Consider the following 283,130-nt stretch of genomic DNA (forward strand, 5'->3'; position numbering starts at 1 on the left):
CAAAGGTATCAATTTCCTTGCTCGGTGTTTCCGGTTCCACGCGACATGGGTTATTCCGAAGCAACAGATCATGGGCGGCGGTGACCACCTACCTTCAGGTGACCCGTACTCGTTGTCAGCTCTCGTATTTAAGAAGGATCTTTTTACATGTCTTACACGGACGAGTAAAATAAAAGAACTTCGCGCCGTGATAATAACAAGTGAAGCACCATTATGCTAGTGTGTGTGCGGTTACGGGGATACCAGTTACACAATATTTTCTCCCTTAAATAATCATAAGTATGTAGCTTTACGTACAACCAATAAAATCAATTAATATAAATGTCTAATATCTAACTTGTAACTAGTCTTAACTAACTTCGTAGCATTATAGATCGTAGAAATATAAATCGTGCATATTAACTGTAATAAGCGTATGCCGAAAGATTCGATCTTAAAAGAACATATGTCATATACCGTAATATTAGCTCTGATAAGAACCATTTCATAATGCTGTACATCAAGTCATAGAATCATGCAGATCAGCAATGGTCATCTCATCGAAGTACAAGCATCGTCACGTTCACTCGAAGACCGCAGATATACTCACGTGACCAGTCATGTGCTCCGCGTTTCACAATCTCACAGCAAGGCCGAGCGTACTCTACTAAAGCGCGTTGATTACTATTCATTCAATTTTAATCAATGAGCAACAGGAGTGAGTGGTCATTCACATCGGCCGATCGAGCATCGACGCGAGTTTACACAAGCGCTCGCTGCCCGGCTTACTGCGATAGCATTAGTTTTAAAGCGAGATAGAACACATTATATTATTCTCTCAATTCTTATTGAATTAAACGTTTAACTATTGGTCAAAATGTAAGCTTTACTATTGGTGTGTAATTTCTAAACTTGTAAATATTTTTTAAGTAATAATTGTGATTGGTTAACTAGTTTTAAGGATTTTGTATATAAATCGTGTAACTGACATAAATTATATATTCCACATATTCCTCACATTCTTCATTCTACTCAAGCATACCTCATCAATATTTAGTAAACTAGGCGAACACAAAATTGATTGCTCTGATATGGCCTTAAATAATCCTCTCGGATCTCTTATGCTATACCCTACTGATATTGTCGAAGTGAAATGTATTATCCTCAAACTTAAATCAGCAAGTGCTCCAGGTTATGATAAAATTAACTCTTATTTTGTTAAAAGATTTATGAATTTACTCTTAGAACCGCTTGTTCATTTAATCAACTCAAGTCTTTCTAGTGGCATTTTCCCAGAGGTTTTTAAACAGGCAGTTGTAATTCCGGTTCATAAGAGTGGTGACAAAAAAGTTGCTTCAAACTATAGACCCATATCATTGCTGAGTGTTTTTAGTAAGATCTTGGAAAAAATAGTTAATATCAGATTAACCAAGTTTCTTGAAAAATACAAGCTACTTGCGCAAAACCAATTTGGTTTTCGGTCAAATCGATCTACTCTGGATGCAGTACTTGAGGTTACTAAATATATCACTAGTACCCTAGATAGTGGCAATAAATGCATATGCGTCTTCCTAGATTTGCAAAAAGCATTCGATACAGTCTCAATTCCTATCTTACTCAACAGACTTTCCAATTTGGGAATTAGAGGAATAGCTTTGGACTGGTTCAAAAATTATCTTAATGGAAGACAGCAGTGTATTAAGATAGGCGATCTTATCACCATTGACTATGGAGTTCCCCAGGGAAGTGTTTTGGACCCTACACTATTCCTAGCTTACATCAACCCTCTTTGTAAGATTTCTCCCACATCAGGACGTATCGTTTGCTTTGCCGATGATACTGTGGTTTTATTTCATGGAAATCAGTGGGATGACGTGAAATCGTTAGCTGAAGAAGGATTGAGCCAAATCACGTCTTGGCTGGAAAATAGTTTACTAACTGTCAATACTGCTAAGACTAAATATACGTGCTTCAATATCTCCAACAGAAATAATCCTGACGGACAATTTACTCTCCCAATACACACGTATCCTTGTAACCGGAAAAACAATCGATCTTATTGTAAATGTAACATTCTAGCCAAAGAGGAAACCATAAAATACCTTGGTGTTACGCTAGACGAACACCTTAATTGGACGGCCCACATTTATAATACAAAAAATAAAATAAAACGTCTCATTCCATTATTTAGAAACCTAAGAGACGTGGCACCAGTCGAGACAACTATGATGGTGTATCAATCTCTCTGTGTTCCAATCATGACCTATTGCATTTGTGCGTGGGGTGGAGCTGGCAAAACGTTTATGCTTCAGTTAGAACGAGCACACAGAACTCTACTAAAAACAATTTTCAATAAGCCGTTTAGGTACCCAACCAACCAATTACATGAAGAGAGTAAACTTCTTAGTGTCCGTCAGCAATATATTTATGGAATAATTTCAAGATTTCATGTAAAAAGTAATATTAATTCTAATGATAATAACAGAATAAACACATTTCGTACCCCAATCACTAAAACAGGCTTTGCTCAGTCACAGTATGAATTTAATTCGGCATACGCTTACAACTACTTCAGTAAATATAATAAAAATATAAGTAAAGTAAATAAATTCTCGTTAACAAAATCTTTAAAATCATGGCTAATAGTATTAAAATACGAAGATACAGAAAATGTTCTTAAAATTAAAACTTAAAGTTCAATTACTAACATTTATTTAATCTTGTGCACAATTTGACATGCTAACAAATAATAAAAAAAAAAAAAACACACACACACACACTCCCACACACACGCACTCATACACATACACGCACACACACATACCTCTTTTTAGTGAGTTTGCTAAGTCTGTTTAATAATGGATAGCCTTTCGGAAGGACCTAGCCTCTGCAACTCAGGGTATCCTATCGCAGAGGGTAGGGCACAAAAACATTTTGTACCACATATTATTAGTTGAATAAAGGATTATTATTATTTGTTTTATTCAATCTCCGAACGCTCAGTCTCTAAAAGTATATGGCAACAAATACTTTTATAGTATTGTTTTTACACATTTTCACAACGCACGACGGCATTTATAAAATATTTTATTGCGACGCAAGTCTCATAATGGCAGCCGATCGGCTTGTATTAGTGTGTGTGCTTGGGGCAATGTATTTACACGTTTGCCGACTTGTTTTGGTGCTTTACTGTTATGTAAGGTGACACGGAATTCTCCTTTTTTACTCGTACGTGATGGCTTATAGACGTTTTATTCCATATTGGAGTATTGATTATATAATTTAAATCAACCTAAGTGCTTAAAACATAGAGTTTATTAATGTTAAATCAATTATAATAATAACTAGAATTTTTTAATGAAGGAAATGAAATTAAAAATGAATTAATAAGTATTTAAAAATTGTGCATGCCAGAAATTGCCGATTAAATTAATACCGTAAAATTATTTACACCCATTGTTACATGTTTTCTGGCAAAATAAAGTATTTATGATTTATGTCACATACTTTTCATAGCTGTTGACATCAATAGTAAGCCGTTTAGTTTTTGACGTTTGAGTATTTTTGTTGTGTCACTTTGCATATAATGTAATTGAAATTATTTGTAAATTGCATTAAAAATAAGAACTTGTAACATCTAATCTGTTTTGCAAAGAGCAACTTTAGAGTTTCTTGCTCATTCTTCTCTGAGTCAATCTGCCTTCCGAAAGAGCTGTATGAAAAAATGACATATTTCAAGTGAAATATGATTTACCTATGAAATAAAAATAATTTAGATTTTAGATATATTACCTAGTACATACAATATAGTAGCATATCTTGACATACAAAGCGTTCAAAAGAGATGAATATTGCTAACGGAGATACAACAATATAGAAAAGAAAGCGAATCTATTTTCACTGTAACACATTTTGATTGACAAGTCATAAACAGTTTTAGTATTTTGAATGTACAGGTAACTAACTAATGCACATTGCACATATTCACACATCAAAAATGATCATGTATTATCAGGCTGCCAAGTGATTGCTACTACCAGTGCCTCAATCATGCATTATATAACTTTCAATCTATGATACTTGGTCATTAATAAAACTAATGCTCATTTCCAATTATTTTTAATATATTGTACTATCTGATGTGGGCCATCTTTTCCCGCATCGCCACTAATGTATTCCATATTGATGCAATATTTATTATCTCTGAGGACTAATCTGACCATAGCATGACAAAGGGGATTCTTTTCAAACAGACTCTCTTCTTTTACTTCAAGCCGTAATGATTCGCTTGTCTGGCTTCTTTGTTGGACTAATTCTTCGCTTGTTTCAGTAGTATCAATTTCCAAATTGCTAGTTTCTTCAATTTTAGCCCTTTTAGAATCTGGAGATTCCAATTTCTTTTGGAGTCTTCTTTTCCGCCTCTGATTCGACCAAGTGTTTGTAAAAGCAGTCATTTCAAAGCAGATTTCGTTTTTTCGCTTAGTTAAGACATTTTTTGTTATATTTAAATCGTTTAAAAATCTTGAGAGTTTCTCAAATACTTTTTCCATGGTATTTGATGCGGTGTCTGCCTCTGGCACAACAAATGTAATAGGAATTGTTTTTTTTCTTGCTTTTTCACGGAAGGGAACTGCGGAAAAATACAATACTTTAATTAAATAAAATTTTTAATTAGTGTAGTCTTTTTTTTAATGCATCTATTATTTCTATTGGTTCCGTTTTATAGATCCCCATCAAAGTAGAGGCGAGTGTTGATGTGCTTTGTAAGGGCGCTCCATACCCAAGCCTACCCCCGAGTTTGTCTTGGAATTTCTTACTTTGCCAAACAACCAACCCCGCACAAGTATTTTACACTATACAGGGTGTCCAAAGGTTATGGGGCATGAAGGGAAAGTACCTTAAATTTCGAAGATAGGCTATTTTAATGAAAGAAGATTTTATGTTATTTTCAAAAGTTAGTAATTCTGCATTCAAAGATTTTCTAAAAATTACTTGTTTCGTCTGGGAATCGAACCGACTTAAATGTAAAAAAAACACCCCTACATTTATGATGCCAATCGAAAGAATAGCCAAAAACTAATAACTCTTCTTAAGTAACATAGTATTTTAAAAGAAAGTAGTCAATTAAGTGGGTATTTTTTTGTAAATTAATTTATTAAATGCTCAAAATGTGATATCTCTTGTCTTACGCAAATCGCCAATCTTTTAATGAGTCCGCTGTCTGTTGATTTCCTTTTTTTTCCCTTCATAACTTTGGGACACCCTGTATACACAAGTAGTTTACATGAGGGGTAAACGAGAATGGAATGCTTAAAAGTTTGTCTCACAACTGAACCGATCAAGACCTAGGTCAAAAACAGGGTAATCGAGATAGATAGGTATTAATTGATGGGATTAAAAAGCTTGAGGCTTAACTATTGAATGGTTCGAGTTCGTGAGGAGAACTTACAAGACACTCACTAGCCGCGTTTTCAATTGTCACCTTCATTGAATGTAAATCAAATGGAGTCTAAGGAGAGATTGGAAGTGCTTTAAAATATAGCTGGTTACTCAATAAAGACAATATTGTCTTTGTATTTAATTTCAATACAATATAATTATAATATATATTATGTTGTATTTTTGTATCCAATTTTTCTTACTTTTATATGTACCCTGTGAGCTGCGACAAACACAGACCCTAATAAAAAAGCAAAAAAAAGCACATAAACATCTTTTTAAGAAACAAAAGTGCAAGTAAAAGTAAGATAGTTTTTGCCATTTGTTTCCGTAGCGGTAATATTGATTTTTGCCATCAAAAGGAATTCATCAAGTAAACAATTTTGATTTTTTTGATACTAGTTGAGGAAACTACATTGAAAATCCGTCATAAAACGTTATACGTAGAGAAGAGAAGAGAAGCTTAAAACTATAATCTATATATCACACACATATCATTGACTCAGCTACAACAGATAATATATCAAGCAAGTAAGTGGTAGTATCTATTTTCTTCTAATATGCAAATCAATTTATTATTTTCTGCGTTTAGAATTGAGTAATTATAACATGTAATTTTATCATACATTTTTATTTATTGTCTTACGTTTCGTTGGCTTTATTTTAGAATTAACATAGTGATGATGAAGCGTGATTTTTTTTTATGGAAGACTAGGAAAAAAGCTCGTTAGGGTCATCTGGTGTAAAGTAATCGCCTACATTATCTTGCATTACCAGAGGAATTACGGGAGCCTTTAAGAAGTGATGGGTTTGGGAGGAAGGTGATAATGATATATTGATAATGTGCAACAAACCTAGTTTGCTCAAATCATAATTTTGATAGGTCCAAGCCAACCCCCATCTAGTTACTCTACCCTGGCAAAACTCTGTAGATGTATGCTTGATACCTTCTGCTTTCAGGTCTAATAAAAGTACTTTCAAGCTGTATTTTTGTCCAAGCATTGTAGTAAATATTCTGAAAAAAATTGTATAAATAAACAATAATAATATGTTCAAGTTTTAAAATAACCGACATTGGTTACATGATTTAAACAATCTTTTTTTTTTGCGGGCCTCGAAAAAATATGTTTATATTTGAAAGAGCGACACCTCAAGTCAATTTCCTAATATGCAATTGTTGGGGTTGAGCAGGTTACCAACTGTAAAGTCGATGGAGCCATATCCTGAGAGTTGAACAAGACACATAGACAGAGCGCTCGGACGAAGGTCGCGGGTTCTAGTCCTGCATCATATTGTAGAAGCATAAACATCGCCCAACAAAAGACTAACTCGGCCCAACCGAGTAGTAGGCATAACAAATTTATGTTTGTTCCTCGTGTTAACACATTATGAATGTCATTATTTACTAGCTGACCCAGCAAACGTGGTAATGCCATACAAATTAATAAAAAAATTAAAAGAAAAAAAAATTCGCCAATAAAAATAGATGTTGGGGTAAATTTTCATACAAATCGGTTTAGGCGTCTCGGAGGAGTTTTTTGGTAACGAACACTGCGAACACGAGAATTTTATATATTAGATAGTCACTGAAGGGCCCAATAGATTGTATTACAATATAAGTACTATCTTTTATATTTTAAAGTTCATATAGTAATTATGTACGTATTCGAACCCTGTCATGCCCCATTTGAATTTTTTTATGAATAACGACAAATCAGTGTAGGTATGGGTCACTCGAATTTTTTTATGAATAACGACAAATCAGTGTAGGTACGGGTCACTCGATATATCACCGCCGCCACATTTTTCTGCAACACAATAGCAATCACAGTAGTGACGCGGCATTTTAGGAAGGTGTACGCTTTTTTTTTATTGTACCGGGTCGTTTCGTTCTGGAAAAAGCGCGCAAGGAAATAAATTCCATAGTTTGTTTGTACACAGCAGAAAGTTCCTTGAAAACCTGGCTGTAGTGAGGAGGCGGTGAGATTCATATCCAAGTTTGTAGCTCTTCGGAACACTACCCGTGATAAATATAGTAGTCCCACAATGAAACTACGTCGATGTATGTAACCGAGTTACAAAAAGTTGTGTCAAACATAAAGTATCACTTACAGGATTTTATCCTTTAGTTTCTTACTTTCCTCAATCATTTTTCGGCAAAATTCCATCTCTCCACCTTCAGTGATTAGTTCTTGTGGTGACCCAGTAAAGGCGTTTTTTGGTGGTGGCCTAAATAACGTAATAATATATTTTAAATAATTGGTTTGGAATAGAAATCGTAGTAGACACAAAATCAGCAATCAGAAAATATCTACCAAATTAATATTATTCATATAAGCATAATAATATAAATTGCTTGCAACATAACATATCAATACCTTGCTGGACTTCTAGATTCGCAAAGTTCTTCAAAATTTGTATAGAATGGTGGATTGCACATACAAAATTGTAATATTTTATATTTGTCATCAGCAAACAGAAACTCCATTGTGTTATCTGTTGTATTCTTTTTCACTGAAAACCGTTGAAACCGTTGCTAAAGATAGAGAAAATTATCAACAAAATTAATAATACAACATTTGAAATAAATCTATATATGTATAAGAGATTTCCATGTATATAGTCACTATCTCTCTGGAACCATTAGAGCTAAAGACTTGAAATTTGGTAGAAATATTCTGTTCACCAAGTAGTGGTCAGCTAAGAACGGATTTTCCAAAATTCCATCTGCAAGAGGTTTTTTTATTATGAACAGAACAATGTCTGTCTGGTCAGTTGGTACTTTTATATAAAAAGATCTGATTGATTTTGGTTGAATGATTTGCATGGAAAATAAGGAATTCTAGTAATAAATTAGATATTGGAGTTAAAAATTGGATATTTAACAGACAGAAGACAGTAATTTTGTTGTTATTTTGTTTTTCAGTTCAACCATTATTAACAATACTTCTTATTTGAAATTATCCAGATACTATATAAGTTTCAGTTACATGTACCAACTAGTCCTACGAATGACTAGGAAATATTTTATTTGGTATCATCTTTTTCAAGTAATTTGACTATGGTGGTTGTAAAAAAAGTATGGGAATCCCTGGTGCGTTCAATACAGCAATAATATCTGGGAGACTGATGATGTGACATTTCAAAACAGAGCCTTATTATATATATATATATATATATATATATATATATATCTATATATATATATATTCCATACCCTACCTACCCTATTATAATATATATATATATATATATATATATATATATATATATATATATATATATATTATAATAGGGTAGGTAGGGTATGGAATCCTAAAACAATTCCAAACTCTTCTGAAACTTACCTTCAATAAGATCTTGTAAATTATTTTTCACAACATTCTCATTGGCAATTTGAAAACTTCTATCATCAGATTCGGTTCCAATCATGCGCCATTTATTCTTTTTTGCGGCTAGCAATGGATAAATTGCACAGGCCCCAGTACCTAAAATATTTACCATATTTTAAGATATAATGAAAATTAACAGCTACTATGAATTTGGCCCAAAAAAAGCCCAGTGTTCAATAATGCCTTTTTTAATGCAGTACCAGTCCTCAATGTGTCAAATAAAAGGTGGACAGTAGCTATAGTAAGTACTTGAAGTCGTCAACTCTCTTAAAATTAAGTATTTTTTCTGTTACAAGTTCACGAATAACTTGATTTTATGATAGTACATATATTATAATTGTTGATTTACTTTAATGATTTTTTTTATGGAATAGGAGGACAAACAAGAGTACGGGTCACCTGGTGTTAAGTGATCACCGCCACCCACATTATCTTGCAACACCAGAGGAATCAAAAGAGCGTTGCCAGCCTTTAAGGAAGGTGTACGCTCTTTTTTTGAAGGTACCCATGTCGTATCGTCCCATAAAAACCGCACAAGGAAGCTCATTCCACAGCTTTGTAGTAAGTGGAAGAAAGCTCCTTGAAAACCGCACTGTGGAGGACCGCCACACATCCAGATGGTGGGGATGATATCCTAACTTGCGATATATCCTTATGATTCTACAGTTGTCTTGTTATAGTGATAATCAATGTCTATTATTAGTGCTTTCGTTTTTTGGCAATGTTATCTATTAGTTTCTACAAAGTGTAAAAGAATATATATTGAAGTTTTAAACATGTGCACATATAAAGCACACATTGGATATTAAAAAGGTAATTTGTAAATGATGTTAATAAAAAATCAGTAACTTTCATTTTGTAATAAAATATATTTGGTTTTGAAGAATAAAATTTGCGTTTTTCATAATGTTTCCAGATTCACAACTTTTACCTCAGAGTTGATTACCAAATTTGAGGCATTTCTAGGTAAAAAACTAGGTTCTTTATATACTAACTAACTATCTAATGGTACAAGAATTATTCTGACCGGTTCAGTAGTTTTCGGAGTATAACCGAAGGAAAAACCCGGCCATACATTTATTAGTACAATAAAGATTCTTGGGATAGATTCTGACGTCACACTGCGCTTCAACCAATAGCATTGTGTTTCGATGTTTTATATTTCGCGCGTATTTATTGCACTTTTTTATATTTAATATCTATTATTCAGCACAAATTTAATAATAAAAAAAACTATTTAAGATAAAATAAATAATAATAAAGATTAAAAAAAAAAGTTCAACTAAATATAAGTTACATGCATATACCCTATTCATTTAAATTAAGTATTCAAGAGACTATGTGCCCTTAGATAAATGTTATATTTATGCATGCATAAGAAAATCTCAACAGTCATAGAAAAGCTAGAAATTCTTCTGTGGTCTATAATGACAGTAATATGTCTGCAAAATGTTAGTCTCAATCCAAATACTGTGTAGTATGTAAATAAGAGATTTCTGGATGGGTAAAATATCTACTTAACATCAAATCTTATTGAAGATAGATAGATAGACACTTTTTTTCGTACCATACAGACTTAAAAATATTATAAATAAAAAATTTATATAATAAAAAAAGATCTTAAGATAATTACAGTCATGGGTACACAATAGGCGGGCTTATCGCTTGAAGCCTTCTCTTCCAGACAACCCAAGAAACAATACAGGATACAATAAGTAATTAGAACAGGTATCTTGAAAATAATGTCTGTAAATATTCTTTTACTTAATTAAATTTATTTAATAATTACAATAATATTACATATCTACATTCTTATGTTTAATGTAAAAAATAAAAAGAAAAAACAAAGTTAATTTACATACTTATACCTATACAAAAATAAACACAAAAAAATACTACCAAATACTATATAAATACAATAACCTCATATTGATAATAGTATTATACACACTGACAGTTACATAACATCTAATATGCTTGTGAAATAGTGTTTGGAAAGCATTAATTTGAAAGAATTTAAGTTTTAAGCACGCTTAATATACACTATTCCACAACTTCACTGCAGTTACAGCAAAAGTCTTCTCGTAAAATGAAGTATTATGGAGATGACAGTGGAAGATGAGGTTGTTGGCAGATCAGATAGATTTAGTAAGGAAGGAGTTTAGGAATATAATATGGAACAGCATGTGAAGGATATGTATATTCCGGCAAAGGTGGATTGGCAGCCACTTGAGCTTCATATGATAATCGGAGATGTGGTCATATTTACGTAGACCAAAAACAAACCTAATGGCAAAATTTTGGAGGTGTTCAAGTTTGTTAAGTTGGCCTTGCATGAGATATAGTATAAGTAACATCCTCATAGTCAAGAATGGGAAGAAGGGCTTGAGCTAGCATATTTTTTATTGGTATGGATAAAAAAAATTGTAAGACATTTTAGTGAATCTGCTGCACCATAAAACTTTCGACTGGTTTCCTTAATATGGGTAGACCATGACAACCTCTTGTCGAGATATAAGCCTAAGCTCTTAACTTCCTTGCAGAAAGGTATACCGATACCATCAAGATCATGAAGATGTGGGGTTAGTTGTAATTATTAAAAAAGCCTCAATGTGATTGAGTAAACTTTTCGATAAAACTTAGAATTTATTTACAGGTACCATGAGAATGTTGAATAAACTTTGGTACAAAAAGAGAATATGGTTTATTTTAAAATATTAATAATGTGGTGAAAAATTTTTGGCAACACTTTCACTGCTAGATCAAAAAAAGGCTAATTAGCTGTATAGAGTCAATAACTCTTCACACAATATATAGAAGCTTTCCATAATGCATATATTTAATAGGACAGTTAAATTATATTTAGATACAAATATGTTGTGTTACATACCTATATCTAATCCAAGAACATCTGAATCATTATTTATGGCTTTAAGCAAATCTTCTACCCATAATATATAATTTAACCTCAATGGTAGGGTTGGTACTAAGCGATCTTCAGGAATGAAGACATCAAGATTGAAATCGGATACTAATAAACATCTTGTTAGTACCCTTAGAGCTTTAGGATTCTTAAAATCAATAGTAACTTTCCCTGATATGTCCTGCAAAGAAAATACAAATCATTACTTTTAGATAAAAAAAGTTTTAAACAAAATAAATATTATAGAAATTACATGATACCACTTGAGAAATGCTAGAAAATTCTGGATACAATGTAGCTAACTTCTTGAAATCAGGTGGCACTCTATAAATGTTTCTTGGATGCATAAACTTATTCATAGCCATGATAAAAATGTTTTGTTGTTTCCTAAAATATTAAATTTTATTAAGATTAAAATGTCACTTCATTTGCTTAAGGTTGATAGAATTAGAATATCTTTAATATTGATTATAAATAATTACTTTAATAAGATCTGTCCGTTTAATATTTATGCTTTTAACAAATAGTTTTAAATTGTCAATTTTATTGTAAATGTAACTGTAAGTTTGTAAGAAGTATCACTACAGTAAAAGTAAAAAGTTCCCTATATATTATTATACTCTTTGGTAAAAGTCAGTAAATTGTAAAAGTGTTCTGTGATCACTATTTACTTTCACACATTGTTTTGTTTTTTTTATGGCAATTGACATAGGGGATAGGAAGCAGGTAAATAAGTATTTATACTAGTTTTAGTAATAGTTATACCTCGTTAGAGTAAAAGTGTTCTGCGAGTTATAGTCTGGCTTATAACGAAAGCTGAACCTTGCAAAAGGCGGCAAATTCAAAAAAACGTCATGTGGTATGTGGTCCAACTAAAGTAGGAATGAAAAAAATATACTATTCCAATTTTTTTTTGATAATTCCTTACCGATTATTATGTAAGGGTTTTTTACATAATTCTTGTACACACATTATTGAGACATGAGTTCTTAGTACGTACAAAGGGATCATATTATTTTCAGAACCTAGATCACAGCCAAGAATATTGAAGGGATAGCAAATACCTACAGATCAAGAACAATGGAGTCGACTACAACGCTTAGGTGAACATAAAAATAAAAGCCATAAATGAAGAATAACAGACTATTTATAATAATCAAAATCTGATTCAGAATTTTTATTTCCATAGATTTATCTGTACTGCTACTGGAACTATCATCCTATACACGTCTTATGACGAATGGTTCTAGCACTTCTAGTATTCCATCCCTGGTTTTTTACTGAACTTCAACATGAAGAATATGCTTCGTCATTGTCTTCCAGTCTTATAGTGTCTTTCTTTCAAAAGCATTTTTATTTCTGTTTCCATTTGTTAAATGTTTTGACATTGCCCAATATGTATATATTTGAAGCGTGTACATTTGTAAAACAAAATAATCTTTTATTAAAGAGGGCCATTCAATTGAATCCTCCTTCCACCAGATTAGCGGATAGACTGGTTTATGGCCACTGTCCCAGAACAATATTATACCTCAATAACTCGTAATCATCGATCGAATCGATTTACTGGACTCCTGTTTAAATGGTTAATTGACAAAAAAAATATAGTTTTAAGGATTTTTTAAATTTGAAGTAAACGTTTTGCATGCTAATTTAAATTAGCCGAATAGAAACCACTACAATAAATTTAACATCTATACTGTATTCGACGCAATAAATAAATTTCATTTTTATATGAAAACGTTTATTAAGAACCTAACGTTCATTTTTATTTTATTTGAACTCATAGCCATTTACTAGTATTAGCAAGGTTTCGTTTTGATTTACTCGGCTTATAGACTCGCAGCCCGTACCATTAAATAAATAATTTAAAAAGCCAACTACTCTAGTATCTACTGTCACTTGCCAGTGCCAGCCATTTAACCAACTGCCATTTGCAAATTGCATTTTGCTGTTTGCAGTAATTTCTGGCAATTCTTGAAGAATTTAAAATTAAATTTACTAATATAAATAATATTTAGGTAAATCCAAAATACTTAACAAATATGGTGGACCGAATTGATATGGCTTTAGACGATATAATAAAAGCTAGTAAGAAAGGACGAGGAGGCGGCGCTGGAAGAAAATTCGATAATAATACAAAAAGATCAAATCGTGGAGGCGGAAGTTTTCGTAATGGCCGCTCAGGTGGCGTTGTACGAGGAAGAAATCGTGGTGGTATAACTAAGCCGACAAATTACATGAGGGTAAATAAAATAATTAAATAGAAAAAACCGCGAACATCATCGTATGACGTATGGCTGAACAAACCATTTCCAAATGAAATAATCATGCGGCAAGCCATGTTCAAATAATATGGCGGATCAGCATGCCGAGTAAAATATACAAGTAGCTGCGATGCAACTAATTTGCAATATTTATTGTTTCATTTAATATTTTGGATGTTCTCAAAGTCAATATTTTGCAAATAGTATGTTCCCCTCCGGAATTCCTTTTTATTATTCTATTCTTTCTGAATTTGCTTCAACAATATTTGGGACGTCGTAATGATGTTCAATCCAGACCAAAATAGTTTTGTCCACAAGCTGTTGCCTGTATGTATTTCAACTGTTTTTGGATGTAAGCCTTTATCCTGAACATGGTATTTATTAATAAAATTGAAGATTGGGGCGCAATGGAGGATGTACTAATTACTAGGAGTCATCATAGTGATCCTTAGTTATGGAGATTTTGTGCGTTAAAAAATAAGTGATGAGGAGTCATTTCTTGGGAACTCGTTTTATATAGTGTTGTGTAGTGGTGTTACATAGTGAAATATATTATATTATATGTATTGCCATTATATGTATTGTTAAATAATTATAAAATTGTTAAATTATATTAAATCACATGTACAAGAAATGTTCGCCAAGTGTTTTGAGTGGTAACTCAGAGACAGCAGCGGGCACTTGGCATGATCTATGAAGGAAAAACTATTTCAGGGTGATGTTAACAGCACATGGAAACATGACATGTTCAATGAATACACTGATAAGAAAACACAAAGGGGTGCACCAATTACAACAGGACCTACTAAACTCCTGGTGTCTAATTTAGATTTTGGTGTCTCAGACACAGATATTCAGGAACTATTTGCCGAGTTTGGGGTCTTTAAAAGTGCGGCTGTGCACTATGATCGTTCTGGGAGATCATTGGGTATGTATGAAATTTAAAGCTATTAGATTGAATAAAGTTAATTTTTGATATTTTTATGTTTATTTAAAAAAGTTTATATAAAAAAAGTGCAAAATGCACTTTCCAGTCTAATATTTGTAAACAATTTTTAATTGTCCCATTGAAATCTATCAAGTAGTCCATATTGGTATTACTAGATTTAACAGATATAAAAAATATGTAATGATCGCTGTGGGAATCGAAGAGGCATCTCATGACATTAATAAATAGATGTTGTCTTACACATAGCTCAAAGGCCAACTGCAGCTGTAATGATATGCAGTGATAATTTCAATCTAATGACAATTGTAATTGGGACTTGTTGCTATTCTTGTTAATTTTTTTTTATTTATGATCTAATTATTAGTAACTCAGATATATTTCAAGCCAGTTAATATATATAATATGGATAACATCAACAGGTACTGCTGATGTTGTTTTTGAAAGAAGAGCTGATGCCTTAAAGGCTATGAAACAATACAATGGTGTTCCTTTGGACGGCCGTGCTATGAACATTCAACTAGCAACATCAGATATTAAACCATTCAGGGGAGAACCTCAAAGTAGACTTCAAGGTGGCGGCGGACCTATAAGAAGAAATTCTAATAGAGGTAATAACCAATATTCTTAAATTGCTACCTAAGATATTGCATTTAGAGTACAGTGTGCAGTTATTCTAGCAAAATGCACTTAATTTAGCTTCAGACTATGCATTCTGAATATTATTGTAAAAACACTTGGATTTTACTCTCCAATACAACATGATAATCAATGATGTTTGTACCCAGGGATAGATAGAAAATCTTTCTATGCTTGTAACAGTGGGAGGCTCCTTTGTATAATTATTAAATTCATATGTTATATCTTTGAGGCCAACAAAGCATTCCAGACCTTCGTAATGATAACCTTTTGTAGAAAACTATTTAAATGTAAATATTTTCATTATAGATTAAAGTATTTATAATAGGCTACTCAAGTTTTGAGTGGTGCCTCATGCCTACTATCTTTTGAAATTCTTTCATTAATAGGATTTTAAAATCAAATATTGAATGTCAAGTCTAGATATATGAAAAGACCTGATAAGAATAAGAATATAATAAATAATATATGTAATAATAAGAATGAAATAACATAACCTTGTTCTTCAACAATAACAGAAGTATTAACACAGTAAAAGTAATTATAATATATTAAAATGAAAATTTTAAACTTGTATATCGTAATAATTTATTGTCATTTATGCTGTCTCGTGAATTTACATATTATGAGTCTTTGTCTTGTATGTTTGCTCAGGTGGCAGAAATACAAATAATAGTGGCAGAGGTGGTGGACCAAGGAGAGGTGGACAAGGTGGTGGCAGGGGGGGAGGGGCCCGTGGGGGGAGGCGGCCAGTTCCAACAGCTGAACAGCTTGATGCAGAGCTTGACGCCTACGTCAAAGAAATTAAGTGATACATTAAGACTAGGTAATTATGTTAATGATTAAATAATAGTTAATTGTATTTTTGTAATAAGTCAAGAGATTTTGTAATAAAAATTTATTTGGCCATGAAAATGACTCGATGTAACATTACAGTAATGTTCATTATCAAAAGTTATAAATAAATACTATTTGAAGGTATGAAGTTTTTTTTAATTGTATTATCCAATAATAGTGGAGACCTTGTTCTTAGTACATGAATTAAAATTCAATTTAACTGGTTTTGTGGTGACATGAAATACAGAGACTCTGCCATGCAGCCCTATCATTAAGGAAGTCTTAAACATATCTATTTGAATAATATGATGTACTTAAAAAAATTCAATATAGGTACAAGTGTGCAAAATACAGTCGCGAGCAAAATTTTGGAATCACTTACATTGTTAGTCCTTCACTTAATCCGGGATAGCTTCTTAAATACGGGCTTGATTTTATTGAATTCGGAAGTTTATTTTTTACCTCCTGAAAAAGTTAGAAAGATATAAAAATTCTTATTAGTTATTCATTTTAAACTATTATTTTTATTTGATTTCTGAACGACGGGGGACACATCAAAGGAAAATCATTTTTTTTTTATTTAATTCCGAGTATTTTCATATTTATTGAACCTTTTAAACCTTCACTGGACTTCCACAAATAATTCAAGACCAAAATTAGCCAAATCGGTCCAGCCGTTCTCGAGTTTTAGCGAGACTAACGAACAGCAATTCATTTTTATATATAAGAAAGATACGTCACTCGAACGGTTGGCGCAGTTGGTAAGAGCACTCGCACGGAACGCGAGAGGTCGCGGATTCGGGTCCCGCATCATCACTTTAAAACATAACAAATTATTATATATTCATTAGACCAGCTTTCTCAATTGATTCAAAATTAAACATGTGTTTGAATAAAGACAAGTGTTTTTCAAGGATGTTGTTATGCAGTGTGTTCGTAAATGTAATTAAAATGAATATTATTTTTAACAATTAGTCAAGAGACTATGAGCGAAGAGAGACTCTCTTAATAACTATGTGGCTGTGTTTTACAATTTTTATCAAATAATTTATTATTAATCATTATACGAGTACATATGGGTGACCTGGTATATTGATCAAATTCAACTATTTTTATTCAAAATAGGATTCAAAATCACTTATTGAACGTCAAAAATTACCACCCATTCAAAAGAGACTGCCTCAGACCTAAGAAGAATGGGCGCAAGAAACTCAGCGGGCTTTTTTTATATAAAAATATGGATTACAATGTGATATCGCACAAAAACAGCCTGAGGCTGTTCGCTTTATTACCAGTCCATGGGTGTCATTAAGAAAATCGTTTATGCTATAGTAACCTTTCTATAGCATAAACGATTAACCCACACAAACGTTTCTTAACAATTCTTTTAAATTTCGTAACACATTTGTTTAGTACATTTTCTGGGATCATATTGTAAAAGCATATACATCGCCCAACAAAAGACTTACTAATTCGACGAATATGAGATCAGAAGATCGAGCACAGATCCTCTTATACCATAGTGACATAGCTTCCTGACCAGCGTTGAATGTTGAACACAATCAAAAGCCTTAGATAAATCACAGAAGATACCAAAGGCATTCTGATCCTCCCAGGCCTCAAAAATATTCCTGATGAGTTCAACACCTGCATCCGTAGTCGAACGTCCCCTAGTAAAGCCAAATTGTTTTATATGAAGTAACTTATAGGTGTTAAAGTAATCACTTATTTTACGTACAAAACAACTTAGTAAGGTGCTGCATCCAACATATAAATCGTTAAAAGTGTTTTAAATATCAAATATTTCATAAAAAGATTATATAAATATTTAAATTATCCTATATTGGATGCATAAAATCTTTACAGCTTGAATTCATTGTTTGTGTAAGGATGCTTCGTGAATATAATGGTCGCGATTACTGTCATAAGTAATCACATCCAACCAATACAATGATTTATTAACTATAATAGGTCGATCTGGCACAAGCAGCCGAGCTCACACATGGACTAGTTATGGCTCCCTTCACACATATTTGAGAGAAGGAGACGAGCCGGTAATGACACCGCCGCAAGCAAGCCATTGTAGTGAGCATGACGAACCGTGTATTAGGAGATTATCGTCAAGCAACTAATGTAGGTTTGTAACTACATACATACATAGTTATAGGAGATGTGCTTGCGTGCGACGGAAGGAGGCGAGAGCGGGGCCGTGGCAGGAGGACACCGATTCCAAAAATAACAATAATCGTTACTAGAATTAGATTAATTAATTAGATTGTATGAACATACGTAATTATTTTTATACTTTTTAGTGCATATTATATCTATTGTTTTGGAATAGTATTTTTGTATTCGGTTGTTTTTTGTTATTTTTTTTAAGAGTATCTCTTGAAACATGGGCTAACTTTATGTAGGTATATCAAAGAGTAGGGAGGTTATATTTAGGTAATAGAATCGAACCATTAAAATTAAGAAATATCGGTTGAGAGCTGCTTCTGGATGTTTGGTTAGAAAAATCTATTCCAAAACAATTGCACTAAAAAGTAAGAAAATAATTGCGTGTTCTTCTACAACTTAAAACACCAGAAGAATCACAGGAGCGTTGCCGGCTTTATAGAAGGTTTACGCGCTTTTTTTGAAGGTACCCATGCCGTATCGTCCCGTCCCGTAAACACCGCACAAGGAAGCTCATTCCACAGCTTTGTAGTACTTGGAAGATAGCTCGGATAGATAGACGGTGGAATTCGGCGGTAGGTGAAACAGCTCTTCGGAACACTCCCCGTGATAAATGCGGTAGAAGACACACGATGAAGCGACGTCTCTACGCAACGCCAAGTGATCCAACCGTTCACAAAGCACCCAACAATTCGAGCTGCTCTGCGGTGCACGCGGTTAAATGGATCGAGATAATACTGGGGTGTGCCAGACCAGAGATGACAGCAATACTCCTTATGTGGCCGGACCTGCGCTTTGTAGAGTGCTAGAATGTGGGCCGGCCGTAAATTTATTGTTATTTATCTATGTATGTAGGTACAAACCAACCTTGGCTGACACCGACTCCAAAAATAACAATGATTGTAACTGCATTACATTTATTAAGTTGTAGAAGAATACATTTAAACAAAGAATACGTACGTATATTATTTTGGAATAGGTTTTATTGAAGTGTTTTTTTTTTAATTTTTTTAATGAATGACGCGATATGGATGTACATCCATGTCGCGTATTTCAAAGTAGACTTTAGGAGTTTGAGCTTATACAAATTGGTAATTATTTAGACGATAGCTTTAAGGGTAAATTTATACACTTTTATAACAAAGTCCCAGCCACTGTTCAGGCATTATCTATAAATAAATTTAAATGTTTTATTAAAAAATGGCTCCGTCGTAAATCCTACTACTACACAGCTAAATATCTAAGTGATCGGACAGTCTGGGTCTAGATTATGATTATTTTATAGCAATAGCAATGACAGTACAATATTGTATATTTTATTAAAAAGATCGCAAAATGAATGGTGCGAGAGTTTCTTGCGCCGCTTCTTCTCTCTGAGAGCGCCATTTGTTTTCGAAGCGGTAGTAGTATCTAGTATATTAGAAATGACATCAAAAAGAGTTCTAAAGGAATCAATTTTGAGAAAATAATTGCATTTTATGCCTTTTTATGTTAATATTTTTATACTATGGTGCTTTACAATTTGGATTCACAATTGAATCATTTAAGACCTCAAACGCAGAAACAGTGTAAACCTAATCAATTCTAAATGAATACGTAATTTAAGACTGAATAATTTGAGTAATTAATCCAATATGTAGATAACTGTAGGTGTTCATAATAACATTATCTAAAATAATACACATTAAACACTTTGTTTGTATCTAAATTACTTTATACCTTCATACATATTAACAATACGCTGTGAACCACAGTCACGAAATCTATAAGTAGGTAGTATAGTACCTAAACCCACAGTGCTGCATATTGAAAAATAATAGTCATTAAATTATTAATAGCACTTCACAAAATGTTTCGACTTAGACGATCGTGTATTACTTATTCAGATAATTATTAAGTGATCATCAATCAAAAAGGATAAAGTTAGTGTTGATTTAAACATTCGTAATGTTGCGATTAATTAATACACTAACTATTTCGTATTTGGTGGCAGTAATAGTTTCAACTTATGCCAAAGTAGAGTATAATATAGTCGAGACAAGTAGTGGACTGGTTAGAGGCAGACTGGATCAATACAAAAGCACAAAATATTACTCTTACAAAGGAATACCTTACGCTGAAAGTCCAACAGGATCTCTACGATTTCAAGTGAGTTTTGTTAGGTAGTTAACAATACTTTAGTCTAGAAAAATATTTTATGTTACTTACGTAATTTACTTTATCATCCTTTCGCGCATTTGTTTATGTAATGGAGACATTATTACAACTGTTTACAAATATTTTTATAAGTTTAGAGGGGCTACAGTTTGATTATTAAAAATCTTCAGCGCACTTATACTAACCATCAGGCTATTAAAGAAGCTATAGAAATCACAGGAAACAAAATAAGAGGTGAAACCATAAACGCTCGCGAAACCTCAATTTTTTTTAATGTTGAACCAAGTATAAATATACAATAAAGCAATAAAATATATACTTACGAAATACGAATACCTAATGTTTATTAGACTTTATTTACGTTCCATTAGTACTCAGAATTCCGCGTTTACAATTATAATCCTAGTGATGACATACGGAACGCTGAAGTGCTCGCAAACTATAGGCCTTATGAGGAAGCTCATTGTCGCTCAGCGGGAATTGGAGAGAAGATCGTCGGAATAGGTTGGATGAGGGCAGCTTAGGACCGATAGCCATGGTGATCATCAAATATAAAGTAACCATATTCTACTGAGTACTGGCTTGTATAGTGTATACCCCTGCCATTAGCTCATGTAGGTATCTAAGCTAACTATTTTTACTTATATGTTCGACGAATATTGGTTAAGAGGTCGCCACGCAAATTAATTGTTTGATTTTTTTTATTTGAGCCTTCAGTTTTATTTATAATAATTTCATTTTCACAACATTGCCGTTATAGTTATATACTAGCTTTTTGCCACATAAATTAAGTAGGCGCATAGGTTCCGGATAAGTAATCACCAACATTTATCATGCACTTAAACCTTCTCCGAAACACGTTGCATCATATTGTATCCGATCGGTTCAGTAGTTTCCGCAGTATAACCGATCTAAAAAACTGGCTCTCCGCTTAGTATAAATATCATCTTTTTACGAGTCATAATTTATGGTTTATTAATTATTATTTTTGTTATTTTACTAATGCGCTACAGCCGCCAGTACCCAAACAACCATGGACTGGCGTTTACAATGCAACACAGTATGGCCCAGTTTGTCCACAAAGTGTTTGGAGATACAAAAGAGAACAGATGAGTGAAGATTGTTTAGTGCTGAACATATTTGTCCCGGTTACAAATAATTCTGACAAATTACTGCCAGTGGTCGTCAACATTCATGGCGGTGGTTTCAGGACTCTTTCTGGAGACAGCCAATATATTTACGGCCCCGAATTATTATTGCAGAAATTAGTCATATTTATCTCAGTAAACTTCAGGTAAAACTATATTATTGTATATTGGTAATAATAAATAAATAATAACGTATAATTCATTTGAAGTAGGTATCTACCTAAATATGTGTAGATAATACTTTATAAATTAATTCTTATTAAGTAACCAGTTATTTACCAGTTACCAGTCTGACCAGTCGCGAATTGTATGACACTGTGTTAGTGTGCGTAAATTGCTCAAAATAGAGGTTAGTTCTAAACTCAATTTCTTTCGACGTTTCACAGCTGTCATAGTCTACCTACAAAACATCACCTCTGCCTGCGGCAATTTTCATTTTTCCTCGCCCACACACCCATTTCATTCTTACTAGCGCAAGGCGCGCGGGCGGCGGGCGGGCGGATGACAAACAAAGAGAAAATTTTCGTATTATTAAATACTTAATTCATAATTATGTATCCACTTGCTCAGCGTCTTCTTCAACTTTAACTTCTAAGAATCTAGAGCAGTAACAGGATCATCCTGCCACCACAAGTAGCGCCCGTTCACGAGCATGACGAATGGGCCAGCCATCGCCTCCCTCGACCATATTTTAGGGAAGGACGGCCCGTCCCATGTCGCCGACACGAGAACTCTACCAACCGACAAAAAATAATCTTAATCTACATATTTAATATATATTATGCAATACTCACCAAATACCTCTACTTATAATTTGACAATTCTGCTTAAATTTGTAATTAATATAATTTATAATTATTACTATTTATATTTTTACTAACACTGATTAAAATATCAAATTCTTTAGGGTAATTAATCAATTGAAATCAATATCCCTTTATTCATATAGGTCTTCAATATATGTGTAGGTACACAGGTTTGCTAGTGATTTGATATTTTCTTGGGATAATTTTTTGTTTCACAAATGCGTTCAGTAACGGTAGGTCAAAAACTCATTTTTGGTAAATTTAAATAAACGGCATACAGATGCTATGATATAGATAACATACGAGTGGTAAATTATATGGCAAAATATAAGGAAGATGTAATAGATGATGCATTTTATAAGTGAGATCTAGGCTAGAAAATCTCAAATCTTAATAGAAATGTTATATACAAGCTAATTTCTTGCGGGACAACTTTCGCTACGATAGGATAGGATATTTAGCGATTTGTGACGGCAATAACCATTAGTGAACAATGATAGCCGTAACATGTGTTGTTTAAAAAAACAGCAGATTATAGAAGAATTTCCACATTATTTAGGTACGTTGTTTCACGTCCGCCGCAGCCGTTCTGATCAATACTTAATAACTACTTACTATCTGATGGTCTATGAACACCTATGAGGTGACATTACTTCTGGTACATTCTTATTGATATTTCTAGCTAGCATCACTAACAGATAAACAGTAATTTGATATTTCAGACTCGGGCCACATGGATTTTTATCAATGAATAGTGAAACAGCAACAGGCAATGCCGGTTTAAAGGATGTTATTCTCTCATTGAAATGGATATGTAAAAACATTGACAAATTTAACGGTGACAAAAACAAAATAACGCTAATGGGACACAGTTCTGGTGCATCATTGATACATTATTTAATGTTAACAAAGAAGACCACAAATCTTTTTCAGCAAGTAATTCTCATAAGTGGAAGTGCATTAAATCAAAGAGTACTGTCTAGATATCCTACAGAAATAGCTCTCCAACTAGCTCATGAACTAGGTATTCAAACTGATAGCATAGACACAAGTACAATATTGAAAACGTTAACAGAAATTGATCCATTTGAAATTTCGGATTCTGATGGTAAATTGGTCCTAGCTAATGAAACTGCCCTACAAACTCTGTCTCTATTTGTCCCTAATATTGAAATTTCGTCGTCACACTCAATCTTAGCAGAACATCCAAAGTTTATAGTTAAGGAAGGGCTTCCGCAAAATGTACGAGTGTTGACAGGCATCAACAGTATGGAAGGCTTTTACATGTATCCTCGAATAATGAAACGTTTTGAAGAATTACAATTCATTCACCAAAATAAACAAATCTTAATACCTTCTGATATCGAATATCCTTTGAATTCCAGAAACTCAATAGAACTGGGAGACCTAATATTCAAATTTTATTTTAAAAACGATTCAAGAATCACGCATTATAATAGTGATCGTTTAATTGAGTATATATCAGATATTATTTATGTTTACAATGTAGATCTCTGGACCAGAATACATAAGCTAAGAAGAGAAAGCAGAGAATTATATTTTTACGAGTTTGAATTCGATGGAGCATTAAACTGGGCGAAGCTTATGTATGATATTCAAAAGCCCGGTGTCTCACATGCAGATGAGTTGGGATATTTATTTTTGACTAATATTACCAAAAATATTATTGACTCTATAGATGGAAGGACTCGTAAAATCCTCAATACCATGCTAGAGTTTATCACAAACTTTGTTAAGTATGGGTAAGAATTATGTTCATCATTTTATTTATTTAGTTATACGTACCTTTATATAAGCTCATAAAATTCCAAAGAATATACATTATCTATTTTTGAATACCTAGAGTATTTAATACTGAGGCTGAGATCTATAGGCATACTTAGACTTTGCTCAGACTTTACTTACATAAAACTTACCCGAGTATAAGCTTAGCATAATCTTTGATTTCGATTTTGACTTGTTTTTATAGTTATTTGACAGCCCAATGCAAAAGTTAAGCTAGCCTTTTTTTCACGCTCAGGTAAGATTAACGTAAGTAAAGTCTAACTACGATCTACAGATCTCAGCCTTAGTGTTATCCCTATCTACACGTAGCAGTTTTTTTCTTATTAGTAATAATTGGTACTTACTCATGAAATTCTATTCCTACCGAGATACCTATACACACACATGGTATTTTGAAAAGGGCGGTGATGGCCAACTATATATTATATGCCATAAAAAACACATTCGTATGTCCTATTAATAAAAACGACTTTTGTGTATTCGATTTTATAATTCTAGTAATAAATATCATTTTAGGAATCCAACACCACCCCACACAAACAGTAATACCACATGGCCAGAATATGGTATGGATCAAAATTACCTTGTAATAAATGATGAACTGAAAGTGATGCAAAGAAATGCATCGGAACGATATAAAAGAATGTGTTTTTGGGATCAAGTGTACGAGGAGTATTATAAATATGTAAGAGACGGTGGAATGCTGCAAAGGAAAATAGCGCCTTAGAACACCAATGATTTCCAACAGCAGAAGTCTACTTTCGGCCAATGATGGCTGAAAGACACTACGAACAATATTCATGTACACAAATAAAATTTGAACAACAAAATTTTATGAACGATGCGGGATACAAACCCACGACCTCCGGCGTTCCGTGCCGGTGCTCTAACCCACTGAGCTAACCGTTCGAGTACCGCCTCGTTATAAAATTCTGTTTGCTTTGTTCAACTCTCAGGTTGTGGCTGTAAAGTAGATCCTCTACAATTCTTCATGTAGATGAAAAGTTTTTCAAATTTTATTTGTGTATTAATCCTAGAAGTGAGGGTTATCACTTTAAAAAACATAACATATTGTTGATATTCATGTATATAGTAAGAATGCAGACTACCACTTAATAGACGTAAGGGACTTGGATCGGCAACAGATATAAATGGTTATAAATTTGGAACAATTGATTTGGAAACGTGTACAGACAAAGCAGCGAGTATTCTACGGATATACCCAGTAACGACGTTCGTTTTCGTCGTCCATGTTAACACTTCCGTGTGCTTTCACAAGGGTCTCTATACGCACTGGTCGTAAAAATTCGGAAAAAAAACCTGACGTTTGAGAAAAATATATCTATGTCTTGAATGTGTTAATCTATTATTTTGCAATTATTAATTCTTCTAGTTGGAACGAAGTTCCACATGGGACATTGCGGAGCCTCTGAAGGGTACCCTAGTCGGCAAAAAACGTCGTTAAGGACGTTAAAAAAAAGCGTAAGATGACTGTTATTTAATATATTTTACTAAACACCATTCTATAATATTTTTTTAATTTTTGGAAATAATGACGGGACACTTTGAAATATTTGTTTATAAGCCTTGTCCGTTGAAGTTTCACTTCTACCAATCATATGAAAATCTACCCTTCAATCATCCAACAACATGTCTAGGCACTTTAGACATTCAAAGGAAATTTTTGGGAACTTTGATACATAAGTCTCGTAGTCAAATCGTGACGAGCAACACGCTTCTAATAATAGATTAGCTATGAAGCGCTTGAGACACTGTTGTCTTTGCGTAACTATCGCTCTGGTGGGTAACTAACGGCCATTCCCAATATTCAGTCTATCTCCGGTTGTGGCCTACTGGAGATAAAAAATCGTAACTATCGTTGACTTTTCTGTCCCAATAATAATATCGACGGTAACTCACCTTATCTGTACACGCTGTCTGTCAATGGGACGACCGCGACGTCTAGCTTACCAGCGATAGAAGTTTGTATGGAAATTACAATTCACGCGTCCCAATATAAGGCGATAAGAATGACTTATCGGGTATATTGGGACAGCTTCAGATTATTGACAGCTAATTACTGACAGAAGAAGGTAGTTATGTATCTCTATCTGTAGATAGTATATCGGGAACGGCCATAAGTAAAGCAAAGGAAGAAGGAAAGCACATTCTTAATTCAAAACATTTATTAACACTGAAGCAGTAGCAGGGGTAAGTCACGCAACCAGCTCTTCTATATTAACATTTTCCCGCGCTTCTTGAAATGCTGCGATGAGTGCTGCCAGCTCTATCCGCTCGCTACAACCGCTAGACAGGCGCACTTCACTTTCCGCCATCTTTATTAGCAACGATATCAAAACTTCCGGGGGTAGCTTCACTGCAACACCAAGATAAGGTATAAGAGCTTATTAAAGCCATGTATTCACTGAGAAACAATTCTTTATAAACACTATTTCAAAAGCAAAACCTATGTGTTTCTGAAATAGTTTAATATGTTTCTGAAACATGTGCAATGTATGCAGTAAACACTAATGGTGTTATTACAAAACTACAATTTTCTATTAGTCGCTTGAGTAGTTAGACACTGTTTAACAAAACGCATGTCTAAACCATGTTTAAATTATTTTTTCTACTACCACCGTACGTGTTTCTCGCGATGTTTCTATGCTCCCCGATTGGAGTGGACAAGTGTGGACGCGAGATTCAGTTATTTATAATCATGACAGTAGTGTGGGACGACAACATTTTTTTTTCTTTCGACTAGCCATTAAAAATAAATATACGCGGCACCCAACAACGCTATCCCTCAGGCGACATATTTAAACAACTGGGGTGTAGACGACCAAGTTCCCGAAACATTAAGTGTTGCTTCCATTGTTACAGAAACTTTGCTTCCGAAAAGTGTTTCTCAGTGAATAAATGGCTTTAAAAGAGAGAAAACGATGTTAAAGAAGACATAATGAAATGAAACTTGTTTATTTGTTTAAATCGTGGAAACATATAGACCTTAACATATCGGTGTACAAATATTTCATGGTCAATATTAGAATTATTACATTTATACGTCATACATATAACAAAGCTATAATGTCAATGTTTGCCGTTAGGTAGTCGTTTAATATTAAAAATACTAGGAGCTAATGACCCTTCTGTAAACCTATTTTAAGCCCTCGATTGCAAAAAACATGGCCGACATCGATCAGCTGTCTCGTATTTGACGTTTGTTTTTCGATGTCAGTCAGTTCATAGCTGTTATTAGTTATAATTAACAATCTATTTTTCGTTTTTGTCTTAAACTACTTTGTCACATACTTATTGTACTGTCAATAGTATTCCTTTTAATTGGCGTATCTATTCTGTATAATTTTTAATATACTCTTTTCATTTTGTTAGCTGTAAGGAATTATAAATAAACCTACAGACTAGGCCCGCTTCTCAAAACTTTACTTTTGACAAATGATTTGGATGTCTTTGGCACGAGACATTTTTGGCGAGACAACAGGCTTGTCGAATTGTTTAAAGACAAATATTGGCGGAATTAACACTAAAGAAAACTCAAATCATTTGTATAATTATGGATTTCCGCAAAGTAACGCCTACTTCAATAAAAAGAATAAAAAATGATAAGTAATTGACATCCATAGACAGTTCCTCGTTAAAACATATTTTTTGTACGAATGGCAACATTGTGTAGGTACTATAAAGACATATTACTTATCGGAGGTTTATCAAACGATTATGACTAAGGAATTTTAGCGAACGTTCGATAGGCTTAAAACACGTTTTAACTAATATAGGTTTGTACTTGTGATAAGCGTTTTATTATGAATAAGGCGGTTAGAATATGTGCGTTAGCTATTGATTTAATATTCTAAATACTAAGGAGCTAATGCCAAGCGTGGCCGACTGTTACGACTTGTCAATCAAAATCGGTTAAAATAACAATAGATCCGCTTTCCTTCTCTATCTTGTTATATCTCAAAGATGCCCTTCTCTTTGGCTCGCTTTGCTTTTCTATAGCTAGTGCACTGTTTTTTTTTATCCACTCACGCGGATTCGGTTTCATTCGTTAGTTAGGTCGCCGTAGTTCGCTATATGCGGACCAGGCCTCAAGTTAATGTGGATGCAAGTTAAAGAAAAATAAGTTCTAGGCCTTTGATCAAATATGTGCTACATTCAATGTTGTGATGGCCTTAAAAAAGGGCATAATAAACCAGGCCATCACGTTAGCGTTGCATTAAATAAAGTAATCACATTTATAGGTCACAAAAACAAGTTAGGAGTTTCTTATCGTATAATTTGTGAAACTCCGAAGCACTCTCGAAAAGTACCAAAAAGAGCTGACACTGGATTTGCGCGTTCGACACCATGAGGCAAAAGATGTTAGGTCTTAGTAGTCTCAATAATGATACGAACTTTTGAAGCCGAAACGCTATTTGGACGCTACTTCTAGTTGGCAGAAAAAGACATCTTTGTGATAACCCCATCTGCGGCCACAATGGGCATAACAGCCTCTCACTCAACAAAACGGAAACTATCCGTAAATGCCAAAAACAAACCTTGAATAAGACGCGGGCTGTTCTGTGGAAGATAGACCAAATGAAAAATTGGACTTTGTAAATATATACTTACATCTTTGAATAATAGTATGTATTTCTGTGAGAATGTCACCAAGCGCCAATCCTTTTAAGATTTTTAAATCCTGTATATCTGTTTCATGATTATTAAGTTCATTAAAGTGCTAACTAACACAACAATATGCGCAAAAATGTAAATATCTTCTTTTTTTTGGAAAAACTAGTCATGACGATTTAGTGTCCGAAAGAAATCCTAAAATCGAATATTTCTATGTAATTTAAGAAATATAAGTTCCTAGATTAATGTATTTTGCAGTGCCATTTATGTATCTCTCAACACAGTAAATAGGTTCAAAGGAAAATTAAAAGTTTCCAACGATAAGATACATTCTGATAAATTGGTAACACTGCGGAAAGACCAGTTCATACAATTGAGTGTACGAAAAGTGTATCATAACCAAGATATTATGTTTAACCATAGTTATAATTATATAACATAGAAATGCATTATAGTAAGGAGCTGCAACGTAATCTTGTCCTTTAAATACAACTTCTTGGTAAAATGACATGTGCTCTCGTGTATCATTGAAGATGAAATATAGGTCCACTTTAATAATCTAAGTGCGAAAAAAAATTTAAAGTAGTAACTTTAATTTTTTTTTCTAGTAAGATGTCTAAACTAGTATTTTATTTGTCTAGACATAATAAAATACTAGTTTAGACTAGTGCAAAATTTCTAGAATTTTGCACAAAAACCCGGATTTTGAACACAAAATGGCAAAAGGTTGTTGATGACGGGGGTAATAAAAACGTAATTTAATTATAATAAAAAGATTTTTCATCATAGTTCCAACATAATATGTATATACTATAGGTACATATTCCAATTTTATATTAGCAAAGTTAAATAATATAACAATTAACATTGTCTATAAATAAATATCGATTTAATATTTTCTAGTGATATAAAAGCAAAATAAACTTTTGAAATTTGGTTAAGTTTAACAAAATTTCACCAATTTCCAATCGTAAAAAAATCATGTCATGCTTATCTAAGTACTTAAAACTTTCTTGGTTTAAGATTTATGCATATTTTTTTAACATTCGTAGTAATTTGAGGGAAAAGTTTCATTAAATATCAATGAAACATTTTCTTCCATATACTTAAAATAATGACCCGGCGTAGGCCCAATGGGCGGCCATCACTTACCCCCTTATTCATAATACTCTGTCTTCTTCTATAAACCTAAGTCAGAATGAGAAAAAAACACTCCTAAGCGGCTGTTTAAAGTTAGCGGACCATTATGAATAACGGGGGTGAATGTTTACGTCCATTTAATCAATGGTATAGCTTAAAAAGGATACTCTTAAAGATAGTCGCAAAGTCGTGTTCATTGAGCAGCCAATTGAGTATACTGTTGATGTCGGAGCGCAGCGGGTGACCAACACACGTGTACACATTGTCCTCTGTGACGTCACGGTAGGCGAGCCACGTGCTCTGTAGCGTGTTCAGCACTTTGCGCATGTCACCGCCAGAGAGCGTTAGCAAGGCTTTTATACCGTCATCCGATACCTTTACACTGTCAAAATAGACAAACTTAAGATCTATCCCTAGCTTTACACTGTTACGGCCGTTCCCAATATATTATCTACAGATAGAGATAAACTACTGTAGATAGTATATTGGGATTTTTTTTATTACTTTTTTTAAGGTACCTATGGCGTATCGTCCCGGAAACACCACAATCCTTTAGTGGGCTCATTCCACACCTTTGTGGAACGTGGAAGAAAGTTCAAATGGTGGGGATGATATCCTAATTTGTCGCGTGTCGTGCGAAGATGGAATTCGGCGTGAAACACTTCCTGTGATAAATTCTACCTTCTACTGTCAGTAATTAGCTCTCAATAATCTGAAGCCGTCCCAATATACCCGATAAGTCATTCTTATCGCGTTATATTGGGACGCGTGAATTGCAATTTCCATACAAATTTCTATCGCTGGTAAGCTTTACGTCCTCTCATTGACAGACAGCGTGTACGGATAAGGTGAGTCACCGTCGATTAGTTTATTGGGACAGAAAAGTCAACGATAGTTACGATTTTTATCTCAAGTAGGCCACAATCGGAGATAGACTGAAAATTGGGAACGGCCGTTAGATATATTTTGTAAATTGTCCTTCAGTTTTACACTGCCAAAGTAGAGATACACTTTATGCATTATCCCTTAGTTTTTCCCTGTCAAAGTAATTTTCCCTCCTGTGATTTCATTTCATGAAACAGGAGAACGTGGGAGGCGGTGATCACTTAAAAAAAGATGAAGAATTTATACTTTACCAGGGCGCATTGTAATGGGCTGAGCTGAACGTCCTGTTCGTCTCGTCAATCTATCGTTTTATAAGGACATTTTTATACGTTGCCGTCTCATGACACTTTGCAACCCAACTCCACGACGCTCGAGTAAATCCCCATTTAGCGTCGTGGTCTCCCCTATTTCTCAAGGTGACAAGCGCAATTGCAGTGCCGCTACGAAATTTTGGGTTTTTCAAGAATCCTGAGCGGCACTATATTATAATGGGCAGAGCGTATCATGACATATAACTGGACATTGTCCAGGTGTTGACTTACTTCTCCTTATCAATGATCTCCTGTAATCGCGGCACTATCTGGTTCTGCTGCAGCGGCGCGAATCTGAAGCGAGTGCAGCGCGACTGAAGCGCTGGTATGATCTTGCCAAGGTAATTGCAGATTATACAAAACCTCACATTCTCCGTGTACTTTTCGATTACTGAAACAATATTATTTTTTATTCTTTGACTTTTTTAAACGACTTTCATATAGCCATCTGACATTCCAATTGGAACCAACATCAATTTTATTATTAATGATTGTTTGTCGAAGGGAACGATGGCTGGTGCATGCGTCAACTCGTGAACGAGTGCTGTTTGTGGTGCCAGGTGGACCTGTTATAGTTATATACAAATCGTTATATTTGTTGGATGGGATTTCTTATTATTAAGAAGTTATCACGACCATCATGTTCACGAAGCATCCTTAAATAAATAATGAATTGAATCTCTAAAGGTTGATGCATCCTATATAGGATAATGTATACAGTTTATTCTTTATTAATTTCTATGAAATATTATTAAAACACGATACATATATTGGATGCAGCACCAAACAAACTAATTTGTAATGTATATTACAGCCATTGTAACTCTTATTTGGTTGAAAAGAGTGGCCGTTGAGTTCCTTGAATTTTCTTCTCACGAGCTCTAATGGTATACATATATGGTAATACAATACAAAAGATTTACTAATTAAAAAGAAATATTCATAGTGGCGATTCAAAAGCGCTTAGTTCAAGCCTGGGCGGATTTGAAGAATGACTTCTTGACCCTTACGGTAAAGTGCAAGTGCACATTCTCTTGCAACACCAGAGGGATCACATGAGTGTTGCCAGCCTTTAAGGAAGGTGTGCTTTTTCTTTTGAAGGTAACCATGTCGTATCGTCCCGGAATAGCCGCATAAGGAAGCTCATTCCACAGCTTTGTTGTATGTGGAAGAAAGTTCAGATGGTGGGGATGATATCCTAATTTGTGGCGTGTCGTGCGCAGATGGAATTCGGCGTGAAACACTTCCTGTGATAAATTCAATGAAGCGACGTCTCTACGCAATGCCAGGTTATCGAGCCGTTCACAGAACACTGGGTCCACCACAATGCATTAACTTACTCATACCTGCTAAAACATGATTCAAAAATAAAAGACATCGCATATCACAAAATATATTATAATATCTAGTGTACAACACACACAGATGTAGATTCCTTCTTTTGAACTTGTCTCAGCGCGGCTCTGTTCATGATCAGTTTGCTGGCCTCTTCTTGTGGTTGGTTCTCTCTCTCTGGCACTTCTCGGACGGGAAGCTGACTGACAGGAGCTACTAGAGATGTCACTTTAGCTCCCATGACACGAGCTATCAACGTTGTGAATGCCGCGTTCACCTGAAATATATCTTGCTAAGTTATAGCTAATTTAGTAAGTAGATATTTTATTGTAATGAAAATTTGTTAGGGGCCATCCATAAATTACGTCACACGTTAAGGGGGAGGGAGAGACCTGGGGGGGGGGGTGCGACCAAGTGTGACAAGAGGAGGGGAGGGCTCCAAAATTTTGTGACATCACATTTCTTTCAAAATATAATAATTTATATGTAAGTATTACAACACTAAATTTAAACTACATACCTAATATGAAAAAAAGTGATCTAGGTAATATTTACCGTAAAGTATAAGAAGCATACAATGCAGCTTATGCTGATAAAAAAAAACAAAATACACAAGAGCAAGTTAACACATGGAAAGGTATGAAAAGTAGTGACAATGTTGAAAGAAACGTGAAATCTAAAATAAAATACTTGCAAATGAAACTGAATTTAAATGGAATTGAAAAGAATTTCGGAACACTGCTGTTTTAATTTCATAAATTTCTAAATATAAAATTAAAAAATATGTGGCATCACACTTGGTAATGGAGGGAAGGTGGGGGTTCCCATAAATGTGACCAGCTGGGACAAGGACGATAAGATACGACAAGTTCGTATGACGTTATGGATGACTCTTTTGTTGGAATATATTAATTAAATGTTCACTCAGATACAGAAATACAAATACAAAGTTCCAGTAGGGACCAAACCAAGTTCTTATTAGATAGACAAGCACACACAATATATAGTATTAGAGTAAATAATCAAATATTCTACCATTTCACCCGTTCGAGCAGACCCCTTAAATTTCTCAAGCGAATGATCAGCACCAAAAGCTGTAACAGAAGACAGCCGTACCGCCCTCTGGTGTTCCAAATCAGATTTATTACCAAACATTGCCATTAACGGTTTGTCCGTCTCATCTTTGTAGAGTTCTTCAACTTTTTCCACCCATTCGTTGAGTTTTTCAAAACTTGCGAGATTTGTAAGGTCATACACAAATATAATAATCTGAAAAAAAAAAACAATGATACCACTAATTTTTTCAGGTGACAATCAATTTATGAGAGACAAGTATGATTGTATGTATATGTATAATATTTATAATTTATTGACCTAGCATATACCATGTAAACTTAAAATCATAACGCAAAAAATACCTTTTATATTGTACAATTATTAGATTCACAACACCCACAGGCTTCGCTGAAAAAGTTTTTAGGGCTATCAGCATAGCCCGACATATGGGCCATGTTTCGGGGTCTTAATACTTAAATGTATTTTTCTCTTCTAATAATAAAAATTGTTAAAGAGATTCTATAACAGATAAAATGTAGAAAAAATCTTTTTAAACTTCCTTTTCATTCTATTAGTTATGCAAGCATAGCTTGTAGTAAATATGATTTACAGATTTACATGGTACGAGGGCTGCACTAAAAGCATAGGGGATGGAATATTTCCACTGTGCCTGTCATATTAAAATCTTTTTAATTGAAAACTCCTTGGTTTTAAGAATCGAATACCATTTATTTATTTAAAAGTTTAGTTGTTGAGAAAATGGAATTGACTCGAGAAAATTCTAGAGCGATGATTTATTATGACTTTCGAAGTGGTTTAACACAAAAACAGTGTGTTGACCGGATGATTTCTGTATTTGGTGGTGAAGCCCTATCCAAAACCACAAATTATCGCTGGTTTGCTGAATTTCAACGTGAATGTGTCAAGCTCAGTGATGATCCCCGTCAAGGTCGTCCAAATACTGCAGTCACCAAAGAAAACGTTGATGCTGTGCGTAAGCTGATTGAGGAAGATCGACATGTACACATACCGCGAAATTCAGACAACCTTAGACATTGGCATTAGTCAAATACAAATAATCTTGCATGAACAATTAGGTGTAAAAAAGTTGTTTTCCCATGGATACCGCATTTGCTTTGTGAAGAGCAAAAAGCGGCTCGCGTTACTTGGTGCGTCAGAACTCTCAAAAGATTCCACGCAGGATCCTCAAATGCTGTATACAACATCGTATCAGGTGACGAATCCTGGATATACGCGTATGAACCCGAAACAAAAAACCAGTCACGAGTTTGGGTGTTCGAAAATGAGTTAATGCCAACAAAAATTGTTCGTTCACGGAGTGTAGCAAAAAAAATGGTGGCCACGTTTGTCTCCAAAACCGGCCATGTTGCAACTATTCCTCTTGAGGGACAAAGAACGGTTAATGCAGAATGGTATGATAGCGTTTGTTTGCAACAAGTCGTTTCTGAACTCCGTAAAGAGAACTGCAACCGCCGCATCATCCTCCATCACGACAATGCGAGTTCTCACACCGCGCACAGAACAAAAGAGTTTTTAGAGCAAGAAAACATAAAATTATTAGACCATCCGCCGTACAGCCCCGACCTAAGCCCTAAAATAAAGAATAAATTGCGTGGTCAGAGATTTTCATCACCTGAAGAAGCTGTGGACGCCTACAAAACGGCCATTTTGGAGACCCCAACTACCGAATGGAATGGTTGCTTCAATGATTGGTTCCATCGTATGGAAAAATGTGTCAAATTTCGAGGAGAATACTTCGAAAAGCAATAAATACATTTTTAAATAGTAATGTTGTGTCATTTCCTTGATTCCCGAAATTTTCAGTGCCGCCCTCGTAGTATATAGAAGTATGTGTTGAATATAATTCCAGTATGATAGCATCATTTTTATTAATATCCACTACAAAATGAAACTACTAACATCAGAGGCGTAAAGATAGTTGCCTAACATTGTAGTGGACAATGTGTTGCCTGCCACATCGCAAAGCTGCACCTGAACTGGAGGACGAAGCCCAAGACACTGGCCGGCTGTCACCTCCGCGCCGTGAGTACTGCCACTGGCGCCACTTCCACCCAGATATCTGTTGCATAAGCTAGTCTGTGTAATACATTACATTTATAAGTAATCCATATCCAGGTAACAATTTAGTATCGGGTCGCAGAGGGAAGGGGGGGGGGGGGGGAAGGAGATGTCCGCTCTCCCCTGGAACTCCCACGAAAAGGTAACGTACCATTCTCTTGAAAATCAAATTAATGTAACCTAACCTCAAAAAATAAGAGTTCCTTAAAGGCCAAGTAAAAGCCAACTAGCATATTTAAAAAAAAAACACCTAACATGTCCGAGTCGGGGTATGAGTTACGACTCAATTCTGAAGCTCGCTTTTACGTGCTTAGTTCTTCACGGTAACTGAGTACACTAACTTTCTTCTAAGCCCACTTCTAGGTTGTTAGAAAAACAAAAACATAATATTATAATGGAATCCTTGGGTCAATTCTTGAGAGTCGACCTCTCGAATTCAATGACGAGTGATCTCATGTCATATGTGACTGATCAATATATGATTATCAAACAATTAATTTTTCAAGATTATTTTCACTTGAACCGAATTATACGTTTTTATCATAAAATATGACTATTTATTTTCATTTAATAAGTATTTATTTTTGGGTGTATGTAGGTGATGTTGATAAACTCTTCATTGAATTCTAAATATTGGCTATCAATATTCGGCCAGACTTCTGTATACTCCATTTTCGCTTTTTATCTGATTTGAGTTGAGATTTTTTTTTTATAATTTCTCAAAAAATATGCATTACCTGTTAACAAGAATAGTAGCGTTATGATCGGAGATCCAATATCTACCAGCTTTAATATCATTTACAACTCCTGCGACATGATACTAAAACTACAAAAAACAAGGCCTGTTTCCCGCCGCTTTTTTTTAAATCTTACGACATTGATATTAGGCTTGGGCTCCAGACCTATACAGCCTACTATTAAATTAATTTTGTAATATATAATTTTTTTAATTAATTAAATAACCTACCGTGTTTTAATTTAAATTTTAATATCTTTTATGTCTTAAAAAACACATGAGGCAAATAAATAAAAGTAAATATTATAAAATAACAAATTCTATCTCTGAACTATTTATTGTGTTTGGCTGTATGGCTCATTTTCTTTGCCTTAATATAGATACATTAATGAGTAGATACGTTAATGCACTTGTGCACAAAAATCGATGTTGTGCAGCCCATATCGTGCACAAATAAGCAATTTCAGAGCATGAGAAGTGAAAAGTATATTTTTAACTGTGTAATACAAGCATTGATCGTATATACTTAATACTAAAAGTCAGCATGATCAGGTTAGTAGTACAAAAATTGGTCTATTGTTCTTGTTGATATGTTGCCAATATAAAAATTAATAATAATAATAATAAGAATGGACTTACTTTTCCAGTTCCCGGTTCTCCAACAAGTGTGATTTTAATTATTTTACTTTGAATTTCCTCATCTTCAGTGTCTGACATTATTTAGTGTCATATGAAGTCACAATATCCTTTATTTATAATCCGTTAAAATAAAATATAGATGTCATGAAAATGAGATAGTATTCATTAGCTAATTTGATATAGCAAATATTTTGAATTCCCTTAAATATCACCATAGTAACCAGTGACCAACACAAATGGCAAGATATTTATAGAATAAATATAACCTGAGAGTTGAACAAAGCATGCAGAGTTTTATGGCGAGGCGGCACCTGCACGGAGCGCCAGCGGTCGTGGGTTCGAGTCCCGCATCGTTTATAAAATTTTGTTTTTCAATTTTTATTTGTGTATTAATCCTAGAAGTGAGGGTTATCACTTTAAAAACATAACATATTGTTTAGATTTACTTTAATTTTTACAAGAGCGACATCTCAAGTCAATTTCCTAATATGCAAATATTGGGGTTGAGCAGGTTATCAACTGTAAAGTAGATCCTGTAGATGAAGCCACAACCTGAGAGTTGAACAAAGCCAGCAGAGTTTTATGGCGAGGCGGTACTCGAACGGTTAGCTCAGTTGCTTGGAGCACCGGCACGGAGCGCCGCAGGTCGTGGGTTTGAGTCCCGCATCGTTCATAAAATTTTGTTTTTCAAATTTTATTTGTGAATAAATATAAGTTTTAACTTTCAAATACATAACGATAGGCTTTCTCTTTTCATTTGGTCACTATTTTGTAGTCACTAAGTAGCAACATGTTTGGTTATGAAAGTCAACAATTTATGAGCATTAAGTAAGGGGAGTAAGGGGTTTCGCCTTAGTTGTTCCACTCAGCACTACACGGATATTAAATGTTTGAATCTGGAGCCCTATTACTAAAATAGAAATACGAACGTTTCGGTTTACGGATCGTACTTTTTCTTATTACGAAAGTGTTTCGGATCCGAAGATCGCAACGAAGTTCGCGATTAGACATTTTGTTTCGTTTACCTTATTCCCAAATTCACTTGTGTCTATGGTTCCGAAACGAAAACCGTCTGCTATTCGGATCCGAAGTACTTTCGTAATAGGATTTAAGTTCGTCGTTCTTTCGTTGCAGACCGAAACTTCGGCTTTCGATTTTGATAATAGACCTCCTGATCACTAATACAATGTGACATACAAATCGCGAGTGTAAGACGTAGCTTGTCACGCACTAAGTAGTAAACCTGGCCTGTATGAATCGGTTGTCTGATAACAGCAAGAGGCTCTATTTAGACGTCTAAATTATATAAGGTTTGAATTAATTTGTTTCGTAACATATTTCTGGAATATTGTTTTTTTTTAATGAAAATAACCGGCACCTATTACAATGCAGTGCCGGTCAGGATTCTTGAAAACACATAAATTCTGAGTGCCACTACAATTATTGCGCTCGTCACCTCGAGACATAAGATGTTAAGTCTCATTTGCCGAGTAATTTCACTAGCTACGGCGCCCTTCAGACCGAAACACAGTTATGTTACACATTACACATTACTGCTTCATGGCAGAAATAGGCGCAGTTGTGGTACCCATAATCTAGCCGACTTCCTGTGCAAAGGAGCTTCCCACTGGTAAAAAACCTCCCATTGTTATGGGTCATCAAGCTCTGTGGCGGCTCTAGTTAGGACGGACGCAACGCGCTTGAAAATAAATATTTACTTCTGATTATTGTAAATATATACCCACGTATTTATAAATGTAAAGTATAAATCTGATGATCGGTAGTGAAGTATTAGACCGTACATAGGGGTTTTGTTTATTTAGATATGTATAACTTTGAGATTTTCTTGTATCGAATTAACAATAACTTTTTTTTTCAAATTATTGTATTATTTAGAGTCCTTAAATATTGTGTATAATGTATATAGTAAATGACAGAAGCATGTTTTAGTAATAACGCACGAGAAGGAAACCAAAGAACGGATTTATTTTACAATTACAAATCGCTGCCTCGTTGTGGCCTTAAATAACAAACCCGCAAAATTATAGATAATCTTAAAAGAAAAATAAACATCTTTGCTATATTTAACTGTATCTTTTTTAAATATATTCCAATAAAGTAATAAATGACATCCACAGAAGTCGAATCCGCTTACAAGTTAGACACTAACAAAAAATTTAACTAAACTGATATGCGGAAAGTTTGCCAATACTGACAGTGAAGTAACAAATGCGGCATTAAAGGGTATGTTCCGATATGCACTGCGAGCACTGCAGTGCTATCACTGTTGAAAAAATCGTTCAGTTATAGACTGTCAGTATACTGCCGCAGTACCCTAGGGCGTCATGACGTCATAAATTGCCGCCACATTCTACTGTGAGCACTGGCGTTTTCGAGGTAAGTTACTCGCAGTACTTTGATCAAGTGATCAGTCAAAACCACTCGAGTGCCTTAAGTCTTAATTTAAATATTTTTAATTTGACAGTACTCCAACAACAGTTTTTTTAAAAACTAGAAAACTTTAATAGACTCATTTGAATGCTGCGTCAAAAAATGCGACTGACAGTATACTGGATTGCGTTCCGTTTTAAATAGTAACCAGTATAACTGGCTATAAAGGAACGGCTTCACAGTATACTAAATTGACGTCACACTGTACAGTGGTCGCAGTGTATATCGGAACATACCCAAAAATCGTGGAAAAATGGTGCATAGAAAACGACCTATCAGTTAACCGAACGAAAACGGAACTGGTATTGTTGACAAACAAAAGAGTTCTGGGTAATAACAAACTGCCGAAACTGTTTAACACTGAACTCAAATAAACAAGCGAAGGTATTTAGGCGTAATACTAGACAGCAAGTTAATCTGGGCGCCCACATAGATGCGAAGATAAATACGGCCACAATATTCTTCTGGAAATGCCGTAGAATGATAGGGAAGACATGGGGTCTTGCTCCGAAAATCGTACGGCTTTACACAGCTGTGATACGGCCTGTGATATGTTATGGTGCAGTAGTTTGGTGGTCACGCACTAAACTCAGAACCACGTGTAAAAAATTACAACGATTTCAAAGACTAGTATCACAGGATGCATGCGAACTACACCTACTGCAGCCTTAGAAGCAATGCTAAATCATCCGGCTCTACACCACTTTATAAAACAAGAGGCGGCCTCCGCCGCAGTAAGGTTGAAAACTCTAGATCTTTGGAGAACCAATCAACCCCCACACCCAGAGGTCTAGACGGAAGTGATTGAAAAGGAGCCTCTGTTACTTCTTCTTCATACTACATCTTCGGTAAGAAATACAAAATACAGCTGTACGAAGAACCAAAAGAGGACTTTAATGTTATAGACCTCTGGATTTTCACCGATGGCTAGAAAACAAGGTCTGGCACGGGATACGGAGTGTTCTCGGAAGATCTAAATATAAAAATAGCCGCACCACTTGGAGCTCAGAACACTGTCTCCCAAGCAGAGTGCATGGGTATCATAGAAGCGGCTACAGCTACTTTGGCACGAAAGGTAAAGGATTACTCAATCCGCATCCTCTCAGATAGCAAATCAGTACTACAAGCTCTACAAAGCAACACTATCATCTCAAAGCTAATATACGACTGTCAACAGTGTCTGGTGGAGTTATGTGCAAATGGGAACCAAGTAACTCTTCAATGGATAAAGGGTCACAGTGAATCACGCGGCAACGATGCTGCGGATGAACTGGCCAGGAGAGGCTCGGAGATGACAGCGATAGGACCAGATCCAATCGGCCCCCTCCTCTCTAGATGGCCTGCAATAGTCATACGAGAACATACCAAGGAATTACAAAGTGAATACTTGACGGAAGTGAGTGGGTGTAGACAAGCAAAAGAGGCCCTACTCCAAATAGACTTAAGGCTCTCTCGCAAGCTACTAAAACTCCCACGCCAAAGATTAATTAAAGTAACCCATGAAATAACGGGTCTTTTAACAAACATCTGTTTAGTATAGGTGTCACAGACAGCCCGCTGTGCAGAGCCTTGCATGGAGGCAGAAGAGACGGCCGCACACATTCTGGAGTGTAGTAGTGTGGCCACTTACCGGGCCAAACACCTGGGGTCACCGAGGACTCTCCCCGAGGTCATGTGTGTCATCAAGAGGTTTGATTAACTACCTTGAGGAGCTGGGATGGCAAGATTAGCTGCCCACCTCACCACGAAAAATAGGCGCGACATAGTCGTCGATTTGCGGATTGTAGCCCGTGATAACCTATACACAATAACAAATTTAAAAATTTATCAAAACATTAATAAACAATAAAATATCTATTGTTAAATATCTATTTATCTTTGATAGCTTGTGTAATGGGAGCTGATGTGACCTCACAGTTGGCTGTCCATCCAAGAAGTGCCAGAGAGGGAGAACAAACCACAGAAATGGCCAGCAAGCTTATCATGAACAGAGCCATGCTGAGACAAGTTCAAAAGAAGGATTCCACATCTATTTGTGTTGTTTAGCAGACATAATAATTTAATATGTAATGTATTTTTTTTGAATCATTGAATGTTTTAACAAATTGTTTAGGTGTCTAGCAAAGCTTATAAATACACCATTATTTTATATCCAGATTGGTAAAATAAAAAGCTTAGAAAGTGACTACCCTACAGGTAGACTCTAAAAATCTAAACATTTCAGGGTACACCCTGAGTTACTACTGTAAAATGAGTAAACTAATACACAGAAGTATGTGTTGAAGCTTGTAGGCCTGCAAGTATGTTTGGGATGAATTGTGACCACAGTGTGTACTTAGACTGCTATTACTGCAGCAGAAAAAACAGAAACAACTTAGTTTTTTCATAATTAACATGACTATATTGAGCCCTAAAAAGACTAAGTACAGCCATACAATTTAAAATTACAAACATGTTAAATCTAATTACAAAAACTTTTAGAGACACAAAATATTATAAGTAGACTAGCTGACCCAGCAAACATTGTATTGCCGATATTAAAATCGCGATCCAAAAGTAACTGTTGATCGTAGATGGGTGAAAATTTGAAGTTGTATGTATTTTTTAATGATGACTCATAATCAAACAAATTTAAAAAAAATAAAAAATAAAATTTCGTGTGGACCACCCTTAACATTTAGGGGGATGAAAAATAGATGTCCGATTCTCAGACCTACCCAAGATGCACTCGAATGTCAAGCCGTTTCGGAGGAGTTCAATGTTTAAAACCATGACAGGAGAATTTCATATATTAGATTAAAAGGATAAAATGATTTTTAAATGCAAATTACAAATGAATATTAAATCAACATAAACTTACACAACAAATACTATTGTATTACTACTTACTTCTTCTCAAAGCATTCTGGGCATCATTGGTCATTGCGTCAGCTTCATCAAGGATGATCAATTTTGGTCCAGCTTTAAATATGGTCCTTGTGGATGCAAAACTCAGTATTTGTCCTCTGACAATGCCTATACCTCTATCATCAGATGCATTCAGCTCTAACACCTATAATTTTAATGTATTTTTAGTATAAATATTAATGTACCTACACAATAATTTTTTTTATCTTCTATAAAATAAAGATAGAATTTAAATGTCTCTTTGGAATATCAACAAACATCTTTTAATAGTAGCATTATTATGAACATTTCAGAATTTTCTTAAATTTTGTCATATTGTCTTATTAGCCATATTGATAGGACTATCACTAGCAGATAGTGCATGTTTTAACACACAATAAATGATGACCACATTAAATCATTAAAAAGTGTATAGTTGTGATCAAAATCTTTTTTTTTATGAATAAAGGGACGAGATGAGCATGACGTTCAGCTGATGGAAATTGATACGCCCTGCCCATTACAATGTAGTGCCGCTTAGGTTTCTTGAAAAACCCAAAAATTCTGAGTGGCACAACAATAATTGCACTTGTCACCTTGAGACATAAGATGTTAAGTTTCATTTGCCCAGTAATTTTACTAGCTATGGCGCCCTTTTGACCGAAACACAGTAATGTTTACACATTACTGCTTCACAGCAGAAATAGGCGCTTATCTATCCAATGTCCGAATAGAACTCATTGTTACTATTGAATTTTATTATGCCTTAAAATAAATATTCATCAATAAAATAAATAGAAACTATTTCTATATTCTATTGGAGCTACATATCAACCAATTTATGGTTCTACAAATAAAAAAATGTTTTGATTATATTTTTATTGTTATCTATATATGAAGGAATATAATCCAACTGGAAAAACATTGATTTACATTTTTTTTTATGGAATAGGAGGACAAACGAGCGTACGGGTCACCTGTTGTTAAGTGATCAGCGCCGCCCACAATCTCTTGCAACACCAGAGGAATCACAGGAGCGTTGCCTGCCTTTAAGGAAGGTGTACTTTACTCGCATTTTTGAAGAAACCTATGTCGTACCGGAAACACCGCACAAGGAAGCTCATTCCATAGCTTTGTAGTACGTGGAAGAAAGCTCTTTGCAAACCGCACTGTGGAGGACCGCCACACATCCAGATGGTGGGGATGATATCCTAACTTGTGGTGTGTTGTGCGAGGGTGGAATACATACATACATACCATAGAATTGAACTGTTGAGGTGTATACAACTGTTTAGCACATGCCAATATTGTGGAAGTCTTGCCAGTTCCTGGTGGTCCATAGAAAAGTAAGTGAGGGAGCTGATTTTGATTCATAAATTGACTAACTGAAACAATACTAATGTAAGTAAAATGATATAAGAAACATAATATAGTATTGTGAACATGAAGTTAAATTAATTTATTGTGTAGGTAATAGTAGTCTCTTCTATTTGGCTAATTTAAATTGGCATATAAAAAAGTCAACAAAAATTAAATAAATCCTTAAAACTACAATTTTTGGCAATTAACCATTTCATGAACTAGAGTGCAGTAAATCGTTTCTGGGCTCATATGGGTATTGAAATAATAATATTGGTACTGGTACCCAGCTGAAATGATGGAAATAAGTAAGCTTTTTAAAATTATTTACAGAGAACCAATTGCTGCCTACAAACTTACTTGTTTTAATAATATCGTCATGGGAGACGAGGTCTTCTAATTTTGACGGTCTATATTTTTCTACCCTGCAAATAAGAAATATATTTTTTAATTTAAAATAATTGTCAATAATTAAATTTTTGAATAGAGTATTAATGAATTCATACCATGGTAAATTTACTGTGCCTTCACCAACCGTCATTTTGATTTGTGATACTTTATTTTAAGACTTCTTTCTTATTTGCAGAACTATGTTGTTAAGTATTTATTGAACAGTGTTTTTCATTAATCAATAGCTATCTTATCCTATTAATTAACATCTAAAAAACTTCGCGCGTAAATATTGTAAATGATTTATTATGTTTTGTAAGTCGGCGAATGTGACAGTTTTGAATATGTCATTGTCAAATGTCAATAGCTGTCATTGTCTAGGTCTAAGAGCAATTATCAAGCCCAAAAAATTTAACAATAAATTGAGCTGTACAGCCAGTGCTTGACTTTTCTAAACTACGCGAAACGCAATGCAGTGAAAAAAGACAGTTTTATCTTACCTTCTCTGTCTTGAATTGCAATTTTTTGAAGCCATTTTAATACATTTATCACTAGTCTGGTGAACATTGCGTGTGAATAAAGTACTGTTACAGCAAAAAAAGTGTATATTTGTTTATATTGTACGTTTCAGTAAACGCATCTAGTCAAAAATTACATGGCTTGCTTTGCGTGGATGTAAAAGCCGTAGCATTGAGAATTCAGATGAAAACGGGAATTTATCATTAGTGTTTTTGAGCTATTTTTTATTTGTGTGTTATAAAATATTGGTTTTTTAATTTACTTTGTGAACTCTTATGCTTATACTTTCCATATAAAAATGAATAAACTCATCTAATAGCCATTTTGTTTTAGAAAAATATAATTTGCTTAATATTGGTTTCGTAGTGTTGTGGAGTCAGATTGTTGTTATCGATACGATGAACATCGATGACGTGTGGATTACAGGGGAAGTCTTTATTTGCTTGTGTAACTGTATAGAATACAATAAATAAATTGAAACTCGAAATTTAAGTTATAAGGACTATTTTTACACTTATTTACTATAATAAAATAAAAAATATTTAAACGTTTATTCTCAGATAACTACGATCCATTGTTAGTAAACTTATAATCTAATTGTTTTAGTAATTATAAATACGAAGGGACATATTTATTTTTATTAAATGGTCAACATACGGACAGTCCACGCTGTCGGCTATCGCCTTCAGATAATAATTATTACTGCTGCCACGAATTCGGCGGAGAAGAGAAGCCGCTTTTTTACGTAGGACGGCGCCAAAGCTATCGACCTCTGCGTGCACAAACATAGCTGACGCGCTCCAAAAACGTGGCAGCTGCAACACTGCTCTCAAGGCGTTGTTATACTGGACTCGCAGGGCGCTGTACGATTTATTAGTGTAGCACGCCCACAGGTATATGTAAGCCCTATACATATTACACATTTAACATGTGTAAAAAAAACAAGTGCGTTATGGACTTATGGGGCATGTCTGAGGCTATATTAATTTGATTGAATGAAAATTTCATTCCATTTCCTTTAAATTTTATAATTATTTGTTTACGATTAAGATTAGATAGCTCTACCTGTGTATTCAAAATCCACTGTAATTGCATTATATAGAATCGTTTTGTGAGCTTGCTTTGTTCGAATTATTTTTGTAATGTTGTAGTTATCATGTGTGTGCTATAACACGGTTCAATGTAAAGTAAAATGGCTTTGCTTGCGCAGGCGTCGTCTCCTTCCCTCAAATATGTGCAAAGGGAACAATGGCTAGTCTATGACGCATAGACTCGTGAACGGGAGCTGCTTTTGCTAGCGTTTGATTATGAATAAGGCGGTTAGAATATAGCCCAATAATGTGTGACTAATTATATTTATCAATATGTGCGTCAGCTATTGATTTTATTTTAAATACTAAGGAGCTAATGCCAAGCGTGGCTGACTGTTACGACTTGTCAATCAAAATCGGTTAAAATAACAATACATTTAAACAATATGTTATGTTTTTAAAGTGATAACCCTCACTTATAGAATTAATACACAAACAAAATTATATGAACGATGCGGGACTCGAACCCACCACCTCCGGCGTTCCATGCCGGTGCTCTAACAAACTGCCACAACCTTAGAGTTGAAAAAAGCAAACAAGATTTTATAGCGATAATTTACTCGAACGGTTAGCTCAGTTCAGTGCTCGGTTCGATTCCCGCATCGTTCATAAAATTTTGTTTTTCAAATTTTATTTGTGTAATAATAGATTTGCTTTCCTTCTCCTAGCTAGTACATTGTAAGTCTATCAATTTACCAATATAATTAGGTATAGATATTAATAATAAAATCACAATAGGAAAATAAAACGAGAACTACTCTTAGGGTTACTTTTATTTCATATTATGCCTTATTTGTTGCCTCATAAACATCCCACACTTATCTCTGAATATTGCGCGCTATGTAGTTTTCCATGTCAACTTTTGATATGCCTGCTTGTTCATAGCCATCAAGTATGGCGATAGCCTCTTCCTCCCACGGCCACATCACCCTGCTGGTAAACCCCGCAATCATGTCCATTGCTGCCTCTTCCTCCACGTGATACTCACTTCTGGGACCTTCTTTCTCAATTTTGAAATAGTACTTGCGACCGTGTGATTTGGACATTTGTGCGGACCACGGTTCTAAAACAAAAATGTAGCTGAACATTGTTACATGCTTACATTAAGCATTGGATAGTGCAGGCATAGTCGCGGCAACTAATACTACGCCCAAGTGGGCGTACTCGAGCCAGTCTCGAATAATGTGCGTCGTTGACGTGCCACATGTTATGTTAAACTTTGCTTGTAATTGAAACTAAAATGCCAGGTTGCGTAGTTAAACTTTGTAAAAATAATACTACAAAAAATAAAAAAGGAAATGGGATCACATATCATCAGTAAGTATTTCTTTATTTTATTAATTTCAATGTAAAATAACACGAAGCTTAAGATACAAAATTTTAAAGATATTTGAGTGTCAAGATGCCACGCACACAAGCATCTAAGTTGCCGTAATAAAAAGCTATTGTTATTAGGTAGTGCGGTATCTATTTGGTGCGCAGAGTAGACCAATCCTTCTATATAGACTGTGACAGCTGTGAAAACGTCGACAAGTTTGGCAGACAACAGAGGTTGACAGTTCAACCTCAATTTTGAGCAATGTCAAATGTGCAATTCAAAATTAGAACATTGTATTTTAGTTTTAGACAAATTATGCTTTTAAAAATTGAGCTATTTTGTTTTTTACAACCCGATCTCCGACGGATGTAGCTGGCGACGACATACCCGCGGCTCTGGTGCGATGTAAGAAAAATCACTTGAAAAATTATTGATGTACTTTATACAACTAATTAATAAACTCACAATCTCCTAATAAAAGGCCGTCAAAAATGTCCGAGTGGCGTCGTATACACTAACATATACAGATAATATTAAACATTCTTTCAAATTAACACCTTATTTCGTGGCAGAAAGTGTTCTGAAAGATGTTGTGACAAAAATTGAGAAAGGTATGCTGAGATGGTTTGGTCATGTCGAGAGTATAAATGAAGAACGATTGCCGAAAAAAGTGTATAAGGCCAGAGTGAATGAAAGTGTTGGAAGGGGTAGACCTAGGCAGACGTTTCGAGATCAAATCAGGGACGTCTTGAAAAAAGGCCAGATCAAGAGTACCCTACACCGAAGGGCATGAATGAAAGGAATAATGAAACAAGTATGTAAGGATATTAGCAAGTGGAAAGAAGTAGTCTCTGCCTACCCCTACGGGAAAGAGGCGTGATTATATGTATGTATGTACTTACCTGAAATACGACAATCCATCCTTATTAAGTTTGGATATGCTATATGCGTTGTATTCTCAGCGCTGTCAAAACACAACCAAACGGAAACTCTGCCTAATAGACTCGTAGGCAGAGTTTTGATTCATACAATTTTTGAGCGTGATTCACAATCACGCTTTTATCGTTTAGTTGTTTATTGTACATTGAAATACATATTACAAATTTTATATGCATTACACATGGAAGGGAAATCACATTCAGATATGATGTTCAGATTATGTGACTGTTAATATTAAGTTATGATGTTATATGAATTATAATATATTAAGTTATGATGTCGACTAATAATTAAGTAATAACGGTATTTTATTGCCAATTACCTTTTATCTCCTTAATAAACATCACTGAACCGACGACATAGAATAAATCATCTCTTTGATTACGTTTAGGAATGTCTATGGTAACAGCTTTTCCGGATCTCTTCATAGCTCGGTATTCCAGATTGCCGACAGCAGATGAAAAAGATTCCATATTGAAGAAACGCTTACATCTGATAGGCAAAAGTACATCGTCAAGAGGTTTTTCTAAAGCAGTGCATAACTTCGCGCACTGGTTTATTCTGAAAACAATTTCATGATAAGTACATATATATTATTAGGGATAGGCCCCACTTCAGAACTACTGCATTAGGCCAAAGTTCGCCGTATTTGTTACAAGAATTTTATTTATTTGAAAATAATAACCAATCTCTGTCAAATAAAACAAGCCCTTAAACACTTAGCACCCTTAACCCACAGCAATAAGAAAAAGTTAAATTTTTCATTTTTACCGAATGTTGGGCCGAAGTTCGTATTCGGTTCATACCACATTTGGCCCATGTTCTCTTTTGAATTTCGTAATACATTTATTATAAATGTAGTAATAAACTTTACAAACCTTTTCGACAGTGGCAGATGTGAAATATCAACTCCACCAATCATCATAGCATCGATCACATGTAAAGCTTTGCTGTGCATTTGTTTCGTTCCCTGTCCTCGGAATTCTTTTACTATCTAAAAGAGACACCAATTATGAATGATAAGAGTTTATTAATTCATTCCATCTATTCCAGATAAAATTATCAGAAGAGATACTATGGAAAAGGAGGAGTCATTTCCATCCACTCTTGCAATACCAGAGGAACAACAGGATCATAGCCGACGCTTAAGTTGGTGATATGCGGTAATTTTTTAAGGTTGATTATTTATGTTGCAGAAAACACAGTGCAGGGATGTTACTTCCGTTGTTGACTTGAAATATATTTTAGACAGCACCTTGAAAACTGCTCTGTAGAAGAATGCATCATACCCAGTTTGTATTTTGGATTTCGATGGTGGAATACGGCGACAGGGTTCAGGTCGAACAGCTCTTAGCTACAATTCCCATTATAGATGCGGTAGAATGAAGCAACCCTACTACATTGAATCCCGAGCATATTCGAGCAATTCTGTTTTGGACGCGTTCAATTGGTTCGAGCTGATACAGGGTAGGGTGCACCAGATCAGAGATGAGAGAAACACTTCACATTTGGTTGGACTTTGCCATTTATACGGCACAAATTCTGTACGAGTCCGCCAAGTGAGCAAAGACAGGCGGAACGGACGGTCGTACCAACCTTTTCTCGAAGCAATTCAGACCATATTCTACCCCCTATAACTATGTTGTGAATAAAACTAGAAGCCTGACCTGAGCATAACCAAGCAGTCATTGTACAAACACGGTATATTTAAAATTTCATTCAATTTGAACCAGTACTTTAAGAATTGTAACTAGTCAAAGTTTCATAATTTTGTCACTCACTCACTAACTGACGGACGGATTATCAAAACTTTATAGCACTTCTAGCAGACATGAAGCTTTAAATTCATAATTCAATAAGTATTCAGTATATAAATCAATCACACTAAACAATCCAATTTAATATTATACGTTAATACGTATTATTACTTGTGAGATACATTGGTTTTAATAATAATAATTAAAATGATTGTGACTTGAAAACAAGTCAATCTATTTATTTATAACATAAAAGATTTTTAATATTGATATGGTCACTATAAGATGTTGCTAGATTAGCTTATTACTTAAGACAGAAGGACAAGATCCAATGACCAATCTCACAACTTTTTACGATAGAAGAACTGAGTTTCTTTTTAGACAAGTTATTTTGTTGCTCTTGATAGTATTTATCTTTCCAAAATATGACCTGTATATTTATTACTAGAGACCGGATTATACCTTTACCGGATTAGACCCGGAGTACCTTTTCAGAGGTAGTTGCATATTTGAGAAAAAACAAAATAATTATGCATATTTACGCTCGATCTCGCTCATCGTTCGATGCTTTTCATAGTAAGCCCAAACATTGCACTCAAATTTAAATTCCGCCCAAGAACCTCAGTAGACGTAGAACGCTCCTTTTCCGCTTACAAAAATTTATTAAGCGATCGTAGACACAATTTGTCTACAGAACATTTAGAACAGTACTTAGTAGTACATATTTTTAAAGGCAAATCTTAAATTTCATTGTTACCTAAGTAGGAATATCATGTAAAAGTTTTTTTCACAAATACGATTGTCAGTATAAATAATTTAAAAATAAGACTTTATTTTCTCCTGTTTAATTGGTCGTTAGTTGTTGTTGTTGGATGGTCGTTAGAGAGCAAAGGTATTAACATTAGTGACACTACAGGCTGGGAATGAAGCGAACACCCTCAGGCCGTTTAATTACAAATGTTTATTGTACGATATCACATTATAATCCATATTTTTATATAAAAAAAAGCCAGCTGAGTTTCTTGCGCCCGTTCTTTTCAGGTCTGAGGCAGTCTTTTTTGAATGGGTTGTAGTTTTTGACGTTCAATAAGTGATTTTAAATCCTATTTTGAATAAAAATATTTGAATTTGAATGACAGTTGGACTTTATTTAGAAATCATAAATATTTGAATGTTCTGTATGTGTATTTTGTAAACGAGGAATGCAATATAATATTATTATCTAAAAAACATTTAAAATAAATACAAACCTCTCCATAAATAAGTGTATTCGCTGGCAACAATATGCTCAAGCCCACAACATTCTTCCATCTAGTTCCATCCAGTTGGTACACACGTTTGCCTCCACATCCTTAAAACATTGTTAACAGCTATTTATTTATTTCTATATAGTATAAATATGATCATTAATACGTCTAGATAGACTACGACAGCTGTAGAAATCGTAATTGTAAGACGTAGCTTGTCACGCACACTAAAGCAATAAATCTGTCCTGTTTTCATCGGTTGTCTAGTCGCAAGAGGTTCTTTCTAGACGCATAAATTATATATGCTATAAATACCTAATACCAAGTTTAAGTGATGGCATTATATAAAATTGTCTACTACTAAAGATAATCAATTTATCATAGAAAAGTAAGCCCTAATTTAGAACTTAATAATATATATAACGGCGTACAGATACATAAAGATCATTAATTATTCGTTAAAAATCATTTAAACATTTTGATAACAGGATCAACCAGTCATCTTTCACCCTTCGCCATTTTTGGTAAGCCAAGGAATTTTGCCAATGTTTAAATTACGGTGTGACGATTAATAATTATCCTGAATATACTGATGATTAATTCCTCCTGCAATTTAAACAGTTTAATATCAGTTTTTTTTAACCTCAAACGTGATAAGTTGAAAATGTCAACGGAAGAAAACTTCTCATCATATATGTCAGGAATTCTAAATAGAGGTGAATATTTATAATATTGTTACACTTAATAGGGACACAAATGCCAGTGATTTCCCATACACTTGTTAATTTCAGCACAGCAAATGGTATAAGTTATATTGCTATTTGCATTCTGAATAGTATTATGAATTACATGATGATTGCTGTCAAATTCTTAAACACGAACAGCGTTACAAATAAACTTGGTATAACGTTTAATCTGAGGATAAACCAAGGATATGCAAAATGTTAACTATATCGCTGACAACACTGTCAATATAATGATAATTCTTCTGAAGTTTTCAGAATGTCAAGCAGCCTTGCAAATAAACGTTATACATGCGAATAAACCAATCATGAGCAAAATGTCTATTGGTAAACATTTTAAGACCCTGGCCCCACTGATTTCAAACCCTTACTCTCCTTTGTTAGATCCCCATTTGTTTATATTCTACTAGCTGACTCGACAGACGTTGTTTTGTACATACGAGTAATAAATAAAATACTGTTTTTTATGAATTGTCAATAATATTTCATAACATCAAGAATTTTTTCTTAACGTATGCGCCTTGTTGTTATAGTGAAAATGTTTCACAGCAGAACTGTCAAACCGTGCGTCAATAAATTCTCTCACAGATAATATGTCCATACAAAACAAATATTGGAAATAAAAATAATTATGGGTCCCAAATCGAAATAAAAAGTATCCTATCTCTCAAGTTGGACCTAACAGCACTCCATGAAGTAATCCTCATTTAAATCCGTTCATTAGTTTAAGAGTCCATCGCGGACAAGCAACGTGTCATGTAATTTATATATATTAAGATGTTCATTCATTAAACAAAATATTGTGTGTGTCTTTTTTGTTTTATACAACAACAGTGTTATCTGCGGTGAATGATCTCAGCAGTTAAAAATTCCATATATAGCAGAGTTGATTAATATACACTCGTCAGTGGCGAAATCTAAAAGGATAAGCCATCAAGCCGTAAATGACATACACACGCTGTTTTTTTTCTCTTCTCTCTTTATTGCACTTGTCACGATCTGTTGGCAATTTCTAACAATGAGCAATACAATAGTATTATGTCCTATGGTATATTGCTATGGGGCAACGCTGCCGATATTAATACAATAGTTGTGCTGCAGAAGAGGGCTATTCGCGCTATTTATAACCTAGGTCCTAGAGGATCATTGATAGCAAAATTCAAAGAAATTAACATCTTGACTGTTGCTTCTCAATATATTCTTGATAATGTATGGTCATAGGCACATAAGTGAATTTGCCAGAAACTGTCATAACCATAATGTTAACACCAGGAACAGACATAAACTGATGATGCCTACTACTCGGCTACGTCGAGTTAGTAAGTCTTTTGTGGGGCGATGTATATGCTTTTACAACAAAATCTCAGAAAATGTTCAAAACAAAAGTATTACGTTATTCAAAAGAATTGTTAAAAAACGTTTGTGTGGTAAAGGTTACTATAACATAAATGACTTTCTTAATGATACCACAGATTGGGAATGGAGTGACCGCCCTCAGGCTATTAAATAATAAGTATAATTGTATAATATTACTTTGTTATCATATTTATTCGATGAAAAAAAAAAAGCCCGCTTAGTTTGTTGCGCCCATTCTTCTCAGGTCTGAGGCATTCATTTTGGAATGGGTGGTAGTTTTTTGACTTTCAATAAGTGATGACACATTCTATTTTGAATAAAAATATTTGAATTTGTCTGTTTGCGCTGGGATTTTATTTTTTACTTGAGAGTGACCCATTGGCCACGTGCCTCAATTGTTCATTGTTCTATTCAAAACGTGTTATCAATATCATACACACACTAACCTATAAATATTCTTAGATCCGGTCTATTCTTGCCACTCGTCAGAAACGTAAAGTGCCAATCATAGACATTCTTAAAGACATGCAGCTGCGCAACTCTCTCGACGTACTCTGGCGGTTTGTTGAGCACACTGTTTTTGAACGCGAACGGGTTACTGCTGTCTGCGTGCTGTTTCTTCATCAAACTCAATATATGTATCAAGGTTTCATCGGAACTGCGTCTTTCGGGTTGTGTCCGTACTCTGTCTGGTAGCTGAAATAGTAAATAGTTCCAGCAAGATGACTCATATTTTTTTTTAATTGTACAGCCGTACTTATCATATGCTTATAAAGAATTACTTAAATAGTTGTTCATGGTCGTCCATACAATATTAAATAGTATTTGAAATCATAAACAATTTGTTATATATAATGGTCTATATATAGGTATGCAATTCAATAATAGCAAAACCCCAATGGGTTGAGCAGGATATCAACTGTACAGTAGATCCTGTAGATGGAGCCACAACCTGAGAGTTAAACAAAGCATAAAAGATTTACGATCGATATTTGAACAGTTGGCTCAGTTGGTAAGAGCGATCAAGAACATAAAATCAAAAATGATGACATTGTACATACGCCGTTATTTTAAAATGACCAATAAGACAAGTTTATCAATTACCATGACTGCACACGAAGAAGATAATAAAAGTGAAAAACAATTGCAAAAAAAATCCCACGAAAGTAACAAACGATTGACAAAAGATTACTTTAATTGTGTATGTATGGACACATAAGAACCAAGTATATATTTTCAGCCTGAGCCCCTTGGACTACAAAGTATTGTCAGTGTAGTTAAGTCTTTCTAACTGTATTACAAGCAGTGACTAAACCTACAATGGAAACTAAATGTAGCTTGTTTCAGAGAAGGTTTAGTATGTGATTACTTATCTGGAACCTATATTTTGTAATAATAATGTTAATGATTTTTCATTACATATGACAATTCATACAATGAACGGGCGAGGGGCACTTAATTTATATGGAAAAACAACAACGTTTGCCGGGTATGCACTTGTAATAAATAAACAGAAATATGTAGGTTCCAAGAAATAACTACAGCGGTTTATAAGATATACAGTAGAGACACAGTATATATATATATATATATATATACATACAGCACACATAGGCAGATGTCATTCATGTCTCAGGGCTACTGACAGCACTGCGACGTCCGCTTATTGGCCTTGTTGAGACCTTTGTCTGTGTGCGTGCGTCATTTGAATTTATCGTTGAAATTACACTGTTTGAAGCCTACTGTCAAACTTTCTCCACGGGGCCCTATGGACCAACTACACTCAAAAGACACTCGACACGCTAAGGGTGCAGTATAACAATAGTTTCAGGATGCTGCTGGGCTTGCCTCAGTTTCTGTTCAGTATCATGCATGTTTGCTGACGCACGAAAGGATGATTTCTATGCCATTATAAGGAAAATGACGTCATCCGTCCTGGCATGGCTGCGTTCGAGCACAAACAGTATCCTGAACATGTTAGCGGGAAAACTGGATTCGCCAATATTGCAACGATTCGTTCAAGTTCTTGTCCGATAAAAAACACGCTGTCTCAGATTGTTAACAAAGTCATTCTATGTTATTATGTATTATGAATATATTATATTAAGCTTATCGTAGAAATTGTAACATACTAGCATAGTTTTTAAGCCTGTTACTAACAAAATATGGGTCTGTGTTGCCCCAATAATGAAGTTTATTTATTAATTATTTAGAACGTTTGTACGTAGTTTCTATAGGTACTGCTTTAGCGTATAAATATTATATACATACATACACACACACACACATATATATATATATATATATATATATATATATATATATATATATATATATATATATATATAAATATACTGCGGTAGCGCTGTACTTACGGTTAAGAACTTTGTCATTTGTGACTTTTAATAATAAACTGTAATAACCTTACTTGCCACAGTTTTAAGCATTCTTCTCTCATTTCAGTTTGGATGGGTTCCTTTAAGTCCTTGTTTTTACTAAATTCAGCTATTTTAAGCAAATGTTTTATCTGACTTTCACCTATACTGTAAAAGAAAAATTCTTACAATTAATAATCTAATATATAAAATTATCATGTCGCGGTGTTTGTAGTTAAACTCCTTCGAAACGGCTTGATCGATTCTCATGAAATTTTGAGTACATATTGGGTAGGTCTGAGAGCGGACAACATCTATTTTTCATCCCTCTAAATGTTAAGGGTGGTCCACACCAAAATTTTATTTTTTTATTTTTTTGATATTTTTTTTAAATTTGTTTGATTATGAGTCAGCATTAAAAAATACATACAACTTCAAATTTTCACCCAACTTCGATCAACAGTTACTTTTGTATCGCGATTTTAATATCGGCAATACAACGTTTGCTGGGTCAGCTACTATTCCATATTTAATGGTTACATGTCGACAAGGAACAACGGCGATTAAAAGATCTCCCCTCTCTTTCACTCGCCTCGCAAGATATAATCTTATCTATTGTTCCATAACTTTCTTTCGCCGAATTCGTTTTATGTGGACCCGGTATTATTCAAACTGTTTTATTAGTAATTACTTTAATTGATGCCTGGAAACTATCTAGTTACTGAATTTAGGTTTATTACTTAAGTGTGCGTGACCAGCTACGTCTTAAACTCGCGATTTGTATGTTAGTGTGCGTGCATTGCTAAAGAACGGTTAGAGTTAAAGAGGTTAACAGTCAACCTCAATTTATATGCTATGCTGTTGTAGGTATTTGTGTAAATTAGTTTGAGAAGCGAGGAAACAGTGTAAAGAGTTATGTCTGTATGGCCTAAACATGTACAAATGTCGATCAACTGCACAAGAAATGGCTCCTTTTGCAAGACTATTGTCACACAAAGTGACTTCTGGAGGTTTTGGATGGTTAGCACACCTATGAACCGAGAACACCCTATCGCACGCATGTTTGCACATACACCCTCTCTCTCTCCCACCCACACATACACACACAAAAACACACACTCACTCCCTCTCATGCATACACACACACACACACACACACACTCTCTCATGCATACACACACACATTTACCTCTATCCTTTTGATTTTCAGAGCTTTTTAGTCACTGTGTAAAAGTGGAATCCTGGTGACCAGTAATACGGGTATTTTATTACCTACCACAGGCACCAGCGATCCACCAATCCAGCATACCAAACTTTTGTATCCCCTGTATTTTTAAGATTTCGCTGTACTTATTGTAATTTTGGTTGTTGGTGAGAAAATAAGTTATTATTATTATCACTCGAGTTCATCCTCGTCGGCCATAATTTTTGAGTCAAAATAAAGTTTTTGTATGTATGTGTACTTTGGAATTCTAACCACCACACTGGGAATTTAAAGAATATGTTGCACAATTGGATGTAGTTCCTGAAAAACGTTCCAAGCCACAAACATCACATATTAAGGATTATTTGTTTAAAGTTTAATAAGTGTTAGTGTATTCCATACATGTGGATTGGGCTACTAAGTCAGGATGTCATTTAAAGAGTGACAGCAGGGCTGCCATTTTTTGTCAGTCCCTTACTATGAATCATGTGACCAGTTTTGTGTTTTTAACTCAATTTCGACATGATTGCGGCTAGGAACGTTTTTCTGGCATTACATCCAATTAAAATACCTAATGTTAAACTTATAAAGCAATGATACTTACACACAATTACTGTTATAAATGTAATTGTAGAAGCCCTTATCTTCCTTGATAACAGACAGTGGAACTAGTTCTGTGATATCTGTGTCTCTGTCGTTCCACAGGCTGGAGTTGACTGAATAGAGATGGTGTTCTGCCGACTCTGTGCCCGTCTTCTTCCATTTGCACACCAGATACCTCTCAGAGTTGGCTGGCCTTGACGTCACTGGTTTTATTATGCAAACTGTGGAATTATAGCTCTTATTAGCAGATTTATAACAAAACTAGGATTAATACACAAATAAAATTTTATGAACAATGCGGGATTCCATTGAGACTTGAACAAAGCAAAAAGAATTTGTAACGAGGCGGTACTCGAACGGTTAGCTCAGTGGTTTAGAGCACTCGAGGTCGTGGGTTCAAATCCCGCATCGTTCATAAAATTTTGTTTTTCAAATTTTATATGAAAACTATAATGGTTTATCTACACGTTACATTGTATCTGAATGTAGATTTCTTTCGTTTTGTTTGTTATTTAATCTACATTAACTATTTAATAGATATATAATAATTAATTAATGTAATTAAAATTGTAATTAATTCATCTGTTATTCTGATTGTCTGACTGTCTGACTATTTGTTTAAAAAGGATATGACTTAGACCGTTTAGTTGGAATAATAGTTCAATTTTAAATACATTTTTTTGTGTATATTTTTGCTTTTGTGTGCAATCTTTATTGAGATGTTAAAGCGTCCGGGGTACTTACGGCACTTACGTTCCCAATATTCAGTCTATCTCTTACTTGAGATAAAAACGTAACTATCTTGTAATGAATTTTCTGTCCCAATAAACTTATCGACGGTAACTCACCTTATCCGTACACGCTGTCTGTCAATGGGACGACGTATACCAGCGATAAAAGTTTGTATGGAAATTGCAATTCACGCGTCCCAATATAAGGCGATAAGAATTACTTATCGGGTATATTGAGCCAGCTTCAGATTATTTACAGCTAATTATTGACAGTAGAAGGTAGTAATTTATCTCTATCTGTAGATAGTATACTGGGAACGGTCGTAAGTGTTCTATCAAAAAACGTGGGGAGATATAAAAACTAGGAGGATATATAATGAAGTTACATTAAATTGTACTATGATACAAAAATGATAATATATGTTTCTACTCGTATATCTACACTCTGTTTAGCATATAAGTCAATAAGAAATTATTTAATAATGGCTATTCATTGCACCTTACTCACAACCTATTGCGTTACTGACAGGTCAGACAGTTTTCGCACTAGTTTGTCTTCCGTCGTTTAATATTTTTAAATCTTAGATCATTCATGTGACTGGATAGACTATGACAGCTGTGAATACGTCAAAAAAAATTGATTTTCGAGTTACCTCCATTTTGAGCAATACACGCACACTAACACAGTGTCATACAAATCGCGAGTGTAAGACGTAGCTTGTCGCGCACTTAAGTATTAAGCCTGGCCTGTTTATATCGGTTGTCTAACAGCAAGAGACTATCTAGACGTATACATTATCTCACAATACAACATTTAATAAAATAAACAAAAATAATAAAGATTTTTTTTTATTCAAAGTCTTATATATCATTACGTGTTCAATAAGTAGAAAAAACCAAAATTATACCAATCTTATATATAAACTTCTCGTGTCACAATGTTCGTTCCCGTACTCCTCCGAAACGGCTTGACCGATTCTCATGAGCATATTGAGTAGGTCTGAGAATCGGCCAACATCTATTTTTCATACCCCTAAGTTCACCCTTAATTTTTTTTTTAAATTTTTGGACGAAATATTTTGTTTTTTTTTTTTTTTTTTATAATGTGGCATTAAAAAATACATACAACTTCAAATTTTCACCCATCTACGATCAACTTTTGTATCGCGATTTTAATATCGGCAATACAACGTTTGCTGGGTCAGCTAGTTTTTATATAAAAGTGTAGTACTACTGTATCAAGATTTTCCTGAGAGTAATATTATAAAGAAATACAATGACATATACAAATGATTTAAGATTTCTTTAGTGTTAATTCCGCCAATATTTGTTTTTAAAACAATTCGACACGTGTTTCGCCTCTACACGAAGCATCCTCAGGACGTGTTGTCTCGCCAAAATCTGGCACGAGACAACCCGTCCTGAGAAAGAAAACTTAAAGAATTTGTATAATTATGGATTTCCGCAAAGTAACGCCTAATTCAATAAATTTTCTACAATGATATATTTGATAAATGAACAGATTTATTCTTTCATGGTCAAATAAGTAAGCTTCCATACGCCATTAATTATACAGGGACCCAAAATGACAACGAAATATTAAGTTCACCGATGGAATTATTCCAATAAACAAAAAACCTTAAAACGTTTTCATAATTAGAATTGCAAATTAGTTTAAATTCTCTAGCAACATCAGTATGACCTTCAAATCGACATAACCTTTAAAAATGTAAATAATAAGACAAAATGGAGACCGTTTATCAAATCCTTAATAAGGTTATTATATCTATAGTGTAAAGTTGGATAAGCCAGTGTTAACTTTAATTAAGGAATAAGTAATACAATCAGCGTTAGTGAGCCAACACTCTAAGGCAGAGGAAGTTTCTGGATTACGAGTCTAACTCAAATTTAATCCACACGCAATGTTTGTTTTGTACAGTTTGGAAATCTTATAAAGGCTTATTGCTAATTATTCTACTGGATTGAGAGTTGTGCCATATGTTAAGATACGCGGCCGCACCTACTACATTCACTTCATTAAATTTTGCATATAAAATATTATTGAATTTTATAGTTAAAAAAAATATACACAGGCCTCTTAAAAAAGATCAATATTATATCTATGAATAAGTTCAAATTCAAATATTTTTATTCAAAATAGGATTTATAATCACTTATTGAACGTCAAAATCTACCACCCATTCAAAAGAGACTGCCTCAGACCTGAGAAGAATGGGCGCAAGAAACTCAGCGGGCTTTTTTTTTATGTAAAATATGGATTACAATGTAATATCGTACAATAAACATTTATAATTAAAGAGCCTGAGGGTGTTCGCTTCAATCCCAGTCCGTGGTGTCATTAAGAAAATCGTTTATGCTATAATAACTTTTCCCACACAAACGTTTTTTAACAATTCTTTTAAATTTCGTAACACATTTGTTTTGTACATTTTCTGGGATCATATTGTAGAAGCATATACATCGCCCAACAAAAGACTTACTAACTGGTTGGTAAAATGGTTTCCAAAAAGGAAAATCAACAACTTTAGCGTGTTTTTCGCTAATAAAAGAAATATCGGAATGCATGGATACAAAAATTCCAGTAACATCAGTATTTTTTGATATGAGCAAAGCTTTTGACAATGTTTGTCATGAAAAACTATTAGATAAATGCGCTCAATATGGTATTCGAGGTCTAGCAAATGACTGGCTTAAAAGTTATCTTTCAAACCGTACTCAATACGTTGAAATTGCTAAATTAAATAATAAACAAGAAGTAATACCTTATCGATCAGAACTTAGACTTAAAACAAAAGGTGTACCACAAGGAAGTATATTGGGTCCACTTCTATTCAAAATCTACATAAACGACTTACCTAGCATTACTACTAATAACTGTACTCTCTTTGCTGATGACATCTCTATTGTAATTAAATGTAACAATGAATTGACATATGATATAGAAATTAATAAAACAATAAAGGACACAATTGAATGGCTTACTGAAAATAACCTGACTGTAAATATAAAAAAAACAATGTATATGCAGTATTATAATAAGAATGGGAAAGGAAAAGATATTAATGTTAATTATCATAATGAGAATATTAAAGAAGCACAACTTGTCAATTTTCTTGGTATTTCTTTAGACAGCAACTTGTCCTTCAAGTCACATGTTGACAAAATTAGCAAAAAAATTAACCAACATGTATTTGTTCTCAAACGCGTATCAAAAACAATAGGTGAAAAAACAGCGCTAATGGCATATCATGCATTCGTGGTTTCAGCTTTAAGATATGGATTGGTCATATGGGGCAACTCGGTGAGCATAGGGCATTTATTTATTGGACAGAAGAAGTGTATCAGGGCGGTTTGTGGAGCCGGCCCCCTAGATTCTTGTCGACCGCTATTTAAAAAATTGAAAATTCTATCGCTGCCATGCCTATACATTTATGAAATAAGCCTATTTGTTCAAAAACATATGTGTGATTTCTATACAAAAAAAAGCCAGAAGGTTTTAAATACAAGGTATCCAAATAAACTCATAATGCCCTTCTGTAGAACTGCATCTTTTAGTAGAAATTGTTTCAGCATGTCTGTGAAAATATATAATAAATTGCCCAATGAATTGAAAGATTTACCGTTCAAAGTTTTTAAAAGAAGACTGCATCAGTGGTTAACAAATAAGTGCTTCTATAGTTTAAATGAATTTTTCAATACAAAATGAATTAGTCTATTTGATAATAATATATATATATATATATATGTAAATTAATATACTTTTATGACATTGAATTTGTTAATATTATACATAGGTACTAAATGAATTATTAAGTTATTTACGTCTCATATTATAATATTATATAAGTATTAAAATTTCATTTTATAAATATTATTGATATCATTGTGAAATCCGACATGTTTCAATATAACAGTACGATTAGTGTTTAGACAATTTTGTAACATATTTTGCATGTCAATTGACGAAACATATTGGATTATCCATTATATTGTTAATACCTTAAGTACAATGTTTCCTGCAAATAAATTTCATTTCATTTCATAACTCGACCCAACCGAGTAGTAGGCATAACAAGTTTATGTTTGTTCCTCGTGTTAACATTATGAATGTCACAGTTTCTAGAAAATTCCTCAATGTGCTTATGAACATACAAAACATTATCAAAAATGTATTGAGAAGCAACAGTCAAAATGTAAGCCATTGTGTTCCATTACCTTGGTCAAAACATCTGTACATAATGTATATCAAGCCAACACTAAATTTGGTAAACACATCAAACATCTTCACCACGAAGTGTCCTCCCGTTCTAACAAGCATCAAGGCGGCCAGACATTGACAAAGATACAGCTGCTTCGACAGTATCTCTTGAAGGTTTTCTTGCCCTCTTACCGAAAACCCCTAAAAATTTATAAAATTACACAAATTTATTCCTAACACCTGAAAAGCCAATCTTTATTGGGCCTGCCACACACTCAACGTGGCTAGAAAAGTAGAGATGAATTTATGATGAGAGCCGCAATTCCATTTCAAATACTTTTATTCAAAATAGAATGTGACATTACTTGACATTCATTGAAAGTCCAAAACGAATGACTCAGACCTGAGAAGAATGAGCGCAACAAATACAGCGGGTATTTTTCATCAAAATATACATTTAAAAAGTACAATTAAACTTATTATTTAATAGGCTGAGGGCGGTCGCTCGATTCCCAATTTGTGGTATCATTAAGAAAGTTATGTTATAGTAACCATTACCAAATAAACGCGTTTTAACAATTGTGAATAACGTTATACTTTTGTTGTGAACATTTTCTGATATCTTGTTGTAAAAGTATATACATCACCCCACAAAAGACTTACTAACTCGACTTAGCCGAGTAGTAGGCATTATAAGTTTATGTAGTAGTAATGTAAGTATATGTAGTTACGTAGTATGGCAACATTACTCGTCATGCCGGTCATCATGCTCCTCGTTCCCTATTTTTGTAGCTTCCTTGAGCTCGAGTCAAAGGCCCGGCAATATTGTATCGCGATCAAAGCATTGTGTGGACAGGGAGGGCAACATCGATATTGTGGCGGGCCCATATTGTTAAAATAGTGACCGGTGAGTTTTCTTGTGAATTTTTTCTGCAGGTTTTTTTTATGACAATAAGGGATGCTACGAGCAAGACGAAGTATCATATCATATACTTATCAAGCCAAATGTTCGTTTGTCACATATTCCCATAAAAATGAAATTTCATATAGTATGGATTATTGAGTATAAAAGAAGTACTTACACCATCAGCCATTAAGAAATGAACTCCCTTATCATCAGTCTGATTTAAAACGAAGTCTTTCAAAGACATCAAATTAGCTGGATCATAAACATTGCCATCATTTTTAACACCATAAAATGTATTAAATGTTTCTGGTGAACCAGCATAGAAATCTGATATTTTGAAATCATTTGGCCCTTTGAGAGTAAAACCAAAACCTGAAATCAAATCACACATTGTTCAATAAACCTGAAATAATTGGAACATAATTATTTTTTGAATCTCATTTTGAGATTGTTTTTGAATATTTTTTTTGAGTTAAAATTAAGTACCGTGTAGCAGGCGAGGCAACATAATCTTGAAAATCAAAATAAACCTTACCTCAAAACATATAAGTTGCCTAAATTAAGAGACAAACCACGAATAGGATAGCGGGCCAATCCCGCCAACCCATTCGCTTTTACATCCTAAGTTCTTCTAGTTGCGTGATGAGTGACACTGTCATTTCACGGAACCAACCCTGGCATTTGATCAAATCACTAGATTTGTTTAGAGAAATGATAAAATCGTGTTGTTATTTAAACATACTCCATGATTTGATCAAATCACTTAGGGACTTGACCAAATCTCTGTTTTTATCATTTCCCTGCGACATATATATACAATAATTGCTCCTTTAAAGATATAACACTTCTTATTAGGCATTCGCCGCGGTGAATACATACAATCGGTTGCATATGTAGGCTTTTTTGCTCTCCTCATCCATAAAACATTAAGACTAATGCATAGCAATACAACTCCAATGAGATATCTCAAGTGCCATTAATTAGTGACACTGTGCTTAAATATATTTTGTTGAGGAATAACCAAACTCATACCTTTTGCTCCCCATCCTTTTTTATATAAAACATATTCGGAAAATCCACCAGGACCCGCACAAACATCAGCAAAATATAAAATATCATTTTTGTCAATAGAAGATTCCCCTGAAGGTTGAGTAGGTTGCGTGAACATAAAATCAAATACTGCATCTAAATTTGCCATCTTCACAGCTGCTCTGTTTAAAAATATAACTGAACCTATTGTTTCATATGGATTACTTCTAAACCTGGCATTTCTCATATCTTCATCATACAAGCTGTCAAAAATTGTCTAAAATAGAATAAATATGTATCAGCAGTATAAAAATATGTGATTGAGACTTATTAATATATACAAATAAAAATTGAAAACAAAATTTTATGAAAGATGCGGGAATAGAACCTACGACCTCTCGCGTTCCGTGTAAGTGCTCTCTCAACTGAGCTAACCGTTCGAGTGACATATCATTTCTTTTTTCTTTTAATTCTATTTGTGTATTAAAAAGTGAGGGTTATCACTTCAAAAACAACAAGTTGTTTTGATTAATATATTTTTATAAATAAATTAAATTTGTGATTAAGACTGATTAATGTATTAATATAAATTGAATCTGAGTCATCTCACAATACATTCAAGTATTTCGAATTTAGTGTAGCTCTGAAAAAACCTGCTATTGCACTCCCAATGTGGTGCTACTGTTCAATCGGTATCCAGATTGTATGAGTTTCACTTTTATATAAGATAGTTGAGAAGAACAATATGTTCACATGATGGTAAGCGACACACCCTGCCCATTATAATGCAAACACAGTATTCTTGATTAGCCCAAAAGAGGACTGATGTGGTATGCACCTAGCCAGTACCCTGCACAGAGGATCCTCCCACTGGTTACTCCCAGTCTACACACCCTAATATTAATACTATATTGACATTATGGAGGATTATATTACTTCATCAGTATTTTCAATGGTGCCATACTTAATAAAATTTGTTCTGTATTAAAATTTAACAATATTACAACCAATTAAAGGACATAATGATAAATAATATTGTACTAATACTTAACATTTAAAGTACCTTAGCTTTTATGATGCCTTCTAAAATACTTGGTTCAACAAAGTTTTTTTCATCATCGATAGTTAACTTTTTAGGTCCTTTTTTTAACCAATCATCTAGAACATCTCCTGACAGAGTTTCTTGTTCCGGTGGGGAAGGCATCCACACCTTAAAAACATTATGTGATTACAGTAAAACATAAGTACAAAAATCCACATGAATTGCCTATATATTTTTTATGAAAATATGGGATGAGACAAGCAGGATGTTCACCTGATGGTAATTGATACACCCTGCCTATAACAATGCAGTGTCACTCAGGATTCTTGTAAAGCCCACAAATTCTGAGTGGCACTACAATTGCGCTCATCACCTTGAGACATCAGATGTTAAGTCTCATTTGCCCAGTAATTTCACTAGCTATGGCACCCTTCAGAGTTCCAGACAGCAGCAAGTAATGCCTACACATCACTACTTCACGGCAGAAATAAATGAATATATGTATAGATAAAAATAAACTTACAACTGCCTCCTTTGCAACAGCTTTTGTTTCATCAGGAGACCAGGTAAATTCTTTTGGAACCTCTCCAACCACTGAAGGCTGTAAACCTAAACCTCTTCTACCTTTTTGATTGGATGCTTCAACTGGATCTACTCTACCATGTTCAAATTTACCTAAGCCTTTGCCAGGCTTGTATCCCATATTACTCATCATTCTCTTTGACTTATCTGAATAATCACTTTGGAATACTTGCTCCATTTCAGTTGACTTGTTATAAAATGTACTTTCAGTTGAACTTTGAAAGCTCGGTCTGATCATACCATCATTGTTTTCATCAAATCCAGGTCTATAATCATCATAACCATCATTAGGGGATGAACAGTTTTCACTTAAACTACTTCTGCTAAGTCTACTACTTCTTTCCAAAGTATTCTCTATATACATTGTCTTTTTTTTACCTTCTTCTGTGTTATCCACCATATGGTCATTATAACCCTTTTCCTTTGTTTCTTCATCAGACTCCTGTAGGGCTACAATAACGAAATAATAATATCTATAAGTATACAATAAAATGAGAAAAAAAATTTGGAGAGGCATAAAACTATTTCACACAGATGTTGAGTACCACTTGCTCATACAGACAATATGTCATGACACTGCATTGAGTCTATTAATATGATGTTCCTGTTTAAAGCAAGTATAGTTATTCAAAAGAATTGTTAAAAAACTTTTGTGTGGTAAAGGTTACTATAACATAAATGACTTTCTTAATGATACTACAGATTGGGAATGGAGTGACCGCCCTCAGGCTATTAAATAATAAGTTTAATTGTACAGTATTACTTTGTAAACATATTTATTTGATGAAAAATAAATATGTTTACAAAGTTACTGAGTTTGTTGCGCCCATTCTTCTCAGGTCTGAGGCATTCATTTTGGAATGGGTGGTAGTTTTTTATGACTTTCAATAACTGATGTCACATCCTATTTTGAATAAAAATATTTGAATTTGAATAGTTGGGCCATTACAAACTCTTACAAAAAAATTACGTGCAAACTGAGTCATGAATCATTTTTATCAGTTCTCTCACTCACACTTATTGGCATATCGGAACTCTTGGCTCGCACTGCTAGTGTTGTGTGCAACAAAGAAGGGATTTGTCGATAGTCATTAGCAGGTAATTAAGGAGAGGTTAACAAAATAATGCAAAATATTTCAGTCCTCCTGAGGATTAGTCCTCAATAGATATTATGCTGATAAATTTATTTTATATATGAATGTGATCTGTCAAAGGAACTTTAATATCAATAAATTTTAAAATGTTACCTACATTCAAAGAAAAAAGACAAAATTCAAACAATTTTTGTAAAAAAGCATTGAGTCAATTTAGGTATTTCCATTTGAATAATGGTAATCATGATTTAAATTAATGGTGTTTGTTACAATCAATACAATCAAATGTATTTTCTTACTTTTTCCATAACTGTATCATAACAAGACAACAATAGACTTGATTGTGGATTACATATTGAGATGCCTTCTAGATGGGCTTAACAGCAAAATGTTAAAGATAGCCTTTATTTCTAGACATTAGTTATGTAGTAACATGTTTATTTTTTTTATTTCCTCTATTTTTTAACAATATATCTAGCTTGTCCACTGACATAGGCCTCTTCTAGGACCTTTCAGTGCTCTCTCTCCCGCGCTTCTCTACTCCAAACTGGTCCAAATAAATAGTTAATATATATAATTAGAGATTTTCACCTATGTATTGACTCATATACCTCTGGAAATCATAAGGTGTACAGACTTGTTAGGAATATTCCTTTTGCCGAGTAGAGGTCAGCTAAGAACAAAATTTATGAAGTTACACCCGCATGAGTTTTTTTTATTACGAACAGAACAATGTCTGTTGGTCAGCCAGTTAGCTAATAAGCAATCTAAGATTATGTACATATTATCATTGAATACGCAGTTTTAGGTTAACTGATATAAAAAATAATATATGAAAACAAACAATAATCAGTAACACACATAGGCTGGTTTTGCAATAAAGATACAGAATGTCATTAATAACTTGCCCAGTACTGCATGTTTTTATTCTCCTAGAACATAAAAAATATTATAGACCCAAAATGTAGTAACTAGTGGTACTCTAGTATTTATTACATTCTGTTAACAAACTAAAAGATATTCGCACTATAATAATTATAATTAAAATTAAAGTTATAATATTTACCAGAGCCATGAGATGTTGTTGATGAGGCCCCATAAGTATCGGAGCGATATCTTTTAGCCGGCACAGAACCATCTTCACTGCTGGAACCATCATCGGAAGCGTCTATCGTAGATATATGAAAAAAAAATCTAATAAAACCTCTAATAACAATTAAATCAAGGATCAAAAAATATTCAAGTAATTTGTGGTTAGATACCTGAAAGATTCATTTATTCCTTTCAAAACACGCGAACCGGTTGACTTTAATCAACTGTACTCAATGACTACTAAAATAATTTTAAATACAATGATTGAGAATCAAAACTAAAATATTTTCGAACTTCCGATACAAATAATAATATTGCACAGTGCACAAGTATTCCTATTTACTTTTAAGATCGATAGTTTTTTTTTCTGCAAACTAAGTAGGCAACAGTACCAAAATTCAGCCACCGTTTGATACCATTGAGTAGTTGAGTACTGAGTACTGATTATTATGACAAGAATTGAGAATTCAAAATAGTCGTGAATAGTGATGCAACGGCATAATGGCGTTTTTTTGTGGTTATCGCGTTAAACGTAAGTATCGTCACGGACGTGACTGCTACAGTTGCATCTCTTACGTGTTTTAGTCTAGCTGTAACAGTCTGACGACTGTAAATTACCTAAAAGTGGTTTAAATCTTCGATTAAATCTGTTTACCGGGTGTAAAAGAAAACGAGAAGAAGGTACGTATAATACTGTAGTTCAATCGATTATTGACATTGTAAAGTTAATGATTAAACTCAGGAATAAAAGTCATGAACGGGCAAAGACCACTGGGTTTAATCGCATAAAAATATTATAAAGACATAAAGTTTGTAGTTAATCTATCTTTAGCCGTTATTCAATTTGAATAGATGCTATTTTCACTGGAGACTTTATCAAGAAATTCTCTATATTTTTACTATTATAATTATGTAAATGTCTTGGATATATACTCTATATGTAATATAAAAATAGTTACTTACTGAATATTGGGAATTACTCTTCAAAACCACAAAAACAATTTATACAGTGATCGCACGACCGTTCAGTTCGGCGCTCGAGAATGTCAGCGCTTCGGGTTCGAAATTGAGAAACGACGCCAACCACTTGAAACTGCTGACTGTAGCACATTGTACCTATAACTGTCCGCCTTCATATCGTTATAAGTTCAAACGTAAATAGAACTTCCAACGAAATTAGGCTTAAAACCGACTGAGGTCGTCATGCTTCAATATGACTCACGGCATATGGCGCGAAACGCGAATTGACTTGGACACAGTAGCAGCTGAATCGAAACTTAATTCCGACTTAGAACAAATTCATATGTGGTCAAAAGGGAACTATTTAGTACTAAATCCTGGTAAGTCTCAATGTATGGTATTGGATTCTAAAAGGGTTGTTCCTATAATAGACTCACTCAATCCTTTAATAAAAATTAATAATCATACAGTTGAAAAGCTACAGAAGCTCGAAATTTGGGAGTTGTTTTTGACACCACACTGCACTTCGAGACTCACATCCTTAACGCTGCTCGTAATAGCTTATATCGCCTAAAGTTGAATTATAAAATAAGGCCCTATATTAGTGTACAGCTAAGAATACGTTTGTGCGAATCACTTGTGCTGTCAAAATTAAATTATGCTGACACGGTCTATGCACCTCGTCTCCTTAGTAGGACTAAAAAGATTATTCAGCGTGTTTAAAACGGTCGCACGTTACTCCTTACATTAATGAAGTAAATCTCTTGAAGATGGAAGCACGTAGAAAGCTACATCTTGCCACGTTACTTTTTGGGGTACTTATGCACGGAATTCCAGAATACCTGCGTAAGAAACTAATGTGGTTTGGTGATAAGTCAGCACGCATTACACGAAACTCTCACCTCTGTCTATCTACATCAACTGTGGCATTTATGCGAAGCTTTAAATTTGCAGCTACTAAGTGCTGGAACGATCTACCAACGCCGCTAAAATCGTCAACATATTAGAAACTTTTAAAACTAAATTAAAAACATATCTTCTTCTGCAACAAAAAAATACAAGTTAAAATTAATTCTTACTTAATCATTTTATGTTATTCTATCAGCACCTATCGTTTCAGCACTTATGCAGCCGCATATTATCTTGCACTTATTATTTTTTACAATGATTTTCTTAATAATTCTGTTATACCTTTTCTCATGTTATTTGTGTTATTTTATGTCCCGTCTAAGTTTTCTGATATTGTTAGTATTTTTTTTTAAATCTGCGTATTTTATATTATAATATACTGTAGTAGGTAAATACCTCATTGTCCGTAACTTCACTTGTTAAGGCTCCCTGAAAACCAGCGCTGCAGCTTGCTGCAGCATGATGTTGAGTGGAAGAACTATATTTGGTCACACGTGACAATGGCATAGTAACGTTTTTGGTGCGTACCTTTCACTTTCTTGTATTTTGAAGCTTTATTATATTATTGAAATTGATTTATTATTATACTTTCATAAAGTTAAGTGAAAATTCTAAAAATTATGGAAGAAAATTGTGTAAATTATAGTGCCGGAAAATCTAATAAGCACGTGGGTACTAAGTAAGTTAAGTTCTTATGATTTATTTTCTATTAACTATTTTTATAGTTTCAGTTATGATACTTAATGATTCGATAGTATAATTATTATAATGCTGTAATAAATAATAATCATGTAAGATCTACTTAAATGTAAAATAATTGTTATCTAATATTTCGCCAAATAGTCGTAAAAAATGTAAATAAAATAGAAATATATATATATTATTTAAGAATTTTTATTAATGCGTTTAGTTACCCTTACATTATGATGTCGATCTTTTTTAATTAATACGCTTTTTATTAGCTTCTACTCTATGTCTGTTTGTAACCGACTCCATTGGACTTGATTTTGTTTAGTACCTTCGTAGTTCAAAGACAATCGTTCTTGAGGAGTAAGCTCCAGTCGTGCGTCGGAGCTGACACACACACTTTTTTTTTACTTATTAGTGTATTATGTAAATTAGTTTAATTAGTTTTAAGGTTTATTGTAGTGTTCATTGTAGTGAAGTGACTCAATAAAAAAAAACTTTAAACTTTCTTTCTAAGCGTAACGTCTTCTGGGGGTTTCATACCCCATTCAAATTCAAATTGAACAAAATGGTAAGATGGTGTATATACTGAGTTGGTGATGAGTCTATGTTTGTATCTACGCTATTAAAATCACGTACCTACCTACTCTCTTTCTATACCTATTCCATTGTAGGTACCATACTAAGTTTCTTCTGGATTTGATTGGTTAAATAATTAAAAAGTCATTAATTTTTTTCAGTCACCTTTTACCATCTACTACCACATCTACTTCAAATGGAGTGAATTGTTCAACCGAAGTGTACCTATTATCCTCTCCAGTACCCAAACCTCAAACTTCATATAATCTATAAGCACCCTGGCCTAATTTAGCATATGAATAAAAGATGGTGTTCAGCGTTTTAAAGCCGATATCGACGAAAATTCATTTAAAGACACTAATTACTATTTATGTATTTAGAATCTGCATAAAATTTGCTTTATTATGTATATAAAAAAACATTAATTTCTTTATCAAGAAAAAATATTTCAAAATGTCTGAACACACAAATGTGAAAAATATATTTAAAAAGCAATATACGTATGTATAGCAAATTTCATACTTTTATGGATTTCTCATGGATGCCATTGTCAGATCTGGACCAAATTACAATGGGACTACACGGAAAGCACCAGCTTTCAAATAAAAAAGAATGATTAAAATCGGTTCACCCAGTCGAAAGCTTAGAGTAAAAAGCAAAAAAAAAACATACCGACGAATTGAGAACCTCCTCCTTTTTTGAAGTCGGTTAGTAAGAGTTCTGTGCAGGCCGCATACCAATACTACTAGAATCGAACTAGAATTTCTATTAAATCAAATCTAAACAAATCACACGGTGAAACTTTAGGGGTATATTAACTATACTTTGAACCAGTCATTCACTAATGACTATGTGAAGAATGAATTTGTATTATATTTTAATACAAATTTTGTGCAAAGTGCTATGTTTTCAAAAAAACTATGCATCCCACAACCCTTATCACCTGTTTTTCTGAACTCTCTTTGACCTAAAACATGAATAACGTTGATGTGACATAATATCAGTAAAATGCCTATTATTCATTGTCAGCTGTGAGGCTAATTATGTTCTCATTTTGCCATGAAGACGAAGTTATTTAGATGACATTGAATATCATTCTAAATTTGTATTTACTTTATTTATGTACCTAACACTGTTAAATGTTTAGAAAATGAAAAACGGCTTAACGTAGAAAGTTGCCAATACTTTTATTGTTTTTCGAAGTAATCTACGGTCCTCTCTACACATCGTCGCATTCGATGGAACCACTGAGATAAGCAGTGGGCCCATTCTTCCTTAGGGGTCTCTTCTATGGCATTTTCGTACGCTTTCACCGCATCTTCAGGGCTCGTAAAGCGAATACCTCGAATTTTATCATTACTTCTTGAAAATAAATAAAAGTCGCAGGGCGCCAGGTCAGGACTGTATGGCATTTTCTCGACACATGCCATAGTCAAATATTCAACAGTCCGTTTTGCGGAGTGCGCTGAAGAATTGTCGTGGTGAAGGAGCATGCTGTTTCGAGGGCGCTGCTATCTATATTTTTTTCAAAGACAACAGGCAAACAGCGATTGACATACCAGTCTGCAGTAACTATCCTTCCATTTTCTAGCACAACTGTCGCAAAATGACCATTCTGACCAAAGAATGAGGCAATCATCTTTTTTCCTTGACTTCTTCCTTTCTTTACCTTAGTTGGCCGATCCTCGAAAGGAAACACCCACTGAGCTGATTGTCTTTTGGTTTCGGGTTCATAGCAATATATCCAACTTTCATCACCTGTGACGATGTCAAATACAGCATTTGAGTCACTGCCGTTAAACTTATCAAACATTTAGCGACACCAGTCCATGCGAAGGTGTTTTTGGTCGTCGGTTAAAGTATGGGGAATCCATCTGGTACAAAGCTTCCTGACGCCTAAATGTTCGTGTAATATTTTTTGAACTTGACTCATACCAATATCTAGGCTTGCCCGTATCTGCTGATAGGTCACTCTCTTATCTTCCTCCATCATGCGTCGCACAGCACTGATGTTATCTTCAGTAGTCGCTCGTCCACGCTTAAACTCGTTAAACCAATTGGCAAGGGCACGAGATGGGGCTTCATTAAGAAATGCTAATAGCAGCCTATCATAGGTTTGTTGTTGAGTAAGCGCACAACAAAAGTCATAAACAAAAATAAATCATTGACCGAAAATTTTCTCGCGTTAGGTTCATTTTCACGTGTAACAAGCCAATTCACAAAAACAAATGACAAATGAATGCAATTTACTACATAAGTTTACCAAAGAGTTCTAAAATTCAAATTCAAAAAGTTTTCATTTGCAAAGTTTCTAACTGGCCAGTTCTAAACATTTTCAGTGTTACCCACGTATTACCCAATAAAGATAACTAATTGGTAACTCTAATCTAATTATCATACTATGTTATGTTATGCATTTAGGTTAAAAAGATCGGCCTGTCTGGGTAATTCTCATTGAATTGTGCTTTGAATCACGATATTTACTACTCTGTGATTGGATAATGTGAGAAAGACATTATCCAATCGCAATCCCGCAAACATCTCTAGTAAATGCCGACAACTCTAAAGGCATATTCACACTGCACCATTTTTTAATCAAGACTTTGTTGTTATATTGGAATAAAGTTCTTATTAACTATTTATTAATTATCTTTAATAGTTCGCGCACGTTAATTCAAATCTTATTTTGCTCCCAAATATACGATTGAATTTAGAAATGTATGTTGTAACTTGTATATTCTTCTCACGTGCTCTACTTTATTCTGGTTCTACTAGTGGTAGATTCAGAAATTTTATAGAAATATGTATAGTGGACGATTCAAAAACTTTATCAGTTTAGCTCATGGGCCACATTCTTCTAGCCACAATAGATAATAAAATAAAAATTTTTAGTATTTAGTTTATTTATTCATAAATTATCTTTAAATATATATTATTTCATATAACTGTTCTTCAACAGTTTTTCAGTCAATAGTGGTTAATCTAAGGCACGATTTTCCTTTGCAGTATTCCACCGTCTCTTACATATTTGTAATACTCCTCGTACACTTGATCCCAAAAACACATTCTCTTATATCGTTTCGATGAATTTCTTTGCATCACTTTCAGTTCATCATTTATAACAAGGTAATTCTGTTCTCTACCATATTCGGGCCATGTGGTATCACTGTTCAGATGCGCCGGTGTTGGATTCCTTTAACAAAAGTTATTAGGTATTTATGATATGTAAATTAATAATTATATACACATTGAATTTTTATCAACTAAATTTTTTTTATATCTACAATATAGTATAGTAACAGTAATTGGATTATAGATATTTAGGGAGCACATATGCAGGTGTCAATGCTTTATTTTGCAATAATAATTAAGGACGCGTTCTCAAAACAGAGCGGTATCGAATCGCACCACTACACTGACACTGCTCAAACACATACACGTACCTAAAGTAAATTGCGGGAATAAAATGAATTTGATACTTTAGCAAGTTTGAAGTTTTTCCACAGATAACTTTCATGTTTTTTAAATACCTATGTATTTTTAATAATTGGTTGATGTATTCGTTTAGTAGTTAAATATTAGAACTTTAGATGGCAATTCTCTTGCATAGCGTCGTGTGCAGTAAACGAAGTTTTTTTTAAATCCAAGATGGCCGCCGCGAAAAATTATGATTTCAACATTATGGATATCGTATCCGAGGTTCTCGAGGGTACAGCGATTGAATTTGAGATCATTTTTGAAATCCAAGATGGTCGCCACACAAAATTATGATTTCAACAATATGGATACTGAATCCGAGGTTCTCGAGGGTACAGAGAAAGATTTTGGTTTGATTTATAAAATCCATGATGGCCGCCGTACAAAATAATGATTTCAACATTATGGATATCGTATCTGAGGTTCTCGAGGGTGCAGATAACGAATTTGGGATACATTTTGAAATCCAAGATGGCCGCCGCGCAAAATTATGTTATCAACATTATGGATATCGTATTCGAGGTTCTCGAGGGTGCAGGAAACGAATTTGGGATACATTTCTAAATACAAGATGGCCACCGCGCAAAATTATGATTTCAACAATATGGATATCTTATTCGAGGTTCTCGAGGGTGCAGAGAACGAATTTGGGATCATTTTTGAAGTAAAACTTCTTTGCCCGCATGAGGGTAAAACTTTTACGGATGAAACGGAAAAAAGTGTCATGAAAATGAAGGACGTTTTTATCCAAGAAGAGGGAGGGAGAATGAGTCTGATTGAGATCGAGTGAGAAAGGGCGAATGTAGCTTAAAGTAGATGGTACCGCTATGAAGTAAAACAACTTCACTACTACCGTTGTATCATGCAGGTTTAGCGCGCGGCCACGAGTAAGTAGAACATCTAATAATTTCTAATATTGACAAAAGACAATTGGTTTAGAGAACAGATTAGGACAAGGTTTTCAAAAAGAAGTTTCACTTCTGAATTGTGTCAGTACGCACTTTGTGTACTTTGTACGCACGCCATTTTTTGTATTGTCTGATGCTTGGACACCTCTCCTAAAAAAAGATGATTAAAATACCGGACACTTACCTAGTGGACTATCGTTGGATAGGTCTTTGAAAGTAAGATTCAGGTTTGATACATGACATTTCCTTTGGTCTTTTGAAAATTATGCGGGATTAAGGAAGATATACGTTACATTTATGTAATAGCTTATACCTTATGATTACAATATCTTTTGAAATAACTCTTCTTGACATAATAAGGTGGTAATAATTGATAAGAGGGGACGAATTTTTTTTTGCATGTAGGGTATCATTAGATGGGTCTTTCAAAATGAAATTTTGAGGTTTTTTAATTAGATTGGTAACGGAATAATTTTTGTAAATATTGTCTTTTGAAAAGTCGAAACGTAAATATTTCTATTTTATGTGTTGTCTGTTGCTATGGACGTGCAACGTCGTCGCACGTCTTGCGGTATAATAGGTTAGTATGGTTGCAACTCTCAGCTTATTTAGGGAATGAAGAATTAATTTAGCATGTGGGATATTGTTAGACAGGCCTTTTAAAATAAAATTTAAGTTTCTGAATGAATTCTAATTTTGACGCTGTAAATGACAACCATGAATAAAAGTTTGTAGATTTCATAGGCGCCATCATGGATTTCGATTTTGACCCGAAATTCGTTATTGTTGACCCCAAAAACCATGAAAATGACACCCATGATGAGAAGTTGGTGAATTTCATAGCCGCCATCTTGAAATTCGATTTTGACCCGACATTCGTTATTGTTGACCCTGAAAACCATGAAAATGACACCCATGAAGAGAAGTTGGTAAATATCATTGGAGCCATCTTGGATTTCGATTTTGACCCGATATTCGTTATTGTTGACTCCGAAAGCCATGAAATGACACCCATGATGAGAAGTTGGTGAATTACATAGGCGCCATCTTGAAATTCGATTTTGACCCGACATTCGTTATTGTTGACCCCGAAAACCATGAAAATGACACCCATGAAGAGAAGTTGGTAAATATCATAGGCGCCATCTTGAATTTCGATTTTGACCCGATATTCGTTATTGTTGACCCCGAAAACCAGGAAAATGACAATCATAAAGAGAAGTTGGTAAATGTCATAGGCGCCATCTTGGATTTCGATTTTGACCCGATATTCGTTATTGTTGACCCCGAAAACCACGAAAATGACACCCATAAAGAGAAGTTGGTAAATGTCATAGGCGCCATCTCGGATTTCGATTTTGAACCAATATTCGTTATTGTTGACCCCGAAAACCATGAAAATGACACCCATGAAGAGATGTTGGTACGATTCATAGGTGCCATTTTGGATTTCGATTTTGACCCGATATTCGTTATTGTTGACCCCGAAATCTATGAAAATGACACCCATGAAGAAAAGTTGCCAATTTTATAAGCCCCATCTTGGATTTCGATTTAATATGACCTCATATTTAGAGATGAACTTATAAATCACTAATTCTTCAAAAAAGTACAGAAATATAATTTTTAGAAAATCTGATTGCGTACAAAATATGTAAAGTATCAAAGACAGTATTGTAGAGCACTAAAAAATATTCATGTTCGTACAGTGATCTTTCCGAGCACGAGCTGCTGCTTACAACCGACACAGTGTCTACCCACGACGGCGGCCGAGCGCGGACTGACGTTGTTCCTTGTTTCGATAGATCTTTCTATGCAATGCGTACGGAGTGACAAAATAAAATAACCCTTAAAACGACACATTAAAGCTCATACTTATTAGAAAAATATATGAATTTTAGACGATTCATTTTTAATTTTTTCTGAGTACATTTATAACATATTCATTAATTTATTTCCAGTGTTTTTAAAAATATTCTATATGCTTTCCTTACGTATTTTTCAAGAGACAAAATTGTGTATGTAGTAGCAGAAAAATGATACTGAATGGAGCCCCATTTCGTCAATTTTGTGTGAAGAGCTAACGGATAATCGATTTACGACATAAAATATAATTGGAGATAAAGAAGTAATCTATTTGTGGAAATTTTTAGTTTTGTTAGATTTAGTTTCATTACATCAAAAAATTCTACCGAAAAATATCTTATTTTTGTCGGATTCGCAAACGCGTCCTTAAAGTACGATAATGGGACTGGACAAAACGCGTGGTCGTAGAACGCCAGAAGTGAACATGATGTGGGTGAATAACATCGCAATACATATATGAAAACCTTGTTTATGTAAAAAAAATATAGAAATTCGTTTAAAAAAATTAGTGACACTCATAATGTCAATACTAGAAATAGGGACAGGCTTGCTGTTCATGTAAGTCGACTTCAAAAAGTCACAAATTAATTCAGAAGTCTATGTATACGTTTTTATAATAAGGTCCCTATTGACATTCCGAACTTACCTTTAAATGAATATAAATCAGTGCTAAAGAAAAAGTTGCATACATTTTCGCATTTTCGGTCATCATGATAATCACTTCGAACAGTAGACGCAATCGGTAAAACATCAATCGAACTTCAAATATCACCCAAGAGTACCTACACGTGCACGCAGTTTATTAAAATCCAACATTTTGATTTCTTCCTCATTCGCCTCGCAAAGTTGGGTCTTACACAAAAAATTCTTTTTGCGAACTAGATTTTGTTCCTATTTCGTCTCGAAATAAGAATAATTCAGCATATGTTTATTCACTTTATGTTCTTTATTTGCCGCTGGTAGTAATTTATGTGTTTTCAACATGTTTTGTATGGACAGCGTACAAAATATTTTAATTAATCTTATATTTGACAAAACTAGAAATCATTTAATGGCAACAGGAACCATTTTAACCGTTAAATGCATACAATATAATACTTTTATGTACGTTTAAAATAACTAAATATACTAATCAATTGGTATTAAAACCCAATATCTTTAAAAAATGTGTACAATGTGTGCCCGCTACATTTATTTTTTTACTTGTATAGCGGTCTGTATTAGGATGATAATTTTAAATAGTTGATAGAATAGTTCATAGAACTGTCTGTAATTCGAATTGTGATTTTTTAATAAATATTCTTAATTTTATCATGATTATACAATTATATTTATGCTTAGAATCCTAACTTTTATCTACCGCTTTCTCCACCTTCATCTTAATGCATGGACTTCGGAATCAATTTATTGTTCTACTTTTGAGGCAACCTGAGAAACCTGTGTCGCAATGTGCAGGAACATATCCTGTAATAGGTTTATAAACTCTTTTCATGTCATCGTTTGGTTTGGGTAAGATATTGCTCTTATATATATTTAGAATATTGATGTAATTCTCATTTTTTTTCTGGTTGTACTAAAATAACATTTTATGAAGTAACCCAAAACAGGAATATAGATAAAAGTGGGACGAAACAGGAATGTGAGACGAAAGCTCAAGGCGAAACAGGAACAAATCAACATTTTTCCTTATTTTGGCTGTTTCATAAGCTTGATGTTATTAATTTCACGAATTTGATCCGTATGGGCAACCCTATCAAGAAGTTTAAAAATTCAGGTGTTTTTTTTTTCAAAAGGAATGGGTTCGGTTCTTGGCTTCATATAATAAGGAAAATAGACTTTTAAAAAATCTAGCAGTCTCGGTTTCTGTCAAATACCAGCCCGAGACTTCTTTGACTACTTTTTTCTATTTTTCATAGTTCCACATTGGGCCATAAATTCACCTATAATTTCGGTTCAATAAAAATAGTTAGCATTTCTTACCCGTACTTAATAAAGTTGGTGATTAAATCGAGCATGGTATTGAGCGTTCGACGGTTTCTTTGATCTAATGAGTCAATAAAAGGTTTAGTTAAAGCAGTTAAATATAGATATCCAATTTCATCTCCGTGTCCAGCACCAGGTTTTGGATTATTGTAATAACGCTTCGCCCAGTTCAATGCTCCATCGAAAGCAAACTCGTAAAAATATAATTCTCTGCTGTCACTTCTTTGCTTATGTATTCTTGTCCAGAGATCCACATCATAGACATAATTAATATCCGATATATACTCAATTATACGATCATAATTTGAATATGTAATTTGTGTATCATTTTTTAAATAAAATTTGAATATTAGGTCTCCCAGGTCTATTGACTCTGTCGAATTTATAGGATACTCGATATCAGAAGGTATTAAGATTTGTTTATTTTTGTGAATTTGTTGTAGTTCTTCAAATCTCGAAAATAGTTGAGGATACATGTAAAGACCTTCATTACTGGCAATGCCTGCCAAAACTCGTACGTTCTGTGGAGGCCCCTCTTTCATTATAACTTTTGGATGTTTTGTAAGAACTGCGTGTGGCGACATTATTTCAATATTGGGCACAAATAGAGAAAATGTTCTTAAGACATTGTCATTGGCTTCTATCAATCGATCATCAGCATTCAAAATCTTAAATGGATCAACTGCTGTTAAGCTATTCAAAAATGTACTTGTGTCTGTGTTATTAATCTGAATACCCAGCTCATTCGATAGTTCATAAGCTATTTCTGTAGGGTATCTAGACAAAGATCTATGATTAAATGCACTTCCGCTGATGATAATCAGTTGTTGAAAGAGGTTTGAGGTGTTGTTTGATAACATCAAAAAATGTATCATAACTGCACCAGAACTGTTTCCAATCAGCGTTACTTTGTTTTTGCTTCCATTAAACTTGCTTAAGTTTTTTCGTATCCATTTTAATGAAAGTATTACATCCTTTAATGCTGCATTTCCTGTTGCTTTTTCAGTATTCAGTGATAGAAATCCAAGTGCACCTAGTCTGAAAACACATTCATGAATGTGTTATAAAACCTGACGACCCTACAAATAAACCTGGAATAAAGTTATACCTGAGAATAAACCAATAAGTTAAATAGATGTTTTGCTCATGATTGGTTTATTCGGACGTATAATGTTTCCCGCGTTTATTTACAAACCAGCTTGACATTTGGAAAACTCCAGAATTATCATTTTGTTGACAGTGTTGTCAGTGATATACATTTTGCATGTTCGTGGTTTATTCTCGGTTATAACTTTATATAAAGTTTATTTGTAAGGCCGGTCTCTAAGCTGAATGTATAAAGTATTCGAATTTACCTGAAGTTTATTGAGATGTATACAACTGATTTCTGTAATAGTAATTCGGGGCCGTATATCTCTTGGCTGTCTCCAGAAAGATAAGTGAAACCGCCGCCATGAATGTTGACGACCACTGGCAGTAATTCGATAGAATTGTTTGTAAGCGGGACAAATATGTTCAGCACTAAACAATTTTCACTCATCTGGTTTCTTCTATACACGTGATCAACTTGAGGACAAACCGGACCATACTCCGTTGCATTGTAAATACCAGACCAACGCTTTTTGGGCACTGAAGGCTGTAGCATAATATAGTCACGTTATAAAGGATATACGTAAACTATAAATTCTGGTGGATTTCTTTTTGAAAGTCCAGGACTAATAGTAATGAGCGTATGGGCACATGATGGGAAGTGATCACCAACGCCCATACTTTGTTGCCACGACAGAGGGATCACAGGAGCGTTGCTGGCATTTTAAGTAAGCGCTTTTTTTAATGACTAAATGAGTAAAACATGAAAATTACTTTAGTATGAAACGTGCCAGGATTTTTGACATAAGTTTGAAATACTAATTATAATTGGGCGACGAAGTATAATCCGACTAAGTTTCAAAGTGAACGGTTGCTTAAGTTGCGTAGTGGATTTCACCTATCTCCTTTTTTTACAAAATTATAGTCGTCATAATATATCAATCTATCAATCACTGCACGTTTCACATAATCGTTTTTATCTTAGAGAGTTTCGCTAGGTAGGCACCGTCGTCCGTCGTACCATCCTAGTAGCACCTTGTTAGGAAATTCTTTCCGAAGTATGAAGTACGTGGTGGAAAGTTTCTTAAAACCTGTGGTATGTGGAAGAACGCCTCACATCCAAACACCGAGGAAGCTTATTAAGTTAGTGGCATGTGATACAAAGGGACTTGATACTAACCAATACCAGACAGTGCTAGGCTGCTACTATACTCCGGTCTTAGCACAAGACGATATAGAACTACATTTATAAACTCGTGCATCTAACAACAACAAATTTCACGAGACGGAGGGTCGAAAATCGCTACATTTCCATCACGTAATTTATGAATAAGCAAACAAAAGATTCCCGCTAGAACTCTTTCGCGTATCATCATAGAAATCCTGAAACTGGGTGGTTTTGTGTTTTATGTCGATATACAGGACATGCGCTAATTCGATCCCTACAGTTACATAGATGTCTTGATCAAAATGCTTACTGTCCCGATTAAGCAGGATGACAAATATACGCTCATAGATATAAACAGCTTCACAAGTGGTCGGAAAAGAGAAAACGTGGCCATTTACTGCGTTAGTTATGGTTTTATGGGGTTGTCTTATATGGAGTCACAAAATCTTCATTTTTGTGAAAAAGGAGTGAAGAAATAAGCCAACATGTATCAAGAGACCCTAGAAACCCTTCGATAAACGGTTTTTAAAAATGTACCTTGGACTTTCCCTCAAGTTTCTGCACCTTCAAAAGACACGAAATACTCATACTTGGCTGGAAGTCAACGTTTCGCACTCTATAAGACCTAAAATTTGGCTCTCGTCTAGCCCAGATCATAAACCCTTATGTGGAGTTTAAGAAGACATGGCCTGTTCTAAACGACACGTCGCTTAAGAATCTCTAAAAACAACGACTAATATATTTTCTATGGAAACAGTGCGTAAATCCATAGATTGTGGCTAAACAAATTAAAGGCCATTGATAAATAAATACAAACGTAAGATTACATTACGTCACAAATAAATATTTAATTTCATTTTATTAATAACATAATTTATGGCCACACTATAGGGCATACAGATTTAAGCCTCAATAGGTAACACATTAAATTTGAAACCAAAATTTATGAACGATGCGTGACTCGAACCCGCGACCTCTTAGGTTCCGTCCGAGCGCTCTTTCACTGAGCCAACCGTTTGAAAGAGCGACATCTCAAGCTAATTTTCTAATATGGAATATTGGGGTTGAGAAGGTAATCAACTGTAAAGTAGTTCCCGTAGATTGAGTAACTACCTGAGATTTAAACAAGACATACCAAGATTTATGAACGATACGTCACTCGAACTCAAAAATAACAAATCCTCAATAGGTGAAATTGCGGGGCACATAATTCTATATAGTATATTTCACATATTATTTGTTCATACAATACTTCCAAAACTCAAAAGGTTTGTTGACAGCTACCATAATCAACATACAACCTGTGTATTATTGCGTTATCTGGGCTCCTTGAGTATGGAAATCGTATTTATCGTTTGCAAGTTAGTAACTAACAAAACAACTCACTTGAAACCTTAGAAATCCTGTTGGACTTTCAGCGTAAGGTATTCCCTTGTAAGAGTAATATTTTATGCTTTTGTATTGATCCAGTCTGCCTCTAACCAGTCCACTACTTGTCTCGACTATGTTATACTCTACTTTAGCATAACTTGAAACTATTACTGTCATTAAATATGAAATGAGTAGATTTATGAATCCTGCCATTTCATGACAATTCTCGCACTGATCTAAGCGATGTACCTACACTTTAATATATTTATTAAAATCTAGTAACAACATAACAATAATAGAAACAACAGTTTCTAGAATAAAGATTGGCTTCGCCGTTGGTCAGATTTATTTGTATTTTAGCACGTTTTGTTTAAACTACACAATACTTGTGTCATAATATGTCACTTTCTTCAAACTAATGGGTCCAAAGTTTCAATTATCGGTATTATTTAAATATAAACTGTTATTCATGAATGTATGTTGATGTCTATTAAGTCGTTTAACTTTAATGTATTCGCGATACGAACCTGTTTACTATGAATAAATATGTAAATAATTAATGTTAATATTATTAAATGGGTGTAATACTAAAACTTTGCACACACTATCACAATTTGAAAATGATAGTATGGAATCCGGCTGCAAGATGAGTACGTTCGTTTAATAATTGTAAAAAGTATGCGAATGAAGCAACTGTTTCAATTCCGAATCAGAAGCATTTAAATTTTATTACAAACATAATACAATTTTCTTTAAAAAACTAACAAAACTAAGTGATGGTAAATAATATAAGTAAAGAGTAAATAAATTCTCGTACAATATTGGCCTGAATTGAATGGTTTAAATGGCTCTGTAACTGTAAGAGTTAGAGGTATTTTGGCGATTTTTTTTGCACTGTCAATTAATTCTAGAAATTTAAGAAAAAGAAATTATTTACTTCTCATATTCTGCAGATATAAAATTATTTTTGGTAAAAATATACTTATATATAATTATAACTTTATTTATTCTGTCAAAAAGTGGTTTCAACAACGCGTAAATTTGACGATTTCTTGGAATAGCGGCCTTATGGTATCATTATAAATGCGACAATCTATTTTTGCCAAGGTGCCAATCTAAATTTGCCCGCGAGTATTTTTGATTAAAATAATTTGAACTTGACTTTTTTCTAAAAATTTCATTCACTTGTTATGAAAATAAATTAATATCCACTGCATAGCGATTTATGTAAATAACTCAGGAAGGTATGGTTGCACTCGGCCTGAACCAATGCTATTATAATAATTATACATTAAAAAATAATTTTGAATAGGTACTTACAGGATGACCTTTACATTTCAGATCAAACCGTCCTCAGAAACTCTTGTGCAGGTGTTTTGTGACACAAATACATCTTAGGTTTTTTTAGTTGAGTGTGGTAGCATCAACTACACTATTACAATTATTTATAAATTTCAGACCGAATAATAGTGAATATGTAACTCTAGGAACAGCGATGTGATGCAAGTTCTCTAAAATGTTATGTGTGAGTCGAGTTTGGGGTATTTCCATCATCATTGAAATTACCCCAAGATTACTAAGATACTCCAAATTAATGACTTATGTTTTGAATTATGACTTATCAATAGGATTCCGACGTGAGGTTGTCCCTTTCGGGTGTAGCTATTCGCATTGCAAAATCCAGTTTATATACAACATATTATTATTAGGTTACATGTTCTTTTTATATCTCTCACACAAATATTATCTATTATATGTATTATGGAATAACTAAGTCCATTCCCTGCAACCGAAGATTAACACTTAACAGCTAAGGAAGGTGTCAGAAGGAGAATGAAAATAAAATTAATTTAAATGAGGATGATTTTTTTTAATTTACAATATTATTATTACTTAATTAGTAAGTATTGGTTAATTTTTTTTAAAATTATGTATAGGAGTCATAGGTATTTCTAGAGATGCCTTGAATATAATATTTTTACCTAACAAGGAATATTAAGTCTTGGATCAAGCACCAAATATCTGGCGGTCGGCAAAGTAGGTAACAAAAACTGAGTGACATTTGCACCCAATCACTGAATAAGTTTTCATTTAATACAACTGCAACAGATAATTTACCATAACATGCAGTTATTTGTCATTAAAATAAATACATTACTAGGTAATAGGTATGTGCGCTTTTTCATATTGATTTGTTATCCGAATATTTCTTAGGTAGGTGTTATCCGAATGTAATTTATTAGCCGAATATTCGTGGCATATCTAGATATAATCAAAACTACAATCTCAATTCGTTCTTATCATATTATAGGTACTAACTTAATGTTTACTGAACGTTTATCAATATCAATTAAAATATTATATTAATTAAATTTACTAACATCGTAAATCATTGGTGAGCTAGGGGCAATTGCATTCTGCTTTTGTTATTTTTTTTAATATCGACATGATAATGCAGCTTCGTTTGTTTTCTTTAATGCCCGTAGCACATCGCACATTGTAATATCACGCGGGTAGAGGGTATCTGACATCTGACATTCTGCTAATGGCATGCTGCTGTGTTGGACGTTTTGACAAATTTCAAATATGACGTGTTTACATTATACTAATTGACTATAAAACAGAAGAAATTTCGTTTCAGTATCACCAACTTATCTGTGAACTGAAGGGTGTCGCCATCGTCGTTTCAGTGTTGCTAATTAATTTCAATGTGCACAAAAGTCGGGGGATATTAAATGCTTAAAATTGAGAAGTATCGCAATAAAACACACGGAACACTCGAGAGTAGTAGACACTGACAGTCGAATGATATTTCAAAATGGCGACCGTAGTTCCTATTTTTGCCACTTCACAGATAAGTTGGTATTACTTTATGTAGATTTTAAAAGCTTTATGAGCAGACATACGACAAAACGTGTAACATAACATAACGATAGTTTAGTATTGGTACAGTCAATAACTATTAAACTTAAATAAGTATAATTCATGCCCAATCAGATTAGGATGTCTTTTACCAAAGTTATGCACCGCAAATCAAGTTTTGCATCGAGAGCAAAGACTCAAGGGACGGTTAGTCGTATTCCCAAGATGCTGTTATGTTCTTTTAAATTTTGAATTTGATATAACTGCGAGAAGGACGGGCCCTAATCGATCGCCTCAAGTGTAATTGACGCTTAAATGAGGGTTTCTGGTGCGTCATATTACCTTTATAATAATATCTACATATTATAACGATACGAATAAAATATCTTAGTAAAATCACACTAGAAGCTACAGCAAATAGACTTAATTAAATATAGTTATACAATTCATTATTAATTTAATTATAAAGGCAAACTTAAGTACTGAATATTACTTCAAAAGGTACCCATCTAACACTGAACTCCATTTTAAATAATACTTAGACGCAGATGAAGCCAGACATAAAGGTACGTACAGACTGGTGTAACGTAACATGAAATGTATCATTCTACCTTTAAAGCATTGCATGTTCGCTACAAACGTGGACGCATAGCGCGCTCTTACCGCGTATTCACTACGAACCTCCCGCGTAAGTCTGTTTCCGCCATTCTGCCGCAAACACCTTTGACTCTTTCCTTTCTTTTTCCACCTTTTTCCCGCGACAGTATGAAGAGAGAAGACTAACAATTTTGTTGTTGCTTTTAATTCCGTCATTGCCATCAACTATGCGATTTTAAACCACGTATTTTGCTTAAGATTTTTTAAATTGTTTTTTTTTTTTTTTTTTTTTTGCGGGATCCAAAAACTTTTACGTACTCTGTACGCATCTATCAAGCAGAGTGCCTTTTCCTCACTCCACCGATTGATTGCCGAAACGACCGCCCATGCTATTTTCGTTCTAAAAACCGACATAATATGGTCGGACACGGTTGCGGGTCACTCCGTGTAACCACAGTCCAAACTGCGGCTTGTAATGCTCGTCGTGCGCGTGAAATGCTCATTTTACGCGCACAAGACGCTCAAACTATGAAAAATTATTTCAAAGTGATAAATTTCATGATACATTGCAGCAATGTGTACGGCGAATTCTTTCATTACATTATACATTTCACCAATCTGTACGCACCTTTATATTGTGTTTTCAAATTGTATAGATACCTACTTAACTATTTACAGGGTAGGTAATTATGTATGAGACATGTAATTTCTGCCGTTAAAAAGGTTAAGATTACATTAAAGAAATAGATAAAGCATTTGCAATATTAAATACAATTACCTAGTTGACTTGAATTAAATATTACCTAATACTAATCGGTAGGAATACATAATAATAGAAGATATAAGATAGGTAAGAGAATTGGAGAAAGATAGATACATGAATCTGCTTATAAGGTTATAAATAATACATTTTTTATATTAATATTTACTAAAGGGTTCTATTCTAAAAATAAATGCATATTTAACAATAATTAAATATATTATACCAGTCGATTTGAGGGTTTATAGTTTCTCAATTCTCAGGACAAATTGTAAATAAAACCACTCAAAATAGAATCCAACCAAATGTTGCCAATGAGACCTATTTCTTCTTTAAACATTACGAATAACACACAAATACTTGATAACCTAAATCACTATCCAAAAATACTGGACATGAAATTATTGATTGAATTTGTAAAGGTCGAGAAGAGGCCGGGCGAGGGCGGCGTGACGGGCGCGGGGCGGGGGGGAAGACCCACAGGTCGGTAATACGGACCGCCGTCTATACGCTGCAATCAAATCACATCAAATTGTGTTAATTATTTATATTATTTAATACTCAATGTCAAGCAAGTGTTAACATTGTTGCGCGTAAAATGGGGCTTTTCTGGCGCCGTGTTAAATTATCTTCATAATTTAATGTTCTCTAAGTACTTAATTATAATAAAGCCATATATTTCTTAATAAGAATGAATCTTTAGATTATTATCACCACATGCTTAGATATACTTGAAAGACTTAACGTTGTATGCAATAGAGTCAAATGATTTTTATGAATACCTACGTTCATCATCTAACAAGTACATATAAAGTTGATATATGTAGCATAGATCCGGAAGTATTTTACAGAAAAATCTATAGATAACATTACAACTCGAAGAATATAACTGTTGATATTATAGAAAAAGATTAAACGCCAATGATACTGAGAGCTAAATAACTAAGAGAATTTTATTACATAAAAAATAGTCAACCTTTAAAACTTTCAACGCCGCCATTTTGGCGCACTTGTTGAGCACGTATGTAAAGTTCATAAGTCATAACAATAAACAAATAAGCAGTATCTAAATGCTTGAAAATTGTTTATGTAACCTTAGTATGTTAAATTTTTATATTAAGGATTGGTCTCCGCTGCTTTCCAAATAGATACCGCACTACCTAAGGACAATGGCTGATCCCAGTGTCTTTCTCAATTATTATAGTATTATTTTTACAATGCATTAACAGAACATGTGGCACGTCAACGTCACACGTTGCTCGAGACTGGCTCGAGTACGACCACTTGGGCGTAGTATTAGTTGCCGCACTTTAGTATATAGTTGGAGCGCAGCGGAGACCAATCCTTAATATAAGGTAGTTTTTAAATGTCTTTAGCTTTAAGACGTTGACCACAATGTTTTATTTACATAATATAATATTAAACCAGCACCATTCATGCTTAGTATTTAAAAAATATAATTCCATTTCTACAAATACTAACGAAATAAGTACTTAAAAAATATATAGGTATAATAAGTATTAATTGTACTTACGTGTGTTCAGAAGAATTATATTTTTCGGTTTAAAGCATGGGCTAGTAAAAAAAATAAGGACTCCGTGTCATCTTACATAACAGTGTACCACCAAAACAAGTCGATTAACGTGTAAATACATAACCCCACGCACACACTTACTCTACTTACTACAGGCCGATAGGCGGCCATTATGAGAATTGTCATCGTCTGTGACAGATCAGTTTGCGTCTCAATAAAATATTTTAAAAATGCCGTCGTGCGTTGTGAAAAAGTGTCAAAACGATAACTACAAGTATTTGTGTGTGAATATAATGATTATTTAAAGCAGAAAAAAATGTGTAACTAGTATCCCCCGTAACCGCACACACACTAGCATAACAGTGCTTCGCTTGCTAATATCACGGCGCGGAGTCCTTCTTTTTTCACTCTTACGTGGTTTAAAGTTAGTAATTGAAATATGTAACTACATCAATTTTTATTAATAATTTTGTACTTACAAAGTTACAAACCTAATTTCGAAGAGCAGTAGTAGAATAACAATGGATACAATTTGCTAAGAAAATTATCAATCGCAGATTTTTACCATAATTAGTTATAATTATTATTAATACCTATTGTTTTACATCAAAGAATCTGTAAATACTACGTAATAAGACTGCCTGAGTAAAAATTGAAATTTATTTTAGTATGAAACGTGCAGTCATTTGAGTTAAGTTTGAAATAGTAGTAATTACAGTATAGCGATCGGCTACATAGTATAATCCGGCTAAGTTTGAAAGCGAACAGTTGCTTAGAACGTAATGGATTTCGGCTATCACCATTTTTACAAGATTTTAGCTGTCATCTGTCAATGACTGGATGTTTCATACAGTCGAGCGAATTGCTTTTTTCTTAGAGAGTTTCGCTAGGCTGTTTTACATGTATCTGTCTGGTGTCTAATCTGCGAGTGTGTGTGTGTGTATCTATCCGTATTCTAATGGTTATTATAACATGCGAGGATATTTCTCACATTATAATATGGATACTCAACTATTCACACGATAAATTGTTTTTTTTTTCGATACATAGCTTGACATGGCATAAAATTGGAATGTCGTAATAAATAATACAGATTGCTAGCTAATTCTTATGCTTTTAATGAGCAAACAATCTCTCTTGTAGAAGCATATAAGATATATATATATTTAGCTACCTAATTATATTTTCAGAATACTAATAATGTTTATGTACCTAATAATGTTTTCAATTATTTAACTACTACTCATATTGTGCATATTGTGCATTATAATAGTCAGACATACACACTCTTGAACTATGGAATAACAGAACGATACACGGGGAGTACTAATATCCTAAACACAGGGAAACTTAGTTAGTAGTTAGAGCTCAGCCATGTACTAGTAGATTGTTATCATACCGTACCGTTTAAAAAACCGACTTCAAAAACTGTAAGTACCTAAAGAATAAAATAACTTAATAAAGATTTAATTTAACACATCTCTTGTGTAAATCTTTTTTAAGTTTTGCATTTAATAAAAAACGATTATATATATGTGCTACGTAATGATAGGTTTGAAGACGGTGCCAAGCCAAATGTAATGGCAGGTACCTACACCGGTCACGCGTGACTTTGAGCGGGGATAGCTCCGTCTAGACTCTAGAACCAAACAACCCAAGCGGACAGGCACCGACTTAAATAGGGTTTAAGTTTTTAATTTTTTTTTCACATTAATTTCTTATTCAAATAAAATTTAATATATTATTTATATCTAGGGACCCTTTACAAGAATTCTTCCTAACGCGTAACTTTGTTATTTCTAGCCCGGCTACTGATCATTAGTATTGCTAATATAACATAACATCCAAATACTCATTTTTTTTCTTCCATTTTAAATTATCAAAACTCTCCCGCTCATTGAAACACCACAAGATTTTTTAGCATGCAGCTCGTGTGTGTGTGTGTGTGTGTGTGTTTTTTTTTCTCTGTGTGCTCAAAAAAAACACGAAAAGTTTGCTTGAGTCAGAACGAATGATTAGCGACGCCATTTCCTGTTTATTGAAATGGCCTTAGATAATTTATACGGCTAGAATCTATATAGACTATATAGACTGTGACAGCTGTGAACATGTCAAAAATAGCGGTGAACTGTTAGCCTCTATTTTCAGCAACGCACGCTCACTAAAAGTAATGTTGTTACCTGGCCTATTGTCATGTGTTGCATTCCAGCAAGAGGCTGTAACTAAACGAATAATTTATCTAAGGAATTTTCTTATAAAGCATTAATGAAACAATGTATATTGGCTGGATAGCTCTTACGGTCATGTTAAAGAGTTTGCTTATCAAGATATGATGAGTATATGAATTGCTTTGTTGGTTGGTGCTCAAAATAATGCTTTTAATATATATTGTATACTACAAAATGCCTCTATCCCTCAATATCTACTTAATCACGCGGGAAGGTGATTTTATCTTCTTTCAATGTTGACATCGCAATTCTCTTCAGGGCTGGCTTCGACACGGCTCCGCTGGGCGGGAACTCCTGGAGTACAATGTTATATAACCACACCACTATTTACATATTTACAGTCGGGAAGTCTTAAGATTGCGCATGCCGGACATTTTCGAAATGAAAACTTATTTAGCCGCGTTGGAAACTTTTTGGTAGGGGAAAAGCTTATGGGTTCGCGTCACCGACATGCTCATGAGTGGATGAAATAAATAATTAAAAATATAAATATATACTTAGTTAGACACTTTCTAGATGGAAGAAATCTCGTGAGCTCGCGTCACCGAAATGCTTATAGCAGTATATCAGTTTCTATACAGCTGACGTATTGTGCTACATTAGTGCTGTGTACCTATCTTATATGTTAAATTTAATGGATTTAGTGTAAAGTTCAATATGTATATACTGTGCATTATTGAAATTATTTTAATATATTATTACTGAAAATAGGTTTTAAAAATAAACTGAAATTAATTATTTTATTGTTTTTAAACATTACGAAACTTCAAAGTTTAATATTAAAAGTTCTAAGTTTTCACATCTACCGGCGGCAGCTCTGGAACTGCCAATTTTTTTATTCAGGTATGTGTAGAACTAAAATAATTTATTTTAAGTCGTTTGAGAATCTATCTCCTGAAAAAAAATATATCACAGTATATATTTGGCACAGATATCTTTTTTGCTAAGCTATTGTTTGTAGGCATAATAAGTATGTCTAGAAAAATCTGATTTTGAACAGAAACTAACTAGAAATGGACTAAATTGAATAAAATGAACATAAGTTAAAAGAAACTGTAAAGGGAAAGATTTAAAAAAAAGACTATCGTATCAAAGGTTTCTCAAATATTCAGTAATAGAAATAGAACATGAACAAGCACGGCACGCGCATTCTTAAACAAAATAACAATGTTAATAACTTAAGGCGTTATTTTGCGGAGACCCATTGCTATTAAAAATGTTCTTCATTGTTAATTTCACTAAGTTACACAAAATCACTTTGATACTCTACACGAGACATCTTCAGGAATTGCTGGCTTGTTTGTTTCAACTGGTCTGTTTATATAAAAAAAAGCCCGCTGAGTTTCTTGCACCCATTCTTCTCAGGTCTGAGGCAGTCTCTTTCGAATGGGTGGTAGTTTTTGACGTTCAATAAGTGATTTTGAATCCTATTTTGAATAAAATTATTTGAATTTGAATTGTGACGAGATGCCTCATGTACCTAGAGATAAAAGACGTGAGTCGTGAAACTTAGCGGATTTAAAATAAGGGACATATGCATCCATTACCATGCCGCTCAGGATTCTTGATAAACCCAAAAATTCTGAGCAGCACTACAATTGCGCTCGTCCAAAGACAAGATGTCTCATTTGCCCAGTACTTTCACTAGCTACGGCGTCTTACAGACCGAAACACAGTAATGCTTATACATTACTGCTTCACGGCAGAAATAGGCGCCGTTATGGTACCCATAATCTAGCCGGCATGCAGTGCAAAGGGGACTCCCACTGGTAAATGTTAAGACTGAAGATCATTTTTAATAACATTTTAAATATCATTTATACCATAATCAATAACTTAAGGTACCGACACCTCCTTATATAATATTATGAACTTAATTTTGAATCATATCTTACAATCACAACAGTTCTTACAATCACATAAACCATCACCTTAAATAAAATATGTATGTATTTACATTATTGGGTATTAATTGTTACAGAGACAGAGACCTTACCTTTGCTGTGTGTAGAGTAACATTAAGTAAAGTGGGATGACTTTCAATTACGAAGAACTCTACTTCTTGCGGTAAATAACCCTCTGCATTGACCTGAAACATAAATATGATTTTATTATTATCAATTACAGGATAAGGTCTGAAAAAACTCCGTCATATTTTTTTAAGTAATTTGTGATTAACATTTTTAAGCATAAGCATATTCATCATTTCAGCCGGAAGACGTTCACTGGTAGACAAAAGCCTACCCAAAGATCTCCTCGACGATTGGTCCTGCGCTGCCCTAATCCAACGTATTCCGGCGATCTTGACCAGATCGTCGGTCTATCTCTCTATCCTACCAACACTGCGTCATCCGGTACGTGGTTGACATTCGAGGACTTTACTGCCGTAACGGCCATCTGTCGGTCGAGCTATGTGCCCTGCCCACTGCCACTTCAGCTTGGCAATCATCTGGGCTATGTTGTTGACTTTGCTTCTCCTACGGATCTCCTCATTTCTTATTTGAGCATAGCCCTCTCCATTGTCCTCTGAGTGACTATGAGCTTCCTCATAAGGCTCATAGCTTGCGACCAGTAAAGTCTGCGTTCCGTATGTCATCACTGGCACACACATGGTACACACACAGGTTAAAACCCTTCGTCTTCAGACACTGTGGTATATGGGATGAGAACATTTTACGAAGCTTCACGAACACTTCCCATCCGAGTTGGATTCGATGAGTGACCTTTCTCGTGAAATCGGACCTGACTAACTGGATTTTATTTTGTCCAAGGAAGACGTGTAGATACTGCACATTGTAAATAAAGTTTCAGTATAGGTATTTCATAACGCCTGTAATGTAAGCTATGCTGTTGAAATCTAGATATTCATATATATTTTTTATTGGTAGATTAGTAGTTATTGCCCTAGAGCAGGTAAAATAGTGTTGATATAAAATTTTCATGATCATTATATCTCAAAAATAGCTAAAGCTAATGGAGCAATCAACGGAAGTTGAAGCTTAAAGGGAACGCATGAAATAGGCTTAACATTAAATTATTTGCGTCGACACTTTGGCTCCTTCTCATGTCCAAGTTACGTCAGTTGGTGCTGGGGCTGCTGCTTCGACTGCCGAGGACAGTAAGCGTCGCAAATATTTCGGTCTTAGTGATCTTACATCTTCGTGCTGTTTCGTATCGAGACACTTGGCTCGTGGGCTCTAGAGGCATGGAGAATGTACAAAGTATATCTACGCGCCTCAATAGCGTTACTGGCAACCCAAGCGCTGGAAGCTATTTCGGTCAACCGATCAGCCTAGCTATCCAACGTGGAAATGTTGCCAGTATTCTTGGTACACTTTTTTGTACTTTAATGTAATCATAGTATTGTAAATATAGTTATAAGATTTGTTTTATTTGAGTAAAAAAATTATGCATAATCAATAAAATTATAATATGTTAAAAACTTCAGGTAGGTATTACATAAAAATATTTAACATTGCATAAAATAAATCTACTTACCTCCAGCTTGTATGTTCCTGGCAGCAGAATTCTCCAGAACTCTCCATACTTGGTCGTATGATAGGTGACCTCGCGACCCTTGATCCTGATAGAAGCTCGCTCAATGGGACTGCCATTGTCGTCCATTACGAATCCGTGGGCGCCGCGGTGAGCTTCAGCCAGGTACTTTACGAGAGACTGAAAAGAGGTTTAATATTCTATATTCTATTATTAAAAAGTGCGTTCGTCCTCCTTATGTACGTACGCACGCAAGAAGTTATACTAGTATATTATTCCTCGTCCTATTTGCGTTTGTTGAAACAACAATATTAAACAATTAAAATTATTAACCAAAATTTATGAACGATGCAGGACTCGAACCCGCGCGTTGTAGTTCCGTCCGAACGCTCAAACTATCTGGGCCAACAATTCGAGTGACGCATGGATCGTTAAACTTGGTATGTCTTGGTCAACTCTGAGGTTGTGGCTCCATCTACAGGATCTACTTATCATCACCATCAGCCGGAAGACATCCACTGCTGGACAAAGGCCTCCCCCAAAGATTTCCACGACGTTCGGTCCTGCGCTGGCTGCCCTCATCCAACGTATTACGGCGATCTTGACTAGATCGTCGGTCCACCTGGGGGGGGGGGGGGGCTACCAACACTGCGTCCTCCGGTACGTGGTCTCCATTCGAGGACTTGACTGCCCCAACGGCCATCTGTCCTTCGAACCATGTGCCCTGCTCACTGCCACTTCAGTTTCGCAATCATTTGGGCTATGTCTTTCATGTGATCTCCTCATTTCTGATTCGATCTCGCAGGGAAACTCCGAGCAAAGCCATCTCCATTGCCCTCTGAGCAATGCTATTACTAGACTACGCGGCTTCGAGTCCCGCATCGTTCATAAATTTTGGTTCCAATTGTTATCTGTACAACATTAACCTTAGATTAAGGAATGGTTTCCGCTGTGCTCCAACTAGACAACTACCGCAGGTGGCAATACTACGCCCAAGTGATCGTACTCGAACCAGTCTCGAATAATGTGTGACGTTGACGTGCCACATGTTTTGCAAATAATTGCACACACTTAGCTAATAATTAAAACTACAATGCCGGGTTGCGAAGTAAAACTTTGTAAAAAGAATACCTACTATAAGAAATAAGAAAGGCTCTGGGATCACATATCATCAGTAAGTATTTTGTATTTTATTAATGTCAATGTAAAACAACACGAAGCGTATTTTACTTATTTTAAAATATGCCATTGAGTGTTAGGATGCCACGCACACAAGCATTTAATAGTTGCCGTAATAAAAAAGCTATTGTTCTTAGGTAGTGCGGAATCTAGTTGGAGCGCAGCGGAGATCAATCCCTAATCTAAGATATTAACTCTGTTCCATATGTTGTAAGTTGAAAGCACTTTTATCTAGTTGAGCTGAAGTCAAGCACCTACAGATTGCATCCATCTTAGATAAAATATACTATCTTATCTCTGGCAACAAAAACAAAGGCATCATCATAATATTCACAAGTTTCACTGAGTAACAAGCGAGGAGAGAAATAATATTTTTGAAAATGTCTTTAATTTTTCTTTTATTTAATATTATCAATATCGTGACTTTGTGGGAAGTTTGTGATGCAAAAGTGGCCGTAGCGCACCTTAATGCGCAAAATATCAGCGGAACTATTTACTTTACTGAGATCGAGAATGGTGTAAATGTGACAGGATTCGTAACTGGTTTGGATCCAGGGCTATATGGGTTTCACATCCATGAATTGGGAGACACTAGCACTTGTTTAGCAACAGGAGCACATTTTAATCCAGATGGTACAACTCATGGTGGTAGAGATAATAAAGTACGTCATGTTGGAGACCTCGGTAATGTGCTTTTCGAAAATATTGAAGACAAGTCATTGGCCACTGTCAATTTCATAGATAATGTCATCACATTACATGGTCGTAATAGTGTTCTAGGACGTGCACTGGTTCTTCACGGACAAGAAGATGATTTGGGTCTTGGAGGACACGAGACTTCGTTGACAACTGGTAACGCGGGCGATCGTCTTGCTTGTGGAGTCATTGGAATATTTTCACCATCCGAACCGTGGAATTCTATAAATTTATCGTGCACAAATTCGCCACTTATTAATCTAATAATGAGTGCTGTTATTGCATTGTTTTGTATTAAATATGTTTAAATGTTTTTGAGTACGCACTTGTCTATTGTCTTGCCAGTATTTTGCTAATTCACGGGCTGGAGGGTACTTGCAGCAAGAGATTTCCAACGTTATTTCCATACAACCATGCCATAAGTAATTGTAATCTTGCATGCCACCTGAAATTAAAAAAAAGTATACCTAATTTCACTGTACTTTTATTTCTAACTCTAATAATTGTATTCTTAAAATATGATGCAATGGGTAAACTTAGTATATTTTTCCAAATTACAGTGATGATAGAAGATACATTGTGAGAGGTGATCACTTAAAAAGACCCCGTATGCTCGTTTGTGTTGGGCTTCCATAAAAAAATACATTTCTCTTAGAATTGACATATTACTGTTATGCGAACAGATCCACTTTAGTTAGTTTATAGCTCAAGATAATTATTTTAAAACGTATACACTTTCCTAATGTTATTTTCTTAATATACTTATAATTGGTCCACTATTATAATAATAGCTAAGCTGAAAACAAATTCACTATGTATTCGGTATTCACTCAGTTTTTTACGGAAGAGGAGTACAATTGAGCATACATAGGTGTCACCTGATGGTAAGCGATCACCGCCGTACTGTTTTGACACACCAGAGGAATCACAAGAGCGTTCCCGATCTTATAAAGCATCGGATAAACGTATAAAAGGCATTTATTTTCTCGAAATTGATTCCTTTAGAATTATTTTTGATGTCATTTCTAATAATTACTAGATACTACTACCGCTTCGGAAACAAATAGCACTCTGAGAGAAAAGAAGCGGCGCAAGAAACTCTCCCAGCATTTTTTTTTGCGCTCTTTTAACGTTAACATATGAATTCAAAAAACCGAAAATATATTACCGAAGTAAGTATGTGGCGGGCGAGGATCGAACCGGTTGCTCCGTGGTGGAAGTCTACGGTTCACATATCGCGACACCGACGTGTTTATAATATGGATTTAGCCTTTCCCGTTCTATCAAGTAAGTAAAGTACGTATTAATAATACGTGCTTAATGCCCGTTATTTCATAGACTTATTTCGTCATTAAAACAATAACTGTGTTATTAATAACCGCGATGTAAAGTTATTCCAAATTTAAAACTTTTTGTTTTTATCTTACCTCTGTCACTACAGAATTACATGTCAGGGAGAAGTTTTTTAAACTTGGAATAATTTTCCATTGCATATTATTTATAAATAAGACAGTAAATGTATTAAATATCGTTATGAATCATTTGAAAAACATACCAGTAAGAGGATACCACGCAGCACCATTTGTAATTCCCTTTTCGAACCTTGGCGAACCAGACTGGCAGGAAACACCCTTCGACATCTTAGCGTGATTGTTGGAGTAGACCATGGCTAAATGACGGAAAACATCGTCGTCCGGAGATACCGACGGCGAATGCGCGTAGCTTTGGAACACTGCATTTAAGGGATATGTTGAAGAAAAAAGGAATCGTTAATAATGCAAACAGTTTATCAATCTAAAAATGACAGAGAATAGAAATTATAAAATATTTACAACGGTTCCAATTAACGGTGGGAAAAGTAGGGCACTATAAGAAAGTACCTACTCAAGATACTTAGGTACCTAATTATAGGCAAATCTTTACTTGAATTGAAACATATTTTATGCTAAATGATATTACTGAAAGTGCTACTTTTAAGAATGTTTAAGAATGGCAAAATCAAATGAAATGAAATGATTTATTTGTATGAATCGTGGTAACATAGTTCTTAACAATTGATAGGTGTACAGCACAGTTCGCCAATACATCAGCATACAAATATTTGATTGTAAATATTGGAATTTTTCTATTTATTGAGTTGTGAAAGTTTTCACCTCCGCCATATTCGTAAAGTTAATCTACTGTTTATTTTTTCATGAAATATTCATATTCAGATGATGTCAATTCATGGCGCTACTTCTACATACATCACCTGAGCACAATATCGAAGATCTGCATATTCCTATGAGGCAGCATGGAAAACAGAAAGCTAGAAGTCCATTACAATAAAGTGGCTTTAGATAACTCCTAGGTTGAATTTTATTCGCTACTCATGTATATTCGCTTTACTCATCAATCATGTAAATATCAATTTTACATCATATACCAAAAACCCCGCGCATTTTAAGGAATGCCCTGCCATACTTAGTGATTATTGAAGAGTCTGTTTAGACCTGACGTTACATAAAATGGTGGCGTATCCCTTCGTCGACGCGCGGCATTATACACAGCTATTTTTCGGTGGATGGCTTTGTTAGACAGATGAGTAGTATCGATGCTTTTTATGACATCAAACAGTAGGGTGCAAGAACGTTTTTATGTGCAATTGTTTCGTTTTGAAAGCGCCGTAGCTAGCACAATGCACTCAGAATTTTGCATTTTCAATAATTCTGAGCGGATTATGAATGCTTATCACTTGGGTGGCATACTAATTATTATAATAAAAACTTCAAGATTTGTCAACCGTTTCAGTTCCTTTATTTAGTCACAGATACTTGCTCCACCGCAGACCATCTTATTGGCAATAAGATTGAACGATAAAATCGACTGATGTGTGAAATTTGTTTCATAGAATGACGCGTGTGTTTACGCAAGTGAAAGATATTATATTTTTCTACTAAATATTATAACTGATATTATGTATATTCAGGTTGATATATTATCATTCACAATATGTTCACAACATAACAATTGTATTTTACATTTATGATTTATGACACTTTAAATTTTTTTTTGAAACATGGCAGCAATGATTCGGTCAACTTTTTTCATTCATCATTAAATTCCTGTATCCCCTAGCTGGGGCAGAGGGCATTCACAGTGCATCCACATCGCGATCGGTCCTGAGCATCTCTCTTAATTTCACTCCAGGTCTTTCCGATGTCCTTCGCTTCGTCAATGACAGTCCGCCGCCAGGTTTGCTTTGGACGGCCACGTTTGCGTTTTCCTTGAGGGTTCCAATCTAGGGCTTGCCTCGGTATATGGTTGGGATCCCTCCGGAGTGTGTGGCCTATCCAGGTCCATTTGCGGCGTTTTATTTGTTGGTCGATAGGGACTTCATGACAGCGTTGCCAAAGATGATCATTGGAAATTTTATCGGGCCAGTGAATACCGAGGATATTTTGAAGGCATCGGTTAGCGAAAACCTGAAGTTGATGAGAGATGGGCTTGGTGACCTTCCACGTCTCACACCGATACCCATACTTTTTTGCGTCAGTCTTATTAAGTAGTTTATAGGGCCCGACAGACGACCACGACCCGTACCAATGCGGAGTCCAGTCAACTACCGCGTGGCAATTATTGGAGTCGGATTTCAGAATAACCCAAAGCATTGTCACATTGCCCCCTGCCGCGCCTTTAACGACCGTTCCCAATATTCAGTCTATTTCTTACATGAGATAAAAATTGTAACTATCGTTGACTATCATTCGTTAACTATTGTTTCTATCCCAATAAACTTATAGAAGGTAACTCACCATATCCGTACACATTGTCGGTCAATGGGACGACTTATAGCTTACCAGCGATAGAAGTTTGTATGGAAATTTAAATCTCGCGTCCCAATATAAGGCTATAAGAATGACTCTCGAGTATAATGGGATAGCTTCCGATTATTGACAGCTTATCACTGACAGTAGAAGATAGTAATTTATCTCTATCTGTAGATAGTATATTGGGAACGGCCGTAAGTAACTTGAGCATGACACGTTAGTCAGGTCCGCTGGTATATATGGTATATAATATAATGATACTTACTAGAACTTGGGGTGTTATCGAACGGGTAGGACGCAACAAGCGCGCCTCCGTGCAGCGACCCGGACAGAACAAATTGTATTTTACTGATCCATTCCTTCACAGCCTCCGTTTCAGGCTGGGCCTGCTTCGTGTTGGCTTTGAAGAAGTCGGGGAAATTCCGGTTGAGGTCATAGCGGCGAGCGTTGTGCCTGAGACGATTAATTATTAACATCCACATATCTAGCCAGAAGATATAACTGATGCAATATCCTAATTTTGCGCTCTTTTTAACAAAATATAGAATATTGTACTCTCATTGTTAGTGCTATAAAATAATCATAATTTAGTCCCAGGCTTTCCGATCGCTTAGATATTCAGCTGTGGGGTAGCAGGATTGTAAGCAAAGACAGCAGAATGAAAAAATCAAGTTCGCCTTTTATCAGCTAAGTTTTATGTAAGGAAAGACCAAGAAAAGACTAAGTACGCTCTATAGATTTTAGCCTAAGAGTCAAGGGAATAATAAATCTTAAAAGACCTAATTGACATCTATCCAGTAGTTTTACCGTGATGTGCAAACAAGTGAAAACCTCTATAATTTTATTCATATATTTAATACAAGCGGTTCCCGCTCGCTCCGCTGGGAGAATTTAAAATGGAAGGAATGTTGTAATTCGAAAAATAAGTAAATCATAAACCATCTAGGATAATTTTCGCATCGAATGGTGGTAGTTTCATGTTGATACGATCAGTGGTTTAGGCGTGAAAGAGCCTCAAACAAAGACCATTTTCATTATATTATAGAAGATTATATTAAAATTATGCAACAATATTTATAATAGTTACCAATACCATTTACTTTTCGCTCTACTTGCTTGGATAAATAGTGTTATTGTAATATGTGTTCTGTGGGGTGACAGTTTATAATTTCACTCTGGCATTGTTATCGTATAGAATAACATATGTTATGATGTCTGACGTAAATAATGGTTAATTTTATAACTATGTAATGGAAAGATGATTCAAAAATTACGTAAGCGTAATTGAGAAGATATAGACAATAATATATTCTACTGGAGAAATATAAATTGTAATAACTACAAAATCTTTACTTTAACATCACTATACATTCTCGAAATAGCAACTTTCATTTATTTACACAAAAAAAGTGTGTGTGTACTTATGTATGCACGCAAGAAGTTATACTTCTTTGGCCTAACGAAGCAAAAACCATTTAAATGATTTATTCCTCGTGCTATTCTACGTTTTTAGAAAGAACAATTTTGTAAAGATTTTGCAAAGATGGCTTTGACAATTAATTATTATATAATGAATACGGCTGTATGAGCTTGAACCCTTTGCCTGTCCTAATAACGGACGAAGAAACCAAAAAAAAAAATAACGAATGACGCAAACGTCAGAAAATTTTAGGAACCAACTTCACCCTGTTACTTTTGTGATGCGCGCGCATCTTAAAATTTCACTCTCATCATTTTTTCATAACGTGCCTAATGAAGTATAACTTCAAAAATAGTTACAAACATTTTGCGATGGCTATAGAGAAGGTATGTAGGTAGGTGAACAGAATATTGAAAATTGAATGTATATTTTACCTGCCATGGACAGTGCTACATTGTCCTTCATTAGAAATGGAGAAGCCGTCAGGGTTCATGGACGGCATCAGATGTATCCGGGTGTTGTCCAGCAGCCACTTGATATAGGCATCACTTTCGTACGATGTAACCAAATACTGAAATAATAATTGAAGCTTTTTAAGTGTACCTATCGCATGTATCTTAATATTTTTTTACTGTTCTGAACAGTAAGTAACACATTTAAATTAAATACTTTTTAAAGGATTAAAACGCGTTATTCCTTTAAATTGTGCGTGTGGTGTCGCACCAGAATAGCACCACCCCATCTCCTCCCGTGGGTGTCGTATGAGGAGGCCACTAAGGGATACAAGCAACGGAGGATGGGCAGCAGCATCCTTTGTTAAGAGCCCACCACTTACTGCGATCGCCAACCCGCCTGCCAAGCGTGGCGATTAAGGCAAAAAAACCCTCCAAAAATATAATAGACACAATAAGGCCCCGGCCCCCAGTCCCCGGCGGCCCCGCTCGTGGTGGCCACGGTAGCAGCCACATAAGCGACGGGGCAGGGGGTGCTAAGAATCTCCGGGTACGGCAGCGCTACCACAAACGAAGACCATTGGCCCTGGCAACATACAATGTCTAGACACTGCGGACCGACGAGAAGTTGGAGGAAGCTGTGAGCAGACTACGATGGGATGTCGTGGGGTTATCTGAGGTCCGAAGACAGGGTGATGACTCGATAATAAATTAAATTCCAGACACATGCTCTACTTTCGGGAGGGTGACCAACTGTCCCAGGGTAGTGTCGGGTTCCTCGTTCACAAGTCTCTCGTCAACAACGCAACTGAGGTGGGGAGCGAATCGTAGTCATAGGGGGTAGCGTACTTAATACTCGGAATTACTAAACGACATTCGTTGAAGGTCATTTAAGTTTACGCACCGACTTCGACACACTCAGACGAGGTGGAGGCCATGTATGAGGACATCTCAACAGCCATTCACACTCCGAAGACTCAGATCTGGAAGCCTATCCGACTGCAGCGGGTAGTCAGACAAGGCGATGTCGTATCGCCCAAGCTTTTCACCGCTGCGTTGGAAGATGTCATGTCTGACATCAACATCAACGGCGAATACATCACTCACCTTCGATTCGCAGACGATATCGTAATCATGGCAGAGACCATGGAAGCTTCCCAAGGAGTAGGGCTCAAAATGAATATGAACAAAACGAAGATCATGTCAAATGTCCATTTCGCACCTACTCCCATAACAATTGGGAACTGTACTCTCGAAATTGTTGACGAGTACGTCTACCTCGGACAAACAATCCAGTTAGACAGGTCCAATTTCGAGGAGGTCACTCGTCGAATCCAACTCGGATGGGCAGGGTTCGGGAAGCTCCGTAAAATCTTCTAAAAATACCGCAGTGTCTGAAGACGAAGGTTTTCAACCAGTGTGTGTTGCCAGTGATGACTTACGGTACACAGACGTGTTCGCTAACTATGGGCCTTATGAGAAAGCTCATGGTCGCTCAAAGGCCAATGGAGAGGGCTATGCTTGGAGTTTTCCTGTGAGATCGAATCAGAAATGAGGAGATCCGTAGGAGAACCAAAGTAACCGACATAGTCCAAACGATTGCGAAACTGAAGTGGCAGTGGGCAGGGCACATAGTTCGACGGACAGATGGCCGTTGGGGCAGTAAAGTCCTCGAATGGCGACCACGTACCGGAAGACGCAGTGTTGGCAGGCCCCCCACAAGATGGACCGACGATCTGGTCAAGATCGCCGGAATACGTTGGATGAGGGCAGCGCAGGACCGATCGTCGTGGAAATTTTTGGGGGAGGCCTCTGTCCAGCAGTGGACGTTTTCCGGCTGATGATTCCTTTAAATATTAATTGTAACTGTATTTGTAAATTAGATTTTTTTCTTAAAAGTTAAGTTTTTATTGTTATTTTACTTAACCCGATGCTTCGTGACATTTGCAAAACACGGTTTTGCAAAATTTAAGTTTGCCGTTTTACAAAAACCTAATGTAGACAAAACAGTTATAATGAACACGCGTTTTAATCCTTTAAAGAGTGTTTTATTTGAAAGTAATAAACAATAAATACATGGCGCAAATTTTTAACAAAATTCAAATTTTTTTAATAAGAAAATTAAAGAGACGAGCAACAAACAGGTTCTGACCTGATGTATGATTGATGAAACCCAACATTCTGGGAGGCATCACAATTGCGCTTTTCACTGTGAGGCTGAGATCAATAGAGCGTACTTAGCCTTAGCTTTTACTTAAAACTTAGCTGAGTGTAAGCTTAGTATAATCTTTATTTTTGTTTTATTTTCATTTGGCAGCTGAAATTATGCTAAGCTTACAAGCTTACTAAGTGCAAAAATCAAGATCGCGTTTTATCACACTCATCAAAGTTTTTACGTGAGCAGTACATAAGGAGTTAAGTAATTCTCATTTGCCCAATAATTTCACTAGCTATGGCACTCTTATAATGAAACATAACAATGCTTGCACATTACCTATTGCTTCACAGACAAAATAGGTGCCGCTGTGCCATCCCAATGGCATCAAAGGAGCCTCTCATTGGTACCTAACGTGATAAAAATTATGTGGAAAGATTCCGTTACGTAGATAGCTACAGGTCAAAGAAATAATAATTAAAATGATAGTAAAACGAATTAGAACGTCTGTGATTATGACTGAGAATATTAATTAAAATCTGTGATGTGGTTCAATCGCGAATCGTCACTGAATCTCAAATGATTAATTTTTAGTCTATTTTGTCTTTCATTTGGTTACTTTCACTCAACCAGTAAACCGATAAAACTATGTTCAATATTGGTATTGCGCATCATTCACTGCCACTGCAATGAACGAAATATAAAGTGCACCGAGGCCGAGATTCTAGCGAAAACAAGACGAGATCAGGTTGGGTTATCATTTAGTAATTTGAAAAGTCCTGGCAAATAGCCTCACATTTCGATAATTTTTTTATAGTTGATCTTATAAACGGTTATAACTGTTAATCGTTAAAGTATAACGTTATAAGTATATTACCTAATCAAGAAAATGATATAAATAACATTTTAGGTATTGTGGTTCTCTAGTACTTTTGCCTTCCGAGTGACGATATGAACTCGAAAACTGAAAACCCATTGATACGTGGCGCGCTAAGGGTTGAACCGGAGGCACCGTGGTAAGAGTCAACGTAGGTAGAACACACATTGCATCACCCATGCTTATGATTAAATAATTACAAGTTAAACTATTTCCTTTAGATTTAAATGTGTCGTGGTCAACTAACCTGTATTAGATGTAAGAGCAACTCTCTGCCAACAACTTCGTTGCCGTGTATATTGGCGACGTACTTAACATCAGGTTTGCCAATCATGTGTTCGTAAGGTGACGCCGAAACTACCATCACCCACAAGTCTCGGCCTGTACATAAATTAAATTAAACTTTAGGCTACTGTCATTAATATAAATGTACTGTGTACCTTTCGTTTTTGCGCTGTAGAAGAGAGTTCTTAGTGACATAATATTGTAAAATTTAAAGCAAGTAATAACAGGCTGATCTTTAGTGCATCTACGAAAATTTTATATAATGTCGTTCATCCAGTTAATTGCTTCAATTGCTTGTTATTAATTCTTACCTACTCCTAATGAAGTAGCTTACCCTGTACAGATTTTCCAATGGAATAAAGTGCCGTGAGAGATGGATATCTAGCGGACACAGCACGCAGGTATCTCGTCAGCTGATCATGGTCGTGGTACGAGAAGTCCAGCTCCAGTCCGCCCTCCCGAGACTCAAACACGCTGGAGTTTGAAGGCTCTTCACCTAAAATAATAAAATAAAATAAAAACTTTTATTACAGAGAACTAGATTTAGATACACTTATACACAAGTCGGAAAACGTAAGGAAATCTATACCTTAAGTCTCAAATTCTAAGGTCGAGTATGACATAACTTGCTGTTATATAAACAAATAGTTTACTTGTTTTTTTCTATCGAAATCATTCGAGAATGATTATTCTTGGTGTATATAGAGGAGTACTTGAATCATTCAGTGACTGATGGTCCTGAAGAAATTTCAGTGAGATCACAAGCGCTACAATTGCGAGTGTGTTATTTACCGGTTAAGGCGACACTAAATGCCAGCGACCTTGAGCGATATGAGTTCACGGCTGCCGGCCCGCCATCTATGTAACAAAGCCAATATTTTCAAAATTCTTGGGTGGAAAACAGTTTATATGCTTACAATCCTCGTTATTCACTACTAATATGAATAAATGAACCTATACAATAAAGTACAAGCTATAAGAATAACTTTTCTGAGAGAAGTAAAAGCCATGCCAAAAAACATGTTTAACTTCAAAGAAAAGTGGTAGTTCAAAAGGGCTCGGCAGTGTTATCTATAACCAACAGCAAGCATTAGCAACCTACAAATAAGACTTAAGGATAAGTGTAACAGGATTAAGTAGTGTTCATAGCTCGAAATGCTATACTTTCACCACAAAACTTGTCTAAAAACACCATGTTTGCGTGTTTTCTGCTTAATTTTCGCCTTAAGTGCATTTTTAAAGAGTATAAATTACGTGTCACGTTGTTTATCCGCAATGGACTCCTAAACTAATGAACGGATTTTATAGGGATTACTTCACGGAGTGCAGCTTAGTCCAACTTGAGAGATAGGATAGTTTTTATTTCGATTTGGAACCCATAACTATTTTTATTTTCAGTATTTGTTTTGTATGGACATATTTTCTATGAGAGAATTTAGTGACGCACGGTTTGACAGTTCCACTGTGAAACAATTTCATTATAACAAGAGGGAGCATTTTTTACGGAATAATTCTTGATGGTTTGAAATATTATTGGCAAATTCCTATAATGCAGTATTTTTTTTTTATTATCTACAGAACAACGTCTGTCGGGTCATCTAGTTTAATATATGGACGCATTGAGTTGAACGTGTTTCATGACTCCTTATATAGTTAAAAAAATGATTTAAGAGCATTTCAAAATATAACCAACATCATTTTTATTAGTTCTTTTAAATTTTAAGGTCATTTAGTATTATTTATTTTATTTAATAGTATTTTGGCGAAGTTATGCACAACGTAATTGTAACACTTATCAGACACGTTACCCTAGTTTGTATGAATAAAAATACGTGCCTGATGTGGTTGTACTTTTTATATAAATACTAGCTGACCCAGCAATCATTGTATTGCCAATTAAAGTACTAAAAAAAACAACAATTAAAATATTTGGGCTATAAAAATAGATGACGTCCAATTCTCAGACCTACCAAATATATCGTACTACAATAATGGTATTCGATTGACATCTTGCAACCCTATATTGCGGATCTGTGGATGGAACAGAATAAATTAAAAATGGTGATTAAAAAACAGGGGTTAATCGTAGACGGATGAAAATTTGAAGTTGGATTTATTTTGTAATGCTGAATCATAAATGATGTTTGAATCACTCAGCCACAAAAACTTTTGAGAAATAATATGTAGAGATTAAAGTTCCACCAACGAATACAAATTACACCTTCGAAACATTGGCATCAAATCAACTTTAAAAAAAAATCATATCAAAATCGATACGTTCTGGAAGTTACAAACAGTACAATATTTTAGTAGTACCTACCTAGTATTCTATCGAATATATGAGTATGCAATAGTGAATAATCGCAATAATACATAATACCTACATATTTGTTTACTTACGGGTTTTTCCTGTATATAAAATTACAAGAAATGATTTAAGGATCCAATAAAATGAATCATTTGTAATGTGGGTGTATTCAAAATCGTTAATTGGTTTTGTGAAGAAATAAACATGCTTAGAATATTATTGGTAACTATTTAAATCAACAAGCTATATGGCTACATACATACATTCAGAGTTATGAATGTTGAAATTGAAATCACACACCACAGCAGAAAACCCCGCTTTTAAGTCGGAATGAATTGCTTATAATTTATTTATAAGTTATAAGTACAATGGAAAGGATTCTTCTAAATAACAATAACAAAAAGTGAAATAACCCGCTAACGGTGTTATTGTAAATATTTATTTATTTATTTACTTAGACCCGTGTTTTGTTGAACAGTGTCTAATCTAAAATGACGTCTAAAGATTGACGCTAAACAACAGAATGACACGGATTTGTAATAAAACTTTATTAGATTACAAAATTAAAAAATATTTTGTTACTTAAATTATATGTGATAGATTAATTATTATTGTTATAACGATGTATGTCGTTCAAAACACGAAATATTTTACTTTGCTAGATAAAAAATTGTATTTGCCGTTGCTTGTATAAACTAACTAATTGGTATATAAATATCTATGTATAAAGGTCAATGACGTTCTATACATAAGAACGTCATTGTTAAAAGTAATATATTAAAAGGTAGGTACTTGTATTGCATAGGTGAAACTGTGGCTATCTTTTAATTCCATTAATGTCAAGATTAACCTTTTTAACTAAAAATTGTTAATCCATAATTTAGAATGAGGTACGGCCAGAATTTAGGGCGTATAATAACCGTTCTAGCCAACCACAAGAACAGATGGATGATTTTCTTGTTTGACGGGTTTACCGTTAAGCTTGTCCTAGTGACTTTATAATAAATATGTTCCTACTTTGTATCTTATAATAAAGCATAAAAACCTGATCTATACTAATATTAAAAAGAAGTAAAATTAGTGAGGTTGTAACAGGAATCTCTGGATCTACTGATCTGATTTTGAAAATTCCGTTACCAATAGAAAGCCACATTATTTGGGAGTGTCATAGGTTTTATATCAACACGAGAAATGAACAAACTTTTTCGTGATTTGCAAAGTAAGTCAACGATCGAACGAAAATGTTTCATACGAACGCTGCCTTAACGTTGACAGATATATTATGATTATTTTCTATCTTAAATGCATATATATTTTATTGGAATACCAGCTAATATACTTCTCTCCATATCAGACAGACTAAGAAACCGCGTCATCAGAAGTAAAACAAAAGTCATAGATGTCAAATCCAAAATTAGAAGACTCAAATGGAGATGGGCTGGGCACATGGTAAGAGGACATGACAAATGGAGTAAGAAAGTGACAAGATGGTATCCCAGGGAAGGGAAAAGGTAGGTAGGTAAGGTAGACCCCAGAAAAGATGGGAGGACGATATCAGGGAAGTGGCAGGTGTAACTTGGAACAGAGTGGCTCAAGAAAGACACGAATGGAAACGGTTGGAGGAGGCCTTTGCCGATTGGCAAACAGATCCACAAAAAATAAAAAAAAAATCAAATACTAGAATAAGTTATTTTGTTTCTAATGTTTTATGTTTGTTTTAGAGTATTGTTAGTTAAGATCTGAATAAAGGCTATATTATTATTACCAGCTAATATAAACACGTTAAAGATGTGCTAATAACATGAACTTCAAAAAGTAACAAAGTCGCTGTATACTTCAATAAGAAAGCTGTTATAACAAGTAACAATTCGTTTCTTTTATAATAGAAGAGAAGAACAAACGAGTGTCACCTGATGTTAAGTGATCACCGCCGCCTGCACTCTGTGGCTATATAGAAAATCAGAAAAACAGAGGAATCACAGAAGTACTGAAAGTCCTATTTTTGGACCAGGAAAAGAAGTTCATTTTAGAGTTTGGTAGGGTTTAAAGGAAAGCTTCTCGAAAACCATACTGCGGAGAAACGCCGAACTTGAGGATGATGTGCAAGTTTCTGGGGGGTGTTGTGAAGATGGAATTGGGCGGCAGGCATCACGTCAAACAGTTCACACAGGAGATACAATCAGACTACGTCTCTACGTAGCGCTAAGAGTTCACAGCTTACTGTATCCCCGAAGATTGGAAAGCTGCGTTGCAGAGACCTAGCTAGTTGGACCTGCTTCTTGTAGAGAAAGAATGTTGGCCAACTTGAAGAAATATCTCACTCTCACTCTATTTACGACCTCCGGTTATTTTGAAGTCAATTTGGCTTTGCCTTTCAGATGACGCAAAATTGGCAATCGCTCACCATTTCGAGGCCCAGTATTCCGATATTTTGAAATGTTGTTCAAAAGTGGTGATTCGACGAATGGGGTTATTAGTGGTTTACGCGCAACCAAGCTTCCAAGGACAGGGAGAGAACGGAAAAGGAGGTTCAAAAAATTCGTTTGCTAGTATTAACCTAAAGAATTCCTTCGAACACTTCCCGTGATATATAAAGATATATAATATAGATAAGGTGCAGATAGACCCCATAGCTCTACACAACGTCAGATAATTAGACCAAGCGTGACTTGATGGTGGATGATGCTTTCTGATTATTACTATATATAGCTAAGTATATTTACCAACTAAAAACAAATATTTCAAACTGGCATACACATTCAGTTGAAGAACATTTCTCCGAATCAGATGTTAATCAATTGTTGACTTTAACCTACATTCATTATACCTTAGTTATACAGTTTCATTTTATTTTATATAATATTTCAAATAGAGACAATTCATTACCGGTCATTTTAAATTCTGCGTGCGCATCTCACTTAGCTTACTCATATTAGTTTTCAGTTCTTATTTTATAAAGACTAAAGTGAAGGGCGTGTTCAAATAAAAACTAGTATAGCTACATCTCATTGAAAGTCTCAAGGCAAATTGTAAATGTATATGTGCTTCATAATAATATATGTGCTTGTTAGGGTTAGTATAAAACAAAATATAGATGTAACAAGATCTTATAATAATTTCAATTTATCATCATGACATAAAGACTGGAGGCTGATATTTTAAATTTTAAGAATTATTTATAATTAATCAATAACGGAAAACCGCTACAAGTGTAGGTATGTAAGTTTCGTTTCATTTACTACAAAAAGTTTTAATCAAGTCAAATAGGTTATTATGGATGGCCCAACATTTTGGAACGAAGTTCCTTACGGCAGGCTTGGAGGGGATAGGGATTTTGCTGCGCGACCGAACTCAAAAAAATGTGATAGTAAAACCGTAAGAAAAAATCCGTGGAAAAAAGTGCGTGGAATAAAACCGTTAAATGAGACGTGCGCAGGCGCGACAGTCGCATACACAAGCGAGTAGTGTATAATAACTTTCTCGAGACTGATTAATAAGAATTACTTATAATGATGCTATTTTATTTTAAGTAATTTATTATTTCCTAAAATACTGAATTTCCTAAATACTTTCTTGTACTTAAATAAAAACGAATCAGCAAAATTTAAGAGAAAAATCAAGAAAACCTACATAAGATTGAGCACAATTTTTTTTGCAATTTGTGTCGATTCTACATTAGCCGAAGAAATTTCGTTCCTACCTGGTGTCCCACGACACCACATCATTTTTCTGTTAAACAGTTACTCCGGTCAAATTAAATATATTCAATATATTATAATAATTACTAATCTACTCATAGTTTTATAGAAATAAGTAATAGATTATCGGATATAAGAAGAGTTGAAATCCTGTTTTAGGGAAACAATGTGATAAAGTTACCCGCTAGATACGTTGTCTGTGACACCTGTTGAGCAATCGTAACTTCGATGATGGCGATCAACACCAAAACACGAAAGACAGCCTTCCAACCCATCTGAAAACAAAAAAAATGTTACATTTCTCACATAAATTTTGTCTTATAAGTAATTCTTACAATGGTCTAATCAGCATATTTACACAACGAAACTACTTTCAAAATAATCTAATGTAGCTGCAATGGTAAAAACCACGTGAATAAAATGATTAGAATATGGAACGTTGAAATAAATCTGAATTTCTCCATTCTTATTACAAAATCGAAACTTTTTTTATTTAACGGCCTGCTTTAAATAGAACACAAAAAAACAAAGACGCCATTGCAAAGAATTTCGCCTACATTACAAATATTTTCACGTTGCGGAGTTACGAACATGTCATCAAGCGGTAGTCATTTGAAACCCGGGTTTATTAAATCACTTTATGGAATTATTATAATCATCTAGGAATAATGAAAGTATGAAGAGATAAAAGCTTACGACAATTTTATCCAATGAGAACAGCAGAACTCTTAGGCTGAGATCTACAGAGCAAAATCACAAATAATTGCATATTTGTGATGCTCTTACTAATAATTGTCTCGCAGAAGGTGTAAAAAGTAGAGTATTCACCTCTGGAAGCCTTTCTAGTCTTGGGTTGCTTGAATCACTTGCTTTACTTAGGACTCTACGTAACCTCCTTTCGCTCAGGAGTTAACTCTAGCCGCTAGCGTACTTCGCTACGCACGCGTTCCAATATGATGCCCATTTGATCTCTGTCTGCTATTGTCTACTTAAAAATGCCTTCGTTTATGGTGACAATGGGTCCGAAACGACTGTAACCACAACGTTGTTGAGTGTTCAGAAAAATGTATGAAATGTTGCCCGTAAACCTAACGGGGGATTTTTTCATTATATACTTGTATAATTATTGATAAATGATTCCTTCCGTAATCGACAAGTGCCCCCGCACCGCGGTATGCCTTAGATCCGCGTGATTTTGGCGCGCACGTAGCGGCCTGTCAATGCGTATTATTTTTCATTTCTCATACTCGGAAAGTAATGTTGTTTTGATCTGATTATTGGGTGGTAAATGCTGTTTCCCTCCATACAGAGGGAAAAACTCATACAAATTACTTCCCACCTAAGGGCCGGAATGCACTTTAAAAATAGAACTGCTGTGAAGAGTCTTATGTAAACAAGGACTAATTAAAAAAAAATGCTGCGGCCATGTGACTTTCTAAACAGCCAGTGTGAAGTTAGCGCAAACTTCTTTGAGCGGAATAAACCGCAACAATTACGCGGTAAGTTCCACATTTGAAATTTAAAAAGTCGACATAAATTGGCGGGATACAAATCTGCGCTTAGATAAACAGCTCGTTTTATTTTCTTCATATTCGAAATGAAAAGTAGAGTGTTAAACTCGGGTAAAAGTATCAATTCCCGACTTGGTTAACAATCTACTATTACGCGTATTAATAGATTGCTTATAATTAGGATGATTTGAGTGAAAGTATAAGAAAGCTATTGAAACAAGCTATAAGACCATGGAAAATAAACCATCGTATAAACCAAATGAAGGTCAGAACTTGGTCAGGTCGTAGTGTACGGCACTTCCGATTTTGGTGTATCTGAAAAATCTAGTGACATATTCCACTTTTCGATTTCGGAGGGATATCTACTGTTATTTTGTTTTGGTTTCAGCTTATGTTCGTTCGTTGCCAATGCTCGAAATTAATATTATAATAATTAGCTTGTCAATAGGCTAACTTATAACACTAACAATAAATTCCAATGCTCGAATGTATTTATCGCCTTTCTCGCGCCTACCAACTCCACACTCGTAGGAATCGCAAACTCATTGGTGAATACAATATTACTTTTTCTTTTCCCATTTAAAAATTAGAAATACAGTTAATTGTCAAGAATTCGCTAATACAGCGCTACCAATGCAATGTTTATAAGCTGAACCGAATGTTAATTTCTGATCAGAAACCGGTCGAGATAAGTGAGTCAGTGGGACACATTGCATCCTCAAAATTATACACGGCAAAATTATATACATATCAATTATTCATTGAATAAATATCTAGTTTAATATAAGTTCTATTCAATATACAGGGTCTGTCGTAAATAATGGATAATCCGATAAGTTGAGGTAACCCCGATGTCTGGCTACAATAAAATCTAGTTTTTACGTCAGTTTTACCAACAGTGTAAAAATTAGGCAAACGTTTAGTTTTTTCTAAATTTTTGTTCCTTTAATTATTCAACCGGTTGCCATTTCTTTGAAATTAGGTATTTTTGTGTATTTTTTTGGCATCGTACTCCTAAAGACTTGTTTTATTAAATTTAATTACATTTATAGCCGTTGTTATCGTAAAATATTATTAAAACTAACATTTTAAGTATTTTTTTTCCTTTTTTTTGGAATTACTTGTAGTTTTGACCCTTGATTGTGAAAAAAAAAAGTATGGTGCTATAGCTGCCCATTATCTTAAAAACATGGCTAGTATGTGTAGATTCTAAAAAGGTATGATAGTGAGTACCTTATCAAATAATATTAGCTCCAGGCGCAAAAGAACTAAGCTAGGTCGGGATTTCAATTTCTCAAGTAATGTCATAATTTTCGTGATTCAAGCTATAACACACCAAGACATGATTTTATTCCATTAAGAATGCAATTTTAATCTAAATAGTATCTAATCATCTGTTAATTTGCATTCGTAAAAAATACATGCTAGATGATTAGGTACTATTTAGATTAAAATTGCATTATTAATGGAATATATATGATATAAAAGCACTGGATTATTTTAAAATAATAGATTTTTAACTTTTAATACTTTTATGGTCTTGAAGCAGCAATAGACACAGCAAAAACGTAGATACGATACAGCACGATATATCTGCCAATAACAACAAACTACTAGCTAATAACTTCAATCACCCCGTGAGCGGCACTTCATTGTAGCCTGCAGGGCGTATCAGTTACCATTAGATTAATATCTTGCTTACGAAGGTGAACGTCTCGTCACTTTTTTTCAGGAAAAAAATAAGTACATAAAAATCTTCGGATCATTGTAAATATTCCATTACAATGTACGTTAAATGTTGATTTGACACCGAAAATGGCGGTCATGTTATTTTTCGTGTACTCGTATGATGTAAGTATTAAATGGAAGGATTTGGTGAGAAAAATACGAAAAAGCTGATTTCTTTCTTTAGTAAAATTTTCATGAAGCTGCTCCTTTTTGCTATTATACTTACGAGTATAAGAATTTCATTGACTCGATCAGATGACAGACGAAAGAAACCAATTTGATAAAATATCACTGAATGGTTTTACTAAAATATTATTCAAATTCATAAAAAAACATTAATAGCATAATAATATGATGAATGCTATTGACGCTATTATGTGTGCAGAAGTGAAATAAGAACTTGATAATTGGCCTTATATTAGTTCTCTTCAATTAGTACTTCCTTAGAAATTCACAAGTGGACCAGTGGGAGGCTCCTTTGTACAGGATGCCGGGTAGATTATGGGTACCACGACGGCGCCTATTTCTGCCCTGAAGCAGTAATGTGTAAGCATTATTGTGTTTCGCACGGCGCCTTAGCTAGTGTAATTACAGGGCAAATGAGACTTAACATTTTATGTCTCAAGGAGACGAGCGCAATTGTAGTGCGGCCCAGAATTTTTGCGTTTTTCAAGAATCCTGAGCGGCACTGAATTGTAATAGGCATGGCGTATCAATTACCATCAGCTGAACGTACTGCTCGTCTCGTCTCTTATTTTCATAAAATCATAAAAAAATAAATTATTTTCATAAAAAAGTCACAAACACGGCACTGAAATACACATACATATACTGAGCATAAAGATATACAGAGTGCTCAGTATATCTATGTAATTTATAATATTTCTGCCAACACTACATTACTATAGAAATAGGACAGTAGAACCCCTAGCACATTGCTCGAAATTTTAACCCGCCTATGGTCAATTAATGGGTCCCTATAAGATATTGTAGTACATTTTACTCGAATATCTCCATAACCACTCCGTAACTCGAAAAAATAAATTGAACCGCTGTATCTCAATTAAGCAATTTACAATCCTCATAGCTCCATTTGTGAGAACCTTCTTAGGTACCACAGCGTTGCCTTTTTCTGCCATTAAGCATTTATGTGCTGGCACTATTTCTGTTTCGGTTTGCATGGCCCTGATCTAGTGAAATTACTTGGCTAATGAGACTTAACATGTTATGTCTCAAAATGACGAGCGCAATAGCAGTGCCTCTTAGAATATTGGTTTTTCAAATAATCCTGAATTTAAATGAGCAATGGTGTAACACTTACCTATCGTCGATGAAGTACCAATACCTCCTAAGTGTTGAGAATCAAATTTTACACCAAAAGAAAAAAACTGTTTAAAAATAAGGTTTTATTTATTTTGATCAACTATTGATGGTAAAATAGTTTCTAATAGATCACTTTTTTATTTTTACGAAGGGATGTGATTATGTTAACATTTTATAAGTATTTAGTCACTTAGGAGATATTGGTTCTAGATTTTGAAAATCCACTTTAATGTTAGGAGTTATTTCTTGTAAGTAAAACACATAATTGACTTAATTATTTTTTTATAACAATAATAATTTACAATGTTTAATGATGACAAAAACAAAACAATCATCGAACTCAAACCAAACAAGAATATTTTTTAAAAATCTCTTTTAGAAAACTTAAAAAATAAAACAAATGTAGCTAAAAATCTTCTCGACTTTAATTTTTTTTTCTTTTTTTATTTAGGTACATACTAATTTTGAAATAAATGAATTTAAGCTTAAATTTTAGGCAATGTATCGTAATCTGATGGTAGTACGTTTTTCATGCTTTGCAAATGATTAAATTTCGTGGTCGTTATAGTAAGAGGTGCGTTATTCATTTGTAAGTAGGTATTAACACCTGCAAAAATTTTAGGCCTCGTCGGTAAATCGCCCCAGTCATCATCAAAATGTAATTTTATTGTAATTTTTCCCTCATCAGTATACCTGATGGCCCGAATGTTTGTTACAGTCGGGTCCCCCGCTTTCCGACCTGGCCGAATACTTCAATGCCGTCTTAAAATAAAGAGAACTGGCAGTCAAGTAGGGAAAAACTATATTTTTTTAAGGTATATATCGACAAATTTTTCTCGTCAAATGCTTTTTCAAAAGAAAATCTATAGACGGTAGGCTCTTCGCTTTCTGTACAATACTTTTTGTATGTGTTATATAGATCAGCCATTAAAAGAAGAGATGGTTCTAAATATAACTTGGTTGTCTCCTTACGTTTGTAATGCGACGGTCGCTTGGGCATATCATACAAAAAACAGTTAAGCGTTAGCAACTTTCTTTCCTCCCAACGTCTGACAGATTGAGCTCTTATTGAATTTTGAACCTCCTGAGAAGGTATCATGTCAAATTTTGACTTTTTTACCCAAGTTTGTACCATAAGATCCCAAACAAAATGTATTTAAGAACATATTTCTGCATACATGCACGTTAGTGTTTGAATTTGGATCAAATGGAAGAAAGTAGTGCAATGTAGCCCCACGCCTAGAGTGGTTCGTTGAAGTTTTTCGAGATTCAAAAGAGCGTTTGACTAAACTTGCAATGTAAACTTTTCTTTGGTCCCAATTGAGATTATCCCAAAAATGTTTAAAAATAAGCTGACGAGATTAATTGCTAACATCCTTACATTTCCTTTTCTGGCTTCTTTCACTGAATTTTGATTTGCATCTATCTTTTATTTGTCTTGGGGGTCTAATTTTATTGTGTTCCATTTTGCTTCATGCAGCTATTGTGTAGCCCAAGTATTCTTTTCCTTCCATTCTAAGTTTTTTATTCGTTAACTTCTTCCATTCCACGTAAATTTTGACGTACTACTCAGCCACTTGTGCTTAGTTCGGAGAGGCACGGATTTAAGAAACGTACTATACAAGAAAATACCATGCTATTGGCAATAACAGTTTACAGAGTAACTGGTTCTATAAGTCTTCATTCCCAACTAACACTTTTGAATGTCACAAATCAAAACTTTTGAAGAAATACCTACTAAGAATAACCAAGAGAATGAAAATTAAAATCTTTGAATTTAACATTAAAAATGATTTGACTTATCTTTGTTTTGATAATCTCTCCGAATATATTGAAATTAGTGGCAAATAACAATAAATTGTCCAAGAGCAAAACGAAAACCGTTTCAATTACGACACCCCCGTCAAAGTGGTTTTTTCTGGAACTGAATCAAATCAAAACGCAGGTAGGTACTATCTTTATCTAGCTCTATCAAATGGCGAGGAACGCGCTGGCAGCGATCGTGCGAAGTTAATCAGTCAAATGCAGAGTGCGCCCGAGTGTAGTCGGTTATCTGTGCAGTTAGGAGATATTTCCATAAAATACATACGAGCGAATGAATTCTGTCACTTAGTAGATATTTTCACATAGATCAAGAAGCTTTTTGGTAAAGAAACGTTGGATAGGAGTAAATTCAATCTATGCGAATATGAGTTTTATGTCTATTGTAATAAAAAAGTAATTTTGGGCTAAAATGTCAGTTAGGAGGTATTGGTACTTCATCAACGCTATCGTCTTTACCATGCTTTATTTGAAAACTAGAATTTTTAGCGTTTTCTTTGAAGTTTGACTTACAGAGGTTCTACTCTAGCGACGACCTGTATAGCCGAGTGGTTAGCGATCCTACCTACTAAGCTAGAGGTCCCGGGTTCGAATGTTCGGATGTTTGTTTCTGAGTCATGGATGTTTAAATGTATTTATGTATTTTTATATTATCATTATCTTATAACCCATAACACAGGCCATATATGCTTAACTTGGGGCAAGATAATTTGTGTAAAAAGTGTGTCAATATTATATATTTTTTTTATATTACTCTGTATTATAAATTGACCAAACTTTGAGCAAAATGTGCTCAGTATCAGATAGAAGAAAACTTGCTCGTCATTAAGCTAGCCTTAACCTTGTTGTAAATAATTATAACTCTTCATTTTCACATCGCGGCTAGAAACAATGCACAACGTAACATACTTTTTGTCAAGTGAAAGTTTGGAGTAAGTCGTGATTTGAATTGCTAAGTGCCTATATTCTTAGCGTCCATGACACATCTTCACTGTGTGAATCACTTTATTATTTACAATTTAAACTATTATTTTAACTAATCTTGGCGGTTCATTAATTAGGAAAGCAACTCTTGTACAAACCAAAAAAGGTTTTAAGATTTTAGAACATTATGGAACAGGAGGACAAGCGGGAGTTGGGCTTACGTTCGAGTCACTTGCTGTTAAAGTTATAAAAACATGATAAGATTTGGTACGGGTTTCTTGGGTTGGGGTGGGTTGGGTTACAAGAGTTCATTAAGTATTTTCTTTTATTAACGTGAGTGTTACACAGGAACAAAACGCAATATTAATGACTGTATTTTTTACATAGGTCGTTTGTGCAAAAGTGATTTTTTTTTATAATTTACCTATCTATTTAATTCGTCGTTTCGTGACTTTGGAAAGCATGTTTTCTGGGAACAGTTGTAACTTTTACGAAAATAAATTTTGTAAAAAATTCAGTTATTATTACACGCGTTTTAATCCTTCACAAAGTATTTTCTTTAGAGTACAATTAAGCCTGCCTTAATTACTTTATAAAACCTCAAAGTTGCATTATTATTAACTGCTATAAACCTTTTTTTAAATATTTATATGTATTTTTAGGCTAGCGATAATTAACCTTAATGGCGAAAAGTAACCCGACCTAAAGAGAGCAATAGGGGCGATAGATTACTTATTACGAGACGAGCAAGATCTGGTGTTAAGTGACACCCTCTCCACATTACAATGTTGCGAGGTTTTTGAAATTCCCAGATTGGGATTATTAACTGACATCACAATTAGTGCGCTCGTCACTTTGAGATCGAAACACGATAGGTGATCCAAGCTGGCATTCTGTGCAAAGAAGCCATCAATTTATGTGCAAATGTTTTATCGCTAAAAAATAAAATCAAAACCACTTTATTTATGTAGGTCCATAGTATTTACATCCTCTTTGGTAGGTCAAGTAAATGACACATATGATTGTCAAAAGTTTTTATATTGATATATTCAAAGATAATTTAAACTGGATATATTATTATGTTGTGTTAATCCTATAAGGCATAGTTTCTCAACCTTATTTTGCTCACCGCCCACTTTGAGAATATGTTTTTTTCTAGAGTATTTTCGTGTATTTATTTGCCTTTTTAGACTATATTTTTTAATCTACCCACGCCCCATCTGCGCCATCTCAATGCCCCCTAATTTTCTCTGGGTCTTCTACTGCCCCCCCGAAAGTCTCAAACGCCCACAAGGGGGCGTTATCGCCCACGTTGAGAACCTATGCTATAAGGGATGAAGTTGGCTTTGAAAGTATTTAAGATTATACATAGAAAACGAGAAAATAAAATGAATAATTAAAAATCTTTCTACAATAAATTGTACTTCTATGTAAATTAAGTTTTTTGCTCTTTCTGTAATAGACCTTAAGCTTGACGGGACCTTATAACAATGATATTATAGTACACTTTTAAATATCATTGCCTTATAAACGTACAATTGATTAATGCACAAGCTAGACTTATGAAGAATTCCAATCCCAATCAATGTAGAAATCATCCTTATATTTGTAGGCACCATCGTACAAGATATTTCGGTACGTTCAATGATATTATAGTACTATGGCTTCGAGTGACGGATTAACCCTTAATCAAATTAAACAATTGCCTAGGGCATCACGTTTGAGGGGGCACCAGAAAAAGCACAAAAAATCCGTCCTTAGACCATCACGTCTCACTCTCACGTCACCAAAAACCACACAAATAAAAGTTTCTAGGACTAATTTGAAAATTCGCGTGTTTAAAGTTGACATAGAGTCCGACCTAGAGTCATAACCCCATCCCATTTGCCCACTCGTTACCCGCTTGTGCATTCGACAATTCGAATTGCGATCACCGAACCGGTAAAGATTCAAAAACCTATTCTAGTTGACATACGGTTAAGGGGGCCCACAGGCATTGATTATGTAGGGCATTAAGTAATCTTAATCCGTTACTGATTATAATGGGCTATGGCTACCTCCACCCAGTGGCGCTGGATGGAGCAGTCGGGCCTTGCAGCAATCATCTTTAGGATGCTGTTGGCGCTGGAAAGCAGCTGAGATGCTGCTTTATTGCGCATTATGGCAAAAAAGCCCTTTGTATAATATACTTGCTTATAGACGAGCTGACAGCCCGATAATGCGAAACAAATTTTGATTTATCAATTGTGGCGTTAGCTTGTTAAATATTCTAAATACTAAGGAGCTAATTCCAAGGATGTTAACAGTTTACGACTTGTCAATATTTTTTTATGCAAAAAGGGACGAGACGAGCCGGTCGTTCATCTGATGGATTACGAAGATTATTGAAACACAAAAATTCTGAGCGGCACTACAACTGCGCTCGTCATCTTGAGAAATAAGATGTCAAGTCTCACTTGCCCAGTAATTTCCCTAGCTACGGCGCCCTTCAGACCGAAACACAGTATTGCTTACGCATTACTGCTTCACGGCAGACATAGGCGCCGTTGTGGTACCCATAATCTAGCCGACATCCAGTGCAAAGGAACATCCCACTGTCAATATAAATATTTACAGTTACAAAAGAATTGTTTCCCTTAAATATCTTGCTGTATCTCCATTAGAGATATTTTCCTCTCTCTCATGCTTTGTTTGTCTATATGCTAGTATTTTGTAAGGCTATGGTTATTATAGCGTCAGTAGCAATACACTCTGTCTAAATTGCAGCTGAGTAATTTATTGCAACTTTTAACTTGTTATTGGGTTGTTGTTTGTGTGATGTATGAGTTACAGCCCACTGATAAACAGACTCTTAGTAGTGTTGGTTACATTTTATATATGAAAATCTAAAAAACCAACTCTGCTTTTTCAGCTGTTTCCTAACATCACGTGGCGTATAGGAAAAGAACATCTTATGGCCCCTTCTTGTGAGAAACCCACTTGCATTTGGCCGGTTTTAGATGATGCCTCGTCGTCATCCTCATCATCAGCTTTATGTAAAGAGTAAGCCTGCTTAGGTAAGAGTAAGCTTTCATGACACGTCCTCCTCCTGCTTCCGAATACCGCAGTCTAGAATGAGCCTCCATCCTTGGTTGGTTGGTTGTTTAACCTTGTTTTAATTCTTCAGCGTGGCAAGATAGTATCGACTCCGTTTCATTATTTGGTTTCTCATTCCGTAAAAAAAGTAGAAAGCCAGTATGTAATAAAAAAAATTGATTCTGTTGATTGCACAGATAGATACTAAAACCAATTTTAATAATCGGAATCTCTATTTTGGTCTTGATCTTTAAGACTTCCCCACACAGGTACGTTATTATAGGTCGATAATATCGCATGCGTTATTACGATAGTGCGTCCCAATTATCCCGACAGCTGCGTTTTCATTGTCCGATATTTCATACGAGAGAGCGCCGCGCCAGCACTATACCATCTCAGGTATGCAAAAAAAGTCTGATGTCTGATGATATGTTACCATCCATATATTATAAAAGTTTTTATTACACTCATACAGCCATGTAACCACTTACAAACTGTCGATAAAACCAAACGTCCTACAAGTACATACGTTATTATCGCAGGCGTGTGTACGGTCGTTTGCGTCCTGATACAAAACATTCTTGAACTCATATCGGAATATCGCCGGACGGAGAAACGCAATGTCCCACTTCCATTGCGGCGTTAAGGCGGCACTAAATGCCAGAGACCTTGAGCGATATGAGTTCACGGCTGCTGGCCCCATCTATGTTACAAAACCAATATTTAAAAAATTCTTGCGTGGAAAACTGTTTATATGCTTACAATCCTTGTTATTCCTAACAAATCTGAATAAATGTACCTACACAAAAAAGTACAAGTTATAAGAATAACTATTCTGAGAGTAGTACAAAAAAAAGCGTCATGCCATTCCAAAAAACTTGTTTAACTGCAAAGAAAAGTGGTAGTTCAAGAATGCTCTGGAGTGTTAACTATAATCAACAGCAAGCATTAGCAACCTACAAATAAGACTTAAGGATATGTGTAACAGGATTAAGTAGTGTTCATAGCTCAAAATCCTGTATTTTCACCCGAAAACTTGTCTAAAAACACCTTATTTGCGTGTTTTCTGCTTACTCTTCGCCTTAATATCGCAGCAGTGTGTAATCCATAGCCATCCTAATACAAAAAGTACTGAAAACAGATATCGCATATCGCATGCGTTATTGCATGCGATATTATCGACCTATAAAAACGTGCCTGTATGGGAGAGCCTTTAATATAATTAAACGTTTTTAAAGCAAAACCTCGCCAAAGATGTAGAATAATATTGTTCATTATTAATTTTACACATTCATAAAATATAATCGAGTCATGGCTATGTGAACAGCAATAATTAAGAAACGTTTTTCCTCAAAGAATTATTGCTTTAAACTTTAAATTGAAGTACATGCATTCACTACAAATAAAAAATGAAAGCTTAATAATTATTATAAATTGTTTCTCTCTTGTTATAAAATTAATTTGAATGTTAACCTATTTCGCTTGGTCTCACTGCGACCTTGAAAAACTCGGCTATAAGGTTGACTATGAATTACCTACTCGACTATAAGTATTTATATTGTACAATAACGAATTTTGCAGTATTGAAACACATTAAAAAAAATATATATTTTAGTTCGTGTACGGATGAATTGTAAAAATGTTTTAGACTTTTATTGAAGTTGGAATGCCATCATCATTTTTGAAATAGTAATATTATCTTCATCAATCACTCCGTGATTTTTTTATATTAATTAAGTGCAATGCTGAAGCAGCAATCGAGGATAAATATTTTGATCCGTTTTCTGCCATAATATAAGGAACTCTTTTTTGAAAACATGAATAGAATGACGTATTCGACGTTTAGGTTATTTGAAGTTGGTATTTATATGATTTTGACAGATAAGATTTGGATATATTGCGACGGCTGAACCATCGGTCTGGTAAAACGTGGTGTTTAATATTCTTTGGGTCTGGTAGCGGACCATATTCAATGGTATGTCACATTGTCCATCCCAAAAAATTATTGATATAACCTTCCGGACCGTACCGAGTACGACGCCGGACCAACCTGTGCGAGGCGCCCGCCGGACCGGCCGTACCAAATCCGACCATCTGTTTAGACTAATATTTAAATACTAGCTGACCCGGCAAACGTTGTTTTGCCACATAAATTGTATTGATCTTTTGCTTGCTAGTTGATAAGAGATGGCGCTTGTTGTATTCATTAGTAACAATCACACTTCTTTAATATATTTTGTATAATTCACACGACAGTTTTATAAATTATAGCCTATTTGTTATTCTGGTGTGTAAGTTATTTTATTGTAAAGTTTCATCAAAATCTATTCAGTAGATTTTGCGTTAAAGAAGTTCAAACATACATCCAGACATACAAACTTTCACATTTATAATATTAGTAGGATGGATTCAAGAATGACATAAAATCCAGATCCTAAATATTGATCAACTAGTAATTGGAAATTGACATCGGCCGCCATCGACGAACGATCATGGATCTGAATTGATGGTTGATGATAATCCCCGGGCACGAATGATAAGTTTCTTTTTACCTATGTGTGTGTGTTACCTGTGCCTAATTTATATTGAGCTAAAACTATTGATAAAGATATCATTATTGATCATAGGACCTGTAAATCTAGTTCTCGTATAGCGTTTTCACAGACAGTGTCTAGATTGGTTTTTTCGCCCCCATATTATACTAACGCCCGCGTGCAGTCAGTTTCATCCAAATAGAGATATAAAATCCCTAAATATATATTTCTAATAAATGCTCGTTTAAATTTATAATAATAATATAATACATAGATAATTTTCTTAATAAAGGGTTTATTAATGAAAATTAAGGATGAGACGAGCAGGACGTTCATCTAAATGGTATTAGTACGCCTTGCCCATTACAATGCAGTGCCGCTCAGGATTCTTGAAAAACCCAAAAATTCTGAGCGGCACTACAATTGCGCTCGTCACCTTGAGACATAAGATGTTAAGTCTCATTTGCTCAGTATTATCACTAGCTACGGCGCCCTTCAGACCGAACGCAATAATTCTTACACATTACTGCTTCACGGCAGAAATAAGCGCCGTTGTGGTACCCATAATCTAGCCGGCATCCTGTGCATAGGAGCCTCCCACTGGTAAGGGGTTTTTAAGGTTTAAGTCCAATTTATGCGTTAGGATGCATTATATGCATTTCAATTTGCCGAACACGCTATTCGAATGGTTTTCGTATCTGCCTATCGAGTATGCGTTGCGGGTTACATTCCCTTGGGAAGATTTTTATCAATGTCTAGTTGGTTTCTATTGAAATACCTATAATACGAGTTAAGATAATGCTTAATTAAGAAATTCTGAATATCTAGTACCAAACCACCGTTAAAATATAAGGACTGGACTTATATTCTAGGAATCCGTACTCAAAGGATAGCAACGGGAACCTTAGTAGGTACTAAGACTCCGTCGTCATAACGTCAGTCCGTCTGTCAGCGGCGTGTATCTCATAAACCGCAAGACAAGTAACACAAGTCAAGTTTTGGCTTTGGGTTATTACTATTATTCCCATTATAGCTGCAAATATAAAAATAATGGACATGGAAAACTCTACAGTGGCTTCTACGCAAATAAAAAATGTTTTTTACAACACTATTTAAAAGAAATAAAATAAATAGTGCATAGTGTTTTCATTAGTTAACGCGAGTGTTACACATTTCAATAAAACACTTTTTAAAGTATTAAAACGCGTGTAATTTGTCCCCCTAATAATAATAATTGTCCCCCTGAAAACACGTTTTAATCCTTTAAAAAGTGTTTTATTTAAATGTGTTATACTCGATAAATGAAAGAAAAAACTATACACTATTAACTTTATTTTTTTAAATAGTATTGGAAAAGAAACATTTTTTTTATTTGCGCCCATTTTTTTTTAAATAGTCGGCGCTAGAAGTTAAAATAAATAATATCAGTAGGTCAATATAATTAATGTCATTTATAACTGACAAAAACATAAATTCTCATAAAAGCTAAAATGGCACCCAATAGAGAAAATAAAATTAAAAGTGGAAAAGTTATTTAAATAAGCTCTACTTTCCCGAAAAACCTTTTACAACTAACGGTACACATCCCATAAACTTTCTGATATAAAAAAAATCTTAAGATAATGAAACAGTTATAAAATAAAACTTACCTCTCAAATAAAAATTTGGATACTAAATGCACAAAAGGTTGTTGTTCTCATTTGTCACTTATTTATCCGGGCAGGAATGTGGTCACGTAAGTATGACTCAAAGAGGTCCTCGCGAGCGAACGAACGAACGATCTCAACTGAGGACTGAGGTGTACTAACGTCTAAATTGTAGTGACTGCTGACCGCTACTAAGTACTAACCGCGAATACCTTCTGCGTCGACGTAAAACCAACACATAATCAAAATACTTTCTCTAAACATCAAACCTCTGAAAGTACTTTTAACACTGCGCAATAAAGTCCACTTCGTTAGGTTTCACGCTATACAAACAATTTTACTCTCAACAGCGTAGGAGATAGTATCACTATGAAACTGCAGTCGGACTCAGTGACGTCAGCAGAATCGCCGAACTGTTTCATCTATGCTTACACTTTTCCTGACTATCGGATTTCGTTGTCTCGCTATATCCGATATTTGATACAAATTTATTAATTTGTCACATGAGAACTTCCCTTGGCTTGTCTACATAATATTTATGATATGATTAACGTCAGTGATTCGTACATTTCCACTTACAAACAAAGGGTTTGAAGAAAATATTATATTTTTTTTTGTAAATCGAAGTATTTTATTGTCACGGTATACAATGCACAATTTGAAGTTTTAAGAGTTTTTTAGAGACTGACTTACCTATGCTCACTAAGGCTGAGAGTGTAATTCTGAGCAAAGTTTAAGTTCGCACTATAGATAGTATATCGATTATTTTCCAGGAGATCGGAAAGTTTATTAAAATATTGCAAGAGAGGAGAAACAGAGGAATAATAGAGAGGTAGCTGACTTTATTTATGCAACCAGAATTAGAGGACAAACACATCTGACTTTATTTATACAAAACCTGCAGGAGAATACTTAAATTATCCCAGGAGCACTGGTTGACCTTTTATGTGAGAATTCACTCCATAATTTCGGTGGGTGTATATGGAAAGAAGATACTTGAAAAAGAGTACGACCTCCTCGACAATTCGAGTAGCTATGCGTTGCACGCAGTCAAATGGTTCGAGATGATACCGAGGTGAACCAGGTGAGAGCAACGCTGCATTAAATGTGGCCGGACCTGCACCTTATATGGCGGTAGAATGTGGGCCGTCTTGAAATATTGTCTCGCTGTTTTTAATGACCTCCAGTATCTATGTAGAGTACACAAATCTATAGAGCGAATGGGGATGCAAAATTCTGGAATAGATCTAACAAGACATATATTTTACAATAACGTCGAGATGTACCTGCTGGCTGCTTCAAAGAATCCATGATTAGAAGTCTTAGTGGTTAGTAATGCTGACCTATAAGCAAGGGTCCCGGTTTCGATACCAGGTAGTTTCAAGGAGTGGGAGGCTCCTTTGCACAGGAAGCCGGCTAGATTATGGGTACCACAACGGCGGCTATTTCTGCCGTGAAGCAGTAATGTGTAAGCATTATTGTGTTTCGGTCTGAAGGGCACCGTAGCTAGTGAAATTACTGGGCAAATGAGGCTTAACATCGTATGTCTCAAGGTGACGAGCGCAATTGTAGTGCCGCTAAGAAATTTTGGGTTTTTTTGAGAATCCTGAACGGTACTGCATTGTAATGGGCATGGCGTATCAATTACCATCAGCTGAACGTCCTGCTCGTCTCGTCCCTTATTATCATAAAAAAAAAATATGTCTATCTATATATATAAAATCTCTTTTATCATTTTTACATTCTCATGTATGTACCCTAATAACTCCTAAACTATTTGACCTATCTCAATGAAATCTTTTGTAATAGATTGGTTGAAGCTCAAGGAAGGTTTACATATATAATTTATATGGCAAAACAACGTTTTCCAGGTCAGCTAGTATATTAATTCGCAAAGCGAAAGCTTTGTACAGTTAAAGTTAATTTGGTGAAGAAATGCATTAAGCTATTTTCCCTATATTTATTTTTTATTTTATTTTAAAAAAGAAAACTTACAGCTTAATTTAAAGATATTAGTGAATAAATACAGAAAAAGAATATAAGCTAGTTGCAAGTTTCCGCAGATAGAATTTACATATGAAAAAGAAAACAGAACACTCAACTGGGGAAAGAAAAGTAATAAGGAATATAGGGGATAAAAAATTGCAAAGAATAAATAAATACAAAAGCTACAATGAGCGGTAAAAAAAAAGCTAATAAAAATAGTGACAAACGAGTTTTTTAACAAGGTTAAGGAATTATTTATAAGTTTTTTTTTAATGCCTTACAAATACATTAAATTAATTAAAATAAATATAATTTTCCACGGGACCTGTAGTTTCGATGGTCCCTTTTTTTAAACTTTTCCACATCCCGACCTCAGATCGCCCGTAACTTATTTTTCCTTTAATTTTTGTTTTTTTTTGGGTTTTTTGTAATGGGTTGCATCCTACTATTTTTATTTTTAATTTTTTATCATTTTCAAAGGCTTAAGCAGTAGTTTATTAAGAGACAGATGTTGTATATAATATGTATACTGTATTAATACTTAAGATCCCACTTACGATTAAGTTCAAGTTCAAGTCGAGTTCGTATTCGGAGCGTCCGTGAATATCTGCAGAATCGGCTTACGTCATCTAGTTGGCTTCATTGTCAGTAGTCCAAGTTTAAACTGTTACTAACATACTTCCTAAAACTTTTTAAATGACTTGATGCGGGTCATTTGTCATATACGAGTATAGTCTAAATCTCTTGTACCTAATCTGTGGTGTACCATCGGACGATCTGGTAGCGGACCATATTCGATGAACCATATAAGAACAAATTTTCGACGTCGTGGCTTCGCTATTATCAAATCTGTAAGGAACATGTGTATTTCTGTTACTTCATTAGCTTTTTATTAAAAAATCACTGACTACTTCAATTTAAACAAGTACACCAACCTACTTTCACAACAGAGTACAATCTATAATTGTAATTTATTAATAGACAGAATAAATAAAATTATTTTATTATTGAATTAATAATTCAGAAATGCAAACCCCGACTGCTCTGCTAGCACACACTTAAGTGATGACCACATCGCCTCTTCAGTCTTCCCATTTGAGTAGCGTATTTATTTATTTACTCATTTTGTTCTAAGTTTCTTGTCGATACTTCTCGTATTATAAAATAGAAAGCATGCTGTGTGAGTGTGTATAGTTTTATTACAAAGATTTAATGTTTTGATTTTATTTTAGTTTTATTTATTTCAGAAAAATTTATTTTTTTATTGAAAGGAGGACAAACGAGTGTACGGGTCACCTGGAATTAAGTGATCACCATCGCTCACATTGTCCTGCAACGCTAGAGGAATAACAGGAGCGTTGCTGGCCTTTAAGGAAGGTGTACGCGCTTTTGTTTGAAGGCACCTATGTCGTATCGTCCCGGAAAGACCGCACAAGGAAGTTAATTCCACAGCTTTGTAGTACGAGGAAGAAAGTTCCTTGAAAACCTCTATAATCTGTAAGTAATTTATTTTTAAATGAAATCATAAGGTGATTGTTAGCCAGTAGTGGATTAGATATCTGTTCGACATTTAGGGCCGAAACAGCCTGAAATACAGAAATGTAGTTTTTTACCTTTATATAAAAATAGGGAAATAGTATGGCCTTTTATGAATACCCAATCCATAGCTTAGTCATTTAGAAATATAACTGAAAGAGCCCCGTTTTGTAACTCGATTATTTTCTCTATTTCCAAGTGATCGTAAAATTATCAAGGGATGACGTATTTGTTACTAAATCATGGCTCATACGATGTCTGTTTTGAGAATGTCCGTAATTTAAAAAAAAAAGAAATGTCATAGCATCACTTGTTGCCTATAAATTCTCGAGTATGCCTGAAGGTTTCAAGTTGAAATGAAATCTAAAGATGTACTTAGGTTGAATCTGCAAAATATTATTTCAAACGTCTAATGCCAATGAATTCAAAATTTAATAATATGTAGTTAATAATCATTGTATATTAACACTTCGCAGGCAATAAAAACTAAGATAGGGTCTAGGCCTAACTAGGCTTACGATCATGGGTTTTGGCGAACAGTAAATATCATTGTTGAAATGTAAAACGCAAGGCCTTTTAGCGCCTAAAATAATATTAATAGCAAAGTGTTGTCTGGTTGGTATTGAATTGTTCTTGTAATGTATGGTGCTGTTTCATAATCTGCATGTTTGATATAATTGTACTGTTTAGCTTGTTTAATGTTTTTTTTATGGTTAGTGATTATCCTCGCCAAACCTCCACGGATCAGCTCAAACACTTTTACTTTTGTCTTTCCTTAGAGAAGTTGTTTCATTTAGCATGCCTCTTCTACCACATCTATCACGGGAGTATTTCAAAAAACTATTTGGCATGATTCCTGCTGCTAAAATACTACTTAGTATGACCATAAATACTGATGCAATTAAAAATAAACGAAATATTTAAATTTGGAATCTATCATTTTTATTCGATTGTTTGGCGTCAATACATTGCACAATATTTTGCGATATTAAAATGGTGTGGGGTGATAAAGAGAACCAAATCGCTGTGATTGTATTACACAAACTAGGTATGGAGCCAAATGCAATTTTTAAAACTCTCCATACTCTTGATATTAGGAAAGTGTTCGTGTACCGGGTTATTAATAGGTACAATAAGACCTTCTCTGTTTGTGACAGAAAAGATCTGGCCGTCCAGTGTTCCTGCGAAAAAAGTGGTCAAAGGGAAAGAATTCGAAGAAATCCTGTCCTAAAGCAAAAGATTTTATCTTGGGAGATGAAGATAGCACCTAGAACCATGTCGCATATTTTAAGAGATGACATAGGATTTGCAGCCTATAAGATACGTACTGGTCATTTATTAACTGCTAATTTAAAAAAGAGAAGGGTGGTAAAATCGTAACAACTACTGAAGCGGTACGCAAAGGTTGTTTACGGATGAGAATTTTTTTTACAATTGAGCAACATTTTAACAAATACAATTACTATATTTATGCTCAAAGCTTACTTGCTCAAAGAAAGCTTCCCAATTAGTATCCGACTGCAGTGATGGTTTGGTGGGATACGTGGGTAACACTGAAAATGTTTAGAACTGGCCAGTTAGAAATATTACTGATGAAAACTTTTTTGAATTTAAATTTTAGAACACTTTGTTAACCTAATGTAGTATATTGCATTCATTTGTCATTTGTTTATGTAAATTGGCGGCAAATCTAAAATTCTTGTTACACGTGAAAATGAACCTAACGCGGGAAAATTTTCGGTCAATGATTTATTATGACTCTCGTTGTGGGCTTACTCAAGAACAAAGCTATGATAGGCTGCGATTAGCACTTCTTAATGAAGCCCCATCTCATGCTACTATTTACAATTGGTTTAACGAGTTTAAACGTGGACGTAGCAATCTCAATGATGATCCGCGTGAGGGATGTCCTTTAACAGCGACTACTGAAGATAACATCAGTGCTGTGCGACGCATGATAGAGGAAGATAAGAGAGTGACCTATCAGCAGATACGGCCAAGACTAGGCATTGGTATGAGTCAAGTTCAAAAATATTACACGAACATTTAGGTGTCAGGAAGCTTTGTACCAGATGGATTCCCCATACTTTAACCGACGACTAGAAACACCTACGCATGGACTGGTTATGGACGCGAAATGTTAGATAAGTTCAACGGCGGTGACTCAAATGCTGTATTTGACATCGTCACAGGTGATGAAAGTTGGATATATTGCTATGAACCCGAAACCAAAACACAATCAGCTCAGTGGGTGTTTCCTTTCGAGGATCGGCCAACTAAGGTAAAGAAAGGAAGAAGTCAAGGAAAAAAGGTGATTGCCTCATTCTTTGGTCAGAAAGGTCATTTTGCGACAGTTGTGCTAGAAAATGGAAGGATAGTTACTGCATACTGGTATGTCAATCGCTGTTTGCCTGTTGTCTTTGAAAAAATTCGATCAGATTAGATTCAGATCAGCAGGATCCTCCTTCACCACGACAATGCTTCAGCGCACTCCGCAAAACGAACTGTTGAATATTTGACAATGGCAGATGTCGAGATAACGAGTCATCCGCCATACAGTCCTGACCTGGCACCCTGCGACTTTTATTTATTCCCAAGAACTAAAGATAAAATTCGAGGTATTCGCTTTACGAGCCCTTAAGATGCGGTGAAAGCGCACGAAAATGCCATAGAACAAACCCCTAAGGAAGAATGGGCCCACTGCTTTTCTCAGTGATTGAGATTACTTCGAAAAACAATAAAAGTATTGGTAACTTTCTACCTGAAGCCGTTTTTCATTTTCTCAACATTTTCAGTGTTACCTAGGTATTAGGTATGAAGGAGTGACTGAGCCATAGTTTTGTGAAAAAGCTATCAAAACATCGGCACAAGTGTATCAAGATACCATTCTTGAGAAGGTAGTGAAGCCCCTTAATAACAACATGTTAAATCACCAAGAATGGTCCTTCCAGAAAGACTCGGCGCCGGGTCATAAAGCTCCGTCTACGCAGTCTTGGTTGGAAAAGAATGTTTCGGACTTCATCAGAGCTGAAGACTGGCCGTGGTCTAGTCCCGATCTTAATCGGCTGGTTTATGATTTATGGTCAGTTATAGAGAGTACGGTTTGCTCTAAACGTCATGATAATTTGGAGTCCCTAAAACAATCCGTACGATTGGCAGTGAAGAATTTTCCCATGGAAAGAGTGCGTGCTTCTATTGATAACTGGCCTCAACGTTTAAAGGACTGTATTGCAGCCAATTGAGACCACTTCGAATACCTAAACTTTTTATATTTTAAAATGTTTTATATTTATGTATTAAACTAACACACTGTAAAAGTAATAAATGAAATTTTTTTTCCTTGTTTCAGTATTTATGGCAAGACTGTGTATAGTGGTCACAATTACCTAAGCTAACCTCCTCACCAAATGGATCTATAGCCATCCTCCACAGTGGCACACACGGAACTTTCTTCCGCATAATTACCTATTGAACGCATCGGATTCGCCACAGTGAACGATCTTCAAGGGCATCGATCTTATGAGATCATTTAGCAAATCGGAGGTTAACCACTTCTGATACGGCGGAGATACTTGTATAATTGAAGTGAAAAATAAAACAAACGCTATAACAGCTTGGCTAATCTGAAGATTTCCTGAAAATTTCAATATAGTTTTTTTTTAAATATAAATAGTTTAATATACGTATTGTTTCAAAATAAAATAAAAATATTTAAGGTAATAATTTACTATGGATAAAACTTATGATTTAAATGGCAACAATTAAACCAGAATAGAATCAATCTAATATTAATTTCTAACTTATTATTATTGTAGGAGAACCAAAGTCACCGACATAGCCCAAACAGGTTGCGAAACTGAAGGGCATCTGCCCTTGGGGCAGTAAAGTCCTCGAATGGTGACCACGTGCAGGAAAGACGTAGTGTTGGTAGGCCCCCACAAGATGGATCAGCGATCTAGTTAAGATCGCTGGAGTCGGTTTTATGAGGGCAGCGCAAGACCGAGCGTCATGGCGATCTTTGGGGGAGGCCTTTGTCCAGCAGTGTACGTCTTCCAGTTAAATTGGAAATGGAATTAAACCGCAAGTTATTGCAGTTTGCCGAATTCGTCCGAAGACGTCACATAAATTGATTATATTAATCATCAGTTTAGATTATAGACACGACTGGTAACTCCCTTCGTGTTGTTGTACGTGGGAATATTATTAATGCCACGATAAACATTTGTAGCGATCTCGGGCTGCGTTTTGTACGACAATACATCAAGGTCGTGCAATTTTCGCTTCGACTGATAGTTTCATCCCACAAGTAGGCCAGGGTCGAAACGATCTGATATATACAAATCCAACCCTTGTGTAAGAGTGCTTACATATAAATCTGTTCTATATTCTGGAAATAATGAACGCTACATGTATTTCAATATTTGTTGTGGATTTTAGACAGCTTAATAGGTAGGTATTTTAGATTACTTACGTATACATTGCTGTCACCGTTTAATGACAAGATCTTATTTATACATAGTTATGTATAATATAGTTATAGTCCAATGCTATCTGTCAATAGGTTATTGAAATGTAAGTAAGCGTAAAAGGATAGATTTGTCTACCCCTAGTAAGTTAAAGTAAGGATAAATAGGTTATTGAAAAGGGCCGTTATACGAGTAGTACCTAGAGTTCGCCTATAGGTCAAACTCTCCCAGCATTCTTTTTTTGCGCTCTTTTCAATAAAAATATACAATATTGTATAGTCATTTCTATCGCTATAAAATAATCACAATCTAGTCCCAGGGTGTCCGATCGTTTGGATATTCAGCAGTGGAGTTTTAAGATTTACGTCAGAGCAATTTTTTTATAAAACATTTAAATTTATTTATAGATAATGCCTGAACAGTGGCTGGGACTTTATTATAGAAGTGTATACATTTACCCTTAAAGCTATTATGTATCTTATGAAGCCTACTAGAATTAGATACAAGCAATCCCTTATTTCTAGTGTTATAATAATGAAAATCACTATTAAGAGCAAAAAGGTGACGATTTTTGTGAACGTATATTAAATTTTCATAAATGTACCGACAATGAACAGTCATCATATTTATTTCTTTAAATTTTTCTTTGAGAGACTGTCTATAACCAAGCTGATATATAGCACGAACAGCTCTGTTTTGCAGAGAAAACACTATATCAATGTCAGCAGCATGACCCCATAGTAAAATACCGTACGTCATGATGCTGTGAAAATAACTGAAGTACACTAATCTAACGTTCGCAACCTTCGTGTACAGAGAGTACGTGTACGAGAGTAGTATCTCTCTAACTGCATATGCCGCAGAGCTGAGTCTATCTGCTAGATGGACAATATGTGGACCTCACTGAAGCTTTTTATCTAACGTGATACCCAAGAAGACTGTAGTGTCCACAAGTTTCAATCTTTCGTCATTTATAAGTACGTTGGTTTGTACCTCCGCTGTGTTTGGTGTAATGAACCGTAAATACTTTGTTTTTTTACTGCTTAAATGCACATTTTTCGTCTCAAACCAACGCACTATCTTTGAGAGTGCATTGTTTACCTCGTCATCAATATCTACACGTCGCTTAACTTTAAAAATAAGTGAAGTATCATCAGCAAACAATACAATCTCATGGCTATCATCTACCACAAACGGTAGATCGTTAATATATATAAGAAACAAGAAAGGGCCGAGAATAGAACCCTGCGGAACACCTATTCCCACAGTTTTACCCGAAGACCGTTTGCTATTTACATCGACTATCTGAACTCTTTCGCTTAAATATGATTTTAACAGGTTTAGGGCCCTATTTTTCACTCCATGATGCTTTAGTTTTAGGAGTAAAGTTTCATGGTGGACGCAGTCAAATGCTTTGGACAAATCACAAAAAATGCCCAATGCATCCTGTGACTTCTCAGGCGTCAAAGATGTGCTCAATGAGTCTAGTACCCGCATTAATTGTTGATAAGCCCCTAGTGAAACCAAATTGATTTTTGTTCATTAATTTACAAAAATGCATTTGTAGCTGTTGAAGCAAAAGTTTTTCAAAAATTTTATAAAAAACAGGCAGCACTGAAATAGGTCTGAAATTAGCAGGGTCGAAAGAACTGCCCGATTTAAACAAAGGTATATTTTTGCTGTATTTCATGAGGTCAACACACCCTCATCTATGCATTCATTAAATATTATTGCAAATTTTTAGTCATGGGATACTCATCCCAACTTACCTATCCGGAAGTTGTGGTATAGTATACGGGTATGCGACCCCGGCTTCCCTAGCTATTACTGTCCTAATCCTTGCCCTCCTGGGCGGTAATATCCTACATTTCCTATTTCCCACTTTACTTACCAATCTTCCTTTTCACACCACCTATCCTTCCCTTTCCCTATTCCTACCCTCTCCGCCAATCCAACGTCTGCCGCGCAAATGGATGCATGGCTAGGGGCAAGCCTAGTCGTTAGCGTGCCACACTGCCCTGGGACCGGGCGACCCAGAATCAGGCTAGCCTTACACTGGCATGCGGGGCTCTGCTGGGGTTGACAAACCTTTCCCTTGCTAGTCGTGGGAACGCAATGGAGAATAATAAAAATAGTTTAATTCACCAAAATGACGGCAATGTGGTTCGCCACCCATCATGTCTCGTTTCTCGCGGGGGCGAAAAGCGGCCCATGGAGAGCCGCTTTGCTACGTTGACCAGGAGACTGGTGCAAAGCTGTAATCGTGCCATTGTATAAGGGAAAAGGGTCACGACAGGACTGCAGAAATTACCGCGGTATAAGCCTTCTCAGCGTCGTCGGTAAATTGTATGCAAAAGTGTTGATTGAAGGAGTTGTGAATGAAACAGACGAAAAAGTATGGGATGCACAAGCGGGATTTAGAAAGGGAATGGGATGTACGGATGAGGTCTTTTCCTTGCGGTGCATAGCCGAAAAGTTTTTGGCTAAAAACAAGAAGGTCTATTGCGCGTTCGTGGATCTAGAAAAGGCCTATGATAGAGTGATGAGGAATTAATTGTAGTCAGCATTGTCCGCGAATGGTGTGAGCAGTGTCCTCATATGAGCATTGCAATCTCTTTATAGAGATTCTAGTGCTTGTGTAACGATAAACGGGCATACACTGAATGGTTTAATATCGAAAAAGGTGTTAGATAGGGATGTGTAGCGTCACCGTGGCTGTTTAAACTGTTCATGAACAATTGCTTGACAGATTTAAAAGAGAATGAAAGTGGGTTGAGAATGAATGAGTTACTCGTCAAATGTTTTCTCTATGCTGATGACCAAGTATCACTTGCATCTTCGGCCGAGGAGTTGCAGGAGATGGTAACTGCTATGAATGGAGCTTTTGGTAGAAAGGGAATGAAGATGAATGTAAAGAAGACGAAAGTGATGGTGCTTGAAAGAGATGAGGTAGTGACAGACTGCAATATCGTGATTGCAGATGAAAAAATTGGACACGTGAATGTGTTTGTGTATCTGGGTTCTAAATTTACAAGAGGTGAAAGTTGGGTATGGCAGAAAAAACATGAAAGTAGAATAAATGCAGTTGAGATGAGAGCGTTGAGAAGTATGATAGGAGTTAAACTGAGTGATAGGATAAGAAATAGTGAGATAAGGAAACGTTGTGGTCTGAAAGAAGATGTTGTGACAAAAATTGAGAAAGGTATGCTGAGATGGTTTGGACATGTCGAGAGAATGAATGAAGAACGATTGACGAAGAAAGTGTATAAGACCAGTGTGAATGAAAGTGTTGGAAGGGGTAGACCTAGGCGGACGTTTCAAGATCAAATCAGGGACGTCTAGAAAAAAGGCCAAGTCAAGAGTACCCTAAACCGGAGAGCATGTATGAAAGGAATAATGAAAGTAGACGAAGCGAAACAAGTATGTAAGGATAGTAGCAAGTGGAAAGAAGTGGTCTCTGCCTATCCCTACGGAAAAGAGGCGTGATTTTATGTATGTATGTAATTCAGGTGCTATAATGTCAAGTATGTATTTTAAAATATTAGTCGAATGGCCGCATAGGTCTATTGTATTTTTTAGGTTAATTAATTAGAAGATTTTTATTATATCGCTACCTGTAACATACTTAAACTTCAAATCAGTGGAAGATACTGGTACGTGTAAATTAAGCATATCATGTGCTGCTTTTGGTGAAGAGTTAAGGTCTTTGGTCCTGATAATCGGGATTTCGGAGAAGTATTTATCAAATTCATTTGCAATTTCAATTTCCGAATTTATAACGCGATTATTAATATTTAAACAGATAGAGGTGTTACGGCAATTCGATCTACCAGTTTCATTGTTAATTACACTCCAAGTCGCTTTTACTTTATTATTACTGTTTTTAATTTTATCTGCAATGAAACGTATTTTCCCTTCATGACAAACTACTTTAAAGAGCTTGGAGTATTTTTTTAAATATATTTTAAATTCTTCACTATTATTGTAATGTTTTTCATAATAAAGGTCATATAAGCGTTTACGACTTTTGTGGATACCCATTGTTGCCCAATCATTAAAACAATGTTTGTTGTTTACTGTCACCGTTACTGGAGTAAATTCTGTCAAATTACTCACAGAAGGAATTAAAGACTAAGTTATAGTAAAAATTAGCAGCTTCACCACAGTGTAAAATTGGTATCGTATATACCAAATTATTTCTAAACTTCTGAAGACGGCTACCCGTAACTGGTATAATCGTCACCATTTTTTGGTCTGACATTGTCCAATCTTGTATTTACTTTTATAAGTTATATTTTTTGCAAATAAATATATTATTATTATTATATATAAAATATATATAATGACTAAATGCAAATCACTATTCAATCAAACTTCGCGCGTTGGAGATCAAAGCTATGTAAATTAGCACGTTTGCTCGCTTTCGCTTTTATTTTGCACCGTTAAACATAGAAAATATCGTAGGGAATCACAACGTGACAATACTACGCATCCAAATGATTATAATGGTGTTGTTTACGATGAAGCTCGTAAGAATAAGAATAATTTATTTAAATCAATCTTTTTACAAATGCATTGTCATTAAATTACATTAATTACAAATATTTTACAAGCTATATATGACTAAATTGTGATTGTCATTGAATCGCCACACTAGTCGGAGACTGTATCGTGGGATCAAATAGAGGTATCATTGTAAACCATTGTCTTGCTAGTCATCATTGGCATTACTATTACAAATTTTGAAGATACTATATTATTATACTGTAAAATAATAATTTAATTAAATAACTATAAATTTATCAATACTGAATTTAAAAGAAAGAAAAATAAATAATATCAATAAATAAATAATAACTTATGATGACAAGATGATATTTACAAGTTTATTTCCATTCAAAAGCGTAGGTCTACTGTTTTCAGGCTAACAAATACGACAAAAACTAACTCCTTTTACCGACAGTATTCTCATTAGCATTTTACAGAAATAAAGCTATTATATATATGATAGCGCTTGTTAAATTGAAAGAAAATCGTGTTAGAGTGCAATTTACCCTCAGGGAAATATATAACGAAGTCCCACTTTAGCATAGACCTACATATTATACTCAGGGGTGTTCGTACAGCGAGGTTATACTAAAAATAAATTCCGTATTATTTATTTCGTTTAAGTTCATTATATCGCTCACATTCTGCACAAAAATGTGGAATCAATGAGGAATGCCGATAGTACATGAAACTGTACTGGGTACGGTTTTTGTGGAAATTCAAAGTAATTGTGGCGTTAAAAATGTAGACCACAATTTTATTTATTTACCACTTAGATAATTTATACGTCTAGATAGAGTCTCTTGAAGTTAGACAACCGCTAAAAACTGGCCAGGAATATTACTTTAGTGTGAGACACTTGCGTACGTGTGCGTGAATTGCTCAAAATAGAGGTTAGTTCTAAATTCTTAGTTTTTCGACGTTTTCACAGCTTTCATAGTCTATCTAGATGTATAAATAATCTAAGATTTACCAAATTTAAGCTGCCTGTCACTTTTATGTAAGCTGGATGGCAGTATCATATTAATTCGTGTTAAATAGAGGTAGGATCAAACAGGTCATTCCATTTGTTTAATTTAGAAACTTGATATTGATATTGATGGTACGGCAGGCTACGCCTATATTAATTTTGATCAACAGATTCACCCGTTCTTGAGGATCCGTATATCGTACGTCTCAAAGTAAAAAGAACCCTAATTGAATCAATTTCTTGTTCGTCTATCTGTCTATCAAGACCATTTTGATATTTTAAAATGGAAAAAAACGCAACGAAAGCCGCGAAGACTTGATCGGCCGATAGTTTGGTTGGTTTCTTAATCAGTATGAAGATGTATGAGAGTGCGCACATTTTAACGATTCGGTATTGGCCGACAAACAAGTTTGATGGGCTACACGATTGCCTTCAAACTGAACCGTCAGCAAACTATCGGCCGACTGTTAAATCAGTACAGCGCTCTTCTAGGCGCGCACACACCACCGATTGTTTAGTCGGCCAGACTCATCAATATCCGATTTAAAACTAATAGTGACTCATCCCTAAAACGGTCGGCCGATAGTTGTCTAGTGTGCGCACTCATCACAGACCCAACTGTTTAGTCGGGCCAGTGTGCGCACTTAACAGCCGAACTCAACCAAACTATCGGCCGATCGAAAGTCTGCAGTTTGCGGGGTCTCTAAGAGTAAGACAAAGTTGGCTTAAGCGTTTTCAAACCGAGAATATTGGTGCCATTGTGGTTCTGGTCCCTGGATAACTGGATAAAATCGATGCCAGTTATGAAAATGTGCGACAAGCTGAAGAACTGGGAATTGGCCACAAAACTGTTTATTTGGGTGCCCCACGAGCTTACTGAGAGAAAACTAATGAACCGTGTATCTACTCATTTGCGATTTTTTATTGATATGTAATGAAACAGGAACTTTTTGAAGAGATTAATAACTGATGCGATATGAGCTAAAATGCGCAATGAAATTCCAATTCCATCTGTGGAACTTTCATATCAATCGCTGAACCTTACAAAAAGCCTGTGAATTTACCGTCATGAATAAAATATCAAATCCGTAGTAACGCCATCTAATGCTTCTGTTAAAAGCTAGATGGAGCTGTTTACACAATGTTGTACAATAACTTTAGGGTAATGTATGGGGAGAAAAGTTGAAAAAGTGTCCAGCATATGTAGTAAATAACAGTTCAAAAAGCTTCCACAATAGCGCTGGTAACATACCAGGTAGGCACAGGTATGGTATGAAGTATGGTGAATATCAATGTGAATGTAGTAATTATAAACGTATTGAAGTATGCCTAGTTAAAAAAAATATGATTGTCGACTAAAGTAGTAAATTATTGATAATTTCAACAACTTACGTTGTACAAAATAATGTAGTAAGTAAATGTTACCTTAAAGAATTATTTTAGGGAAACGTGCACCTAGAGTGATTAGTATTATTTTATATTTGGCCGTTTCTTTTAAGATTTACCCTGATGCTACTGTGGCGCCCCCCTAATTGCATTTTGTCGGACACAACCAGAGGAGGAACTAAAATTGACACATGGTGAATAAATTTGATTAAAAACAGGGCCGTCTAGGGATGCCCGTATGAAGCAAAGCTTTGTAGTATAAAGCGATTCGTTTTGTACAGTTTTGGTTATCATGTACTAGCGAATAGGTATTGAACGTTGATTCCCGCCGCGGAATTCCACTTTCGCACGACACGCCACAAATTAGGATATCATCCCCACCATCTGGATGTGTGGCGGTCCTCCACAGTGCGGTTTTCAAGAAACTTTCTTCCAAGTACTACAAAGCTTTGGAATGAGCTTCCTTGTGGTGTTTCCGGGACGATACGACATGGGTACCTTCACAAAAAGCGCGTACACCTTCCGTAGGCCGGCAACGCTTCTGTAATTCCTCTGGTGTTGCAAGAGGATGTGGGCGGCGGTGATTACTTAACACCAGGTAACAATTACGCTCGTTTGTCGTTTCCATAAAAAAATTGCACGAAGATTATTGTTATAGTAGGTACCTTCCTAATTACGACATTAATATTACCAAATCGAAGAAAAGAAAATCTTATCTTCTCTAGTATTGCCTTTATGGTGCTATATTATTTGTCTGATTTTTATGTTATTCTAGTTTTGTGTAGTCTTAGGGTGACGGGCGCAGTGTTATGATATCGGGGTTATACCTTAGGTCGTTTTGTATTGTGTTACGACATTGTTGATAACGAACCACCGTTCGCATACGTATATATCTCATATATAATTTTCATGAGTACCAACTTTTACTTAATTATAATTACTTTCACAGCTAACACTATAACGCAAATATGCGTGGTAAAGAACTGCTACGAGGAGAAATAGGAATAACAAACAGTAAGATATTAAATTCTCTGGGCCTATTCAAAAATACAAAATTTTTAAAATGATTAAATTTCGAAACAGTTCTTCCATATTGAAAACTGTCAACGTTTTGGTATTTCTCTGTATACCTATACATATATAAGTCGTGTAGCGGTCCTTAATATGACGCGCTCGTGTAACGCTAAAAATCTGACGTTTAGCACGACTAGAGAGCCCGCGCCCGAACGTCCGTATAAAAGATTCGACAAAACCTAGCTGTAAAGTGTAGTACTGCTATTACATACAATATATATGCCTATATAATATATTGTTATGTTTGTACAATACTTATTTCTTTTAAAATTACAGCTTTCTTACACATTCTCGATAATCTCTGTTTGTATATTTGAAACGATTGCTCTGTCGAGAGATTTACTAGTTATATTATAAGGAGTAACCATGTATTTAAAAAAGTGTTGCGAGTTTTTAAATTAAATCATAATTAATCAAGTAATACGAAAATCACAATATTCTGTTATTTATATTTTTATAATAAAACTAGCTGACCCAGCAAACGTTGTATTGCCGATATTAAAATCTCGATACAAAAGAAACTGTTGATCTTAGATGGGTGAAAATTTGAACTTGTATGTATTTTTTAATGTTGACTCATAATCAAACAAATTAAAAAAAAATGTCAAAAAATTTAAAAAAAAATTGGCGTGGACCACCCCTAACATTTAGGGGGATGAAAAATAGATGTTGCCCGATTCTCCAGACCTACCCAATATGCACTCAAAATTTCATGAGAATCGGTCAAGCCGTTTCGAAGGAGTTTAACTACAAACACCGCGACATGAGAATTTTGTATATTAGATTTCATAATACCTTAAAATGCATGTATTGAAGTTCTTTGAGGTATGTTTTAGAACAATTAATGTTTGTTAAGATGGACTCAATTTACTCTTAACAGCTGGTTGTTAGCATTATTTTAAAGACCATTGTTTCAGCACATCGCTAGCACGTGAATAATAAAACTGAAAGTTCCGTACAGATTGACATTGAAATTATTTCAAATTATTATATTAAACGTGTAAGCTGCGCGTTCACGAAATTATCAGTCGATGTCGTTTTGTCGTATCAAAAGTGTTGAGATTTCGACATGAACTTAGTTTGGGCATTCTTACATATTCTTTGTTTTGGGCTACTCGAGGTGAAATTAGTTCACTTCAGTGCTTTATTTAATCACTAATCGAAGAATAGCCGTGAAACCGTGCTTTGGAACAGGGTTTTGTAACTGAATCCAAATTAACTTCTGACCTCATCTTAGGAGTCCTTATAAAGCTTTGATATGTAGATAAAAAAATAAAAAAAAAAAAAACAATTTGTATTTTTGAGTCTCGTGCCAGATTTTGGCGAGACAACACGTCCTGAGGATGCCTCGTGTAGACGCTAAACACTTGTCGAATTGTTTTAAAAACAAATATTGGCGGAATAATACTAAAGAAAACTTAAATCATTTGTATAATTATGGATTTCCGCAAAGTAACGCCTAATTCAATAAATTTTCTTAAATCGGTATCTTTGAAAGTATCAATTGTTTTCTGAATTTCACAAGGGTAAATTCGACCTTGAGGGCTGCACAACGAAGCATATCTAGGGTAGTAGACGGCAAGGCTTAGGCGTGTTTTCGAAAGGGCACGTATACCTTTGCGCATGTGCAAAGCTTCAAGGGCTATCGATCGGAGCTTCGCCACACAAAATACTTGCGCGGAATAGGGTTGCGAATTGTTGGACATGGTATCGCGCAGTGCCGCGAGGTTCGAGGTAAGGGGGAGGGAAGGTCTCGAAGGGAGCGAGCGCCTCAAGTCCCTCACATTACGTAACGCACACGCACAGAACCGCGCACAAACAATGTGATTTAAATTTCCTTTTTTCGATTTTTCTATCTATTTTTAAATATACAAATCCTTAGTATTAGTGTTCGTGATATATTGTATAAGTGTCGCGCGACATCTGACATCGCTCTAGCTTTTAAGTAATAATGTCGACATTTTTATTGCAATTTTTTGTTGTTTACGTCTAGTGTTAACAATTTACAAGCACGGAACTGTTTATAGTAATATGTCAAACCCGGGTTAGTGGGATGCTGTTAATCCACGTTACAAAATTCTAAAATAGTTAAACAAATATGAAAATTGCATACAAATTTTCATTAAATTAAAAGATATTTTGGCACCAGCTCCAGAAGATTAACCAAGCTTGTAAATGATGAGTGCGGGTAAGTTTGTTTGTATTTATTTTATAGATATTTACTAGTGTCGTGTAACGCAGAACTCCTTTACGCAGAATGCCTGCTCGCCACCGCAGCGCCTTTTTAAACCGTGAAATTGTAAATGCGCATTACTGTTTCGGTTTAAAAAAAGACGTAGCTAGTAAAATTACTGGTTAAATGAGACATAATTATATCATGTCTCAAAGTGGTGAGTATTACGAAGTTAGTACTTATTTAACTCTTTTACATCCTCTTTGGTGACGAGCGAATTGTAATACCGGTCCTTCGTTTTACTTTTTTGCTTAGCTATTGAATATTTTGACAGAAAACGATAACTACTGGTCAGTTACAATTTATGTCCCTATTGTAAACTAAAGTCTTAAAAAATTTATGTCTAAATTGTTTCAAGTAGCTCAACAGTTTGTTCACAGTTACTTGCCTGTGACATTAATTATATTTTAACTTTTATGACATTCTTATCTTGTCCTTTCTTCTAGCTTAGATTAACTATTCTCTTATTACGGTGACTATTTAATCGTAAATAATGCCAAAAACGCATTGTTGGTAGCCCCCCCCCCACAAGATGGACCGACGATCTGGTCAAGATCGCCGGAATACGTTGGATAAAGGCAGCGCAGGACCGATCGTAGAATCTTTGGGGAGGCCTTTATCCAGCAGTGGATGTCTATCGGCTGACAATGAATGCCAAAAACGATTCAAAAGAGCGGCACAAAATTTCTGTGTCCTCTCAATATTATTGTTAAAGGGCTCTCCCCTTAGGGCTAATAGAGCTCCTTCAGTTTCGGTTAAAAACGTTTGTAAACCTACACGTTAATAACGCTTAATGTCACGGGTACCGTTCGTGCTAATGATGATACCCGTGATGATTCAAATTACCCCTACATAAATTGATCAGTAATTTAATCATTTTGTTATATGAAGTGATTTTAGATCCCTTCAACCCGTACGATTTCTTTGAAACTTTGCACACTTAGCAAGGACCAATGTCAATAAATTGATTATATAGTCTGTCTCATTTTTGTTACCAGAATCCCTGATACTTCGTAGTTTCTTTGTGACCAAAGACTGAAAGCAACAATAAAGTCTAATAGTTTAGAAAAACTAATAACATGCTTAAAAGAACACCAAACTAAAAAGAAGAAAATTGTGTTCAATAATTTTGAATAAGAAATAGTGTTGTTGTACTTTTACCAATATCTGTCAATAAGATATTAATTATAATAATTTGATTATACATTAAAATACATACATACATATTTGTTAATTACACTATTCCATATTTAAACACAATGAAAATTATTTTCTACTTTTAAGTTTGGGTTTCTTTTAAAACATGTATTTAGTTTTTCGGCTATAATTTATTTTGTTTCTTCGTAGGTGTAGTTTTAAAAAGCACAATGAATTACTCATGAGAAAGTGCGATTTCCCTGCTTGGGTTTACGAGTCACTCGGCTTAGTCTCGTGCCTACAATGCACGTAACGTAATACAATAAACACGAGATAAGGTTTATCTCTATTTCTTTCTACTTAATAATACATCTTATATTCTGATCATCACACGATGTTATGTATCGGTCTCTGAACTGAATTCACTGCTGATGCATACAATGATAACATTTGCATAACCGGAAATGTGCTTCTCTGTGTCAACTCAATTGAATAAGAAAGCGCTATTGAATTTGATATCTCAATGACATTTTATCATAAACATCTGAATTGGACACTGCAATATACATGACGAAACCATCGCTATATAACAAAATTATTGCACGCCTCATATGTCATATGTGAAAGGTAGAGTTAGCTGTAATGCTCTACTCTCGACGTGTCAAAAAAAGCAGTTCTCTCGAAACTGAAATAGATTTTTTTTTATTTATATAGCACTAACAGGTAATATGAGTGCACTAATTTGAAGTCAAATAATCCGGGAGGTAAATAAAATTAAAAATAATCTTTTCTGTACGTCCGTGTGTGGATAGATCCACCATACGCGGACGTCCAGAAGTGGCAGGGAATTTGGGTGAAAAATTATCGTAGATACCATAATATATATTTTTTATTATCTAAAGTACACACTTCGGACTTTCTGAATGAATATGAACGTTCAATTTACTGTCGTCTAATTATTATTTATAAAAAACTATGATACGATTAGACATCGATTACACTCATTACAATATTGATGACAAACTTCTAATAAAAAATACCGCAGTGTCTGAAGACAGTGTCGGAATTTCCCTGCGAGATCGAATCAGAAATGAGGAGAACCAAAGTAACCGACATAGTCCAAACGATTGCGAAACTGAAGTGGCAGTGGGCAGGGCACATAGTTCGACGGACAGATGGCCGTTGGGGTACTAAAGTCCTCGAATGGCGACTACGTACCGGAAGACGCAGTGTTGGTAGGCCCACCACAAGATGGACCGACGATCTGGTCAAGATCGCCGGAATGCGTTGGATGAGGGCAGCGCAGGACTTCTTTGAGGGAGGCCTTTGTCCAGCAGTGGACGTCTTCCGGCTGATGATGACGATGGTGATGATGACAAACTCACAATAATACTGACAGTTAGAGATATGTTTTTTGTCATGACACTGTAGGTACTTGTGACTTGGTTCTCCTTATGCTAAATCCCACCGCTAGATTCTGCAGGTACCTGTTTTTTCGATAAAACTAATTTTAAACTAACGTTTAGGGAGTATACATAGTATTAGCGACAGGATGCCTATAAAAAATTAAACGTTTAATTTTTTATTATTAAAGAAATCTTATAACTATATTTTTAACACTAGCAATATTAATACTAGCAGCATTTCCGCGTTTGTTAACTAGGCTGATCCGTTGACCGAAATAACTACCAGCGCTTGGGTTTCCAGTAGCCCTACTGAGGCGAAGCAGCAGTCCCAGCACCAACTAACGTAATTAAATACATTGCAAAACGTAATGATGTTACTAATTATTTGGGTATTTATTAGTTTGATATATTTTTTGTGATGTTTTCGACTAAAGGCATGAACTTACGTACAAATAAAGAAAACGTAATAACGTCAATATTTTGACTGTATACCATTGCTAACGAAAATTATACGTAGTATTTGTTAATTTACTCTTATTTTTAAACGTAATTCCGAATACGAAATTATAATTCCTGGAGGGAAAATATTCTAAGAAATTAAGAATAATTTCTATAGATATGATTTTCATTTTGCGACATGAAACATTGCTAGGCCACTTTTGGTCAATCTCTTTTAACGGTTAGCTCACTTGGCAGAGCACTGGCACGGAACGCCAGAGGTCGTGGGTTCGATCGTTCATAAAATTTTGTTTTCAAATTTTATTTGTGTATTAATCCTATAAGTAAGGGTTATCACTTTAAAAACATAACAAATTGTTTAGATTTACAAGAGCGACATCTCTAGTCAATTTCCTAATATGCAAATATTGGGGATGAGCAGGTTATCAACTGTAAACTAGATCCTGTAGATCAAGCCACAACCTGAGAGTTGAAGAAAGCATACAAGATTTTATGACGATACGTCACTCGAACGGTTAGGTCAGTTGGCAGAGCACTGGCACAGAACGCCAGAGGTCATGGGTTCGAGTCCCGCATCGTTCATAAAATTTTGTTTTCAAATTTTATTTGTCAATCTCCTTTAATAATAAATCATTCATATCATCCGAACTAAAATAAAAATTAAATTAAATTTTAATTGAGTAATGAGCAGGTAAAAAGGCATAAAAGGCATTTATTTTCTCAAAATTGATTCCTTTAGAATTCTCTTTGATGTCATTTCTAATATACTAGATACTACTACCGCTTCGGAAACAAATGGCGCTCTGAGAGAGAAGAAGCGGCGCAAGAAACTCTCCCAGCATTCTTTTTTTTGCGCTCTTTTTAATAAAAATATACAATATTGTACTTTCATTGCTATTGCTATAAAATAATCATAATCTAGTCCCAGGCTGTCCGATCACTTAGATATTCGGCTGTGGAGTAATAGGATTTACGACACAGGCATTTTTTTATAAAACATTTAAATTTATTTATATATAATGCCTGAACAGTGGCTGGGACTTTATTATAAAACTGTATACATTTACCCTTAAAGCTATTTTATGTATCTTATGAAGCCTACTAGAATTAGTTACAAGCAATCCCTTATTTCTAGTGTTATAATAATGAAAATCACTATTAAGAGCAAAAAGGTGACGATTTTTGTGAACGTATATTAAGTTTTCATAAATGTACTGACAATGAACAGTCATTATATTTATTTCTTTAAATTTTTCTTTGAGAGACTGTCTATAACCAAGCTGGTATATAGCACGAACAGCTCTCTTTTGCAGAGCAAACACTATGTCAATGTCAACAGCATGACCCCATAGTAATATACCGTACGTCATGATGCTGTGAAAATAACTGAAGTACACCAATCTAGCGGTCGTACCATTAGTGTACTCTCTAACTTTCTAACAGCATATGCCGCAGAACTGAGTCTATCTGCTAGTTGGGCAATATGTGGACTGAAGCTTTTTATCTAACGTGATACCCACAAAGACCGTAGTGTCCACAAGTTCCAATTCTGGTCATTTATAAGGTATGATAAAGACTCGACCTACTAAATCCTATAACATAAAGCGTGTAAATATTAAAAAGATCCCAAAAAGGTGCAAGAACATCATAATAATGCACAATAATAGAGCAATTTCGCAGTCATTGTTTGACAGCGGTCGCAGACGCCTCATGACCTACGTCCCGCCCAAACAGTAATTAAATCAGGTTAACGTATACTTAATTAATTTAACCACTGTTAATGAATGACGTAATTTCGCGCCTATCCAAAACGGTAGACGACTAGACGTACAGGTTGTTGATGGAAGCGGATGCGCGCGCAGTCGATATGCGCTCGTTGGAGTGACTGCGAGTTGCGACTGAGTGCGCGAACAAAAACTATTTATTCAAAGTTACAATTTTTTTAAATATTTCAGTCTGTAATATTTAAATGTATTCGTCGCATTCGATACGCAGTTGATGCGGAAGTGAATATTAATATCTGTTGTCGTTCCGGCTTCCACTCGACATGGAAAGTGAATCTTTTGCGATTGTTGATATAAATATAAATGACAAACATGAAAATCACCACAGTAACGGAAACACGAAAAAGTCTATTTCCACCGTTATAAAAATCAGTAAGTTTTTATGATACATAAATAACGTTGAACAAAATAGTTTAGATTTTACACTTCTTTAAATTTTTATTTATTAGGCTTCGGTAGAGACTTTTACCGTTTAATTTCACTTCAATAAAAACCTACAGTTTTTTTAATATGTGGATATAATTTTCTGTCTGTCAATAATTATGTGAATATTCACAAACAATAATAGATTTTCTTCTCGAGTTGTAGTTTTATTGTCTGAATGTATGAGAATGTAACATAGTTCTGTACTTAAGTGCTGTTATTGACTCAAATGCTTGACTATTGATCTCAATTAGGGATCCAAGTAAATGGCAGTATTAGATTTTTTTTTAACTAAGTTGCCCTAATTCAAATACAGATTAATACTATTTTATCGAAGTACCAACATGTAAATGATGACGAGATTTTCTAGAAACATATACATTTATATATATAAATAATAGGCCTTAGATAATAAGAGAGAGGTGCAAATATAATTATCAGAATAGGTACACAGTTTCGGTATATTTTTACAATTAAATACTTATTTAATTTTATTTAAAAATTAAATAGTGAAATAAAATCCCCAACCAACCCTGAAATAATAATAAGTCCCATATTTTAGTGGAATTAAATAATGCCATATAATTTGCGATAGTAATCTATTTCCATCGTTATAAAATAAGTAAATTATCGTATTAGAATTACATATAATCTAATATTTAAAATACAAAATATTAATACTTGGTAGATAGAAGATTGCTATTTCAATTTGTGAGTTATGTTAATTATTATAATAATTATTGCATCGTTTCAACTTTCTATATTAATATTTATACAGTTTCCATTATTTAGAAAATTCACAAAGAAATCGACTACTATTAGACATTGTAAAACAATTTTACCTATTCTATAAAATATTATTAAACATTCTTCATTTCAATGCGATTTATATAAAAAAATTACGTTTCTTACACTAATTCGTGCAACAAATTGGGCTTTATTACAAATATAATACAATGTATTTTGTCAATTCTGTTGAGAGTTTATCTTTAGTTTATTATATATGTAATTCGTTCCCCTATATATAAGCGACAACGAATTCTGTGTTTTATTGATGAGCACGTCTGTTACTTCCGCCCCGCGTCCTCAATTTTGCATACGGACACCCGGCCCAGTTATATAACTTTTCTATGGATCTGGGCGTCCCTGAGGCCTCAACTGACGGAACCTGTCTCGACACACTTCGCTACCTTCAATGCAACCACCTCAAGCACATGAGTGTGCCTTCAAATTCTTTAAAAGTATTCTCAATATAGATTTTTTTATGACAATAAGGGACGAGACGAGCAGGACGTTCAACTGATGGTAATTTATACGTGCTGCCCACTACAATGCAGTGCCGCTCAGGATTCTTGAAAAACTGCGCAAATATAATTGCGCTCATCACCTTGAGACAGAAGAGCTCAAGTCAGTGAAATTTCACTAGCTACAGCGCCCTTCAGACCGAAACACAATAATGCTTACACATTACTGCTTCACGGCAGCAAAAGGCGCCGTTGTGGTACCCATAATCAAGCCGGCATCCTGCATAAAGATGCCTCCCACTGGTAGATGCCCATAGCCGCCTCTTACACCCTTGGGCCTGGGAATTCCCTATTCTAGTTATGCTCCTGGGGAGTACGGGGAATAAAAAGAAGGCGTGGAAATATTAGCCTATTGGATATATCTACCAAAACTATTGCGAACTTATCAAAACCGTTGCGGATTCAGGGATTCATTTGCTAAATATTTATGTGAAAGTGATAATTTTAAGTCAACAATTCCTTTCTTCTTATTAATTTGTTAGTTTTATTAAAAGTTTAAAAAATCTATGAGAGTTATAGAACTTAATACATGGAGAAAATAATATTTCGTACACATTTGGGAAACAACGGAATTCTATAGTACGTGTAGCCCAACATGCTCTTAGCCTGTTTTTGCAGTTTCCTTTCCTGTGACAAAGTTAAAATAATATCTATGCAGTCAAACAGTAATGAAACGAAATTAGTTCTGAACCTCTTCGTTTATATTTGGTTTGAAGTGGTTCCCATCATAGATTTACAACATACTAGCGTATATAGTATAGACAAACAAAGCGAAAGATAGAAAAATAAAAGCTATTCTATTGTTACTTAACCGATTTTGATTGACAAGTCATAAACAATCAACCACACTTGGAATAAGCTCCACAGTACATTAAACCACTAGCAGGGGCGTAGCTACCGCCGTATATGCCGTATCAATTATGTGGGGTCCCCGGGCTACGGGGGACCCCGACGTGCGTAAGCTAAAATTAATTTAAAAAAAAAAACTTTTGCTGCCTGTCGAAACAAAGGCAAGGAGACTGTATATTTAATTTGATTTGTTTGTAAAAATTTTGGAAAAAGTGTCAGATAGATAATTATGATGAATTAATAATTATTTTAATTTTATGCAAACATATTTTTTGCTTTTGTGAGAAATCTTTACCCTTCATAAGGCCATTAAATTCCTACACGGGGCCCCGCCAAGGCACGCGACGCCACAGACAACTAACGCTAGCTCCATACTTGTAAAGCATTATTACGAAAGTGAACATCTCGTCCGTCACCCAGTTTCGGGTAATTTGTAAACAATGAATGAGTTCATCTTAGTTTATCAGTTTCATAACGTTCCGAGCTACGAGTACATAGGAACATAGATAATATAATAACCGTCTTGTTGTTACTGGTTTGTGATCATTTTTATTAAGTAACTTAAGAAAATTTGTCGAATAATGCATTATTATATGTAAATCTATAATTATTAAAATACTTCATTCATTTAAATTTTGTGATTGAGTCTGAATTACTCTGGTAAATTTTCCTCTTATTGGGGTTTGTATTGTATATCTGAATACATACTCTTAAAATGAAACAATAGGTTTATTGTTACATATAAAATTAAATAACCGAAGTTTTGCTAAATATCCAAACAAAAATTAATATGATTTAACGGACTTAGGCTTAGGCCGCACTACGGTTTTTTCCCGAGCGCGGTTAACCGCTGCGAAACCGTTCGAGACGAACAAACCACTATTATAAACCGCGAAACCACCTGTGATTTTCAGTTTGAAGATTCAAAAGAGCAATGTATTGTTGCTTTGATATTAAGAATCGGAAATAAAACGCCAACGATAATTTTGCAAATATTGGATCCATCCACTAACTAGCTAGCTGCTAGCCGTAAATTAGCGGTTTCTTTCATAAGAAATTTAAAATTTTAAGAGAACACCCAGATAAATGTTTCAATTACTATCGAAGCCAGCTTCGATATAATTTTGTACAATGTGCGACCATACATCACCTTCATGGATAAAAAATACTAGTCATAAAATCGCCAGCGGTCAACGCATAGTGCGTATCTATCCACTAAATGTTATGAATTAAACATTTTGCGGCGGTTTTTATTCGCGACAATTTTGTAACATTTCCCGGTTTTAAAATCAGTCGAGGGAAAAATCGCAAATGCGGCCACATGTATTAGTTTTCTTGTTTCATAAACTCACACGGTTAAAAACCGCTGCGTTTTAGTACGTAGTGTGGCGTCACCCTAAGTGAAATTCTTCATTAGCAATTTATGTTATGATATTAGCGACTACGAATTATAGGAACTTTCATGCCTCCGGGGCAAAAAAAAATGGAAGCAATCGTGTCCTAGAAACTTTAACTAATTTATACTATCCATAATCCACAATCAAACAACGTCATTCTATCAGAATGATTGAATCACCGTTGTTATTGTTGTAACAATAATATTATTATTATTATTGAGTGGTCTCAAGCGCTAGGTACTTCGTAAAACTCTATTGTTAAAGATAAAATGTTCAAATACATGACGTATCAGTGAAGAAGTTATCACTTTATACCGGATTACGGCCGTTTTCAATAAAGTATCTCTAGTTACGGATACATTGATGTCACCATTTAATGACAAGATCTTATCTATCCATAGTTATGTCCAATGCTTTATGTCGATAAGTTATTGAAATGTAGGTAAGCGTTAAAGGATAGATTTGTCTACCTCTAGTAAGTTAAACTAAGGATAGATAGGTTATTGAAAACGGCCGTTAGAGGTACAAACTAAATGGCAGTGTATGAGTTACCGGCAGCGTGTATAATCCGGCATTCTATAGAATGCCTAGGCAATGTACAAAATGTGTAAAAAGTTCAGGCAATGTATGAAATATTATTATTATTATACTTAGGTATTCTATACAATACATAATACGTAGCCAATAATGCGTATAACAGGTGAGAAATTAATTAAAATTATCATCATTATATTGCAATTATGTATTATCTTTTAAAATATTGATTCTCTCTCTTCGTCACATAGATTAAATCAAGTTAATCGATATTTAAATCTGTTTAGATACATTTTGCTTTTCAGGGTAACCTTGACTTCCTAATAATAGATAATTTTCAGTTCTACAACTACTGTTTAAAAGGAAAATTGCCCTTTAACTTATTGAATATACATTTCTAATCTTGTTTGTGAAAAAAATACGGTCATGCCAGAAAATTCTACTCGTTGGCTGTTTTTGTATAAATTCTTTCACTTTTTTCCTACTCTTTTAGTTTGCCTTTTTTTTAATATTTTTATTATTTTAGAACGCGATCGCAATGAGAGAGATTACATCGGGTTCGCTACACTACCGGAGCAAGTGCACAGGAAATCTGTTAAACGAGGGTTTGACTTCACACTGATGGTGGTGGGAGAGTCAGGCCTGGGCAAATCTACTCTTATCAACAGTCTATTCCTTGGTGACTTATACAAAGGCAGGAAAATACCCGATGTGCAAGGTTGGTTTTTATATTGCTATTACAAATACTAGTACCACGGACGAGTAAAAGCAAAAAGGTGCTTCACTTGTTAATATCATGGCGCGGAGTCTTTCTTTTTTTTACTCGTCTGTGACTAGTACATGACATTGTTAATGTTATAACTTTTGAAATATAAAACAAAAATAGTTTTATTATATTTTATTAGCCTTAAATTATTAAGTTTTACTTTTGTCGTGTAATTCAGCACGTCATTTTATTAAAACAAATTGTCAAGCCACAAATCTACCGTGCCATACATAGACCTTTATATTATAACATATAATATGAATAGCAAGGTCGATGATGCTTCATAACTACGATATTTTTAATGCAACAGTAAGAGGCGCGGAGAATTGACAAACTATACGGCCGTTTTGACGTTTGTCCACTCATGAAGTTTCGTATTAATTAATAATTACATTGAAGGAGCAAATTACTGTTCTTTATTGTCAATTGTCAATTTTCGAGAATAAATTGACATTTCACATCACTATTATAATATGTCAAAACGGCCATCATAGCCGGCCGCTAGTATACAAAGTACCACGCTACTCCCCTCATGGTAAGAGATGCGGCTGCGAGATTACTACGTTCATCGAGTGTATGAAGAAAATCTGTTTTTCTTTTCATGAAAATATGAATAACTGAAAGTGCTTTTGCCAGGTTGCCTACCAAAATTTGGCCTCACGTATGTTTTAATAAAGATGTGTTTAATTAATTTCCTGAAAATAATTGGAGCCACTTGTTATTGATTGTTTAAGTTCAAAGCTATCCATTTGTAAAGCTTGAAAATGTTTGTTTGCCATAGCACACTTAGCCGACCAATAGGACTGAAACCCAAGTGTTGGCAGATATTTCGGCCTACGGATCAGCCAAGTCTAGCCAGCCTGTATATATAATTATATAGCCAACGCAGAAATGCTGCTAGTTTTCGTGATACACTTTTTTGTAGTTTGTACTTGATGTGATCATAATATGTATTGTAAATATAGATACAAACATTTATTTAAGCATCAAATTTCCTTTTAATTAATGAAAATAAGGGACGAGACGAGTAGGACGTTCAGCTGACGGTAATTGATACGCCATATCCATTACAATGCAGTGCCGCTCAGGATTCTTGAAAATCCCAAAAATTCTGAGCGGCACTACAATTGCGCTCGTCACCTTGAGACATAAGTTGTCAAGTCTCATTTGCCCAGTCATTTCACTAGCTACGGCGCACTTCAGATGATATTACTTTGATGCATGCATACATAAACATCCATAACTTAAAACATGTTGAATTTTCATTATTCTTGAAGTGTTTACATATTCCGTTATACGGACACGTGGCTCCGAGCCCAGAGGTCAGGATACTGACCACTGTATCTACCGTAAAGTCGTCAAATCAAACTTGAAACATGAGGTTATTTCTTAAACAGATCGAATAGAGAAGACAACGACAATAGAGAAGAAAACAATGGAGATAGAGGAAAGGGGGGTTAAACTACGTCTTACAATAGTCGACACCCCGGGCTTCGGTGACGCAATCAACTGCGAGGACTCATGGAGGGTGTGTTCTGCGTACGTGGACGAGCAGTTCCGACAGTACTTCACCGACGAGAGTGGCCTTAATCGACGGCACATGCAGGACAATAGAGTCCACTGCTGTCTTTATTTTGTCCCCCCTTGGACGCACAGGTAAGCAAACAAATGAGAAACTCTATAACATCTTCGTAGAGTGAATATGTGTCCCTCTCGATGTGGGTCTATGTATTTCAAAATAATACAGGTTGGTGTGAATGTCTAATAAATAAATTCCAATTGAGAAACTTTCTACTGTTAAAAATGTAAGAGTCGTAAACTGTGGGTTGCACATTTCGGTGTTTACGTCTTGAAAGTATTCCTAGTTTAAAAATTGGCAGTATTTATTAAAGAACAACAATTAAAAATGTTTGTGTCTGTATTCCCAAATATCCCGTGTAATAATAAATTTGATCCAAATCGAAGCCGATTTTGAGATCCGCAAAATAAAAAATATATTATACAGTGGTATGCAGCCCAAGAGCCGTTCTTTAAAATACCTATGTACATTTAGATAATTATAGAAATGATAACAAAAACAAATAAAAAACAAATGTTTCTATAAAACATACCCAAGCCAGTATAGGACATACTGTATGTCAAATAGCTGTCAAACCATTTTAGTTTTATTCAGGCTAGCGAAACTCTAAGAAAAAAGAGATTCACTTGTTGTATGAAACATGCGGTCATTGACAGATTGACAGATGACGTCTGTAATCTTGTAAAAAAAATTAGATAGCCGAAATCCACTGCGTTATAAGCAACTCTTCGCTTTAGAACTTAGCCGGATTATACTTCGTGGCCAATCGCGAACGCAATACTGTAATTACTACTATTTCAAACTTATGTCAAATCACTGCTCGTTTCATACTATACTAAACTTCAATTTTTACTTAGGCAGTCCAGCCTCTTATTACGAAGTATTTACAACCTCTTTGGTTTTATTTGTTTATAGCATTACTGACAAGACCATGAGCTCAAACCAAAATACAAAAAAGGAGAATATTTAAATCATTTTACAATAAGTATACAAAATTACAAGACAAATGCCTGTTGATTGCCTGACCCTTTATAATGATGGCATGATGTAGGTTAGCCGATAGACCTCCAATTTCTTCAGGAACTCAACAACTTTTTATGTCAAACCCTTATATCATTAATACTTCTAAATAGACTATGACAGCTGTGAAAACGTCAAAAAAAATTAGGCTTAGAGTTAACCTCTATTTTGAGCAATGCACCCTAACACAAGGTGTCATACAAATCACGAGTGTAAGACGTAGCTTGTCACGCACAGTAAAGTTGACGTTGTTTTACAGAAAGAGACTCTATCTAGACGTATAAATTATCTAAAGTAAGGCATTAAACGTTATGAAATCCCAATCTTTTATACGGTGTTTCTGTATTCACCATGCTTATGATAACAAGTCTTACAAAAGTGTCGCTTCGACAAAATAAAGGACGAAACGAGCAGGATGTTCAGCTAATGGTAATTGATATGCCTTGCCCATTACAATGCAGTGCCGCTCAGAATTTTTTAAATACCCAATAATTATGTGCGGCCCTCGTCACCTTGAGACATAAGATGTTAAGTCTCATTTGCCCAGTAATTTCACTAGCTACGGCGCCCTTCAGATCGAAACACAATAATGCTTACACATTACTGCTTCATGGCAGAAATAGGTTCCGTTGTGGTACCCATAATCTAACCTTAATCCTGTGTAAAGGAGCCACCCACTGGGAAATCTTCTAAATTTAACAACCCTGATAATTATATTCTATAAAAACTAACTGTCTTCTTATACTCAACGAGTATTGGTTAAGAAAACGATTCTACCAAAAATTACCGTTGATTGGTATCAGCCATTCGGTTTATTACCGATTCGCTGTAGAAATAAAATTTAAAAGCTAGTGAATAAATTTAAACTACCCAATTTACTTTCACTTTTACTTTATGAATATGAAAGATTAATTACTTAATTATATTCATACAAGCATCTTATAATAACTATCTCTAAAACCGTTTCAAATATTTAATTAATTCTTATTAAATTGGGTTATAATAACTATTGTTTTGCTACCGCCTTGTCGACAAATTCGCCTGCAATACATGCCATTATTATTAAAATAGAAAGTATATGTAACAAACTAGTAATTTAGTATTACATAGTATAAAGTAGCTTTCCAACGTTGTCTATCCGTTAACTCCTACATTATGATATAGTTTTCATCCACATGATTAATAATTATTATGAATTATTAATATACAAATTTAAGCAAAATTGTCAAATTGTAAGTAGAGGTATTTAGTGACTATATATATATTGTATATGAAAATTCTTATTTTTGTTATTTAGTTGAGTTCTCTTGACAGGTTTCATCATGCTCGCTTATAGCGGCGACGTGGGTCGGGTCGTTCTTCCCTAAAATATGGTCGAAGGAGGCGATGGCTGGCTCATGCGTCATGCTCGTGAACGGGCGCTACATGTGGTGACATGATGATCCTGTACCTAGAAACTCTGCTTCATGTTTTTATAAAATTAAAATTATTATATTTTTTAAAATCGCTAATAAAATGCTCGTAAAACCCTTTATTTATTTACGATGTGTGTGGATTGATGAATCTACTGTTTACTCAATAAGTCTTGTTTTTATGTATTAATTTAGATTTACTGTTTTTTGACTTACTCGTGTAATTCGTTTAATATTTGACGTTTGAGTATTTTTGTTGCATAACTTTTCATATATTGTAACTGAAATGATTTATAAAAAGGTGAAGCTGTAAATGTTGATTAAAAAGAAGGGCAATGAGTTTCTTGCCACTTCTTCTTAATAAGGCTCAACCCTTTCCCAAGTGGCGTTACATATAAAAAGAAAGTGTCATTTCGTTGATCTATAAGAATAAAGTGATTTTGATTTGATTTCAATGAACCTAATTAAGTTTTGATGTAAGGAGAGAGAAAATTCGTTCCATTTTCTGGAACGAACGTAAGCTTCTTTAAGACTTAAAAGGCTAAAACGACGTGCCCCTCAAGATCTTCTTTAGAACAAGAATGATGAACAAACATATGGGAATCATTGGATACTACTCCATGCTACTACTACATCCTACTCCCACCTACATTTAACCTCCAAGCACACAACTCCAGTAAAATATTTACTGGACAGGAAAAGGAAGACATAAAAATATGTAAAATACCTATCGACTATGTTTGACTCAATTCTCATTGACTAAGTATTTCTTTGTCTTACTTGCAACGCTGTATACTCTAATTTCCAAATAAATATATAACAGTAAAGTTGAATATTAATTGTAGTTTATAATTCTCAACACAATAATATATCATTATAATAAATCTATATATATATATATTTATATATGAGATTTCCACGTATATAGTCACTCATCACGATATCTCTGGAGCCATAAGGCGTAGAGACTTGAAATTTGGTAGGAATATTCCTTTCGCCGAGTAGAGGTCAGCTAAGAACGGATTTTAAGAAATCCCACCCGCAAGATTTTTTTTTATTATGAACAGAACAACGTCTGTCGGGTCGGCTAGTACCTTATAAGATATCACACTATTTATTTACTACTTTATAAGGTAAAAACAACCCCAACTATATACATTACAAGTTTATTAGCCCTAAGTGTTCAGTGAATAATGTAAAATCAAAAGCAGTTCACATTGTTGATATTTTTTTAATCCAAATGTGCAAATTATAAGTTGTTATATATGATCGCTTTTTGCTTAAACGCTTCAAACATATCTGTTGGCTAGAAATTAGATCGGCTCCTAGCCAGTACCGACTTAAGTAGTAGCTACGGACCCTCCATGCAAAGTCTCGATGGGTCGCTGGAAATATATTTTTTTCTTTGTAGTCACGGCAGATTAAATAAATAAGTGTTTCGTGTTACAAATACGGAAGAGCACGTGTGTACTGATAGGAACACTTGTGTGATAGATGTTGACACATTCCTGATAATATATCATGTCACATGTGTCTAGTGTTATATGTCAACGATGACATATTATACGTGGATTGTATATCTATAAAAAAAAGGCATGAAATATATTTTATTCATTTAGAATAAGTACCTCTTGACGTCAATTAAAAATAATTTATTGTTATATTATAATGAAAAACAATTCGTGTCACGTTGTTTGCTCTCGATAAACAACTAAACTACTGAACCGATTTTATTGTTTCAAATAAATAGTACCATAGATAAAACGTCGTAACAGCGGACTTTGTTATGAGTAAAAAAAAGTTAATGTGGACACTTTATTATAAAGCTATTTTGAATCTTACGAAGGCTACTAAAATTAGCAACTACAATTTATAACAATTAAAATCACTATGACTATATTTTTTTTTCGCTGTATGAAAAAAATATTTAAATAGTATAGTTTTTTTTCTCAAGAAGCAATACAAAATACCTTCACAGGGTTTATACAGTGTAGGTCCCTAGGTACAGTTCTATCGCAAAGGCATATATGACCTTCCCTTGTGAAAGCAGGAAATTATAGATGGCGAGAGTAAATGTTAATAAAACCTTATTTAAATAAAATGTTTCTGAGAACCGTTACAGAAGCGTTAAACAATTATTTATTCAGATGCCAAACATCACCTAACTTCTACTTAAATAAAATGAATTACATAAAACAGTATTCTGTGTGTATAAAGAAAATTGTTTTATCTTCTCTTCCAAAAATGGATTTATTATGCATATTTCTAAGAATTTGACGCTGTTTGTTTAATGTTTGCATCTGACAAAACGAACAATCAGTACGTAAACACTATTGAACAATTCACATCACTATTTATACATCAGTAGACGGTGCTAGGATGCCACATTTGTTTACTATTAGTAGGTATCGATTGCTTTTAGCGTCTTATTTTGATGTTGAGATTTGAACAAAATTCATTAATAACGTATTATTCATATTATTTGTTTGCCCTAAACTAGGCATAGCTTGTTATATAAGTGCAAAATAAAGATATATTTCATATATTTCACATACTTTAGCTAAATCTTTCCAAATTCACTTAGGGGGGTGGTGAATCTTGATAAATTCATTCTCAGTACATTTATGAAAATTTAATATACGTTCACAAAAATCGTCACCTTTTTTCATTTCATAGTGATTTTCACTATTATAACTCTAGAAATAAGGGATTGCTTGTAACTAATTCTAGTAGGCTTCATAAGATACATAATAGCTTTAAGGGTAAATGTATATTTCAAATTCAAATTCAAATATTTTTATTCAAAATAGAATGTGAAATCACTTATTGAAAGTCAAAAAAATAACTACCACCCATTCCAAAATGAATGCCTCGGGCCTGAGAAGAATGGGCGCAACAAACTCAGCGGGCTTTTTTTTTTCATCAAAAATATGTTTTACAATTAAAGTAACATTTACAAAGTAACAAAGTAACATTGTACAATTAAACTTATTATTTAATAGCCTGAGGGCGGTCGTTCCATTCCCAATCTGTGGTATCATTAAGAAAGTCGTTTATGTTATAGTAACCTTTAACCACACAAACGTTTTTTAACAATTCTTTTGAATAACGTAATACTTTTGTTTTGAACATTTTCTGGGATCTTGTTGTAAAAGCATATACATCGCCCCACAAAAGACTTACTAACTCGACTTAGCCGAGTAGTAGGCATCATCAGTTTATGTCTATTCGTGGTGTTAATAATATGGTTATGACAGTTTCTGGCAAATTCACTTATGTGCCTATGAACATATTATATATACACTTCTATAATAAAGTCCCAGCCACTGTTCAGGCATTATCTATAAATAAATTTAAATGTTTTATAAAAAAAAATGTCTCTGTCGTAAATCCTATTACTCCACTCCTGAATATCTAAATGATCGGACAGCTTGGGACTAGATTGTGATTATTTTATAGCGATAAAAAATGATTGTATATTTTTATTGAAAAGAGCGCAAAAAAAGAATGCTGGGAGAGTTTCTTGCGCCGCTCTTCTCTCTCAGAGCGCCTTTTGTTTCCGAAGCGGTAGTAGTATCTAGTAGTTATTAGAAGTGATGTCAAAAAGAATTCTAAAAGAAACAATTTTGAGAAAATAAATGCCTTTTATGCCTTTATGCCTTTAAATATCATGTTGCGTGAAAAATTATTTCTAGAATAAAATATGGCAAAATCTGACACAATATTGTGTTTGTCGTATTCGTCCAAACTTCGCAGAACAGCGAAGTAGAGCTCGTTGTTTAGCACTATCGACCAGCTGTATCGACTTATTTTTTGTCCCAATAATTCAACAAGTTTACAGCCAAAATATAAATTTTGAAGAACCTCGCGTGAGATTAGAGGAGGAGGGAGAGAGTTGAGGAAAATATTATGATATTTCACCAAGGAGGTCAAAAATTCTCAGTAATGGCTCACGTATTTTTTTTTTTTATGGAATAGGAGGACAAACGAGCGTACGGGTCACCTGTTGTTAAGTGATCACCGCCGCCCACACTCTCTTGCAACACCAGAGGAAATACAGGAGCGTTGCCGGCCTTTGGAGCGTTGCCGGCCTTTATATTTTTATATATTTAATTTATGGACGTCCTCATATGAATCCATAAACATACATAAATAAATTTATAGATCCATGCCTCGGAATCCAAAATTCATATTCATCATATAAATATTTGCACCTACCGGGTTATCCAAACCTATTTTATCTATTATATTTTAAGATTTCCAAAAAGTCTGTCTCCTTTAATAACTGCAGAATAAAACAAAATGAATTATTTGGTACTTAGATAACTTATACAACTAGGTAGAGCCTCTTCCTGCTAGACAACTGATGAAAACAGGCCAGATTTATTACTTTTGTTTGCGTGACCACCTACGTCTTACACTCGCGATTTGTATTTTTGTGTTAGTGAGCGTGCATTGTTCAAAACAGAGGTAGAAATATCTATCTACACTTATAAATGGTCTAGGATTTGCTACTTAGATACGAAGTTCATTAAAAAATATGTTGTCTCGTGTTGCCAGCAAAATTGTTTTTATTATAGGTATATAAGATATACAAACAAATGTCTTGTATCTAAAACAATGAATTTCACATTAATAAGTTTTTATTTCATCTTAATTTCATATCATATATCATACCGAACACACTTTACTGCCAACCCGCGATTATAAGAACTCACGACAGTGCCCTAATTTGAATAATAATGCCCTAACATTTAGAAATAAATATTATGACTGTTCATTGTCAGTACATTTATGAAAATTTAATATACGTTCACAAAAATCGTCACCTTTTTGCTCTTAATAGTGATTTTCATTATTATAACACTAGAAATAAGGAACTTCATAAGATACATAATAGCTTTAAGGGTAAATGTATACACTTCTATAATAAAGTCCCAGCCACTGTTCGGGCATTATCTATAAATAAATTTAAATGTTTTATCAAAAAATGGCTCTGTCGTAAATCCTATTACTCCACTGCTGAATATCTAAATGATCGGACAGGCTGGGACTAGATTGTGATTATTTTATAGCGATAGAAATGACTGTACAATATTGTATATTTTTATTGAAAAGAATGCTGGGAGAGTTTCTTGCGCCGCTTCTTCTCTCTCAGAACGCCATTTGCTTCCGAAGCGGTAGTAGTATCTAGTAGTTATTAGTAATGACATCAAAAATAATTCTAATGGAATCAATTTTGAGAAAATAAATGCCTTTTTACATAAATGTTCAAACTAGCTCCTTTTGCAGCTTGCGACAAGTGGATTTAGAGATGATGAAGAGACTCCATCGCAAAGTGAACATCGTGGTGGTGATAGCAAAGGCCGACTCCCTCACTGCAGCTGAAGTAAAGCGTCTTAAAGCGCGCATACTGAGTGACCTGGACGAACATCAAATTCAAGTAAGCATTCAATTAGACAGCAATCGTTACACGACGAGCGGCACAGCCTTGCGGAGAGAGATAACTTTTAAAATCATCGCTCTAAAATCTTTTCGACTTAATTCTATTTTCGTTGCGTACGTAGAACTTTGATGTGTGATAAAAACAATTGACAAATGATTTCCCGCCAATTTATTACAAAGAAGGTTGCAACGTTTCAAAAAATATAGCATTCGAAATTCAAATAGTTCCGATTAGCTAGAAGTGCAAAACTTTTAGAATGCCCCATGTATAACAAATATTTATGCCGGGTAAAGTTTCCCGTTATTATTTTTTATATATTATGTAAAACTAAGCTTTAAAAATTATTTTTACCTATTATTTACATACATAAGAGACTCCACCTATGTAGGTACTCATCACGATATCTCGGAAACCATAAGGCCCAGAGACTTGAAGTTTGGCGGGAATATTCCTTTCGTGGAGTAAATTTGTACATTGATTTCTTTAAGAACAGTTGCTGTTTGTTAGAACAAATCAATATGGAAGCGAAGTACAGCAGGGATTTAATTAAATTTTGCATGAATATTTACAAGATGTCGGGACATATTACAATATTTAAGCTACATAATACTATCAAGCTAGATGCAGACATAGTACTTTTGCTGTTTGTAGCGTCTCACGGACCACGTCGCGGGCTACAGCTAGTATTTAATTTATGGAATAAAGATTATTGTATTAATATGTGGCAATGAGTTGGGAATTAATTCCTTCTAAATTTATCTGAGTAAATGTTATATGTAACGGCTTTATACATTAAACCGACAACAAAATGAAAGATTTGCACCTACTTCTAAGGCTGACGCTGAGATCTATAGATCGTAGACTTTGCTCAGATTTACTTACCTTGCTTACGTAAAACTTAGCTGAGTGTGATAAAATGCAAACTTGAATTTTGTATTGGGCTGTCTTAGCTTCAGCTCAGCATAATTTTAGCTGTCAAATGACTATAAAAACTTGTGATAAAAACGAAAACAAAGATTATGCTAAGCTAAGCTAAGCTGAGAGAGCTAAGTTTTTCGTAAGTAAAGTCTGAGCAAAGTCTTATTATTAATTTTAGTACTTTATATTAAATTTCAGCTAAATTTTCAATAAATTCATAGTGACAATATTCTGTAATATCTTATGAAGAATTATTTCACTTTCATACAAAATATCAGAGTTGTGGGAGGCAGACAGGTATTGAATGAGTGCGCTTAACTTTGAAATGAAATGAAATTATTTATTTTGCTTTGGAATAGGGTATGTCCGGTTCTGTTAATATATTTATTTAAAATGTTAAAGATTTACATTAATAATAACAGCAAACCAAAAACGAAGATTTGTCCGGATTGCTAACATGAGTTGAGTTCGTAATGATAATTAAAATTAAAAAACAGAAAAAGAAATATTACAATGTGTCTTCTGTCCAGCTCATATTAAAAGCATTCAAAAACTTAACACTTAATTAAATATTCATTAATACTATAAAAAATATTTATATAAGAAGCAGCCATTTATACAGTCTTGGTATAAAGATTTTAATTTTATACACAAGTTATGGCTATTTTGAAGAAAAAGTGTTGTTTTAAGACTTTGTTTCAAAACCAGACTATGGGGCTGCCTTGTTGCTCTAGCATTCACCTCAAAAGCTGACATGAAAAGATATCTTTAGTTACGCACAAATTTGCAAGCCTCGAAAATGTATATACATGGTAAATTTGTAACGTATGAAACTATTTGAACCTAGGTGTACCAGTTTCCTGAATGTGACAGCGATGAAGATGAAGAGTTTAAACAGCAAGATCGAGATCTGAAAGCAGCAGCCCCTTTCGCTGTAGTAGCTGCGGACACTGTACTAGAAGTCGGTGGCAAACGAATACGAGGCAGGCAGTATCCCTGGGGAATAGTTGATGGTGTGTTGGCTACCTATTTTACTGATAATATTTTTTTGGGGTAAAAGATTGCATAATGGGCATTGCATAATGGGCATAATGGACATTGTGGTTACATTATTATTACATTATGGTTATTTAAAGCAAAGAGAACAAAGTAAAACCAATTTCGCTCAGACTCTGATTGAGAGGTCGAATTTAATAGTTACAGCGTCTTTCTTTTTTGGGCTAACTATCATTTCTGAACCCAAACAGAAATAAGTTTTATCATGAATATTGGTAAATTCCCCAAAATATCTGAAACTTAACAATAATAAACGTGTACTTTTGCTTAGAGGTTCTTAATTAACACAATAGATTTAATGCTACGAGTATGAATAATGGACTGTGTCTTTCAGTTGAGAACCCTCGCCACTCGGACTTCACAAAGCTACGGACTATGCTGATCTCCACGCATATGCAGGACCTGAAAGACGTCACTCAAGACGTGCACTATGAAAACTTCAGGGCACAGTGCATCTCTCAGATATCGCAACACGCGATGCGAGAACGAGGGTAAAGTTTTCAGATACATACAAACAGGATAAACTTAACTGTTGTAGCTACAGTTAGAAAAATTCATTACACTTATAACTCAAAATATTTGAACCTCTATGTAACGCGTAGTTATGCCATTTGACAGAGGCTCCTGTTCATAAATCCTCGAGTGGTCTCTTGGTCTATAGAAAATATCACAAACCTACAATATCTTACTAGCCCCGCTTTTTAATATCATTAAAAAAAAAACATTTTTTTTATTAATAAAAATGTACTAACAGTCAACAAAATTATAACTCGATTCCTATCAATTGCGTTGTTTTTAAAAGGTCTGGTCCCTTTGTAAAATCAGATTTGATTATGGAATCTATCAATGATTGAGGAGCTCCTCAAAGTTATGGGCATACATTTACAGAAAATGTATTTTATTCTGTTTAGTTACCTAGTTTTGTAGAACATACATGTTTGAAGTCGATATTTTTTGCAGATTTTTAAATCTATAACATACCAATAATGTCTTTCTGTAAAATAACGCCTGATTATTTCTAATAGCAAACCTATATAGTCAAGTCGAAAAAGACGTTCAACTGAAGTTATATGATACACTCTAACCATTAAAATGTAAGGGATTCAAGATTTCATCCAAAATTCTGAGCATCATCGTAATTGCGTTTGTCATTTTTTGATACGATTGATGGCCCAGTATGTTCACTAGCCCCTCACACCGAAGCACAATAATACTTGCACATAACTGTTTCACGATAGTAAAAGGCACCGCTGTGGTACCTAACAAGCCTCCCACTGGCATAACTGTATTTTTAAAAACATTTTATATTAAATGAACATACAAATTTAACGTACCAATATTTTTGGACGATGCGGCGTTCGACCCGCGCCTCTTGGGGTTCGAGCGTATCCGTAAATTGTGATATATTTTCTTCAACTCTTAGATTGTGACTACATTGTTGCACAAAATATATCAAAATTTACGAATCATGTGGCATGTGGACGGCTGCCTTAGTTGATAGAGCGCTGGGAGTAACCCAAGAGGCGCGGGTTCGAATCCCGCAGCGTCCATTAATTTTGGTACAAATTAATTATGTATCCAAGAAGTAAGGGATACACATAAAAATAACAAATTGTTTAAATTAACATAAAAACCTTATTAGCTCCCATAAAACGAGTTGTCACATCGTTTCTTCTATACAGTGGACTGTGCAAGTCTTCAAATTCAAATATTTTTATTCAAAATAGGATGTGACATCACTTATTGAAAGTCAAAAACTACCACCTACCAATAAATGCCTCAGACCCGAGAAGAACGGGCGCAACAAACTCAGCGGGCTTTTTTTTTCATGGAAAAAATATGTTTAAAAATTAATATTGTACAATTAAACTTATTATTTAATAGCTTGAGGGCGGTCACTCCATTCCCAATCTGTGGTAACCTTTACCACATAAACGTTTTTTAACAATTCTTTTGAATAACGTAATACTTTTGTTTTGAACATTTTCTGGGATCTTGTTGTAAAAGCATATAAATCGCCCCACAAAAGACTTACTAACTCGACTTAGCCGAGTAGTAGGCATTATAAGTTTATGTCTGTTCCTGTTGCTAACAATATGGTTATGGTTATGATAAGGTGCTGATCCACTTGCGCATCGCGAACAATGGGCTACAAAGTTTTATATTTATTTGATTCAACGCGAAATTTTCGATTAATATTGTAATATTTTGATTTGTAGGAAACTGAAGAGAGATTCAATGGGTAATAATAATGACGTAAGTGTCATTACTGACACAGATCGACTGCTGTTACAAAAGGATGAAGAGGTGAGATTACAAGTTTAATTATTAACTAAAACACTTTTTACAAAACAAAATCGATACAAGCAAATATTTTAAAACGCAGTACTTAACCCAAAACTAAAAAGAAATATTCACAATATTTTGAAGTTGCTGCTTATTTAAATATATAAATTACGACACTCAATGGTGCTTTGGCTGTGCAAGTACAAATTCAAATATTTTTATACAAAATAGGATGTGAAATCACTTATTGAAAGTCAACTCAGGCCTGAGAAGAATGGGCGCAACAAACTCAGCGGTCTTTTTTTTTATCAAAACTATGTTTTACAATTATTATTAAAGTAACATTTACAAAGTAACAAAGTAACATTGTACAGTTAAACTTATTATTTAATAGTCTGAGGGCGGTCGCTACTTTCCCAATCTGTGGTATCATTAAGAAAGTCATTTATGTTATAGTAACCTTTACCACACAAACGTTTTTTAACAATTCTTTTGAATAACGTAATACTTTTGCTTTGTACATTTTCTAGGATCTTGTTGTTAAAGCATATACATCGCCCCACAATAGACTTGCTAACTCGACTAAGTCGAGTAGTAGGCATTATAAGTTTATTATTCTGTTCCTGGTGTTAACATTATGGTTATGACAGTTTCTGGCAAATTGACTTATGTGCCTATGAACATACATTACAATATCAAGAATATTTTGAGAAGCAACAGTCAAGATGTTAATTTCTCTGCATTTTGCTCTCAATGATTCCTTAGGGCCTAGGTTATAAATAGCGTGAATAGCCCTCTTATGCAACACAAATATTGTATTCATGTCGGCAGAGCTGCCCCACAGCAATATACCATAGGACATAATACTATGGAAGTAGCTAAAGTATACAAGTCGCTCCGTATCTATGTCAGTTAATTGTCTAATCATTTTAACCGCGTATACTGCAGAACTAAGTCTGTTCGCCAATCCTTTAATATGACAATTACAACAATTACACTCAGTTCTGTCACTGTCACTGTCCGCGAACCAGCGTATAGGAGTGTCTATACGCTGGTTCGCTGCTATGGTGAAATGTATGAATGAAGTATTCAAACAGGCAACCCTAGTTGGGATCGAACCAGCTACACGTTGCTGATCTTATCTATCATTTTCAGCAAATAGTGGACATTAACTTCTATTTATTGTTACAGATACGACGTATGCAAGATATGTTAACACAGATGCAAGAGAAGTTAAAAGCGTCAGACAAAAAAAATGACTCTATCATTGATGTATAGAGTGGAGGAGTACTTTAGTTTATTATTAGAAACAACAAACCTCTTTAGAAAGAATCGATGAATTTAGAATTTCGATGACCTTATTTGTGTCGACGTAAAGTTTTATGGACATCGCATATTATATTATATGCATAACAGAAATGCATGGGAAAATTTACAGACATTCAATACATTATATTTGATAGATAAATCAAATCATTAGTACGATATTATGGTAGATTTCAAGAAAACTGAAACTTGAGCATTGAAGTAAATGAAAAATATCACAAATTCTAAAATATTTAAATTACAGGTTTTTAAGTTTTTCTCATTTTGTATTGGATTAAAACCCAACGCTGCTCGTAATCTTAAAGAGAACTAAAATCTGTAAATAAACAAAACGCATTTGATATGAACTAGTATCAACAGAAAATTTGATGGAGTCTCTTTTATCCAAAATATTAAAATACCACTTTGTTGGTTCATAACTTTACGTCGATGCTAATTTGTAGTTTGTTGTCGTTGTAGCTAATTTACAGGTAGATCTAGCGTTAATATCACAGGTCGGACTTATGAACTAGGTACCTACTGACCTATGTAGTTATCAATTTGCAAATTGTAGTCTCTTATCGGATAGTGCCACAGCAATAACCGTCATTGCACCTATTGCAGGTAGACGATTCACACTTTTTAGAAAATGTCAATCTATCAAGTAGTAAATTTACTGTAAATAAAGCTTATATTCGATAATTTATACAACGTGACAATGATAACCAGAATATTCCTAACCTGTTCTATTCGGAGCATCACGTGTATGGTTGCCTTAACTTTTTCTGCAAGAAGTAGAGCGTGCCTGATTTCAGGAATAATGACCGAATAAATAATACAGTTAAATCATTTGCCCGCTATTTCAAATACATTTTTTTATTTGTTATATAAAGGCTTTGGAAACAAGTCCTTTAAGCTGAAGATGAAATAATTAATAATTACTTTTGCAATTGCTACAGACAATCAATGTTATTTTTAATATAATTCAGCGATAAATTGAAACATCTCTTAATGTATTACACTAAAAATAACTGATATCTAGGCAGAATCTCTTTAGATAAATAGTATACTTCCAATATTTAATATGTAAGATACATTTTGGTTCAAGAGAAAATATGTAACAAAATATTAATCGTAAGAATTTGACATTAATTGTCTCACAGAAAAAAGACCGAGAAGGAAAATACTCGTAGTTCCATAATAGTTAATTATGCAACTGTTGTGTAATTAGGGGTATTAAAACACGATTGTGGATTTATCACACCAGGCGAAGCCGAGTGTGATAATAGTATCACATGAGTGTTTTAATGCCTAATTATCAACAGTTGCAAACAAAACTATCTACACCCATAATATGAATCCTCTAAAAGATTCTGGAACAGTTAGCTTACTGCTAACATTAAAAGTTAAAACACCATTCCTAGTAGTAACCTAATATCATTCATTACTGATTATATACAAATAAAGTAAGTATTAATGAAACAATTATTTATTTTAGTAGTTATTTACATTTTGTATAGTGCAATATTTAAAATACACTCGAATATAATGTTCTTTTGCAGCGTTTAAAATGAATCGCTCAAAAATATCGAAGAAAAATGGCGGGGATTCGAATACCCTACTTTTTGTTTACGGCGCGCGACTTTCTGGGAGTGTGGAGCGCGCGTAAACGAAAGTGTTCTTTTTTTGAAATTCATACAGATACCACGCATCGAGCAATAAGAATGTGGCTGTCTGTTGAAACTCTTTGCGCATGAAGGGATAAAAAAAACATAGGAGTGTTGTTATGAAATTCAGTACAACATTACAACACTCTTTTGAGTGATGTAATGGTTATTAGAACATTTGGTGTTTTAATGTTGTTAATAAGCTAACTGTTTCAGAATCTTTAATAGAGGATTTAAAGCATGGGTGTAGATAAAGTAATTAATTCTTCAAATAATAACTTCTTCTTAGGTACCTACGTCAAGATTTTTTTTTTCATATTTTTAACCATATGGGATATGTAAATGTTTTATTCTCCTTTATGTTATCTCAAAATAAAAGATACACAAAATATTGAGATAACATATCGGAATTAGGTTGTTCTATATTTTTTACTAATAAGATAAATCCCTTAATATACCTTACCAAAGTTTTACACAATAAATAAAAGTTATTACTTATACATTATTTATTATTATTATTATTATTACTGACTGAATTAAATTGATACCAATTTTATTTAATTCGTTGTTTTATTTTTTTCTACTGTCATATAATTTTTTACATTAATGACTTAGTTGACCAGCGACTGCTTTGCGATGGTAAATGTTCGAAGGCGTACCGTAATATGATGCGACCTTGATCACATCGGACTGTGCCATAGCCCAGTCATATTAGGTAAAAAAAGGGGTCAACCTCGGAATGAAAGATAATAAGCTGCAAATTGGTATGAACCTTTGTTTTGTCATTCTAAATGTTGTCTCAAAAGTCACAATCGTTATCGTGTCCGCGTCTCAAGATATACAAGGTCAAAGGTCACAAAAATCGGTTTTTCGCGAATATCTGGCTTCCTATCGGTTAAATGAGATTTGCATTTATTATAAAAGTTGTAGGCTATAAAATTCCCTACAACTTTTGTTTAAACTTTTTTTTCATACGACCAACCGTTTTGAAGGTAGAGCGCGAAGTGCACATCGTACAGTCATATACGGCCTAATGCAAGGTCAAGCGTGAGTTATGGTTATCAGTACGTTATAAAGTCAATTATTTACTTGGAAATTATAATTATTAAACAATGCCTATTATTTATGTACTAACTATTAATTATTTATATTTAATTAAAGTAAGTAACTTGATTATTTATATATAATTATTCATATTTAACTATTTAAGTATAAAATATTATTAATTCTGGATTATATATTTTAGTTTTATTTTAAGTTAACACGACATTATATATCTTTTCTTTAAAACGCGTAAATTTCTCAATACTTATATACCTGGAAATACTTGTCCCTACCCTATGCCCTTTTCTATTCATTGCCGGGACAGATGTTCTATAGTATTCAAGGCCACTCTCTCCACTTTGTATGAGTCAAGATTATTCGTTAGTTTGAAATTGTACCGTTGCAACTACGGACGTACGGTTTTAAGAGCTATGGCTGATTTGTGTTTTATATGTGATAAGAAACTTTCAGAAGGTGTTTCTGTGAATGTCGTACGTGGTTTACAAACTTTAAAAACTGCAAGTATTGAAAGAAATGATGGACATATAGACTATTTAAATACTTTAAGTTCTGTAAATGTGCATTCCGAGTGTCGAAAAGTGTACACGAGTAAAAATGTTATTATTGCATCAAAACGACGCACAGATGAGAGTGAACCTTCAACGTCAAGTGCACCTCGTAAAAAACGAAATGAAGTCTTTGATTTTGGAAAGTTATGCTTATTTTGTGGCCAAGAAGCTGATGAAATAGCAGAAAAGAAAAAAAAAATTAAAGTATAGACGGACAATAAGTAGTGTAAGTACTCTTGCATTCAAAGACAACGTAATTAAGAGAGCAGAAGAACGAAACGATTCCTTAGGAGAATTAGTAAAGGAACGTATATATTACGAGTATGATTTGATCGCTGCTGAAGCAAAGTATCATACTATTTGCTATACCAACTTTTTAACCCGAGTACCATCTGCATATAAAAAGCCTCGCCAAGATGATCAAGTCACTCAAGCAATGAAGGAGATTTTTTATTATATAGAAAATAATGAAGATTCTCAATTTACTTTGAAAGAACTTAAAGATGCCCCTACGGAATACATACCTGACGATAAGACAATTATTACAAAATTACAACAAAAGTATTTAACTGATATAATAATCACAAAAAAATTGGATCATTTACAATTATATCTTTCCGTGATACACAGCTTAACGTATTATCAAAAGCTTGGTACGAAAATAAAAAAAGTACTCCTGTAGAAGAACGTCTACGGATTGTAGAAGCTGCTGCGGCTATTATTAGGGAAGACATCAGATCATCTGTAGTTGAAACAAAAACGTATTCACCTCCGAATAAAATGCTAGATTGTATTAATGAAGAAATACCAAAAACATTATCACATTTTTTGGAAGAAATGATATTAAAAAATAGAAAAGGACAAGTAGATCATTTAAAAACGAAATGCACATCTATTAGCCACGCAATAATGGCTTCGATACGAGAACGTTCATTTTCATCACAGCTACTGTTGGGCCTTTCCGTATTTCTTCACAGAAGATATGGGTCTAAAAAATTGTTGGATGTTTTATCATCTTTAGGATTTGCTGCATCATATAGTAATACCATACAGTATGAAGTTTCATCAGTTTACCATCCACAACCTCGTATTTTACCATCAGAGTCTGGTGCGTTGGTACAATATGTTGGAGACAATGCAGATATTAATGTCAGTACTCTTGACGGTAATAATACTCTTCACGTTATGGGAATGATAAAAATAATTACTCCGAAAGATGCTGTAATTTATGATGATCGCATAAAAAAATGTACAACTAAACCGAGTGCAAAAGAGTTAGCAGCAATATCACATGTATCTCTTTTAGCATATGAAAAGCCAGTTGTACCTGGGTACAGCAAGATTCAAGTCCAAAATCTACATGATGATCAAGTACTGATTGAAAAAAAATTTAATGCAGTTGATTTGTTGTGGTTATACGGAAAATGGAAGAATCTTTCACCGTTGCCAGGGTGGAATGGCTATCTTCAACAACTTACGAAAAATAATCAAAATTTTTCAACTTCTCAGGTTATATTTCTACCTTTCATTGATCATCCTGCCAGTAATTTAGACACAATTTATACAACTTTACATAGTGCTATAAATATTGCCAAGTCACATCAACAGCCCCTGTACTCAAAAGTCAAAAGCACGTGAAATGGTTGCTGCGTCAGATGCAAACTCAGACTTGTCTAAAACAGTTGTCAAACTTGGAGGATTTCATATGCTCATGTCTTTTCTTGGATGCATAGGACATGTAATGGACGGTAGTGGTCTCAAGGAAGCTTTAAGTAAAATATATGCTACAAATTCGGTCGACAAAATGTTGAATGAATGTCGTGTTAACTTAAATAAAACTAAAATATATAATCCAGAATTAATAATATTTTATACTTAAATAGTTAAATATGAATAATTATATATAAATAATCAAGTTACTTACTTTAATTAAATATAAATAATTAATAGTTAGTACGTAAATAATAGGCATTGTTTAATAATTATAATTTCCAAGTAAATAATTGACTTTATAACGTACTGATAACCATAACTCACGCTTGACCTTGCATTAGGCCGTATATGACTGTACGATGTGCACTTCGCGCTCTACCTTCAAAACGGTTGGTCGTATGAAAAAAAAGTTTAAACAAAAGTTGTAGGGAATTTTATAGCCTACAACTTTTATAATAAATGCAAATCTCATTTAACCGATAGGAAGCCAGATATTCGCGAAAAACCGATTTTTGTGACCTTTGACCTTGAATATCTTGAGACGCGGACACGATAACGATTGTGACTTTTGAGACAACATTTAGAATGACAAAACAAAGGTTCATACCAATTTGCAGCTTATTATCTTTCATTCCGAGGTGAAAGCCCTAATATGACTGGGCTACCAGTCACAAATGTGTCACATACCTAGAGTTCTACTGCTACTACAAGTATTGTCATTCGTCTGATATTGGAAGAGAGCATATACGGCAAACGTTTTTTTACTAACTTCAAAAAAACAACATTTAATAAAATTTTAATTTTTTGTGGGTAGGGGGAGAATGGTATTAACAGCTCATATTTGTCAGTTATCAAACTCACCTGCACGCAACGATGGGCGATGGCTGCAAATGATAGCTGGCGTTGTACCCCCTGCTAGTATCAACCGAGCAATGGAGGTCTAACCATAAACCCATAAATATTGATAATGTCCCTATAGACTTCTGGAGCAAGAAGAATGTGGACGGATAAGTGAAATTTAAAATAAGACAATCCCAGTAGGGTGCTGTTATGACTGGAGCATGACAAGGTCATCCCCACCGTATCTGGGAGTTTATAAACTTTTTTACTAATTTATAAATTGCCCGTGTTCCCCCTTTAACGAGAGGGTAAACAAACTAGCCGCCCAAGGACATAAGCAATAACAGAGGTAAAGATATACGTTGCTGATCTTTGAGAGGGGAGTATGCTCACTAGATTTGAAGTTCCCTAGTTTGGACAAAGCAGCTGGCAGACCCAAATAGACTACCTGTACCGTGTTCTGGTTGCCGTACAGATTAATTTATGTTTGGTTCATAAATTAAACTAGACTTAAGAACAATTAGTTTATTGAACTTAGTCTAAATGGTAATAATGGTGAATGGTTTTGAGCACACGCGAACCGATTGATGCTCGAACGTGAACTGGGGGAAAATGTGGAAACACGGCACGCGCCAGCGCAACTGCTGACAGGGCGCAACGTGATGTGCGATGTTCCACTCGTACATGCTCCCCCTAGAGAAGTTATGTGAAACGATCATGAATAATGAAAATGGTACATGGTGATCAACAATAATTAATCTTAATCTAACGTACAGTCTCTATTTTATTTCACTATTCTCTTTACTATAACTATACCTAAACACAATAGGAGATGTAGATTTGTTGACACTATACACTGGTTTTTATCACTACACTCTGCTTTTGCACTAACACATTGTTCACTAACACTATAATGGACCGCCTCGCTGCTGAGGCTTCGCGCGCGGGTCGTGGGAACACCTCGGCGGGGGCGGGGTCGGCGGGGCGCGAGGGGTGAGGAGCGCGTGCCACCGCCGCCAGCCCCACCACGAGCCCGCAGCGGCTGCCGCTCCCATCACCAAGTAGATCACGACGTAATGGTGCACGTCGTGGTAAGACATCCCGTTACCAAGCTCTGCCTCCGTTTTCAATTGCCTAATTCTAGATCCTATAACTGATGTCTGATTCTTCTAAAGTTGAACTAAATGGTTTTGGTTGTTTCTTACAAGATTTATATCTAATTTATATTGTTCAGCGAAATGGTCATCGAGTACACCGAACAACGAATGTGCAACATAACCCACTCCATGGATAAGTCCGCGTCGACGACGAGCGTGCCCGCCTGGGAACCGACATTACTCGACAATAAAATATTGTATAATTGCAACTCGTTGTTACTATGACGTACTTGTAATAATATAGACGCACAATGAACTTTGCCTGATAGTTTTGTGCACGTAGTGTTTAAATAGTCTATATATTTTTCTATTAAGGTAATTCCTTGCCAATATGGTTCTATATCATAATAAACAACTAATTTCCATTCATCTTGACCGATAAGCATTTTTGATATCTTATCAAAATATAAACCTTGCGTTTGATTTATATTAACAACCTTAGTTTCCTTCCGACGGAGATATAAAAAATGTGAACAAAAGTAGTATCATGGTAGCGTAGTGGTAAATTCCTTTTTTATTTCTCCGTCTAGATGTTGGTGGTTGTATTGCAGATTGCTGATTTTGATTTCCTTTTGGTGGTGTTTCGGGATCCAGATTAGTATCATGGTTATTTTGGTTTGTAAATTGATCTACTGGCAATAAAGATAGCTTTACGACAGGTCTTTTGATAGTACCGTTTTTGGTCTTGACAGTTACTACTCTGACCCACCCATCGTTTCCCGGATGAAGTTCCACAACTCTGCCCAGGGCCCACTTGCCTCGTCCACTACCAGATATCATAGATTTCTTTATTGTGAAAGGTTCCCGAGACTTTAACATGATCCAGAAATAAAATTTAGGTTATAACTTAGTATAACTTTTCAAAACGAGCGGACCCGTTTTCAATGCAAATGAAACAGATATTTATCTATATCATTCCTTGACTTTTCTCTATAATTAGTGACAGCTAGTGAGATCACAAGACGTATAAGATCAATAAAACACCGCGATTCCACCACATCAACAAAAAGGTTTACAAAGAGTTGTCACGTAAAGTCTAAGTGTATCTCACCATGCGCTATATTGCCAATATATATTCATAGGACTTGCTACTTCTACTAATCTACGGAAACTTTCCATGGTCACAATGATACATAAACCTAGCAAACCTCCACGATATATCAATAGGGTATATGCATGTAACTTATATTTAGTTGAAATATTATTTTTTCTAATCTTTATTTTATCTTAAATAGTTTTTATTGATTAAATTTGTGCTGGATAATAAATATTAAATATACAAAAGTGCAATAAATACGCACGAAATATAAAACATCAAAACGCAATGCTATTGGTTGAAGCGCAGTGTGACGTCAGAATCTATTTCAAGAATCTTTATTGTACTAATAAATGTATGGCCGGTTTTTTCCTTCGGTTATACTGCGAAAACTACTGACGTCACAGAAACCCCGCGCAAAATTAAATATCTTATTTGCCCTGTGCTTCCCCGGGGCGTAAAAAGAATAGGGTAATCCCAGGCCCAAGGGTGTTGTACGAGGTGACTACGGGCTTATTGAAAGTGGGAGAGTCACGCTACTGTCTTTTGACGTCAGCACAATCGGGCCAGACTCGTCCGGGTTACTTACCACACTCGCACAGAATACCGGCGTGAAGTAGCGGTTTAATGCCGCTATGTTTCGCATAGGTTAGTGTCGAGGACCGGAGGCCATTCCCCCCTCCTTCCCCCCAACAAAATATGAGAGCGGTATTCAAACAGAAATTACCCCAGGAGGGTACCGGTTCTAGTAGAGCCGGAGAATCCCTCCCCGAGCATTCGCGCTCAGGCTGCCCCTCGTATTCTGCGGAGGGCACAGTACCGCGTATGTCACAGGACAAACAGGGCCGCAACACCACGGCACCCCGCTCCACACTTAATGTGGACTTTTGAAACATCCGGGGAATTCACTCCAACTTAAACGCCGTCCACCACCACCTTGAGACGGCGCAGCCGGCCTTGTGTTTCCTTACGGAGACGCAGATATCTCGACCTAGCGATACGTCATATTTAACGTACTCCGGGTACAATATTGAGCAAAATTTTTTGCCTCATGCCGGGGTATGTGTGTACGTTAGGGAGGATATCTGCTGTCGCCGTCTCGGCAATTTTGAGGGCAGGGACCTGTCAACTCTCTGGCTCCGCGTAGATTTAGAGGACCGCGTCCGCATCTATGCGTGTGATTACAGGTCCCATAGTGGTAACGCAGAAGCCGATCATCTCATGGGCTGCGTTCAAGCCGCAATTGACCACGTGCTTGCACAGATCCCCTCCGCTGGAATCGTAGTCTTGGGTGATTTCAACGGGCACAATGCCGAATGGCTTGGATCACGTACCACAGACTACGCAGGGCGATCTGTGCACAATTTTGCATTGGCGTATGGTCTGTCCAAATTGGTTGAGTCACTAACGCGGCTCCCGGATGTGGATAGCCACATGCCGTCCTTATTAGATCTTCTGCTGACTACACATCCCGATAGTTACCAGGTCTCTGTCGACGCCCCTCTTGGAACGTCTGACCATTGCCTGGTCAGGAGTGTAGTGCCCATCCGACGCCAACGTCGCAGACCACCAGCGACCCGCCGCGTTTGGCACTACAAGTCAGAAGATTGGGATAGGATGTGTTCCTTTTTTGCATCCTACCCTTGGGGCAAGGTTTGTTTTCCTTCGGATGATCCTAGTGCCTGCGCCGTTGCAGTAGCCGATGTGATACTGCAGGGCATGGATATTTTTATACCAAGCTCTGTAGAACCGATCGGTGGCAGATCACAGCCCTGGTTCGATGCGTCAGTTAAAGAAGCATCTGATTGCAAAAAACAGGCGTATCGAACTTGGGTTGCGGCGCTGGGCTCAAAGGATCCGAACTGCAAAGTTCTTAAGAGGAAATATACCGTGCCTCCAGATATTTCAACACCTGGAATATCTTATAGATGCCCTTATACCCAACGCCTCGACTTCTTTAAACTTCATTCACTAAAATCTCGTCGCAGCTACCTAGATTTATTATTTCTGCACAAAATAGTTAATAATAAAATAAATAATTCTGATCTTCAAGAATGCATATCCCTCTCAGTACCCTTTAAATACCCAAGACAGACGATATCCAAGATCTTTCACATTCCTTACTGCAGAACAAACATTGGACTCAACGCCCCCATCGTCAGGCTTTGTAGATTATACAACGAAGTAAATTCAAAAAATTCAGAAATCGATATTTTCAACGAAAATTCAAAAAAGTTTGTAAAAATTCTCGCACATCAAGCTAACCTGTAAATTTTTTTTTCCAAGTAGTATGTACCTATATCCTCTTCATTATAAAACCATATAAATTATATCCTTACTTTATATACATTTTTGTACTTAGACATTTTTGACTGTATAAATCACACTGTTCACTGTTACCATTGAATGATGTGTTCATCTTTAATTGTTACATATATCAGAATAATTGTACCTAGCATAAGTTTATATAAATGTGTAATATATGTAATGTTGATGATCCAAATAAATAAATAAAAATTATAAGCGGCAAATCGCCCATGCGAAGTCAAAGCACGTCCACAAAATCGGCGAGCAGCTTTCCAGTTACCCGACCTGAGCAAGTTCTGGTCGTTGTCGAAACTGCTCTTGGTAACTTCAACCAGCCGTCCATGCCACCGTTGCACATGAGGAATGACACCCTGGCCCATACGGCAAAAGAGAAAGCCGATCTCTTGTGCCCTCTTTTCGCCTCCAACTCGACTCTTGACGACAACGGAAAAACACCGCCGACCATCCCGCGGTGTCAGAGCTCTATGCCTGAAGTACAGTTCAGACAGAAAACTGCAAGGCGAGCTCTGTATACGTTGGACGTCAGGAAGTCGAGCGGGCCGGGTGTCATTTCTCCAATCGTGCTTAGTACGTGTGCCCCTGAGCTGACGCCGGTTATTCCAAAGGCGTAGTCCCTGACTCATGGAAGTCAGCCATTGTCCATCCGATCCAAAAAAAAGGGGACAGTTCGGATCCGGCAAACTACAGGCCTATTGCTATTACCTCCCTGCTCTCCAAAACCACGGAGAGCAGAATTAGCCGCCAGCTTTTAGAATACCTACAGGGTCACCAGTTGATCAACGACCGACAATACGGCTTTCGCCATGGTCGGTCTGCAGGTAATCTTATATACCTATCACATAAATGGGCGGCGGCTATTGAAAGCAAGGGGGGAAGGCCTGGCAGTTAATTTGGATATAGCGAAGGCCTTTGATCGTGTATGGCACAAGGCGCTCCTCTCAAAACTTCCATCATTTGGGCTTCCCGAGAGCTTATGCAAGTGGACCTCCAGCTTCCTCACTGGGCGTAGCATAGAAGTCGTTGTCGACGGTTTTTGCTCGAATCCCAAGCCTGTGAACGCTGGAGTACCCCAAGGCTGTGTGCTATATGCCACGCTATTTCTTCTGCATATCAATGATATGTTGGACACCGCCAACATGCATTGCTATGCAGACGACAGCACTGGTGATGCCGTATACAAGGGACATGCAAGTCTCTCCCGGGAAAACGTCGACCAGTGCCGGGAGAAACTTGTGTCTTCTATCGAGTCCTCTCTCGAGAAGGTTGCGGAATGGGGTAAATTGAAACTTGTCCAATTCAACCCCCAGACGACTGAAGTTTGTGCGTTTACCACTAAAAAATCCCCATTTGCCGTATCACCGCTCTTCGACAACACTTCCCTTAAAGCTTCGCCTAGTATCGGAATACTGGGTCTCGAAATCTCGAGCGATTGCCAATTCCGTGGCCATCTGGAGGGCAACGCCAAATTGGCTTCGAAGAAGCTGGGCGTCATCAATAGAGCCCGGCAATACTTCAAGCCGGCCCACATCCTAGCGCTCTACAAAGCGCAGGTCCGGCCACACATGGAGTATTGCTGTCATCTCTGGTCTGGCGCACCCCAGTATTAGCTCGATCCATTTGACCGCGTGCAACACAGAGCAGCTCGAATTGTCGGGGACCCAGTGCTCTGTGAACGACTAGATCACTTGGCGTTGCGTAGAGACGGCGCTTCATTGTGTGAAAGAGCTGTTCAACCTGATTCCTGCCGCCGCATTCCACCTTCGCACGACACGCCATAAGTTAGGATATCAGCCCCACCATCTGGATGTGTGGCGGTCCTCCACAATGCGGTTTTCAGGGAGCTTTCTTCCACGTACTACAAAGCTGTGGAATGAGCTTCCTTGTGCGGTGTTTCCGGGACGATACGACATGGGTACCTTCAAGAAAAGTGCGTACACCTTCCTTAAGGGCCGGCAACGCTTTTGTGATTCCTCTGGTGTTGCAAGAGAAAGTGGGCGGCGGTGATCACTTGTTAAGACACCAGGTGACCCGTACGCTCGTTTGTCCTCCTATTCCATAAAAATTAAAAAACTTGCCGGGAAAGAATATTTATTTTTTTATTGAATAAGAATGTTTTCATCTATAATTTGGTTGATGTGTTTGATAAATTTTAGGATGTAAAATATCTTAAAAAAAAATTTAGGTATTTTTAAAATTCATGCATGTTAGTTTGCTGGGAATTATATCCAAAGTCATTGAAAGTATCTACTTTCTAGAGCTTATCATGCCCTCATGCCTAAAGTCCCAATATCCCGACCACCAGTTCTGCATTTCTTGATATAAAACAAGTTTTCTACGGTTACGGTGTATAGTTGTCGTATAAAATTAATAAAAATAAATACTGTTTAAGTACCCTAATGATCTTGCAACGTAACTAAAAATCTCTGAAATCATTCGTTGATTAAAAAGAGACTTGTTAATAGGGGTTACAGTATAGAATTGCCGTTTTATTGAATTAGGTAAGTACTTTGAATTGACATACAACCTTCATGGTTTGAGACTTTTGAGTGAAACTTTTTTCACATGGTACCTACGTAGTTCTTATTTTAAAAAATATGCAACATTTATATGATCGGCTTTTGGTTTTTTTTCCACCATAGACAAGAAAGATGGACACTTCGAAAATTTTAAATTCGAGTGATTTTTTAATACGAGATCCATGCTGCGAGATATCAATGTTGCGTTTGGAGAGGGGACTGCTAATGAACGCACCGTGCAATTTTGGTTTAAACGCTTTCGTGGTGGGATTTCTTGGAAGACGGCCGACTGACACAGGAGAATAACAATGAATTGAAAGTGATGATGGAAGAAGATCCGAGCGAAACTATCCAAGAATTAGCGGCATGGTTTTAGGTTACCTAACCAACAATATTGTCTCATTTCTCACTCATGGGTGCCTCATGATTTAACTGATCTGCAAAAAGGAATGAAGGAATATTGGATTAAATTTTGGCATGCGATGAAAAGTGGATTATTTACGATAACATAAAATAACTTATGTAAACTAGTCGGGCTGTATCTACGTCGGTTAATTGTCTAATCTTTTTAACCATATATGTTGGGGCCCCATTGTACTTTGGAATCCAGAGTAATGCCTAGAAATATAGCAGATTCCACCGGTTCTATCACCTGTCCGTTTAACAAAACAATCATTTACATTTTTGACATTTGGTACGGTAAATTTTATCTATTTCGTTTTCTTGATATTTAACATTAGATTATTAGCGCCAAACCAGGTACTGGTACACGATTTCAGATAGAATATGGCTTAAATCAACATATATACACTTTAAATATCAGTGAAGTGTCATCCGTAAACAATGTTACCTACCGTATGTTTTTTTCTATGAGGTTAGGAAGATCATTTATGTAGATAAGGAAGAGGAACGGTCCAAGAATAGACCCTTGTGGTACCTGAACTCAGAGATGAATGTACTATGAGTCTATGCAATTTTTTTCGTTATCCTTATTTCAATTACCACAAACCTTTTATTAAAGTATTAGATTTTGAATTAGTTGATAATAGTGTGCGAATTGTGGAACAAAAATTATAAAATAATTATTGTAATGTGCCTTTGTAAAAGGATATATAGTATATACTAGTCAAAACAAAATAAGGGCCACCACGTTTTTACAGTATTCTCATGAATCCTTGAGGTTTAAAGGTTGATCAATGATTCAATTGGATAAATTGATCGATTTTTAATGTAGACAGCATAAAATAATGATGCATCCCATTAAAAATAGAAATTTTCTCCACTTTTTCTAAAAAATTAACATTTTTGCGAAAATAATTAGTCAGGAAAAAAAATTCTGAAAAAATAAAAACCAAAAATGTTGGTTGATTTATGACTTTCCTCAATATTTAGTATGCCGTCCTCGATTACTAATGCACTCTTGAAGCCTAGAAGGTACACTCTCCACCAGGTGTACCACTGTTTCTTGAGGAATTTGTTCCCAGCTTGATTACAGAACGTTTATTAGCTGTCTTTCATTGTGCACGGGTTGGTTTGTGCTTCAAACACTGCGTTTCAGTAAGTTCCACATGTGTTCAATGGGATTTAGATCCGGACTGTTTGCAGGCCAGTCCAACACCTGTATACCAGCCTCCTCTAGGGCTTCTGTGGTGGCCCTAGCTGTATGAGCGCGAGCATTATCGTACATCAGGTGGAATCTTGCGCCAATTCTGTGTGCATATGAGACCACATGGGGTCTTATGACCTCCTCGATGTAACGTTGAGCTGTTATTATGCCTTCGTTTAGAATTACCAGCTCGGTTCTGCCGGACATAGAGATTCCTCCCCATACCATAACATTGGGGCCCCCAAATCTGTCACTTTCATGGATGCAAGCATCCGAAAATCACTCACCTTCACGCCTCCAGACCCTAATGTGACGGTCATCACTAAAAAATTTAACTTTGCACTCATCCGTAAACAATACTGTCCTCCAATCATTCATATCCCACGTCAGATGCTGCCTTGCGAATGATTACCGGTTTGCACGATGAGCACTTGAAAATGGTATCCGCACTACGCGTCTCCTGGAGAACTGCTGGTCCTCATGTAAACGATTTCTAATAGTTTGATCACTAACACGTGTACCGGTCGCCTGCCACAAACGGTTTTGTAAGGAACGGGCTGATATACAGCGTTCTCTACGTGCAGTCAAGCGCACGTAGCGGTCCTCTTGTGCTGTAGTTGCTCGAACTCTGCCAGATCCCCGTCTCCTGGTTAGTCTCCCAGTCTCTTGAAAACGATTCCAAGCATTCTGGATCGCTCGCCGGGAAAAACCCAGCTGCAACGCCACAGATCGCTGCGAATGGCCTTCTCGAAGCAATGTTACGGCCCTAGTTACGGTTGGCAAGTCCATATGACTTCGAATTCTCGGCATAACTTTTTTTAAAATGTTAATTCAGCCACTAGTCAAACAAAACTTACAGTGTCCCTGAGAGAATCGTCAATTTGACTGAGTTGAAATCCGTCTTAAAATCGGGTAGAATCAAGAGGTTACAATAAATTATCTAAAACTTTCCACTTTAAACAATTATGCGGGTGGAATGCTCAAAAAATGTGCGTAAACAAATAAGGTAACACCACAATAAATTATCAGCTACTTGAGAATGCATAAAAAATAAATTATTGCTAGCGAGGCCAAAAAAATCAAGTGGCCCTTATTTTGTTTTGACTAGTACCTATATAAACTGTTATTGGATCTTTACCTACATAGATTTCAACTGTGAGCTGTCAATGTCGAATTTGGATTTGACAGCTATTTTGGCTCACCAGAATTGAAGTGTAAATGACAATGACAACAATTACAATATTAGATTTCTACAAATGTCAATTGTCAATTATAATTTCAAATTTGTATTGTAGGATTAGATTAATTCGATCTAAGAAATTTTATAAATATTCAAACTTCAAAGCTAGCAAAGATTTGAATTTACAACATAATAATATGCAATAAATTTACTGTTCATATTTATTTTAATAATTTACAATGGCAGAGAGGGATCTTTCTTTAGGACCTAGAGATGGCATTAGTTACCCCATCAGAGTACAGTACTGTGGAAATTGTTCCATGCCAATTGAATATTGTGAATATTATCCTGAATACGATAAGTGTAAACAATGGCTTGAAAAGAATCTACCAACTGAATTCGAAAAAGTCAGAATAGGTATGTACAGAAATATAAATCGGCAATTAAATATAACCTATACCTGCCGAAGTTATCGTTGAATGAAAACTTATTCATCTCTTTTAGATTCCTATCAATCTTCTATTACATTTCGCATTATTTTCTCGTCTATGTGAAACTGATTTTCATCTGACACGTCAGCCTTATTTTTTTCATAGATTATTTTTTACAGTGTTCCTTTCCCCATTTCTTTTATATAGGTTCGCCATCCAAAATAGGTAGATATAGTTTATGTTATGTTCTTAAACAATAATAGCTTCTCCAAGTGGTAAGCAGACATTACAGATATTGGTTTGAGACAGTCCTGGCATACTAGCCTAATACCTTTCATACATGCTCTATTGTTTTTGTTACTCATGACCTCCACTTTTAACATACCCAACCTGATCATGGAATATTTTTTCTATGAAAGAAGGGAAATATACACGATGTACTTATTACATTACTATTCACATTATCTCTGTAAATTTGTGCAGTGAATCTACTTTGATACATCCTCACTAAATGAGCAAACCACACCACCATTTTCTTACCATTAACTGTCACTACCACTTTTGCTCCACATCACTCTCTTATGTCAATATGTCTTCATCTGTCTCAATTGATACCTTATAACGTACAAAGCTCCCATTTCTACCACATAAAATGTTTACAATTCGCATTATGTATACATAACATGTATTGTGAAACTTTTTAAAGGCATTTATTTATAGAAATAGGCTCTCAAACATCCAGAAAATATAATATATTTAATTGATTTGGATTTTGTATGCCTGATAATTTTACAACATTATTGACCATAGTTAGGTGATACTAATATGTTATACCAAAATATTACATGATTTTTCTATTTTAAGATGAAGAAGACAATGGTGGTGGGGAAGAAGAAAAAAAGAGACAGAAAAGAGGAGGAAAGGGAATGTTAAAATCAAAGAAAAAGGAAGATGTTCCTAAACTAGTCCAAGTTTCTCGTGCTCCACGAGGCAAAAAGAAATCTGTTACTGTTGTGTCTGGATTAAGTACATTTGGTAAGTTGTTGCTAGTTCTATATTCATATTAAAAATAAAGTTTTATGATGTCAGTATTTTCATAAATGTGCAGCTTATAGCGACCCATATGTTATAAAATCTAAGTAATATGGATGTTCCTTCCATTTTATAATAATAATTCTAAAATAATTTTGGGATTTCAATAATTTTAATAAGATATGATAATTACTTTCTTTAATCAACACTTTCCATCAAATTATAATTTTGTAGCTTCTGTTTTGTGCCTTTGCTTCCTCCACATGTATCAATCAGGCACTTAATTTAATTCTATAATTTCAAATTCTTTATGACTTTTAGACCTGAGATGTGTTAAACCAAAGATTATAATTGTTTTTTTATGCTTACAGATATCGATTTAAAAATTGCTGCCAAATTCTTTGGCACAAGGTTTGCTTGTGGTTCTTCTGTGACAGGTGATGATGAAATTGTCATACAAGGTGATGTCAAGGATGACTTGTTTGATGTTATTCCTGAGAAATGGCCTGAGGTATTATACAAATACTAGATACTTATCCAAATTACTTAAAAAATAAGATTATTATTTTAAAATAAGTGCATTCAAAATATTTATCATACTTGTTGCAATTAATTAATAACATTTAATTAGTTCAAATTCCCAATTTATTTATCAATATGATTTGAGTTGTCTTTAGTGTTAATTCTGCCAATATTTGTCTTTAAACAATTCAACGTGTGTCTCGCCTCTACACAAGGCATCCTCAGAACTTGTTGATTCGCCAGATTCTGGCACGAGACTCAAATTATTTCCCAATTTTTTTATTTATTAGTTATCAAAGCTAAATGATATAGCTTTCTGTATTATAAACTTTGTTACAATTGCTTACAGACTGCAGACATAATATAGTGTTTGTGAATCTATCCATTGATGAGTGTATTGTGTGATGGCTGTGTGGCATGTACTGCTGCTGTATTTAAGCTACTCTGAGAATGCAATTAGAAATGAAATGTTCCAACACAACTAAAGCTATTTGATGATCATTGTGTTTTATTATATCATATGGCTCTCACAGAGTTTGTAGCAACTGCATTAAATTCTAGGGAGAAAAAATTGTTATCTGTAGTTTGTTCTTGCACAGAATTTTATACAATTATATCAATTTTTTTATTCATACTGCTGTACATAAACAGTCTTTATGAAATGCCTCAGATACTGTCTCAGTGAATTATAATATTTTGTTTCCCAAATAAGCCGTAAGATCTATATCTTATATGTATATAAAATTCTTGTGTCCCGATGATTGTTACCAAACTCCTCCGAAACGGTGAATATATATATCCAAACCTATAAGTACTTAAGTAACAATGCGTTTTCTGTTTCAGATTGATGAAGACAGTATTGAAGACTTGGGAGATCAAAAAAGATAATCATGTTATGGAAGAAACTTAAATAACATCTTTTATTTATCTTAAATAACATCGTTTTTATAATAATTAATATGAACACCTTTTCAATATATTGTTAAAGATATAAAGGGGGGATGTAAATGCATTTCCAGACTGTATGATGTGAATAAAATAAATTAAATGTTGAGGCTGATTTCATTCCATCCATTTCCTGTATTAAGCAGGGTTACAGGTTAAATCGACCTAGTAGAACCTTTCAGAGATTATCGTTAATTTCTAATTCCGTTATGAAACACCATACCCCTAACTAAAAAAAACTAACGGTGTTCGAAGTTCGACTTTAGTTTTTTTTAAATCCCACCTTTTTCCTTGTTTTTTGGGTTTTTATCAACTGATTCAATATTTTTGTGTAGGAGACAAGTTGTTTTATTATTATCAAAACTAGAATTTCGATACATTAACCGATTATAGTCGGAAATATAATTCGAGTTCAAAAATGTAAACACTGGTGCTGCCAACAACAAATAATAATCTTTTCCATTGAGCGTCTTGAAATATACTTTTATTGTATATACATGTAATTAAATATTGCACAACGTTTTCCCTTTATAATATAGCATAAAATACATCCAAAAACTAAAATGTAAATATTATATTGTGCAAACCTTGCTTTGACACTGGCAATAAGATAGCTCTAAACATTCGCTACCGTACAGTGGGGCTGGTCGTACTGCCATTTTATAGAGCTTGCCTTTAGTTTTTACTGGCATTTTAGCGTCACATAGCACCCCTGTGAGAGTATGCCACTTCATCCATCCAGATATCGTTCTCTGTGTTACGTCCGCTTCTATGGAGCCATCCTTGGAAAGAATGGATCCTAGATACTTAAAAGTTTTAGTCTAGGGAGGGCCGTGCCTCGCACACTGTCAGATATTAGTACTACGTCGTCAGCATACAAAAGATTCCATGGAGTTGGTTTTTGGATTTTTGCCTTCAGATACTTCATGACAACATTAAATAGCAGAGGGCTTAGTGCACTACCCTGATGGACGCCAAATTTTATATCGAAGCTGTGGATAGACCAGCTGAGCCTTATATAGCATTCAGGTATACTGTGCGCTGTGAGCGCCTGCCAAATCAATGTCCTTGGGACTCGGTCAAAGGCTTTTTCTAGGTCTATAAATACCATCCAAAAATTTTGTCCATTTCCTTTAGCATTTTCCATAATCAGTCTTACAGCATGAATTGCGTCCATTGTTCCTTTTCCGGTTGTGAAACCAAACTGGTTTTCCGGTAGCGAGATGATAGATGCTAAACGTTCACTGAGGACTCGTTCCCAAATTTTCAAGGTGTGTGATGTAAGTTTTATTCCACGAAAGCTTCCGCACTCTCTAATGTCTCCCTTATTTTTGTAGAAGGGAACAAGTATATTTTCTCCATGCATCTGGCATTTCCTCAGTTGTAAGGATATTCTTTAACAAATTAGCTAGCCAGACTTCCCCACCTGCCTTCAGGGACTTCCACAGTTCGGCTGGTATGTCATCAGGCCCGCAGGCTTTGTGGTTTTTCATTTTCAGAATGGCCTTTTTGACTTCCGTGATGGTGATTTGATTTAGGGGTCCCTGTATTCTTGGTTCTTCGACTTCAGCCTGTCTGGGAAATTCCTCATTCAGCAGTATATGGTAATACTCGTACCACCTTTTACAAACATCTTTATCAGATGTGAGTAGCTTGCCTTTGCTGTCTTTGATGTATTTTGTTGTCCTAAAATCCTTTATGTAATTATGCTTGTGATTAGCTATTTTATATATCTCTGTATCTGAAGCTATTTCTAGTTGTAGATAAAGATCCAAATCTGCTTTTTCCTTCTCAATCGCAACTGATCTTGCAATCTTTTTCGCCTCTTTGTATTCTAGCTTAGCCTGCTCTAAGCCACTCTCTTGCCATTTCTTGAACAGGCGTTTCTTTTCGGATGCAGTGGCTTTAGTGTTGTTGTTGTTGACCTTTGGAAATACCCAGTATAGTTTTTGCGTGTTATTAAGTTCCCACCATTTAATCCTCTTTACTCTCGGTATTTAATATTTAATTTGTTGTTTTAGTTTTAAAGCAGCTAATAGTAGTCTATGTTGTCGTGTTAATGGTTCACCTGGAATATCTTTGCAATATTTAATTTGTTTGAGATTCCTTTTAACCGTCAGTATATAGTCAATTTGTGTTTTAGATTTTCTACTTTTATAGGTAATGTGGTGTTCCTCTTTATTTTGAAAATATATGTTTACTACCGCTAGATTTAGAGACGCTGCAAATTCTAGTATTGTGGTTCCTTCTTTATTTTTCGTTCCATAACCAAAACCCCAATGATGACCCTCATACCCATCTGCGTCACTAACCACATGTCCGTTAAGATCTCCGCAGATAATTCTTTGCTCAGTTATAGGAAAAGCATTCATGTGTGTACACAATTCTTCCCAGAAGTCATGTTTGTCTGTTTCGGGGCAGCCGACCTGGGGCGTGTAAGCACAAACAATGTTGAGGCAGGTTTGTTTCTCCAAGGCTAGTTTTAGAGACTTGATACGGTCACTCGCTCTATTTATTTCTTTTACCTTTTGGCTTAGATTTTGATCTAGAATAATTCCAACCCCATTTATTCCACTTTCAGTACCATAATATTATATCAATTTAAATCCCTTCCCGATTTGTCGTGATTTTGCACCTTTCCATTTTGTTTCTTGCACACAGCAGATGTCGAAATGACGTCGTTCTAATATGGCGCTTAATTCAGCACTGCGTCCAGTCATCGTGCCAATGTTCCAGCTAGCAATACGTAGTTCGGACATTGTCACGGTGCTTTGTTGTTTAGCTCTTCTGTTGCTTTTGGGGACGCCCTAGCATATTTCACAGTTTCACCATTGCCAACGTTGCTTGAACTACTTGGGACTAGTATTCCTCGCTGTATCTGTAATATCCTTACAACTGAGGAAATGCCAGATGCATGGAGAAAATATACTTGTTCCCTTCTACAAAAATAAGGGAGACATTAGAGAGTGCGGAAGCTTTCGTGGAATAAAACTTACATCACACACCTTGAAAATTTGGGAACGAGTCCTCAGTGAACGTCTAGCATCAATCATCTCGCTAACGGAAAACCAGTTTGGTTTCACAACCGGAAAAGGAACAATGGACGCAATTCATGCTGTAAGACTGATTATGGAAAATGCTAAAGGAAATGGACAAAATTTGTGGATGGTATTTATAGACCTAGAAAAAGCCTTTGACCGAGTCCCAAGGACATTGATTTGGCAGGCGCTCACAGCGCACAGTATACCTGAATGCTACATACAGCTCAGCTGGTCTATCCAACAGCTTCGATATAAAATTTGGCGTTCATCAGGGTAGTGCACTAAGCCCCCTGCTATTTAATGCTGTCATGAAGTATCTGAAGGTAAAAATCCAAAAACCAACTCCATGGAATCTTTTGTATGCTGACGACGTAGTACTAATATCTGACAGTGTGCGAGAGCTACAAGAAGACTTGATAGATTAAAAGAAAGATGGAGAGAGTCGTTGGAACAAAATGGCTTGCGCATTAGTAGAACAAAAACAGAATATTTGTTTTGTAATTTCAATCCCAACCACTCACTTGACCCCGGCATCACGCTAAGTGGCACGGCCCTCCCTAGACTAAAACTTTTAAGTATCTAGGATCCATTCTTTCCAAGGATGGCTCCATAGAAGCGGACGTAACACAGAGAACGACATCTGGATGGATGAAGTGGCATACTCTCACAGGGGTGCTATGTGACGCTAAAATGCCAGTAAAAACTAAAGGCAAGCTCTATAAAACGGCAGTACGACCAGCCTCACTGTACGGTAGCGAAGTTTGGGCAAGCAAAAAGACCCATGAACAGAAGCTACATACCACCGAAATGCGTATGCTGATATGGGCGGGAGGAGTAACACTCAAGGACAAAGTACAAAATAAATATATAAGAGGAAGCTTTAAAGTTGCACCCATAACCGACAAATTATCAGAAACTAGGCTCATATGGTACGGACACGTAATGCGTAGGCCCGACGATTATGTGGTGAAAAAGTGCCTTTCCATGGCTGCAAGAAAGAGGGGTAGGGGAAGACCCCAAACCACGTGGATGATGAATGTCCAAAGGGACATTAAACGCCTTGGCCTCAGTGACGAAGATGCGAAAACAAGATCTAATTGGCGCCGCATGATAACAAAAGTCGACCCCGCGTAACGGGATAAGGCGAGGACAAAGAAGAAGAAGTCGTACCTGTCACTGCGCCCACATTTTTTTAACATTATTTTATTTTCTGTAGACGAGCCAAATGTTTAGAGCTATCTTATTGCCAGTGTCAAAGCAAGGTTTGCACAATATAATATTTACATTTTAGTTTTTGGATGTATTTTATGCTATATTATAGGTAATATGACCGAGACTGATGTCTCGTGCCAGATTTTGGCGAGACAAAACGTCCTGAGGATGCCTCGTGAAGAGGCGAAACACGTGTCGAATTGTTTTTAAAAACAAATATTGGCGGAATTAACACTAAAGAAAACTTAAATCATTTGTATAATTATGGATTTCCGCAAAGTAACGCCTAATTCAATAAATTTTCATAAATTGTTATGTTCATTCGGTGTCTGACGTTCGTTGTGATTTAATGTGCTCTTCTTGCTTTCCCGTTGTAGTTGTTAAGTTTTTGTTTGTTGTTAAGTTTTCTTTATTTTGTTTTATTTCGTTGTTGTCATAGCATGACGAATCATGGATGCTGAGGCAGGTTCGTTAACAAAACAGGACATTCTGTCACCGCTGAAAAACGCGCGCAACACACTCCTATTTCTGTGTCTCAAAAGGTTATGATAATGAATTCCTTATAGGCATTATTTTATCATAACAGCATGTCTACAAAAATTGGCCTAAGCATCAGTAATGGTCCTTAGGTGATTGCGCACAGAACACCGTAGTGATTATGGGTTATTCTGCGGTGACAGTAAGCAAGAGTATTAATTGAAAATAAAACCACTGAACAATTTAAACCACCTCGTAAACCCAGCCCTAAAAAGAATATTCCATCCAAATTTGATGAAATTACTTTTTCAGCAATAAGACGAAAAGTGCATGCTTTCTTCTACAGAAGTACTACTTAAAGAAAAAAAAAGGTTAGTATGTTAACAGTAACAATTTTATGTAACTTAATCTGTAATGATATAATTATGAAAGTTTGGACATTTGGTTGTGTGTATGCATGTTGGCTAACTGTTAACTCTGATCCTGATCTGTCTGATTTTTCTCTGCACACGATGAGAATCTTCCTAATAAAGTCACGCAACATCGAAAATGTGATTGAATACTCAAATTAAAACTCCTAAATAAGCTTTCTTAGTTATTTTCTTTCTTTTCTTTCGGCTTAAAAGCTCGAAACAGAAAAGGAACCAGCGAGGAAGTTATTGTAGATAGAACATTATTAATGTTCGAATCCAAAAAAAAACAATCACTGAAAATTCAGTTCACTATGTAAATAAAAGTTAAAGTTAAATGGCATACTGCCAAAGCTAAAAAAACAAATTCGGTATTTGTTTTAATGTCCCTTACCACTCCCGAAGGTAAGAATCGAACCCCACAACTGCCCGACGGAGACCGCAAATTATTGAATAGCTCATATCCAGAAATTTAAATTATGGAGAAAATATGATATAATCTCAGTTACTAGAAATCGTAAAAAGAGAAAAATCTAATTATCAAACTTTTGCTCGGGACAAGCTGGCTGCGAAAAAAAATTATTATAAAAGTAACCAATTCCGATTCGTCGACATCAAGCTGTTTTCATGCCCCGAATCAGAGAGCGAATATATATATATATATATAGTTGTATATTTATTTATTATGTTTTATGTATTAGTAATCTAAACAAGTTTATTATTAAACTACCTAGAAAAATTTTGATAATCTATGAATTGTCATTTTGACAATCATCATCATCAGCCGGAAAACGTCCACTGCTGGACAAAGACCTCCCCCAAAAATTGCCACGACGATCGGTCTTGCGCTGCCCTCATCCAACGTATTCCGGCGATCTTGACCAGATCGTCGGTGCATCTTTTCGGGTGCGTCAACACTGCGTCTTCCGGTACGTGGTCGCCATTCGAGGACTTTACTGCCCCAACGGCCATCTGTCCGTCGAACTATGTGCCCTGCCCACTGCCACTTCAGTTTCGCAATCGTTTGGACTATGTCGGTTCTGATTCGATCTCGCAGGGAAACTCCGAGCATCCTCTCCATTGCCCTCTGAGCGACCATGAGCTTTCTCATAAGGTCCATAGTTAGCGACCACGTCTTTGTACCGCATCGTAATCTGCTCACAGCTTCCTCCAGTTCCTCCAACTTCTCGTCGGTCCGCAGTGTCTTGATATTGTATGTTGCCAGGGCCAATGGTCTTGTATTGTGGTAGCGCTGCCGCACCCGGGGATTCTTTGCACCCCCTGCCCAGTCGCTTATGTGGCTGCTACCGTGGCCACCACGAGCGGGGCCGACGGTGACTGGGGGCTGGGGCCTTATTGTGTCTGTCATATTTTTTGAGGGGTGTTTTCTGCCGTAATCGCCACGCTTGGCCGGCGGGTTGGCGATCGCAGTAAGTGGTGGGCTTTTAACGAAAGTTAGTCTAGAAACTTAGTCGCCTCTTACGACACCCACGGGAGGAGATGGAGTGGTGCTATTCTGGTGCGACACCACACGCACTGTTGCACGCAATTTTGACATTGACATTTCTTTTTTTACAGGTTGTAGTAGACGATTCATTGCAATAAATTGAAATAAATCCGTTATACGTTTATTTTTCTCTCTAAAATATTGAAAAAATAGATTTATGAAAGATGTTCGGTAAATGTATTAAAAACTTAAAATTAACGTAGATACGTTACATTAGCTATACAGCAAGTTATCACAAGCTACGGTTGTATCAAAATTCTTTGAAAACTGTTCGCGTCAAATAATTAATATTCATCTTTCCTCACTTTCCCGCAAAGCGCACTTTGCTAAAATGGAACAGAGGCAACAATACCTTCTACGGCCCATCTCGTGTTTTTGACCCTTGGCTGTGAGCCATGGCAAAATCAAAAGAGAATGTTATATATAAAATATATAACATTCTCAGTGTTTTTGACGTTGAAGTCAACATGAATAATTGGCTAACCTTAGAATAATAGCGCTATAATATTCTAAGTGGCAACTCTACTCACATAAATCAATGTCAGCTATCAAATCAATATGTCAAACTGTATACGGAAATGTCAAAAATTCTCAGTCATCTGTGATCAAACAACACAACACAAAATAAAATCACTTTTCTGCTTTAAAAGTTCATTGTATGTTGTGTTATAGCACTGTTACAATGACTCTTTAGTGCAATATATTGTAAAGAGTGAAAACATAAATGTTTATTATGAGTGCTTGGAAGTGATTAGGAGCTAAAACATTATGTAGCACCTACTATCAAGTTCCTGCAAGTGTATTCAAAATTATAGTATCGATCTTTTGTCTTCAATTGCATCAGTGAAAATAAAGGGACTTTAAAATGTCTGTGGTCAAAGGAAAAGCTCTAGTGAAAATGGAAGTTATACAAGTTGGTGAATATGAATTCACAAAACAAGATATAATAGGACATGGTGCTTTCGCCATGGTGTACAAAGGAAGGAAGAGAAAGGTAAAACTTGAAGTAATAAACATAGGTATTAGTTGAAGAACTAAGTATAATGTTTTGTTTATTTGCGAATCTATGTATCTATTATATTTACCAAGACAATTAGTTATCTATATAGATTGATAATTAAGGTTTATATGAAGTAATTAGGTCAGTGATACACATTAAAAAATTACTGTAAAATAATATAATAATAGACTTTAAATTTACTTTTTTACTGTTACAAACAATTTTTTTTTTCCTTTCATCCTATAGAAAATTATTTTTATATTTTATCACAGTTGTATAGAAAATTTAATATAAATACTAAAAATATTTGAATGAATATTTCTAACCACATACTTAATTATTATTAATTAATAAAGATCACTATATTAACAGTACTTTCTTGAAAACTCATACAGACTAATTATACTCTAATATTTTTTATTTTGGTTTTATTCATTTTGCATGGTGAAGTACAGTATTTAAAACAACCAATTTTATTTTCTGTATGTTTATTATAATTATTATTACTAATTTCAAAATACTAAATAATTTATTATCAACAATATTGAAGTAAATAGAAACTGGGATGATATAAGATAAGGAAATAGGTGTGATTATTACAATAGATTAGAAGTTAAACATTTAGAAAAATAAAATAAACACTTACTGTTTCATACTTCCCTAGATAGTAGGACCTATTGCAAACTGCAGTCTAGGGGCAGTTTAGTTGTTTAGTAGTCTTTGATTTTAGAGATAGTATCAGAGAAAAAAATAAATTTCTTGTCTTTAATACTTTTTTTAATAATTTATAATTGCTTATAAAATTAAATAAAAGGCACTAAGCCCCCATTTCAAATATATATTTTCTTAGATAATTTATATGTGTAGGTGAAGTCTCTTGCAGTTAGACAACTGAGAAAAACAGTCCAGGAATATTAGTTTAGTGTATGTGACAATGTGTGACATATTGTGTTTGTGCGTGTGAATTGCTCAAAATAAGTTAGTTCTAATAAAAAAATAATAATAATAATAATAAATTCTAAGTAATTTTTTTTTGACATATTTGCGTACATTCATATACAGCTGTTATAGTCTATCTAGATATATGAATGATCTAAGATTTTTTAAATATGTTATGTGTATAGTACACTGTATGTATATATATATATATTTATATATGTGTATAGTATATATATATTTATATACTATATTTGAAATATACTTAATGATACATCACTTGGATGGTTAGCTCAGTTGGAAGAGCACTCACACGGAACAAAAGAGGTTCTGGGTTCGAGTCCTGCGTCATTCATAAAATTTTGTTTTCAAATTTTATTTGTGTAATGAAAGCACAAGAGTCTCAAGAGTTTTTGGTATTCATTCTTCTTTAAAAAGTGCCTTGAAATGTTTGTCACACTGTGTGCTCTAGTTCTGGCCCCGCTATAAAGTTCTTCTTTTTCCAGTATATCTAATAGAATGGTTTAGATCTTTGTGCACCTTTTATAGCTGTGCTAGGCAGCAACCCATCCTAGCAACTCACCTAGTTGAATGAGTATACTAGATGCATTTCTTAACAGGTTTAAAGTTAATAAAATGCAACTATGTCAGCTTAAAATAAGTTTTATTTGGTCTGTTTTAATATGTCTAAGTGTCTATGTAAACTAAGATTATTGGCCATAGTAATAATTTGCAATAAACTATCAGAACTATACAGGGTCTCTATTTACATACAAATTATATAGAACTAGCTGATGCCTGCTACTTCGTCCGCATAGATAAAGGGTTTTTAAAAATAGTAAACAAGTTTGGAATTGAAGAATATCTATAATAGTATATAATAGTTTCGGTTCCTGTTTTCACTCCTATTCCCAACATATTATATGAATCTTATTTTGAGGAAGATTGCTATGGGAAACTCAACCTACTATTGGTATAGATATGGTTCATCAATGTGAATTTCAGTTTAACACAAATCCTGCGGGAACCATGGATTTTTCTGGATAAAATGTAGTCAATGTCCTTTCCCAAGTTCTAGTCTATGGCTGTATCAAATTTTATCAAAATAGGTTCTTCGGTCGGATCTGTAAATCAGTTCAGTTATTTTCATTAAAAAAAAACTTACATTCACTTTTATAATATTTAAGGATGTAATGTTTGCATAGTTGTGATTGAATACTCTGGATTCCAACTTGGAATGTATTCTTTTTGCATTCAATAAAATCCCATAAATTATTTTCTGTATTGTTTTCATTGATTGGAAGATTAGTTGTTAGATTATTTACCTATAGCAATAGAAACACATTGAAATGCTAGAGCCTGTTTTAGTATATATGTACATGAAACTTGGATTCAGATGAAAAAGAAATTTGTAGAGACATAGCTTCATTGTGTGTCTTCTACTGCACTTATCATGGGGAGTGATCTGAAGAGTTGTTTGATTTGTGGCATTTCTCATACAACCAAGCTGTGAATGACCATACGGTGCTTCCAGGACATTATCACATGGGTACCTTCAAGAAAAAAGCATGTACACCATTCTTAAAGGCCGGCAGCACTCCTGTGATTGCTCTGGTACTGCAAGAGAATGTGGGTGGCATTGATCATTTAACATCAGATGCATTGTAGGCTTGTTTGTTGTTCTCTTCCATTTAAAAAAACAATTCAAAATATATTAATTCCTCTTACAATATGGTTTAAGATATTTATTGTTCCATAACGGAATTTCCACTTAAATGGAACTTACAGGCTATTTTATAAAAAGTGGGTAACAAAATTGCATCTTAAAGCGTACAGTAAATATAAAGTAATCAAAGTAGGCTAATTAGGTAAGTATAGCTTATATACATTTCTAATTTCTAATACAAATATTAAATATAAATTATAATACAAATATTTTATGAAAATTATAATACTAGTGGGTAGTTTTAAAACACCATCGTATCAAAATCATACCGACCCGGGCCGGTCGACGTCAACAGTCGACGCGAGCCACAGTTGAGTCACAACTCACTACACAAGATTACGTAGATTAATCGATAACGAGTTACTAGATGTGACAACAGAAAATATTATTTCTATTTAATGGGTTGACAATAAATTTCAAGACATTTCTATTTAGGTTTCAGTTTTATTGCTAAAATGGGCCTTTAGGAGTTTTTAAAAAATGTGCAATAGCACAATATATTGCTACATGTTGCTTTATATATGTACATCATTAGCATTGTGATAGTCCAGTGCTTGAAATCCTGTTCTACATTCACAGAGTCCCCAAAAAATGTCATTATAGGTACAAAAAAAACAAGTTATAATATAACTATAGTTATAATATAACATAACAACAAATTTTAATGAAGTTTAATTACTTGCTGTTAATTATTATCTATACCAGCTTTTACCTGTGACTTTGTGCGCGTGCAATAGTTAGTCGGGCAGCAGTTTTAATTTTTTAATATACTCACTTTGCATATAATACACAACAAACTGCTGTGGTAATACATTTTTATAAGCTACCAACTATAGAACTTTCATCCCCACACAGGTCTAAATTTTAAAAACGCTAGAACAAATATTTATTTATGTCTTATCATGTGCCTTAATACAAATTTTAATGGTGTTATCCTTGATAATGACAAACTTTCATACAAATTTCAACAACCCCCCAAGTGTTTTATTTGGGATAAGATTTCCTTTCTCAAGCTCTTGTTTATCTCTATCCTAAATTTCATCAACATCTTCAGTGTTTTATACATGAAAGCATAACAAACAAACTTACATTTACATTTATAATATTATTAGGGATTGTGTGTGGGTGTGTGTTGGTGTGTGCATGAGTGGGTGAGTGTATGACAGCAATAAATGTGCCTTAATGCAGTCTTAAGGCTGATTTACACATATTAAGTAGATAAGTAGTTAGCTTAATTTTAAGTAAATCTTGTGTGACTTAATTTTAAGTGTGTGTCCAAACATATTTAAGTAGTTGGTTCACTAAAGATGGCCGATCAACAACGCCAGGAAGTCGTAAATTCTGTTCTTAGTTTTCTAAGTAGTGAGGATTTGGACGAAATTAATGTAAATAAAATAAGTAGAGAAATCACCATACCCAAAAAGAGTCTGGGTGAAAAATTGGATTTAAAGAAGATATCAATATGGCGCTCGTAGGTATAGATATAGTAGTAGAGTAGCAGATGCTTTTAATTTTTGAATCTGCTTCCTTGAAATTGGCGATCGCCATAACAGAGACTATATCAGCAAGGGCTCGTTCTTTCGCTTGTTTATTTATGTAATTCACACTTCTTATGTTCCATAAACATTCTTTAGAGATATAGGCTTCCACAAACAGCACTGTAGTATTTTCTGTCGCATAATTTTACAAGGAAATACCCACACCAACTCTTGACCCGACACCGCTTCGCAAACTTATGCATTTACCTAAATTGTACCTGTCCAAACGTGTCAAGAGATAAGCTCCGTCCACCAACTTACCACAAAATTAGACAAAATTCTATTCTACTTGACGCAAGTGACACAAAATTGGCAACTTTTTACTAAATTCACTGTTTACACACGATAATTAATTACTTAATACGTGTAAACCAGCCTTTATTTTTAGATTTGATGTATCTCTCTTTTATGGTTGTTAGGAATTTGATGATCTTTCCTTATTCTCTATTAGAGAATAGGTGTGAAGTAAAAATGAATGTATACATATACCTCCAACTACTTGAATGACAGGTAAGCCTTGTGATACTCTTGCTGATCTTGGTGTTGTGTTTCACTGTTTTGTTATAAACTGGTTCTACAGAGTAACATCTTGTGACACACACTTCTTAACTAGGTACATTTATTGAAACTATAAAATAATTCAATTATAATTATTGTGAACTTCTCTTCTTTAGCACTTAAGATTGACAGAGGCCATGTAAGTAAGATTTGTAGCTGTAATCAACAGACACATAACTTGAGTAATATCTTTAAAAAGATTATTATTCGACCTGAGAGATATTATCCTGTCCAAAATGTGCTCAAAAGTAAAAACTGATGAGGTATACAAAAAAATTTAAATATTGTAATAGAAAAAAACCAGCACTATTTGTGTATTTAAATTATAAATATGAAAACCATTCAGTGAGTCAAATACACATCTAGATGTTATAACCATGTAGGAGTTTGATGATATACAACACCAGAATTTTAAGTATTTAGAATGATGATCACAATCATTTCGCAATAATTTTTTCATGATTTCGAAACTGAAGTGGTATTGGGCAGTGCGTTCGACGGACAGATAGCCGGTGGGGCAGAAAAGTCCTCGGTAGGCCTCCAACAAGATGGACCGACAATACGTTGGATGAGGGCAGCGCAGGACCAATCGTCGTGGAGATGTTTGGGGGAGGCCTTTGTCCAGAAGTGGACGTCTTCCGGCTGATGATGATGACGAGATTGATGAAAATAATGTGATACTCCTATATTCTAATTTCAAGCTAAATTCCAGCTGTCAATAATATTAAGCTATGAGATGCTCACATTACTGATTGGCTGATTGCCATAACTTAGCAATAGTACCTATAATTTAGAATAAATAATATAAAGTTTTTGTATACATCTAGAAGATGATATAGAGAAAAAAACATGATGTTTTCCTTATTGGCAATGATATTTAATAGTATAGATAGGTTACGTAGACAACATTCGGTGTTTGAAAATGATACACTAACGCACACATGAATAATTTAACATTGCAATAGCACACTACATTACGATTACTCGTCAAAGAAGGATAGTAAATGCAATTATCGCAAGCGAAAAAGAGATAACTCTAATTTGCTAATTGTTTCGTATTTGTCTAGAAAAAATACAGTTAATTCATACGGTATGATTTTTTACCGTACACCGTGATTTATGCCTAAATTACTATTCATTCATGAGTTCATGTAGTAAAAGCAATAAAGTAGTAAAACTGCATTGAAATTAGGTAGATAATTTGTCATTGATTTTATAAAAAAAATAATTTAATATTGATTATAATATATAGCTACATTGATGATATCAATTATTTATACATAAAATAATAAAAAACATACAGACACCAAAACAAAACCGAAAGGTATCTACAGTAAGGGTATTATACCCTTTACAATTTTACTAACGACGGCTCCCAAAAAGATTTAAGATTACAATTATTATTTTTTGTATCTTATATTATTTATGAATGTCTTTTTGTTGAGGGTTTATTACAATAAAATAATGGGAGAAGGAGAAAATCATCCATTGATTCTTCTGCAGTTAGCAAGGGTTATACTGAAAGGGACAGTGTTACCGAAAAAACTCCTACGTAAACAAATAGCACTCACTGTCTACATCCGCTACCTACCCTAAAACTTTAAGTAGTTTGATAGTTCAGCTACCTATATACGTACTTGTTAATTAAAAATTATTACATTTCGTATTACATTCACTGCAACAACGACTTTTTTACGTCACTTCCTAAAATTCTACCTCGATCATCCCGCAACAGACAGCATCAATATTTTGTCATTTCTGTACGTTAATCTATGATCGGCTTGGCGGGGATCGGCGTTGTCATGGCGACATATTTATTTTGTTAGATAAATAATGAAATCAAATAAAATTTTATATTTCATGATTTCTTAACTGTGGTATGTAATTCTATGATTTTTTTACTTTCGTAATTAGTGTATCTTCCCATAACACAAAATGGCATTTTAATGTTGTACTTATATCAAATTGTAAGCAATTCTGTCAACAAAAAACGCGTGTGTACCGTTTTCGTATCGCGAGAGCGACTACGAACAAAGGAACCAATTGACTCAATTTAGGCGATTGATTTTCGGCGCGCTAGTGACATATCTACCTCTTTTAATACTATAATATCATTGCTTATTGGCATCAAAGACTACCACATATTCTCCCCAGCATGATATTGAAGTACTCAATTATCATAATACGCACACAAGAGAAAAATGGCATATCCGTCGCCTGATTCTGTCCACATACAGCGAACGATCTCCCATCTGTGTTACTCGCTTTGCCGAATACTCTTTTCTCTTTAGTTTCGTAGCAACTAGCATTCTATGACCTTCATTATTATATATCTGTATCCGGCCTAAAAACTCTTACTTTTTTGTTATTATAATCCGAACTTTTCATTCATTCGAATAAAGATGCATATACACCAAGGCATAACCCCAATCGCGGTATTATCGCAACAGTCCCAATCAAAAAATGCAATTTTTTCCCCTAGCTGTAAAACATAATAATACTTAAGTAACAGCATTTTGACAAGGCCCTCTAGATAATTCCCGAATCGAGGTCGGAGTATAACCATTGAACCAGCTTTGGAATGTAGGGCGGGCTAATGTTAGAACGGCGTCGACGCATCTTGAAATCACATTTGTACTAAAAGCAAAACGATCTCCCTGCCCTTTTCGCAAACATTGTCTGCGGGACAGGAATAATATCTGAAATATGCGCCCAGCCCCGTCAAACCTTTTAGATTACCAGACTCAGCATATTTGGACTCTCAACATATTATTAGGAAATAGTTTCAAGGCGGTTTACAGTAGATGAAATGTGAATTATGGCGGTAAAAACATGGATGGCAATGCTTTAAGGCGAAGAGTAAGCAAAAAAACACGCAAACAAGGTGTTTTTAGACAAGTTTTGTTGTGAAAATATAGCATTTGGAGCTATGAACATTACTAAGGTCCTGTTACACATACCCTTAAGTCTTATTTGTAGGTTGCTTATGCTTGCTGTTAGTTAAACTTAACACTCCAGAGCTATTATGAACTACCAGTTTTGTTTGCAGTTAAACAAGTTTTTTTTCGGCATGATGCATTTGTTTAGTATACTGCTCTCATAAAAGTTGTTCTTATAGCTTTTACTTTTTTGTGTTGGTACATTTATTAAGAGTAGTTATCAATAATGAGGATTGTAAGCAATTAAACTGTTTGCGCCTGTTAAAATATTAAATTTTCGACGCAAGAATTTTGAAAATATTGGCATTGTTACATAGGAGCCGTGAACTCATATCGCTCAAGGTCGCCGGCATTTAATGTCGCCTTAATAAACATGAGAATTAACTTTAACAACAATCTGAATGAGCAAGATCGTTGTTCAATTGATAAAAGTCAACGGTATATTACTTCTTATAGTTTTAAAGCTTAAACTTTTCTTTAAAACTTTAACTTAATTCACAATCAAAACGAGTAACCCACTTTTCGAAGTCCTTACACTTATAAAGACAGTCGAAATTATCTGTAATCCATATTACTCTTGAAATTACGATTAAATTTAGAAATGTCTAAAAGATACCTGAGGAGAGATGATATCATTCCACATTACACATGTAACGAATTTTAATGAACTTTGTAAAATGAGGTAAGTTCCTATGCCAGGAAGTAATTTGCCCGTTACTTAGCCCTAATAGCACTCTTGTGTAATGTAATTTGTTACTGTCCTCTTCATTATGAGCTGCGTTATTACCTACTGTACGTCATGCTTAGAAATAGATTTTTTGCAAAAGTCTTTAATCTTTATCAATTTCTTGCCTTAACATCAATAAATAATCATTATATATTATGAATCACTTGCCGGTCGCGAATACACGTATTTTACGTCTCACCATGTCTGTGTTATAAAACAATATTGTGATATTGTCTTGTAGATGTAAAACGTAGTTTTTAAACATGAGTTAACTTGTAATAGGTATTTTTAATTGGCTTTATTATTAGTCGAAGCCTAGAACCTGCGAAAAAGGCGGCAACATTATCCTTTTCTTTGGATTCGGTTAGCAACTGTTTGAAATCTCTTTTTTTACGATACGAAGTCCTGGAAACACCGCACATACAGCTCATTCCACAGTTTGGTTGTGCTTAGAAGTAACTTCATTGAAAACCGCACCTTTTTGGAGGTATCCTATCTACATAGGTTCTACGTGTTCTACTATTAACTCCTACGAGTTTACACAATGCAATATTATTAATAGTCGTCCTGAGAACCTTTCGTTTCAGAATCTCTTGTAGGAAATTGGTACTATAACATGCATTTTAATATTCATAAATTTAATTTATTAATTGTGATTTTTTGTCCTCAGAATCCATCACAGGCTGTCGCAGTGAAAGTAGTCACGAAGAAGGGGATACAGAAAGCTTCGGAGATACTTGTGAAGGAGATCAAGATTCTTCGAGAACTAACTGCACTTCATCACACGAACTTAGTAGCTATGCACGATTGTATGGACAGCCCTGCCTATGTCTACGTCGTCATGGAGGTAAGTCTAACGGCTGAACATATCCTTAAAAACTTAAAAAAATCATTTCCATACTTCTGTTCCAAAGACACCCAATACAGAAAAGGGTTTCAAAAGAAAAACTATGAACGAAAATATTCAGGACTTATGAAGAAATGTTGGAAATAACAACTATACGGCATTTACTTATCGACTTATTTCTCTGTGGTAATAGTGGGTTCATGGAACAATTTCTCATTCTTATCTGAAACTTACTGAATTTCTTTTTACACTTTGGAACTGAACTATCGGTATATTATAATATATTGATATGGTACTTTTCTTGTGTATTGAGGAAGTCGCCATCGCGAAACGAAGTTATCTTACTTTTCATTGATGGTTGGTTCGATACCTACTGCGTGCAGCTTCAGGGTAACTCGCAACATAAGCCTATCAAAACTATCAACATTTTAATTTTTGGAAAGGAGCCAATAACTCTTTCAAAATAATTCGGTGGATATATGTATATTTAAAAACTTAATGAAACTAACTAAATAAACATATTGTACTAGCTGACCCAGCAAACGTTGTATTGCCATATAAAGTAATTCGCACATTTGATTGACTGCGACGATCTAAGTCAGGTCGTCTTCTCCTCGGCATCGTTAATTGTAATTAATCAAAGGGAGAAAAGTTCTCGCGCACTTCGCAGTATAGTGTCACTATCACAAAGGATATGATAATATCGATCGACATATTGGTTGTCAAATGTCAAATATTATTGTAACGTTCAGAAATTTAATTTGAGACAAAATGAATTATCAATCTACAAAAATATAATCTGATAGGTTTGTTAGTTAGAAAGATATAAAGATTCTAATTAGTCATTAATTTTAAACTATTCTTTCAATTTGATGTCTTAACGACGGAGGACAAAGGAAAAACAAAATTGTTTGTTATTATTTAATTCCGAGCATTTTCATATTTATTCACCTTTTAAACCTTCTCTGGACCTCCAGAAATAATTCAAGACTTAAATTAGCTAAATCGGTATAGCCGTTCTCGAGTTTTAGCGAGACTAACGAACAGCAATTCATTTTTATATATATAGATTATAGTTCAGAACACACATACATGTTGCTAATAATCCTCCAGGATCCTCGTGGACATGTTATTGAAATAGATTCGATTTCTGGACACAAGATCCCTTCAAACTATTACCATAAACAACAGGAACAAGAAAATTTACACACAATACCGATTGAAATTCATTGGCTTTGTTTAATTTGATGGTCTGCTTGCCTGCAACAATGACCAGGAAATCATGAGTTATTAGCGAGTATTAGGTGCCGTCCATAACCCACTGGCCTTGCCCTTAATCCGTGCGCCGATAACTCGCTATCGTGGCCATTATAGCAACTATATACAATTGATTAATTGTATGTAATATCGAATTGTCGAGTAACATCTCTATCTCGATTCCAGTTGCTATACGTATATATAGAAGGTCTGTCTGTCTAAGTGTCTAAGGCTCCATACATTCACGGCGATAGAAAAAACAATAACAAACAGTGTTGTCAAATAAATTGCATGCATAAAAAGCCTATTAACCTTATACAGGTTCTCGCATAAATTTTATAAATGATGTGAACACAAAGTTAATGGTATATTGTACTAAACAACGTTTGTGAAATTACTTACTTTACGCCAGCCATGATTATGATCTAAGAACTTTTAACTTTATTCTGCCAGCTAAAAGCAGTCATCAAGTAACAAATGTAATACGTAAAAGTAAAAATTCAAATAGCGACAATAGACAATTTTATTTTAAATGAATTTTTTTAACGGGCACAAATATGTTGTTAGAAATACTTCGAAAATTTAAGCGAACTATTGGCTCCATCTACATAATGTTATATTGAGTAAATATAAGTACAGATTATCCCCCTTATTCCTAATGGTCCGCTAACTTTAAACAGCCGCTTAGGAGTGTTTTTTCTCGTTCTGACTTAGGTCAATCGAAGAAGACAGAGTGAGAATTAGCAATGCTTTAAGTTAGCAGACTATTATGAATAAGTTGTTATATAAGATTGACATTTTCAGAGCACGTTTTCAGGGGGACTGCGGTTGACAAGAGTCGACTGTTGAGATAGTATTTATTCCTGTCCTTTATAAAGTGTTTTATTTAAATGCGTAAAACTCGCGTTAATTAAAGAAAATGCTCAATGTTGTTCAATTGTTACAAATTATTAGATCTAGAACTGCCAGTTGTTAAATTAAATTATTCTTTATCATGCGTAGTTCAACACGCAATTCGAAGAGACGATAGCGCCTTCCGCGTCTCGACTGTCGTCGCTTATAGAAGCGAACAAGGTCAACGATTCGGGTTCTTTAGCTTCCAACACAAATTTAAAGCCATGACGAATACCGGTGTGTTTTTATCAGTGTAACATGCGCAGTTAAATACGGAATTGCGCAACGCATTTGTGTGGTCGAGTTAGATAACGCCTTAGCTTTCTATTATTATCTTGTCTGATCTGGGTTTGCATTTCTGTACTGATGGGTGATTTTTGATAAAAACGGCACCATAGTGTCTGCAGATGCGGATATAATATTTAATTAAAATAATTATAGACAGAGGAATCATTATATAGCAAAACATGATAATTTACTTGTATTTCACAAAGTTTTTTTCGTGACTAAAAATTATTTTCTTTAAGGGCTTTGATATTTATGTACATGTCAGCCCCATTATAATATCTTAGTACATTAACAAACAAAAGAAAAAGAAAATTCGTAACTTAACAAATAAATAAATTAACAATACAGTCTTCAACAAATAAGACATGGATTCAAACAGACTTATGGCATCCTTAGATGCAGTACGGGCAAATATATTTACAAACATGCCCGTATCAAAACTGTTCGGGCATGTTTGTAAATATGATCATTTAACTGCAATCCAAAAATACATGCTCAAAATTCGTCGATAGCAATTAGATCCCCACATGTTAGATAGTTTATACGTCTAGATAGAGTCAATTGCTATGAGAAAACCGATAAAAACAGGCCAGGAATATTAGTGTAGTGCGCGTCACAAGCTAGGTGTTACGCTCGCGGTTTGTACGACACTTTGTGTCAGTGTGCATGAATTGGTCAAAATAGAGGTTAGTTCTAAAATTTTAGTTATTTCGACGTTTTCACACCTGTCTCTCTAGACGTATATAAATAGTAGTTAAAAAAAACTAAAAAACATGCTATTTATAGAAAACCGAACTAAAAATAGAAAATTTATTTTGAAATTTAAAATTAACTTCAATTCTTGCGTTATAGACGATAGATGAAAATGATATAAATTAACAAAAATCTTATTTTGCAAATTGAAAGATGGAATCATTTTCATTATGGATTGATAAAAATCTACGAAGTTTTAACGAAATCTGGCCGTTTAAAGTGGGTCAAAATCGCTCCCAAACAATAACTCAACACAAACAAAACACGTGGTAGGCTACTTAAGAACCCATTGCAGTGTTTGCAAAAATGTTTCTTAATCCAGGGCAATATTGAGGTGTTGGAAATAGATGCAAATTGAAATCAATGGATAGTGCCGTATTACGCCAATTTAGGTCAAATTAAAATAAATTGGTATAGAAAACTACGAGAAGGACTGTAATAACATCTTCACTATCAACATAATCTACGGTAAAAGTAAATATCATTGTTTACAATAACTTTATCAGTCACTGTTTTTATTTTAACCGCTGTAAGTGTTGATGACCGGAAGTTTTTGCCCGATATTGCGCATCGTAATGTATCCTAGAGAAGGAAAAAGACCGAGAGGGAGACCGAGTCGTAGATGGAGCGACGATTTAAAAGATGCCGCTGGTGTGACGTGGAGCAGATCATGTCATGACCGAGAACACTGGAGGCCTATGCGAAAGCAAAACAATCTGTGCCGATGTCTACTGCAAGCTAAATGTAAATCTAAAACTATGTAAAGATTGTTATTAAAGGCCATTATTATTCGCAAATGAACTTTGTGTCAACCGCATGTTCGCACGTGTCTCGATTCTGGCGGCATTTTGGCCCTCGTTCGTGATAAGGAATCGATTCAACACGTGCTAGATTCGTGAAGCACGCTTGTACCACATGAGACAAGACCAAACTTTGAATAACCTCAAACCTGTTTGGTGATTACTGCGCATTTAACTGTGAATAAATTACAAGTTATCAGTTACATTAACATCAAACAGAGATGTCAATTATTATTTGGCTCGAACTGATTATTGTCGAGTTTCTATATTTTGTTTAAGTATTTGTTAGGTTGATAATAATTATTTTAGTTCTTTTTCGTGTCTGTCTGTTGTGTATAGAGAGTATTTCTAAATTCGTGTACGTAGTATGATAGTTATTATGTCACTTTTCCGGGTTTTTTATTCGTTACATTGATAATTTTAGATTAACGTTTTTTATTGTTTATTAGAAATAGATATTATATATATTATCGATTGATCGAAACATGATATTATTCTTAATGAAGACAAGCCTTATCTTGCGAGATATATTTTATTTTGGCAAAGCCTTTGTGTACTGGAAATTTTCCCGTAGGAATGGAATTTACTGGAGAGGCAACCACTCATTCCATTCCCATAAAAGCAATATTCAAATTCAAATATTTTTATTCAAAGTAGAATTAGATTTAAAATCACTTATTGAACGTCAAAAACTACCACCCATTCGAAAGAGACTGCCTCAGACCTGAGAAGAATGGGCGCAAAAATCGGGCTTTTTTTTTAAATTTAAATAAAAAGGGTAAAAAAAAAATTTGGCGTGGAGCACCCTTAACATTTAGGGGGATAAAAAATAGATGTCTGATTCTCAAACCTACCCAATGTGCACTCAAAATTTCATGAGAATCGGTCAAGCCGTTTCGAGGGAGTTTAACTAAAAAACACCGCGACATGAGAATTTTATATATTAGATGTTGATTGTAGAACATTTATTCGACTTTCTGGAATTACAAGTGTGTAAATAAACTGTACAATAGCTTCAATCTAAGAATTGATACCATTCATAAGTCAGATAAAACACTCGCTGTTCCACTAACCTTAAAACCGCTGTTCTAAAATTATGCTGATAACATTTGTTATGTAAATAATCTCACGTTTTATTCGTTTTAATGTATATGAGAACTCGAAACTTGTTTTAGAATACATATGACCTTAAAGAGACTATTAAATTAACTCTACAATGCCCATACATATATCTTGTTCACAGCTCACGCTCACGACAATTTTTTTTATTAATATATTATCTAGAAAATCTAGTGTTTGTTTTGATATTTTATATTAAACGAGATAATATACATTTTTACATAAATTTATTTTCTATTAGTTGACCCGACAGACGTTGTTCTGTATATAATAAATAAAATAATGTTTTTTATGAATTTGTCAATAATATATTATAACATCAAGAATTATTTCGTAAAATATGCCCCCCGTTGTTTTAATGAAATTGTTTTACAGCAGAACTGTCAAATAGTGCGTCAATAAATTCTCTCATAGAAAATATGTCCATGCAAAACAAATATCGGACGACGAGGGACACATCAAAGGAAAAACAAAGTTGTTGTTTTTATTTAATTCCGAACACTTTCATATTTATTCACCTTTTAAACCTTCCCTGGACTTCCACAAATAATTCAAAACCTAAATAAGCCAAATCGGTTCAGCCGTTCTCGAGTTTTAGCGAGACTAACGAACAGCAATTGATTTTTATATATATAGATTAGTATTTCGTAAACAGGGCCTTAATAATAATTCTTAAGATTTCTATGATTTAGTATTATTCTATTATAATGTTTACACATTACTGCTTCAAGGCAGAAATCACCAGAAGGCACCGTTTTGGTGCCCATAATCTAGCCGGCTTCCTGTGCAAAGGAGCCTCCCGCTGGTATATTCCTTGGCTCGTCATTTTTCTCATTAAAAACATTAACACGCGTTTCATACTAGATAATGTATAGCTTGATTACGCAACAGTATAATGTGGGTGGCACGTTCATAGGGATCACCTCGTGTACACGTGTTCCGTTCCTCGTGTAGGATGTGTTCATCGCAGTCGCAGATATCATACCGTGGATAATTACGCAGGAGCTACAGACACGCGTACACGCGACACGTACGTTAACGATACAGTGTGTTTAATGCGACTTGTTATACTCTTATGAACGCCTAGTACACAATGAAGTGAGAAACTACAATATTATCATGACAAAAGTGAAAACTTCAGGCGAGGTTATTAATAAAACAAAATACAACATATTTATTTTGTTCTATATTCATAAAATAATATTTTATAATATTATGTGTATGTACTACACGACCACATTATCTCAGGACCTCGCTGGAAGGTATAGCCCCCTCCCGTTCCCCTTTCACCCCCTCACGCTCGTTTTGTAGCGTCAGTACGGTTAGCAGTTTCATTACCGTTAGGTACGTATATGTTGTCATATTTTCGTACTTTCGCTGCTTTGTTTTAGAAGTTTTCATTGTTACCGGTTTGACTTTTGTTGATAGTCTTCTTCTTCTTATATATAAAATTCTCGTGTCACAATGTTCGCTCCCGTACTCCTCCGAAACGGCTTGACCGATTCTCATGAAATTTTGTGAGCATATTGAGTAGGTCTGAGAATCGGCCAACATCTATTTTTCATACCCCTAAATGTTAAGGGTGGTTCACACGAATTTTTTTTTAATAATTTATTGACATTTTTTTATATTTCTTTGATTATGAGTCAGCATTAAAAAATACATACAACTTCAAATTTTCACCCATCTACGATCAACAGTTACTTTTGTATCACGATTTTAATATCGGCAATACAACGTTTGCTGGGTCAGTAATATATATATAAATTACGTGACACGTTGTTTGTCCGCGATGGACTCCTAAACTAACGAACGGATTTAAATGGGGATTACTTCATGGAGTGCAGTTTGGTCCATCTTGAGAGACAGGATAGTTTTTATTTCGTTTCGTTCGTTATAATTTCAATTTTTTTTTTAATTTCATTATAATAACAGGGAGCATTTGTTACGTAATAATTCTTGATGTCTTGAAATGTTATTGGCAAACTCCTATTAAACAGTATTTTTTTATTATCTACAGAACAACGTCTGTCGGGTCAGCTAGTAGTTCTATAGTTTCTCTTGTTCTGTGTCGAAATAATATTTTTACCAGAAAAATATTTTTTTACTTAACCCAGATTCTTTTATAGATTTTTCACCGTCATAATAATAATCAGCGTCACAACACCTTTACATCTGTAAAAAACTGATATTTTTTATTTATTAATTTATAACATACATACACTCACGCCTTGTTCCCGTCGGGGTAGGCAGAGACAATAGAATGCCATTTGCTTCTATCCTTACAAACCTCACGCGCTTCCTCTACATTCATTACTCTTTTCATACATGCTCGCCGGTTGCGGTTGCTTTGGACCTCTCCTTTTCTCAAAACGTCCCCAATTTGGTCGACGAATGTTCTGCGAGGTCTCCCGCGACCTACTTGCCCACACACACTTGCCTTATATAATTATTTATTCGGAAATAATAATAATAACCTAGTGCTTGTTTTGCACATCGTAACAAAGCGAAGATGTGACGTCATCTACGTCAGGTCCGGGGACAATGTAACCGGGTCGTTTAATTAAATATTTATTCTCATATACCGCATTAACAACATAAAATTAAAATCAAGATGGCGAACTTGACTAGGTCGGCAATAAAATCAAACTTTTGTGAGACATTATTAACTTTATTCATTTAAATCAATTGATCCGAAACAAATCGGTATCAACACCGATCAATCAGACTAAACCTGATTTAAATTAATGAAGTTGACTGGCTCTTTTGACACATGTCACAATTTTTTAGCAGTACTTAACTTGATTACGATTATATAATTAGGATATGGCGTTAGGATTATTAATTATTTAACCAATGTAGGTAGGTACTAAAATCATTTAATATTATACAGGGCGTCCCAACGTTATGGGACATGAAGGGAAAGTACCTTGAATATCGTAGATAGGGTATTTTACTGAAAGAAGACTTTATGTTATTTTAAAAAATTAGTAATCCTGCATTGAAAGATTTTCTAAATATTACTTGCCTCGTCTGGGAATCAAACCGACTTAAATGTAAAAAATAAAAACACCCCTACGTTTTTGATGCCAATCGAAAGATTGGCCATAAACTAATAACTCTTCATAAGTAACATAGTATTTTAAAAGAAAGGAGCAACGTAAAATGTTTGAGTAAATTTCAAGAAAGTTATTTACTGCCGACGACGACGTTCCAAAAGTAGAGATATTATAATTCCATAGATAGCATTGATTATTTGAGGCAAGTAATTTTTAGAAAATCTTTGAATGCAGAATTACTAACTTTTAAAAATAACATAAAGTCTTCTTTCAGTAAAATACCCTATTTGCGATATTTAAGGTACTTTTCCTTCATGTCCCATAACTTTGGGACACCCTGTATACAATTTTAACACCATTGCGATTATTTTTCTCTATTCTGAGCGGATTGACCGCAAACTGAATCATACCCTCGCCAAACTTCTATTTCGATCCGACGTTGCTGCGAATAATTGCTCAGTAACAAAAAAATGGATCTCGGAGGGGCGAATGCTGAACTTATTTGCACAACTGCGTGTGTGTGTGTGGCAAATTCAAAGCGAATTAGCAGTTTGGCTGAAATTCTGCTAAAAAAACGAAACGACCATTAGAGTAAGTTTAAAATTTGCAACACATAATATTGCAAATAGATTTTTAGCTATGATAAACCAAAAACTAACTCCGTGCGCTTAAGAAAAAGTGTTAAAAAACTTTCTCGTCACGAATTTATTTAATAATAATAATAACTTTATTTCTCAAACATTACAATAATTAATAATAGTATTACAAGTTCAAAATGTTTCTAAATTATATTATTAATTATTTACATACAATACAGGGAGCAAAGGCAACTAAACTAGTATGAACTGTGTTTCATCTGTCAGTGTAAATAATAAATATTGTATTAATAACAAGCTGATACCCGCGACTTCGTATGCGTACACACATGACTAAGCACGTAGCACTTATAAAAATCTTTATTTCTTGAAACTTTATATTAAATAAAGGTATCGCCGTATTTTATCAATTAAGATAAAATTAATCTGATAGTTAACATTTGTGAATAATGTACCAACTATAGTTAGCTAAAATTAAGTTTCTTTTTTACCTCCTGAGAAAGTTGGGAAGATATAAAAATTCAAATTAGTTATTCATTTTAAACTATTCTTTCAATTTGATTTCTGAACGACATCACATCAAAGGAAAAATGAAATTGTTGTTTTTATTTAATTCCGAGCATTTTCATATTTATTCACCTTTTAAACCTTCTCTGGACTTCCACAAATAATTCAAGACCAAAATTAGCCAAATCGGTCCAGCCGTTCTCGAGTTTTAGCGAGACTAACGAACAGCAATTCATTTTTATATATAGATTCTTGGCCTTTGGCGCTTTTAAAATGTTGTGTAATCTTAACAAGAACCATCACCTAATCGAAAAATTAAAAGATCTCTTCAGTACAAGATTCAAAAGAGAGTTCACCCAAAATGTTGTTTTTGTTAAAATTTTATTACATTTAAGAAAGATTATCAAAGTGTCTTAATTGATACGATATGATAGATAAATATTCTTACCACTATGCCTTACCTTTAAATATAATCACCCAAAGTTTATGTACCTCTTGCGAAATTTTTTATTGCTATAACATACATGATTGACTTCTTGTGCTATGTATGAATGACGTGTTGTTTAAATATAAACATAATGTCAGGGCCATTGCCGTATCGCCTCGTGTTTTGCTTAGAGACTGACACGGCGATCTTAAGAGAGGCAAGTTCATTAGCCCTCAGATCACGAATTCATTATCCTTTATTCATAACCTAACAGACTCGCAAGGAATTACGTAAAATATATATATATATACTCATTACCAGGGGCGTGCTTTAGTTTTCTAGCGAGGTAGGCACTGTAGATCCAACTAGTCGTAGTTAAGCTTTGGAATATGCAATCTGGATATTGATTTCCGTAGGTATTTAGTATCTAGCGTAAGGAAATATTTTATGAGTTTCAATGGAAGTTTGGTGACATAATAACCGAACCAAATAAAAGTATATTAAGTTTAACACTAGTGTTATATTTATTTAGGTTCATAACGAGGTAGACACTGCCTTATTGCCTATATGATATGCACGCCCTTGCTCATTACTATTATAATAAAGTTGAATTTTGGTTGATTGAGTTTTTACAGTATGCTTTAAGGCTCCTAATTCGCATCGGTTCGGAAACGCAGCAGCCTGCAGTTGATTCCATAGTGGCTCAGCGTTGCAGAAAATGTCTTGCAAAACGCGCGGTCCTTGACTGCAAGATATTAAGGCGACACTAAATGTCAGCGACCTTGAGCGATATGAGTTCACGGCTTCCGGCCCGCCATCTATGTAACAAAGCCAAAATTTTCAAAATTCTTGCGTCGAAAACAGTTTATATGCTTACAATCCTCGTTATTCACTACTAATCTGAATAAAAGAACTTACACAAAAAAGTACAAGCTATAAGAAAAACTTTTCTGAGAGAAGTACCAAAAAATGCGTCACGCCATGCCAATAAACTTGTTTAACTTCAAAGAAAAGTGGTAGTTCAAAAAGGCTCGGCAGTGTTAACTATAACCAACAGCAAGCATTAGCAACCTACAAATAAGACTTAAGGATATGTGTAAGAGGATTAAGTAGTGTTCATAGCTCGAATCATTCCATAGATAGCACTGATTATTTGAGGCAAGTAATATTTAGAAAATCTTTGAATGCAGAATTACTAACTTTTAAAAATAACATAGTCTTCTTTCAGTAAAATACCCTATTTGCGATATTTAAGGTACTTTTCCTTCATGTCCCATAACTTTGGGACACCTGTATATAATTTTAACACCATTGCGATTATTTTTCTCCATTCTGAGCGGATTGACCGCAAACTGAATCATACCCTCGCCAAACTTCTATTTCGATCCGACGTTGCTGCAAATAATTGCGCAGTAACAAAAAAATTGATCTCGGAGGGGCGAATGCTGAACTTCTGTCTAATAACACCATGTTTGCGTGTTTTCTGCTTACTCTTCGCCTTAACATGATGCGGGTGGAAAATTTTCACGTAATATCCGGTGAAGTTCGGTTGCTGGTGTCAACGTGAATAGCTCCTCTAAGCACTGTCAAATTCTCGGAATAGTCATTTCTGTAGGCGGTCAAGTAGTTCCTTAGTACGTGGTAACTATTTGAAATATACAAAAGAAAACAATTTCATTGGTTACAAACTGTAAATACAACTTTGGCAAAAAGCTTCTTAATTGTTATACTGAATCAAGTGTTATTACAATTCATGATTTTTTTGAATGAAAATAAGGGACGAGACGAGCAGGACGTTCAGCTGATGGTAATTGATACGCCCTACCCATTACAATGCAGTGCCGCTCAGGATTCTTGAAAAACCCAAAATTTCTGAGCGGCACTACAATTGCGCTCGTCGCCTTGAGACATAAGATGTTAAGTCTCATTTTCCCAGTAATTTCACTAGCTATGGCGCCCTTCAGACCGAAACTCAGTAATGTTTACACATTACTGCTTCACGACAGAAATTGGTGCCGTTGTGGTACCCATAATCTAGCCGGCTTCCTGTGCAAAGGAGCCTCCCACTGGTAAATGTAAGCTATTTATTATTAAATTCAAAATCATTAAAAATATTTTCCATCTAACAATCCAATCCGAGCAATAGTAAGCAATTAGTTCGGCTACTCAACAACTAACCTAATTCCTATATTTAGCGATTCTATAGCTTTAAAATAGATGTTACATTCGTCTCCAACTGCTAACGATTTCTCGAACAATCATCAATCAATTCGACTATTTAACGTTGGAGGGTGCAGTAATGTAATAACCATTGAGTATATGTAATACTATATACCACTGGACTGGCGGCTGTCAAAGTGCTTTTGTGCCTGTTTGATATTCGCCATTTTGGCGCTGTTGGCCATGTAGCGAGAGTCTGTGGTACTAAAACTAGTGATGACAACTTCGGCAAACATCGATAGGTGTTGGGTATTCTCGATATTCGATTCTTGAAGTATATTAACACGGAAAACGAACGAAATTAATTCAACATGCAAAAATACTTCAGAGTATTGTACGTTCCTTGGAAGTCAGTTCTTTGGACGCTCGCGAGTGGCGCTTCAGATAGGCACAAAAAAATTGCCGTCAAACTTAAGGAACAGCCTGTCCAGTGGTATTTATACAGGTCAGTGGTAATAACTCTACAATAAGCTCACTTACATACCTTATCCGCATTTATATTATTATTATCGTAATATTTGTATTGTTAATAATCGTGGATAATGAACCAATGTAGTGGATGTTTTTTTATGACACTGGATGAGATGAACAGATTGATGGTAATTGATACGCCCTGCCCAGTAAAACACAGTGACGCTCAGGATTCATGAAAAACCCAATAATTCTGAGTGTCACTCACCTTGAGACATATTAAGATGTTTAGTCTCATTTGCCCAGTAATTTCACTAGCTACGGCGCCCTTCAGACCGAAACACAATAATGGTTACACATTTTCTGCCAATTAGCCTCCGGATTAATACTAAATCACTACTTACGATCTGGTCTTCTAAAAGTCACTTGTTTTGAAAAACATGTTTAATCCGGCTATGTCTCTGCTAACTTCTTACTTAACTGTTCTTCCTATATATAATAATAATAATAATATTGACACACTTTTACATAAATTATATTGCCCAAAACTAGGTATAGCCTGTATTTTAATACAATATAGTTACTTAAACATACATAAATTCTTATGAACATCCATGACTCGGAGACAAACATCCATATTCATCATATAAATGCTCGCAACTACCGGTAGTAGAACCCGAGACCTCGACTAGCTCGGTAGGCAGGTTCACTAACCACTAAACTATATTATGGGTCAATTCAATTTAGATACCGTATCCAATGTACAAGATCCCAGAAAATGTTCAAAACAAAAGTATTACGTTATTCAAAAGAATTGTTAAAAAACGTTTGTGTGGTAAAGGTTACTATAACATAAATGACTTTCTTAATGATACCACAGATTAGGAATGGAGTGACCGCCATCAGGCTATTAAATAATAAGTTTAATTGTACAATATTACTTTATAAACATATTTATTCGATGAAAAAAAAAGCCCGCTGAGTTTGTTACGCCCATTCTTCTCAGGTCTGATGCATTCATTTTGGAATGGGTGGTAGTTTTTTTGACATTCAATAAGTGATGTCACATCCTATTTTGAATAAAAATATTTGAATTGAATTTGAATGAGTATTCTGTTGCTACCCTTAATATCTAAATAATATACATTTATTAGCAAACGGGTCGGCTGTCAATTGTTGTTAGTTGGTTTGCGGCAGACCGTGACTTTGTATTACCCTCATTATTGCGGTCATAGCCCCGTCACTAAATTATTACAAACATTGATGTAGTGTTACCCATTGCCTCTGTATACAAGAGCCATTTTGCATGAGTAATCTGACCACCGGGGTAGCACTAAACCTGAGTCAAGTACAGTCATGCTCTACGTATTTTTAACTCAATCATCAGGTGTTTTAAAGAAGCATTATATAAATTTGTATGTTGACCGTACAGTCAGTCAATATTACATTTGTTTGGGTACATTTTTTAGACGGCTTACGGCTTGCATGCATATAAAAAATTATACATTATTCCCATGGTCTAGAATCTAGATAGATTATGACAGCGTGATTATTTTTATTTATTTATTTATTTAGTTGGAAGCCCATGTTGTATACAATGTTTTGCCTCATGGTATATTTACACATTAATTACTTATATTATTTAACATCGTATTATCATTTACGGGCTAACTCGACATTCAATTAATTAATTAAATGACCAGTACTTAATTACGTATTACGGAGTGACATACAAATCGCGAGTGTAAGACGTAGCTTGTCACGCACGCTAAACAAATATTCCTGGCCTGTTTTTATGGGTTAACAACAAGAGACTGTATCTAGACGTATAAATTATCTAAGCATTTAAAACTCTATGCATTTATCTATAAAATTAATGGAAAGAAGCAGAGAATATCGGACATTGAACTTCTGTCTCTGAACGAGATCAAAGTATGTATGCGAGCGAGAGGGACAGGTAGCTAAAGGTCAATGACTGCAATTTTATTTGCTGCGACACGATAATGTAGTATCTACTTTAATCTGAGCCAATATTGTAGGTAATTTGCGAACAACATACCCAAGAACAACCTGCGTTTGTTGTTTTCTGAAGCTTTTTCACTTTTTAATATTTATATTATGTATCGGACCCCCGCTAGCAATTCTGTTACCTCATTATAGTTCGATATACTTAATCAATAATCTCATGGAAGGTACCTCTAAAAATATTGGCATATTAAACGTGTTAAAATGGCATGGATTATATTACTGTATACCAACGAGAGGCTCATTTACGTATATTTTATAAAAAAAAAAGAATGCTGGGAGAGTGTGCCGTTTCTTTTCTCTAAGATGTGTTTCCGAAGCGGTGCTAGTGTTTCAAGTGACATCAAAAGGAATTGTAAAGGATTAAATGTTGAGAAAATAAATGCCTTTTATGCCTTTACACAGGATCTTATTGAAAATTGAATTTAAAATCACATATGGAACGACAACATTTTCCACACATTAGAGAATTAATGTTTCGGACCTGAGAAGAACGGGCGCAACAAGCTTAGCGGGTTTCTTATTTATTAATAAAAACTTATACATTTATAATATTTTGTATCAATTAAGTATTCAAATAATCACGTCTCAAAGTGGAAATTGCCGCTGAATTTTGATGGTTAGCGATCCTACCTACTAAGCTAGAGGTCCCGGGTTCGAATCCCGGTAGGTGCAAGCATTTATATGATGAATATAGATGTTTGTTTCCGAGTCATGGATGTTTAAATGTATTTATGTATGTTTAAGTAAGTATATTGTATTAAATATATCGTTGTCTTGTAACCCACAACACAGGCTATATATTATGCTTAATTTGGGGCAAGATAATTTGTGTAAAAAGTGTGTCAATATTATTAAAGAAAATATATATATATTATTGTATTTTACTGGTGAATGTATACGAGTATATTATAATGTAGTGTAAAGTTAGCCCTTATTTATTGCGTGGCAAGCAAGACATATGTATAACGTTCGCATTGTTTTGAAAATATGTTTAAATGTTTTTATGTGATTAATATGTAAAAAGGCATAAAAGGCATTTATTTTCTTAAAATTGATTCCTTTAGAATTCTTTTTGATGTCATTTCTTATACTACTAGATACTACTACCGCTTCAGAAACAAATGGCGCTCTGAGAGAGAAGAAGCGGCGCAAGAAACTCTCCCAGCATTCTTTTTTTATGCGCTCTTGTCAATAAAAATATACAATATTGTACAGTCGCTATAAAATAATCACAATCTAGTCCCAGGCTGTCCGATCGTTTAGATATTCAGCAGTGGAGTAATAGGATTTACGACAGAGGCATTTTTTTATAAAACATTTAAATTTATTTATATATAATGCCTGAACAGTGGCTGGGACTTTATTATAAAACTGTATACATTTACCCTTAAAGCTATTATGTATCTTATGAAGCCTACTAGAATTAGTTGCAAGCAATCCCTTATTTCTAGTGTATTTTTTGTGATTGACGTTGACGAGCAGTCTTTTGATTTTATGTCAATAAAATATTTTGACTTTGACAAAACTAAACCAATAAACTAAAATCTAAAACATAATAATATATAACACGTACAAATAGCATTCATTAAACCAACAAATACATTTGATACTCTTATTAGATACATGTATATCTATACTATATATAATATTATAAGTAGTATGCAGTGTTTGTTTGTTTGTTTGTTTGAACGCGCTAATCTCTGGTACTGCTGGCCCGATTTGAATGATTCTTTCAGTGTTGGGTAGTCCATTTATCGAGGAAGGCTATAGGCTTATATGTTTTTTTTTTTTCAAAATTAGGGATCCGTAATAAAATTGCTATTTTGTAACACAAGGTGTAAAATCGAAAACCTATTTTTGCGTGCGCTGCAAAAACTATTGACAATAGAACAAAATGATGTACAGGCTATAATATAGGCAATATTTTATTACTTATAAAACTATCACGTGAATTATACTTTATATGGCAAAACAACGTTTGCCGGGTCAGCTAGTTGATTTATAAATTGGACATAATACATTCCCACACACGACCACCCACGTATTTAACATATTTAAAATTTATTTATGATAGATGTATATCTTTGAAAAAAAAATTGACGAGGAAACATCTGATATATAAAATTCTCGTGTCGCGGTGTTTGTTACCAAATTCCTCGGAAACGGCTGAACCAATTTGTATGAAATTTTGTGTGCATGTCGGATAGGTCTGAGAATCAGCTAACATCTTTTTTTCATTCAGCATTGAAAAATACATACAACTTAAAATTTTCATCTCTCTACGATCAACACCTATTTTTGTATCACGATTTTTATATTATTCTGTTCCATCCACTGATCCCCAATAGGGTTGCAAGATGGCAATCGAATACAATAATTATTGTAGTATGATAAATTTTATGTACGATTATATATTTCATAGGTCTGAGAATCGGTCGTCATCTATTTTTTGTGTACCCCAAAAATTTTAATTTTTTAAGCATAGTATAATAATATGCAAATATTGGGGTTGAGCAGGTTATCAACTGTAAAGTAGATCCTGTAGATGAAGCCACAACCTGAGAGTTGAACAAAGCAAACAAGATTTTATAGCGATACGTCACTCGAACGGTTAGCTCAGTTGGCAGAGCACTGGCACGGAACGCCAGAGTCGGTCGTGGGTTCGAGTTCGGCATCGTTAAAAAAAAATTGTTTTTCAAATTTTATTTGTGTATTGATATTTTTTTTATTACTATATATGGCAATACAACGTTTGATGGGTCAGCTAGTAATAAATAAAATTGATAACACACGAAACTGTCTACTGAACTCAAAATTTGACTTTATGCTGTTTAGGATATACAGCCCGCTGACAGACAGACGCTCCTACGAACAGCGGGTACTGCGGGGTACATATAGGGAACCATAATAGCCTACTACTTTTAACATTATAATGAACTAGTTATATCTATATACGTACATACATCCTAGTTGCTGTCCCAGTGGGCTCGTTAAACGAACAAAAATACTATTCCTTCAAATAGTGTGAATATATGTAGCCTATATGTTGTCCCGACCTATTGTTAATATTTATGCAAAATAAGAATTAAATCTATTCAGTAGTTACATACAGACAAATATACAAAAGTTATAAGTAATTTTTTGGCTTCGGTTTTGTTCGAAGAAAACACAAAAAGAATTCTTTAATAATATATTCAGTGCACAGGTTTAAGTTCGTTACGATTTTATTATAATACGTAAGTGATCGGACAGCCTGGGGCTAGATTATGATTATTTTATAGCGATTGAAATGACTGTACAATATTGTATATTTTTATTGAAAAGAGCGCAAAAAAAGAATGCTGGGAGAGTTAAAAGGAATTAATTTTGAGAAAATAAATGCCTTTTTATATAGGCTACATATGATCACGCTAGAGCAGGTATTTTTTTTTTATGAAAATAAGGGACGAGACGAGTAGGACGTTCAGCTGATGGTAATTGATACGCCCTACCCATTACAATGCAGTGCCGCTCAGGATTCTTGAAAAACACAAAAAATCTGAGCGGCACTACATTTGCGCTCGTCACCTTGAGACATAAGATGTTAAGTCTCGTTTGCCCAGTAATATCACTAGCTACGGCGCCCTTCAGACCGAAACAGTAATGGTTCACGGCAGAAATAGGCGCCATTGTGGTACCCATAATCTAGCCGTCTTCCTATGCAAAGGAGCCTCCCACTGGTAAAGGTATTGCATTTTTGCTGTTTTATAGCGTCCACGCGAACGACGTCGCGGGCAGCGGCTAGTGTGTTAGTAACAAATACAAAGTAGGTAGATAGCACGCAGATAGTTGATGTTGGAAATAGCGTCGACCTCGCGTCTAGCACGGCTTGGTGTAGATAATAGACACAGTGTAGATAGACCCTTTGAACTACACGTGGCTGGCTAGATATTAATTATTGTACTGGCTCGCTGAACCTTGAGCGCTCTCAATAGGGCTTCGTACGTCGTACACGTCACGTCACGCGTCGCTTCTCGCTTTACTAGCAACAGTCTTTGTTACGCTACGCCTGCGGATCTAATGCTGTGAATGTAATATATTTAGCAATAAGGCGCGGACTGACTAGGATTATAAACGCTACAGCCAATCCATCTATATCTATATATATAAAAATGAATTGCTGTTCGTTAGTCTCGCTAAAACTCGAGAACGGCTGGACCTATTTGGCTGATTTTGGTCTTGAATTATTTGTGGAAGTCCAGAAAAGGTTTAATAGGTGAATAAATATGAAAATGCTCGGAATTAAATAAAAACAACGATTTTGATTTTTCTTCGATTTGTCCCCCGTCGTACAGAAATCAAATTAAAATAATCGTTTATAATGAATAACCAATTAGATCATAACTGTGTGCATTTGTCAATATCAAATTGAAATCTTATGAAAGGCCATTATTTCAGGAAAAATCTAAAATAATAATATAATTTCATTCATACAGTGTATTTTTTTTATTTTTTGTTTGTTTTAAATTTATTTCATACAAAAGTTTAGGCCTTTTTTAGGTCAGCAAGTAGTACAATATTTGTGTTAATCATGTGGCTAAGCTGCAAATGGACATTTATTTAACTGGTTTTCTTTTGTTTTTTCAAAATAAACATATTAAATTGAATATTTTTGTTCGATTTCAGCTTTAGAAAGATACTATAAAATTCTTTAAAAAAAGAATGTTGTTATCGCTGAAAATGTAGAGATTTTTAACTCCAAAGTTTATTTTTGGTAAGTAACTTCCAAATTTTAATTGGATGTTTCAAATTATATATAAATATTCTATTCGGTTCAAATTTTTCTTTAAGTCCCTATTTATGCATTTTTTGCGTCGGAATATTTTCATTGCGTTATGTTGTAATCGACTCTCTAAGAAACCAATTTTTATGGATATTGAGGTATGACGGTATGACTATTATCAACACGCATACAGTTCCGATCTAAGAATTATAGACAACGGAACGTAGCTCTCCATTTTGATGTTGATATCAGTAGATAATACGAGTTCCTATAATTCAGTCAGTTTGTACTATCTATCTATTTATACATGCTATGTATTTTGGATAGTACAAACGACCATTTCAATTTGTATAGGATAATATGTTATGTGTTTAAGGTGAATACATTTTTATTTTATTTTTTGTAGTAATTAATATTGTACATTCTGTTTTATTGAACCGGCCTTTATTTTGTGGAAATCCATGAATGTTATCCAAATGGTGTGAGTTTTGTTGAGTCTTCAATCAATTTGAAACGAGGCATCGTCAGGAGATGTTGACACCTGACCAGAATTTCGCGAGTGTGAACACCAGGGATTTAAATTTTGTATTGCCACCATTTTCAATATTCAATGAAAGATAAAGTAGTGTTCTACTATGGAGGATTATGTATTAACTGTTGTATTTTATTTTTTCTATATCATTTTCCTTAAATTGAATACTTTTTAAAGTACCTATTAGTAAACGTCGGTTTAAAAAATAATAATACGCAAACGCAACGCTACTTTTACGCAAAAACGAAATTTAAAAATACAGCTTACGATTATTAAAATACGCGTATTAATCGTTTTAAAAGTATTGTACATATTAAAATTAATGTGAGCACTCGCGTTAATCAAAGGAAGTACTTTATTATTTTCTGTTCTGCCTTAGTCGTGTCTTCAGTGTTCGTTCATGGGCAATATCTATAATAATTTAATATATCAATAATTACCTTCAGCTGAACGTCCTGCTCGTCTCGTCATTAATTGTCATAAAAAAAATTGAGCAATACGAACTTTTAAGCCGTGTCTGCATACAACCAGCGACAACTATCTCATCTCTTTCATTCGTCTGGCTACAAATACCAAACACTTACGTGTATTGTTTGGATCAGCATGAATAAATTATTTATTTTTTTACAATATACTGGCGTAAAGACGACCTGACAGCCGCTCTGGATTCTTGAGAAACCGAAAAATTCTTAAAATTCAATAAGATGTTAAGTCTCATTTGCCCAGTAATTTCACTAGCTACGGCGCCCTTCAGTCCGAAACAATAATGCTCACATATTACTGCTTCACGGCAGATGTAGGAGCCGTTGTGGTACCCATAATCTAGCCGGCATCTTGTATAGGTAAAAACTACTGAGAAAATAATATAGTATTGCTACTAGTAGAGATAGCAAAACAAGTAAGATTTGCGTTCGCCTACAATTCTACTTGTCGATTAACCTGTTGATAGTAAACAAACGGACTCAACTAAAAGCTATTATATTAATATATTTTATAGTTGCCGAACACTCGTCTGACCGTGATACTATGTGGCCACCTCTGATTGATGGGTCTCGATTGTTGCATCAGATCGATATTATCTCCGCCGAGTCTCCGCTGAGACCAGTTAGCTCGAAAGTATCACACCGGAAACCGTAATCTCGGCTTTCTCCATAACACAACTAATTTCTTTTTCGTTGACTTTTGCATTTGATTTTAGAATGTATAACTAAAATTGATCGACTGTTAAGATACATATAGACAAATCACGTCGCATTAAAACAACTCCGAAATAAAGAACATGCCACAAATTACACTCCATTACTCCAGCTGTTTAAAATATGCTAGGGCAATAAGCAGCAATGTAAAATGTATGAGCAATATTTATTCAGTTCAGGTTTGATTCGGATTAGTGGTCAGTGACAGTTGACACACGACTATAAAAGTGTGCCTACACTGTCTGCACACTTTTGCCGTTCGGCTATCAGACTGCGAATAATATGCGTATGTATAGAACGTCATTGGTTATGATGGATATTGAACTATGTCAGATTAATGTTAGCTTAAGAAGTATCAGTGGAATAATAAGAGATGTATTTCCCATGTACACCTATAGGAAGTGTTAAGCACTTGTTATAACAAGCACTATTAAGACCGTATTTCATTACGTATTCCATGATCAAGTGTGCTTTGTCATTGTCTTCATAAGTGTGTATAAAAGAGACAACAATATACTTGATCTCATATTACGTATTGGGACGGCTCATGGAATATGGGCCTTGAACTTGTAACTAAGAATAAAAACTAAACTAAAGGTCTAAGGCTGAGATTTATAGGTCGTACAAAGACTTAGCTCAGACTATACTTACATAAAACTTAGCTGAGTGTGATAAAACGCGAACTTGACTTTTGCATTGGACTGACTTAAGCTCAGCAAGCACCTTAATTTCAGGTGTCAAAATAATATAAAAACGAAATCAAAGATTATGCTAAGCTTACACTCAGCTAAGTTTTATGTAAATTAAGTCTGAGAAAAGTCTTAGTACGCTCTATAGATCTCAGCCAAAGACTTATATACACTGTTTCATCCTTACTTATCCCAAAAATTAATCCGGAGGAGTTAAAAGTTCGAACTGCCTTAAGTATGTTCCAAAAATCAACGAACTATTTCTGGAAGATAGATTAATAAATATTTTCCTATTATCGTGCGCAAAGTTCGATTTTGCGCATGCATTTGCGTTCGAAAAGTTCCACTTTCCCACACGTTGACAAGAGCGTGCGGGAATGTTTGAAAATAATTATAGTGGTCAAACTTTGCGCAACTTAATAGAAAAAATAGAATACGATAATCTGCGCATAACCCTGCACTCGCTTCGCTCGTGCGGGAACGACCTACTTTGCGCACTTGTATCGTAATATACTATAATCTTTCGTATTTGTCATAGAGCTGGTTGTAATATTGACAGTGTTTGAAGCAAAGCTTTATATGAAGTTCTCCCTTGTTTAACAGAACCTAATAAGAAACGTTAATTTATTAATCCAAATCAATTGTATTGTTTTGGAATTGTGTTCGATGGAACTATGCGTGTTTTTTTTATATTTATATCCAGCTATATATAAATGTGGCCCCGGGTTCGATTACCGGTAGTTGCAATGTTAAAATATCGTTTCCTGTAACCAGTAGGTATCTCAGACTGTCTAGTTTTGGGCTAGATAATTTGAGGAAGAGTTTAAAGTTTATCAAATTCTCTTTCTTAAACCGGCGGCTATGCCCCTTTTTGAATAATGTAGTTTTTATACCGTTTTTAAATAGTAAGTACCTTTGATTTAGTTTGAAATCCGGCGTATAAAGTATTTCTCTTTTTGGTCCTCAGGCAAAAATCTTCTTCATTCTTATTATAAACTAGCTGACCCGGCAAACGTTGTTTTGCCATATTAATTATTTTTAGAGTTAAACCGTTTCTTGGACATTGACATTACTTTTACTTTATTTTTCTTAAATAAACGTAGCCTTAGTTACTCCTTATTACATCAGCTACGTGCCAATAAAAGTCTCGTCAGAATAGGTCCAGCCATTTCAGAGATTAGCCGGAACAAACAGGCAGACAGACAGACCAAAATTTAAAAAAATGTTATTTTGGTGTGTGTACCATAAATATATTCGTAGTGAAAATGGTTAATTTAATATTACAAAGAGACACTCCGATTTTATATATATGTATTCAAATTCAAATATTTTTATTCAAAATAGGATGTGAAATCACTTATTGAAAGTTAAAAAAAAACAGATATAGTACAGTATAGATAAGTTGTTTAATGGTGATCTTTATAAAACGAATAACATTCACGTACGTGAGCGAGGTACAAGCGATAGCTAATCGCACGATCAATTACGTTCACCTCAGCGAATTTGAAACGGTGCCAGTTTCGTGTTTCTCGCACTATATTTGTTTACTAACAAAAAACAAAACAATTTTCAATACTGGCTTTTGTTTAGATTTTCATTATGTCGATTTCTAATGAATATGTATATATTCTAGAAGAGGCTATAAAAGCGAAGTGTGTCCGAAGTATAAAAATATCATAAGGTCCCCTAAAGATCGGCTTAAAAAATTGCTAAATAATATCATAATATTTCAAGCTTAGAATATTGTCCCATATGTGTCAATTATGTCCAAATATCCTTTTATCATCATTTTCAGTAAGAAAATCCTCCAACTGTAGTAATACAAAAATAATAGTAGTGATTCTTAAAAACAAGAATATTTCCAAGACATTAGTTAAGGGTAGTATGGTTTTTCAGTAAGGCGATCAACTAATTTACTATGTTTTGTATTATCTGTATTAGCTAAACTTTATATTAATAATATAATATTGTAGCATCTTAGAATCTCTACCAGTTTCGGTGTAAGACCCATACGAACATTAACCACGTGCAAATTCAATTTCATAATATGTATTATCGACGCGTAGTTTTAGTAATAGATTAGGAGTGTCGTTATCGCAAGCTAACGTTTGTTTATTCCAAAGGTTGACATCGCCACGCACAATTAAAAATGAGTTTTAAACTACATCTTTTGATTGGATTTATGGAAAACGAGCGTAGGTACCTGGTCCTACCCCCGTGCTACCCGTCGTATCGACTTGGAAACATCACAGTAGGAAGCTCATTGCACAGATTGGTTGGACGTGAAAGAAAACCTTGAAAACCGCTTGGCGAAATTTATATTATTTATTACTATTTAGAAACGGTAAGGTAAATCCTGCAAACTGAACATGTAATAGACTTTTGGCTCGGGCTTGTAGAGAGGATGGATAAATGTAGATTGATTGCACAAAGTGTAGTAGAAGAAGCCATGCATGTCTCTGTCTATGTCAGGTCCGCGTGTTGACGTAGGAAGAGCGTTACAGAATAAAAAATATAGAAATACATTCGTCCTTCAGGCCTCAGGGCAACAACTTCCGCACATTAATTAGACCATCGAATACGTCAAACATTGGACCTATCCAATGGACGATTATTAAATCTACAGCACATCTATATATGAATATATAAAAGCTGAAACTGACTAACTGACCGATCGAGCACAACCACAAAATTTTATATAAATGTTTCTTTAGTGACGTAGGTGTGCATGAAGAAAGTATTTGTGAAATAGGGGATACAAGTTTGTATAAAACTTTTTATTCCTTGGACATATTTGGATGAAACAACGTTTGAATTGAGTTTGGCAAAAATAAGTCGTTACGTATTTCAGCGTTTTCTAAAATTCAACCCCTAAGAGGTTGAAATAGAGGATGAAAGTTTTAAATAAACGTACAGGCCACATTTACAAGGGCTAGAAACTTAAAATTGCAACAATAGTTTGTAAAATAAGTCAGAGAAAAAACGTTTTTACGAACGCTGTCTTTATGATGACAGATAAATGAATGTTTTGTATCTATGTATGTGGCAATATTGGAACACCAACTAATATGGTTACGACTTCGCGGGAAACAGCTTGTTGTTCATAAAATGTGTGATGAGCTACGAGCACTTGTCATCAAATATTAACTGGAACGGACGACAATACACGAAACTTTGGTAACAATATTATCATTTTTATTATTTAAAATTTCTGTATACCAAATCGGCATTGCTTAATATTGATATTTTATTTTCATTTAAATTATGGTAAACTTTAACTATGTGGGTCATAACATAAACTGCGACAATGACTTGTGAGCGACATTAAGCCAAGCGGATTATGTTGAAACTTTTGCAGTAATATCCTATAAACGAGACCTTTCAATTCAGTTTATGTCTTACATTGGCGTTACATTAGTTAATTACAAGCGCAGTGAGAAATGAAGTACACCGCTTTCTCTTCCTCGTTACTTATGATACCTATAATAATTGTTCCCATGGTTCAAGCATTGTAAGCTCTTAAAGCAGGCAAGCATGACACGTTTCTCTTGCGGAAAAAATCTAACGGTATTGAGTGAGCTGACGCGGTCAATAAGGCACCGCAGTCGACAACCTTTCCGTCAACACAAATATATTTTTAAATAAGGCTATAAAATTTATCACACATATATATACATTCAATTTAGCAACGTATTTGCCTAGCGAGTAGAACAATTTCAAACAATACCTACAAATTAAAATATGAATACCATTCAATTAAATAAAATTTTTTTATTAAATAGAAAATTGATTAGCAAATTGAAATATTACAATATTACGCGCTAATTTAAACAGTTACCTATGTAGATAACTTTTTTGAAATGCAGTTATTAATGCTTAAGAAAAATAATAATCATCATAATTTCATCGTAATATAATTATCTAAGATAATGTATAAAATGTGTTTAATACTTATTTACATTACAAATGTATCAATACGTATAATTATACTTATAATTTATTCTATTGTATAGGTTTGATTGTTTTTCATGCATACACAATTCCACATCACAGCGGTATGAAAATAATAATTTATACACTTTTTACACTCTCTTGGCATTCAGATCAAATTCATTCACATAAGTCCACAGCATAAACGAAAATTGTATCAAAAAAACGTTTTTCGTAATGATTAAACAGGCAACTTATTGTCTGTTTTATCCTGTAGTGGGACTTCTTCCGGAGTAGTTCCGTTAGCATTTGCTGTTCGTTCGTTGGGTCTTGGAGTTGAACTAAACTTTTTCTTTATCGAGCTCCAATTCTTTTTGATAGCTATAACTGCTACTATAACAACCATTCCTGCTACGATCACTCCTATAATACTTTTATCAACCCCCCCTGTTTTTGTAGTATCTGCAGTTTTTGCGCCAATTTTAACATCTGATTCAGGTTGCTCTGTTTCTTTTGGAGCTACAAGAATCGAATTAAAGGCTACATTGGCGGCTGGTTCCTTATTTATTTCGGAACGAAGAGAAAACTCTGTAACATTAAGTGAACTTTCTGTTGTTGGTAATGTGTTTTTATCTTGTGTTTCATCAGCTTTAACGGTACCTATAGTAGGTTCAGCATTTGTGGTGCTTTGCACGTTAAGAGGAATCATTCCGGGCAATATGGCATCAAATAGCTCATCTTCTATTATATGTGGGGCTTCAGGACACTCGTAAACCTGATTTTTACATGATTCAGTGCAAATAGATTCCAAGGATTCTTTTAAGTTTTTACATATGCCTTCTAGAAACTCTGATGTTGTGCTTGGTAATGTCACTTTACGTAATGATTTGAATGGTGTAAATAGTTCTGGTTTTAGTTCCTGTAATGCAATCAAAAAGTAATTTTGTTTAATTTTCCTAATATTATACGCAAATTTAAAGAGTAGATAGCAAACATTGTTACCGTTCTAATATCGTTTCCTGACAAGTCCAATTCTTCTAACTTATCCAAAGAAATACTGTTTTGTAAATCTTTAGGATACTCAATTAGACGATTATTGGCCAACGTCAATGTAACCAGGTTAGGAAGTTCACTCACGGACTGCAAGAATAAAAACCGTTTTATAAAGAAAATGTTGATGCTTCAATTTATTCCAAATAAAATCATAAGTTACTTACTCCTGCTGCCAAGTCCATAATGGAATTATTATCAGCGCTTAAAATTTTCAAATTCTTGAGTTCAGATAATTCTTTCGGGATTTCAGTTAGCTTGTTATTTTTTATTTTCAGTACAGTTACTCTGGGATCTAATGGTAATGGTAATTCAGTCAGATCGTATCCGGAACAATCCACAACAATATTGTTTTTTTCACCTTCAATACTGCAAACACATGGTTTTGGACATGTTATTTCCGCTGATGACATGTTTTGATCTTGCTCATCTTCATCGAAGTTTATGGGTAGCATATGCTCTATTCGGGGCTGTATACTTTTAGATATGTCTATAGCGGGCTCATCTATCGTTGGATCTCCGCTTCCTTCTATATCATCATCTGGTTGTTTACTGTCTAGCGGTGTTTGGCTATCGATCTCCAAAGGTACATCTTGTGCGTCACAACGACCAACATTTAGAGAAAACCTGAAATCCATATTAACAACACTTTTAACACGTGATTATATCATAACCAATTGGGTATCTTTTATCATAACGAGCTGACGTAGGATTGCTAAGTATGTCGATAAGAATAGCGATAGCTACAAGGGCGTAACTGCAAGTGTTTATGGTCTAGGAAACCTACAATTTACCGAACGGCTGCATTTTTTTTACGTTAAACCAAGTTTGTTTACGCAAATCAATATCGGGCTATTTCCTTCTGTCTGTTCCGTTACAAATATTATCTGATTAACATAGCGGTTTATTACAAAGATATTGCATACATCTTTAATTTTAAAGAAATTAACAAATAATGCACCGCTTACAGGATGAATACCAGTGAAGTTTAATATGACATTGTGATATATAGCTGAATGTATTTTAACATAACGAAATTTCTAATACACTTTAATACTCGTACTCTTGTCTCCAGATAATCAGTTATATAAGACACTATTTTGAAATAAATTTATTAAAAAGAAGCTTTACTTACATAAAGTACGCGATACACAAAAGCCATACGTGTAGCCTCTTCATGATGGCCAATTAATTGGTTCACTGTGACAGAAATAGTAACGAAAATCAGTCAGTTGTCGTGTTCTGTGTGACAGGCAGCATCGGTCCGCGCTCCACCTAACTAACTGACACTTATAAACTATTATCAGTCTACGATAAGATTACCTGCTGCACGCCCTTATCGCGAATCAAACGTGATAACGAATGTCCGCACCGAAAACGACTCTATTTTACAGTTTCTGACAACATCCGGTTGCAGATTCGGCTATTGGAACTTGGGAACTCTTTTTATTTTTATTTAATTTTATTTTGGCAGCAAACAGTGATGTTCATAAGGACCTTAAGTGCCCATAAATTATAATGTAGTTAACAATTATAATTGTAAAATATACACAAAGTATTAGGGAATTTGCAATAACACAACGCAAAAAATAAACTTTCTTTTACCTACACCTCAGAATATATATTATGTCTAGATAGAGCATCTTGCTGTATGAAAGCAGGCCAGGCTTTATTACTTTAGGGTGCATGACAAGCTACACTCGCACTTCATTAATTATTTTATTTATTATGTCACTTTTTTGTGTGAATGAGTTGCAGAAAATAGAGGTTGAGTGTTCTTGGTTTGGATTTAATTTACATCTTATAACGGATAGGCGATGTATCGCAGTATAACATAATACCACAGAATAAAGAGTACTACTGCGTACTAATAGCATATATTTAGTATCTCCTTTTCAAGCGCAACAGTGCCTTTGCCCATGCAATAATCAGAAGATTTTTTATCTATTATTTATTTTATGTATTGTAAATGTATTGATTTAAATTGTCAACAAGAACAGTATCAATTTATCAAGAATCGAAACGAGTCATCGTCAGTTCATGCAAAAAGCAATCAAGAGTAAACCGCATTCGTGGAATTGAACATTATGATATCACAATTGATTTGGTCATAAGAATCTTTCCGTTGCCTATTCAAAGTAGAGTTCACATATTTTTTTAAATAATACCATCAATATATATATACTGGGTGGCCGAGAAGTTGACTATGAATATGAACACTACTCTCTCCTGTTACACATACCCTTAAGTCTTACTTGTAGTTTGCTAATGCTTGCTATTGGTTAAAGTTAACACTCCAGAACTATTATGAACTACCAGTTTTCTTTGCAGTTAAACAAGTTTTTTCTCGGCATGATGCATTTGTTTAGTATACTACTCTCATAAAAGTTGTTTTTATAGCTTTTACTTTTTTTGTGTAGGTACATTTATTCAGATTAGTAATCTTTAATGAGGTTTGTAAGCAATTAAACTGTTTGCGCCTGTTAAAATTAGTTACATTTTTGACGCAAGAATTTTTTTAATATTGGCTTTGTTACATAGGAGCCTTGAACTCGTATCGCTCAAGGTCGCCGGCATTTATTGTCGCCTTAAATGCTTTTTTAATAATTATTATTATTTATAAATACTTAAATAATAATAGTTCTTATTAATATCACATATTTAAATCCACATGCCTGGACCACACCCGTTTGTCCTATAATCTTTTGAACCGTATCATTTCGCTAAATCGTTACTACGCAATACGCATACAGCCAACAATAAACCAATCCCAGCACAAATCAATCAAGTGGGTAGTGGGCACTCTTGTAGTTTTCAATAAAAATAAAATGAACTTAATACTTAAGGTTTAATGTGTTGAATGATGATGAGGCCATGGCCGTCAGGTTTATTCATGAAATAAATTTTAATTCTATTCTAATTTGGCTTTAAAAACTAGTTAAGTAAGTCCCTCTAAGTTATCCACATGTCCCACAAGGACTTAGCAATAAAATTTATAAAAAATGAATTTCTTAATCTAAACATCTTTAGAAATTTAAACCACTTTTGCACAACTTCTATAAGGGTTATTGAATTTAAATTGAATAATAATTTAAAGCACATTTGGTAGTCCATAAACACTCACCGAATATAACCTATTATTACATCTGACACGAATGTTAGGAACACGTGGATCTTGTACGAATCACTCGAGTATCTGCTTCGTGCTTGCTTATTTCATTCAAACCTTTATTTACATTTGGCACAATAGTTATTTTAGGTGAATTTCAACCTTGGCGTTGACTTACATAATGACTATTAAATTAGCTTGGCAAATAAAGTGCGAATTGCTCATAGATTTTAACTGCCTTTCTTGCAAATATACCCGTGGCAAATTTGGCAAAAAAATCTATAGGTCATCATCGCGATAAATAGGCGAAACAAGTGGATCGACGCGGTGCTGTGGGAGCAGAGGATGCGTAGCAGGAGAGTTTGGCATTTCTGAATTATTAAATCATAATAATTTAATAATAAAATAATACTGTTTCCATCTACGGATTGAATATATTTTTTTAATGTAAGCTCATGATAAATTTATAGTTAAATGACATTGTTATCAGCTACTTAAGTAAGTAGGAAGGTCTTCATGTTAAAGTTTAATAAGTGACTCTTTAGTATAAGGTATAAAAAAGAAAAGTACGGAATAAGGTAAACTTGCCTTAGATTATGCGCATACAATATTTCATTAAAATTGATGAGGATATGAAATTTCATCAAAATTGTTTAGGTAGTTAAGATATGAATATGAAGACAAAGTAACAAAGAGTTGTACTATTCCGCTTGATTTGTAATTTATCTCTTATTCTTACTTATTTTATTTTCACTTCCACAGTACTGTAATGGCGGTGATCTGGCAGATTACTTACAATTGAACCGTCTACTGAGCGAGGCCACAATTCGCTCGTTCCTCCGTCAGCTGGCCGAGGCGATGCGAGCTATCCACGCGAAGGGCATCGTGCACAGAGACCTGAAGCCGCAGAACATCCTCCTGACTCACAATGTACCGCCGCCTCGCACACCTCACCCGGAGGAGATCATCCTCAAAATTGGTGAGTAGCACCTATCATACACCGAAGTTGATTCATTCAAATTTTATTTTCTTAGCAAGTATAGTAACTCACAAGTTATTAATTTCATTATATCCTTTCCAAATAGTGTCCATTCGGGTCAATATATCGCTGTATCCGATGCACTTTGCGCACTCGTCCTCTTGGAACTCGGCCTTTTGAAACGCAGCTACAGTTATAGCAGTGGGAGGCTCCTTTGCACAGGATGCCGGCTCGATTATGGGCACCACAAGGGCGGCGTAGCTAGTGACATTACTGGGCAAATGAGACTTGACATCTTATGTCTCAAGGAGGCGAGCGCAGTTGAAGTGCCCCTCAGGCCTCTGAATTCTTGAGTTTACCAAGAATCCTGAGCGGCACTGCATTGTAATGGACAGGGCATCAATTACCATCAGCTGAACGTCCTGCTCGCTTCGACCCTTATTTTCATAGAAAATAAAAGTTGCCTCGGCGTCCATTTTTTAATAAATTCTACTTGAAAAATGATAAAGGAATAAACACCTTGATATACCAAAGCTTGGCTTGGATCTAGCTTGCTGATGCAGTAATCTGGAAACTATCTCCAATAACACTAGCAAACTGATATTATAGTTTGTCTTAAACGCTTAACTATAATCTACAAATTACATAGATTGATTGTGTAGAACCAGCTTCTAAACAATTTTATAATCGATCTAAGATTATTATGATTGCACTCAGCATTCTTTGTAACCTCAACTGATATTTTAATATTAAATGTTATGTAATGCGTATTAATTATTATGGCTCGTCTTCCGCCATATTAGCCAACACAATAATAATGACTGAAATATCAACAGCGGACTTCGGTTTCGCAAGAGTCCTGGAAGAAGGAAATATGGCTGTTACGCTCTGCGGATCTCCTATGTATATGGTATGTACACTTTTAAGAGAATTTATTTGTTAATCTTTATTTTTATCTTTCTTTACAAATTTTTTACCGAGTATCAAATAGTTTTGTGTAGGTTTGGTAAAAAACTAGAGGGGATACATGAAAGTTGTATGACTGTATAGAATTATTTATTTATTTATTTATTAGCTTCGCCAACACAATAATCACTAATTAATTATATTAAATATAATTCTAAATAAGTCTAAGTCTAAGTGTTATTGCATTTACAAGACAACGACCACTTGCAAGTAAAACATACATAATTTTTGAATTTTAACAACATAAGAACTAATACTAAGATACAATATAATACAATTATATCATAAGATACAATACAATTATAAATAAAAATGAACAAAACTTATTTTACTTAAATACGGCAGAACTAAAATATTACATTAAAAAATGAATAATATTTGTTCAGCAGCAAATTTTATTCCTGTCTAGCAACATATCAATTTACGAAGTTTATACCTAAAAGCAGAGAGCTTATCATTCAAAATGTCTATAGTTCGATCAACTTTCGGAAGGCTAAGTGCGAACAATTCTATTAAGAGTACGAAAGTGACCTAGGTTAGACTTTGCAGTATTTGTTGAACATGTATCGTGTCTGCTGATTCTCGGGAGTCACATGGGAGTGGATACATTAATTATAGAGCGAATGTAGTTGATACTTACATTACACGATTAGATCGAAGATGAACTTAAAGGGGGACAAGTGTTAAGAATAAGAGAGCTTGTGTAGAAGGTTTGATACGAATAGACGAAGCCAGGTTAGTATGTTAGTGTGTCACGAACGTTACAAACAGAGGTCCGTATTCTTTGCCTACAGTTCTGGGAACTAACCGTGAATATATGATGATGGTAATGATCAAACAAAACATCTTTAATGTAGTAACGTAATTGTGTGAAATTTGTGCCGTTCCAACACAAAATTTAGTTCCGTTCTAGTGGCACGTTATTATGATGAATTGTTTGAAGCGATAAAACAAAAAGCAATCATATATCGTGAACTTATAATGTCAAATAATGTCAAGAATTATGATGGCTGTTTTGACAATATTACGATAGTGACTAGACAGATGTGTATTAACGGCTGTTCCCAATATACTATCTACAGATAGAGATAAATTACTAGCTTCTACTGTCAGTAATTAGCTGTCAATAATCTGAAGCTGTCCCAATATACCTGATAAGTCATTCTTATCGCTTTATATTAGGACGCGTGAATTACAATAATTTTCATACAAACTTCTATCGCTGGTAAGCTATACGTCGTCCCACTAACAGACAGCGTGTACGGATAAGGTGAGTTGTCGTCGATTAGTATATTGGGACAGAAAAGTCAACGATAGTTACGATTTTTATCTCAAGTAAGAGATAGACTGAACTGTACGCGTACTACTAACTGCGTTTCACGCACATTTTAAATAAGACTGGAATAAAGGTCAATGACCGTAAAACTTTATAATCTGCGACAAACGCTTAAAATATAATTTGATTTTTTTTTGCGTTTTTTTTTTAATTAGTGCAATTTTTTTTGTCTTGTTATAATGCTTAATATTTTACAGGCACCGGAAGTAATTATGTCTCTCAAGTATGACGCAAAAGCTGATCTATGGAGTTTGGGAACAATCGTATACCAGTGTTTGACAGGCAAGGCACCTTTCCAAGCGACGACTCCACATGAGCTTAAAGCGTTCTATGAGAACAGCATAGATCTTCAACCCAAGTAAGTTTTAATTTCTTGAATAAGAAATAATAAATTATGACGATTTCTCAGAATCACTAACGCGACTACAATCATTGATGATCACCGAAACTTACTCTCTTTGATCAACTGCATGAACCAATCTTCTGTTAGGGGTCTCTTTCCCTATATTTTTATTTTATCCTATATTATCGAAGAAATCCGACTTAAATAATATATTTTTTTTATGAAAATAAGGGACGAGACGAGCAGGACGTTCAGCTGATGGTAATTGATACGCCCTGTCCATTACAATGCAGCACCGCTAAGGATTCCTGAAAAACCCAAAAATTCTGAGTGGCACTACAATTGCGCTCGTCATCTTGAGACATAAGATGTTAAGTCTCATTTGCCCAGTATTTTCACTAGCTACGGCGCCCTTCTTACCGAAACACAGTTATGCTTACACATTACTGCTTCACGGCGGAAATAGGCGCCGTTGTGGTCCCCATAATCTAACCGGCATCCTGTGCAAAGGAGCCACTGGTAAAAATATGGCGCTAGTAGGAAGAGTTTAGAGAACCGATACGACCTAGTAGTCTTCATTATGGAATTCCGAGACAGATATCTAGTTGAACAGGTCAGAATACTTGAAGTAAATTCATCAAAATAATATGTGCCCCTCCGTCAAGCTTATCGTGGTATTTGGAATTCATCTTCACCTTAATAACTCAAGGCATTGCAAGAATACACTCATGCACTATTCATATATCGATGCATTCTTCTCATTATTGCTTCAGCAAAAGTAAACCTTACGGTAGACATATTTGAGTTCAAATTATGTTATTGATATTAAACTTAATAGACAAAGCAACGGAACTGCAAAGGCAGCTGGCAGCTTGTACTTGATCACACCTTATGTGGAATTGTTGACGTAAGCCGAGAAATGTACATTCTAGAAGATGTAGGCACTTTGCGCTTTGACACTTACCGCCAACGCTATTGAACTACTGACATACGTGGATAATCTTAATATATATAAATTACGTGACACGTTGTTTGTCCGCGATGGACTCCTAAACTAATGAACGAATTTTAATGGGGATTACTTAATGGAGTGCAGTTTAGTCCAACTTGAGAGATAGGATAGTTTTTATTTCGATTTGGGACCCATAATTATTTTTATTTCCAATATTTGTTTTGTATGGACATATTATCTGTGAGAGAATTTATTAACGCATGGTTTGACAGTTCTGCTGTAAAACAATTTCATTATAGTTAACAACAGGGAGCAATGATACATAATATAGAACGTCATTGACAGGGAGCATATTTTACAAAATAATTCTTGGTGTTATGAAATATAGCTGACCCGGCAAACGTTGTTTTGCCAAGTATAATTCACGCGATAGTTTTATAAGTAATAAAATATTGCCTATATTATAGCCTGTACATCATTTTGTTCTATTGTCAATAGTTTTTGCAGCGCACGCAAAAATAGGTTTTCGATTTTACACCTTGTGTTAAAAAATCGCAATTTTATTACGGATCCCTAATTTTGAAAAAAAAAACATAGCCTATAGCCTTCCTCGATAAATGGACTACCCAACACTGAAAGAATCATTCAAATCGGACCAGAGATTATTGACAAATTCATAAAAAAACAGTATTTTATTTATTATATACAGAACAACGTCTGTCGGGTCAGCTAGTATATATATAATTTTTTCGTTCTATATCTAACTTATGCTCGACTGTTTTATTTAATTCGAGGAGAACGAACGAGAGTACGGGTAAAGCCTGGAACGTTCGTTTCCCGCCAAGTTCGGGTAGTTCTTGCCTTGTGTACAGGACAGGAGTCTTGCTTTTGCAACCTTACCTTAATGTGATTTTGTCCTTATAGGAAATAATCAAAATTTCTAACGCAATTAGAAATACGTTCCAAATTTGAAATAAATACATTATAAAAATGTGAAGTTTTAATGTTGTAACCCACCCACGACGTCCGGCGTTCCGTGCCGGTGCTCTATGGTGGTGTGCATTAATCCTAGAAGTGAGGGTTATCACTTTAAAAACATAACATAATGTTTGTAGCAATATTTATGGCCATGTAACTACATTACGTTGCAACGCTCCGGATATTGACGAACTTGTGCAGCAATGGTGTGCGAAGTGACGGCAATACGAATAAATTAAGAATTTCACGATCACCTTATATTGATTTTATTTAAAAAAAACAGTAAACACTTACCGATGTAATGTAATATTTTAATTATTGGTACCTGCAGATAGTTTAAGGTTGTGGTACGCTATTAGATAACATTGCTTCACTAACTTTCTTATTCAATACTAATTCAATAGTTAATACTGTTTTATTTTCACTACTCGCTATGGAAAAAATTAATATTAAAGAAACAAGTTTTTTTGACTGTTGACTTGATAATTTTATGTATGTTTGTAGGCAAATTAGCGAAATTTATAGAAACTGTAATGTAAATAATTATAACTTTAACACTTGCAGTAAACATTATTGTTATGTATACAATACCAGTGTACCAGTGTACTTACCAGTGGGAAGCTCCTTTGCACAGGATGCCGACTAGATTATGAGTACCACAACGGTTCCTATTTCTGCCGTGAAACCGTTATGTGTAAGCATTACTGTATTAGGGTATGAAGGGCGCCGTAGCTAGTGAAATTACTGGGCAAATGAGACTTGAGATATTATGTCTCAAGGTGACAAGCGCAAGGGTTTTTCAAGAATCCTGAGCGGCACTGCATTGTAATGGCCAGCGCGTATCAATTACCAAAAGCTAAACGTTCTGCTCGTCTCGTTCCTTATTAACATAAAAAAAATTGTAATAAAAAATATCAAAACGCCTTCAACTTTTTGCTCCCATGAATAATTATGAAGTAACCAAAAAAGGTAACAATCACATATTGATCGCTACGTATAGATAAACATGATAATATAACTCACGGGTAAATAAATTAAACTCACTCAATAACTATATTTTTTGTTTCCCTCTAATTTTTTATCGGCACGTGTTCTTTCTGTCTGTAACCTGATTGTAGTGACCCTCGTACATTTTAGGGTTCTGCAGTGAAATTTCTCAATATTATTATGTTCAAATGTCTTATTTTATACCAAACTACCAAATTACTAAAACAAATGATCGGATTAAAAAAAAATAGAGAGATCGTGAATATACAGTCAGTTTTTCTTGTACTGGATGAAAGAAAATTGTCATATCTAATATTAAACTTTACGAAAAGCCAATCTAGAAGTTATTATGAATACTTCTCACTAATACTATAAATTTACCTCTTGTATGTTAATGATAATGTTACTGTATATTTCGTGTTCGTAGCCGGGCCGCGGCTCTCCGTTATCATCTCGTCGATACGTCTATTTTAACTCTATACCTCTGAAAAACCGGTATGTACCCGGTCACCCGGGTCTGATTGACCCGTGGATCATAGTCTCAGCAAATACTAATTTTCTGGAAACCTACGCCAAACCCTAAACAAAATAAAACTTAATATTATAATATTATAAGCAGCTTACTTACTGTAATTATTTAGGTTGTCTGGCCACGCGTGTCTGTCCGCTTGGGTTGTTTTGATCTAGATTCTAGACGAAGCTATCCCGCTCAAAGTCACGCATTGCGAGTGTAGGTACCTTTATTAAATTTGGCTTGGCACCGAGTTCAAAGCTATCAATAAGTAGCACATACAAATTATCGTATTTTATTAATATTAAAGGTAAAGGTTTGCATAAGAGGTGTATTAAATTAAATTTTTAGTTATTTGATACTTTTCAGTTTTTGAAGTCGGTTTTTTAAACGTAGTTTTGTTTATATTTTACGATTTAGTGTCAGTTATATATAATCAACCTGAATGAAAAATCCAAAAAAAAGACGTACACAGAAATAATTATGTAGGTAGACTTAAATTTTCATATGAATGTTCATGAAATGAAAACTACTGGGCCAAACTATGTAAAATTTTTATGGGACCAAATGGCATCTAATTCGCCTTAAACAAAAAAAGAATTACGTAAATTGGATCATAAATCTCAGAGTCTTCTCATCTACATAAAAAAAATACCGATCGAATGGATAACCTCCTCCTTTTTGAAGTCGGTTTAAAAGTAACACACGTCACATGGATAAACACAATTTATGTCTATATAGCGCTTATTACCGCAAAAAACTTGAAGCGACCTCGTCATTGTGAAGTGATGATGATTTAGATATAGTTAATATAATAATCTATCTATATATATATAAAAAATGAATTGCTGTTCGTTAGTCTCGCTAAAACTCGAGAACCGCTGGACCGATTTGGAAAATTTAGGTCTTGAATTATTTGTGGAAGTCCAGAGAAGGTTTAAAAGGTGAATAAATAGGAAAATGCTCGGAATTAAATAAAAACAACAAATTTGTTTTTCCTTTGATGTGTCCATACATAATTTCTATGAGAGAATTTATTCACGCACGGTTTGACAGTTCTGCTGTGAAACAATTTCATTACGACAGCAGGGTGCATATTTTACGAAGTAATTCTTGATGTTATGATATATTTTTGACAAATTCATAAAAAAACATTATTTTATTTATTATTTACAGATCAACGTCTGTCGGGTCGGCTAGTAATATATATAATAATACTAGCTGACCCAGCAAACGTTGTATTGCCGATATTAAAATCGCGATACAAAAGTAACTGTTGATCGTAGATGGGTGAAAATTTGAAGTTGTATGTATTTTTAATGTCGACTCATAACCAAACAAATTTAAAAAAATATGTCAAAAAAATTTCGTGTGGACCACCCTTACACATTTAGGGGGATGAAAAATAGATGTTGTCCGATTCTCAGACCTACCCAATATGCACTCAACGCACACCGTGACACGAGAATTTTATATATTAGAAGATATATACGATATAAATGACGGAGTTTCGTCCCAGTTGTCACGTAAATACAAAGGCACTTTCCGTGAAGGTGTAGTAAAAAGAAATATCTCACAATAAAGCTACATACAATTGAAAGCTAAGAAATATCTTGTTGAGGCTCGCGTGAGCCCCATTCTTGACAGTCGACAGTAAAAACACAATTCTATCATTGATAATTGTTCAATAGTCTTGTGAGATGAACTCAACGCCCGCGCCCGTTTTTTCCAACATGGGAACGCTCACCCGTTTCGAGCCAAATCTCTCGTGGTCAATGTACATTTTCAAGGTTTAACGAAAAACTCCGTTCCTTAGTTTACTGTGACGAATGGGATTATATTTTCAATTCGTTGTATTACGCGTGAACGCGCCATTCGGAATAGTTTGCTCTAAATAGCGATTTTCATTATTATAAATCTAGAAATAAAGAATTTCTTGTAACTAATTCAAGTAGGCTTCATAGGATACATAATAGCTTTCAGGGTGAATGTATACACTTTTATAATAAAGTCCCAGTCGCTGTTTAGGCATTATCTATAAATCTATTTGTCGTAAATGCTACTTTCCTCCACAGCTGAATAACTAAGTGATCGGATAGCCTGGAACTATATTATGATTAATTTATGGCAATAACAATGAAAGAACAATGTATATATTTTATTAAAAAAAACGTAAAAAAGGAATGCTGGGAGAGTTTCTTCTCTCTCAGAGCTCCGAAGCAGGTAGTGTTTGAAGTGACATCAAAAAGGGAATGATTTTTGAGAAAATAAATGCCTTTTATGGCTCAATCTAAACGTGATCCTTCACCGTTAGGTCGATAATCGCTTGACAGTAGTCACTGGCTCATTACTGCTCACCCCCATCAACAATATAAATATTGTAATCAAAACAGAGAGGGGCGTGGCTTAACCGCGTAAGTGCGTACAACTGTCCACAAGCAATTAAAGTAAGCTTAATATAACGTTTTATTCTATTTGCGATATTATTGATTAATTTAGTGAATATACTTTGTAATAATCTTCCAGTATAATACAGAACCTTAATTTTTGTACTCGAAATATTGCGTTGCTTGGTAGTAAAACGGTAAAAATGTCTCCTTTAATCTTCTTAATAAAAACATGTTAGTTTTAATCTTATTCAAAATATTATGACAACCATCTTATCATTTTTTTTTCTAATATTTTTGAAATCTTTCAGCGTACGTAACCGTTCATACTTAATGAGAAACAAAATGAAAATATTAATAGCTATTTTAGAAGGTATATCTTTTTTTTAATTCTTTATTTTTATAAAGTAATGCCCTCAATATTTCACAAGCACTTACATTATTGTAACTAGAATACATACAAACACTTAAAAACCCATAGGTCCAGAACGCGTCTCAACACGTAATCCACAACCAAGTATATTGTTGTCGCTGTCTACATAACTGAAAAATCTAATAAAAGTTCTTTATTAAATTAGGTCATAAAAACACAATTATGAATGTCAACGACAACTTATACATAGTCTCATTTCTTATCTTTTGGGATAACGTTGAGCTGTAATGATAAGAAACGGAAAAAATCCTTTGCCACTCTTTCAAATCTATATCCACAGCTTCATCATGTTATAGTAGATTTTACAATGAGTGCACAAAACGAACCATTTTTATCCGAGACTTTTAGCAGCTGATAGTAATGTCGAGGATAAAACGGTTTTGTGGACGAGTTATAAACTCTGCTTTTCATTTCGATTGCGAGGAAATAAAACAGTAGTATAACATGGACACTTTTAACAATTTTAGCAAATTTTAAGAAATTAATAAACGCACGAAAAAACAAGGCCTGTTTCCCGCCGCTTCCGCGCAAATCTTACGACATTGATATTAGGCTTGGGCTCCAGACCTATACAGCCTACTATTGAATTACTTTTGTAATATGTATATATTTTTAATTAATTACGTAACCTACCGTATTTTCATTTTAATATCTTTTATGTCTTATAAACACATGAGGCAAATAAATTAAAGTAAATATTATGAAACTAGCTGACCCGGCAAACGTTGTTTTTCCATATAAAGTATAATTCACGCGATAGTTTTATAAATAATAAATAGCCTATGTGTTATTCTGGTGTGTAAGCTATATTATTGTAAAGTTTCATCAAAATCCAATCAGTAGTTTTTGCGTTAAAGAAGTTCAAACATACATCCAGACATACAACCTTTCACATTTATTATATTAATAGGATAGCAAATTCTATCTCTGAACTTTTTATTGTGTTTGGCTGTATGGCTCATTTTGTTTGCCTTAATATAGATACATTTATGAGTAGATACGTTTATGCAGTTGTGCACAAAAATCGATTTTGTGCAGCCTTTATCGTGCACAAATAAGCAATTTCAGAGCATGAGAAGTGAAAAAGTATTTTAATTACAATCTATGTACAAAGTGATGTTACGGAAATATTCAAAACGTTATGACATCAATCTATACATATGTGTATACACGGTAAAAAAATATAGATATAATGCAATCACAATATCAACATGATGAAGAGAAAACTAAAAAGAGACTACAAAGCACTTAACCATGGAGTACGGTTTGAGACTCCTTCTAGAATACGGACTCACGTCTATGGAAAACGACGTATCAAAGATCAACCAAAGCCGTTCCTTGAAAGACAAACAGAGTGATTGCGTATTATTTCGCTCAACATTAATTGACACAGTTTGTGTTAGTATGTCATCGGATAATTGTACGAGTCGTTAGTTTGTAATTAATCTACGGCCGTTTCCAATAATCTATGTACATTTAGTTTAACTTACGGATACATTGCTGTCGCCGTTTAATGACAAGATCTTATCTATCCATAGTTATATCCAATATAGTTATAGTCCAATGCTATCTGTCAATAGGTTATTGAAAAGTAAGTGAGCGTTAAAAGATAGATTTGTCTACGACTAGTAAGTTAAACTAAGGATAGAAAGGTTATTGAAAACGGCCGCTAGTGATGTCGTAAACTGTCGATATATTGTGAACGGTCACTGAAATTTACTATGCAACGTTTTGGTTTTCGTAGCCCATTCCCGCCGGAAAATTAGCGGCGAGTGAAAATCAAGTGATACGTTTAACCAATCATCATCGACAATTCATAATCACACTCGAATAATAAATTATATTCGTTCCATATGATTTCAGAATATTTATTATCTCAAAAAGAATACAAATTCACTCACTGAGATACTTAAACTAACATGATACACATATTGAGCGGCAAATCGTAGTGTATAGGTGGGTAACGTATAAAATAAATGTTTACAGTAATGAATGAAATACCTACACTATTTTATTATTTGTTATAATGACAGCTATGAGGGTACTTGTTTATTAAGGTCTAGTTCATAGTCATAGCCGGAAGCGGCCTAACAAAATAAGTTATGAGAAATCCTTCTAAATCTGGTGTTTTAACGTTTTTTTTTAAAAACATTTAATGATTGTAATTCTTTAATATCTTTTGGTAAGTTGTTATACAATTTTGCCCCTTCGTACATTATATTTCTTGTAACGTATTTGTAATTAGATATTCGTTGCGGAGTAGAAAATTTATGAGATTGACCTGTTGTTATCATGCGGCTACTGCGAAGTGTTTATTTTGAAATGATTTCATTTCCCGTGCTTTGTTTGGCAACAATATATATGTGTGTATATAGCACTTGTGGGAACACCGTGAGAAAACAGACGCTTCTCAACTCAAGTTACCTGTGCGGTCTGTCTGTATCCTGTTTAACAAAATCTATCTCTTGAGACATTTGTCTCTTGATGGTTTCTTTGCCACCACATTTCGGAACAAAAAACCCAAGGTATCTTTTAATAACAAAATACGAACCCGAATGAAGCTACATACGATACCTTGTTGATGAAGCAAGAATAATCGCAAAAATTCAGCTAATATTGCCCTTCTGCCCCGTATACAATTTCATGAAATAGAGTCGGATATTATCTAGTGCCACGGTGATATGATCGTTTTTTTTGCACTGCTTAGTGTTAGTCATTCATCGACATAACCCAAACCCAACGAAACTGAAGTGGCAGTGGGTAGGGTACATACCTCGATAGGCAGATGGCCCTTGGGGCAGTAAAGTACAAGTGCAGTGCGACCACGTAGCGGAGGACGCAGTATTTATAGGCCCACAAGATGGACCGATGATCAGGTCAAGAACACCAGAATAGGTTGGATGAGGGCAGCGCAAGAGCGATCGTCGTGGAGTTCATTGGGGAAGGCCTTTGTCGAGCAGTGAACGTCTTTCGGCTGATATGATCAAGATTATAATGTGTATCTATCGCAAAAATATTGTTTTGAAATAATAGCATTTTGTTGCTTCAAACGAAGGTTGTCTCTCTTTGTGGTTGTTGTTGAAATTATCTCTATAGAATATAGATATTATGGGATCACTCTGTGTGTGTTACTTATATATCACGGGCAGTTTTCCTAGTATTCGTTCTCCTCATGCTCATCTGATGGAAAGAAGACACTTGCCACTGACATAATTATTTTAAAGAAACTATTAATCTGGTTCTGAATGGTCAAAACATTCCGAGCTTGCGAAAAACCTTGGTTTACATGGTACTAACAAAATATTTGGATATGCGTATCAGTGTACGTACTTTTTGTTTTGTGTAGGTAAGCTTTAAAACGGTTAAAACACATTTTAAGGTACCAAAAATCTTGAATCTAACCACAAGTAACCCAAAACATTTCGGACCGCTAAATAACGTAATGCTTCCATAAATAAATTCACTGCTATCGTAAAGATAACGACCGCGATGTTTATTTCGGAACTACAGTTAGCTTAATTATCTCTCTGCTTATTTTTAGACCCTCAATAAAATGCAACACGTTTTAAAACCGTAATGGATATTGGCAGGTTGCACTTGTATCCTAAGATAACTTGCATTCATTTTTTTCTATGGCTTTTATAAGAATTAAAGGGTTTTGAAGCCAGGAAAGGAGCTTCCTCGCCCTTCATATGGCTTAAAACCTTCTGCCTCTCACCTGAAGATTCTTGAATAAGGAAATCCGTGAAGCAGAAACACATTGGAACTCGTTACCCGGGCCCTAAAGCCCCTGGTGTTGTGAGTATGAGCGGCGGAGACTCACACTTAGGTACCATCGGGTGCCCGCTGGTAATCCTTTTCCATGAAAAAAAAAAAATGTGTAGCATAAATGATTATCTTTGGAAAGGTCGACCCATGAGTACTTCAGATCAGATCTGGAATGTACTGTGAAGTGCTAGACCAAGAAGAGTGTCAAGAATAATAGAGTTTGTATGAAGGGTTCTATATAATTGTAAGAGGCGGTTAGTGACAAAGGAAGTTTCTCAGCGTCGCGTCGTCATGGAGTCAAATGCAGGTCCAATAAGACAACCCCATAAACAAACGTTTCAATGTATTCCACCCATCGATATATAAGAACCTCTTAAAACTGTCCGCCTTATCGTAACGTTCAATTGATAACGCTATCTAAAAAAGTAGCGCTAAGTCAATGAGAAATACTCAGAGAAGCCGCGTCATTGGATTGGCGCTCGTACTCGTGAACTCTTCGAAATACTCACAATCACAAATAGTGATCATAAGATTATTATTATTTACCAATAATAAGAAGCTCGGACCTTTTTTGTGTCACAGAATATTTTTTTTCACCATATTCAAAGGAGCGTCCGCACGTTGACCCAAATAGTGATACACGTTTATATATTTTCATATTCCTCTTTCCGTTTTTACTCCCGGTAGGGTCGTATAGTGAACTAATAAATGCGTCACTTGGTCTACTGTTTGAGTTATGTCACTATTTAAAGTTGGCAAAGGAAACCTTACGTATTATAGTTGTTTATGGCTAAAAATACACGACAGACATAGAGACTGAACAGCTGATGTCTCGCTAGCAGCTGCTTTGCGCTACATCCGAACAATTGACATTTAACGGCATTAAATTGGTAATAATTATTACCTACTTTAATAGTTACCAGCCCAGTGAGGTATATGTGAGAAATTATTTTTTTTGTAAGAAATTGCAAAGGCCGTCAATATTGCATGCACAGTATTGGCCGTTCCCAATATTCAGTCTATCTCCGGTTGTGGCCTACTTGAGATAAAAATCGTAACTATTGTTGACTTTTCTGTCCAAATAAACTTATCGACGGTAAATCATCTTATCCGTACACGCTGTCTGTCAATGGGAGGACGTATAGCTTACCAGCGATAGAAGTTTGTATGGAAATTGTAATTGTGTCCTAATATAACGCGAAAAGAATGACTTATCGGGTATATTGGGACAGCTTCAGATTATTGTAGAAGGTAGTAATTTATCTCTATCTATAGATAGTACATTTTGAACGGCCGTATAACTATTGTTAAATTAAATTTCGACGATCATATCAACATAACAATGATTACATAATGTAATTACAGTAAAACCAAAGTTATAATTAATGTTTATTTTCGCACGATCCACAACTAATTGATTGTGGTCAGAAATAGTTTTTATTTTACCGGTTATAATAATATATTCTCAGTGGTTACTATATAAAAAACTTAGCCTCGAAACTTCATTGTTACCACGGACTTAAACGTGTTGTGCTATTTATATCATATACATACTGACTACTGTATGTTTAATATTAAGAGCTGCGTTGTTCTAATTCGAATATTATGATGAAATTGTGCGAAAACTCCTTAAAGTGGCCGAGTTTTGAGTCAAGTACACTGGCCTCTGTTCTGATAACAACTTGAACCAATAGCCATAAGTTCTGTTACAAATAATAAAAATGCATTTTTATGACGTAATGTAATCTTAATAAAACTTCAAAATCAAAGTCACTTTATTCATGTAGGTTAAGGACACAAGTTTATGAATGTTACATTTTCTTTTCTTTTTAAATTTACCGCCACTTCACTAAAGGTTGAGCTTTAAGGAGAAGAAGTGGCAAGAAACTCATTGCCACAATTTTAAATGAAAATTAACAGCTTCTTCGCTTTACAAATCATTTCAGTTACAATATATTATGTAAAGTGATGTAACAAAAATACTCAAACGTCATTATACTTAAGAGAGAAATTGTTATTAAGATGAAAGGACAGTTACTGCAGACTGGTATGTCAATCGCTGTTTGCCTGTTGTCTTGGAAAAAATTCGAGAGCAGCGCCCTCAAAGCAGGACGTAACAAAAATACTTAAACGTCAAAGAAGTAATTACTTACATAAGTAAGTTAAAAAAGTAAACTTAAATGTATTTATTTATTTATCGAAGTCTTGGCAATAAAAAAAACTTATTCAATTCGTCATTTGGCCTTTGGTTTTAAAGCAGGCCGACTTTTGTTGCATCACTGCACATATTGTATAAATGTAGTTTCTTGTTACATGTGATTCAAGCCTTTTCTGAAGCGGAGGCAATGATGTCTTTAACATTCATAAGTGTCATTTTTTACCCTTAGTGGGTAAATTATTCTTTAATTTTAATTTAATACTATTGTCGTATTAAATATATGCGATATAATACTTATCTAAAATATAAAATTCTCATGTTGGTGTCAAGGTGTTTGTAGTTAAACTCCTTCGAAACGGCTTGACCGATTCTCATGAAATTTTGAGTGCATATTGGGTAGGTCTGAGAATCGGACAACATCTATTTTTCGTCCCCCTTAATGTTAAGGGTGGTCCATTCGACATTTTTTTTAAAGTTGTTTGATTATGAGTCAGTCAGTCATTAAAACTACATATAACTTCAAATTTTCACCCATCTACGATCAACAGTTACTTTTGTATCGCGATTTTAATATCGGCAATACAACGTTTGCTGCGTAAGCTAGTAGGTACTTTTATAAAATGATGCACACTTCTCTTGTTAGTGTTTCGCTACATAGTACATACAGTTGAAGCTAATATAAAAACAACGAGTATAAATTATTAATTTTATAGATATGGCAGTCGAAGCTTATTTTGGTGTCATTTGTGGATTATATTCATAATTTCAGCTTTGTTTATAAACGACATGATTTGTCTATATGTATCGAACGTACTGACCTCTACTATATACCACTGGACTGGCGGCTGTCAAAGTACCTTTGTGCCTGTTTGATATTCGCCATTTTGGTGCTGTTGGCCATGTAGCGAGAGTCCGCGGTACTAAAACTAGTGATGGCAACCTTAGTAAACATCGATAGATGGTGGAAAACTATTTACAAAAGTAATTATGTTGATTCTTGTAGTACAAAAAACACGGAATACGAACGAAATTAATTCAAAATGCAAAAATACTTCACAGTATTGTATATTCCTTTGCAGCCAATTGTATTATACGTCAAAATTAGTTCTCTGGACGCTCGCGAGTGGCGCTTCAAATAGGCATAAAAAATTTGCTATCAAACATGAACAGCCTGTCCAGTGGTATTTATACAGGTCAGTTATCGCTTGTCATTGATAATATTGCTCAATATCTGTCCCTTTCACAGTGGCTTTTATTAGCTACATTTTATGTCAGAACGTAACACACATGAAAATGTATTATTTAGTCAGTTTACAGCATTTATTATATTACAAACAATCGCATACGGAATACCGTGAAGTACGCTACTTTTAAATTGCGTGTCAACTGTGTTAATGAATTCGTTTGCGAACATTACGAATGATTTTAAATTACTGCATTGCCAATGTTTTAAACTTATAACTTAAATACTAATTCTAATATTTTTATTAATAATAGGATAAGGTCAATTAAAAAAACCGACTTCAAAAACGAAAAAGTATAAAATAACTTAATAAAGATTTAATTTAATACACCTCTTATGCAAACCTTAATACTTTTATTATTAATAAAATACTATTATTTGTATGTGCTACCTATTGATAGATTTTAAGAATCACGTAAATCGGTTCATGAATCTCAGTTTAATCGGTGAAAATACATAAAAAATACCAATCGAATAGTGAACCTCCTTCTTTTTGAAGTCGGTTAAAACAACGACCTACTACTACCACCTATTACAGCATACGAAGAAGTATGCTTCAGAACGCGCCCAAGAAACTCATCATTTTTTTCATAAGAATATGGTTACAATATAATATCACTAAAACTTATAATTCAACATCCTAAGGGCGGTCGCATCATTAAGAAAGTCATTTATGTTTATAATAACTTTTACCACACAAACGATCATTAACAATTCATTTGAATTTCGTAATACATTTAGGTTATAACATATAAAAAGAATATACTAAATAAAAACTTCTTACTGAGTCTTCTTCCGCGTAGTATACAATTATGTCGCCTTTACTTGGAAACTTTGGGATAAAAAGAAGCATTTGTTCATCACAGCACCTCCGACTATTTTCATACAAAATTTCATAAATATCAGTACTCAAGTCAAAATACTCAAGCCAGACATATTCATGTTTATATTTATAGTACCTACATATTAATACATTTAAAACATTTCTAGAAAATCAAATAACGATGTTAAAAGTCATATCGCACAACTCGTAATCTTAAAGTTAATTTGGTTTCAGTGTGTGTTTCTTATTATTATTTGTTCCCAGTACACACGTGTTTCAACTCACGGAACTACGGATGAAATACTTATATGTAATCGAGGGCAATCTAATAATTACCCAGATATTCTTCATAAATTGTTACTTATTATCTCGAGTGAAGTGTTCATTGAAAATAAATGCGGATGAAGTAGTAGTTTTAAATTTTAATGCTAATCAGTATATGGAGCTGCTCTAATTGTTGATAATACAATGGCTCTATGAACGGCTGGACCACTTGGCGTTGCGTAGAGACGTCGCTTCATTGTGTGTTTTCTACCGCATTTATTCCGATGAGCTGTTTCACCTGATTCCTGCCGCCATTTCCATCTCCGCACGACACGCCACAAATTAGGATATCATCTGCATCCCCATCATCTGGATGTCAGGCGTTTCTCTACAATGTTGTTCATATTTTTTATTTAACATCACACAAACATTAAGCATTTATCAGAATAAAACAAAAATTGAAGATTTAATTTTTTTTTTAAAGAATTTTCGTCCACGTACAACCAACCCATGGAATAAACTTGCTTGTAGGGTGTTTCCAAGACGATACGACATGGGTGCTTTCAAAAAGGCGGATATCCTATTCTTAAAGAGCGGCAACGATCCTATGATCCGTGGTTGCAAGATAATGTGGGGTGCGGTGATCACTTAACATCAAGTAACCGGTAACTCGTACGTCCACAGGGTTGTTTGTGTCAGAGTTTGCACAGAGCTTGTAATATACATATTACGTTGCGTTGTATTTGTAACAAATTATTACGAAAATTTACTGAAGTAGGCGTTAGTTTGCGGAAATCTATAATTATCCAAATGTTTTGAGTTTTCTTTAGTGTTAATTCCGCCAATATTTGTCTTTTAAACAATTCGACACGTGTTTCGCCTTTACACGAGGCATCCTCAGGACATGTTGACTCGCCAAAATCTGGCACGAAATTTAAATAATTCAATCATTACAATTTGTTGCCTTTTAAATGATTTTCCTCACTTCTGGCTCCCACAAATTTGTGTCCTTAAAAAGTCAAACAAAAGCCAAAATGTACGAATTCATGAAAAAAACCTCACTAACGTTAAACTTTATGAATTATGGTCGAATTACAAGTAGTGGGTCACCCCTAGTTGAACACATAACGGGGAAGATCGACAATGTACCCGCGGTGATTCAAACCTTTAGTCAATTATCATAACAGGATGTTTTTGTATTATATGCTATTATAGTGATATTTGTAATCGGCGAAAGTATAACGTATATAAGCGGAGTCGTAACTCACTGTTAGCAGCGCTTTCACGACAACATTACTCTGAGACCGCTGATAAACATATCATACGCTACAACGTAATTTATTTATAATACCTCGGACGTCACAATTACACGACAATCCAGATATTTCGAATATAAACAAATGCATATTACCTTAGAATCAAAAGCTTAGATAATTTATACGTCTAGATAGAGCCTCTTGCTGTTAGACAACCTATGAAAACATGCCAGGTTTATTAATTTACGGCTGTTCCCAATATACTACAGATAGAGATAAATTACTACCTTTACTGTCAGTAATTAGCTGTCAATAATCTGAAGCTGTCCCAATATATCCGATAATCATTCTTCTTGCCTTATATTGGGACGCATGAATTGTAATTTCCATTCAAACTTCTATCGTTGGTAAGCTATACGTCGTTTCATTGCCAGACAGCGTAATGAGGTGAGTTACCGTCGACAAGTTTATTAGGACAGAAAAGTCAACGTAGGCACAATTCTTATCTCAATTATGAGATAGACTGAATATTGGGAACGGCTATTAGTGTGCATGACAAGCTCCGTTTTACACTCGCGATTTGTATGTCACTTTGTGTTAACTGTCAACCTCAATATGTTTTTGTATAAATTATCTAAGCGTATTACTTGAAAAATAAAATCTTATTCTAATGTAAACACTTGCTGCCCGCGTAGGTGATTGTGTAGCATATTCTGACACCACAGATTGTTTCCTCCAAATCCAGTGTTTGCATTAGTATTCCGCATCTGCGATTTTAGTTTTAATTACTGGTTAGTTAGTTAGTTGTCATCGTTATCAGGCAGACAAACCTTATCGCCTACACACACAGGGTTGGATATGGTAGGGCCAGACCATCGGACGTCAGGTGGGCGTGGGATGGCGCCTCGCACCAATTGGTCCGGTGTCGTACCGGGTACGGTCCGGTGTCGTATCGGGTACGGTCCGGACGGTAGTAATAATAATTTTGTGTGGACTATACCACATTCCATCGAATATACTTATATAATTCGGTACCTTATCTGGAACCGTCAGTATTCTGTCCACAGGGATCGCATTGAACTGAATCAATCGCTCATTTACCAAGCACATATGTTTTATGAATAGAAATATAAGCAACAGAAGCAACTATGAAAAAAGATTAAAGTTTCTTAAAATGAATAATGATCCATTTTGCGATAGCCTCATAGCATTTAAACGTAAGGTATTGCAACTATAGTATAGTGATTCTTTAATTACTTACATCATATTTTTTTATATACTGTATAAGTCTCTGTGTTATATAAGTGCCCAATAGAAATGATTCCCATTTATGTTGTGTGCACCTGTAATTGACTCATACACTGGAACTATTTTTGTGCAATATTTAAGTTTAAGAGTGTATTGTGTATATGTTGTTGGAGCACCTTTAAATAAATAAATATGGTTCGCTACTCGACCGCGTCCGACGGCTCGGCCGTACAAAATCCGATCATTTGTTTATACCCTAAGATTTCTCTAGACTCAAGTACCTACATTTCCTTCTCCATACTATGAGGATATTGCATGCCCTTTATTTGTTACGGTTCTCATCAGTCAAGAATGATCTAGCTGTTTATAAGTTACATAATTATCTAAATTGGTTTAGTGGTGATTTAGGTCTCAATCCTGAATGTAAATAAACCTTGAGCGACACTCATTTATTTTAACATACAGTAACCGTTGTGTGTTTTCAATTGTTTACAATAGGTCAGGGAAACGTTTCGCATATAGTAGAAACATTATAAAACATAACAAAAAACGTTAAAGAAGTGTACCCGCCAAATTGATGACTCCTCATAACCTTTGAATGTCAATGAAATCTCTGCAAAATAAAAAGTGATTTCATTGTCTTTGTTTTTGAAAAGCCGAGTCTTTGAACTCGTGGTAAACACATTGAACAGTAACAATGTCAAATAACTACTTAATACAAAGACAATGACAAAATTTAATGTTAATATTAATTGGTACTGGATAAATCAAACATCGTATTTTAATTTGTAAAAAAATTGTTGGAGAAATTGTGAAATATTAACCATCTCGAACCTCTCTGAGTAATTGGGGAAAGTTTACTTTTGCAAAATATCTAAACTGTATTTACATAATATATGAAGGAGGTTTTACGTAATTTAATACTAGAAGATATATATAGATACATATTAGATAAATACTTGTGCCATTTTGTGTTGAGACTTTATCACTATTCCGGGTAGATATCAAGTATATATCGGCGCCTATTTCTGCCGTGAAGCAGTAATGTGTAAGCATTACTGTGTTTGGGTCTGAAGGGCGCCGTAGCTAGTGAAATTACTGGGCAAATGAGACTTAACATCTTATGTCTCAAGGTGACGAGCGCAGTTGTAGTGCAATTCAGAATTTTTGGGGTTTATCAGCTGAACGTCCTGCTCGTCTTGTCCCTTATTTTCATAAAAAAAGTAGTAGTAGATGACCCGCTTATTGATGAGCGGTTCTACTCATTCCATTATTTATATCATAAAAAAAAAACAAATGAGAAATAGAGATGTCAATTTACGAGCGCGTGATTCATGTTCGTCATCATCACTCTGACTGTCATCAAAACTCTGATTTTCTTTGTTTTAAGTTTTGTCTTGCATATCATACTTTTGGCTCCATTTTTACCTTTGTACCTTTTTAGTTAAATAATTTAAGGTACCAGTGGGAGGCTCCTTTGCACCGGATGCCGGCTAGATGCCACAACGGCGCCTATTTCTGCCGTGAAGCAGTAATGTGTAAGCATTACAGTGTTTCGGTCTGAAGGGCGCCGTAGCTTTTGAAATTACTTGGCGTGAGACTTGACATATATGTCTCAAGGTGACGAGCGCAGTTGTAGTGCCGCTCAGAATTTTTGGGTTTTCAATAATCTTGAGCGGCACTACATTGTTATGAGCAGGGCGTAACAATTATCGTCAACTGAACGTCCTGCTCGTCCCGTCCCTTATTACCATAAAAAAAGTGGCAAGGAAAAGAGCTTATATTTGATTGTGTATTTAAAGAATGCCTGGTGGCACCAGTCCGGAGCTCTGCAACCTGCTGTTTGGTCTACTGCGCCGAAACGCGCGTGAAAGGATGCCCTTTGAGGTGTTCTTCAACCATCCGTTCCTTCAACGTCCACGCACCACCTCCATCACAAGTGAGTAGGAAAACTTTATACTACCCTCATTTTGTTGTAGAGCCTGTCATTCATTAGATGAGCGATTACGTCACAGCTCGCTATCCATAGTATACTTTGATCTAGTGTTATCATTTTCTCATCTTGATATTTTATTTATATATATTACTACTAGCTGATCCGGCAAACGTTTATTACTTTAATATATAACTTAAACATATAAACGATTTGAGTTTTCTTTAGTGTTAATTCCGCCAATATTTGTCTTTAAACAATTCGACACGTGTTTCGCTTCTACAGGAGGCATCTTCAGGACTTGTTGTCTCGCCAAAACCTGGCACGAGACTGAGAATTTGGCGGAATTAACACTAAAGAAAACTCAAATCATTTATATAATTATGGATTTCCGCAAAGTAACGCCTACTTCAATAAATTTTTTACTTAAACATAAAAAATGCAAAAAAAGTTTTTGTACATTAACTATCAGACCTACCAAATATACGTATAAAATCGATCAAGCCGTTTTGGAGGAGTGTGGCAACTAACATTGTGATACGAGAGTTACATATACATAACGATGACGTGGTAAGATAAAGTTATATGCATTTTGATAAAATATGCTAATGCATTAATATATTTCTACCACCTTTAAACAATAGACATTAATGCGAAGGGTAGCAATGGAAGGCGAAGTAGAAAATACGCAAACAAGGCATTTTTAGACAGTTTATTAGTGAAATTACACCATTTGGAGCTATGAACATTATTTTATCATATAACACATACCCTTAAGGCTTATTTGTAGGTTTCTAATATTTGTTGTTGGTTATAAGTTAACACTCCAGAGCTATTTTGAACTACCACTTTTCATTGCAGTTAAACAAATTTTTTCTCGGCATGACGCGTTTGTTTAGTACTATTCTCAGAAAAGGTATTTATATAGCTTGTACTTTTTTTGTGTAGGTACATTTATTCAGATTAGTAATCAATAATGAGAATTGTAAGCATATAAACTGTTTGCGCCTGTTAAAATATTACGATTTCCACGCAAGAATTTTGAAAATGTTGGCTTTGTTACATAGATCGCGGGCCGGCAGCCGTGAACTCATATCGCTCAATGTCGCTAGTATTTAGTGTCGCCTTAAGTCTCCGTGGGTTAATTTTTTTCATTTCAATAGCTACATACACCAAGATGGTATTGGCAGTTCGGCACTGAAACTCCGTGGATTAGATCCTTGGATGAAGTCAAATTTTTTTTTTCTTGTACGTAGGCACTTAAAAACTCTATTGAATTGAACATTTTTTCTACTCAACCGTCGAATCCATGAGCATCGGAAAAATAAACGCTCTTAAAAAAAGCAATATTATAAATGTAATATAAGAACATGTTATTATATATTTTTGAATTAAAGTTTCGCTCAATATGACTTTGAAATTTATTAAATTAAACAATATTAGTGTATGTTTGTTTCAAGTGGCCGCATGTGCCTTCGGAATTCAACAAAATTATCATGAAAATTTTATTGATATTTTCTTTATAAACTATGAAAACTTGTGGCACAATAATTTTAAGTATAAGATTCAAGTATCCTATCTCAAAGGAGGTCACGTTTACGCAACACACCCAATTACATATTTTCTAGAATCAGGCCGAATATATTATCAAAATGTCACGACGCGGACGATAATTATTATGCACTAATTTAAACATCAATGAAAATACAGAACAATGAATGTCGATTTGTTATGCGCATTATCATATGAAGTTAAATACGTCGTAATGACTCACAGACGACGACCTCTTTTCCTGTATTTCTCGATTAGTAATAGCGACCCGGTGTTGCCTAATTAACACATACGATTATTGTCTTGAAAGAGAAAATGGTCTTGGCCATATAATTATAAATATCTGGACGACCGATCCTTGCTCGGATTATTAAGAATGTACAAAACTTGAATAAAAAAAAACTAATAGGACATCTGGATTCGAGCCGGGGTCTTCTGCTTTCCCGATCTGGGTGATCTGAGCTATTATAGTATTGTATATAGTGGCGAAATTTACCTTTGCATTTTAATGTTATTGGAAACCTAGCTAGATCGATTTTTTGTCCCCGAAATCCCCTGTATACTAAATTTTATTATTTCATTTCAGAATTATTAAATTTAATTATATTATACAGAATAGATTTATATAAGAATTGCCCGTTTAATGATATAATATATATATATCGCACGACGCGCCACACATTAGGATATCATCCCTCCATCTGGATGTGTGGCGACTGGCGGTCCTCCACAGTGCGGTTTTCAAGGAACTTTATTCCACATACAACAAAGCTGTGGAATGAGCTTCCTTGTGCGGTGTTTCCGGGATGAAACGACATGGGTATCTTCAAAAAAAGCGCGTACACCTTCCTTAAAGGCCGCCCTTCTGTGACTCCTCTGGTGTTGCAAGACTCGTTTGTCCTCCTTTTCAATAAAAAAGCGTATAGACGATAATGCGTGACCAATATTTGCCAGTTCGTCGTTAGCTCGAGTTATAAGAAGCTGATTCCAAGCGTGGCTGTCTGCTAACGACTCGTCATTCAAAATCGATCACAGAAACTATAGATTCGCTTCCTCTCTCTCGCACGCTTTGTTTGACTACCCGCAAGTATATTGTAACTCAATGGTGTAGGGCCTAGGCCATCGAGAAGGATGCCTGCCGAACTATTCTCGGCATACAAAACAACTTATTAATTATTAAATAAACTTAATTATAATGCAACCAAGTTTCACAATTGGATGCAGCAAAACAAAAATTTATTATATCATTTGATATATTTGACGGTAGTACGTAACCGATGAGGCATTGTTTTCATGTGGTTAGTCTTATGTTTTGTGTATTTAAAACACAAACATGAATACATCATACTTACCCAATATATTTGTCAACCTTTGCTTTCTAATCATTGTATTAACATTCATACCATTGTTCTCGTCTTTTCTGCGAAACGTATTCTGCAATTTGACAAAATTTCTACAATCCTTCAAATACTAACTAATTGACCTTAATATTTTTTGAAACAACTTTCTCCATTCGAAAACGACAAAGTAATCTCGTAATTCGCGGTTGCTAGTGTGTATATCATTGGTACACACTCACATATGTGAGGTGACAATAATTTTACGAACTTTTTGTAAGTTATATTTCCTGTTTTGATGGTTTATCTAGTATCAAGTTTTTGTTCACGTAGTTTTTTTAGTACGACTATGCAATCGTTTTTCCGTTCATCGGGACTATTGGCCTGCAAATAGTAACAATGATAATACTTCAGAGTTCATTACCACTACATATTTGAAGATATTAAAATAACATAGTACTCTCGTGTTTATTACATGCTCGGAAAGATAAAAAACAGGCTAAGTGCGAGTTGCACTGATATAGCGAGGGTTAATTAAAGAAAACAATTGATGTCAGTAAATTATCAAATTTAAAATTAATAAATAATTGATGATTAAGTCGATCTAGAATGTAGCGCCATCTGTGCCGACAGATATTATGTTCTGAAAGAGCGGCGTATCGCGCCTTTTTCTGCCGTGAAGCAGTGATGTGTTAGTGAAATTTTCGGGAAAATGAGACTCAGCGTCTTATGTCTCAATGTGACGAGCGTAGTTGTAATACCGCACATAATTGTGGGTTGAATCAAGAATCTTGAGTGGCGTAACACATTAGACAGTCTTATTCAGAAAGGTTTAATTTATTTTTTTTAATAACAGGAAAATCACAAAACCCTAGTTAACTTATACGTCTAGATAGATTGAGACAGCTCAGTGAACATGTCAAAAAAATAGCAAACTGTAAGCCCCAAAACATAGTGACATACGTATCGCGAGTGTACTGACGTAGCTTGTAAAAGACCTGGGGGCCTACTCCTAAAATCGATATTCGATATATCGTGGCATTAGTCGTGTCGAATCCTACTCTTAGTTACATCGTATTCAATGTAGAAACGATGATTGAACGGACGAAACATTATTCGATTTAATCGGTCCTACCCTACTCTTAGTTTAAAATGTCACAGACGGATATTCGAATTTGACAAATAATCAAACGTCACTTTTACGATAAACTCAACGTCACCTTCTAGGCTGTCGTTGCTATTATCGTTTCAAGTTGTATAGATATATTTGCCATACAATATACATACTTACTAAATATTATTAAAATAATTATATGTGATTTACTTTTCAACAGGATTTTTTTACTACCAAGTAATTTAAGTCATTTTGTCGATCGTTTATGCGTAGAAAGTAATGCAAATGGCCGCCTGAGAAATAGGAAGTCGACGAGATGGGTTGAGTTACTTTGTTTTACATTTTATTACCCGGAAGTCTTGTATTATTTATTCAATTTTAAATGGTCATATTATATTCATTACATAATTTTTGAATATTTAAATTATGTGTAAATGATGTAAATTGGCGGTGCAGAGTCTGGCATGGTCCTTAGCGCCTAAACTATGTATTGACTTTTGACACTTAACAGCGACATAATATTTAGTTTTTCAAGGTTTGCGCATAATTCATTCACTCTAACATCGTAAAAAAATCAAAATATTAGTCTATAGTTACGATGTTGTTACGATAAACGATATGGAATACGAACATTTGTTAGAGTGTTTGTTACCTACCCTAGGTACGATATATTTGGGGTATTATCGTATCGTTCCGAATATGTCGTTGTCGATTTTGCGAGTAGACCTCCTGGCTTGTCATGTGTTGCCCAACAGTAAGAGACTCTATCTAGATATATAAATTATCTAAGCACAATACAGTTTAGTTGCGACAAAGTTCGCGATGCGTTTCAAAACTACGGCTATGACATGATTGTTATACGTCGAAGAAGTGTTAGTGCTAATATCAGTAACTACTTGGTTATGGTTTCAATGTTGTTTAGGTCTGGACTGCGATCTGCCCGACATATTGGAGGGCGAAATCGAATGCCGTCCTCAAACTAACTGTATTCTTCAAGAGTCTTGGGACAGTCAGGGTATTACATTTTCTATCGCTTATGCATGGGTCGGGCTATGGAACTATTAATCTTATTGTGACTAACTTTATATAGGATCATAATAAAAATCGCTTGACCCGCTTGGCTTTATGTTTGGTCATTGTAATTCATTTTCATCATCAGCTTATCGGTGTTGTTTACAGTTTGTGTTTACTATACTTATATCAAACATTCGCTGCCCGCGCGACGATATACTATAATTATGTGTGTGCGCACTATCTGTTGCTCTTACGGCGTAGTGACGTGCCATTGTACTATCGATGTTAATATTCTAAATGTATACACTTCTATGATAAAGTCCCAGCCATTGTTCAGGCATTATCTATAAATAAATTTTAATGTTTTAAAAAAAAATGGCTCTGTCGTAAATCCTATTACTCCACTGCTGAATATCTAAATGATCGGACAGCCTGGGACTAGATTGTGATTATTTTATAGCGATAGAAATGACTGTACAATATTGTTTATTTTTATTAAAAAGAGCGCAAAAGAGAATGCTGGGAGAGTTTCTTGCGCCGCTTCTTCTCTCTTAGAGCGCCATTTGTTTCCGAAGCGGTAGTAGAAGTAGTATCTAGTAGTTATTAGAAATTACATCAAAAGGAATTCTAAAGGAATCAATTTTGAGAAAATAAATGCCTTTTATGCCTTTTAACATCTGTGTTCATCATTCATTGCACCCGGGCAGCGAATGTGTGACATTTGTTTAGTTGCAGGCTGAAATTACTCTACTAAAACAATGAGATTGAGATACCACGTGTTTCAACGATGATGTCTTAAATTAATATTGTATTATAAATTATTTTGTTCTTGTTCTATCACGTATTACTTATTTAACTAGCTTCTTCGCTTAATTCACTGTGTTTATTTAAGTTAACAATTTTAACATAATTCATTCATCTGACGGTATCATATATATTTAAATACTAAGAAACGTTCGCTATAAGTTTGTAGACTACTTCACTCGCTCCCCTGTATTTATTCAAAAATGATTTAAGATACACAACAGTTTCAAGCTAAACTTTTTTCCAAATTCACATTATTTTATAATCAAACTTTGAAGCTGCGTCGCATGTAGGTTTGTTTACTTTTGACTGTTCATATCGGTCTCTCCGAGGATAAGACATAATTTCTTAATTCAAAGACCGAAAAACGTTATGCATTGGTCTTTGACTAATCCTTTTTGTCCGACCAGATATTTGACCAGTTACAGAATCAGTTAATTATTATGTTATTATTACTTAATTAATAATTTAATTATGTATGTATTGTAATTTAACTTAATTCAATTTAATTGTGATTTAATTTTCAATTTATGACATAATCGCTATTCAATTTTTAAAACTTAGAAATTTTACTTAATTTGCTTTTTACATAAGAATGTTATTTGCGCCTATAGTTGGACGTAGTTCCTGAAAAACGTTCCAAACCACAAACATCACATTTTAAGGAATTCGTGTTTAAAGTTTAATAAATATTAGTGTATTCCATACATGTGGGTTGGGCTACTGAGTCATGATGTCATTTAAAGAGTGACAGCAGGGCTGCCATTTTCTGTCAGTGCGTTAATATGAATCACGTGACCAGTTTTGTATTCGTAACTCAATTTCGACATGATTGTGGTTTGGAACGTTTTTCTGGAATTACGTCCAATTGAAGTAGCACAATTTTTTTTTTCTATATGTTTTTGGATGCATTAATACGACGGTGCTTCAAAGTTTAACTCTAACAAATAAATATGATGTAACAAGAACCTTAGTAAAACAGATAACAATGTCTTTGCACCCGAGGAGACAATATTGAATGACGTATTATTATTTAGCGAACTGTACACCGCATGGACTTATCTAGCGGTACTTCGACCGGGTTATGATCTACAACATGTTCACTATATCATAAATTACTCGATTCGAATCAGTTGTCCGACGCATGCACAATGCACAACATATAGAGATGCATATGCGGATATCGGAGCTTGTTAATTTGTACTGGTTTATTTATGAGAGTGTTTTCGTGTTTCTAGAGGCGAATAACGCGGTACCGTCGACGTCGCCGCGAGTACAGATAGCAACACAAGTGCCGCAGCCAACAAACACGGCTCATGCTACTAAGAAAACACCGCCCACGTCTACTGGTAATTACACGTTATACAACTCTGTGGCTTTAAGACGATTCACACTATCGAGCCAAGGTTTAGTGCGGCCGTATTCTAGAAGGTGCATCAAACGTAATCCGTTACCAAGTGTGTTTCGTGACTATCTATACTATAACTGTGTATAAAACAGATATACGTATGTGCACTATACAAATTAACTCGGCATAAAGTTATATCTGAGAATAAACCAAGTGTATGCAAAATTTTTACGATATCGCTGACAACACGTCAATATAATAATTATAATTCTGAAGTTTTTCAAATGTCAAACGCGGGAAATGTTATACGTTCAAATAATACATCCAATCATGAGAAAAATGTCTATTTGTAAACATTTTGCATATTGTTGGTTTATTCTCAGTTATAACTTTATACCAAGTTTATTTGCAAGGCCGATACTGTGTAAAGTCATTCCAAATTTAATTTTTTTTTTGTCTTTAATGTTACCTGTGTCACTACAGAATTACATGACAAGTAAAAGTAATTTTAAACTTGGAGTAACTTTACACTGCGTTTACTAATAAGACAAAGACTCTTGTCTGAATTTTTGAACTTGCTTTAAATATTAATAATATTGGTTCATTGGGCTTTTTAATGTGTCTAAATTCTAATTTATATAGTATTAAATCTATTTATAGAGTTTTATGTCTATATAGTATTAGATTACCTATATTATTATGGTATTATATAATAATTGTAACTGGATTTTTATATCATTTTATTTGGTACAATTTATGCCCGACATTTACAGTAAGTACTACATGTCACGGTCGATTATGGTTGATAGGAAGTACTATAAAATCAACGAAGCGATACCATAAATTAGGCATGTTAATTTTTGTCAAATGATTTATGTGAACATTCAAATATAATTACTTTAAAAGCATTTTATATAACAAAACAACTTACTTCTTATCCTATTGTTATATATAAAAAACAGAAAATATGATGTTGATATTTAATTTCGTTACAAAGGCTTGGTTAGATGGATGCAACTTTGTAGATGTAAAGCTAAACAGTAATTAAATAATCTAATTATAAAAACAGACTAATCTCTAATGGTGTGGTGTCCGCATACAATATATCTGACTCTAATCTTGTAACTAACTACACGGTGATAAAATAAATACTTTTTAATTATCATGTATTGAAACAGTAGTAACCAATGCATTTAAACATATATATATATATAATAATATAAATACTGTTATGTGTCAGGACTACGAGAGATCTCTGACACACACTCACACAAAGAGAAATCACCAGTAGAGTCACAGAATAAAGAAATAATGGTACAGAAGCTTCACTTAGTTACAACTTTCAAAGAAATCGCTAATTTAGATGGCCGCTAATAAGAGTCATTTTAAACCTTACCGAGTTTAGGCATAATACGATGGTGGGACCTTACTTATTAAGCACCTACTGCGGTCCTTTATTTGTGGCTGTAAAGACATGGTCATTTGCTTAACATTCTTATAACAGACAGTACAAAAATACATCGCATATAACACGACAGCAGTAAATCTCACGGTAAGCTTCCATAGTGTCAGAGTTGACATTTTTATAGTTATATGTACTGATTCACCTTGACATCCTTCATCGGTGCCTAAAAATATGAGCGGCACTCTCCACACAGAAAACTAATTATATTACTTATATTATTTTATAATAGAAAAATATGATTTTTCAATCGTAATTTGACAAGTCAAATAGATCAACCTCATTTGAGAGTTGTACAGTTATTGTTATTACTAGTACAGTTTATTAGAATATTTTAAAAACTTGTTTTTTTATTTTTTAACTTTGGAAGACATGTGTTACTAAAAAGGCTGAAAGCAAATAGAAAAATTTCACAAATTGCTTTTCATATCTCCCATTTTATCTAACTAATAAGGTGCTCAAAATGGTTTCCGTTGAATCAAATGCATTAGTTTATACGTCTCTCTAATGACCATACTGCATGGTATCAAATATACCATGACAGTATTCATTCTCGATAGAATATCACCAAAAAAAAGTTAGATTTTAACAAAAAGTTTGAATAGGAGGTGAGTTTTATTCCGTGTTAAAAGAATAAAACCGACAAATTGGTAGTTCCTTTCATTTTTAGTAATATATTTCTTTGCAAAGATTGATCCTTGTCAAGAACAGAGTCCATTGGTTCAATAATACAGGATGTAATTTTTTTTGGAAGTCATTCGGGTCTATTTTCGCCAAAAGTACAAGACCGCTTAAAAAATTAAATATGCAGTTATTGGTTTCTTATCAATCGAGGGCATGACTCCTTTCACGACTATACTCTAAATCTAGTAGTTTCCGACTTGGCCATCACCGCCCTTCTCAAAAAACCACCCTGTATAGTGACAGCTGAGTTATTATATAATAATAATAATATTGACACACTTTTTACACAAATTATCTTGCCCCAAATTAAGCATATATAGTCTGTAACCCATAAGGTTGCAAGACAACGATATATTTAATACAATATACTTACTTAAACATACATAAATACATATAGACATACATAAATACATTTAAATATCCATGACTCGGAATCAAACATCCGTATTCATCATATAAATGCTTGCAGCTACCGGGATTCGAAACCGGGACCTCTAGCTTAGTAGGTAGGATCGCTAACCATTCGGCTATACAGGTCGTCAGGCTATATATGTGCGTTCTTACCTGAATTAGACTACAATACAGTTTAACTGTATTGGGCTATAAAATGTCTATGAAAGTGCGTCAGTAAAAATTATTATTAATAATATGTAGTTAAAACAAAACGGGCGTCATAGTTGTATTGTATAAGCTATTAATAAACTATTTCGTAAACGTTAATGTTTTGTATTTGGCTCGAACACGATATGGTGAGATGTGTCCGGTCGACCTTCGTTGTGTTGTGGGCCGTGCCACCAGTGTCATGTATTTGGCGGTCAAGAAAACTGCTCATCTAAAACGCTGTAAATATTATTGTAATTAACTAATGTTGTGAATTTGTATTTTAACAATGCTTATTATGTCTGTGTAACTCAATGATTATTTTTAAATATTATAATCTATAAATATCGTACATTAATTTTAGTTGTGATGTAATTTATCTTTTAAATAAGTCCCGTCTAGAATGAATATTATAATTTATCACTATAGCGTATCAAATGTAAGGTGACATGGGTGTGTCTGGGGTTTCGATATATCATTAGATTTTTTTTTCTCTTCGTTTATTAAATAATTATTTATGAAAGAAGCTAAAGTATCCTTATGTAACTAAACATAATAGCAATAACATAATTATTCATTGTAACAAATCATTTGTTCATTTTTTGCCACATTATAGGGTGCAAAGTAAATGTTCCCTAATTAACAACATGGTGCGTATCCGAAAATCGTGACGATTTGCTGTAATATTTCTCTCATACGTCATCAAAACCGCCTCCTCTTCTTGAACAGAAACGTCCCACATTTTCGTGACGCTCTGTTGCGTTTCGTTCATAAATTTTTTACCCTCATGAGCCTAAAGAGGATTCACTTAAAAAAAATTACAGACACATCGCCGGAAGGCCCCTGGGCGGGTGCGGAGGACTTCGTAGTGGTGGAGCCAGAGCGCACGGCCGACTGCGGCGAGTCGTCGCGGCCCGCCTCGCTCGAGCTCCGCACGGCGCGCGCGCGGGCTCGCTCGAGGTCGCCGCCCTCGCCCCGCACCCCGCCCCGCACCCCGCGCTCTCCTCGCACGCCCAACGACAACTTCGCGCCGCCAGACTTCATGACGCCGCTGCGGGTACGTGCTTACTGTTATTGGAAACTGGTGACGCTTGGACAGTATCCGGAAAATAATATCAAAAGGAACAGAGGACTGGCAAGGTGAACCATAGGTCTGGCATGCAGCCAACACACATCATAGCAAATACACGTGTACTTGTCACTGCAGTTGGTAATGGTAAGGGCTGTAGTTTACTGACATCTAGTCTTAACAGAGTATATGTTAACTATCATTGTCACTGTCACGACATAGACAGTGACATTAACAGTTTGACGTTGAGTGCTTTATAACGAATGCACAGTACACCGGAAGGCCAGTTCTAATCGTTCTAATTGGTTGAGTGCAGACGTGTCCGGGTGTAGTGCTACATATTATAGATTAGTTGTTTCACTCGTGAGCAAACGAGGAGCATTACAAGGGCCTCAGACCTGGATTACCGCCTTGTGTGCCTCCAGGGGTTGGAGCTCCTGGAATGGGGCCACCTCGTGGACCAACCCCTCAGATGGGACCAGCTGCACCAACCGTGCCAAAAGCACCTTCTGCTATTAAAACCAACATCAAAGCAGCAAATCAAATACATCTATAACAAAGATAAAAATAGAAAAAAAAACTTTTTTTTGTGAACACAGACCATTGTCTGGCTATAAATACAATTAACAATTAAAAAAACATTAAAGTTTCAAATATCTGGAAAATTGGTGTCTGTTGATTCCCCTGTGGCAAGATATTTTGACATAAGATATTCATTTATTGGTGCCTCCTGTTAGTAAAATTATGAGCTTCATTTTTGGAGAGGAGGAAAATACATTTACTTACCGTAGACCTCAAAACGGGGTCATATGTCGGGCTCGGGTGTAAACACCCCCTACCGACTAAAAACTCCTCTGTGCTGATCATAGATAATACACTATATACTTGAGATAGATGTGCCACTGATTTTTTTATTTTGTAAAATTAGTGTACCCAGGCTGAGAGATGGCGTTATTTTTACGCTCGTAGCGTACCGTCGCTAGATGGCGCTAATTATGTTTTTAGTTTTTAACTATTGCTGTAGACCGAATTGATTGCATACCGATTTTTGTTTTAATTGTGTGGTTAGAAATTCTTATTCGTTAATTAAGTTCAAGGATTACCTTTAAATAAGATCGGGTAGTCTATGATTACAACACGATACTCAAGTGTTGTTTTAATAAGTAAGTTATGTGAATTTTTTGCTATCACTAGCGCTATCTATCCATCTATCATGTATTTAAATTGATCGCCATCGTGATGAAGTTGCAGCGTACCTAATAGAATAGATGGCTGCAGTTTCGATGCAATTTTTTTTCATGTGCCAATGTAGGGAAGTTACACCCTCCTGGTGCTGATAGCCCTAAAGGCTTTTACAGCGAAGCCGGGAGGGAGCGAACTTCATAATATAATACATTATAAAATAACGACAATGGCAGTATATTTAAGATTTATGAGAAAAGATATTAGTTTTTTTAATTGAAAAAGAATAACCACGTGAATGAATTTGCTGAAAAAAAGCCCAAACTATGTAAAATTTTTATGGAACCAAATGGCATCTATTTGGCATCAAACAAAAGAAGAATTACGTAAATCGGATCATAAATCTCAGAGTAATCGGTGTACATACATAAAACCGAATTTATAACCTCCTCCTTTTTGAAGTCGGTTAAAAATCATTAAACATAAGACCATTCTAAACTAAACAACTTTTGGAAACTATACGTCGTATCAAAAATATATATTAAAATTTGACGTAGTTCCAGAAAAACGTTTTTCACGTGACCAGTTTTGTGTTCTTAACTCAATTTCGACATGATTTTGGTTTGGAATTTTCTTCTGGAATTACGTCCAATTATAATAGAGCACACTGTAAGGTAACATCAATTCGTTACAGAATCCAGCCGTGAACGTGGGTACCAACGTTCCCCGCTCGCAGCCCATCGACGTCCTTCGCTCCGATCACAACCGGAACACAACCAACATCGGCTCACTCTCTCCTCCAACGGTAAGCTTACTTAAGGCGACACTAAATGCCAGCGACCTTGAGCGATATGAATTCACGGCTGCCGGCCCGCCATCTATGTAACAAAGCCAATATTTTCAAAATTCTTGGGTGGAAAACAGTTTATATGCTTACAATCCTCGTTATTCACTACTAATCTGAATAAATGAACCTACACAAAAAAGAGCAAGCTATAAGAATAAGTTTTCTGAGAGAAGTACCAAAAAAATGCGTCACGCCATGGCGTGACGCATTTTTTTGTCACGTTTTTTGGCATGCCAAAAAACTTGTTTAACTTCAAAGAAATGTGCAGTGTTAACTATAACCAGCAGCAAGCATTAGAAACCTACAAATAAGACTTAAGGATATGTGTAACAGGATTAAGTAGTGTTCATAACTCAAAATGCTATACATTCACCACAAAACTTGTCTAAAAACACCATGTTTGCGTGTTTTCTGCTTACTCTGCCTTAACTACTTTTACACGCCCACTATTTACGAATTATATTCAAAACGACACAAACTAAGTGAAGAGTGAAAAAAAATACGGGTTGCACTCCGGAAGACTCCGCAAGACACGCAGAAGTGATAACTTGAACATTAACGTTGTGAATTTTTTGAATACATATTTTGCAATGCTTAGGGAATAATTTCGCACTAATTGCGTTATTTATCAGTATAAAAGCATAGCTAGCATTTATGCGGTTAAATACAATATTCATTTATTGCGCAATCATACACAAAAATAATAATTACATAAAAAAAATTAATACTTCAGATCCATAATTTCAACGACTGTCTAACGAATATAACGCGCGACCTAACGAATTTCCTGACGCGAGTTGAACATTTTATACCCATCCCAAGAAAAGTACTCAACGCCGCTAAAGAAGTCTTCAGTTCAAAAATATATTTTGTGTGTCTTCTACCGTATTTATCACGGGGAGTGTTTCACCTGATTCCTGCCGCCGAATTCCACCTACGCACGACACGCCACAAGTTAGGATATCATCCCCACCATCTGGATGTGTGGCGGTCCTCCACAGTGCGGTTTACAATGAGCTTTCTTCCACGTACTACAAAGCTGTGGAATGAACTTCCTTGTGTGGTGTTTCCGGGATTCTACGGCATGGGTACCTTAAAAAAAAGCGCGTACACCTTCCTTAAAGGCCGGCAACGCTCCTATGATTCCTCTGGTTTTGCAAGAGATTATGGGCGGCGGTGATCACTTAACAACAGGTGACCCGTACGCTCGTTTGTCCTCCTATTCCATAAAAAAAAATTAAAGTTTTTGATTTTCTTTTGAATTTTTTTTTTAACTTTAAACCGTAAGTAGATAATTTATACGCCTAGATAGAGCATTTTGCTGTTTGGCAACGCATTACAACAGGCCAAGTGTATTACTTTAGTGTGTGTGTGACGAGCGTGTTACACTCGTTTGTATGTCACTTCGTGTTAGTGTTCGGACATTGGCTCAAAATAGAGGTAAATAGTCACCCTCAATATTTTTCGACGTTTTCATAGATGTCACATGTCTACCTAGATGTTTATATGATAAAATCTTTTTAGTGTATTGTCATTTGACGATGATGAATGAGAGCTTATTAAAAGTATATGTTCCACAGGTACCGTTCACGAGGGGTACTCCCCCGTCGTCGCGGCGACGTAGTGCTTCCGGGGGTTCCCCGCCGCCATCACTGTGGCAGGTCTCTCCCTCGAGTATGTATACCCTTTATTATCCATTTCCCGAGTAAACCATGTTCGCTTTTATTCATTCAAAACATTTAATATCAATGTTAATTTATCAGGCGGTGGCTTAAAGTTCTCGGCTATATATTTTATGTCTTACTAATTTGAACGTATAGCAAAAAAATTCACCTACCGTCATTATTCAAGACATCCAAAAGAATCATTTTAATATATAAACAATTATAGGTAACTTTTTGGTTGTTCTGAGAATCTGTCTGCGTATTGTCAGGGTTTTGCATATAATGTTTTTTTATTGAATGGAAATGAGGAAGAGGCACAACCGGCGTATGGGTCATCTAGTTTAAGTGATCACCGCCGCTCACGTTCTCTTGCAACATCAGCGAAATTCACAGAAGCGTTGTCGGCCTTTAAGGAAGGCGTGCGCCCTTTTTGAAGATACCCATGTCGAATCGTCACGGAAAAACCACACAAGAAAGCTCATTCCACAGCTTTGTAGTACGTGGAAGAAAGCTCCTTAAAAACCGCACTGTGGAGGACCGCCACACATCCAGATGGTGAGGATGATATCCTAATTTGTGGCATATCGTGCGAAGGTGGCATAAAGGCATAGAAGGAAACAGATCTTCGGAACACGCCCAATAAAAGTAAATGTGTAATAAAATGCTAGTAAATGATAAATTTTACTGTATGATTTTACATTGTAACCGTATTTATATATAAAAAAAAAGAAGTCCGCTGAGTTTGTTGCGCCCGTTCTTCTCAGGTTTTAGACATAGGTACCTTTTGGAATTTGTGGTAATTTTCGATTTTCAATAAGTGATTTTATATTCTATTATAGAAAACTGTGACTGTGAGTCTAGTTGCTTATTGTCCGTCAATACAAAGGTCGTAATACTTTTGTTTTGAACATTTTCTGGGATCCTGTTGTAAAAGCGACTTAGTCGAGTAGTAGGCATTATAAGCTTATGTCTGTTCCTGGTGTTAACATTATGGATATGACAGTTTCTGGCAAATTCACTTATCAACATACATTACATTATCAAGAATATATTGAGAAGCAACAATATGTAATTATGTGGGTGTATCCAGGTGCTTCGCCCCCCATCCCGCTCGCGCTGCGCGCTAGTGGCGAGAGCTCGGGGTCTCCGAAGCGCGGCGCCATCCCCGACGCGCTACTGCGAGCGTTACGTCTGGCTTCCCACGAGCCGCCTGTCTACATCCCCAACCTTCAGGAAGAGACCATACTGGCTGTGAGTGCTGCAGTAAAATACCGTATATAATTATGTTTTTAGGTTTACACTTAGATACGTCTAGATCATAGTTTCTCAACTTTATTTTGCTCACCGCCCACTTTGAGAATATGTTTTTTTCTAGAGTATTTTCGTGTATTTTTTTGCCTTTTTAGACTATATTTTTTAATCTAAGCACGCCCCATCTGCGCCATCTCAATACCCCCTAATTTTCTCTGGGTCTTCTACTGCCCCCCCCCGAAAGTCTCAAACGCCAACAGGGGGGCGTTATCGCCCACGTTGAAAACCTATAGTCTAGATTAACTATGACAGGTGAGAAAACGTCAAAAAATTGAGTTTAAAATTAACCTCTATTTTGAGCAATGCAGACACATAGTATCATACAAATCACGAGTGTAAGACATAGCTTGTCACGCACACTAAAGTATTTAACCTGACTGGTAATGAAAATGGTGAAAGAGGCGTTGAAATTATGGATGAAATCTGATTTTTCTAAGAGATAAACTTTTTAATGTAAAGTAATTATAATATTTCTGAAGTGTTAACATTTTAATGTAATATACATTGTAAATTTTTTGTACGATAGCGCAATAAATGAATATTGTCCACATAAATGCTAGTACTTATAAACTGCTACATAAAACAATTCATACGATATTATTCCCTAACCATTCCAAAATATGCATAACGTTAATGTTCAAGTAACCCGTATTTTCTTTAACTTGATTCCATCTCTGGTTACAGGAGGAACATAGCAAGGTGTTCTCTCAGCTGAACTTCGCGCTGATGTTGGCGGAACTGCTGTCGGATCTCGCCCTCTCGTGCGGCGCGCCCATAGCCGCACTAATGGACGTCTCCGACGGTACGTTATCACTATTGGAAAATAAAATAAACATTATAAGCCTCGCAAATGGTGAGACTTAGCTACTTCAAACCAATCAGATACTTCAAAAAAACTGTATCGCTTGCAAATCTTGTAAACGGTAGGTATCAATGAGAATTTAAACACTACGTTCAAGAGACGGGAGTGCCATACAAAATAATGTGAAATTTCGCTTGTATTGTACTAAATCTTGATACCAACATAATATATATATTAATAAATATAATATAATAAAGTAAAAGAAAACGAAAATTCACTTTTATTTTAATTAAAAGAGTCGAATATATGTTAGAGCGAGACAGCGTTTGCCACCATTATTTTTAGTGCAATGCCATACATATTCGAGTTTATTAGAGAGTTGCGCCAGGCTGGTATTTTCAATAAAACACAATGACACAATTAAACGTAACATTGTAACTATAATTTATAAAAATCTTTAAAATATGCTGACGTTACTGTTATGAAAGCTTGTAGTGTCTCAGTACGTAATTCGTATTCAAGTGTGCTTGTAACTATTTTTATAATTGTGCATAAAAGAGAACAATACAATTGATTACGTCTTCTGGAATACTGTCCTAAAACTAAAACTGAGGCGTAACGAAGATAGTTCTGCGTGATTTCTGTATAGGAAAGCATCGTTAGTTTTACTTTTACACACGTATATTTTCTTTTTCTTGAATATAAATAAATCTAATCTCTGTTTGAAATTACCACAAACATTTATTTTTTAAGTTTTTGTAAACTTAAATAAGATTACGCTTCGAGATTAGAACAATCTCGAAGCGTAATCGACAGAAATTTGAATTTACTTAAAATCCGCCGTCTATGTACTTTATCTTATAAACCGCATTGAAACTGACAGATTGTATTACTATTTGTTGTGTTTTTAAGTGATAACCCTTACCTTCTTATAGGATTAATACACAAATAAAATTTTGAATCCACAACCTGAGAGTTGAAAAAAACCTACAAGATTTTGTGACGATACAGCACTCGAACGGTTAGCTCAGTTGGGAGAGCACTGGCACGGAACGCCAGAGGTTGTGGGTTCGAAACTCGCATCGTTTATAAAATTATGTTTTTAAATTTTATTTGTGTATTACTATTTCCGCTATAACAACAAACCATAGATAATTTAAACTTCTAGATAGAGCCTCTCATTGTTAAGCAACGCATGGCAACAGGCCAGGTCTATTGCTTTAGTGTGCGTGACAAGCTACATCTTACACTCGCGATACGTATGTCACTTAGTTTTAGTGTGTGTGTGATGCTGAATATAGGGGTTAATAGTTCGCCGCTATTTTTTTCAACGTGTTCCCAGCTGTCACAGTCTATCTAGACGTATAAATTATTTAAGCAACAAACAACAAAAACAAGGGCGGCCATGCAGATTTAGACAAAAATCGTTCATAAAGTATTGTAAAGTAAGAGTGCATTATGTTATAATGCGTTGGACGACAGGTACGGAACCGTTTTTTAATAGGCAGGACGTGTCGGATTAGCTAGTGTAATATGAGCTATATCAATAGTGTAATATGGCGCGCGGGGCTTTTTACACATTTTTTTTAAAATGAGCTGTATTGCTACACATAAACGGTGTCACTTTCCAGAGCGGTGCAACGAGAGCGTCCGGCTGGGTCTGCTGGTGCAGGCCATGCAGACGCTCGCAGCCGGCCTGAAGCTGGCCGCACACAACTACCGCGACAGGACGCTGCAGCCCACGCCGCAAGTCAGGAACGGTCGGTCACCACTGTACTGAGCCCAACGAGACCAGATAAAGAATGTCAACGAACGAGGCTCCTTTGCACGGGATTCCGGCTAGATAATGGGTACCACAACGGCGCCTATTTTTGCCATGAAGCAATAATGCGTAAGCATTCCTGTGTTTCGGTCTGAAGGGCGCCGTAGCTAGTGAAATTACTGAGCAAATGAGACTTGACATCTTATGTCTCAAGGTGACGAGCGCAGTTGTAGTGCTACTCAAAATCCTGAGCGACACTGCATTGTAATGGGCAGGACGTATCATTTACCATTAGCTGAACTTCCTGCTCGTCTCGTCCATTATTTTCATAAAATAAAAACGGATCGTTATTGAGTTACATTAAACTGATATTAAATTATGACACTACTGACGAATCACTTTTGTCTTATAGATAGAATAGGAAATCCTACTAAAATTATAAATGTGAAAGTTTGTATGTCTGGATGTATGTTTGAACTTCCTTAACGCAAAATCTACTGAATTAGATTTTGATGAAACTTTACAATAAAGCTATATTATTGTAAACTTTCATCAAAACACACCAGAATAACAAATAGGCTGTAATTTATAAAACTATAGTGTTAATTATATAAAAAGTGTGATTATTACTAATGAATACAAATAAAATGTTTTGTGTTGTACGAGGGCGGCACTGAAAATTTCGGGAATCAAGGACGTGGCACAACATTATTATTTCGAAGTATTCTTCGCGAAATTTTTCCATACGATGGAACCAATCATTGAAGCAACCATTCCATTCGAAACTTGAGATCTCCAAAATGGCCGTTTTGTAGGCGTCCACAGCTTCTTCGGGTAATGAAAATCTCTGACCACGCAATTTATTCTTTATTTTAGGGAAAATATAGAAATCATTAGGGCTTAGGTCGGGGCTGTACGGCGGATGGACTAATAATTCTATGTTTTCTGGGTCTAAAAACTGTTTTGTTCTGTGCGCGGTGTGAGAACTCGCATTGTCGTGATGGGGAATTATGCGGCGGTTGCAGTTCTCTTTACGGAGTTCAGAAACGACCTGTGGCAAACAAATGCTAGCACACCATTCTGCATTAACCGTTCTTTGTCCCTCCAGAGGAATAGTCGCAACACGGCCAGTTTTGGAGACAAACGTGGCCATCATTTTTTTGCAACACTCCGTGAACGAACAAGTTTTGTTGACTTTAACTCATTTTCGAACACCCAATCTCGTGACAGGTTTTTTGTTTCGGGTTCGTACGCGTATATCCAGGATTCGTCACCTGATACGATGTTGTATACAGCATTTTAGAATCCTGCGTGGAATCTTTCGAGAGTTCTGACGCACCAAGTAACGCGAGCCGCTTTTTGCTCTTCACAGAGCAAATGCGGTATCCATCGGGAAAACAACTTTATTACACCTAATTGTTGATGCAAGATTATTTGTATTTGACTCATGCCAATGTCTAAAGTTGCCTGAATTTCGCGGTATGTCACATGTCGATCTTCCTCAATCAGCTTACGCACAGCATTAACGTTTACTTTGGTGACTGCAGTTTTGGACGACCTTGACGGGGATCATCACTGAGCTTGACACGTCCACGTTGAAATTCAGCAAACCAGCGATAAATTGTGGTTTTGGATGGGGCTTCATCACCAAATGCAGAAATCATCCGGTCAAGACACTCTTTTTGTGTTAAACCACTTCGAATGTCATAATAAATCATCGCTCTAGCATTTTCTCGAGTCAATTCCATTTTCTCAACGACTAAACAAGTTTGACAAGACCTCGTGAGAAGACTGAGAATCTTTTTTTAAATAAATAAATGGTATTCGATTTTTTTAAACCAAGGAGTTTTCAATTAAAAAGATTTTAATGTGACAGGAACAGTGGAAATATTCCATTTCCGAAACTTTTAGTGCAGTCTATGTAGTACTGATACTTTGTTTACATTCTTTATCTCGTCTCAATGGCCTTAATATACAAACGGTAGTGTGACCAATTTATGACAAGTACTCTAACATATTATTGTTTTGTTTGTTTTTTCTGTATCATTATGTAAATATTTTGTTTGTTGCAAATAATAGTATTTTATGCAACAGTTGTATAATGAGGGTCAAATAACACGAATGTCGAGTGTTGTGAGCGTTTTTTGACCTACTTATTATACAACGTCGCATACAATATTTTTTCTACGACAAGTTAATTTTAAATAAAACAATAATTTAACAAACAAATAACACAAATTTTCAAGTTGGCGCTTAAATGGGCGGGAAATGTATTGTATACTTATCTCTCGTGAGTGGTTTCATTTGTCCTTCGAGGAATGGCAAAGGTACACTCATACAGCCAATGCGGGATAGTTAAAAATTACAAAATATACCTAGCATCCTATCAAGCCTATCTTTTCTTAGGCTAATAATCTGGACATGAAAATATTATGAATGTAATATATTATGTACTATGTACTAATATTTCTATTAACCTGCCTTACCTAACCTAGATTTAGTTCTCTCTTACACCAAAAAAACTGCTCTTTGGCGACATTATGGTGATGAATGCTTTTTTAGGCCATAGAGTATAGACTTTTTCAAAGACTCGATGTATTATATTTCTGATCGTGGCTGTATAAATGACAGGTAAAAGAAAAGGAGTAGAGGAATATATTTTTTAAATATAATTATATAATATGGTGTGTTGGTCACAGTGGTGTCCCTGATGAACGGCAAGTACAAGTGGATCGTGAGCGAGTCCCGGCGCCTGCACGACTCCGGCGTCACGCCCGCGCTCTGCGACAAGATCCTGTACGAGCACGCCATTGAACTGGTGAGCCTCCATCTCTACTCTCCCTCCTTTGATAGGCTTGACGGAAAGATTTAGAATATACTAACGAATAGACGGCCTGCAGTCACAGTATATTTATACGCTAAAGCAGTATGGAAACTACGTACAAAACAAAGCGAAGCACGCACACAGACGCAGTGCTATTAGTCGCCCGCCTTGAGTCTTTGAGACATTCATTACACTTGCTTATGTGTGCGTGCGTTATATCTAATGCTTCGTACAGATAGGTGAAACGTTACATAAAATGTATCATGCAATGAAATAATTCGTCATATAGTTTTAATATTGACTTATCAATCATAATCGGTTAGAGTAACATTAGATTCATTTCCCTTTTCTATCTTTCTGTATCTGTTCGTGATGTTTTTTCTCGCAAACTATGTATGTCTACACTATAGTTTATTGTAAATCTATTGATATTTAATCTATTTATTTCTATGTAATCCGATTTAACGGAAAGATTTTTATTTTACTTACTTATCCTCCTATATACTCCTGAGTCATCTCCAAATTCGAATCGAATAATCTCCTTGTACGCTGAAGATTTTTGAATGTAATTTAATTATTATAATAACAAAACAATATTTTAATATGCCCCTTTATTGTTATTAAAAGATGTAATAATATTTGATTTCAATTTAAAACATTGAATTTAAAGGAAATAATAAAATCATGAACACTAGTAATTTTTGTCAGACATTTTGTAAGAATAATCCAATCTGATACAAATACGAAACCATGTTTGGTCAATCCCCTTCATGTTGGTATTGGAGTTATCTTATAACTATATATCCTAATGAAACAGCAGTGAAAGCGTCGAAAAAAATTTAAGTAGACAGTTAACCTCTATTTTGAGCAATGCACCCACACTAACACAAAGTAACATATAAATCGCGAATTTAAGACGTAGCACACACTAAAGTAATAAACCTGGCCTGCTTTCATTGAATGTCTAGCAGCAAGAGGCTCTATCTAGACGTATAAACTATCTAAGTTTGTGTGTTCTTTTCTTAAATCGTCAATTTCACTGGGTATTGCTATACGTTACTTTACACTGTCCAGTGTCAAATGGCGGCGATCGAAGAGTTGTTCGGAGACGTGAAGGAGTGTGAGCGGCGCTACATGTCGGCGCAGGTGCTGCTCCACTCGCTGGTGCAGAGACAGCCGCTGCATCCTCACCATCGCACCACCCTCTCCAAATGTACGTACATGTCGGCGTTACGCCAGGTTTTCCTTGATCAGGGTCCATCATGAAGAAATACATCACTAAGAATTTCTCAGTTTATTGAAGCACAACTGCTTGTGTAATCGCTTTTATAGCTTCCGTACAATAGATGAAACAGAGTAGATACAACTTCTTATAAAACACAAATACAATTAGGTATTGTAAAATAATTCCTAAATACAGCTCAATAAATGTATTAGTGAATTTATATAACTTCAAATTATTTATATAATAGTTTGTTCATTTAATTTGAACGAACATTACGAAGTAAGAAGATGGCGCTGCAAGCAAGTTTCGAAATACAATTAAGAAAGACTTATTGCATAAAATAATAAAGTTTGATACAGAATAACGATATTAATTCTAATACAAATTAATTTGAACATTTTCACATTCAATTAAGTATTTTAACAATAAATAAAACATGAAACATCTTCAAACAATTCAAACAGTCAAAACAGTGTCAATTAAATTAATTAAACCTTAATAAATAACAGTTTTATGTTAACAAATAGCTATTTGTATTTAAATCTTATATATTTCAGATATATCAATAATAATATATTCATTTTAACGATAAACTAAAACATAAATATCAATAGTTACAAACAATTGACGGTAGGTAGCGATTTGCGCCCATATATACTTGACTCCACCCCATCGCACTAAGTTCCGCCATTTTGAATAGTTGAATCAAAACAATTTGTTATTTATAAACTTGCAACGATGGCATTGACAATTAATTATTATTAAATAACGAATACGGACGTACGGGCTTGAACCCTTTGCCTATCCTAATAATGGACGAAGAATCCAAAAAAATAATAACGAATGTCGCAAACGTCAGAAAATTTTAGGAACCAACTTCACCCTGTTACTTTTGTTGCAGTGATGCGCGCGCATCTTAAAATTTCACTCTTATCATTTTTTCAGAACGCGCCTAAAAAAGTATAACTTCAAAAAATAATCTTTAATGAGAAAAATTTAGATATAACGATGAAATAAGTATAAAATATTTTTTAAAGTGATATCCCTCACATCTGGGATTAATTATAGAAATTAGAACCCCTGCCTCTCAGCGTTCGAGTGCCGCAGCGTTTATAAATTTTGGTTTCAAATTTAATTTATATAGTTGAATCCTCTCCGATAAGAAGTGTAAATATTCTTGTCACTGTCTTCCTAACTATACATAAAGGACACAAAATACTTAAACATGGATTATGTATTTAGGTGCTTTCTGAAATGCGAAATTAGTGCTAGTGTAACCAAACTAAATTTTTAAATTGATGCAAATATCAAAAAAAAATTAAATAAAATTTAAAGCATGTCTTAATAAAAAATTGTACCTAAACCAAACCTGTCCCTCTCCCCGTGCCGAGGTATGTATCAAAATCTTAATAACGTGCGGCGGCATCGTCAATTTGGCTTTGTTCATCAGATACCTCACCGGTCCCACCGATGTTAAAAATGGAAACTTAAATAATTTTTTTAAACTTCCTTAAGACCCTGAAAAACTGAGCTATTTTTATAAGGCGACCTTATGCTAGGTAGATACAGTTTTAGGTAAAGAAGACAACCCTAATTTCCTCAGATGAGGTAAGAGTCACGCGATAGAAAGAGAGGCAACTTCTTGGTGAATTAAAATGTAGGTCAATAGTGCTTTGTGATCTGAATTACACACCTTAATGTTTTTTATGGAATAGGAGGACAAACGAGCGTACGGGTCACCTGGTGTTAAGTGATCACCGCCGCCCACACTCTCTTGCAACACCAGAGGAATCACAAGAGCGTTGCCGGCCTTTAAGGAAGGTGTACGCGCTTTTTATGAAGGTACCCATGTCGTATCGTCCCGGAAACACCGCACAAGGAAGCTCATTCCACAGCTTTGTAGTACGTGGAAGAAAGCTCCTTGAAAACCGCATTGTGGAGGACCGCCACACATCCAGATGCTGGGGATGATAGATGAATTTGTGGCGTGTCGTGCGAAGGTGGAATTATATGACCGCAAGAGTATTACCGATTTCTTTGATTGATTTCGCGTAGTGAGACTTCTGTATTTGTACTGTTACATCTTTGCCTGAACGTGCAATGTTTGTTTATGCACTTTGTGTAGATATCTTTTTTTTTCAGACCGGGATGCAGTACAAAGGCGGCTCAATTGCCTCAAGGGGCCGCGCCAGATAATGGACGTTAAGTTAGAGGCTGGGATCTCATAATGCAATAAGATTATAATTTATAGGAATAAGTACACACTACGAGATGAGAAGTGATTTTATTTTGTTCCATATTATTTGACTCGAAGTGATAAGTAAATATTAATAAAGAGTGGAAAAAAAATATGTAAACACACAAAATATTGTAGTAAAGAAGATTACCAGAGATTGCAATAGTAAGTTATATATTTTTTTATTGACAGTATGTAGATTGTTTTCGTAAGTAGAAAGTTGTAGATTTGTAGAATATTTTGTGCAAATAAATTAGTAGAGCTTGAAACCAATCTTATCGTATATAAACAGATTTCTATATTGTACCTACTGTGGAATAAATGGTTGTACTTTATTATAATGGTTTGTGACTAGTACAATTAATACCACTGGTCCATTTAAATCCTGCTACAAAAAGCACATAATACCATTTTGCCATTACGATAAATATAAAAGTTTAGAAACATAAAAATGATGTAGTGTTTAAATGTATCCTTGTGTTGTTGAAAACGTCTCATAATAATTATAAAATGTATTAGTATTCTAATATTATTAAAGTGTAATGATTTTAGTAGGTGTGTGAACATTAAGATTATATTTCAATATGGACACGATTCTATAGATCTCATTTATTGTCGACCAATAACAATATGGCATTTTTAGGTTAAGTTTCGAATTAATTACATTTTCAACAATAATGTATTTTAGACAAATGTTTTGAGTATATATGAGTAAATTTGTGTCTTTTCGCAAGTTATATTTCATATTATAATAGCCAATTAATAATTGTTGTGATTCCTTATTTTTTTTCCCCCGACATGATCAATGCTTTACAGATATAAGAATAAATAAAGACTGTTGTATTATAAAATATTTAGTGTTGTTTTTATAAATATTAAGGTAATTTCCGTCCAAATTCCAATAAACCAGAGAGCTTATGTAAAATTTTGAAGTATTTTCCGCTGCAGCTTGTTCGAGCTGGATCGCTTGCAAGTCGGCAAGGCGGCTTATTGGCTGGCGCGGAAACTGAATGTCGATTCCGGCCGAACACTGGCGCGCTTTATTTAAATGCAGCTCGAAAATAACAATATATTATATATATTCCATCTTCGCACGACACGCCACAAGTTAGGATATCA

At 34.9% G+C, this 283,130-nt stretch overlaps 13 protein-coding genes across 25 annotated transcripts; 6 read left to right on the forward strand and 7 right to left on the reverse strand.

Moving 5' to 3' along the window:
* Positions 1-3,869: 3,869 nt before the first annotated feature.
* On the reverse strand, positions 3,870-12,530 carry LOC126975967 (U6 small nuclear RNA (adenine-(43)-N(6))-methyltransferase). 4 transcript variants are annotated; one of them, XM_050824101.1, is made up of 8 exons: positions 12,499-12,530; positions 11,994-12,120; positions 11,701-11,914; positions 8,766-8,906; positions 7,797-7,932; positions 7,531-7,647; positions 6,273-6,433; positions 3,870-4,609 (listed from the first exon to the last, which is right to left on the reverse strand). In XM_050824101.1, exons 2-8 carry the CDS (start codon positions 12,096-12,098, stop codon positions 4,083-4,085), a joined length of 1,401 nt encoding a protein of 466 aa, XP_050680058.1. In that variant the 5' UTR covers positions 12,099-12,120; positions 12,499-12,530; the 3' UTR covers positions 3,870-4,082. The 4 variants fall into 4 exon arrangements, with proteins under 4 accessions (XP_050680058.1, XP_050680057.1, XP_050680059.1 ...); XM_050824100.1 differs by lacking the exon at positions 12,499-12,530 and adding an exon at positions 12,216-12,420 and having other exon boundaries at positions 3,871-4,609; XM_050824102.1 differs by lacking the exon at positions 12,499-12,530 and having other exon boundaries at positions 3,873-4,609; positions 11,987-12,119.
* A 1,123-nt stretch (positions 12,531-13,653) lies between these two features.
* On the forward strand, positions 13,654-16,566 carry LOC126975975 (THO complex subunit 4). Of its 2 annotated transcripts, none has more exons than XM_050824111.1 (4): positions 13,654-13,979; positions 14,700-14,928; positions 15,369-15,557; positions 16,240-16,566. In XM_050824111.1, exons 1-4 carry the CDS (start codon positions 13,779-13,781, stop codon positions 16,395-16,397), a joined length of 777 nt encoding a protein of 258 aa, XP_050680068.1. In that variant the 5' UTR covers positions 13,654-13,778; the 3' UTR covers positions 16,398-16,566. The 2 variants fall into 2 exon arrangements, with proteins under 2 accessions (XP_050680068.1, XP_050680069.1); XM_050824112.1 differs by having other exon boundaries at positions 13,657-13,979; positions 14,715-14,928.
* Positions 16,567-19,881: 3,315 nt separating this feature from the next.
* Positions 19,882-25,868, forward strand: LOC126975963 (juvenile hormone esterase-like). Of its 4 annotated transcripts, none has more exons than XM_050824094.1 (5): positions 19,882-20,745; positions 21,768-22,048; positions 23,431-23,732; positions 24,219-24,471; positions 25,031-25,868. In XM_050824094.1, the coding sequence occupies exons 1-5, from the start codon at positions 20,545-20,547 to the stop codon at positions 25,239-25,241; spliced, it is 1,248 nt and encodes a 415-aa protein (XP_050680051.1). In that variant the 5' UTR covers positions 19,882-20,544; the 3' UTR covers positions 25,242-25,868. The 4 variants fall into 4 exon arrangements, with proteins under 4 accessions (XP_050680051.1, XP_050680050.1, XP_050680049.1 ...); XM_050824093.1 differs by having other exon boundaries at positions 19,883-20,519; positions 20,591-20,745; positions 23,431-24,471; XM_050824092.1 differs by having other exon boundaries at positions 19,883-20,745; positions 23,431-24,471.
* An 814-nt stretch (positions 25,869-26,682) lies between these two features.
* Positions 26,683-44,752, reverse strand: LOC126975973 (replication factor C subunit 5). The gene is made up of 8 exons (XM_050824107.1): positions 44,554-44,752; positions 44,408-44,472; positions 43,946-44,073; positions 42,692-42,854; positions 31,717-31,876; positions 30,457-30,671; positions 29,147-29,224; positions 26,683-26,891 (listed from the first exon to the last, which is right to left on the reverse strand). The coding sequence occupies exons 1-8, from the start codon at positions 44,586-44,588 to the stop codon at positions 26,731-26,733; spliced, it is 1,005 nt and encodes a 334-aa protein (XP_050680064.1). The 5' UTR covers positions 44,589-44,752; the 3' UTR covers positions 26,683-26,730.
* On the reverse strand, positions 32,863-37,780 carry LOC126975976 (ras-related protein Rab-28-like). The gene is made up of 4 exons (XM_050824113.1): positions 37,352-37,780; positions 35,818-35,994; positions 33,856-34,089; positions 32,863-33,097 (listed from the first exon to the last, which is right to left on the reverse strand). The coding sequence occupies exons 1-4, from the start codon at positions 37,427-37,429 to the stop codon at positions 32,891-32,893; spliced, it is 696 nt and encodes a 231-aa protein (XP_050680070.1). The 5' UTR covers positions 37,430-37,780; the 3' UTR covers positions 32,863-32,890.
* Positions 44,753-46,802: 2,050 nt separating the features above from the next.
* On the reverse strand, positions 46,803-68,643 carry LOC126975962 (cap-specific mRNA (nucleoside-2'-O-)-methyltransferase 1). 2 transcript variants are annotated; one of them, XM_050824090.1, is made up of 14 exons: positions 68,456-68,638; positions 68,260-68,361; positions 66,041-66,549; positions 65,539-65,685; positions 64,479-64,752; positions 63,622-63,818; positions 62,557-62,740; positions 57,591-57,810; positions 55,836-55,950; positions 53,854-54,103; positions 51,312-51,412; positions 49,183-49,298; positions 48,627-48,865; positions 46,803-47,110 (listed from the first exon to the last, which is right to left on the reverse strand). In XM_050824090.1, exons 1-14 carry the CDS (start codon positions 68,466-68,468, stop codon positions 46,866-46,868), a joined length of 2,712 nt encoding a protein of 903 aa, XP_050680047.1. In that variant the 5' UTR covers positions 68,469-68,638; the 3' UTR covers positions 46,803-46,865. The 2 variants fall into 2 exon arrangements, with proteins under 2 accessions (XP_050680047.1, XP_050680048.1); XM_050824091.1 differs by lacking the exons at positions 46,803-47,110; positions 48,627-48,865; positions 49,183-49,298; positions 51,312-51,412 and having other exon boundaries at positions 53,897-54,103; positions 55,831-55,950; positions 68,456-68,643.
* Positions 68,644-74,305: 5,662 nt separating this feature from the next.
* On the reverse strand, positions 74,306-83,679 carry LOC126975965 (juvenile hormone esterase-like). Its single transcript, XM_050824096.1, has 4 exons — positions 83,298-83,679; positions 81,010-81,290; positions 79,652-80,692; positions 74,306-74,613 (listed from the first exon to the last, which is right to left on the reverse strand). The coding sequence occupies exons 1-4, from the start codon at positions 83,493-83,495 to the stop codon at positions 74,403-74,405; spliced, it is 1,731 nt and encodes a 576-aa protein (XP_050680053.1). The 5' UTR covers positions 83,496-83,679; the 3' UTR covers positions 74,306-74,402.
* A 1,458-nt stretch (positions 83,680-85,137) lies between these two features.
* On the reverse strand, positions 85,138-126,381 carry LOC126975966 (carboxypeptidase M-like). 2 transcript variants are annotated; one of them, XM_050824099.1, is made up of 11 exons: positions 126,203-126,381; positions 111,819-111,912; positions 105,966-106,127; positions 105,594-105,727; positions 102,297-102,433; positions 100,708-100,895; positions 98,189-98,365; positions 96,960-97,078; positions 94,762-94,938; positions 93,260-93,352; positions 85,138-88,012 (listed from the first exon to the last, which is right to left on the reverse strand). In XM_050824099.1, the coding sequence occupies exons 2-11, from the start codon at positions 111,910-111,912 to the stop codon at positions 87,878-87,880; spliced, it is 1,416 nt and encodes a 471-aa protein (XP_050680056.1). In that variant the 5' UTR covers positions 126,203-126,381; the 3' UTR covers positions 85,138-87,877. The 2 variants fall into 2 exon arrangements, with proteins under 2 accessions (XP_050680056.1, XP_050680054.1); XM_050824097.1 differs by having other exon boundaries at positions 98,189-98,380.
* LOC126975977 (uncharacterized) lies at positions 96,267-97,104 on the forward strand. Its single transcript, XM_050824114.1, has one exon. The coding sequence runs from the start codon at positions 96,318-96,320 to the stop codon at positions 96,939-96,941; it is 624 nt and encodes a 207-aa protein (XP_050680071.1). The 5' UTR covers positions 96,267-96,317; the 3' UTR covers positions 96,942-97,104.
* A 17,579-nt stretch (positions 126,382-143,960) lies between the features above and the next one.
* On the forward strand, positions 143,961-171,707 carry LOC126975987 (septin-2). 2 transcript variants are annotated; one of them, XM_050824126.1, is made up of 8 exons: positions 143,961-144,353; positions 154,218-154,409; positions 155,855-156,113; positions 163,761-163,911; positions 165,680-165,845; positions 166,223-166,379; positions 168,108-168,195; positions 169,366-171,707. In XM_050824126.1, exons 1-8 carry the CDS (start codon positions 144,341-144,343, stop codon positions 169,450-169,452), a joined length of 1,113 nt encoding a protein of 370 aa, XP_050680083.1. In that variant the 5' UTR covers positions 143,961-144,340; the 3' UTR covers positions 169,453-171,707. The 2 variants fall into 2 exon arrangements, with proteins under 2 accessions (XP_050680083.1, XP_050680082.1); XM_050824125.1 differs by lacking the exon at positions 143,961-144,353 and adding an exon at positions 149,276-149,556.
* Positions 171,708-185,223: 13,516 nt separating this feature from the next.
* LOC126975979 (density-regulated protein homolog) lies at positions 185,224-188,172 on the forward strand. The gene is made up of 4 exons (XM_050824116.1): positions 185,224-185,552; positions 186,431-186,601; positions 186,970-187,109; positions 187,964-188,172. Exons 1-4 carry the CDS (start codon positions 185,375-185,377, stop codon positions 188,006-188,008), a joined length of 534 nt encoding a protein of 177 aa, XP_050680073.1. The 5' UTR covers positions 185,224-185,374; the 3' UTR covers positions 188,009-188,172.
* A 7,149-nt stretch (positions 188,173-195,321) lies between these two features.
* Positions 195,322-282,864, forward strand: LOC126975955 (serine/threonine-protein kinase unc-51). Of its 2 annotated transcripts, XM_050824080.1 has the most exons (17): positions 195,322-195,706; positions 204,807-204,983; positions 235,373-235,589; positions 236,426-236,499; positions 238,089-238,249; positions 257,045-257,181; positions 262,100-262,192; positions 264,234-264,344; positions 267,914-268,146; positions 270,035-270,145; positions 271,768-271,861; positions 272,942-273,102; positions 273,847-273,964; positions 275,596-275,724; positions 278,426-278,544; positions 279,625-279,763; positions 281,918-282,864. In XM_050824080.1, the coding sequence occupies exons 1-17, from the start codon at positions 195,578-195,580 to the stop codon at positions 282,001-282,003; spliced, it is 2,289 nt and encodes a 762-aa protein (XP_050680037.1). In that variant the 5' UTR covers positions 195,322-195,577; the 3' UTR covers positions 282,004-282,864. The 2 variants fall into 2 exon arrangements, with proteins under 2 accessions (XP_050680037.1, XP_050680038.1); XM_050824081.1 differs by lacking the exon at positions 262,100-262,192.
* LOC126975957 (uncharacterized) lies at positions 230,419-234,703 on the reverse strand. Of its 2 annotated transcripts, XM_050824084.1 has the most exons (5): positions 234,626-234,703; positions 232,637-232,701; positions 231,669-232,128; positions 231,454-231,591; positions 230,419-231,370 (listed from the first exon to the last, which is right to left on the reverse strand). In XM_050824084.1, exons 2-5 carry the CDS (start codon positions 232,678-232,680, stop codon positions 230,693-230,695), a joined length of 1,320 nt encoding a protein of 439 aa, XP_050680041.1. In that variant the 5' UTR covers positions 232,681-232,701; positions 234,626-234,703; the 3' UTR covers positions 230,419-230,692. The 2 variants fall into 2 exon arrangements, with proteins under 2 accessions (XP_050680041.1, XP_050680040.1); XM_050824083.1 differs by lacking the exon at positions 234,626-234,703 and having other exon boundaries at positions 232,637-232,803.
* Positions 282,865-283,130: the final 266 nt, after the last annotated feature.

This window comes from Leptidea sinapis, chromosome 38 (genome assembly GCF_905404315.1).
Source record: "Leptidea sinapis chromosome 38, ilLepSina1.1, whole genome shotgun sequence".
In the NCBI taxonomy this organism is placed as follows: domain Eukaryota; kingdom Metazoa; phylum Arthropoda; class Insecta; order Lepidoptera; family Pieridae; genus Leptidea; species Leptidea sinapis.

Bases quoted from the DNA above. Each gene is read 5' to 3' on its own strand.
- LOC126975967 (XM_050824101.1), bottom strand. From the start codon at position 12,098: ATGGCTATGAATAAGTTTATGCATCCAAGAAACATTTATAGAGTGCCA. The intron at 7,648-7,796 runs GTATTGATATGT...TACGTTATTTAG, and splicing joins GAATCTAGAAGTCCAGCAAG to GCCACCACCAAAAAACGCCT. The intron at 4,610-6,272 runs GTTTGTTGCACA...ATTTTTCCGCAG, and splicing joins TTATGATTTGAGCAAACTAG to TTCCCTTCCGTGAAAAAGCA.
- LOC126975975 (XM_050824111.1), top strand. From the start codon at position 13,779: ATGGTGGACCGAATTGATATGGCTTTAGACGATATAATAAAAGCTAGT. The intron at 13,980-14,699 runs GTAAATAAAATA...TGATCTATGAAG, and splicing joins AGCCGACAAATTACATGAGG to GAAAAACTATTTCAGGGTGA. The intron at 14,929-15,368 runs GTATGTATGAAA...TAACATCAACAG, and splicing joins TCGTTCTGGGAGATCATTGG to GTACTGCTGATGTTGTTTTT.
- LOC126975963 (XM_050824092.1), top strand. From the start codon at position 20,545: ATGTTGCGATTAATTAATACACTAACTATTTCGTATTTGGTGGCAGTA. The intron at 20,746-21,767 runs GTGAGTTTTGTT...AATGCGCTACAG, and splicing joins CAGGATCTCTACGATTTCAA to CCGCCAGTACCCAAACAACC. The intron at 24,472-25,030 runs GTAAGAATTATG...ATATCATTTTAG, and splicing joins ACAAACTTTGTTAAGTATGG to GAATCCAACACCACCCCACA.
- LOC126975976 (XM_050824113.1), bottom strand. From the start codon at position 37,429: ATGTCAGACACTGAAGATGAGGAAATTCAAAGTAAAATAATTAAAATC. The intron at 35,995-37,351 runs GTAAGTCCATTC...TGTATTACACAG, and splicing joins GAGAACCGGGAACTGGAAAA to ACTAGCTTATGCAACAGATA. The intron at 33,098-33,855 runs GTAGAATATTTG...GATATATTTCAG, and splicing joins CTGCTCGAACGGGTGAAATG to GTGAACGCGGCATTCACAAC.
- LOC126975973 (XM_050824107.1), bottom strand. From the start codon at position 44,588: ATGACGGTTGGTGAAGGCACAGTAAATTTACCATG. The intron at 44,074-44,407 runs GTAAGTTTGTAG...GTATTGTTTCAG, and splicing joins TGACGATATTATTAAAACAA to TTAGTCAATTTATGAATCAA. The intron at 42,855-43,945 runs GTATGTATGTAT...TTAAAATTATAG, and splicing joins CTCAACAGTTCAATTCTATG to GTGTTAGAGCTGAATGCATC.
- LOC126975962 (XM_050824090.1), bottom strand. The intron at 49,299-51,311 runs GTTTGTATTTAT...TGTCTCTTTTAG, and splicing joins ATACACTTATTTATGGAGAG to ATAGTAAAAGAATTCCGAGG. The intron at 47,111-48,626 runs GTAATTGGCAAT...TTTTTGTTTTAG, and splicing joins GTTTATTAAGGAGATAAAAG to AACCGTGGTCCGCACAAATG.
- LOC126975965 (XM_050824096.1), bottom strand. From the start codon at position 83,495: ATGGCAGGATTCATAAATCTACTCATTTCATATTTAATGACAGTAATA. The intron at 81,291-83,297 runs GTGAGTTGTTTT...ATTATGCTACAG, and splicing joins CAGGATTTCTAAGGTTTCAA to CCTTCAGTGCCCAAAAAGCG. The intron at 80,693-81,009 runs GTAAATTCGAAT...ATGTGTTTTCAG, and splicing joins TACATCTCAATAAACTTCAG to ACTAGGTGCACTTGGATTTC.
- LOC126975977 (XM_050824114.1), top strand. From the start codon at position 96,318: ATGTCTTTAATTTTTCTTTTATTTAATATTATCAATATCGTGACTTTG.
- LOC126975966 (XM_050824097.1), bottom strand. From the start codon at position 111,912: ATGGGTTGGAAGGCTGTCTTTCGTGTTTTGGTGTTGATCGCCATCATC. The intron at 106,128-111,818 runs GTAACTTTATCA...TTATTATTTTAG, and splicing joins ACAGACAACGTATCTAGCGG to GTGAAGAGCCTTCAAACTCC. The intron at 100,896-102,296 runs GTAAAATATACA...TAATCGTCTCAG, and splicing joins TGTAGCACTGTCCATGGCAG to GCACAACGCTCGCCGCTATG.
- LOC126975987 (XM_050824125.1), top strand. From the start codon at position 149,448: ATGGAAAGTGAATCTTTTGCGATTGTTGATATAAATATAAATGACAAA. The intron at 149,557-154,217 runs GTAAGTTTTTAT...TTATTATTTTAG, and splicing joins TTCCACCGTTATAAAAATCA to AACGCGATCGCAATGAGAGA. The intron at 165,846-166,222 runs GTGTGTTGGCTA...TGTGTCTTTCAG, and splicing joins TCCCTGGGGAATAGTTGATG to TTGAGAACCCTCGCCACTCG.
- LOC126975979 (XM_050824116.1), top strand. From the start codon at position 185,375: ATGGCAGAGAGGGATCTTTCTTTAGGACCTAGAGATGGCATTAGTTAC. The intron at 186,602-186,969 runs GTAAGTTGTTGC...TTATGCTTACAG, and splicing joins GTCTGGATTAAGTACATTTG to ATATCGATTTAAAAATTGCT. The intron at 187,110-187,963 runs GTATTATACAAA...TTTCTGTTTCAG, and splicing joins TTCCTGAGAAATGGCCTGAG to ATTGATGAAGACAGTATTGA.
- LOC126975955 (XM_050824080.1), top strand. From the start codon at position 195,578: ATGTCTGTGGTCAAAGGAAAAGCTCTAGTGAAAATGGAAGTTATACAA. The intron at 195,707-204,806 runs GTAAAACTTGAA...TTTTGTCCTCAG, and splicing joins ACAAAGGAAGGAAGAGAAAG to AATCCATCACAGGCTGTCGC. The intron at 278,545-279,624 runs GTGAGCCTCCAT...TACACTGTCCAG, and splicing joins ACGAGCACGCCATTGAACTG to TGTCAAATGGCGGCGATCGA.
- LOC126975957 (XM_050824084.1), bottom strand. From the start codon at position 232,680: ATGAAGAGGCTACACGTATGGCTTTTGTGTATCGCGTACTTTAT. The intron at 232,129-232,636 runs GTAAGTAAAGCT...TATGGATTTCAG, and splicing joins TTGTGTATCGCGTACTTTAT to GTTTTCTCTAAATGTTGGTC. The intron at 231,592-231,668 runs GTAAGTAACTTA...TTATTCTTGCAG, and splicing joins TTATGGACTTGGCAGCAGGA to TCCGTGAGTGAACTTCCTAA.